Source organism: Larus michahellis, chromosome 3 (assembly GCF_964199755.1).
Source record: "Larus michahellis chromosome 3, bLarMic1.1, whole genome shotgun sequence".
In the NCBI taxonomy this organism is placed as follows: Eukaryota; Metazoa; Chordata; class Aves; order Charadriiformes; family Laridae; genus Larus; species Larus michahellis.
In genome coordinates this window covers 104,485,748-104,774,105 of record NC_133898.1, presented here as the reverse complement: position 1 = coordinate 104,774,105, position 288,358 = coordinate 104,485,748, and the positions used below count along the sequence as shown (strand labels likewise).

Sequence of the window (288,358 nt, the reverse complement as noted above, 5' to 3'; positions counted from 1 at the left end):
GGTTTTTAGGGGGGTATTCTTAGTTTGCACCTTGAAAATCATAAACCCAAAGGATTTGCTCTTATGGGAAGAAATCTGTGCGTTATGTTCGACTAGGACTGGATGCTGTTGTTAAAAGCAGAGGTTTCATTATTTAAAAAAAAAAAAAGAAAAAAGAAAAAAAAAGCCACGCTAGGACAGAAGGAACAAGTTATTTGCACTGTAGCAAGGAATCCTCAGATCAAGCAGCCTTTTTTCAAAGTGTGATTGTGGAATGTAACAGCTGCTCAAGATTCTGCTAACTTGTGGGAGATTCATGACCAGTAGATTAATTTGCTTTTCACCAATTATAATTTATCTTACATCAGGACTGTTTACATTTTCCCTGTCATCTACATGCATTAGCACCAGGTTAATGTGCAAACCATGTACTAAATTATGTCCTGTATAAATCTTTCCTGCTAAATACCACAGTCCTTGTCCTTACTTCCTGAGAATAACCTTTGATCTTCACATCAACAAAAAAAATAATTACCATCTCTGCCCAACCCAGGACAAGTCATTTCACTCCTAAATAGCTGCACAGCTGGAGACAGATGTGTTCTTCTCCCTGGGTAGACCCTACAGGGTCTTCCACGAGGCTTTATATCATACTTGTCATTCGTTTATCAGTGTCCAAATGTTGTACACTGGAAATGTGTGTAAAACATTCTCAGAATTTCAAACAATAACAAATCAGAATGGGGGAGGGGGGAGAAAAGGCTGCAGGAAAACATAGAAGTCTCCCAGCTGTGCAAACTGAAGTAGCTGTATTAGCAGAAAATGCGCTCCAAAAGTTACATTATTGCCATCTTCAGCAAAAGTTGATTGGAGGAATGCGATGTCAATTTTCAAATCCAGTGCCAAGCTAATGAAAACATGTTTAAAATCTTCCTTTACCATGTACAAAAACATCCACACTATGGTATTTTGTTCAGAGGAGTCATGCAATTTTTTTCAGAAACATGGTATTTTCTGACTGTTGTGGAACACAAAGGACTTCTAGTATCTTTCCTTTTTTCAGTTAAAGATTTTTCTGTCAAGCATATGTCTCAGTGTTTGATTCTGGTTTTCCCTTAATTTTACCTTCACATCTCTTTTAGGGTTTTTTTGTTCCTTAATCATATGAAAGATCGTATCATTTCTGCTACGTTAGAAAAAAAGACTATTAAATAAGCAATATGATTAAGGGAAACTGTGTATTTAAAATAATTTTTTTAAGATACAATAAAGAGAAAGAATTTAAAGGGGAACAAAAATAGAAAAGATAGATTAAAGGAATATTTTTAACATTAACTTGTGAAATTCAGTATCACAAGCTTATCACGAGGAATTATACAGCTACTGATAAACAGTTTATTAGAATTAAGTTTAATAAACAAAGTTGTCTTGGGAGGAATATAAAAACCTTCAAAGCCAATTTAATGAGCCAACTCATATTAAAGAAAATTTTAAAAAACCCTCTGAGATCAAACGTCATATGAATTTGATCCAGTATGATATGTGCAACTCAAAATGAAAAAGGAACATGATGTTAAGCACTCTGAATAACTAATCATTTAAATATATTTTTTTGCTTTTAATTCAGAAATCAGTAGGATTCAATCAGAATATTTCAATCATCTCTAAATGAGGGAAGAGTTCCCCAGTTGGGTTGATTTTTTTCCCCTCCTTTACAGCTATTCACTTTGTCATCAGTCTTCCCTGGTCTCTGCAGCACGCACGGACAGTCCTGGGTCACTGCCCCTTTATTCACCACCACAACCCTTTCCACCTGACAGCGGCACTTCTTCCAGCTCTCTTCATTTAAAACATCAGAATGAAATCAAGTGGGAAAACAATCTGGAGGGAAAAAAATGAAATGCCCTGTTGTCAAATGGCCGTTTCACTTGGGTACTCTTTCTATACTCTGCTATTTGAGAAGTTTGGACAGACCAGTCTTCTCTGGCGGAAACAAAGACCTTATCCTTGCTGAATGCTCTTTTTCGTCCTGAAGGTGGGTCTGTCTCCTCCTGTCAGTAGAAACTACCTCCACACTAACGAATAAAATGACCCAGGGCTCACCCTGTGGCTCAAAGGACAACTGGTTTGGCATGGTCCATAGAGCTAAGTCCACTCCAGTCTTCCTATGCAAGGTGGCGTCACCCATACTGCCTGTTGGGAGCAGTCCCTTAGCCCATACCATCCCTGACCTGATCCTAGATATCAGAGTGCTAAATAGCACGGGCCAAAACTGTGTCCAGAGAGAACAGTAACAATTATTAACTGGCAGTTTAGAGATGGACAACAAGACGGACACAGAAACAACACAAATGCGTGCCCTGTACTTGTTTAAGTTAGAGTAGACATAGAGTGACTATAATTGCCATCCTGCTTCATGAGATGTATTTCAAATGTGTAGATGAAGCAAGTGGACAAAGTTTTTGTGAGCATTTGCACATCTGTTGAGCATGGTCTTACTCTTTTTTAGTTAGACAGTTCTCAAGCACTGCAGTCACAAAAAAATTACTTTAGTCACACGGAAAACACAATTTGAACTGTCAATCATAGAACAGAACTAAAGCTAACAATGCAAGACAAGGAGAAAAAGCTACTGTACTTTTAAGCTGTTTGCTGCAATACAGTTGTATAAGCGATTCCTTTCTTTTCTGCAGTGAGATCCCCAAAATAGTGAGCTGAGTCTGATGAAAATTAGATCAGCTACTATGTGAGGGTCTCGCATTACGTTCACCAGAGAAATGCAGTAAGCTTTCTCGGTCTACATCTCTTTAACATATCTGTGAATGGGAGGCTTTACAGTGACCACAGGGTTCAGAGTCCAGATTACATATCCTGAAGCAACTGGGGAGTATCACATTCTGTATAAAACAGTTTTCAGCTAATACAGCAAGCAGTGATACTTTCGAAAGCTTCTAAGGGACTTAAAAGTGTAAGTCCCCTTTCCAGCCAGGACCCTGGTTTGTACAGGGTACAGTCATCAAAAAGCTGAGCACCACGACCCCGATGGTTTACACATCTCACCAGCACCAAGAGCACTCACAAAGAGTGAAGTTGCCATCTCTGGGGTCCAGAAGGTGAATGGAGAACTGACTAAGCTAATGAGCAGATACTGCTAAAGTGGTTTTGGAAGATTTGCCAGAGAAGAAGGCCCCATGTAGCTGGAATTCATGCCATGAATTCCTTTGTGAACTAATATTTTTGCAGTCTTAGGCACAAAATGCAGTACTGGTGGTAAAACGTAATCATGTCAGTGTTCCCTTTTACCTGAAAAGCTCAGTGTTAGAGACCAAGATGTGGTAACATGGGGTTCAGAGCAGCTTGAGGGGATTACAGCCCACATCTCCCGCGTGAGTTCTTCAGCCATTAAGGTAATGACTCTCATAATCATAAGCATATTTTCTCTCCTACATGAAGATTTAAGTATGCTACTGAAAGAAGAACAATTCTGTCAGACAATATTAAGAACACTTTATCCCAAAATATCCTTCAGAACCACAATCCACCTTCTAATACCTAGTTAAGGCATATATGTCTGAGAAGGACAGGTGGTATGCCATGTACCTGGGAAAGCAGAGAGGACAAGGAGGAGCTGCAGGAATAGTCCATGGGTGGAAGATGACAGTGGCTGCTCAGACTCCCATAGGGTGGAGTAGGCTGGGCTGGATGCTCAGCTAGGTCCCAGGAAGATCAGACAGTGTCTGCTTTGGTTCCTGAGTCACCTGCTACCACAGACACAGTTCTGGATGTGCAGTAGCTCACGTGAGGTCAGGTGATTTGGCCTCCAAACAGCAGCCCTACTTAAATGGCTCATGAGCAAGCAGGGACAGATGAAAAAAGTGCAAATCTTCCACAGTTTAAGTGACTGGAAACTGCATCTTCATAACCAGTAGGGTGGAGAAAACACCTTCATTCCAGTTCCTTCAATCCAGCATGCTCTGATGTTGGGTTTCCACAGCAATCTGAGCCAGCTGATGGTCCGGCCCACCCTTTGCACCCACCTTTTCTGCTACACTGACTTGAGCATTTGACCTGCATTGCCTTGAGCCCAGTCAGCATGCTGAGGAAACAGCTGCCTTTTCCACATCCATTTTTTGCTGGATGTGCATGCTGAAATGACTCAGCACAGAGAGGGCCAAACAAACTCTGAAAGGGAGAGGTCGGGACTCTGGCAAAGGGTGGGACCTTGGCACCCAGTAGTTAACTCAGGTTATGCTTGCACACCAACCCGTGGAACCAGCCACAGAAACAGGTAGGGATTGCTGGGGCTTTGCTGTAAGTGTAAGGTGTCTGGCTGCTAAGCAAGTGTAGCCCATCCTGGTGCTCTCGAGGGGAGGTATTTAAGCACTTTTAGGGAACGTCACTGGAAGAAATTAGACTTCAGGCAGCTTGGGGATTCAATGATGCCTAAGTTAACCTTTTTCTGAATTTACGTTTGGATGAAGATGGTTTTTGTAGCAGTTAAATAGCATTTGGTTTCCTAGATCAATTTGAGATTTCTAACTCCTGGAATCAAAGCTACTTTTGAAAATGTGATGAAAGTCCCTAATTTGCCTGAATATCTTTGAGAATTTTAGCCGTTATATTTCCAGACTATTCAAGGATAATTGTAAATGCTGTAATAACTTCTGTGTTTTACAAGTAACTCCTGACTCCAACTGCAGTATAGTACTAAGTACCATATTATGTAGTACTCAGCTAGGTCTTTCTTGGAAGACTGATTATCATTATGATTGTCACAAGTTCTCTCAGAGCAGTCTTTTCTAATAAATATTATTGCTATATTGCTAGAAGAAGTGGCTGGAAAAGATCTTTCTATGAATTATTTTTTAATTATATAAATTATAGTGCTTACTTTATTAACTTACACTCATACAATCCTGTTTCCTGCTTCTTCTCACTTCCTGAGATCCTTCCTGGGCAAAGCCAGCAGAGTCCGCCATTCTCGTACTTCTACCTATTCTTCAGGCCTTCATGAAGAAGTTTAAAATGCAAGTACAGCAGTCACAGCACAAATGTGGCAGCCAAAAGGACAATAGAAGATCACATCTTTATGCGTTTTCATACATTCTAATTTATTATTAATCACATCTTCCTGTGGGTGCCCAAGCCCTGAGAAGTGAGAAGAATTCTAAATATCAGGTAAAAAAACGTAAGAGGAGGGATTCTGTGGGGATTCTAATCAGATTTCCATCACCTAGTAAAGTTGTTAACTTATAAACTATATAGCTTTTTATCAAACAACAAGAGTAAGTTTAGAAATCATAGAAATTAAAGAGTTTCCAATTGCTAGTACAACCTATGGGACTAAAATCTGGGCTTTTTGTGTCTTTCCATTATTTGTCATTGAGATATATGCTGGCTGTTGGACAAATTCCAGACCCAGGTTTCCTTTCTGTGTGCACAGCACTGTCACAGTGTGCCGTGACATGGGAAAGCTTCATTTTTCACCGTTGCAGTGAGATGAGAGTGTCAAATCTCCAGGTGATATCAGTCAAATGTAATCAAGCTGCTCCAAAATGCACCAGCTGCAGCTCTAGCTCAAGGACCAAAGCTTTCAGTCTTATGCATGACATCTTAAAGCAAAATAATATGTGGTAGTAATAAAATACAGCCCAAGCACTATTGTTTTCATGCAAAGACGTGGCTGCCTTTTGACAATGTCAATCGGGACTTATACATGTGGACCGAACGCCTGGCTCAACAATCCCAAAATAAGAGCAAAACTTGTCTGAAGGAAGACAGGGGAGCCCTAAACCGTGTGCTGCATGTGCAGTCCTTCAGGGAGAATTCTTCTTGTACTCTTGAACACACCAACCTGCATACACTGTATGGGAGAAGCCACAAATCAGCCGAGTACAGATGCATCATCTAGAGAGATGTGGCTTTTCCCATGTGACTTTTACCTGTCTTCCAGGGAATTCAGAAAGCTGAAAGCAAAATGTAGAGCTTGGGACCATCACATTGTGTTCTGGCCTTTATAGCGGTATGCTGGGTCCATAAACCAATTTGTTGCGCTCAACAGCACATTGCTTATTTGAAATAGATTGAGTGAAAAAAAGGCTAACAAGCTTTTCCAAGGCCAAACTGCATGCCAACAGGAGACATTTTCTTTACTTATGCATGCAAATAAAGTACAAGAACAGTAAACATCACATGGAAAGACAAATGTAATATATGCAAATACTAGGAACATATGCTAACAAATAGATATTTAAAACCATTTTTCAACAACAGTGTGTAAAGAGGGAAATGAAAGATGACAGAGCAAATGGCGATTCTGGAAAGGGTAGAATCAGTAAAAGGAGAATTATCATGACTTATATAAATACAGAAAAAGGTTTTCATCAATATTATGGGGTATTTTATAACACATTGATCTAAAAGAACAGATGGTACCACAGCGAAATGGACATCTGCATCACCACTCTGCGTATAGTAAGAAATGATGCTGCATTTCCTCAAATTCATCCTCTCTTGAACTTTGTACTGCCCAAAACCCACCGGTTTTGCCTTACCTTTTCTTGCTACAAAGCTTAGCTTGAAAAGCAATTTGAAAGAAATTGGAGGCAGATTTGTGGATCAGGTCATGGAGAACAGTGATTAGAAAAAGTACAGAGATATTCATATGAAAAGCAGGCAGTTGAACAAGGTTGCCTATAAGGTTGGCATCTTGACAGCTAGCATGAGGAGAGATGTGTGGAGAAACAAGAGACTGGTCAGAAAAGTAACTGTTCAAACAGGCCTTAGTATGGAAGGTGGCAATTTTTGATCACCAGTTCAGCAAGAAAATGACCTAATGTGTGCTAACACAACAGACAGAGCTGCAGATTGGAGACCTTGATGGTAGAGGTGGTGGGGTTGCACTTCAAGTGCTTAGATATCGAGGGGATATGCATGATAGAATCCCTAATGTAGACGTATTGAATATACATTATGGTTCACCAGTGTAACCAGGGTTAGGGCCTGGAAAGTTACGAAGGAAATTAAGACAAAAATGTTTCTTGGGGCACCTATGTTCTTCCTTAAGGGCTGTTGGTCCCTCAGGGTGTTCTGAGTCTACCATTTGTTGTGCAGGAGATGAAACAAATATGTATAGCTAGAAACTAAAACAAGAACTAAACCCATCTGGGGATATCACCTCACCGGTCTTTTAATTGAATGCACAGTCTTCTTGCTCCAAGCTATTTTTAGATAGTTCTCCTCTTTCTCTCTTTTAGGTGAGGTCTACAGTTACATCTACATCTACCTTTTTTTTGTTCTGAAAATAAATGGGGAAATGGTAGCAGTAAGTATTCTGATGCAGTTCACCATGGTTTTGGAGATATGCTTCCAAAGTGAAAAATTGTAGATGGTACTGAGTGTGCGTTAGCCCCAAAGCCTCAGTTTCTAGTGACACTCAATAAATATCCCAGTGGAGCTATACAGTAAAGAGTATTACTATAACCACCTGTACTTCTGTCTGGCTTATTCACTCATAGATCAATATTATCAGGGAACACAACACAACTGCAATGTATATTTATCCACTTCTTTCAGTTCTCTACTGCCCTGCACCTTGCATTAGCATGCAAACCTCTGTAAAGAGTTCTGCAACGCAATGAATCATCCCACTATGCCACTGTTTAGAGAAAATTCCTCAGTTCCATCCAATGAGGCATCAGCTCCACACATTGTGTTTCTCAGATTTTTTAACAATATGTAGAAAATTCAGAGAACAAGAACATTAACATTTCAGAGACTGGAGAAATCACTTGAAAGGAAGTCTGTGAGTGAGGTAAATATATCTTTGAAAATTGTGGCCTATCACAAAAAGAAGCGTATGGTAGACTAGAATTTGGAAACAAACCAACAACATCTAATGCCAAAAATAGCACTATTTCTGCTCTGCTCAACAGATTTGGATGTCAAAATGTCTCAAAAAATCTAATTCATTTAACTTGTCCTTTATAAATGCATGACAAATACATGTAGATATGGAATATTTGTTTTCCAAAGTTTCATAGTGAATCAGTGACAGAAGCACAGAAAAAATCCAGAACTTCTGAGCCCTTCTCTTTCTGGTGTACAAATGAAGCACACAACTCTGGTTTTATGCCCTTGAAACTGTACCTTAAGTTTTAATAATTTATATGAAATGAACTGGGTGTGTGACTTCAAATATCAATCCACAGTCTTTTCAAAATTAATTGGCTAAATCGTTTTTATAGTCAGCTGCATGTCATTACTGTTTTTTTCTTGACTGGCCATTCAAAAATGGGAAAGAAAGAAGAAAAGACCCATATGTGCTACAACATAGCCAAGAGTTAAAGTAGATATGATATGAAAATTATATAAATGGGCTCCTCTAGGAAAATAGCTCCAACCATTTTTATTGACTTGAAGATCTACATCTTTGTGCATAACGAAGCAACAGTTAAATAAGGTTAAAACTTTACTAGCTGGACTGTATTTATACTGTAGTAGACTCTTCAAAATATCTAGCATACAATCTTGACCTTGGAAGAGGTTGAGAAGACAAGTGCTGTCAGTGACTCTTACTCATACAAAACTGAGCCAGCATCAAAAATGTCAGCGGAACATTTTCTATTTTCATTTAATTCTCTCGGCGTTTTCATTGGAAATGTGCATACATTTCAATATCAGGCTGCCAAAGTTAAGGAATTCTCAGCTCTTCACAGATGATTGTACTGCTCGGTATCTAGCATGGTTAACCACTTCACTGCGTTGTTGGAGCACTGCATGAAGCGGGGGAGCGGTCACCTTTCCCAAAAGTAAGACCGTCAGAGATGCAATGAACAGAAGATTAAAAATACTCAGAAATACTCCTGTCAGGACGTTAGTCAGAAGATGGTGCTATTATAACAGATCTTCTAAGGCAGCTGGGGCTCTACAGGAAACCAAAGCATACAAGTCAGACTCAAGAGAAAGTAAATCCCCAAAGTTGATGTCAACACGAGTTGATGCTCAGCATCTCACTGGATACACCTTACAGAAATGTACTCACTGAAAGACCCTCCAATTCTATGTGCCTTGGCTTGATTGCACTGTTCACATCAAAGGGGAAATGCACAGAAAAACATACACTTTAAATTGCCATTCACAAACTTTTGCCAACTCATTTGGATCTTACCAGCTCACTTTAGAGACCCTCGAATGATCAACAACGTTTTTATGTATTTCTACACCATATAGTGTACTTCCATGTCAAGATATAGGTTCCGACTGAATTTCTGCTGGTATTGCAAGCAACCTGGAAATATGCAGTCATACCATTGCATTGCATCTGGAGCAGGATTTTCTCAAGTATAGATAGAACTTCTGGTCCATATCACATAGAAGTAGCCTTACAAACACTTCCTTTTCTCTTTCTAAGGGTAGAAACTCTTCCTTTTCTCTTTCTAAGGCAAAAAATTGAGGTTGCCCAACTTTTCATAAAGAGAATACTAAATATTCTGCAATGTAAAAAAACTGAAGTGTGACTGTAAAGGAGAAAAAGCTGATGTTGTTGGGAAAATGAGCAAGCAAGAATATAATAACCAAAACATCTGGTTGCATGTAAATGAGCACGGTAATTATCCACATAGCAAATGGGTGATTAGAAATGCATCCACAGGAAAGCTAGTTGCAGTAACTGATATGATGAGTGAGATGGATTCTGCAGGTTTGAGGCAGTCATGGGAACTAGATTATAGAGAAAAAGACAGAACCATTAAGCAGGAAACACCACAGATAGGTTTTACTGTCTGACAAAGTTCTGTTCCTTGCTAGAAAAGCCATAGTGTCATTTTTAATAGCTAGAATATAAAGAATGTACATCTACATAATGAAAATCCTACATGATGGGGACAGGTGTCCTCATCGTGATCCAGGCATGGTAATAGAAGAGGTTGCCAGTCCTGGCTTCACTTCAGTATCCTTCTGAAGGACGTTACTACATTGAGTAAACTTCTAGTGCAGCAATCTGTTAAAAAAATTGCAAAAATCCTATTTATGAGCTGAAACAGCTTGATTAGCTTGACATTGCTTGAACGCTCAAGCAGACCACTCTCCTGGAAGGCTGGTGGGCCACAGTGCTCATAGTCAGGTGACTGTAAGGAGAGGGATATAATAGCTGTGTATTACATTTAGTTACCTAATTAAAAAAAATGTAAATACATGTGTGTCACCTGATTCCTGCCTTGACAATTGTTATTTGGTTCATTTCTTATAGCTTTTTCGACATTAGAGGTCAGATAAGGGGAAAGATTCAGAGGAATGAGAGGAAAACATTGTAGAAAGCATTTTGCAGTGCTACTTAGTTTATTCTAGAGTAAATCCGGAGGAACACTACTGCTTCTACTGCAGTGTGTATTTACATCATGGGAAAAACTAAGAGAATGGTAAAAGACTTAGAGGCAGCCAATGGAAATGGGGTGTAACATGATTGAAGAGAGGGGTCAAATTCTTTCCTGCCACAAATGAGCAAACCTCTGTGAAAATGTCAGTGAAGCTTCACTCAGAAATGTCATGAGAAATTTTAGCCAGTGTGGGAATTTCATAATGACTCCTTTTCTGTTGTTGAAATAGAGCCATATCTTTAATCACTTTTCTAATTAAATGCAGGCATTTTCAGCGGGCTCTACCGTGCACCATTCTGCAAGACACCTCTCCTGTATCCCTGCCTTGGATACTAAGAGGCAGAGCTCCTGGACAGCCCTTGTGTCTGGATTGTGTCAGAGAAGGGAACCCTGCAGCTTCCAGGCTCCTTTCCACACATGTGGGAACTCGCAGTCCCCAGGGCTGCTGGCTCCTCCTCAGGGTTCGTCGGCGCCCTGCGGCCGCAGCCCCTGCCAGGCAGATGGGGCTTCTGCGAGGTACCAACGCTGCCCAGGCTCCCCTGCCCTGGTGACCACTTCCAGTGCCCTGGTGGCACTGGTGTGGGCTCTGCTGATCAGCAATGATCATTTTAAAAACTTTTAAAAAAACGTTTTCATGATCTTCTTTTAAACCTTCTAGTCGAAGTTTGGGAATTCCCACGATCAGTTCAGTTCTGAAGTGTGAAACTCTTTCCCCAGAATTTTAAGTCAGGACCTTCGGCCATTTTTTGTTGTAGATGGGTGAGAGGAAAGAGTAAAAGCATAAAGGGCTTGGTTATAAGAATAAGAAAATTGAGAATTAAGCAGTTAATTGTATTCTAGCATGAATAACGTTCTCATTATCTCACTGTCCAATACGGATAAACAGAAAGAATCAGAAATATATTTATGAGTATTTCAAGGGCACTGTTAATTTTGGTAGATTTTGTATTTACACTGATATATCTGAGACTAAAAACCTGATCCTTGGATATATGTCCTGAGGTCAGCAATGTAGGTCCTGCTAATTAGCAACTCCTTAATTTTGACTAAAGGAATAGATTTTAAAACATGAAATGTAAGCAGGCTCAGTAGTTTGCTAAAAATCGTTTCCTTAATGGGAGTCCAAGTTTTTTACTAGCTATATCAATTCCATTTTCAAAGAGGAAGCCAATTATGATGTTTTGTTTTTTGCTAAATGCACAAATACTTTTTACAGGAAGGTTTTGTAGAACTCTATGCACTTATCTACATATCTTTATCCACAAAAATTCATACCATGGTAGCAAACCAAGAAAAATCCCAAATGCGTGTGAAAAAGAAAGAAAAAGTGAGCAAAAAGGTTTCTCAAAGATTCACAACCCAATTAAACAAGTAACTGACTTGGCAGGTCTTGTCTTTGTTCCATCCCTCCAGCACAGTCTAGGAAAGAGCATTCCCTGTGGGAGCTGTTAGTCTTGAATAATAAAACAGATAACATGCAGAGAAGGCTGAAAAGAGCCGTTTCAGAGGTTAAGGGAGAAACACTAATTTTGAAAAGGAATCCCAGTGGTGGATGCATAATTGGGCCAAATAAAAGGGAACACACTTTCTTGTGGCAAAGTTAATACGAGACAGCTCAGCAACCAAGAGAATAATCAGGCACGAAAAGCTTTGTTTTCCAATTAGATCAGTTTAGGGAGTTTGATGTACGTGCCATGTTTCTCCACCACGTCTTGTTCAACTTTTGATCTCTGTGCAGTTGAGTAGCTCCAGGTTTGAGCCTGGATTTCTCCTTTGTGGAAGGACTTGTGAGGGGCAGAGATGCCAGAAAGAGCCCCCCTCCAAGTTTTCTCCTCACAATTTAATTACAGAGCATTCTCATTTTTACAAACGTTTCTGCTCACAAGTCAGTTGGAGACTCAGAAGAGACCAGGACAAGTTATACAGTGGAGATCCTGCTCCCACATCCCTGCTTTAATGTTATTGTCTGAGAGCTGTTCCCTAGAAAATATGCTGCTCTTATATCTCCAGCCAACATCTGCCCTGAGATCCCCCGCTACACAGATATTAACACAGTCTCAGTCTTAACGCATTGCTGAACTCCCCACTGAGTGGGAGGAAAATGTAAAGAAGAAAAGGGAGGGATGCGTCACTGCCTTCAACTCTACTGGTGCAGATTTATGAGTCTGATGAAAAGGTGCTCCAAGATCTGCTTCAAGGAGATCTTGCTTGGTTCCATAGAAGTAGCATTAAAATACAACCACCCCCACATAGGAAAGGTGCGGTCTGCACCCTGCGCGTGCCTCAATTTTATTACTCACTGCCCAGATTTCCACAAGCAATCATGAAACTGGAAAAGTACTTGGTAAATGGAAAGTATAGGTCCAGGTAGCACCTAAGCTTATCATCCATTGAAGTTATGAGTTTCAGGGACAGGAGTGTCAAACATCTGCATCACTCCAGCAAGATGTGGCATAGGGGTTAGAGCACTGGGACACTGGAGGTCTGGTTGTCTCCTCTATACTGCCTCTCATCTCCTCTTCTCTTAGGCAAGTCTCTCCACTTTTCTGTACCTGTAAAGTAGCCGTACTAATAACACATACTTCTTTTGTAAAGCATTAACATCTGCTAAAGCAATGAAAATATCTTCATTCATATTAATAGTAATAATTGATGGTGCCCATCTGGAAGCAAAAAAGTGCAGGAACAGAACAGAAAGTATTTAGCTGGAAATATGGCAGTCAGGAGAAGTGTCTGTGTCATGTGTTGTAAATATGGAAAACAGAATACAAAAGGCCCATTTAATTCACATGAGATTCCTGATCCCTCATGTACCACGTTTGGTGCTGATTTATTTGAATTAAGATGGCAAGAAAACCTCCTCTCACTGTTTTTTGTTGGATTTTTAGTTTAGTTTTCTTTTGTTTTTAATCAAGCTCTTGCTCAAGCCATGTGAGTAAGAATTCAGTAACACATTGTAAATCACAGTTTGCAAGTTCTGTGACTGCAGATGAGATAGTAAAAGATAATGCTGTATTATTCACATGTGGCTTGTTCGTCATTCAGGCACCACATGTCAGATTCTCCCTATGCGCAGCTGAATGTGTGAGCAGAAAAGTCGGTAGACATTGCAAAGAACATCATTTTAAAGCCCTGGTTATTAGAATCCTTTGGTTATTGCTGAAACAATTCAGAATCCTATGAGTACAAGCTTAAACCATTTTTTTAACCATCTTTGAGTCAAAGTCAATTTACAACGAAAATGTTTCAGAAGAGGAGCTGACAAAAAAACCCAGAAATACGTAGTCAGCAAGCCAGCCTTTTCCAACTAAAGGGTAGAGAAAACTATATTCCAAAATGAAGTGTCTGACATCCCATCTTGATAACAAAAGGTTTCTGAAAGCTTCACATCCCAATTAAACATCCCAGTAAAACTTTATCAACAATATAGTTTTAAGGGTGTCACGGATTGTCATTGTCTACAGTTGCCAGAGTCATGGGGTTGTAAAGGACATGTCAGTCAGGACAAACAGCCCTTCAGACAGATACACAACAGGACAAGGAACAGTGATCCTTTTCGTTTGAAGGCATCCACGCCAATGTCTGTCCGAGATCTCTCTAGCTGGGTTTTGTACTGAGTTTTGTATTGCTATGTTGTCATCTACCAGACAGCTTTATACGAATTTAATTTTGACCTTGGTTTTGTATCAAAAAAAGGGCTAACGCAATTCAAACAGGTATGGTTTTGACTATCAGCAAGCATCTTCCACCCCTGCTCCCTAATTAATGAATTTGAAACCTTTGGCCAAAATAGGAAAAATTAGACCCTATAAATACTTTGTGGAAATGGGCATCCAGGTAAAGAAGAGATACGCATCAAGTGGTCTAACTGAAGGAAGACTGGCATGCGGGTTTGCAGCTTAGCGCATCAGAGAACTTATAACTGCTCCACGCTCCAGTCAGTCAGAGCTCACCTTGTCTGGGACATCAAAATCACACTTGGAGAATAACGCACTTCTAAAGGGAAAGGAAGTCACCGCTGCAATAATATTCACCTCTCAACTCTGACTTCCACCAGCTGAGTACTCCTAAGCCATAGAAGTCGTCACTAGTAATATCCTGTGAACATTTGATTTTGGCCCAGAATGTGTAGCAATGGTATTAACATTATGAATAAGTGAAAGACTGAGAAGCTCTGACCCATAAAGTAGCATTAATTCTGTACAGAGCTGCTTCTGTTTTTGTGGTTTTCAGTCCTTTAGACTCTTTCCGGTCGTTAAGGATGCAGAAACACTAAACAACTTTAAAAAGAACAAACCTCGTGTCCTAAATGATAATGGAACGGTCTTCCTAACTATAGAAATAGATACAGCCATAGATATGGGTATATATTTAATATAATTTAATATCATTATATTATATTATATTATATGATATGATATGATATGATATTATATTATATTATATTATATTATATTATATTATATTATATTATATTAGTGTATCTACTATGTATAAATATAAGTAAAATAACAGGGATGATAGGACAAAGCAAAAGAGCAAAAAATCCTGTATTAGGTACTACTGGAGAAGGGCTTACCTGAACAAGGCTACATAAAAACACACATATATACACTTATCCAGAGCATGCAGAAAGTGTGCCACTGTATTTCCTTTCAAACAGATGAATGGCCTGTTAGGGGTTTATGGAGAATTTTAAAAACTATTTCTCCTTTCTAGTATATTTTGAGTAGAATATTAGCATTTGGATGTATGATTTGAAGGCATGATTTTTATTAATAGTATAGATGGTTCACCAGCTGCAGTTTAAGAAGTAACAAAATAAAAGTAATTTTGCAAAATGTCTGTACTAAAAAATGAGCCGCAACAAAATCCATCCATAATTATTGATGATCTCTTGCTTTTACCTTTAAATGCATGTATGAAGTCAGTGTCATTCTGTCATGTGCCTCAGAAGTAAAATCACAGCAGAACAAAATATTATTACAGGTTTATTATGTCTCAAAATATAGAAATATATTCCAACAGCATATTTTAAAGAATAATATAACAATAATCTTCAGTTTCTTATTCTCAAAATGGTACACCATTATTTAAAAATATATTACTTAATGTACCCAAAATTTAGTTTCCATCAAATTCCATTTAGAATAAATGGAGTTTTAAAAAAACATATCTACCTACCCAATTTATACAGAAACCAGGAAATTTTTTTGAAGACAACTCAAGAATTTAACTGTTCCAAAATGGTAATTCAGTTGGAGACATTATATTTTGCTATACAACCTTGTGCATGAACTGCAACTAAACGTTGATATGTAGGTAATGTCACTATAAAATAGAGATGGAAGTGTAAACTGGAACTGTTGTATTAAGGGGAAAGAGCTCCCAAGACTGAAATTAGAACTCTTAATTTTTCAGAACTACTGAGTGTATGCATAAAAAGGATTCATGTATTACTCCAATAGCAAGATAAAATAAATTAGTTTCTGCAAAAAAGACATTTGCACATTCACATGGATACACAGTCACACGCACGTGCTGATTTTATCAGTCTGTAATATTCTGAGTTTTCTGAAATATGCTTTAAATAACCAGAGAAGTAAGAGCTTACATGAACAGACTGTCTAAGGAGAAACTGATATGTCCTATTCGTTTTTCTAACAACTTTCTGAGAACTGTTTAAATGAAGCATTTTTAATCAAGGAAATTCATGATAAAAGCATATATTATAATTAGCCATGTAATAAAGAGAAAACAGAGTTTCTATTTTCCCATTTCCATAACACTAAACCAAAGGGTGTCCAGAGACATTAGGTGGGGTTAATTCAAAGTAAGCATATGGGTAGTGGTGGTGGGAATGGTACTCTGTAATTAGTTGTGCAATTCACAACCACAGAATTTCATCTGAGGTCAAAAATATAGGGAGATTAAAAATTATTTTTACAGTTTTAAGAATTTTCATAATTACGATAGTGAATGCTAAAAAACGGAAAGATATCCCATCTTAAGTCTGATTTAAACCAATCTCCATCTGATAGAAAAGCAGATGGCACCAAAAGTAGGCTGCAAATTACCCAATGGCTCATTATGAGAGGTGATTTCTTCTTTGCCTGAAAACAGCCACTTTCAGGGACAAGATTTTCAATTAAACAGGTGACACCTTCTGCATCCCACATGCCTTCCTCGCACACTCAGAAAACACATCCAAATGTGGGAGCTAAATAAGGCAAAGCCCTTCTGTACCCTCTCTTCTGCATATTTTGCATATACAGTAACTCGTATATATAATGGGAAGGCTTGTGTGGGTTTTTTTCTTGATTTTTACCTTGTGCTGTCATTACAAAAATGCTTGCTGGAGCAGTGTAATAGATAATAGACTGATGTGATTTGAGGTAAGAATGTTGTAGTTCAATTTTTAGTGTTAACTTGGAAAGTCATAGATACAGGCAAGAGTCTGTCTCCACAGAATTCCTGAAGCTTTGAGCCTTTTGCAAACTCTGCAGCCCACAAGCCAAGAAGCAACATACTCCTCCAGTTACACTCATCATGTTAAAGAAAATAGTTCTAACAATTATGTGCAATCTTTTCACTTCTATTTTCTATCTACTATTTATTTACTTAAGCACTGTTCAACATTTTGCCTTTTCTAATGGAGCAGAACTTCTAAAAGAAAAAATATGTTTTGCCAAGCAGTTTTGTTTAGGTTTTTTTTTTTTTCTGTGCCTTTTTCTAAATAAATACCCCGCCACAGTTTTCATTGGCACAATATGACCAAATGTATTTTAGTTCCTTTAACAATATGAAGCAGTTACAGAAGTTCTGAAGTTTCTAGCTTTAAAAAAAGTATCTATACAAAGGCTTTACTTTAAAATATTGAAATGGAATGAAATAGATTCCAGTATGGTCAATTGAAAAATTAGTTTGTGAAGTTCTACTGCATAGTGAGGTGACCCATAAAATAAATGGTTCTGAAGTTTTGCTCATACAAAAGAAACTATATACTTTTAAATAAATAAAAGCTACTATATACATTATACTGTACATTTAAATGAGAGATGACATGAAATGGAATAAATTTAGGACTGCCTTTTCATCAGCAAGGCTCATATCTTGACTTTATTACAATCCTGAATAAAACCCTCTGCTTTAGATTATTTTTTTTATTCTAGTGGCAGCCACATGAACGCACCACCATATTCCTGTATTTTTTTAAAATAACATTGGAACTGTCATCAAAGTAGAGCACGGAGATCGCATTCAGTTTTGTTGGTGCACAGCATGGCTTTGGTACATGATCAGGGAACATCAAGTGAACCTGAAAGACAGATAAATACATAGCTCATATATCAAACAGAGAGGTACAAGGACAACGTCAGTGCAAAATACGTCTTTGCAATTCAGAGAGTGCTGTGGTCGCAGATTTCCCTCGGTTAGCAACTTTAAAGCACAGCTTACCTCCAGAACGTTGCTCTGATTTCAATCGCAGAGTTATACAAGAATAGCAGATGGAGAGATAAACGAGGAGGGGCGGCCAAGACAGAAAGTTGGTTTTCAGATGAAATTTAGAAAAGAGTTGGAGTTAGGCGTCTGCTCAGGAAAACACTTAAACACACTGTCAGTACCATCTCTGCTGGGGACGGTGCTTAACATGAAACACAGGCTCAAGTCCTGGGTCTCACCAGGACCCCAGCGTGTGCTAAAATGCTTTCCTGAGGCAGGGTCTCAGCGTGGAGGAAAGTCTGCTGCCGGCAGCAAAGGCTGTGCAGGCAAAGGCTCACACTGAAACTGTTTTCAGCCCACGAAACAGCAAGATGTAGGTTCTCAGACAGCATGAGTGTATTTTAAGGTCTTATCTAGGTATCCGTGGGTCCAATTCTACTTCCACTGAAGTCAAAATCAATTCATAAGCTGGGTGCCAGCTGGACAGAAAGTTTGGAGAAAGGGCTGAGGCAGAGAAGGCATTATGTACACTAGGCTGAAATATATCAATGAAAGGTTAAAGAGAAGGAAAAGAGGTTTGAACAGCATCCCAGAACCAACGAGATCTAGTGGAAATATCTGAAAATGGGGGGAATACAAGTTCTTTGTACTTGAAAGAAGGTTGGATGGGATGTAATATTCTACATATGCTGAAGACTTGGAAACTGGGGAGGCCAGAAAAGAGGGAGTTGTAATAGAGAGGGCAAGAGATTATTAAGGCATGGATGAAGACTTCAGCAGTAATAGGTTTCATTTGTATGTTAAGTCTTTGTAAATCTGTTAGAGCCATCTGTCTTGCAGTGATATAAGCCCAGAGCCTTTGCCAGACAACAGAGAACAGTCTATCAGGAAACGATTTTTACATAACTGTTACCATGAGAAGGTCTTTTGAAATGAGCAATAATAAATCCTGAAGTAGCAGTTTAGTAAGGCTTTAGACACACATTTAAAAACAGTTTAACAAATGAATAGCAAAGCGCTGGAGAAAAGAATGATTGTGCCTCATCTAGGCAGATGTTTGCCCTGCCATAACTCCTGGTCCTACCAGCCCCTGCCACCCCAGCTGGGAGCTCTGTGGCCCTGCATGAGACAGCGATGCTCACAGCCTTTTCACGGGTGAGCCTGGAAGTCAGGGCTAGTCTACTTGCTAATCCACTGACTTGCATGCCCATGAGGTCAGTTCTACTCCAACGCCTGTTTGGAGGGTGGTGGGAAGCGAGAGAGGAGAAGAAAGCTTATAAAATTCATTAAATGCAGTCTGTCTTGTATTTATATGCGTCTGTATCGTCTGTCTGCCTAAGAGAGAGAGAGGTACTGGCCCAGCATTTCTCCTATTCTTGTTACAAAAGAAAAAAATGAGTCAGTAAAGTTTGGAGGGGTACCAAGGAACAATCACTTCCAACCCAAAGAGTGGGCTTTTTTAGAATGGTGTAATCAGTATGGCTGGGAGATGATTACATTTGGATTAGGGTGGGGTGTATGAATAATTGTTTCCCAAGCCATCCCCATGTGCACACCTTGTGTAAATCTGAATTTTGTATAATTTAAACCAGAAAGCATTCAACTACTGTTATCTCATCTAATTTATGTGCAGTTAAAATTTAATTAGCCTCATGATTTTTTGGCTGCACAACTGAATGCATGTACAGTACATGCAGAGGGAGACACACAATTCCAAAAAGGCTATAAAAAGGAGGGCAAATTTAAGCATCCAATTTAAAAAATAGGACAAAACTACACAAATTTCTAAACAATGGGAAATTAACCATTTTTGGAAAGGATAGACACAGAAGAGAAAGTAGCACAGGGCCACTTCTTATTTAACAGTCCATAATTGCACAGGGAACTGTAACCTGGGGATCTCACTGATACTGGCAACTTTTCTGGACAGAGTTTGCATAATGCTAAACTGTTCCTTTGCTGACCTATTTCTTTTCAGCTGAGGGCTGCATATGCGCTGTTCTTCATCGTCTCCTAGGCGCATTAATTTATTCCTCGCCAGCTAGCATTTGCTGTTCCCCTTCACCTGAACCCCTTACCTCAATTCTTCTGTTTATTTCCAGCCTCTGACTTTTTCCCTTCTTTTTGTGAATCTTGCTGACTTGAATTCTGGTGTAGAGGAATAACGTTGCATTGGTGGCTGGACTTGTAGAAGGTGCATAAATGAAAAGTTGAATGGAAAGGAAAAGGTCTCAGCACATGCTGAGGTTTTAAAAATGTCACTCTCATGTAGAAATACTTGGCAGTTTTCACGAGCAGATTTTGTTTTCTTTCAGAAAGAAACCAAGCTTTCTTTGTCTGTTTGGGTTTTTTTCCCTTTTTTTGGGGGTGGGGAGATTGTTTTGTGGGGGTTTTTTTGTTTGTTTGGGGTTTTTGTTTTGGGTTGTTTTTTTTTTTCCTAGGAGGGTAATAGCTGCACTCATTTCTGAAGGAGATGATTTTTTATGTCAAAATCAAAGAAAAAGATCACCATCCATGGACAGACTCATCAGCGTAGTCTGGTGGTCAGGATACTTTCCTGTCACTAGTTTAAATCAGAGAGAGCCTTAAACCCTTGTTTCTCTAATTGCAGTCGAGTGCCTTGACCTTTCCAGAAACTAATTAGGGACAGCAGCCCTTTCCTGTTCTGATTTTGTACTCCCACTCCCTCCTCATGTATTATCTCTCATTCCTCTGCTTCTTAATCATTCTGCTAATACTGATGCTGAGTTCTTCAGAGTGAGTTCTTCAGCTGGCGCAGGTGACCAGGCATTGGACTCCCAGCATTACATTTGGGCATAATCTAGAGTCCTGATTTGGGCATAATCTAGAGTCTTGATTTCTGCAGGTGCTGTGTTTTCTGAACCGTAGCTGAATGCTGCTGGGGTAGACGAGGGCTAGCCAGCTGCTTCAATTAAGATCATCTTTTTGGTTGCTCCAGTTGATGCACAGGACTAGCATAAGAACTAGCAGAATCAGAAAGCTGGCTGCAAATCTCCTTTTACATGTACCAGGCAGAGCAACAGATCCAAAGACACTTATTTATAAGTTGCATTTGTTAGCCAGGCATGACTGAACACAATTTCTTAGATGCAAATACATCTGCTTGCAAAGCTTCACATTAAATTACAGTTTAAGTATCTCTGCCAACAGTTGACAACACAGGTCCACAGAGTGGCCAAGTGTCAACGTTTCTGGAAGGTATAGCATGTAGATAGTAACATGGAGCTTCAATAAGCTGCAAGAAAGCTCTTGGAAGTGGGACCCAGGGGCCCCTTTGGTTCTTGTCTACACAATTCTCCAGTAATATGACACAGTCTTCTCACGTGTTATTGCATTTGAAATGGAAGCGAAACCTACCACACGGGCCACTCTGGGTAGTTCATCCTCTCTCCAGCGTAATCATCAAAGCACATCTTTGAAATGGGTTATCATGTGCACGGAAATAATCAAAATCCAAGAGTAGCAAAGAGAGGAAAAGACAGTCCCGGTCCCAAGACACTTACAACTGCAAAATAGGCAACTACAACACAGGCAGAGGCATACCAGAGTCTGAACAATGGCGTGGTTTGTTGCGTTCATGTGGGCATTGAGGGGGAAAGAACACTCTCCATCGCAGTAGAACGCAGCATAGCCCTCTGGTGCAATAATCCAATCCTAAACCAAGAACAAATAAATGCACTCAATTTTTTTTTTTCCCTCTAACTCAGAGAATTTAAAACCATATCAAACTAACTAAGACTTACCCAAGGACAAAATGAACTTCATAATTTTTGCCAAAAAAAAAGAGAAGTATTTGCTTTGTTTATGCAAAACTCAGATGAAAATTAAATTAAACTTAGAAATCTGCACTGAATACAAACTAATGAGGCTGTAAGGGGAATTAAAAGTCCAAAAATGTTTGACAGAATACTTTTCTTCCCAGACTGAAAATCTTGAGCACTTCTTGGTGCAACAAAAGTAATTAAAATGCATCCTCTTGCTTCAGCATACTCAATACCATTAATTGTATTATTGCACGAGACTGAGCATAGTTGGAGATTACCCACCAGAATGTCACTGAATCATACATCTTGAGTATTTCTAGCAACACAGCATGGGGAAAAGACCACAAGAGGGAAAATATTTTAAAATGTTAATGAAAGTTGTGTGTTTAGTTTGCTGAATTCCTCCTTTGCCAGGCAAAGGTAACGGAGGTGCTGTGGGAAGGGCAGAGAGGATCAAGTACCTGCTTCTTGGGTTTTGTTTCTTTTTATCTTGTTTCACCCTGAGTTTCACTGATCTAATATTGTACAGTGTAGCTTTGGCTTTCCAACTAAAACTTTGAATTCTTCAAGTATTTTTTTGTGAAAAAAAAAAAATATATTTTCTTTTCTGTGTGGCCACCTTGAATGACTGATCTGAGAGCCTTGCACATCTTGGAGCGCATCAGAATTTACTGTTTCAAAAAATGAAAAAACTGGTGATACCTGGAAAAATCTGTGATCTACAGATAGACAACGGCTCACTTGTTCAGCAGCCTGAGTTCAAGTCAATACCACAAGCCTGCTCTGTGGCTGTGGACAGGGTGATTATGCTCTGCAGACTTGGGAAAACAGTCCCTGCCTACTTCTTCAGGCTGCTGTGAGGATAAACATGCTACAAAAAGTCAGGCAGAGTAATGAGGCCATATGAGAATCTGAGCTAGATGTGTAAAGGATGAGCTGTCACTGAAGAGATAACACACTCTTTCTCCTCGTTGACTTGTTCTGCTCATGGAGAATTGTTTTAAAACAATTCAGAGAAATATGGAATGCACAGACAGCCATCTCTGCGTTCGTACCTACATATGCAATATGTATTATAGGTTATAGGTTGCTGATGGCTGCCTTTTTCTTTATAGAGAGCTCCTTGCTTTCTGGAAAAAAGCCCTGCCTGTCTTTATGGCTTTTTACTACAAGTACCTTTTTTCTTCTGCTACGGTATGGCAGGATGAATTTTCCCTAGAAATTATAGAAACTAACCAATGATGTTATAGAGATCACTGATCAGTGATCCAAGCTCTAGTTCCCTATGGACCCTACCCCAATGAAATCTCTCTGACCTGCAGTAGACCTGCATCAAACCAGGGAGAATTCACGTGCAAATTTCAAAAGTTCCATTGCTCACTGTGGGGATTCTGGTTTAATTTAGTGCAGATCTATTCATATCTTGAATAACAGTTCAGATTTATCTTTATGTGAATGAATCCAGATCTGATAGCCATTACTGTTTTCAAAATCATTGAGAGAACAGCAGCCAAAAAAAAGTAAAGCGATAGTGATAGGGATTCATTACAAAATGCGTCGAAAGAATTTGTCTCTCATCAGTGAAATACCAATGACCATTACCATTATAGACTGTAAAAAATAGGGGACTGTAAAATAGATTGTCCTGTTTTTAATTGATAGGAAACAGCATTTATAATCATACCTGCCATCCTAGGTCTCGGAAGCTCACGTAAAGTTCATGTTTCTTACATGCTTGTTTTTGCTCGCTTGTGTTATAATCTACAGGAAGAAAAGAATAATAATAAATTGTTTAGAAACATTGCTAGAACAAACAAGATTTAGCTATTTTTGATCTCCTGACCAAATGGTACAAAGGGAAGGAACATTTATATTCCTAGGGCTGATCGAAAAGGCAGTGTAAACTTGGAAGTGCAGATCAGCAGTGTCAGCCTGATACAGTTTGTGTACACAGACAAAACGATGCATTCAGCATTAGGGGAAACAGGTTTACAAGATGTCTGTGTGCTGGCTAGATAGGTAACAACTCTGATAATATGCACACAGGTAATCAAAGGAGGACAAGCAAGAGCTTGATCCAAGATATGGGGAATTCATCTGTATGTTGGCGCAGGTTTAGTTGCTCGGTAAAGAAAGTAGCCCGATTCAAAAGATAATTTAACAATGATAAAAATTGTCCCAAAACAGCAGAATTTCCAAAAGTCTGTTATTTAATCATTAGCGCATTTTGTACTCCTTCATTTTTTACCATATTTTTTGGAAATATTCACCACTTGATGATCTTTAGTTGGTAATACTAATGTAAACAAGTAGACTAACAGATGCTTTTTAAAGGTCTGAATGTTTGTGCGCTGTTAGAGATGTGTCAGGATAGAAGGACACAAAGAACCTTCCATACAAGCTTCTCCGGGACAATCTTAATCCTGGAGAAAATCTAGTACTTGTTCCTTACTGCCCCTGAGTAACAGGAAAGGAAGGGAATAGGGTCATGCCTTCACCGCATTAGCACCCCAGAGCTGGTTTACAGTGCTATTCAAGTGATGCCATCAGTGAGGCATGCGATGGAGCAGGGAGGACAGGCTGTCTCTGGTTCCATTTCAAGAATGCTTAAAGTGGATCTTTTGCACCAAAATAACCATTCTGGCAGGAGAGAAAAAAAAAAAAAAAAAAAGTTGGCTGAAATTCACAACAGCAAAAGAAAAAAAACAAACAAACAAACAAACAAGGAAGACACTGAAAATGAAACAAGGTCTTCATTTTCAGCAATAGAATTTTTTAGGAACAGGTTTTTACCAATAAAAGACTTGAGGCTGGTACGGGAGGGTGTCTGTTGAAAAATTTCTGGAAAACTAAGACAAAGGCCTTTTTCACATGAAATATAGGGAAAGGAGTTCTACAGTCTGTAAGATCACCCATTGTAGTGCTTCACTGTCCTTGTGAAAATTCTTCCAAATAGCTGGCCTAATGGAGTTTTTCTGCAAATTTGCCAACTGCTTCTTGTCATCTGTCCCGATCTGTGCTATCATTGCTTCTCTGGGTTATCTTCAGTTTCTCTGTGTCTTTCTGAAGATGTGGTGGCCAAAACTGAATACAGTGACAAAGTAAAACAATTATTTTCTACACTTTCCAAATTGTTTTCTAGCAGTATATTCCAGAACAGGAGTTTTGCAGCAAAACCAAACTGTCAAACTACCAGCTTCAGATCCCTTTTTTATATACTCCTGCCTAGTCACCTTAGGATTATGTTCCGTTTATGCAAATCAATGAATAAAGAACAGGTTGGGGGTAAAGGTGTTGATGAGAACTGCAGCATGATGGGGCTGCAGCAACCATGATACGGTGGAGTTAGAAGGTTCTGAGGGATGACCAAGATCAGCAACAGCATTGCAACCCTGGACTCCAGGAGAACAGATTTCAGCTTATTCGGAGATCTTCACATGATCTCATAACGGGTTGGCCTGGAGGGCCAAGGAAACCAGGGGAGCTGGCTGATCTCCTAGGGCAACCTCTGAGAGACGCACAAGGTACGTCCGCTCTCATGTGCAGGTCAAGCAAGTATGGCACAAAGCCACTGTGGCTGAATAGGAAACTCTTGACTGAGCTCAAATTCAAATAGGAAGTAAAAGTAATGTGGAATCAGGGTGAGCTACGTGGAAATAATATAAACACATTGCCTGAACATGCAGGGATGGACATTAGAAAAGCCAAAGCTTAGCTGGAGTTTAAACTTGTGAGGGATGTGAAGGTCAACGAGAAGGACTTCTATAGGTACATTCATAGCAAAAAGGAAAGCTAAGAAAAATACAGTTTCCTTGTTCAGTAGGGCAGAGGACTTAGTGACAAGGACTCAGAAAAGGTTAAGGTACGCAATGACTTTTTTGTCTTGTTTTTTACTGGCAAGGTTTATCCTCAGGACTCCCAAGTTCCTGAGCCTAGTGACTGAAGCTCTATCCATAGTAAAAGAATTTAGAGTTAGGAACCACTTAAGCAAACAGAAGATGCACGAGTCCGTGTGAGCAGAAGGGATGAATTTCAGGGTGGGGAATGAGCTGACCAACATCATTGCAAAGTCACTCCCTGACATTTTTGAGTGTTCATAGTGACTGGAGGATATTTCTGATGATTCAAAAATGGAAAAATGTCACACCCATCTTCAAGAAGGGAAATCAGGTTAACCTCAGTTTCTGGGAAGTCTGTGGCGCAAATTCTCCTGGAAGCCGTGTCCAAGTACATGAAGAACAAGGTGTTTGGGAACAGCCAGCATAGATTTACTAGTCCAAACTGTGCCTAACTGACCTGATTGTTTTCTGTGATGAGCTGACTAGCTTTGTGGGCTTTTGAAGAGCACTGGGTGTTGTTCGCTTTACTTTTGGGAATATTTTTGATACAGTCTCCCATAGCATTCTTAGGGCCAAATTGGTCAGATACAGTTTGGATAGGTAAAGAATATAATGGGTGGAAACTTGGCTGCGCTGCTGGGTTGTGATCAGTGGTACAAAGTCCAACTGGCAGCTGGTTACTAGGGATGTCCCTAAAGGATTAGTACAGGTGCCAGTACTGATTAATGTCTTTGTTAGTGACCTGGACAATAGAACAGAGTGTGCTCTCTGCAAGTTCACAGAAGATACCAGGTCTGGGAGGAGTGATCAATCATACAATTTACCAATAAAATGTTGGACTGAATCAGATCCAGAAGAGGCTCAATGAGATGTCATTCAAAATACCCACCCAAATTTTACTCTTATTGGTAACATGCTCCTTCAATATGCTTTTTCTTTTTCTTTTAACAGGCAGTGTACAAACCTTATGTTGAATATACATAAGCCCCAATATGTCTCCTGAAACTGTATCAAAAGCTGGGCATGAGTCAAGATATATCCATTTGCAGTACTAAATAACATGTTCTAGTTCCACCAGGGATGTTAAGTCAGGCTTTCTAAGCTGTATTACCCCAAATCCTCATTCCTTTTTAAAGATGACTACTACCTTCTTTCGTATGGTATTTTCCTAATCCTTCATGGGCTGATTCTCAAAGACAGTCATTAAAGATTCTCCACAGGTAGTAAGTTATCTGCTGCCATCTCAGATACTCTCAGTTGCCCCAGGGCATGTAGGGTCAAAATGTATACCCACATCCTATAGGGGTCCTGTGTCTTTCTGAAGTAGCCACTGGAAGCAAGGAAGGATACCCTGGGACATGACGAGTTTTTGAAAATCTATATGCCTTTAATATAACCAAGAACTGTTAGTCATCCTTTGTGCTGAGTTGTCTGTAATAATCTAGTATGTTCTGCACACACATTAGAAGTAAGGCAAAGGTAGTAGAGAGTAAAGGAACTTTGACTAAAATAAATTGAACTGTGTTTCACTGATCACTCTTTACAAGGATCTGTATATTGATTTTGACTAATATCAGTGCTTATAGCAGGTAAATATTGAGCTTTTCTGTTTCAGCGATTAGTGGGAATTTAAAATTCAGTCATATACGATGCAAGTCACTTTGCAAAAAAACTGCGCCTGAAAAATGTGGGAAAGAAATGCAGATGAGAAAGTCAGGAAAGTCACAATCTGGTTTGAGATCACACCCAAGCAGGCAAACAAATGAAAGCTGAAGATTGCTTTTGCCAGTTTTCTCTCACTCATGACATTTTCCTGTTTAAGAATATGTACAGTTTTAGCACCAGAATGTAGCAGAAGTCCCTACAATTAAAGGAGGAAGGCTGAATAAGAAATATGTAAGTCATCACATAGATGTCTTCATTGTCTCGATACTCTGAATTATTTGAATATAGGTTAAGCAGTGGTGGATGAGCGGTCACACCAGGACACCTGATAAGATTGTCTGCATTTCATATGCAGACATCTATCTGCAAACCATCTAGCCCATACACCTATGAAGACAGTGAGACATGGGCAAGTCTGTATCCCTTCCTTGAATTCTATCTTTCATATAAGACAAATGGTGTGTGTAATATAACATTTCATGTAAGTATCAGATGTGACATTTATAATAAGATCTAGTGCCAAGGATCCGATTTCACATACTGTAGCTTCAAGGCCCATAGGCTTTTTCTGTCAAGACTCAAAACTGTAGGCTATTGTGACTAAGAAAACATTGTTCCTCAGCGATTCAGGGACTGCAGTTGGGGTCCAAACCCCTATGTAGCAGAAAGAGCTGTGGAAGGAGGGCAAGAAAATATATTTGTAAGAAATCTGATGAGGATTTTTTTTTCAAGGGAAATAAAGACATATAGACGTGCCTATATATACTATCACAAAGTACTGTGGTTTTAATTAATTAGTATGACACCAACCAATAAAATACAGGAAATTCAGAGTTAAGTATTGTTTTTTTGTTTTGATCTCACTGCATTATGAATAAAAATTATGTAGCTTTGGTTTTTAAATGCGGATATCCTCTTGTGCACAATTACACTGTAATTCTTTTAAGATGATGTTAAAAAAAAAATTAAGCCTTTGTTTTAAGGAAGAGTTACATGATGTAATTTGGGAACGAGTTGTCTTGTTTTGATTTCTTTTTCCTTTTATCTACAGTTTGACAAAAATACAACTGGGTAAGAAATAAACAGTTCAATCCTCTGTGCAGAGCAGGCAGGTGGAGTCTGAATGCTAAGTTTAATTAGATCTGTCTTGATATATGCATTGATGTCATCTTCTCTTGAAGTTCTGAGCAACACAGGGATGCTGACCCCAAATCTGTCAACATTTGCCCAGCTGTTATAACAACACATATAGATTTTATTTTCTTCATGTTGTGTTTATGCGTATCTTCATGAATAATTCACAAAATGTGTTGTCCATTGGAAGGGAAGAACTGAGTTGCCCAGTGGGTCTTTCCTTTTTGATGTGCTGAGAATGCAGTAAAGCTAATCACTGAGGTCCAAGAACTTAGAAAAGAAGGTGGCAAAAGAAAGAAGGCAAAAGACAAAAGGAAAGAGGCAAAAGGAAGATGACAAAAGGTAAAGGCAAAGGGAAGGAGAAAGAGAAAAACAAAAAGAAAAAAGAGTAAAAGGGGGAAAAAGAAACAGAAAAGTAAGAAGAAAAAAGCAACAGGAAAAAGAAGGCATGACTGTAGTAAAGTCAGGATTGCTGCGCAGAGAGAAGTATAACCAAAGCCTATGACCTATAAATGACAGCATACCTGTCTGGCTCCAGCTACGTAGCCTCTGGCCCTGTAGATGAGCATTTTTCATTGCCAATGTCTGACTTAGATGCTGTAGATATAAGATTATGAAATAAGCGTAGAAGCAAGGATCTACATCACACAATTACGTTTGCCCATCACTGTGTCATTTACATCAACAGTGTCTTGCATCAGGGAGTCTATTGACAGGCTGTCATGAGGAAGATGGGCATAATTCTTTGGGTTTTTCTTTCATTTAAATATGAAGAGAAGACTGTGGGGAGACCTCATAGCAGCTTTCCAGTAGCTGAAGGGCACCTACAAGAAAGCTGTGGAGAGGGACTTTTTACAAGGGCATGTAGTGATAGGACAAGGGGTAATGGCTTCAAACTGGAAGAGGGTAGATTTAGATTAGATATTAGGAAGAAATATTTCACTAGGAGGGTGGTGAGGCACTGGAACAGGTTGCCCGCTGAAGTTGTTGAGGCCCCATCCCTGGGAGTGTTCAAGGCCAGGCTGGATGGGGCTTTAAGCAACCCGGTCTAGTCAGAGGTGTCCCTGTCCATGGAACTAGATGATCTTTAAGTTCCCTTCCAACCTAAACTATTGTATGATTCTATGATTATACTTTTAAAGAGCAGCTCATTACTAAGAGCTGTAGAGAACTAGGCGAATCGGCCTTCTCCCACAAGCCTGCAGGGTTGCAGCATATGCACTGCACTTGTATGGTTCCTGAGGCTGCTGAAGAGGAGGAGAAGGGCATAGCTTTTCCCTGATAACAGGCTCTCCCCATGGAAGAACTCTGCCTGTATTTTGTGGAGATGTGAAGATCTGGGAATAAGAATGTGTTCTGTCCTTCACACCCATTTTGCACACTGGAGCATCTGGATAGAATTGGTACATTGCCTTTGTAGCCATCCGTGTGCTCCTCTGCAGATTTTAATGAGTGGTGTTGCAAGAGTTATTAAAAGAAAAAGTGTTTTGAATCACTTATAGCATGAAAAGTCCCATCACTGATCATTAATACCACCCAGATAAAAGAAATTTTTTGTGATACGGGGACGGTTGAGGCAAACTGCAAGGCAAGAGCATGGACACCGATTTGCCATGGTGCAGGAGCTACTGCTCCAAGCTGTTTTGCTGCAGGGGACGTTGCTGTGTGAGGCTGTGGTTACTTATCTGCCTTTAGCTTTGCCACTTATTCCAACCTGACCATATCTTGCTGCCTCCATCTCCAGTCAGAGGATGCTGTCCCTGCCTTTGATGCAACTGCATATGCAGTTGCCTCCTAACCTCATTGTGTTTTAATGGTATGGTTTTCTTGAACTGCAACCTTTTTTGACACAGATCTGGCATGGATCAACATATATAATGATGCACCTCTACCCTTATGCAGACTGGTGGCCTAAAGAGGCTAGGAGAAAATTTGTTTCATAATGCTTATTTCACTCAACATGTTCTGATTTTTGTTTTGCAACAGCTCTGGAGCACAAGTGGATGCACAGATGACATTGACCGGTGTTTTGAGACATACAGACAGTTCTTCCTGAGGCAATCCTCATGCCACTGCAACTTACTGGTATGTGTTGAGTTTTTCCCAGGTTAAACCAGCAGGGAGCTTGTGTTCAGCTTTCCTGCTATAATCAAGGAGGCTTAACAAATCTCTTCAATTCTCATTTCCTCATGGACTAGAAGGATGGGATTCAATCTGAAAGTATTACGCTTATATTTAGGTATCTTGTGTGTAATGTGTACTTCGATGATTTTTCCCTCCCCCAAAATAGTGTAATTCTCAAAATTAGTAGACATTTTCCAGGAAATATGAAAAATCTTTTTTCAATATTTTTTGTGCAGAGAGAACGTTATTTACCCTTGACATGAGAGATTATATTTTTGGAGCTAATGCAGTTGCACAGATCATGTTTGAATGTATTTAAAAAAAAAAACCAAACAAAAAAGCAACAAACAAAAAGCCGGATCCTCATGTTGTGTTAAGTCCAAAGGCCCTTTATAAAAATCAGGAAGTGCATCATGCGTTAGCAGTAAAAGAGAAGGAACAGTTAGAGCAGAAAAAAATTTATTCACTACTGAAGTGAATGAATGTAAAAAATGCCTTTCTCCTGTGGAGCATGTTATTTCTTTTTTTTTTTACTAGTAAGAAGCTACAATTTTCTATATGCCTGCTCCCCTGCAATATTGACAAATAAGGTGTTAGAAGCTAATTGTGCAGATGAGCCATTTATGCCATAGCTATACAGAATATCAGAAAATTTGACAATACTCAAAAAAACCCTCAAACAAAACCCAGTTGTAAATAGAGATCCCTGGTGCCTTAACAAATGTCAGGGGCTTTTAAAAAGCTAGGGTCCGCAGAGGGAACATGTGCATGAACCTCAGAAATAACTATGCTCCAGGTCCTCAGGTCCTCAGCAGAAACCAGAGAAATAGGACAGTATTTTTTTCTACCTATTACATCATATGAAAATAAAATTGAGCCCACTACTGAAGTGGTAATAATCATTGCTGTGAATGAAAAACTTTTTTTTCAGGATATGCTTTGAGACTCATTTTTAACCTTAAAGTGGGATTTTGTTCCAGTAGATCACCAGGTAAACTTCAACTAGGTTTAGAAAGTTATTCAAATAATTTCTATGATTTCTTTAGCAACTCAATAGCAGTTTGTGGTTGTTAAGACAAAATTCATCCTTGGGCAGGAGATCAAGGAAAGGCTTATGCATTACATTAGAGAGGTCTCTAACTTGCCACTTTTGAGGTTCTGAGATGGATATAAGTAATGCATAATGCTCATAATGGTTCTCCTCAAATAGATGAGTTCCACTCCAGGGCTGAGTTCTTTCCACTAAATACTAATTTGCTTACTTGTAGGTATCCATCGGGCTTAAGAGTAGCATCTATATTGAGGTTTTGATATGCTGGTTCTAGATCTGCCATGCTTTTAGAAAGATACATTTTAACACCCTGTCCCTGAAAAGTAGAAATGTTTGTTCAAAAGTGAGAATATTCAGAATGTGACTTTGTGCCTCCAGCTAAAAGGAGCATTTAATGAGAGAACTGGAGCAAAACTTATTCCAGGCTCTAATGGGATTAACAACATTTTCACATGCATTATTGTCAGTACCTTTCCTGTAAATAAGGGATCAAAGTCACTGAATTCAGGGATACACTGTGTATTTACATCTGTATGTGTCAGTGGTTTGAACTCAGAAACAGTTTACACTTTTACAGATTGGTTAATATTCTTCATTTCCAGTATTCAGCTTTTTGTGTGACATCTTGGCTGCTTCAGCTGAAAGGCAGTTAAACAAGAGTCCAAACACTGTTTTTTGCTGAGGCTTCCTAGACAACCCTTCTCTCTACTGTATCTACCTTTTTGTCATCTGTAGCAAAGATCTCATCCAGTTGCCTACTACGCAGGACTAGATTCAAGCTCAGATACAACCTTTCCCAAACTACTTGGTCATTTCACCATCCAGGATCCCATGATACATGTAAGTGACCTCACTCAGAGAAGGTAGATCATTCTCAGGGCCAACATCATAAAAGAGGTTAAGCAAAGCTGGGGAGGGGGCAGGTAGAAATGGAGCGGGAACACGGTTTCTGATGGTTCAGACAGTGAGCAACATCTTGTTGAGCTGCTGTGACTCTACTGTGTTTGAGCAGGTGCCCATAACTCCCCTAAACACACTAGAAAATCATAGCTTTGTCTTACCCCCAACACTTGGCATCCTAGAAGACTCCTGATGACTACTGGATTTGTTGCGGTTCTGATTTTTCCTTTTATTGTTGGCTGCTCGGACAGAACGGAAAAGCACTTCACTTGCCTTGAAGAATGCAACCATGAATGGTTGCTTTGACTGAGGCCCATGTCTTCCAATCAGGCCAGCAGATTTAACATTGATACTTCGACCTATAAAGTAATGGAAATTGTAAGTTAAAAGGTGAACTTCTGCCCCTCCAGAAGCCACTGCGGGAGTTCAACTGCTGACTGAATCATGTCAAGGATTTGGCCATCCTGAATTCACATGATTAAGAATCCTAACTGCATTTTGTTGAACAGAACGTAAAAGACAAAAAATTCAACAATTTACAAAAGTTTCAACAATTCTACAAGTAGTTTGTCGCTGCATAAGATTGCAGTCTCTGTGGGCTATATATTTTATTCATTACACAGGTATTTTAATTTAGTCTTGTGTTCACATCTATAGAGCTGAAAAATACATGAGCCCCATTATAGTCTGTAGGCTATCAAAAGGATAATGTAAAGCGGTCATCTAATTTTTGCATCACTTGAGTGTGAACCTTATATCCCCAAAGCAAATCGGTAGCAAAGTGTAGATAATGAATATACTTCTGCTTTAAAAATAAATATTGTGTGGTGTTACTCAAACTGATGTTCAGTCACTACTAAAGGTAGGAAGGCATTCAGTCGTTCAAGAGAACAGAGTTTGAAATATGTACATTATTGACTCTGGTTCCGTTCCCAGGGGACGTGCATATTTCTTTAAAATATTTATTCAGTCAGGACTGTGTGGTAACCTCACTATATTATAGGATCTAAACCTCAGTAAAAGAAAAGAAAGCAAAACAAGTCACTGAAACTGCATCAGTGACATTTTAGCAAATAAACCCTTGCTCTTAACAGAATTTATTTTGGCAGCATAAACACTTTTGTGCGTACGTGTATTATGCAGAGCCCTTCAACCGTCAGAAAATGAGACAGTGTCATGTGAAGCTGTGCAGCTGTGCTGGGTGGGGGACACAGAGGTCCTTTAGACGGGAAGGTACGGGCACAGGCACCGCATCGGGGCGCCTGGGGATTCTTCTAAACCGACTGGAAAAGTTTGCTACGCGGGCGGCGGAGGAGCATCTGCCTCACAAACCGTATAATACCGTTAACTCAATCATCCTGAAAAAGAACTTGCAAATAAGCATAGGAGTAAACCTTATAGAAATAAGCATATAGGTTTCCTTTTCAAACACAAACTTACAGTGGCTGCACGCCAGAGTCTATATTTCTTAGAAAAACTCTATCACTGGCGTAAATGAAAGAGGCAGTTTGATTTGTGGTTAAAGTAGTTTCCATTCTACTTCCACTGTAACAAATGTATTAATTCAGCTCAGACTTCCTCCTTCTGGCAGCCCTTTTGCAGTAAAAAGAGAAATTAGAAGTTCCAGCCAAATACCATACCTTGAACTGACCCACTTCAATACATAAACACTTTTACAACATGTTTATTCAGGTGTAGCACTTTAAATTGGTTTAAGATGTTTCCAGTGACAGAGAGCCCCGCAAAGGCAGGAGAAGAACTGAGAAAGTTAGCAGTTATGGAGCAGAGTAATTGGCAACATATTCTGAACAATTTTGATAATTACTTTTTTGACTGCAAGGGAAAACTATATTTGTTGAAGCTTCTGATTTCATTTAAAATGGCTTTTTAGTCTTGTGTTTCTTTAATTCTTCTATTCATGTGTTTGAGTTACTATTAAATAATTCAGTAACATTAATTTCTATATGTTCCAATCTTCTCCTGCAGGTCAGATACGAAAAACTGTACAGACTATTCTCTATTCATTGCAACATGGACAAACTAGCCTCTTACCACAAAGTTCCAAGTTTCCCCTCATTTCTAGAGGGAATATTTTTACTATTTTTCTTTATTTTTTGTTCCAATGACTTTCAGAATTTTAATTTTATCTGTAAAAGATTAATACCTTACTGGTGGACATTTTAAGAATACTATTAGATTTATATACTGAGGGCTGTAAAGATGTGTGGAGGTTTTCTGAATTTAAATCGAGGTTCTCTGAATTTACAATGGTGGATATTGTGTGCGAAGCAAAATATCCTTCAAACCAATGTGAACTCCCTTTAAAATAACTTTTAATATTATTAAGTTTCCTCTGGGTTTCCTTTAGACTTGAGCAATGAGATGGCTATTAAGATTCCACAAGTTAAGGCTTACTTGGTTATTCAGGGTATAGAGATATACTATAAAAAATTAATCCTGTAACCCACGGCTTTTTTACACACAGAAACAGCTTATGTGACTTTATTCCTTTATTTGCTTGATCTTTTAAGCAGCCAACGTGAGGTTTTAGGACCCATTTGTTCAATTCCGGAATGGTATACGCACTGAATCCGCTTCTAGGAAAACTTTTATTGACTTCTGTGGGTCCATCATTAAACTTTTCTCTCTCGGTTTATCATATACCTTAGCTTAACTGCAACTTTCAGAAGACAACGCAATCAAAATATACACTGCCCTTGAGACGCTATATTTCTTTCGAGGAGGATCTCTGAACCGTTTAGTTTGGAAATTCAAACCACATATGTTGCGTCCATTTTAGGTTGCTTCTGTGCAAAAGAAGGTTTGCATTTACAGAACCTCTATTATCCTTTATTAAAAAAAAAAAAAAGTAAGCGTGTGGGAGATTTCCTTCAGTCTAAGGACACAAAGCTTTGCCCCTTCCTGAACAGGAGGTATTTTAAAGTATCCTGCTTCAGAAATGCGTCAAGCTTTCTGCCACAGCAGTAGCTCCGTCTGTGTGCTATGGCCTTGTTAGGTAGTCCTCACCTTTGTCCGTAATGTGGATTTCAGAATACAGTAAGAAAAATCTTACCCTAACCTGAATTGGCCTTTGTAGCAAGACGCATTCATTGGCTTCATTTTTAGTAAGTGGTTTTAGTCTATCATTTCTCGTAAGCATTTAGAAAACTGTTGGCTTCAATGACAACTGAAAATCCATGTCTCTCGAGCATGCAGTTGTTCCATACTGTGGTGTTAGAGCAGTATTTTCTAAAATCAGCTGAATGACTCAGGCTGACCTGCTTAACTCCATCTTCCCTCGGAGCTTCAGCCACATGAAACTGGTAAAACCAAACCAGCAAGGTGTATCTCTCTGCTTCTCTTGAGCATCTTTGACCAAGAATTGAACGTGGCCAAGCATTCTGAAAAACGTGTTTGGGTTTATACTTCCATTGTATCTTTAATTCTGAGGATTTCAAAGATTTTTCTTCAGACTTTAGAAGAAAAGAAGAAACTGTAAGAAACCAGCAGTCAACTAGCGTCTGCACCACTGAACCTAACCACTGCAGATGCCCCTACACCTAGAAAAAACAAATAAGCATAACAGATGGATTTACTCTGTGCGGGGACAGTCCAGAGCCTTTGTATTCCTCACATTCTGGCATGCGCTTCTCAGTCCTGCTATGATAATTTATTATCTCTTCTCCATATTGACAGGTATATTTGGAGACTAAGACTTATTTAAAGCATTATGTTCCAAATATGCTGAACTCCTTAGTCCTTATTCATATCATTTTGAGTCTTTGGCAAGATGCATTTGTTTGACTTGGCATTTAAACATTTTTGGCTTTTATTCTATTTGATAGTAAAGTGCCCTTAGCAGTTTGCATAAAAGGTTGTGTGGAAGTGCTGGTTTGACTGACTGAACTGAATGAATATTATTTGCCTTTTCACGTTCTGTCCCCTTATAATAAAGGAATTGCTGCTGCAAAAATAACTGTGAAGCTCAGCTGATAAAAAGGTGCCACTCCAACAATTCCAATGATTTTGCTCTTTTTTTTTTTTCCCAACAGGATAGGAATAGCACTCAGGATCATAACTGTGGACCTATTTGCTGTGTCACTATGTCCATTTTTCTGGTGGGACACGCAGTCGTATCATACCATTGTTTTCATGAACTGATCAAGTTCCATCTTAAAAGTTCATTTTCCCCCTCAGCTGCTCCAAATGGAAAGGCAAGAGCTCTTCAAGCTTTCAATAACAATCTGTCTCACAGTCCTGACCCGGAGAAATCCCCTCGTTTTTCATGACATTCAGAAAGCTGACTTCTTCTGAGATCGCCAGTGTGGATGCCAATGACAGTGGTAAGATTTGTGACTTGGCTGTCTCTCCTCAGGCAGTATATATTTTATGTAAGGCATTGAGCAGACACTAATTTTGCAAGAGCTTTCAGCCATTATGCATCTTGGCCAGATTTACACTGGCAACACAGGACAATGAGTGATTCCAAGATCCATTATTTTGTCCTGAGTCATCGAACTGCAGCAAACCACTCATTTTGTTATGAAAAACAAGCACTTATTTACTTTCAAAAGTGTTCAACAAGCCACAAAACACATTTTATAGATTAACCACGACTGCTAGGTCACAGTAGTTATTTTGGTAATAATTTTATGTATTTGTAGATTGAAATGAAAACTTTAGTGATGTTGAGAATTCATTTCTGGTTTGCTGAAAAAAAAAATTTCCAATGCCACACCTATGGTTTCATCCTTATGGGGAGTGATATCTGAAATGAGGATTGGGAAAGGCCTTTTGGAGAAAGATCCTGAGTCTTTCTGAGGTCCAATAACATCTAATATTTGAGCAAAAACTGTCCTGAGGCTCTGAGTCTGAAAGCTCGCAAAGTAGTTTCCAAAATTAGATAGAAAGTTGTGTGGTTTCTCATGCCTGAACAGTGCTCTTGAGAGCAATGTGACTTCAGAGAAGCAAAAGAATTGAAGTAGAGTTTGGCTACCAAAGCTTAAAGGAAGGCTTATTTAAAAAAAAAAGGAGGAGAGAAAACCTAACAACGTAAATGTAATGGTCCATATATGAGACATCCTCAACACTCTGACTCCAAAGTATTTTATACTGTCTCTATTGTATCATCTACATAAACTGTTACGCAAACTTTTCCTCTGGTGGACACATTTATCTGTATCAACATAAAACATGCTTTTGAAACAAGCTCAATGTGTTTTATTAACTCTTCTGCTCCTTGGAGGCTTTAAGGAATTCTGAAAAATGGGTGGTCTTGGATGGCCTGCTCTGCATTTCCTAGGCTTCATAGCTTTAGTCAAAACTAAAGATTTAGCTTTTGTTTTTAAAATTTTACATTTTGTTGATTTGATTCAGTTCAGCTGAAGGAATTTTACATGTCCTTTTCTGTTGATTTTGGTTTTCACAAAGCTCATGAAGAAAGCACTTGGGAATACGTGAGGAACCATGGTATGCTGCATAATGTGGCAGTACCATGTATGCTTACACAAAAAATCAGATGTAATCATACACAAATACACTTGCTAAGTACTTGATTTATCCTTACAATTTAATGTACTTAAACTGTGAAGGGTTTGCAGAAGTCCTAGGGCTTTTCTGCACAGTTTAAAATGTGTTCAGGAAGACAATAAACCAAGGAAAGATTAAATTAATTGGTCATCCACCAAAGAATAAAATGGATAAAAGCCTTCTGAATGAAATGGAGCACAAATACCTTCATCTCTAAAATAGTGGTGCTGAGAAGCAGATGTGTCCTTCATCTGTCTGGGGAGCAGGGTGGAGGGGGAGTTGCACAGCTGTACAGCCAGGACCACTATGCACCAGTATGCACCAGTAAGCAGTGGTGGCAGGAGAAGGGGCAGGAGCCCATCTCACCTCCCTGACCTTCCTGCTTCAAGTGTGCCCTTACTAACAAAAGGTGCGTTCACATTGCTCGCCGCAAGCAGACACATGAAAATGCTGACTGTATTTCTGACCCGGCTGGAAACAGGGGTTACACCTATCTGAGTAAATTACAGCATGGCCAGGAGCTCTCCCAAGCGCTGGAGCTGGATCATCTGATCTGCTCGGGGTGGGAGGGTGCTCCTGGTGCACTTATGCCCTATGCCAGCTCCACCGCGGAGTCCCCAGCACCCCCAAGGCAGTGCTGCAGGGACCTCTGCCGAGGGGCAGCCGCCATGGGGTCACCCCGTTTTGGAGACTCAGAGAGTCATCCCTCCGGCTCGTTTCACACCACAGTGTTCCTGAGCATGTTGAATTTACTAGTGTAACTTTGGCCAAAGTCAGCTCTGAACCAGAACTCATGTAGCTGTACTTAGGCAGTGCTTGAGCCCAAGCTAATAAAACCTGCTGAGGGGCAGGATATATTAGCTCGGGTTCAGTGCTGTGCTAACATGGCTATATGGCTTCCAGATGGCTCAGAATTTAGGCAGAGCTATTGCCTGCCAAAATCCATGTATATATCAATATAAAGATATATATCCTAAATTCCCCCACTGTAAGGACACTAATGAAGGTGAACTCACTCCTGATACTTTGCCTTGTAAATACCAAATCCAAGAGACTTAAATGTAACAACCCTGCAGCATCCTTCAGAGTACCTGATGGCTACCGTGGTCATTTAAGTTAGGTGCCAAGGTTACTTAAAGGGTGGGTGTCAGGAGGATGGGGCCAGGCTCTTTTCAGTGGTGCCCAGGGACAGGACAAGAGGTAATGGGCACAAACTTGAGCATAGGAAGTTCCACCTAAACATGAGGAGGAACTTCTTTACTTTGAGGGTGGCAGAGCACTGGCACAGGCTGCCCAAGAGGTCTCCGTCTCTGGAGACATTCCAAACCCGCCTGGACGCGTTCCTGTGCAACCTGCTCTGGGTGATCCTGCTCTGGCAGGGGGGTTGGACTAGATGATATCCAGAGGTCCCTTCCAACCCCTACCATTCTGTGATTCTGTGGTTCTGTTGACTGGGGAAAACCTTGGGATGAGATTGATAACATTTAGTGTTGTAAAGGTGAGGCCAAGGCCCATGTAAAGTATACAGCCAACCCCCTGAAGAAGCCAGGGTGCTGCCACAGGTTGCTATGGGTTGAAAGCAAGGCAGCCACCCTCTGAGACATAGAGAATGTGGCTGTGCTGCCTCTCTGAAGGCTTTGTAGGGGAAAGGGGTCTTGGAAGGCCCAGGCTGAAAGGAGAGGCTAAAAAAAGAGAGAGTGTGTCTCTTAATGTCTCCCCCATCATCGCTGGAGAAGGACCTCACCAATCCTTCCTGCAGCATGCAGGATTAGGAGCCAAAAGCCCTTCCAGGGGACACATGTCAGAGTGTACCCAAATAAGTGCTGGAGAGAGAACCGGCCTTCCCCTGGCTTCATTTGGATGAAGGAAACCTATTTCTTTCAAGTTTCCCTTTGCTCTGAGGAAAAAAAAAACACCTGAAGTAAGAATCAGAGTCAGGGAGCTGAGGATTCCTGCTGCCTGCCCACCTCAAACAGCAAGAAAACCCAAAGAAGCCTTCCATAGGACTATGTGGTAACAGAAATCACCTTAATCAGCTTGGGCTTTTCAATGTTACCAGCAGTTTCTTCCCCTCTGATGTGCAGGCGGGTGGAAAATAACCAAGAGCTGCAGCAATCTAAGAAAAGGCACTGATCTACATGGCCGTGGGGGCTACCCAAGATCTTGTATTGACAGCTGTGTATTTGGAACTTGTTTTATTCTGTGGACCATCAATAGTCATCGTTACACGTTATCTCCCTCTCCAGTTTTCTGTAGACAACACTAGATTCTCTTCAGCAATGATATAAACAGCAAAAGAAATACTCTTAACAGCTATTTATACTCCTCCAGTAAAAGTGATGTTCAAGCTGCTGCTAACTTCCAATTATAAAAATGTTAAATGTTAATACAAAGGTGCTGATTCACTGGAATATGCTTTAAGTCTTAGCAGACATATGGTGTATATACAGGAAAAGCGTCACATGGAGCTTTTTGAATTGTTTCTGCATCTGCATTGATTTTATGCTGCAATTCATCTAACACCCGCACTTCCATCAGTGTGAAAATGAGCACCTCTCGTTTTAAACACCATGGAGAGTTTTGGTGTCAAAAGGAGGGAATCGGCCAAAAAGGGATGCTGCAGAATGTTGAGGAGACATTAAAAAAGAGAATCAAAAAAACCTGATCCTTAATTTACCACAGCCCCAGGGAAACAGTGCATTATATGTTGACAGCTTCCATATGTGTCATGCAAACCTTTATTCTTACTGTTCAAAATAAAACGTCCCATTAAGAGAAAAAGTCTACATTTCATGCTAAAATGAGGCGTATGATACCAAATACTGTCTTAAAGAAAAAAGAAAACACATTCCAATGTCATGTGGCTTTTTGTACTTTTTCAGCATTTTCAAAGGGGGAAAAGTATGAATTACAACAACCAGCCATTCTTCCAAAGTTGTTTTTATCACACTGTTATATTAAATAGTTACAAATTTTTTTTTATTCCTCATGTAGACATTATTATTATTTATGCACCATCTTCAGGGATCACCAAAGAAATATGTTTATGCGAGTAGTTATCTAAAAAATCACAGAAAAATAACTGTAAGAAAGATTACTGTTAATGGTAATGATAGTATAGTAGCACCCTGGAGTCTCAGTAATTATTGGCACCCCATTTTAAAGGTCCTGTATGAACAAACCTAAAAATTAATATGTATTTAGAGACTTGATTATCCAGGGCCCCAGTGCAGCATGTGAATACCTCAAACAGGGATCCTCTGACTTAGCAGAATCCCATTTAGTTTAATGGTCTGTTGCAATAGAAAGGTTAATGGATCAGGTCTTATCATAAATGTCTCTCCAGTTATGGGGGCAGAATTCCTCTACCTCCCGTAAAGTCAATGGACAGCTGGAGGCCTGAAGAAACCTGCTTCAGACCTGCACGGCCTAAAGTTCACTTGAGCTGAGGGAAGGTTTTTCAGTTGATTTGAACCAGTCTCTGAGTTTTCATAGAAAACTGGTTGGAGAGAAGGTGGGTGGGGTTCCCTGGGTTACAAATTGAGTCCACTACATACTGAGTCATGTATAAAAATTCATGTTCCATCTGTACACAAACATGTCATTCAACTGCTGGTGTTTCTAATAGCTTCCAGAAGTAACAGCAACCCAATAAAAATAATCAAAGCCTTAAGAGCAAAATTGTAAGGGCATGAAAGGATGATTTGCCTTATGTTAAGCTGAAGTGGTATAGCACAGGTTTTCCCTATAGTTTTGAAAACTTTAGTCCCTAGAAGGGCACTCTTCTTGGATGAATAAACTGAAAAGGGAACAGAAAGTGAGGGAAGAGGGGAATTCCCTCCGCACTCAAGCAGCTGTGCTGAGAAATTCAAATAAGTGAGGTGTAGAAGGTAAAGCTGCCTGTGGCTTTGGAATTTAAAATAGAAAATTATCTATCACCTTTCTGATCTTGGGAGTAGGACAGGGGAAATATTTACATAAACTGTTCTTTTACAATTTCTTCAGTGTATTAACCTAAAGGTTTCCATACAAACTTTCCTGCTGTTTACTGAATGGATATAGTTTTGAGGCTAGAACCAACAAATTGCTGGTTCCAGGGTTTCTTAATGAATGCCTTTCATGGATATTTAATTTTCAAGAATTTCTGTATTTGAATCTCCTGGAAAAAAAGTCAAGGATGGAGTTTATTCTGGAGCAGGAAAGCTGGCCAGAAGCCAGCCCACCTAATTTGGATGCCTGACGGAGGTGTCACCTCTCCAGAATTTTAAGGGCTTAAAAATGGCCCCACAAAACCAGGCTGCCCAGCAGAGTTGCTCGTTTTACAGCCTGAGCTCAGGTGTGGTGCCTTTGAAGGCTGGTTGAACGCCGCAACGACGTGGTCTACTTTGCATTGCTGCCTCCCTTTTCCACCGACGGTACTCCGACCGTATAGGCAATATGAAGTGTAAGAGCCGTCCGCTCTGCTTCAAGCCTGCCAACTCCCCTTTTAAGCATCGTGCCTAAAGAAGGATGGGTTTTGCATAACTCTCCAGAAGCCAGAGCACTTGCCGAAAAAGTATGAGAGGCTTTGTTCACAGCCCAGCTGAGCCTGAGGGAGAATTCAGATCAAAAACAATGAGAGAATGTAGCCAGAACAAAGAAAGAAGAAAAAAATATTAATCCTTACACCAGGGTTTCTTCTGCTACTCATTAACATTATGTCAGCTAAGGTTTAGATTAACTAGCATCATAGATCCCTTGACCTCTGACATAAAAAGCTTTTTGACAAGAGCGAGCTAAATCTGAAAGTTTGCCTGTAAAGTAGTATGGATTAAGTGAACCATCACAGGGAAAACAGTATATAAGTCTCTTTTTATTAGTTTCTAAAGAAGTCTAAGTAAAGAACATTTCTTCTAAAAATATTATTTTGCATTGAGATGCATTTTCACTTTTTAATGAAGAGCATAAGTGTGAATAATGTAGTAGCCTAGTAAATTTGTACTAAAAACCCCACAGCTCTGACTTCGGTTTTGATAGTGTTCTTTCTAATTTTCAGCTAATTAAAATTTTCAAGATTTCAAAATTTTATCCCATTTCAAGACAAAAAAGTTTTGAAATTAATTTTTTTTTTTCAAATGATAGAAAACCAATTCCCACGTTACCCTATTGTTAACCTTTCTCCAACATCAGTACCAGTGGCTGTGAGGTACCTCCTGAACTGTCCTGAGGGTATTTTTTATACCTTTCTCCATTCTTCAGCCGAGAAGGACCTTTAGAAACTTTCTGAATCAAAAATTCTACAAATCTGCTTGAGTTTCATTAATGTGATCATCGGTGGAAGAACAGTAAAATAGAACTTCATTTTGTATGTAGGAGATTTTATCCCAAACTTCATTTAATTTAACTTGATTCAGTTAGCTTTATAATTGCCATATTCTACAGAATTAAGAGTAATAGAAAGCTCACAGACTATAGCTACGGCAGGATAAGACTTGTGTTCTTTGCTTATAAGCTCTCAGTGAATTTTCACCCGGTCAAGTTAAAAAACACCCCTCCAGAAAAGGTTCCCAGCGCGAGATGACAAGAGTGTATACAGCGATATGATCTGCAGTTATGATCTTACCATCCCCGGTTTCAGCGCAGAGTTGCAAGCCCAGATTGTTCTGTGGATTAATCACCCAGTGATTGCTGGTCACAGTAATGTCAAACACAAACCAGCCCACGTCAGAAGCTTGAGCCTTTCTTGTGTCTAACAGGAACAAGTCTGCATCCCTAAGTTAAAGAAAAAAGAGAGTTAAGGCGTTCAAATATTATTATTATATTTTATTCTTAGTTTCCTTGCTGACAATGACTTCCTGGAGTCCAAATGAATAATCCTTTGACATAGCCTCATCAGGACACAGTACAGCATGTGCTGTAGCGAACATGTAATTGTTAAGTATAATACAGGTATTTCCCCTGAGAGGCCTTTCTGAAATGAGTCTCAGCATGTGAGAACTACAGCTCTGGAAAATCTGAAAAATCCAGCTTCCTGATATAAATACACAAAATATGTAGTTGAGGCTGTGTATAAAGGATTCATCTTTCAGCACTAGAATATCGCAGGAAGATTAACTTTTATAAACCATTCCGTGTAAAAGACAAAAAATGTCAAAATCACGTTCCAATTTCAACTAAAATTCAAAGGCATAGTGTCGCTGAAAAAATCTGTTATTAATAACATATGACAGCAGCTATATCATATGTCATGAATAGATGACGGTTCAGACAGTTTCATATTAGTACAGATGTTTAGAAAATAAGTCTCTGTATCAAAGTAGAAATTATATATCTATTCAATAATGTAATTATTACATTTTAACCCTCAGTTCCCTGGTATATTCTCAAATTTGTTCCCATGAAATCTTCCAGTAATTCGGAAAGGCTGCTCGGAAGAGTTAGTATAATTGTGTTACTAAATGTTTAGTATGGATCGTTTATTTGTTCTGTTTTCACATATCTCCTGACAGAATTGGTTCCAGAACCACATCTGTATTACAAATAATTTACTGCAATGACCACACTAAACACAAGATATTTAACTCTCATCAGTTTCACTTTAAATGCTTCTACAAAGCAGCATGCATTATTAAAAACCGTTTTCACCATTCAGCCTTTTAAACCTAATCTATAGCTGTAGAAACCTATTTCTTTTCTGCCATAAATAGTAATCAAAACAATAATATAAAAAAAAAATATTTTATTCTAAATGACTGTCTAAGTTAACTAAAGTCAGTCTTGGCTTACACAGACCTTGGAATCGTATCGTTACCTTACAGACAGCATGAATATGTGCTTAAAGAGGTAAGACAGACAGAAATAATAGCCTTTTTGTATAAAAAATGGATTTAAAATTAAATGGTTCTGTCACTTAATTGCTTAATCGCACCAACATCATGGGAAGTTACTGTCTTATCTAGACTTAACATTGTAAATGCACTTTGAAGGTCTGATACTGGAAAAAAAATCTCATGTAGCTCTCGAAATTGTGGTTATTCAACACTCAGGAAAATAAGACCAAATGAGCTATGACAAGCAGATGTTTACTTACATGTGAGAAATATCTGCAGAATCAGGTTAAAGAGCTCAGAAATTATAAAGGAGGGGTTGTTGGTTTTGTTTTTTTTTTTTAAGAATAAGCAAAAGAAAATTGGAAGGGCTTTCTTTCAAGTAACTTTTTTTTCTTCTGTTAAAGGATAATCTTTTGCTGGGCTCTTTTCACTTCCATTCTAGTAGAACTATGCTAATGACCACACAAGGAGAAAACATACGCTTTCCCTCTGGAGCTAACATGAAAACAGTCTTACAATTCAAAAGAGCCTGACCTGTTATGCTAGCACTGAACAAATTAACAACGTACCACAAGCTCATAAATAGTACTCCCTAGAGTCCTAAATGCCAACTTTCTTTCTCTAATAAGCAGTTTTATCGGAATTTGAAGATGAAAAGTTTAATTCTAAATGTGACAGTCTTTAAGATGTTTATTTATAAATATTTCTTGTATCATTCAGTAGATTTAATAGAAAGCTGTAACATTTTTTGGAATATAAAATATTACAATGTCACAGTGCTATAATTTCGCATTTGTCTTGTCTCCTCCTAGAATACCTAATTGTTTTCCCATATAGATTCTTTCAGCTACAAAGTTCGCCGGGACTGATATGAAATGTTCTCAAAAGTCAGGATGCACAATGTCTCGTAAGTCAATTAAGAATAGAGCACTCCTCATGGTACAGTCCAGAAACCCCTATAAAGGACAAAATTCCCCCGTGGGTCTCTCCTCAGTGTGACTTTAGTCATTTGTACTGCAGCAGAAACTGACACCACAGGATCTTTGGCATTGATATGTCAGCCTTCTTGTCTGCCTTCCTATAAGCATAGTGATCTGGCTAAGGTAATAGACTCAAAGAGGTAGATGGTTCTTACCCATTAACTCAGCAAATGAACCAAAAATTAGTTGTAGGCACCTAGAGAAAACTAGAACTGATTCTCGATAGCAGAACAGAGAAAATGTCTCTGGACCAATGCTAATGATTTAGGCCACGTAACAGCTATTTACTACAGAAATTCAAAGTATTCATCAGGAAAAAAAAACAACCAACTTTTTTCACAATTAATGTAAACACAGGGTGAAAACCTGCCCCCTGAGAAGGCAGTGAGAGATCTGGGATCAGGATTTCCCCCATTGGCTGGTGTAATTCACTTAAACTTCTCATCACATTTTGTAACATTTTTAATTTTAAAATTTTCCTTTATTCTGTGAAAAGAAAAAAATGATCACACTTAAATTGAAAACCAGCTGCGAATTTTGGCTCCAATTTTAAAAAATATTTCTATTTAAAATATAGCCCACAACACATAATAAAAAAGTAAGGCATTATGTCGTAAATAGCCTGAAATGCAACAGTGAACACATTCAGACAGAATACAGCTGATTGGCTTTACCTTTATGGAGGCTGTTTAAGTTTAGTGATCTCAGTCTGGTCCCAAACGGCCAGTTGTCTACAGCAGAAATGCTACCACAGTCAGGAATTTCAGCGAAGAGGCTGCGGGCATAACGTCTAAACAAGTCTGGATCTCCTGGGTCACTTAAGGAAGTAAAGGTGGAATAAACCACCTATATGTTCCTTGAAAACCAGCGAAGTTTTCGACAAGATCAAATCATGATTACTCTGTAACAGGCCATCCCCATAATGCTGCTTCACCTCTTGCCTCATTCCAGGAAGCTGCTGTAGTATCTTAATACCACTTGAGGATTCCCTAATGCGGGAAGAATCCTTGGGGTTCAGTTAAATTAGTGGCTAGCTGCCACCAGATCATGAACAAGGATTTGGCCTGTTGGACTACATTACTTTCCTCATGAGAAAAGATGCGGGTAGGAGTACATTGGCAGGGCTGCGTAGGAAAGTCTGCCTTGCCATAGGCTGTGCTTTACACACTTACTTAGAACAAAGAGAAAACTTCAATCCCAGACTGTCGTTTCAGCAAACTCTGAGCGAATTCAATACACACACGCTTCAGCAGCCATGCTGACAGAGAGACAGAAAAATGTCCAAGACTACAACATAATCCTTAGTCTGCAACTCAGAAACCCTAAACCCTGAGTGCTCCTTGCCTGAAAGCATGGCAGGGCTGCATTTGGCTTTGCAGAGCCCTGTCAGACACCCACGTCTCCTGTTTAGAGCAAAGAAGGGTGGAGGAGCAGGGTCTAACACAGCAGTTTTGCTGTGGTGTGGAGCTACTAAGGAGTGTGGGACATTATGAAATCATAGAATCACAGAATGGTTTGGGTTGGAAGGGACCGTGAAAACTATCTAGTTCCAACCCCCCTGCCATGGTCGGGGACACCTCCCACTAGCCCAGGCTGCTCACAGCCCCATCCAGCCTGGCCTTGAACACTTCCAGGGATGGGGCACCCACAGCTTCTCTGGGCAACCTGTTCCAGTGTCTCACCACCCTCACTGTTCTCTCACCCTCACATTCTGCAGTTGCAGCTTCTGCAAATTTTGCACTTAAAATCTCATGTACGTATGTACAATAAATCTGAAGTGACAAAGTCAAGAATAACACTAAGTCCAGGCCCCAAAGCAAAAGCTGTGGCTTTATTGCCAAAAAAAAAAAAAAAAAAAAATTCTTGGGAAAAGTACCTTGTTTCTAATTTGAACAGTGATGAGCTTGTGGTCTTCTCCCATCCTGTCCCACTGAGGCATTTGCCCCTATACATTCCATATATGAGTAAAGACTGGAAAAATCAACAATAGGAGGGAAACGTTTAGTCTACATCTGAAGTTTCTGGTGAAATCAAATGGGTGGTATATCGTTGCATGTCCCCCTTTCTATCATCATGCTTCCATTAGAGGACATGGTCTTTTATGTTTGTAAATGGAAATATAAAACATTTATAAATTTGTGTTTATGTATTGAAGGAAATCAAGAGCATTCTTTAACAAATTTCACAAGGACAGGTGTCATTTTAACAAGTCAGATCATATTAAAGTGTGATCTTGCGTCACAGTAGTAAGCAGGTTTTTCTCTCTCTAAAATAGAACAGAAATCATTTACTGGGAAAACATTAAAAAAAAAACAAACACCACCAAAGCCCAAAAAAGAAAAACATCAAATGGATTAGAAAAACTAACTTTTGCCATTAGTTCTTAAAAAAAAATAAAAATCTGTTGTGTTTGCAGGTGAACAGCTTGCATCATCCTAGCCTTGACCTGTGCTCTTTAAAAAGACATGTTTTGTTCCTTCCCATTGCATTCCTTCCTACGGGAAGTTTCTTTTAGAAGCTATATCAAAAGAATTTTTCCAAGCTGAAGGCAGAGGTAAAAAAAAAATCCCGCACTGTCTTATTCCTGCCCAAATTTACTAAAATGGCAGAAGGTATTCTGGAAGGATGAGCGCTTTCCCTCCTGTTGGTTCTGCTCCGTTGTTACAAAACGACTCCCTGTTTATAGCCATAAAATTTTTACAGCTTGATGTTCAGAGATCTCACCTGGAAGGTACAGGCTCAAGCTTCTGTGTGCAGAAAAAGAGATTTGAACTCTGGCCCAGCCTTCGAGCTAACTGTTGATGGGGCATTTATTTCCCCCAGAGTACTCTGCGAGTTTAGGCTGCCATTTTCTTTGCTTTTGCTAAACATGCCCAGGATAGAAATATTTTATCTGTTCCAAGATGAGGGAGAGTTTTTGTTTATCTCAAAACAATCCCTTTTTCTTCCACTTTTCTGAGAATAGACACATGCCGATTTAATTTCAAAACCCAAATTTTGGGTGTATGTAGCTTTTCGCAGAAGCATATCAGAATTGCTGCTGGTTTTTAATGAGATTTTTCAGGTATTTAGCTAGTTTGCCTGGTGAAATCTGGTCATTTATTTACTCGGGTCTTGCAGAGCCTTGGAAATATGTCACACACAGAGCTCTGCAAGCTCTGCATCATGCCATGACATCACGCCTTTCAGGATACCGTACAACTAGGAAAAGCTCAGGGAAGGAGGCAATGAGGATGACATGGAAAGACTCCTGTACAAAAGACCGTTAAGTAGATTAGGACCTGAAAAAGAGGTATTTGAGGAAGGATGTTGTAGGGACCTACAAAATCATGAAGACTATGGAAAAGTTCAGGTTTAAAGATTTGCTCACGTGTAAAGTCATATTTGTTTTAATTATCAGTTATAGTGAGATGCATGTGTTAAATGTGCATATGTCATCTTAAAGTCAGCACACGATTTCATCTTTTAATTTCATTCAGCACAATATTAAAACACATCCCAAAAAACCCATGCTCGTTCAAACGTGAACAAAGTTGAACATTTTATCTGCCTTTAAAAGAGCTGAACGAATCTTGGCTGGTAGTACCTCAGCATCAGCAAATGGTGCATTTCCCAAATTCAGACACTTAGACTGTACACAGGACTCCACCATTTGCTCCCTGAGAACACGAACCCTCACCCGCTCTGTGCATGGGCAGATTATATTTGGTGACATTGGGCATGTAACTCTCCATAAGCCTGGAATAAATCACACTGAAGATAAGTTTTATTCTTGCTCAGGATTTGCTGTCGTGGTAGCAAAGATGCCTTGCCAAGGGTATGCTTATGATCAGCTATTGTCTCCCTGCTTGAGACAGAAACACGAGACATGATTCAAGACGTGATACGTTCATGCCAAGAGGGTACCTGTTTGGGTACTCCTTGATGATCTGATATATGCTAATCTGAATTGTTTCGTTCTCAAAGCGGCTGTTGCTTCGGTCTTTGTATATCCGGAATTCGGCTGCTGTCACTGCCTCTCCGTGCGGGATTTGAGTAAGGTCAAAGCGAAACTCTTTGTAGTGCCTTCGCTGGTGGGAGAAGTCCTTGTCCCTTTCAACTGTGAGAAAAAGAGTTGAATGTAAATTAAAGAGGTGAAGCGAATGCCCATTTCCCATGATTAATGGAGCGTTCCCTGTGCTTGGGAGTAAACAAACAGGACAATATAAAACTGTGCAAATAATAAAACCACAAGCCCAGGCATACTTCCAGTTAAAGGAAATTCCACCAGCCCAGTGTCTTCAGTTCAAAAGGAAAAAAAACCTCGGTGGCTTTTATACAAATTCCAGAAGCCAGAGTGGAAAGAATATCAAAAAAAGCTGAAAGAGGGCATGTTGTAAAGTAACTAGAAATATGGACAAACCAAAAACTGCAAAAGGATTTAGGACTTCACTGTAGCCATAAGCACATCAGTAGTAATGTCAGAGCCATAGATGACTTTGGAAAACACTAATTGCTGCAAATAACCAGGCAGATGGGAGGAATGCTGCTCATTTCCACTTAACGTAATAAATTCTGAAGTGGTACTAAAATGCACTGTGACAACTATATATTTAAGAGGTAGTTACATCATATAAATTAACACACGTTGTACTCTAATGGCATAAGCGTCATCTTGCCAGTGGTCAGAAGTAGGAGCCATGAATCAGGGCTGAGAGGTTCTGGCAGCCCAGCGGCAAAGGGAGCACCACTCCTGGCATGAGAAGTCCCCTCAGACCTGCTGTAGGTGGGCAGGTGCGGCTCCCACCGCTTCCGATACTGCCACAATTTCAAATAAAAAAGTTAACCTCATCATTGCTTAATTCAGGATTGCACAAGAGTTTAAGGCAGAGCAAACAGAGGATTTTAGTTTGAGTTTACAACTGATCTGGGGCTAATTCCACTGTCTGCTGCTGTTCTGACCCTGAGTTAGGAGCAACTTTTGCAACATGTTTTGACGTGGCAAGGGAACCTACAGGCCACAGTACTGGCTGATGACCATTTTATGGGATTAATACTTCAGATTCTACGGATGTGGAAAGGAAAATGATCCATGGTTTCCACTGCCACAGAGTGCAATGTATCATTGACTGGTGAAGCAGCCGCGCTCTGCAAGAAGAGAGAACTTCTCACTTCTGGAGAAGTTCCACCTGCCTCGTGAGATAGGTGCTTTGCTTTACTGCTGATGGACAAAGGCTAAACCGCTCAGAGCTGGGATTCGGTTTGGATAACCAGCTAAACGTCTATGGCTGCACCCAGCTCCACTAAATGCTCCCTCCTATAACCCCTGCTCTTTTATTGCATTTTAGTATTAACAGTCCTCGGATCTGAGGAAGGAATAACGTCAGCTCTGAAACAGTGCATATTTAGATGACTAAATGTTACATGCATGTGTGTGTTATTACAATATATGTGTATATTTATACTTATATGCTCATGCATATGTGTACGCCTGTGCAATTTCATCTACATAGACAATGCGTATGTGTTTGTATGTGTGTGTAAATACATACATATTTATATATAAACCTGCATATATGTATTATTATAATGTATACGTGGTGTTACAAAATAGAAATGCACTAAAAGAAAAAAAAACATTTGTGGCTTGCCATATAAGGGTAGAGTTACAGATTAAAGTGAGAGCTAATGAAGGAAAAGTATTTACATTATTTTCAGAGCAGTAGTTACTAACTAAGTCACCTGTAGCTAGTCCCTTACAGCACACCTCCCTCCCACCCTTTCAAAAATGTAAACTATCCTTGTTTTCATGAGCACATTTTTTTTTCCAAATGTACAAATCTATGTTGCCTTAAGAACTACCAAAAATAAAATATATTTAGGCTATAAGAAAACACTTCATCTTCAGTGAAAATGAACTTTCTCCTGGCTGACAAAAGGAAAATTGTCTGCTAACTGTGAGGTTTCCTTGGCTCAAGTGCGTATTTAGCTTACATGGGTTTGCCATCGTCCACTGTGTAGAAAAAGTAAAGCAGAAAAGAGGCAGAAGCATGTAAACTGGCTGCTCCGTACCTGAAGATGAATGGGCTGCTACTGAAGAGAAACAGGATACAGGCTATTTAGCAGCTCCACTGCCCGGTTCTAAACTGTGAGATATATACAGAGATCTGACTTGAGGTTTGGGATTTGTTTGCCTTTTTTTTTTTTTTTTTTTTTTTTAATGTCCATGTAAAGCCTTTCATTTTGGAGCGAACTTGGCAGAGATTAGCATATGCAAATGCACTGAACCGGAGAGGATTTTTCTAGTGCAAAGAGTCTGCTCCAAGTTTCTAAGGTTATAACTGAGCATTTCGAAGCTAATGTCGAACAGATATGTCGATAACCTTTAAACGAAAAATATATTAAAGGCAGGCTTGACGTAGCAACCCTTTCTGATATCTCTGGTTAGTATTTGTTCAGCAAGTATTTGCCAGCATTTGTGGGTAACTAAGCACTACTCGCTATGAGTAAGCATTGGAGAATTAGACGCTGAATAAAAGGTTTAAATGCCAGTACTCCTGGCCTGTTTCATTTTTATTTGGGTTTGAAGTTTTCTTTTGTCTAGTTTCTTACAAGTACCTTCTAATTAGTAACACTAGTTGGGAAGCAGCAGTTCTCTCCCTACGTGTTATAGCTTGGACAGAAACCTCTACAATACCCTGCGGCAGCATCGGTGGGGTTCTCTCAGGACCACTCACAACTGCTGAAAGAATACTGATAGACACTTCCTGACAAGCCCAAAATGAGTTATTACAGCTCACACAGATAGTACTTATCTGTGTTTCCATGTATACCCGGGGAAGAGACAGCACTGCCATCTGAAAGGGACACAAGTTCAAAATTCCCTGGGGTCGAGACAGCATTCCCAGGCCGGCCAGGACTTGGGAGCAGCAGCCCGCAGAAATGAAGGGCTGTAGGAAACAGGCACCAGACACCGTGGAAAACCCTGAGTCCAGGGAGGTCCCGCTCTCCACAAAGAAGCCAGAATCTCAAACTGCAAATTTCAGTCAGCCAATGGTAAAAACAATTTTTAGAAATCTAGACAAGTTAAGATCTTGCATTACATAGCAGCTGAAAAAAAGCAGTGGCTGTGATGTTGCAATATTAACTAATGACTAGAACAATAGCCAAGTTATAAAGCAAAATGTTATTTAATGATATCAAGCATTTTAATACCAAAATACTATACACAAGTTTTGATCTTTTCTTCATCTTATAAATGCCATTTCGGGGGAGACTGTGAATGCTCAGTGGGGTATCTCTCGGGTCCTTTATCCTGCTGAAATGGCATGAAGTGCAGAGGGGAGCACCACGTCTCAAGTATTTTTATTTCACATGTGCGAGCTTTTCAACACTGGCAGCCCAAAAAACACAGGTTAAGATTTTTAAGTGTTCAGTTCTTCCAGAGCGTTCTCGTGTCATTCCAGCTCTGCTCAGCTCATCTGCCAAAACGCACCTCTGTGGGACCGATCACAGCATCTAAAAACTGGTTGACCAGAAAATCAGGAAGCCCTTTTTTAACCATCGGAGGAATATAATTTTTCTAAGTAAAAATAACTGGAATATTATGGTCGGTGCTAATTACAACAAAATTCTTCATTTGCCTTCATTGATCAGGATTCTTAGCATCAACTTTTTAAAATGTTATTTTTGTGCCACCTGAGCCTAATATATTCAGCACTATGGTTACATCAGACGAACCATGGCTCAGGGGAATATCACAAACACCTGTGTGTAACATGGGAAAGAACGATATTTTCCACCCATGTGGCAAACTGGTGAAATATTCATACTGTATTAACACCAAGCCCAACGCTAAGAAGAATGAAGACAAATTTATACCAAAAAAAGATATTTTGGAAAAAAAAAAGGGCCATCCTTTACACCACGAGAAAATATCATGCACTGATTTTCATTAACAAAAGTATTTGTCTTCTGGAAAAAAAATTACAAAACACATTTATGGATGGACAGTATAAGTAATTGGTATTTTAACAATTCAGCTATAAATGTCTGGTTAACTGAGCTTAAAAAATGTAAAATGTGCTAGCAATGAGTTTAGGTCATAGCGCATGAGGGACTATTAGAAGTGCTGTTTCATTAGCGATTAGCTCCCCGCTGATGCGCGCTTTGCTTTTCCTGAAGTGGTTGGTAGGTGGTGACACGTAGGGAAAGTGAAAGCTTCTTTGGCAAACTGGGGAACAAACCAAAGATCCGTTGGAATAAGCTGAGTTTACAATTTGCGAACCCGGGATTCTAACTGGATGCACGACTAGTGAAGCCTCCCTAATCAACTTGATGTCACTGTTTAACTACTAAATATACACGCCAAAGAAAACCAGAGGGCCTTACAGACTGTGTAAGCATAAGGTGCCATTTACGCTACTCTAGCTGAATTTCACTGTTTGACTCCGAATTCTTTGTATAAACACTAAGTAAACGAGTCGGTTTTAATCACTTCAAGGTGATAAAGGTTTCAGTAAGCTGATACACTACAAACGACACTCGTTTACATCTTGAATATAATGAAATGATAGTTTATCTACAGTGAACACTTGTGGTTATCTGACCAAAACAGGTCAAAGGTTCCAGGCGTTTTCTCCTGAAATTACTCAGTGCTGCCTCAAATGACTGATAATTGAAAGCAGAGGCTGGAAATATCAAATGTGGTAGGTGACAGATAAGCAACAGATTAATGCAAGTACTCTGTTACAGGACACTAAAAGGTCAGAGGCCCTAGGAATTAGCTATTGTGCTACTGTGAAAAGACAGACATCAAATAGCTGTTTACCTCATTCTTGCTCTTCCTTCCAACATGCAAATTCTAGAAATGCATTCTCTCTTCTGCTATTAGACTATTCAAACTGACTCACTTTTTACAAAATAAGGCAACAAATGTTTTGTAGGGTGCATGGATAGGAGAAAAGATGTGATCCTAGACCAGAACAAAAGATTTTTTTAAAAAAAAAACCAGCTCTGCTAGGTGTAACTATTTTAATGAAGTGCATCAGAGAGAAGTTATGAAGCTCATTCATCAGAACATCGTTCTCAGTTGAGGAGAGCAGATAACAGATTTTTAAAGATGTCTTTTAAAGCTTAGACTTCAAGTAAAGTTTAGACTTTTACACTGTAGAAAATTAACATTAACTTCAGAAACTTAGATTAAGCTTTCCAAAAGTGATTTTTAAATAGAAAATAAAATAGCAGACAATGTAAATATTTGTCTAGGCACTGCTGCTTTAATATATTTAATCTGCTTTATAGAACAGTAAGGATCCTGGTCTGGACTCAGGAAATCTATTTTGAGTTAGACACTAAAATTGATAAAAATAGTCACCTGTCCTTAAAGGAATGCTTCGGACACCAGAGACGGCTGCCTGATACAGTCAGTGGAGAGACACTTCTGTTTGTTAAGGGTCAAAAGTCTTGCACCAGCCAGTAAGAAGAACAGAGGAGTTTATCTGCATTTCTCCTCTACTCATCTGCAGCTCCAGAGAATAGGACTAAGAGATAGCTCGTGCTTAGTCAAAGAATATTTTAATCCCTATCAGCTGCTTTTGATGACCATATGCTAACTGCCAGGACGCTGAGTAGCCCAGCGGTGGGACATCCTGGGCTGCTGCACAGAAGGGTTGGGGTCAAAATGAGAATGAAATAAGTTTTTGTTCCTACGTCTGATTTTTTTTTTTTTTTAAATATTCATTTGATATTAGCCATTCACTAGATAATCATTCACCTGACGGTTTTAACTACAAAGCTTCAGAGTCATACACCCACTTGCTTGTCCTCCTTTTAGTACCAAGTCTGCATTTCTTTTTACCCATTTTCATCAGCAGAGCGAGGGAGGGCTGGTGCCCCCCTAACTATTCTGTAGCCAGTGGTGAGGGAAAGTGGGTGATTTAGGCTTAATAACCCTTCATTTCCCTCCTCATCTCCTTCCCCAGCCCAAGGTGGGAAAATACTTTGCACAAGCTTCAGCCGTGTGTGTCCGTGTGTCTCAGGGATGTTCAGAATTTACCTTCTGAGATCTATCGGGAACTCATCTCTGATCAAAACAGATCAGCTCATACTCAGAGCCCAAGAGCAGGCAAATAAGGATCCCTTAGGACAAAAATGTAGGCAGAGGTTGAAAATAGGTGTCCCCAAAAGTAGATTTCACACATATCCTATCTTAAACACAAAACTCGTCAGAATCTTAATACAAATTCTCATCCCCTTCTGACTGAGGCAAAACTATTTCTGTAATCAGAGCGAATTTTGCTTAAGCAGGGAGGGTAAGTCTGCAGAAACTTCACCTTTTTTTTCTTTGCAACAGTTCTGTTCCTTAAGAACTGCTTTATTGCAGTGCTGTATATTTGAGTTTCTCTGTATTTATTATTATTAGACTGGCTGTATTTAAAGTAATTATAGATTTACAGATGTGGTTTTGAAAGAATGATGTAAATTGCTTTTACATAAAATATACTTTCTTATTAAAACACAAAGCAGAAAGCTTGATAGGTCAGATTCTGAAGCAAGTTACACTGCTGTAAATTTGGAGTTATTTCACTAAATTCTTTATTTTCAGTCAGTTACTGCCATCAATGAGCAACATTTGGCTATTTTGCTTAACTAAATTAGGGGCGGTTTGAAATTGTTTGATGAAATACTGTGCAGTTAGTGGCAGTTTCAATAAATGAAAAATCATCTATTGTTTATTGAATCCAGATTTTAATGGTAGAATATCCCTTCCACAATTGCACAGAATTACTGAACTGTATGTAATTCAAGTCCAGATAAAGTCAATAAGAAAGCCTTCAGTGACTGCAACAGAATCTAGAGCAAGAATGAAAAGGAAAACCATCATTTTAAATTAAAAAAAAAAAAAGAATACATTGCCTGGACCTTTTACAAGTACATATTCATTTCCTTTCTTTATCTCTCATAGAAGAAATGTATTTCAATACCCTATGCTTCATAAAAAATAAGTTAGAATATTCATGTATCTTACCCAAGCATTTAGTATTACATCTTTTGAGAATGACCAGTAAAGCAGTGCTCTATTATTTAAATTCTAATTTTTTAATTGTGTTGTTGTAGTCAGTAAGATCTCATAGATTCTTACCAAGTAACAAAATACACATTTGAAAAAGTAAAAACATTGTGAAACACTAAATTATTATTAAGGTGGAGTTTGAAATTGTGTGATTTCTAATTTCTAATCCCCTCTAAAGGTTCATGCAATGTATTCAACTTTAGGAAATGTTAGGCAGCAATTAGGCAAATAATGGAAGTTACAAAAACATGGAAGAATATAAGTGAATATGTAAAAGAATAAACTTAATTTTTTTCCATGAATTGTTTTAAGAATTAGAGCTCAGTAAGTAATTAAAAGCTCTCAGCATTCGCCCTGAGCAGGAAAGAGTTCCCAGGAACCATATACCAGTGCCTGCCAGCAACTTTTGTAAGCACAGACCTAAAGAAATGCCGAAACCAAAGAGGCATAACTGAGCTCAGCTTTCTCACGCGTAGTCTCCCAAGGTGTTCTGTACACCACGAGATTACCTATGATGCCCTCTTGTTAATTCACACTGAAATATGGGTAAAATAGATGTTCTGATGAAATTGCTGGTCTTCATTCAAGAGCAAATGTTTTGCTGAAAAATTCTTTGGTAAATATGTGTTATTCATTCAGTTTACTCTTCTTTGTATCTTCCAAGTCAAATGCACTTGCTCGACAAGTCAAAACAAGTGCTATGCTGCAGCTGCTCCAATAATAATTAAATGCTGGAAGGCTTTCAGTTGTTGATACAGAATAATAAGTGGAAAAGCAACACCCTGCTTTTCTTACGCTGGTTTGATCCTGGCCAATTCAACCGTAGGAATAAGTAACCAGAATAAATAGATTGAGTTTTGGAAGTGAACAGAATTATGAGAGTCTAAGTCTGGGTATTATCACGATCCTAATATAAAAGATAGTTGACAAAATGATTCCTCAAAGTCTAATTTTTCTTCTGGTTTCGACAGTATAATGCACTGTTTCCTTCAACGTCCTGAACGCAAAACTTTCACTCCAATTGTTCAGCTGTAGCACCAAGTACAACAAAAGGTACACGAAATATATATGTGCTTTTTAATTCAACTAACAGTGGTAGAATGAATCTCAGCTGAATCTTCCTCCATAAATTTTAAAGTTGAAAGTCCATCTGGTCACAGCTTCTAGGATTAACAGTAACAGGTCGTATTTGGACCTGTTTTTGTGCTGTCAGTAGTAATGTGTGCCAAAAGAGAGCAGCATCGCAACCAAGGGTTGGGGAGGAGGCAAGGAAGAAAAAAAATCACGTGCAGTTTGCTATTGTGAATGTAACAAGGACGGACACTCTGATTTCTTCATTGTTTTAAGTCACACTATATTACAAAGGCACTCCAGTCACAAATACCTATTTTAAAAATGCATATCCACTAGGTTTTTAATTGTGTTCATTTTCATCAGTGATAAATAAATCTGTACTTGAAGGAATAAAACAGATCAGAGAACAGATCACTGTATTACGTAGTTCTGAGCCGATGCATAGATAAATTAGCTAATCCTTACACCACCATGCCTGAGGTTGTTAATTTTGTTTGCATTTTCAGTGATGTCTACTTTGGGCTTTGGCAAAGCCAGTACATTTTGATACCACCTATCAATGGGCTTCCATTTTTTATCATATTTAATTTTGTTTTTCTCTAATCACAGATCGTCACAAAGAAAACTAACAATTATTCCCAGGTTTCTGACTGTGCGTGAAAGTCAGGATGTCAGATCAACACAACCTCAAGGTTAACAAATGACAGAAAAAAAGATCCCTCCTGGGTTCCGCTGCAACTGAATAGGAACAAAAGCTATACCTCTGGGATCCAATGGTCAGAAAATAGGTATAAGTTATAACTGTTTTGACACTGTAAAAGTATACAGATGGAACATAACTTCTGAGAAGGGTGAAAGGGCATATATCATCATAGGGCAACTGGCAGGGGAGTAAAAGCTAAACATTAAAGCCCATTCTACCTTCCCACATCTCCTTAGTTCCTGCTCATGTTAACCCCCTGCTCACTTCCACCCAGAGGTGGCAAGTCACTCCGCCATTTACCATTCACGCACGTCGTCTAATGAACTGCATCCATTTCCTGCTGTGGCATTTGTCGGAAATGCTTCCATGGAAGTTGTGTCTGCGTGCAAAACTGGATGTGACTGGATAGGCACTATTTTCTGCTTAGCCTGTGCTCACATCTGAGTATTTTAATATTACCCATATCCATTAGCACTGACCAAACATTCCATAAAAAACAGTCCAGCTGTAACAATGACGAGGAAGGAAACCCTCAAGAGCATCTCATTTAGAGAGCAGAAAAATGCTATATTGCATATAATAAATTAAAAATTATTTTGATGTGCTGTATTATAGATAGGATATTAAATTCTTTTGCAAAAAATAGCTGATCACAGGCCATGTACCTCGCTAGTATCTCAGCATGGCTCAGATGAATTTAGAGCTCCTCAGATTTGTACTTTATGTGCACAAATGGATACTGGGTTAATTGCTGTACTGAGTCATCACCTCAAAAAAAAAAAAAAAAGATGTAGAGAGATTGGAATTTCATCTTATAGAAATTGTTAGCCCTCATTTTGAATGTTTGCCCAGTGCATGGTTTCTATTGGCCAACACCAAGGAGCCACCTAGGAGAGCCTGAGCAGTGGTGCTGAGAAACAGAGTTATAGGACCAGAAGCACAGCAGGGATGGGCCCTCCCAGACGTTACACCTGGGGGCAAACAGGAGGAAGATGAGGAGGGGGAAGAGCAGCCAGGAGATTGGGCAGCCGTGGTGAGGAGTGGCACTTTTAGACAGCGGGTTTTTAACAGCCAGTTTGGGAGCTGGCTGTGATTTTAACAGCTTGTTACACCGATTCGAATGGCCCCTTCTCCTCTGCAGCTCTGGTAGTCTAATCTGATCATGATTTATTCTCGCAAAGAGAGATTATTTCACCCACATATAACCCCTCATATGGAAGAAACCTCCTCAACAAGAAAGAAAAAAAACTCCTTGAAAGAAACTGAAATCTTACCAAAGTTAATGAACATGTCGACCCTCTCTCAGGGCAGAAACTCACTGATTGTTAGCAAATTAAAAGATCTCTGGGTTGGCCATCTTGCCATTACACCTGCACTGGCAGAAGAAAGGAAAACCAGTCTTCACAAAAAATATTTGTGCCATGAAAGAGCTCAAATTAGCTTCATATAACGTGACAATATGTGGTGATCCCTCACAGTAGGTTACTTTGGACAGACTTGGGAAGAGAGACCCAGGAGTCTCAAAATGACATCAAAGAAAACAATTTCCAAAGTAAAAAGAAAAAGCACAACACTTCGAGCACACAGAACTGTTTGTCCAACAAATATCTGAGCAAGACCATCACTCCACTCAAAAAAAAAAAAAGTAGGAATGATTGATGTCAATGTATAAGACAAGAGTAAGGTCCCCTTTCTCTGTAACCACAGAGTCACAGAACAGCTGAGGTTGGAAGGGACCTCAGGAGATCACCTGCTCCAAGCCCCCTGCTCAGGCAGGGCCACCTAGAGCTGGTTGCCCAGTACCGTGGACATGCTTGTATGCCCTTAATTACTCCTTAATTTCCACTGTTGCTCCACCTGGGACTGCATTTCTCATATTCCTTACCAAGTGACTTACAAACATAATACTCAGGATGATTTATATATAGGTGTAACACATCTCTGTGACAGCAAAGATGATCACCTGAAGCTCGTATTGTACAATACTGTCTTCTCTCCACTCCTAACAGTTGAGCTAATGTTTCAGACAAAATTTGGGTGTCTTTCTAGGCAGAGGTTAAGAATGAGCAGGGAGTGGGAACCTGACCACTAACTTTTATTTCAAACTCAGTTTTTTTGCTACAACACCATTAAGAAAATTTGGCGTGCATTTTGCAGCATCTCATCAGCCTTTGACTTTGCAGATGTTTGCTCTAAACCTGTGTTTCTACTAAGTCTAGAAGTGACTACCACCCTAACCTGTGGTGATGAGCCTGTTTTTCTTTTTCAAGTAATTTAGAACCATCTGTTGCCCATCCCCACAACTGGAAGCATCACAGTCTTTTCTTCCGGGGGCTCGCTTTCATTCCCATTTTGATGAGAGCACGCTCCCTACTCACGGACAAGCTGAAGCGGCATGGTTTAATGGAGCCCACGGTAAATCTCATTGACCAAAGGTGATATAATGTTAATAAAAGAAGCTTAATTCCTGCACAGGAGCAGATGGCAATGTAAACACAGGATGAACAGGTCATAACTTATGCAGGAGTTGTGCCCACGGAGCCAGGTTTTCAGTCGACACCTGTGCCTGTTTCATTGATTCAAGTCCTGTGATGAACCCCTTCTACATTAGGTCGCGCTAGGAAGCACATCCTTTGTGTTTTTCCATTCCTAAAGAATATATACAAATATGCAGAAAGCAAAACACAACTGCTGGGAAACCAAAATGGGGGCAATATGTTGTTAATCTTAATGACATTACTCCCTCCCTTCTGACCCAGTGAATTGCAACATGAACTCGATCTACTTGGTATTCACTCTACAGCATAAACTGTATCTGAATTTTCCATTACCATATGTATAAAAATAAAATAGGTGTGTATATACATTTTATAAAATAGTATTTTTTTAAATATGTTTACTTAAATTAAAATGTTATATATAGAGAGAAATTAATCTCCTTGTACATGTGGTGTCATTATGATATGCAGCCTCAGTAAACATGATTATTAATTCAATAGTTGAAGTAATGAAAACACATGTTGTTAAAATACATACACATCTTGAGAACTGTAAGGTGACATTAGTAAAGGAGCACACTAAGGAATCTAAGAGAAGAAAGAACTTTATTCTGAAATAATACCTAATTTTAAACTACTCTGATAAAAAATACTATTTTGCATCTGCCCTGGTTTGAGGACATGAACCTCTCAAAGTTCTGAAAAAATAACCAGGCCTCCTTGAAAATCACCATATTAAATTGTGTGATTTCAGTTATTGCTTAACATCAAACATTATGATCTTCTGAATAACTTACTGTGTTATTCAGCAAATTCTGCGTTTTACTTTTGATCATATAAGCTTGTAACTTAAATCAACATGTAAAAAACATTAACTGTGTGAATGCAACCTTTGCTACCTGAAAGACTTAGTACATATTTTACTTTTCACAAGAATACTGTTCACTTCACAGTGATAATGACGGGCAGTACTGTGTCAGCCTGGAGTCTCATAGCACAGCACCAAGTAACTTGTCTTTTTATCTAGAATATGACTTATGCTCAATGATAAACCTTTCGCAATAATGCAATAATTATGTGTAGTTTACTACTACAAGCAATTAATTCTTCATGGCACTTCATTCTCCAATAAGTCTTATTATCAGTGTTTTAATAAAATAAAATTGAAGGTGCATTCTTTTGCCTTGTGATCCTTAATGTCTTGGGACTAGATTTTTCACTCGGTATTAATCTTTTTATAGCTTCCATTCCTTTTTGTCTTCATTCATTTTAGGAAATCAAGTTTAGTCTGATCTTATAAATCAAGTTTGTGGAAAGTGAGCTATGGAACAACAACAGTAGAGGAAGCATATATATTTCTGGTCTTCAGTGAGAAGAGAAGCACTATGGTCAAGCCCATGTGTTTCAAAACCCATCAGCTGTATGAAAAGCATTATAAAATAAGAAGTGTTTGAAGTTGCTTTCTGAGCCTTTAGAGTGCCCACTTTCAAGAACTGCATCTGTTTCTGGATGTTGATTTGTTTTCATTTTTGTTTTTCTGCAACTACAGGGGATAATTGCTGCTCTTTCATGAAACCTTAGATGTGCCCATAAATCATCAACGCACAGAAAATCTCAGAGCAAATATTATACAACTCCCAAAAAACTCATGGGAACTGGCAATTCTATGGAAGCATAAGGACCTCTGAAGTTCTGGAAAACCACAGAGAGATCATTTGTGGCAATAGAGGATTGTCTCTTTTATATCATCATATGTGAACTTCAGCCACCGCAGTACTGTTCATAGGCCTCTCATTCCTTCCTTGATCTCTTTGGAGAAAGCTCCAAGCTGAGAATCAGAGAGGAGAAGCCCTTCTCAGAACAAAGAAAATTGTGTGATTTTATTCTTAGAGGTACCAAGGGTCCTCAATGGAAAAGGAATGGTTCAAGGACCCAATTTTGCAATCAACCGGACAAGGCACAGCTCTTACTGACCTAACTACGAGATTACTCAGCACCTCCTACCACTGAATTCTGCTGCCGTTTTACTCTTCAGCTCTTTGGAGCAGATCCATAAACTCTCCTCCTTATTTCAAAATGTTACAACAGGATGTAATTAAGTACAATTAACAAGGAGGTCAAACGGTCATCTGATAAACACTGGCCCAAACAGGCAGCTTGAAAGGTCAGGGCTGCTAAAGCCACATAGTATTGATGGGAAAGAATATTATGATTTAAGGGGGAAAAAATCCCAATGACCAAAACTAAAGAGATTTACATGCTTTCTATATTACACACAGAAAGCCATGCACACAGGCTGATACGCATGCACACATGCCTCAGAAAGGCACAAGTCTATATTCTGAGAACAAAAGCCAGACTAACCACACATCGTCTCTCCGTTGCACCAGATCTCAAATCTCAGTTTGGGTGCTTTAAATCCAGTGCTTCTTCTCCTTTTTCACTATTTTGTAAAACTATCTGTAAATAGACTTCTTGGCCTTATAGAAGGGCCTTTTTTAGCCCATTCTAAAATAATGCTTGAGATCTCCATGAGGAAATGCAAGGTGTCGGGAGGCCCTTAGGAACGAGGTATTTTACAGAGCGCACAGCCAGAGTAAAAAGAGGCTTCACAAGAAGAAGCTATTCCAGTGCTCTTCAAGGTCAAAGAGCGAGAGTGCACAGACGTGAAAATGAACACAGAAGTATTTAGCCATCCTCAGAGGATGAAGCACACTGTTTTCATTCTCTATCTGAGGGTCTTCAGTTTTTTCCTATTTGGCTGCTCAGACATTTCACTCTCCGACTTTCAGGTTTAGGCTTGGCTGGGCCTGGGACAGCCTCACTGCAGAACATTTGCCCACATTTCATGTACGAGGCAGCAAGGTAACCTGGTCAGGAGTAGCAGATTAACCTTCAGGATGACTAGCATGTTATGACTTGTAGTTATTGACAGATACCCCAGCTGAGGTAACCTTGGGAGCAACCTTCCCAAAGCTATGTTCCTGCTGGATCTCAGCCACCATAAATCACTACAAAGACTACAGCTGTCGTGGGGTTGTACGCTGTTCTTGCTCTTGCTCCCGTGGCTTTATCATCCACACTTCTGTCTGCCCTCTCTTTTGATTTCTCAGCTAATGTTTTTGCAAACCATACCACCAGAACCCCATGGCTCCAGGCACCAGGTGCCACCGCGTGCCATCCGCCCACTGCTCCAAAATCAGACTCACAAATCATTCAGTGTCCCTGCTCTTTCCTCTTCTGTAGTCTAGGTTTGCCAGGACAGAATTTAACACCTCTACCTCCAAAACTGATTCCATCCATATCCTAAAAGTCCAACACAGTATCTTGAAATATTTTGAAGCACGTTATAGCTGAATATCCCACCTATATTTCCACCTCACTTTTAAAAAGGGGATGTTTTTAATGGATATGCCCAGACAAGTTGTTATTAATTTATAACAATTACTCTGGATTATGGGTACAGCTTTTCCAGATTGTATGAATATAGCTTCCTCAACTTGACTACAGACAAATACATGAGAATTAGAACAACAATAATTTCATTTAATAGACACAGTCTACAAAGGGATAGAATCACAGAATCATTGAGGTTGGAAAAGACCCTTAGGTTCTTGTGGGGTCTGAATGGCTAATATTGCTAAGTCAGACAAAAATAAACCTAACTGAAATTTCAGCTATTCAAATTCCTATCTCCTTCTGATTCTCCTCCAAAAAGAGAGTTAGATGGAATTTTGCTTCTGCAAAGCCACTGGTTGTCAGCCCTGGATATATAATATATCATGTACCATCACTAGTTGTCCCGTTAAGTTTTCTGGGCTCTGACTCATTAATAACTGCTGTCCCAGTTTGCCCTGAATTACAGTGGGGAAAAAAGTAAAGCCATGTTCTGGCAAGGTACCACACAGGCCACTGAGTTGTCTAATAATAGCTGATAAAGCCAAGTTCTTGATCCATTTCACCGGAGCAGTTGCTCAAAAAGAGCTGGGAACTAAACATTTAGATTCACCTTTGGGAGCAACTCTCAATAATAGCGGGAAGATTCTGAGTGGAGAGCTGAGCTGTAAACGCTCTCCTTTTCTACTTGTTTTACAGTTATTTTCTGTACAGAAAAAAAAAATCATAATTCAGTACAAAACACAAAGCAGCTCCTGCTTGGTGTACCCCACCCACAAACTTAAATAATGTAGTTGTCAGGGTTGACAAGTTCTGCCTGCTGTAGCATTTCTGTGTTTTATAGGAAATTTTAACCAAGGGTGTTATTTTAAGAGATGAGCAAATGGGGAAACCCCATGGCCTACCCAATAAAATATGAACTTTAGGTGCAATGGAGCACTCATAAATATGACTCAGAACAAGGGGATTCATTGTTTCTCCCGACCCCTTTTAGCTGCTCCTCTGATCTCAACCTCTCTGTGTGCGTCATGGCAGCCCTCATCCTTTAACCTGTGGTTTTTAAAAGCTAGCTTCTACGTTATTTATAGCCGCAAATTTTAGTAGTCCGTCTGTGTACTCCCTGCTCACACACTGAAGGGTGGGGGGAGCTGCATTTTATTTTGCAAGGATGAAAAGTTTTGCCCGGGAAGCCAAGTGCCTGGGGAGGTCGAGGTAGTCGCTCTGCCACCAGGGATTGAGAAGAAAGCGGCTTCCTTCACCTGCAAGGCTCACCAGAAGAAACTTATACCTGGACTAATTTTGTCTTTCATTTGCACATTATCTATGTTTTCATGTTCTCATTCCTTTTCTCTTGGGTTTGCCCTTTCTCTGTCTACATGCACCTTCTTCCTACCGTGATGATCTTCCCTTCACTTTTGTAACTCTACTGACCTGGGAAATGCTCTCAGTGCGACAACATCACACTGCATGTGAGGCACAGAGGAGTGGGACTAACTCTCCCGGTAATACCAGTTCCATCAAAGGCTTTCTCTATTGCGAACCTTTCCCATGCCCAGCAGGTCCATGTCCAGCCCCGCACATCGGCTGTTGCCTACTGAGAAGAAGAGGGCTGTCCTCCCTGTGAGGCTTGGTCTGTGCTTTGCCATTTTTCTCTCATGCCTGTTCTCATTCCTTCCCTCTCCATCTCCCGCCCTGTCGCCTAGTCTCACCGCTTCTCGGCCTTTAATCCCTTCTGCAGCCAAATGCCACTGACATAAAATCAAAGTTCAGTGACCCTGCCTAGACGGCGGGGGTTAGAGACAAGGGAAAGGACAAGAAGGAGAGGATGGGGAAAAGTGTGGGAAATAATTATAAAGTCTGGTAGCAGCCAGAGCTCTCCTGAAGCCCTGGGGAGCCTTTCTTTAGCTGGAGGCTGCAATTGGCACTTCATAAACTGTTCATTCTCAGCTATGTGGAAACACCAGATGACACCTAGAATGATCAGACTGTAATCAATCAATTTTCTGCAAAAGTCTATTAGTTTGTGGGCCTATGAAAGCAAGCTGAAAGGAACCGCCGTGGCTAACAAGAGAAGAAAAAGGAACTGCCCATGTCGTAATTACCTCCATAACTCAGGCAGTAAGTAGGCAGGTAGCCATGGTAAAATTCTTTGCATAATTTAACATTCGGAGAAAATAATAACAGGAGCAATAAGTGCGGGAGATCATGTATGTGCCAAAGTTGTCCTGTTATTTAAGCAAATAGCCTGGAGTTTAGGAAGAGAACCAAGAGGCTCTCCATCCACTCCATGGCAGGCGGATTCCTCCCCTAATACCCTCTGCACAGAGGCATCTCCACAAGCCTCCCTCTTTCTCTTTCATGGCTAGCCAGAGTCACTCCGAGATTGTGTTTTCCTGGGAAAATATGTACTGTACAATACATACAATCCCCACAACCCCACCCAAAGTCTGTGTTTAGTCTGGAAAGGAACACTTTCTAAAGAAGAAGCGGAACTGGGTCAGCCGTTCTTCCCAATGGGAAAAATATTAATAATAATATGTATTTATATATATCCATACATATATATAGCTTTTCACCATGCACGTCTAACCATCTGCTAAATCAGTTTCTCTTCAGTTATCTGCAATTTCTTTCAAATCTGTCGGCAAGGAAAGTCAGACAGTTTTATACCCCAGTTAATGGAGAGCTTGACATTTTTTTGGCTGGGTAGATACAATAATTTACTTGGATTTAAAGTGTTAACTTTGGCAAAAAAATTAATTGACAGTTATAAAAACATTATTTTGTTAGATGATATTTATGGATCACACACGAACCTATTTTGAGGTAGAGCTATATAGTTCATAAGGTTCATGTAACAAGAGAGATTTCAAAGGAAATATAAAATTTTTCAATATAAAACAACAAATGTAGTGTAATTCCAAAAAGGAATATGAAGGATATTTCTTGCTCAAAATTAAAAACAATCCCTAACAACCTGCTCTGTCATCACACAAAAATTGCTAAAATCTGCCTAATGAATTGTAAGGATTGGGTGAGGATTTTTAGGGAATGTCCTTCCGTGGGTAAAGTCCTTTTGTTCTACAAATAAATAAACATATCATGCAAAAAGCTGTGTTAATAATTAATCTGATCATATAAAATCATTAATAGTTATTTCTAATGCCTGATTGCGTACCTAGAACACAACAAACTAGTTCAGCTCAGTGATTGGGTGACGAAAATTTCATTAAGGGCAAAAAATCTTAGGGTGTCAAGATGCCAAGTGAGGTTTGCTTTGCGTGAAGATTAAATGAGACCTGCTTGGTCTAATTCGCTTCGAATTTTATGTAAAAGAGTGAAAAATGCCATGTTATTGACTTTGGGTTGCCATTCAAAAAAACTTCATGAATGTTTTTCTCATTTTTTTCTCAGTATTGATCCAATTCTTCAATTAAAGACGTGGGGTCTATTTGTTATTTAACAAGTTTTATCTTTGTAATAGCATCGCTCTGTCCAAGGCAAGATAATAGCACTATTTCCGTCACTTCAGTTAAGCCTGTGTCAATATTTTTATTAGAAGCCTGCATTTAACGGACTAAAACTGTACCAGAGCCAAGGAAATTCATGTAAGGTTAAAACTAAGACAGCAACATCTGAAATCCAGCAGAAAGAAAAAAAAAAAAAAAAAGAAAGAAAGTGTGCTCATTCCTAAGCTTTGAGGAGAGAAGTTAATGATCCCGAGGCCTTTTTGCATGTATCCTTCAAATCCAGCTCCCCTTCCACAGCTCCTGGCATTTTATAGCTTAGCACTCCATATCCCTCGCTGATGATATGTTAGCTGTGAGAAGAAGGTTGTAGAAACTGAATTAGTTTAATTTAAGAAACTAGCTACTATATACACTCAAGGTCCGGCTGCACTTAGGAATCCTTTCTTTTTCACATATAACAAAAATATATTTTTACAGGTATTCAGTGTGGATTGATGTACTGTAGGTTTCTCAAAGTAGTTGTATACAAGTTGTTCTCTGCCATGTTAGCATTGTTTGATGAACACAATGGGCTCTAAATCTTGTGAATTTATGTATTTGCCTAGTGATTCAGGTTTTAAAGAAGAACATAATCTTCACGAGAGTGTACAAACGGGGTAGAGAAGCTGGAGAAATGTGAACAGTCCTCCGTGCCTCAAACAGGCAAAATTGCCTTTGATTTCAGCGGTTGATTTGTGAACTGAACACGGCATGTGTGGTTTGAGAATTATTATAATTAAGATTGCAGAATCACATTGTGTGTGGAAAAGAAAAGGTGTCTTTCTGGGGTGTATCGATTACTTTTAAAATCTCCATAATATTGTATCCTTCTTTAAATTAGCATGTGTACATCAGGGTCACAAATTTTATAACAATTTTCACATTTGAGTTTTTGAAATTAATTTTATATGCTAAGAAAGAAAACATAACAGAAAACCACAGAACTTATATATATTTATCCCCTATCTTATAGAGAGTTCATATCAATTCATAGGAAAATATGGAGAAAGAAAACAGAGTTGCTTAGCAAATGCAGCAATCCGTTTAGAGAAAAATTTACAGATCTGTTGTAAACAAGTGAAAATATAGACCATTTGAATTGCATGAGAAGGAACGCTTAAGCATAGTGGATTTAACGATCACTTTGATGCTGATGGAAAATTCAGTCCTTGAAATGTTCAAATGTAGTTTATAAAAGTGCTGCAGTTTCTCCAAGCCTCAGTCATGTACATATCTTTTTATTCAATCCCCCTCTTTTGGTGAGAGGTGAAGAGTGGGAACACTAACATTTATCTTACCAAAGTCCTTCCCTAACTAAATTTTGAGTGAGCAGAAAAGTGAGTAGGACTACATGAGTATTATTTGCCTGTTCTCTGAGGAACAGGGTATCCTATATATGTCATTTTGGGAGACCGGCCAAAAAGAAGATGCCAGAACTCCGAACAGTCAGGGCTTTGCAACAATATAATAAAATATAACAACAGGGTTAAAAAACACCCAGTGAGGAAAACAAAGTCCTGAACTTGTAGGTGATATAATCAGATCTTTGAAAACCCCGGTGTATTTAGTGGAGGATTTATTCTTTTACTGCTGGAGCAACCCCAGTTAACTCTTCTGTTACACTCATCAATATTTATGGAGAGCTGCCAACGCACACAGCCTTATACAAAATACAGGACAAGAGATAGTCTCTGTCTTGTCGTACCTTTCAAGAAAGAAAGAGATGGAAATTCTGGTATAAATTCCAGGATAAAGAGCAGGTGTTTACAATTTTAACTTCAGGAGAGGTAAATGCAGTCTTGTTTTTCTCCCTGGTTGCTTGACAGAACTGTAATTGCAGTTCCCTTGATGATTATTTTTTTAAATTTGTTTTTGAAAGTGAGGTATTTGCAACTATGACAAGTTGATTTTATCAAAATTAACATATCAGTTTCAATTCTTCTTCTTTAATAAAAAATTATTTGTTCTTGTCTATATTTTTACCGTGCTTTTTAATCTTATTCAGCTTTTTCAATCTTATGCTTAATAATTCCTATCCAACATCTCAGCTTCGTATTTCTCGTTTTAATATATATGTCTTAAGTTATTATAACTGGCTACAACTGTATATAAAAGTTTCAATTTAAAATATCATGATGATTAATAAAGCTTTATAATTACACCCTATGTAATTAACGGTGTGCAAGTATGAACATGGTGCATACTATTTCCAGAGCAGATTAATTTGATGCAAGTTGACTGAGGCTTCAAGTCTAAAACCAGTTGAGTTATTACTGTGCTGCATCAGCATTTATTGATTTTAAGGTACAGTGTTAGCATTCACTTATCACTGCATATTTTTCCCCATTGTACGTTAAAAGAGCTTGCCCTCATCTGTCACAATCTTATACTGCATAAATCATATAAAATGGTTACCTGTTTCCATGATTTATTTCATTTTTATGTTAATTATACTGAAACATAGGATTGTTTAATAAAAATGTTGAAGCTAATCTATATTGGTCATCAATATTTCTTACGCATGTTACACAGTGGAATGTGTGACAAACCACAATATCCAACATGTATGGAAGGGCATTTAAAGTGAATTAGGATTTAGACTCACTTAGGGCTGAGACACATTTTTAATTTTACGGAGGCCAAAAAAACCTTGGTGTTTACACAGTGTTTTTTTATAAATTAATGGTGTCTATTAATCATAATCACTAGAAAAATAAAGCATCTCACCCCCAGTTTTCACAGTTTAGAAAAGTAAGATACGTTTTAGTTTCTCAAAATTACTTTCTTAAGGCAACACTGGCTTCCCAATAAAACGAGACAAATATTAGAAAGTCCCCAGTCAAGGTAAGACACTCAGTGGAAACTTGTGTTCTTCCAGAGAGGGTTTTTGTCTGGGGAAGCACAGCAGGACCAGGCTGGGACGTATCTGACACTGAGCCTTCAGGCAGACTTCTACTCATGCACTGCAAGAAGCCCTCATGAAATCAAAGATGTTTCATGAAATCAAAAGCCAGGTCCCATGTAAATAGTCCTCCGTGCCACTGATGAAATGGTCTGAGACGTATTTACTGGGGGTATTTCTCAGGACACGCAAGGAAAATTTTTGCAGAATCGGGGCCTTGACTAATGCTTAGGAGATCCTATTTCCTATTTCCCTTACAACATTGCCATTTTAAACTCAGCTGACTCCAGATACTCCGGGTAAACCGAGGCATACAGTGATAAAAGTAATACACGGACAATATGCAACTCTTTCTTAAGGATGAGGAACACATTTTCAAAAAACAGAGATTTCATTTTTTTTCTAGTCTGCTATTTCAAGAGCAAGAGCAACAGGCAAATGTATTTAGAGTTGTGGACATATATTACTCTCAAGGAAAAATGTCTCAGAATTGAACACCTCCTTATCTGCCACATAACTAATGAAAAGTCATTTTAGTATAATGGCAACTAAACTCTAGGGTGTCGTTTCCTAGAAATTCAAGTTGTTGAGAACTTTTAGTGTTTGGAAACATTTTTAATCCTGCAGCAAGGATTAAAGACCTGGTAGACATAAAAGGTACAGAATGTGTGTGATAATCTGAAGGTATTTTGGAAAACGCGCCATTGTTTAAAAAGTTTCTACAGAAAGTATTATCCTGGAAAGCAAGAGTTCATCAGATTTTGTACCAGCTTATTGAGAAACTTCAAGTTTTCAATTAAATCTCTTGCTATTCAGATCAAACGAGAAGGGGTTTTTTAGCTAACTTTATGAGTCATGCAGCATTTAAAATACTTATAAAAATAGTAAATACATTTCATGAATTATTTGCAGCTTTCCTAATGAGATTTAAGTTGCCTTCTATTAAAGAAATCTGTAACTGCTTTTTTAACCACAGCGTAACTGGTAAGCATATTTATTATACTCAGAAGCCAATATAATTCAGTTTTATCAGTTTTTGTGTCTGAATTGATATCATTTTCAAAAGCATTCTTTGCTTGCATGTTTCTGGTGTTTAATACTCTACTTGTTATTTAATTTATTTATGACACAGAAAATAAGAACCATTGCGGACTCTGAGCACCATGGCAGTATAATAAAATACAGTCTGTGGTTATTAAATAGAAATAACAAAGAAACAGCAACAGATTATTTAAAAACCAGCCATCCAGCTGAAAAGATAATAAAACTCTGACTCTTACCAACAGAAAAAAAAACCCTAAATAACCTAAGAAATCTTTTTTTTTCTTTTTTTTGGAAATGGATTAACTTTTCCCTTTTCATAATCTTCTAGGCTTTAAAATATTAACAACTGATGTTTGTTCATGTCTGAGCTTTAAGCAAAACAGTGAGGGAAATAACCAAGCAACAGGCATAAGTGTTTGATTTTTTGAGATTTAAAAAAAAAAAAGAAGGAGTTAGTTGGCCTAAGGCTAGAATTTTCATTACATCAATGAAAGAAAGAAAACAGAAGCCAGCAGAGGGGAGTTATAGAAACTGACTTTATATAAACAGTGAGAAAAATCTTTTTCCATGGCCACCTACAACGTAGCTACTTTACCTTCAGTACGACTTTTCTTTTACCAGTGGCTCAGCAGCCTGGCCCCAATCCTGCCGTTTTAGAACAGGTTACGGTCCGGCTGAGAGGTTTTCCCCTCTCCAGATCAGGCTAACAGTTTGTCAAAGAGAGCAGAAACAAAAAATTTTTCCACGTACCTAAATTGACAAAGCTCATGACCATGTCAGCATCATTCAGAAAGTTGGTGTCGTGCAGGCTGGCTAAGGGAGGATTCTGTGTGGCCAGGGGGGTCATGCGAGACAATTGTATTCTCCGCGAATATCCGTTTGGAGAGGCAGGGTATCCTTTCCGTATGCCTCTGCTCTCCCCTGCCATTGATCCCTTTAGTGAATACTCCAGCTCCTCAGTGTCCTCTTCATTTGTCATGGCATTATACAAGTCCAGCATGAAGAGGGGTGCAGAAGAAGCCTGCTTTCCTGGTGAAAATGGTCTGGGTCTGTGAGGTAAACCCAGGATAGAGAGAATCTCTCTCTGAATCTCCCTTCTCTCATGGTTCCGCAGCCTCCTGTAAATAAAACTCGAATGGACATGATTGTCTCCTAAACCTCCCTGTGCGTGACCCACCAGAACCCAGCAATTCCAGAGCAAGCCCACGAAAGCTTTGAGCGCAGTTAGGTTCATCTTTGAAAAAAAAAAGAATAAGGAAAAAAAAAATTAAAAAAAAAATCTTTTCTCCTACTTGTTCTGAGTTCCTATGAGGTCTGCTTTCCCAGTGGCTGAAAAACAAAATTTACCTATTCTTCATGTCAATGTCATCTCTAAACGTAACATCTTTGGTGATTTCTCTCCCCCCACCCTGTTTAAATATTATGGAATGTGTCAGGTTGCAGTTATTTCTAAGAAAGCTGAAATTCAGACTTCCAATTTTCCACTGTTGTTATCGTTTTTTCTGCATTTATGGAGCAGAAGACCAGTATTTTGTCAGCTGACCTAGGCATTCCTATATAAACCTTAGATAACCAGGTCTTTGGTGGGGAGCTGTATTAGCAAGAGCTGTTCTTCTGACACATTGTAGTTCCCAGAGTTATCGTCCCTCGTTATTCTGAGATCTTCGTACACCTTGCGCTCTTCCCAAGATAAAATCCTGAGTCACAGATTTGTCTTGATCTGTACCTTGGTGGTGTAACACATATTTGTCCAGCAGCCTGGTGATAACTTTAACATCTTTTGAATCGCTTGAGTGTAAAGTAATTCTAAAGCATGTACTAATCAAATTAATGTGTTGCCATGAATTTACTCGCAAAAAAACCCCTTCTGTAAATCCATTCAACCCTTTTCAGCTTCTGAGCTGTTATTTCCAACTCTAGCAGGCACAAATATAACAGCTCTCTTCAAGAGAGATCTAAAGACTAATGTAAGCACAACCCTGCTGGGAAAGAAGAGGCTTCTCATTGTAATTTGAAACGGGTATAGCAAAAAAGTCCTTAACCCTTCTCTTGCCAGACAGAGCTTTAAACCTCTCCCCCCCACCTCCCCTTCAACTGGCAGTAACATACCTAATTTTGGCTATCAGCTGTTTTTTTCCTAGCAGCTCGCAGAATCAATTTTAACTTTAACAAGTTTAGGATATATAGATAGCTAAAGGCACGGCGTAATGTGGAAGCTCTTGTGAGTCTCCTTATGAGCCTATGGGTTAGTAAACTTGAATAGGAAACTCTCATAACAGACTAAAATAGCATCTCATTAATTCAAGAAATGTTTAGATTTTAGGTAAGTTTGGCAAACAAAGGTGACCTTTTTAATAAACTCTGTAGGAAATTTTGTCGGTGAGGCTCGAATCACTCTTTTCTAAAAATGTCGGGAATGCAATCTGAATGAAAACAAATTTATTCAGCAAGCGAGATTTCAAGTTGTGCAGAGCCAATGGTGCAATTACGGTTATAGTCACAACTTTCATAAACTGTAATTTGCAATGATAATTTATTCAAAGTACATTTTGACTCATAAATCGCTATACTACATTTCCCAGTAAATATCAAAAGCTAAAATTTAATCCCACAGCCTATTATTAACGGGGAAAGAAACAGCTGAACTAAAGAAATATATATTAAATAGATTTTAAAGCTGCTGCCCATGAAGCTAAGGTTCAGCTTCGAATTTTATGACAGTCAGCAACTGGTGTTTTCCTCTCACTAAAATAAAATCACGGTGTTAAATTTCATATTGCTCAGATTATTGGTGGTCATTTGCCCCACTCCTATAATTTGCCTTCGGTCTTGAGGAGACTTTTCTTTGATGAAGGGGAGAAAAAAAGGACAAAAAGGGTTTATACATGACATTGAGGGAAAAAAACAGGTATATAAAATGCGTCCCGTCGGGTTTTCCCTTATACGACTAGCACCTACTCAGCAAATCACACAGTTCTTGAGTAAACTTGGGAGTCTGACAGCAAGTATAGTCACACCCTAAGAAGACAGGAACAATTTATCTAGTATATTAAGCACAAACGAGCTTTTCTCATATATTGTGAGTCCTCGTCTATATGTACAGTCTAGTTCAGCTATCATTAAAATATAGCTGATTGTCTCTCATAAATCAGCACACGTAATAGACAGTGCTTCTCCCAAGGAAGGATTTATCTCACACTGGACCTGCTGAATTAACACTAAGGTTGATTATGAAGCTATTTAGCAAAAGTCCCACTCTCAGCAGAAGAGCAGTCAGAACCAGAATATGCTTTCTTTCCTCATGGAGGTTTTCCCTCAAAATCCATTTGTTATAAGAAAAGTATTATTTCCTGTTTTTGTTTTGCTTTCACTTGCCCTGCACAGACAGTTGCAATGACACATGAGACTTTACCATACATCTATCTTTTTTCAATTTGGCCATCACGTATCCTGCAACAAGGTTTATTTCTCTTTTCCAGCAATATATTTCCTTTTTTTCCCTAAGCATTCATAAAAGCCAGTGGATTGATTGCTCAGAGGATTTAAGTCCTCAGACCATCAGTACATCCAGCACTAGAAACTTCCTATATTATCCCACTAGAGCGTCTGGAGTCTTTTCCCACCTAAAAAGCCAAAAATGCCCTCAAGTTTGAGGATGCTTTTATGTTGTAAACATTTTTCCAGACAGAAACTGAGTAAGAAAACATACAAACTAGTAATCATATGTTTGATGAAAACAGCTCCTGTTATTGTCAGACGGAGCCACAACCAAACACGTAACCTAAATACAAAGGTTTAATTTTACATTAACCTACACTACGCTAAGGCACCAAACATCCTTGACTAGAACATGAAAATAAAAACAAAAATAGTTTTTATTAATATGAACACAATGTCCTTTTGTAATAAAACTGTGTCCCATAAACAATCATTGTTAGCATGGAACTCTCATACAGGGAAGATATAGCCACCTCTAAAAATTAAAACCTTTGCTAATGAAATGAAAGGAATCCGCAAGAGCTGATAGGTCCCACTTCTTCTTTCCAGTATGAATCAATTTACTTCTGAAGAAAAAATGCCACATACAATTTCAGCATGTCAGTGTATTTTAGTTGGTAATATATAAAAATAGATTGGCCCAGATATCTGGATGTAGTTTAGGTTAGGGTTCAGTTTCAAAATCACCTTAGGTCTAGGTTTCAAGTTTTACACCAAAAAATTATTCCGAGCTGTTTGCATAATATCGAAACTTAAAAGAGATGCCATTTTTAGATGCACTCAAATCTAAACAACACTTGAGGTCAGTGTAAAGTATCAATCCAAAATCAAAACCAAGGGTTTGAACACGATGCCCCAGAGATTCCAGTTTTCACCCTGCATCAAAAACTGAAACTTTGAAATATAAAACCTACACGCAGATAGACCCTCTTTCTTCCCCAGATGCTCAACCTGCAAGCAGCATAAGAAATCACCTGACCAGCCCTTATCTGGTCCTTTAAAAAAAAAAAAGGGAAAACTAAAATTACTCTAGAAGTGATCTCAGGTACCAGATATCAGACAGAGGAGGATGCAACCAGCGGAGCACCTGGAGAACAACAGGGTCCCAGAGGCAGGAGAGCAGCAGAGCACCATGCAGGCATCCCTGGCAGCGCGAGATGGGAAGCAGTTGCTTGAATTTCATAAACAACGTGGCACATACATACACGATGAGTGAATTCAGAGCTCGTTATGTTTGTCCTAACCTAAACAATGTCAGAGCAAATATCATAAGGGAAGTAATGAAACCCGGGAATCCAGACCACGCCACTCTTGGATTCCAATGGATCATAACACTTCAGTGGTGAAAAAAAAGATAACTATCCAGCAGTTCATTGCAGTCATCGAAGGTGGGATTGTTTTTATAGGCAGTGTACACTACTCAAGAACAAAATCAGTGGATGGTTACCAAATGCGGAATCCCACTGGTTTCTCAATATCACATCAACTGAGAGTGATTTCCCACAGCAACGGTTCTCTGTGGCTGTCTGACACATGCAAAGTAGACTGAAATGCAGACCCTCTCCAAGATATTTGCAGTCTAAATCTGAAAGTTATGCATGCAAGCTGAGTGATTCTGCTGGCTATTTCCCTCTTAATGACCAGCTAAATCTGGCATTCAGAGCAATATTATGCATAAACAGATGATCCAGCATTAAAAATGTGTAAGCCTCTCCTTGTTATCACTCTGCAAGGCTATTGCTGTAAAATGTACATGGAGAAAGACTCTTATGAAAAGGTTTGATGAAAGCAGGAGAATCACTAGAGGCTAAAATTAAAGATTCCGCAGCAAAAAGAAAGCAAGTCTTCCGGACTCTTACCGGGACAGAGACACTACACAGACACCATAGTTAGGCATACCTGGTGTACTACCTGTATCTAAGTTGGATTTACAATGGTATGGACTGCTTGAGGTGCACACATGAGCCTTTGCACGTAAGTATGCTTATGTTGATATGTTCCGAATGTCCAATCAACAAAACCTGTATGGCACCTTCCACTGAGGGTTTGTTTGGTTTTTTTAATTTTATTGAGTTGGAAGTTGTATGAAAGTTGTATTCCTACCCTGCAAACGTATAAAAGAATCACAAACATATATCAATGAAACATACATCTCCTAATGCAAAGGGAATTCCATTTGTAGTGGACACGGTGTGAAAACCAGTAGAATTAGCTGCAGAAATTGGCAGCTGAGACATAAATTGAGTACGATATTTGTAAATGTTGCATATCTATGTAAACCCCTGTTATTCCAGAAATTCTCACAGCGTTTGCAAATTGATAGGCAGGAATCATTTCAGATGCAGAAACACTACCACTTGTGGAACAGAAAATTTGTTCATTGTTATATACTTTGGTTAACTTCATATCAGGACAGAAAGATAGCTGTCCTGAACCACAAAGATAGCTGTGCTCCTCAGCCACAGGGGAATTTCAGGATAACCACCCGACATCTATACTCTTTACACGTATTCCTGGGGATCATTAAGCATTCTATAGAGTACTTCTATTTTATGCTGCAGGCAGAGGAATGCATTGCAAAATAATACTTGCTATGTAGAACTGTTCAATACTTAGATTATAGTGCAATTTATTCAGTTACCAATCAGTTTCCTGTAGCAAAGGAGTTTTTCATCCAGGATTTCAAAAGCTCCATCAAAATCACAAATCAGCCTAGGAGGTAAGTCATCAAGCATTTTATAGGTGCCATTTAATAGAACACTTTGTTTAAAATTTACAGAAAGACCTCCAGCTTTAAGTATAATCATCTGTGAAGTTTGTTCTATTCATAGTGCACGCACAATGTTGTAAAGCTATCAGCACAGAATAGTCTGTAGCATTAAAAATATACTATTCTTCAACATTAAGAAAATGGAGGAAAATTATTTTGTAATCTGCCTAAAGACTTTTTTTTAACTTACTGTGTTCAAGGACTGGGGAAAAAAAAAAAAAGAAAAGCTTGTTTCACACATACTCTTCAGAATATGTGAACCACAAAATATACAATTAATAGTATGATCCAACATCAGAGTGCTGTCATTTGCATAATTTAGAAACCCAAAGAGCTCCCAGAAATCCCCTTTGGTTTACAATAAGCCTCTAATTAGTTTAAAAAAAAAAAAAAGGAAAGAAAGGAAAAAGGAATTGCACTGAGGCAAACACAAAACACTTGGACAAGAGAAACTTTTGTAAGTAGCAAAGCATAGCACTTTTAAAGAAGATTATTCTTGGCTCAGCTTGTAGAAAGGGTTTTATTGTGCCCCAGCTGCAGACTGGTACCTGCTAGTCTCATTGTTCTCTGCCCGCAGCACGGCCATAAACATTTTGTGATGTTCCCGGACTGGCCCCAGTGCTTTTTCAGGGAACCTCTTCTGCCTCTTGCTGGCTGCTTTTCTGTTTTCAACTACAGATATGTACAGAAATTCATTCCTAAACGGATACCTTCTAAGTAGTGTATTGCACTATTCATGTCGCGAAATACTCTACCTATCTAAATATAGGATGTATTTCTTCCCTTGAGCATTTTGCTACTACGTTCTATAGCCGTGGCTTTAGCACCTCTACTGGCAACTGGATGATGCAGCAGTCTCTCAGGCTCTGTATATTAGTTTTGGTGGGTTTATACCTTTTTCCTGTGCTTTGTTTTATACACATTCTGCCTGTCTTTCCTGTACTTCCTCCCATTACATCTCTGTACATTTAGTCTACCACTTGGATTTGCTGCCGCTGGTCCCACATGGACTTTCTTTTCAGCTTTTTAAACTTTAAACCTTTTTCCCCCACCATCCCCATTTTCACATTTCTTCTTTCCCTCCCCACATATCTGTAGACAGATGTTATTTTCTTCTTTTAAAATGACTTCCTTTGTTTAGCAATGTTTCCTCTTTTGTAAGAGATCAGCTGGCCTCTCAGGCAGTAAAAGAGGAGCTGCTGCTCTAGTACTTTCAATTAAGTGAGCACTACCATGAATCACGCAGTCCTTGAGAGACCAGTCGTCTCTTGCCGTTGGAGGAGGATTGCGAAAGAAAAAGATGTGCTTGGGACCATTGCTAGACTATGCGCACCCTAAAATCTTCGGTGTGTGCTGACTGGTCTTTCTACGTGGACTTTTTCAGGCGCGGTGATCCATCGGGGAGGCAGCCCAGAGCCAGTGAGGAACTGGCAGCAACCCAGCTACAAAATGCTGTAAGGTCTTCACCACAACGGCTTTTTCAGGAAAATAGACAACGTCAGAGTCAGCCAAAAAGCAGCAGTACGGCACCAGGGCTTTTGCAAATTGTGCAGTAATATTAGCAAAGGGTGTTTTGCTGGCACTGTTTCCATACTAGCTGTCAGAAGGACTTTTTTCGTATCCTGTATGTTTGTACTAAATCATCATCATCAGAAACCGAAACAAGGTAGCAACCAAGCTGCACTGGGACAGGCAAGTGTGTGGACACATCACGGAAACCATTTAAACTCTTCAGGGCTGGGTCTATTAAATTAGCCAACACGCGGTAGCATGGTGGCAATGGCCATAACACAAGTCAAGAAAAGTCTTTAAAAGAAAATATTAATTTCTTTACTGTCTCCCTTCTAGCATGTCATGCCTTTGTCTTGCAAAATGATTACAATTGGTCACAGCTGATGAAATTTATTTAATCAACCATTGTGAATCGTTGCCAAAATTTACTGCAACAGTCCATTCAAGCCAGAATTTCTTAAGCTGGCAAAGCAAGGGAGTAAAGCAAAAAGCCAGTTTATGCTGCTGGCCTAGAAAACCCAGTTGCTTTCCTCAGAGCTTTGGTACAGTGGTTGAGAAAAACTGAAATACTGGAGAAGGTATATACCTACTTTGCACTAAAATCTGTACATTGAAGTTGAAAGATCACTTCAGCTGCTAAACTTTCCCTTATGTAGCCACAGGTCTGAAAGCAGGATCTGTATAATGTTAAATAGAGTAATCCATGTCCCTTGTGAACCAGGCTTAGGCAAGAGGAGCATGGTTTACATCGCAACCTTTGCATCCAAAACTGCACTGTAATCTGAACACAGTAGAGACACGTTCATTTCTGCCTCTTCAGCTTTACTACCTTCAGTGCTCCTTCTTTAGCATTCAAACCTTTAATTTGGAACAAATGGTACTTCCTGGAGGAATTCTAGTTAAGCCATGTAAATTACAAGACAGTTACAGGTGCAGACTGGGACTGCAGAGCAGTCTTTTCCTTTGGGAAGTGGATTCACAATGATATTTTCATAGGTTTTACTATTTGTTGTTCAGTGCTGCTCATCAAAAAATATATCTGTCTCTCTAGAAACCCGGAATTAGATCATAAAAATAAACTGGATTTTGTTCATTCATAGTTTAGATTAGGATGATACATGGGGAACTTCTTTAGTTTAGTCAGTCGTTATATCAACAGTGCTCAACAGGTACAGCTTACTTCCACACAGCCCAAGCACACAGGTGTACTTTCTCATGGCCATTTCTCAGAGCAGATGCCCAATATTTTCTGCGCTCATTTTCTCCTCTTTATCACCCTTTGGTGATAAAATGTGCACCGGGACAAAGTAATGAGAAATTCCTATGACTTTCAGACATATATTCCTTATTCTCCTGTGAGCATCGCTAGAAGCAGCAGACGCAATGGGCTGCTGGGAAAGCTTCAGCCTCAGCCTTGTTGTCCACCCGAAACCTTTGAGATGCTGTTGCCTCCGGCTCTGGCCACATCTTCCTCTGGCATGAGAAGGGGGCTGGAAAGCTGAGGTCAGTCTCATGGCAGAAACATCTTGCAATGATTTATTCTGAAGCCCAAAGTTAACTAATTTCTATTTGTTCTCATTTCTTCATTGTAATTCAAAGTTAATCATTCTTCACTATTTCTGTAAAGAATCATGAAGTTTGTTTTCCTGTATTTATGGACCTTCAAAGAACTAAAATCCTCTGCTTCCAAGCAATGAAGGATCCTCTTGATGCAGATGAAAAAAGAAAATATGTTTATACTACAAGATGGCCAGAAAGCTTCAAAACCATAAAACTTCTGGCTTGTTTAGTGCTCTCCTAAAAAGCGTAAAGATGACCAAACAGATTATTTGTATTAAAAAAAAAAAAAAAAAAAAAGAAACAAAACTTTTCATCTAAGAATTTCTTTGCCAAGTTTCAATCTAAAATTATTTTTTATGGCTACATTATAAATTGCTTAAAAATGGAGTTTATAATGGAAATGGTGACAGACTTAACTATGGCGGCACTAGCAGGCGCCAGCATAATTACAGTCTTCTCAAGACATAACTTATTACAGGCTACGCAGCAGAGCCAGTATTTTGTATTTTAATTAAGAAACCTGGATTTTGTTTGTAATAATTGACTGTTATGCCGCCCCTCTTGCCAGGACACCCTTGTAAAAGAGACTCTTGCCTCTAGTAGTCTTTCTTGGTTAAATATTTTAAATAAATTTTATATTGTTGACTGGAAGATTGCATGCATTTTATAGGTCATTATTAACTGTCTTTTGGTGACTTCAGTTGTTCTATATTTTTTATTGGAGATTTTTGTTCTTCTCATCTGTGACCAGGAAGGTTTACAGTTTAGGTCTTTGAGAAGTGTAATACTACAATATCTGTGTTTTCAGCCTTAATCTGTACCATGCATGTCTTCCGTAAGGAAAGATGTTCTTTGGCTATGCTCTCCTGATGCCCTAGGCAGGTCCTACTGACTCTTACAAAATGCGTGGAACTTCCCTAAATGCATGGACCTTCCCTATGCTGCCCTGACAAGGACATCACTGCAGCCACTTGCCGTGTGGCATCTCTGCTGAGACGCTACAGAGAATTTCAGCTCCTGGACACCGAGCCAAGTTTATTACTTGCATACAAGCTCCTTTTGTTATATGTGGCTGCAGTAAAAACCACAGGATGCAGCAGCCCCAGGAACCTTAGCTGTTCACCGACAGCGGGGTTAAGGCCAGGCAGGCAGCAGGGTGATGCCACTTGGGATGCTGCACCTCCTGGCACCACCGGCTGTCATCACCACTATGGGCCATGCTCCCCTCACACACCATGCCCTCATCCTTTCCCTCCACAGCAGTTGCTGCTACAAGTCAGTTTTCAGGCTTTGCTTTTGTTTCTTGATTTCTTTTCAGTTGTTCTTCCTGTTGCTGGAGCGTGTGTCCTCCTGTAGCCAACAGCAACAAACAGAATCAGCTCTTTACATGTACGGTCCACAAGCGTTGGGTATCTAATTTTGACAGGAAAACTGTGGTAGTAATTAGGTATTCAGAGAAGGACCTTGATATGTACAAACTTAAGTAGGTGACACCAGCACATGTGTAATTTAACGTGCTGTAGTAGTACTACCACACAGGCACATAGACAAATTAGATTGATAGAAACACTTCACATTTTTAACTGAAAAAAAATAAGGAATTGAAGCAGTCCAGGACTAAAAGAATATGTTTCTAAAATTATTATTCCTTTTTTTTCTGTGCCTGACAGGCACTGGGTACAGCAAAGACTCAGCTGAAAGCATTGCTCACATCCCCTTTCTTTCTCTCTGCTTGGCCTCGGAACGTTGCTGTTCTAACAAACGCTATTCACTCATTTTCCCCCAGGACTACCTACCAACAAGAGAGATTATCAAAGTCAATTATGTCACTTCCTTTCTTTTCTCCAACGCACTCCCAGTCTAAGAAAAGAGATAAAGGAGTCAGCCTTACCAGCAGATCTCTCCCTGCTTCCTCCTCCAGAAGTTTGCCTCCTGCCAAGAGGACCTTCAACAAGTCTTTGCTTCCTTCGGATCTTCCAAGTGGAGCACAGGGAGAGGAGCGTAAGAAATAATCTACCACTACATGGTTTGGGAAAAAAAAAATAGCAAGAAAATAACGGCATTGTCTTCTTTTGGGTCCTGAAACAGCTATCAGTATTACATTACTGAAGACTTATAATTATGGCCAAACAGCTGAATGAAAATGGAAATACAGTATTTCTTATTATTTTGCGTCCTTGGAGAAATTGCAAAGCGAAGAGAAATTTAAGGGACAAATGCACAGTAAGAAAATTCATAGAAAATGCATGGGAATTATATCACAGGCCTTTCTCAAATATCTATGTTTGAGGTTTCAAATATCTCAAATATCACTCTTCGCCAGCTATTTATTAGGTGGCATTGATTTCAACTGTGTGAGGAAAAAAGGTTGGAAAATATGCTTCAGTGATAATGCTCAGGCAGAAAAACTGACAAACAAGCAATAAGGTATGGCATGACTGGAAAGACTGGAGTCTGACCCTAGAATGCCCACATCTAGCCAAGGTCCAGTAAGGTCCCTAGGAACAGCAAAATCCAATTGATGTGGCAGTGGATCATTTTCTGGATGCTGACTTGCACTCTGCTTTTTATCATGAGAAAGAGGGAAACTTGTAAGGTGAGATTTCAAGCAAGTTTCAATCACCTGATGCAATGTGAGGGAAGGAGCACCCTTGGCCGGGTTGTCCAGGGGGAGAAGGACCCAGCACCGCTTGAGCAGGGTTGTGAAGGTGAGAGCAAGGAAGCAGGGATAACGAAGAATTATTGCACTTAGTGCTACTGTAGGTTCAGTTCCATAATTTTTGTCTGCTTGGCTATATGCTAAAACACCTCTTTATCTGATCCTCCAAATATGGCTCAAGCAATATTTCATCACGCAGGAAATGAGAGGGACCAAAAAACAGACTGTGTGTGACAATGAAGAAGAAAGAAAACACCAGCCCCATCATCTGACTCCTTTATCCAAACTGACTAGACTGATTGCCTTGACATCATGTTTATCAATTCCATATGTTTGGGGGGGCTTGGGGGCCTTTTTCTAATTCCCAGAAAAGGATGACTACAAAGGTGAAAGGAGAAACCAGTGGAGTCCATCTCTTAGGAGTACGTATTTGACTGCAGCACTTTGTTATTTTGTGCTATAGAAGGGAAGTTAATAAGGCCTTTTAAAAACAGCAAAAAATGTGAAAAGGAAGATGTATTTCAGAAATAATATTTACAAAAAAGAAGGTGTGACAGAAAAAGCAAATAAAAGAGGATAATTCTGTCTTCTACAGTTAAGAGGAGGACAGCTACAGATACAGAAGTCCTTCAAAACCAAGATCTCTTCCTCTTAAAGCATCTGGTAATGTGAACTTGAGTTATTGTCAAGATTAGAGCTATTCAAGAAGAAAAGAGAAATAACCAAAAATACTATGGGGGCTGATTTCTAGAAACCAGAATTCAGTACCAGCCTCACAAGAATGATAATAGAAAACTAATGAAATTAAATCTCTGCCACCACAAATCAATGACAGAAAAAATATAGTAAGTAGAATAAAAGATGAAGGGTTTCTACTGGAAATAAAATACTATTTTTACAGGATTTATCAAAATAGAACTTCCTAGGCAAAATGCACAAGAGCTAAGAACAAAAGCTTCATTTTATTTACCTGGTAGGAAACCTTTTCTGTCTCATGTCATCGTGTAAATAGAAGGGTCGTTAAACCCGAGAGCTCAACAGGAGCTGAGCAATAGGATTATGTGTTATCATTAGCCATTGTCAATCCGTGTGCAGGTTGTCCGGTCCTCCTCCATTTGTTCTCCGAATGAAGTGTGGAGCATGACTACTTCTCAGCTGGAATTCTTCTGGTGACTTCTGTCATAACACTGGAATGATACGAAACGTTGGCCAAATCATGCAGACTTTAGTCAGGCAGTGCACCTAATTAAGTCAGTGGGAGATTTTCCCTTCATGCGAACTGTGGAAATTGGCCTGCTTTCCTGCTTTCTTTATTCACTCACAGATCATGATTCCTATCATTTTTTTTTTTTTTTTTTTTTTTGTGTGTGGCACTGGAGGATGGCTGGAACACTGTCCGGCTGTTTAATGTGATAACAATCCGGACCACGATGTACCAGCTCCATCCTGCGTAGGGCTGGAGGCAGATTTAATGGTGTGTGTTATAGCACGCGAGCAAACATTGTAGCTAGCCGTAAAATGTACTTCTGGCCCCGTTCCAGCAGAGCACTTAATCATATGCTTATCAGTTAAAAGGATGACTCAAATACTTCAAATTATGAACACGCTTTTATGCCTTGTTGCATCACACCCAGAATGTTTGCACCTTTAGCCCAGATTAATATTAACCAGAGACTGAAAGACATGAAACGGGAGAGAGAGGTTTAGAGCGAAGTGACATTCCAAACACTGCAACACACAACTGGGGTATTTTGATCCTGTTAATACTATTCAAATGGCTTGTAGAACCACCTGCTTAACAGATGAGATCTCTGATTAGAAGCTTAAATCTCTGATCTTCAGGAGTACTAATTTTTTAAAAAATAACCTTGTTTTTAACTCATCTCAAACCATCCCACTTGCATTTAAATGAGCGCCATCAGTATTTTAGCTTCCTGAGCCGCATAATGAGAATGTCCTAAGGTCTTTCCCTTCTTTAAAACTATTTCACTGGCTTGCTGTGGATGACACAGTACCCAAAAAATCAGCACCTCTTGGCAGTCGCATGACGCAGTCCCAGCTGCGTGTGGGCGATGACCACGTGAGGTGACCCACAGTGCCAGGGACCGGACTCCGGTCTGGCACAGGTTCTTTTTCGCAGCCACACACACCGTTTGCCTTCTGAACCACAGGCATGCCCTACTTTTACAATTTTACCTGCTTCTAATGAAATTATACAAGAAGCCTGAGAAAGATTGCTAAGGTCAAGTAGTAAAGAAATGAGCGCTTTGTATGGATGATATAAAATTTTGATTTTTAGTTGATTTTTAGTTACTGTGTTGCTTGATAAAAGGTAAGAGATACCAGATAACTTCAGGCATTAAGAATGAAAAGACAGTGGCTACAGACAGTTCCAGTCACACAAACGCATACACAAACAAGAAATAATGATAAATACCTGGACAATTACTTCAAATGGGAGAGAATCAGGAGTCTGATAAAAGCGAACGTATGAGATCAAAAAGGAGGAGGGTGTCCAAGGACTCCTAAATGAGAGATGATGTTGTATAGAAAGTTTTTCTTTGTAACTCAAGAAAATACAGGGAAAGTCTAACAGCGTAAATAATTGTTCAGTGTAAGTTTCTCAGGAGAAAAAAAAAAAAAAGTCACAGTTAATATTTTGGCCCAAAGATTTGTGGTTACTATCACTCTGTAAATATGTCATCTTTCGGTTACGATATTGTTTGTACACTCTTGAAAAAGGAAAGTTAGCAATAGCCTGTAAAAGCAAGTCCCCTCCATCACTTTTAATGGTAGTATGAGGCAGGTACTAATGAGAGTGCATTCACTCCCATGCTCAGTAGACATACTTATCAAAAGAACCAGGAGTAAAAGCAAAGACATCCACCCACGAGCTTAATTAACTCAGTAAATGGGAAGTGAAAAAAATAGCAGTTGGCTTTTACATGACATTTATACTCGTGAATGAAGTTTGTACGTACACCATAATTTACAGTTCTTGTTTCACCTCCCGTTTACAGTATTATGAAATACCTGCTGCTTTATTTACATTATTACTAGCTAAATAAAACCATCTACAAACATGACTTACGTCTCCTCTTATTTCCCATGGAGGTGGCTTAAACCACTGGAAACTGATCTCTCATTTTTCCTCTTCGCTTCACCGTTACAGTGCCCAATTTGGTTTGACAGGAACAACCCGGTTCCCTGTTGGTGACTATTAGGGAGTTTTGTAGGGCAGATAGCAACGCCCACTGCTCGATCACCTGGAGGAAAGGTGGTTTCTGTCACTGGACCACCATCTGTCTGGAGGTGGCCTGGGGTCTTATCCATCCTGCCTACTGGCAAGCACTGCCTGAGCCTCCAAATTGTGACCATCGGAAGGCTAGGCTTTTCATACTCAAAAGGGAGAAATGGTCCCAGCCCCAGCCAGAATACATTTCATGCCTTGGGCACCCTCACATTCCTCAAGGAGTTACAAGCCCCTGGGCTCCTGTGCTCTGTCATTCTCCTAAAAGGACAGCACTGCTCCCCAAACAATATTCAGCTTTTCTGTTAAAAAAGGAGGTAGGTGTGTAAATGACTACATAAAAATGGTTGTGCATGGATTTCTATCACGTGATTCTTCCATAAATACATAGAAAAGGGAACCCATGAAATATAGCATGTCAACAATCTGCAGTAGCAGAAAGCATCCATCTCTCCGACTCTATCCAACACATCTAAAGGTCATTTTCAACACATGTGTGCCATTTATTGCTCACAGTACAAGTATCTATGTATATGCAATGCATCGCTCTTTGTCAAAATAACTGTGGTACACTTACAAACTGGATACGTCAAGAAGACAGGATCATACTGAAAATTAACACTCTCTCATAAAAGTCACTGACATTTTGATGAAATTCATTGAAAAAACTATTTACTAAATATCTCAGTGAATTATTAAACAAAATACATTAAATATCTAAAATCTATAAATAATGAATTTTAAATCTGTCAGAGTAGGGGTTAAATACACTATATGATAAATATTATTCAACCCCACTAATAAATTTTCTTAAACAATCTTAATCCTGCTTGCTGGTTTATGCTAGAGTAATATATGGCAAGCACTGGCATTTCCCTTAGAGCTTGGTTTTGTATAATAACAGAACTCACCTTTTTGGAGAAACACAGATTTACTATCAAGGAGACAGCTATATGACAATCTTGATAGAGAAGCTGGTCGTACTGTGGGCAAATTTAATAAAGAAATAAATCAAACATTAAAATAATTCTCTGAGGAAACTTACTTCATTTGAGGGGAGAAATAAAGGTTCACCAGTAACCATAGTGAGTTCATATTATTGCCATTGTTTTTATAAGTTGTTGCCATGACTTTTTTGACTTTTGGGCTAGATTGGACTTAAAACACAACAGATGGCTACAATTATGTGTCTGTAACTTTTTTTTAGAATAACTAAACAGAGCACAATAAAATAAACAGGCTTATATTCCGAAGAGACTCTCACAGTTTAAGAGAGCTATACATGGTTATTAAAAAAAAACCAAAATAAAATCACAAACTCTCTGGACTCTCTATACAATAGGCATAAAGCATAAATGAGAAATTAGTTTCACAAATGTGCTGTATTCAGTAAGCACATGATTCATTCCTATAATCTAATTTCTCCAATTAGCAATTTCAAGAGCACTGAATAAAATGAAATCATATTATGATTTTGTGATTATTTGGGGTTCAAATGTGCATTACTTTCAACAGTACAGCTTCCACTGGATTTTTTCTCAAGAAGAATTGCTAGCTTGAGCTCTTTATGGGAGAGTTTTTAAACAAGTACAGCTTATTTGTAATATTTATTACCTAGAATGAGCGTTGAAGATGACTTTGGATCAACAGCTTTTTTAGAAAAAGAAATGTACTTAATTACCTCATGGTACTTTAATTTGTGTATCAGTGGACTTTGTAAAGGACAAAAAGAAAGTTTAATAAGGAGAAGGAAAAAGGCCTGGAAAGGAAGAGAGTACTGGCTAAACAAGATGCCACTAAATCAGCAAATCAGTGCAAGGTGACCATCGTTATGTCTTTAAGGCTGTGTTATGTAACAGAGATTACTTTAATACAAAATAGTTTGAAGAACATAAATGGCCTCAGCTATTGCACAAAATAGCATATGTCTGGCGTGGAATATCAGCTTAACCTTTGAACTTTCTAGAATTGTTTTTTGATATGTTATTTTTAAACAAAGCTGTTTATTTAATTTATTTTTTTTTCTCTACACCTTTTCAGGCTATTAAGGCATTTATAAGAATATATTTTAGGTGCACGTGTAACGTTACTCAAGACTTTGGGTATTACTGTCAATGTTTCCATCATGCTCTTCCTGGGAAGGTCAGCAAGAAAACAAGCGTTTCTGCTCCTGTCACACCCCAGGCTGCTAAATCCAACCCATAGAGCACAATCCCACAGTTCAGTTGCCCATCTGTGGCTGAGGAAGAAACTGTTTTTTCAGAAACCACTGTAATCCGTTCACTGACAACATGACCATACCTGCAAGACTGACATGTCAAGCTGAAGTTTCACAACCTAAAGTCAACAGCTTTTCCCTCATTAACAACATAGGCCAGCTAAACTTCATGTCCTGTGGATCCTGTGGACATGTGCAGGGTAGCAGAAACTTGGACGGAACAGTTTGAAGCGCCTATCCTATGTGCTTGTAATCTTCTATCCCTCTTATGGAAAGCATCCATAACTTGACAAAGAATAGTCCTGTGGGGGTCTGGATCCCTAGTAGTGCAATGTCTTCGTTTCTGCATGTTTGTGGAACTCTGTCCTCATCTCTGAGCACAATTAGCACATTTCCAAATAAGCTTCAAATGGACCACACTGGAGGTTTTTCGACATGACGGTGGCAGCACACTGAAGAAACGAGCCAGTTTGTAGTAAAAAGCCCCCTTACCTCGAAAGACAAGAAAACAGTTTCTTGAGTTTTGTCCTGTTGTCTCAACGGTTCTGATTGATCTTCTCATCCTGTGTTTCTCCTCCCTGCTGTACACAGCTTCCATGGGACACTTTTTGCTTTGAAACGTGAAATTTTACACTACTTATCAAAAGTAAAGAGAATTTTTAAGGCAGAAATTATCTAAGCTGTGAAAGCAAAGGTGACAAGCATGAGAAACTTGGAAAGCATAATAAAAGCATGATAACTCACAAGACACAAGCAAGACGTCCAGTTCAGCAAAGCCCTCCAGCATATGCTAACCTTCAAACAGATGCTGAAATTCACCGAGGCCAATTCCTCTTAAGTACTTTACTGGAGCCAGCATAAATTGTAGAATACAGTAAGTAACAAAAAAGTACAACAGAGATGTCATAATTTTCAAGATTTATTTCTACACGTTTACTGAAACTCTGTATACCAAACAAGGTAATTTGGCCTTCATGGTGTCCACATCTTTCAATTTATTATGATATCGAGCTCACATTTGCTGTAGTGCTCTAATTTTAGTTAGAGTAAAATTCATGGTAAACCTAAAGATAGGAAATTCATTCAGTCTGGCTATATATATATTCAAAAATGGCAAGGAAAATTGGAAAAACAAATTTGCTCTACCGCTGACACTTGTTGTCGTGGAAAACTACAGAGGGTGAGAGGAAATAGTCCTGTTTAAGGCCAGCTAGACCAGGACGGAGATGGACACTGACTAAGCTTAATCAACAATAAACAATGGAATTTATAACCGGAATTTATAATTTGACTGACTTGTTGTGAGCATGGTTCATAGAAAAATGCTTTGCTGAAGGATATCCACACACACTGTACAGAGTCATTTTCTGTATTTGGTATTCCTTGAATTATGAAGAAGTATAGCTTTTGCTTAGTTTGGTTCATTTTCAGTTTAATACCAATTTCTAATGTATGGAACATGCTTTGTTTCTTACTTCAATAGTTCCTTTAAAGTCATCGCTTCATTTTAATTCTGGCTAGTTAAATGTTTCCTAAGAATCTTTATAAGCGGCTGAGGACTACATGAAAAAACACCGAGGACGCCACATGAAAAGGAAAACTCTACTCCAGTCCCTTCAAACCAAATTCCATCAGCTTCTGTTGAAATCATGAACTCACCACTTTCTTTACAAGAGCAAAGCTGACACTCATGAACCTAAACACTCTCCACGAGCTTGATTTTATAAGATCTGATGAAGGATGAAACAGCGAGGTCTTAGATTTGTTTAATAAGTGAAGAGATATGACCACACCAAAGCGTAGATGGGAATTGCCAGGTTGGTGCGAAGAGTTTGAGTTCAGTCTTGCAGCGCTATTTATATGAGACTTCTCTCTCTCTCCTACAAGAAAACTGATGGGGGAGTTTTCTACAACTTGCTCAAACACTTCATGGAAAGGAGATTAGTTTGGCTTTAATTTAACCAACTAAATTGAGTGTTATTACTGGAAACAGCTCTAAGCTTTTCAATTCCCCTAATGAGGTCCAAACTTCTATGGATGCTATCACCTGAGACTACTGTAATATTTTATTTGGATTTAAATCTTTAACTTGGCAGCACTGCTGCGTCTCCGTGGACACCTCTCATTTTAGTTTTATATTCTCCCAGGTGGTTGATTACTTATCCCCGTAACAGGATTCCTTTTCATATCGAGGAAGCTCTGACCTCCATTCCAGCACCATACCGAAATTTTAGCAGACATGGGATGTTGTTTTTGTTTGGTTTGTTTCGCTATCAGGACCAAACAATCCATTATATTGGATTTATTTGACAGATTTTTCAAGGCACCTTAATTTGCTGAGCTTCTTTGGTTCTTAATGTCATTTGGAACTAATCTCTTCTGCTAACATGAAAGCAAACTAAGAGCCAAGATTTTTATGGGAGACAGGAAACGTATATTTAAAGGAGCGCTGTGTTATCTTTTACAGCAACAACAAAGGGAATATAGACCCAAATATACCCCCAAATGACACAGCTGATTTTTTAACCGGTTTCAAGTGTAAGTCTTCTTGGAATATTTATATGGTATCAGCAAGAGCATTAAAACCTGCTTAGAACCACAAAGCAGCATTACCAGCTCCCCTAACTTGCCCAGAACTCTAGCAGGTCTCAGATCAGTTGGAAATGTCATCAGAAGAAGCTATTTCACAGAAGGAACTGTTAACACTTCCCTTTGTTTTACATTTTTCCTCTGTTTTATGTTTAGCAATAGAAAAGTAGGAAAAAATCGTCTGGGCAATCATTTAAATGAAATTCTTTAGATATACATATAAAAACAACTTTTCATACACAAGAAAGGATAGTTATTTATATCCGTATATAAAATATATATATACAACTTTTCATACACAAGAAAGGGTATTTCTAGACCATGATACCATTCTGTGTGACAGACCCCACTGCAACAGTTGCCTAAAGCAGCGCAGAGAGAAGCATTATACCGTCCAGATAATCTTCTTCCAATTCTGAAATAAAATATATTTAGATTAATTAGTCTCTATGAACTGTTGAGGACAAGCTGATTTCTAGAGTGCTATTAAGATGTTGATATAATAATTGTTTCTTGAGATATATGATTTGTGAAATAGTAAATCTGAAAATGCTAGCTGAGAAGGCAAGGTTGAACTCAAGAAATATAATTAACAGACAGCATATTGCTCCTACAAAAGAAGAGAGACATCAGTTAAAACAAGGGAAACAAATTTCACAATGTTTATATTTTCTGCCTAGTAGAAGATGAAGAAAGGAGAGCATAAAAGAACCCCTCAAATATCCAAAATAAAGGGTGAGCTCTAGGATGTTAAAAAATAATTCGCTTGTATCAGCACATGGTTTCAGTAGTTTAAAGTAATACAATGGATTTCCTCAAACTACGCAATAGAGGGAAGGGTATCCTTTGAAAAATCATTTGTGTTCTGTTCTTTATGCAAGGTAAGAATTTAGGAGTTTTGGGGTAGCGTTAGGGCAGTTTTCTCAGGCTTCATTCTGCACAAGACAATTCTTACAAGAGCACATTCTACTTCGTAAGTCTCAGGACAATCTGGAGAGAAAACAGCTTAGTTAAATTCCTGCAGCGTATCACTGCCCTGTCTTTCCGTAACTGTTTCCTTTCATGCAAATGAATCCTTAGCCCTTTATCTTAACAGAATAAAAGAGATTTCTTCCATTCTTAAACATTTGTGGTAGTTTAGGAGTTCTTAAGGAACAGTGAACTCTTATTCAAGGTGGACCAGCATACTCCAAGCATGCCAAGGAAACTGCTTTTTTCGGGAACTGGGGGACAGGATTGTCACTAAGCTGCAGGGGCTACTCTGGGGACAGTGCCTGATGCCAAAAGTACAGAGGTGCCTTTGGGCACTGTTAGAAAGTCTCCTCTGTCGAGCAAAACAAGGTACCTGAAACCAATTTATGCTGAGAATAGGCACCCTCTTTATGCTCAGCCAGCCCCAGTTTCCTGCTCCAGAACTGCATATCCTGTTCTCTCGCTGGAGTCGTCAGATCAGATTCATCCAGATTAGAATTTTATATATATATATATATTTTAGCTAGGTTACCCCACCCACTGGCAGCAGCTCATTTTAAGACTTTAAAAAGGGATGATATGTATTGTGCCTAAGAAAGCCTATACGGGGAGCAGCACGCAGTGGCTGACACAGATGCAGACGTCCGGAATGGGGAGCGATGAATCCAGCCTGCTCCTTTCCCGTCTCTGCCCACAGCCCCGTGGACCTGGCGAGTGCTCAGGGACCTGTGAAACATGACAGGCACCAACCTGACACACGCGGGAGCAGTGACGGAGGGCAGCATTCTCACTTCTGCTGCGGGGATGCTGAGTCCCCTCTCTGGCATAAGTATGCTCTCTGGAGACACTCGCTACGAAAACCAAGGGAGATTATACCGCCTGTGTGCAAGGCACGATTTTGCAAAGGCCCGGAACAGATTTTCCTATGAGTAGCAAAGGTCATATTCTGACTCTAAACTGCTTTTTCTTACCCGTTCCTCCTCAGCATAATTTCAAGTCCTAAATTCAGAGCACCAGACAGCAAGTCATTCAAAGAAAAGATCTCTTTTTTTATTTTTTTTTTTTTAAACATGGAATAAATAACTCATTTTCTCTTGGAAATGGCTGAACCAAGCCAAAAATTTCCAAAAAATTCAGCCTGAGGCACAGCCAGGATATAAAATACTACCCTGAAGAAGTGTTACAGTTCAGAAAATCATAAGGGGATGAAAAATGGGGGTTAGAACTGGCAATGTTAAAACTATGGGTGATTCTATTGGTCTCATTAATATACAATCTACATAATATCTAGGAAATATTTTAAGTCACGAGGACAAGTTAACTAAGTTAACAGCTAATTAAAGCAAACTAGCTGAGGTCCAAGTGTTTTTCTATTTGGAAAAATTCTACTGATACTCAGCAGTTCATCTGTTTATGCAAGTATAAAACAATAGGGGAAGTTTTGCTGGAGTTAATGTCTTCAATACCCTTTTTCTTTCTACTAAATATTTCAGAATATATTCTAGCACCCTTAACCTGAGTGGTAGGTGTTTTTTTCAGTGTTTCCAGCCTGCAGATGTTATTGACGCCAAAGTCCTATGGAAAACATTCACAGTAAACAATGGCATTAGCAACTACAACATTCGCCTGATGGTCAGAGAAGCACTTAGGGAAAAAATAAGTCAAAGCACAGATACATATTTACACACACGCGTGTATGCTAGAGAGAGGGGGATTTCTATGTATATGTGCAGTGCATACTTGCTGCATTATTCAGTGAAGATTACAGCTGCTGGAGCTGCAAATGATCTAGGAAGAGCTGGCAAAACACGGATTGCTGCTTTGTCACAGTGTTGTACCAAAAGCACATTAAACTGAACAACCATGAAACGCCATGTTAGTGAAGACTATTTCTGGGTAAAAAGCTTGCCATACAGCAACTCCGTATGCTACCTAACATAAAGCACTTGAAATATATATAGTATATTATAAATAGTCTCAAAACATGATACATATTATAATGGAAAATTTATAATGATAGTATTTGCATCAGTTTCACTGCACCTTTGCAGCTTCTTTTGGATAAGTAGATTTTTCTATGTATTTGTGTCATATAGAAATTTCTATAACCCATGTATGATTTCAATGCCACATAAGTACAAGAGAATTTTGTAATCAAACCTTTGAGATTTAATTTGAAAATTTATTTGCAGGGAGAGTGAGCCTATATACTCAAAGGAATCTGGTTAATGTATCACCAGGATTACTTTTAATAACTAAAATTTCTGCAGTTGTGGGCAAATCCCAGTATTTAAATCCAGTAATTGCAGCTTTTTTATAACTTGCTGAATATTCTGGTCCAAAGTATCTTCTGCCATCTAGTGGGCAAAATGCCTCATAGGCTGCCTTCAGGCAAGCTTCTTCCACGCTGCTCTGCAGAAGGTAAAAAATACGTTAACTGATTGGAAAAGCAATTGTAGTTGTTATGCAATTAGCACCAAAACAGGCTCACTTCTGAAATCTTCTTTAATATAAGTATTTCTCCAGAATTTTTTTCATTAATATTGTATTCCGTAAATGAAGATTTTAAACATGGGACGGATTTAACACCATAACTTTATCTCTTGAAGTACTTCAGGGTATACTTAAAGTTGAGCATATCAGGTACATACCAAAGACAAAAGTGCCATAGTATCAGACAATCTGAAGGAAGAATACAAAGTAATACTTTCATTTTCAAGGAGACACCTGAGATGGTGTGCTGTCAAAATGCTAAGGACTAAAATACAGTGTACATACATACTGGTTAAAACCTCTTCCAGATAATGGTACAGCACTTTCAAAAATCCTTCCAGTTACTTGTAGATTATTACATTCACGATGCCAAACTTAAAAGTATTTACTCCAGTATATAATGAGATGAGCATCTTACATGTAGTTCCAATAAAACCAGAAGACATTATAAGAGTACCATAGCTGATCATTAGTTTTCCTCTTAGCTGGGCTTCAAAGGAGTTTACTAGCTATCTCACATAAACAAATCTGAACTGTCAGTCCTACGATGCAATATATTATTATATTTACAGACACAGTCACAATTCTGACCTTGAAGCATACCTTGGAAAGCTGTGTGGGGCGCTTTTATTGGAGGAAAGTGACAGGAAACCAAGAGAGCTCCTACAGCGTTCCTCTACGTTCCCACAGTCAAGCAAGAAAGGAAATTACAGCTTAAATCCGCAAAGACTGTGCACAGAGAAGGGCCAGTTCAGGAGTTCTGAATTCAGCAGAGAAGAGGTATTTCTGATCCACATCCCAACATGAAAAATCACAGTTCAGCCCTATCCAAATTGGTCGTTACATCCTATTATGCCACCAACTAGGTAGGTGTTATTTCTCTGAAGTCCCTCACGGACCTCAGAACTGGGCCAAGTCCTGGCCACAAGGACTCACCTTCAGGATCAAGGTGTAAGAGACCCTGGTGTCACAGTAACAGCCATTAGGGAGGAGTTTGTGTGGTAGGTTGGCCCTGTCTGTCAGCCAAGCTCCCACACAGCCCCTCACTCATTCCCCGCCACCAGTGGGACAAAGGACAGACAGGAGTGAGAAAGCTCGTGGGGTGAGATGAAGACATGGAGATCAAATACCAGGCACCGTCATGGGCAAAACAGACTCAAGCTGGGGAACTTAGTTTATCACCAATTAAAATAAACATTTAATTACTGATCCAAGTATTGGGAAACACAGAAGACAAACATCAAAGCACCTAGGGAAAAAACCACCCCTCCTCCTTTCCCAGGCTCAACTTCAGGAACCTCTCCTCCCTGACACCTGGTCTCCACTCCTTCCCTCCTGTCACTTCTCCTCCCTCACTCCTTGTTCTTGTCACAGGTCACACTCAGTCCTTTGGTGAGGTGACATCTGGCACAGGGGATGGGGCTCAGCTCCAGCCTGTGTCCTCCATGGGCTGCAGTCCCTCTGGGGGTGAGCCTGCTCGACCATGGAGCACCTCCTGCTCCTCTGACATTGCTGTTCCCTCTCTTGTTCCTTTCTCCATTTCCTCCTCTTCCTCTCATCCCCTGTGTGCCCCCCAGGGTTAGTCGGAGCCGTCTGGAACCAGCTGTGTTCATCACGGGGCAGCCCTGGCCTCTCCTCACAGAGGCCACCCCGCAGCCCCCCCCAGCCAGCGCCTGGTCACCAGCACGCCATGTAGCTTGGGGACTAGTGGAGCTGATTGATACTAATCTAGGTTTTATGTAGTTATTTTTCTATACTATTGAAAGTAGCAGTAAAGGAAATCATACATCCTACATTGGAGCATTATTTACTACAGTAAAAAAAAATAATTAATACTAGCGTAAGGTTACCCATGCATGTGCTTGTTGCATGTTGGTCCCTAGTAACTAAAAGCATCAGGGAAATATTTATTTACTGTTCCCATCTGGCTCAAACCCACCTTTTATCAAGTGACGCAATGGTCTAAGCATTTACATTGAATCTAGTAAACAAACCTAAAAACAACAGCAACATAATCAAATATGCTTGCTGAACTAATTTCTACTGAGTGATAAAATATGCCTGCCCGGGGTATGAAAGCATTATCCAGCCCTCTCCACTGTGGCCATCTTGTGAACTCTCTCTAATTCTGAAACAGAGACAAGAGAAACACCTGAAACCCATTTCTGAACTTTAGGTCCCTGTACGTGCCACAGCTGTTCCTTCTAGGAGTGATCCTCTTTCAGGTGGCCAGGTAGCTCTGGGGGCAAGTGCATTCACTCAAGGCTTTGGTTGGCTTGGAAAGCTAGAAGTTAATGCTCAGGTCAGGATTAGCCAACTGTTCTGCACGTGAGATGGAAAGAAGACATGAAACAAACCGTTCTATACTCACATCTGAACTTCATATCATATATTTCTCCTACCAGAAAATGAGCAGGGGAGAAAGGAAGGGACAGCCAAAGTCGCATTAACTTAGGTCTCAGAGTTGCTGTCCCCTTGAGTCACACAGGAAGGTACACTTTCCAATAAAGAGCTTCTCAAGAAATGTACAGTTACTGTCATTTACAGATGCAACTTTATAGAAAACACTCAATTTGTTAGTGAAGCTCAAACCTAGAGGCTTGTTCAGAGCATAGTCACAGCCAAAGGCCAGCACAGAAATCATCTGGGAGATTCATCTGGCATGTGAATACCTGCCCCAGCTGCTACAGCTCATGCTTGATTTCGAGCTGAGACTCAACTGCCCATCTTCCACATCCACAGCGAGTGTTTACTACTATTTGCTATTTTTCACTGGTTAAAAAACTCCTAGACATTAGCTACCTAAGCAGCTGGCCTGAATTAGGATTTTAACTCCAGAAGAAGAAATATAGTCGAGGAGAGATCTAGATCTGGCACAAGCACAGCAGATTAGGAACAGCACTGCAATATTAAAGTTCTTTAAAAATATAGACCAAGATGAATTTACAGGTAACTGTACTAGCAAAACACAAAAGGGAATCCAAGTTTAGCATTAAGCCTGCAGAAAAAAAATGCTGTTCTTTTCTTTTTAATGTTATCAGATTCATTAAGACTTTTATTTGGTTGAAAATCCAAACATAAATTAATTGAACTACCTTGCCATTCAAGGCTGATTACAAATCTTTGACAGAGAAGCACAAATAGCCACTATTCACAGATAACATAAAGAAGAGAGTAAATTAAAAACATTCCCCACCCCCACCCCCGAAAACTATGTAGGAACAACAAAATATCAACAACAACAAGAAGAAAAGACTTAAAAGAATAAAAACAACTAGTTCATTCCGAGATCTGGAAGTTTTTTCAATTCATGCAACAAGATTCTGGATGGACATGTCATTTCGATTTTCTGTTCCTCTGAGACCATTGTTAAATGTAGGTGTTGCAACCATGTTTGATATGTTGCGAAGCTTCATAAAATAAGCCTTTTAAAATTTATTAAAATTGACCAACAAGAAAAGGGTGGAAACAGAAAGCATAACTTTATGGCTTCCAGCCTTAGCCTCTGTCCCAGAGAAAAAGGCAGTTCAGTGAGAAAACAAAATACATCAGTTTATCCCTTGATTAACTTGCTATGATTGCATGGGCAAATTGGAAAAACACAGATTGCTGTCTTATTTAAAAATTATAATGTCATGATAGAATTAGAGATAATATTGCAAATCATCCTGATGAGGAAGCAGAAATAAAGGACTGCACTTGATCTTAAAACTGACATTTTTCTTGATTCTTTTGCCTAATCAGACAGCTTTAGTTTTTTCTTGCTTACATCTATAATTAAACAACCCTCTAATTTGTAGCATGGTTTTTTTTTTTTTTTCCTTATTTTCCTGACTCACCAGCAATCAGGTGCAAAGCACGGTTTAATAGGGATAAGATAGAGCTGTCATAGCAAGATGGGGATCTAGGGAGTCTTCCTTCTTTTATTAGGAGGTGCAAACGTTCACTGTCTTCCCACACTTGTGCAACCATACCTTTATACCCTCATACACAGCAGGGACTAGCTTCCCTTGAAGTATTAATTACCCCAAAACAGAATGTAGAAAAATCAAAGCAACTCTAGCTTTCTGCAGCATGTGCCAAAACATTCCTTTGTGTTGAAAATTATTTTAAGGGTCAGCTTTCTACTGCGAGTTTCAACCTGACTGCAGCAAGCAACTTGAGGATGAAAAATGGGAAGAGTTTTAAAATGCAATTCACTAGAAGTTCAGCTTGGGCAATATTTTTTTTGTAAAGGGACTGCAATAACTATTTTGTAGTTTTTCATTTGCGCAGTGCTTACTTTAGCGTACATGTAATAAATAGTAATAACCACTCTAAGCAACAGCAGAGTCTGACCTTTAAGCTCCACAAGCGTCATACTGAACAAGAGCTGGTCATAACTGTATTTTTAATTACATTCTCTTTTTAATTACCGTTTAATCAAACAAATGTCTTTTATAATACTGCCCACATCCTCTTAAGCAATCAGTGCATTTTATTTTTTTTTTTTTTATATACAACCTTACCAAAAAGGTCACAACAAAAGTAAGCCATTAAGTTATCACAGATAAGCCTGGAAGTAATTATGTAAAGCTAAACAAATCCTGACAGATGAATTAAACAAATCAAAGTTCATTGTTAGAAGGACTAGAGCCTGACCCAGTAACCTCGTGTGTTTGTTCCTCAGATTCCATGAGAAGAGAAAAAGAGGTCCTCAGAAACCCAAGATAAGAACGATTAGTATTAAACATGTTTATTAGCATGGCAATCCTTCATGACCAAGGAGAGCTGGACCCCATCGTACTAGGCATTTTAGAGGTACAGAACAGCAAGTATACTGCCATTCTCAGAAAGTCACTTTACTAGTTTACCTAAAATTTACCTAAACTAGAAATCATCTGTTAAAAAAAAGCAACTTTTTAAAGCTTCATTAGAGTAGTTAAATATATATATATATATATCTTTACATGGATACTCAGAAACAATCCCAAAATTAAGTTTGAAATAGAGACTGCTTCATTTCTCATTGGACTGGATGCAATTGGATGTGGGGCGTAGACTGGATTGTGGGAGGCGGTGTGGTTTCTTCTTTGTTTTTAAAACGCTTTAGATTTTTATTTACACTTCAGAAAATATATGCATTTAAGTGCGCCTTTTTTTTTTTCCCTCCAGATTGCCTGTATTTTTAGCAGGAATATCGTTGTATGACGCCTACCATTTGACAAATGTAATATTTCACAAGCTGGCTTTACTAGCTTTCATAACACCATGATCATCCTTGATCAACCCTTATGGAAGAGCTGAAGACATATTCTAAAGAGCTAATACAAACTCAGAGCTGCTTATTGTAAGACCAAATGGAAGTAACTGTTCAAAATCTGCTGTTAACCACATTTTTTGGACATACATAGATACAATTTAATCAAACTAGATATTAGGAATCAAACCTTTACTTAATTTGAACCAGTGAAAAATCCCCTAAAATCTATCTGGGGTGAAGATCTGCTTCTCTATTTTTAAACTTCCCTTTGCACAAGGTACAACCAGTGAGAACACTGCACCTCAGTGCAGTGCCTGTCTTATTAATATAAACACAATTTATTTTTGTAGGATTATATTCACTGTCCTCTTATCCTAGAGATAAAACGAGATATTTCAGTCACAGAGGGAACCAATAGCTCCTAAATGCAAGTAGTCTCTGTAACAATTTAATGTATTATTTCCCTTGCGTGAACTCACAAATGTTCAGAAAACCTTTAGAACACGCTTGCATTAAAAGGTGCAATAAGTTTTAGCTCATTGAGGTCAATAGATTGATTCCAGGAAGTTAGTTTCAAATGATGGAAGATTTTCTGCTCAAGGACATTAGGTTTTAAATAGTAAAGACAAAGAAATTCAGAATGTTGTACACCAGATGGCAATGTATTCTTAAAAATGGCTGAATGAACTGTTTCATGGAGATAATTAGATCATTGCTGCTTATTTCTGAGTACTGTACTGATTAATCTGTCACTGGAAACGAGACCAACCCAGAAGATGAGTAGATCTGACCCTCCACCTGAAACTCACAGCAGAGACTCTCTTTTCAACAGGGTACAATTTCAACTTCCTTTTTTTAAAGGGCAATTTTTAGTACTATATACTCCAATAGCTTAAGTTGAGATTTCAGACTTATGTGAGCAGTTGTATTGTAGACCCTTTTTAATTTGAGAATTTCTAAAACAGTCTAATGAAAAGGGATGTTCAGAACAAAAAGCTGCAGTAAAACAACATTAGTGTTCAGCTGCAAGTCAGCAAATCTACAGGGGTTCATCTACAGTCTTCATCGGACAATCTTCCACCTTGTACTAAACCTCGTCATCTCTAAAACCTTATCAAAGAAAGGCGCCTAGCAACATTCAACAGAAGAAGAGCTCAAGGCATATGTGAGACCCTAAAAATCTTCTATGTAAAAAAAATGAAAAAACTTGAATGTATTTCTTCAACTTTTCTTCTCAGCAGTGTCACAGCTAACATATAAACCACACTGGCACAAGCTTCGCATGATCATTGTGTTTTACAGAAATAGAAGAAATTTTTAGATTAAAGCCTAAAAATCATATAAGTGTATTTAGCATACCACCATAATAATTAAAACTGTTTCTCACAAAAATTATTTTCTTCATCTCCATTCAGTGAATTGTTTTTAGCCTTGTTCTTCCAGTGGGGAAGAAAACTGAAATGAGTGTTCATAGTAATAAGAACTGCGCTGTTCCCCATGGAGAGAAATCTCAACAAATGTTATTTCCAGCAACTGTCGTTTCACCATCTCCAGACACAAACACCCCCTTACAGTTCATGTGATCTTTGTCTCACAGTAGCAGGGACTTATGTGTCATCAGATATTCAGCATGGATCCAACAGTTCTTCCAGGGTCTTGATCAGACCTCAGCTTTCTACACTGCTGGCTGGGAAACTTCCTGACCATCTCTTCCAAAGGTCCCGTCTTAGTCACCCAGCTGGAAGCCAGTATTAATCCTGCTTATCACAACAGCTCTGTTTCAGTGCAATTGCAGGTTCCTGTCTTTCGCCTTTTATCAGCTAGGCCATAGCCCCACTTGCACAGATTTGCAGCCTGTTCCATATCAGAGTCTCATTCCAGGAGAAAAAAGTATTCCTGCTTTTTCCTTAGGGGATCAGTGCTCAGGGCCTCTTCTGTCCCAGATGTTATCATGAGCCATAGCATATTCCACACCTTCATTGAAGAACTGCAGGTCTCATTTTCTTCCCAATTTATACCACAACAAGTACAGGTTTTACTGCGACTTCTGCTTCCTGAGGGATGCATTGCTTTCTGGTTATTTCAGGTACACCTAAAAATACACATTTTCTACAAAGAAAGTCTGCAGGGCACTATGTCCAAAAATTCTTATTCCAATTAAGAATGCAAAGGAAAATTGTAGGCCACATTTATCTGTCTTAACTTTTGAAACCAAAATCATGGGTGTGTGCTTGAAGTTAAGAGCAAAGCATCTCTGGATGGAATTCTATGGAACAAGATAGGAAAGGCCCTTTGAGGCTCTCTAAAGATTTTAGGTGACATGAATTTCCTGTTGAAACTGCTTCACTAGTAATCAGTGTCTCTCTTCTGTCTAAGAGTGTATACTTACCCCTTTTCCAAAATCCCTGTGAAATACATATGACCTGAAGGTAGATAGTCATGGCTCTAGGGAAAAAAAAACATAATTAGGTAGTTAAATACACTGCAGAGAATTGTGAACCTTTCACTCACTTGGAAGATCATACAATGAACAGCTCCCCCCAAAAAAAGATGCAGAAAATTACAGTTAGTCTGAAAGTGTCTAAATATATAAGAGACAAGCTATATGAGTGAGCAACTGATGTTTTGATTCGGTGGCTGACCTCCTCCGCGCAGCTGTACATAGAGGGATGTGCACACCACCTGTTTTGGGTCACTCCCCGTCTTGTTGCAGAGTTTTATTCTCCAGGTTGCCCACACTGTTTACAAGCTCTGCTGCTCCTGACACGACTGTATGTGCTGATAGAGTACCCGTCAGTCCAGGGATGCTGCAACAGATTGCGTGGGTTGGGACCCCAGCAGTTCTTTCTGTCTCTGCGTGAAACAGCTCTAGGTCATGTGAAACTACCCTTCCACAAATAAAATAATAGTCAAAAAATCTGCTAAGAATGACAAGATACCTTTCAAAATGTATCAGGTACCCTTCAAACGTAATAATTTTGAGACTAATCTAAGTCAGGATTGATTATGTCTTTAAACTCATCTTCCTTTCAGTAGGAGCCCGTTCCAGGAGTAAAATACCAGGAACTACTGTTAAGGTCATGATGTACCTCTCTCAAGTCATGACACATTTGTAGAAGCAAGAGGTTACAAAAAAAAAAACCAAACAAAAACACAACCCCACCACACACTTCAAAACGAAAAGCTATGCACAGATATGCACTATTTAAAAACAAAACAAGAATAGTCACCACCCAAACCCCCAAGCAAAGCCTTGTGCTTTCAAAACCATGTTAATTTTCCTCCATTTTTAGCATATATTAACAAACACAATATTTTTTTCTTACTGTTTCTCCCTTAAAATACCACTCTGAATTATTAAACAATTAGGCTCAGAAAGTGAGCCGTATGGGACGCCATCTCAGTTTCGCTAATGCATGTGCTGATTCGTCCTGCTTACTTCGGTCAATAAACAAATAATTTTGGGTTTCACTGATATGAGCAATTATGTCTTACAATTATTGGCCTAAAAATGCATTTAAGAAATAAATTCTATGTGCTTGGACAGTGGAAACTACGTATTGTTTTCAGCTAACGTATACATATGTTGTCCATATGGCTAGAAGTTTTAAGCCTGTCCTGAACACTTACAAATATTTTCCAATAAATCTTCCATGTTATTCACCCTGCCTACTCTTCCCAATACAGGGATTTCTTGATTTTTATATAAGAGCTAAATAATTTCAAAGCATCAGTTATAAATACCATTCCCCCTGCGCTGCAATGTTTTTAAGGGATTTTGCATACATTTTTGTCTTTAGATGCGCAATCAGAACTCGACTGAGCCTCAAGCAGAGTCCAGCTTCTGTTTTCACATAATAACAAGTTCAGTTGTTCATAGATTTGATTTTAATGGGACAATATGCATTGTAATATTTATTTATCACCTAGGTTATTTTCCAAACAGGGAAATAAATGTCTATTAACAGAAATTGAAAAAATAAGGTATGTGCAGCAAGCTTTGTGTGCAAATTCAACGCACTTCACTGATTGTGAAGGACATACAAAGAGTCTAGGTCAAAAAAACAAAAGCTGTGACTATTTTTAACACAGCTCCAACTCCTTTGTCCTTATATACTTGTAGCAGTCCGAAACAAGATTTGACCACTTACATAAAGGAGCCAGAGTCCAAACCAGTGATATTTTCCTCCCATTTTGCAACATTTCCAACCTGATAACTTTTTTCATCTAGGCCTAACAAGCATAGCCAATGCTACAGGTATGGTGCAATGAAAATATTGTATAACACACAGTATATTTTTATTATGCCTACCTTCGCAGCCATAGGTAGGACATTCCTGAGCCTTAACCTAGCCCACACAGGTGCTCATTACAGTCCGAACATAAAGACAAGGAGCTTAACTTCAACAGCAAAACCCAGCTGGGAACCTGCTTAAAAACGTTGGCAGCTAATTCATACTGACATCACTGTTGTGGCTAAGGCTGTTACCAATACCCAAGCCAATTAGTCTGAGCAAGCTCAGGTGTTCCTGCAGAGATAGGGTCACTTTTTAACTACATGAGGATTTTTAACAGTTTGATCATTTATTTTAAACATACTGGGGAATAACTGAAGAAATTACTGAATGCAATTCAGAAAGCTAAGGTTTACAAGTTTACACTTGCTATAGCATTTTTCCTTTTTGATTTTCACTTTTTATACTCAGGCCTCCTCCATTTATCTCTTCTCAGTGAGTAGGCTTCACCAGAAATAGCAAAATACTCTGGCAAACAAACTTGTAGGCTGCAATTATTAAAATGGGTCAGGTAAACTCCATTTGTGAATAACCAATGGAGAGTATCATAAAGTAACCTAATTTTCAGAAATTTTGTGTGGTTACCCACTCATCCCACTGCAAGTCAATCTTTTCAAGGATCTTAAATTGGTTTTGAAAGGTTATTAGTCAGTCTTGAGAATATGGGCCTTTTGTCTCACAAATGAAGACTGTAGAAGAGGTAGAACCTGCCCCTTTATAACCTGCCAGATCTTCATTTTATAGCAGATGGCAATTAGTTAATTAGTTCGTACCAAAGAAATTATCGTCATCTGCAAATTACGTCAGCCTGTGGTGCTCAGATAGAGTCTGCAAAAAGAGAAAAGACTGAATTATTAAAATACATGCTGGAGTGAAATTGTTTAGCATGAGCTAAATGAACAAACCTGTGTGTGCACTGCCAATTCTGGAAAATGGTACTCGGCAATTTCCATTTACATCAAATAATGTAACATTTCCCAACTAAGTAACAAGGTTTTATTTATTTCAGAAATCAAATATTCAAGAAAAACAATGAGATATATTTAAAACTTAAAAAGCCTGTTAATTCCCCAGTGAATTTTATGAAATTATTTGAGGACTATACTGCACCACACTGGGCGTTGCAGTTCATCCACCCTGATTCCTCTGTCCACTGCGTTTTAAAGGAGAAGTTTGCAAGCACAGTTCTAGAGCCCCTGGTGCAAGCCAGGCTGTGAACTGACTTCATTGCTGAATACCTTACCAACAAAAAAATTGCTAGTCTCCTTTGAAGAAAAAGAAGAAAACATTTCACTGGAAATTACTTTGCGTGTGAAATTTAAGTTAAATGGTACTGACTGAAGTTATGGCACTCTGACCTCCTAAGTTTGCATAAATCATGGCAGCAGGTTCAACTGCTTGAAAAACATCTAAAAGGAAGTGAAATTCCTAATTAACTGAATGCCACAGTCGATGTGAATGCTGTATTTTCCCTCCTTTTCGTTTCTATGCTATTCTGAGTTTTCTTAGCACCTGCAAAAGAGTTCACAAGGCTTCCCTGAAGTGAGACCTGCAGGGAGGAAATTCACGTCTCCAAACTTCAAGCAAATAGCTTTGTTTTACTAACTTTTGTATACACCTGATAGAGAGAAAGAGGCACCTGAATAGGAGCATGCGATTACCTCCTATAGTAGTGTCTCTCTTTGGCATAGGAGTCAAATTTAAGCTTCTCTCTGAATACCTTCTGTTCTCTTATGGTTTCCTATATATGGGAAGACAGAGAGACTAAGATGCCTACTATTTGACAACACAAAATGATCACAGAATTACACAGAATCACAGAATGGTTCGGATTGGAAGGGACCTTAAAGATCATCTAGTTCCAACCCCCCTGCCATGGCCAGGGGCACCTCCCACTAGACCAGGCTGCTCAAAGCCCCATCCAGCCTGGCCTTGAACACTTCCAGGGATGGGGCATCCACAACTTCTCTGGGCAACCTGTTCCAGTGCCTCACGACCCTCACAGTAAAGAATTTCTTCCTGATATCCAATCTAAATCTACCCTCTTTCAGTTGGAGGCCGTTACCCCTCATCCTATCATAACACTCCCTGATAAAGAGTCCCTCCCCATCTCTCCTGTAGGCCCCCTTTGGGTATTGGAAGGCTGCTATAAGGTCTCCCTGGAGCCTTCTCTTCTCCAGGCTGAACAACCCCAACTCTCAGCCTGTCCTCGTAGGAGAGGTGCTCCAGCCCTCGGATCATCTTCATGGCCCTCCGCTGGACCCGTTCCAACAGGTCCATGTCCTTCTTGTGCCGAGGGGTCCAGAGCTGGACGCAATACTCCAGGTGGGGTCTCACCAGAGCAGAGTAGAGGGGCAGAATCACCTTCCTTGACCTGCTGGCCATGCTTCTTTTGATGCAGCCCAGGATGCAGTTGGCTTTCTGAGCTGCAAGTGCGCATTGCCAGCTCATGTACCCCCTCAAAAGATACTCTAGTCTAGAAAAATTCTATTTTTCCTTTACAAGTAAAATAAGGTGTTTCTTTGGGCACCTTTTGTTTTTATTGATTGTTAAATAGGTGCTGAATTTAATGAAAATTTAAAGAGGAGATCACGTTATAATGCAGCCAAGTATGTCTCTGTAACAATTTCATCCTAGTCTTCAAAACCCAAGTGAAAAGAGTGACCTTCGTCTACTTCTACAATAACATTAGTTCTTGAATCTTCCTCTTAAAAACATGGAGGATTGCTCTGCAAATGTAAGCTCGAACAACAAACAACTTGATGTAATTCAAAATTAGCTCATGGTAGTACAGCAAAAAAAACACCAAAAAACTATATTGATCCTGACCTTTTGGGACATTGCTGACATGAATAAGAGGATCTGGCTGGTCAAATTTTTTCTTACCTTTCAGGCACTGATTTTTTTTATTAATGTTGGGTTACAGTTCCCTATATCCTTATTTTGCTGCATAAGTAAAAAGCCTAATTCTAAGCAATCAGAAATTCCAGTTAAATCAGCTTATCTAGGAAAACTTTTATTACCAAATAAAACATTTTTAGTAACGGAAGTATTGATCCTGAGGCTCAGGGTCATGGCGTGGTTTGGTAATGACATCCCTCAACACAGCTGCTAGTTCTGAGCTCTTGGCCAGAAGAAAAAACTGACCCTGAAGCCTGTGACACATTAAGTACATCATGTGGATCAGACAACAATGTTTCTGTGTTGCAAACACAAGTGTTTAGTGCATAATATATTAACTGTACATTGTTAAACACAGAGCAACGAAAACTTGCATCTGACCATGTATGGTAAATTAGACTTTATATTTCAGTTCATTTGCAATGTAAGGGAAGAGGAAGAGCCTACAATAAACACTTGTCTGCTTTGTTAAACATCAAGGAATGGCCCAGCAGTGCAGTTCCAATTTAAGAGCATAATGTTCTTACGTATAGTCTCACGACAGAACAAAGTCAAATAAACTAGGGGCCACTACACACTTCTCTTGTCTCCTGTCACTCTTCTCACTGATGTCCACATATAACCACATTGTCCTACTGCTGGGAACACCTATTGTCCAGGGAGTGATTGCTTCCCAGCACAGTAAAGAAATCAGTGTTATCACTCAGCAGAGAACACACTTTGCCCATAACAAGTATTTAAGAACCAACAAAAGGAAGTACTTTTTCACACAACACGTAATTACATTTTGGAACTCGTTGCCACAGGATGTAGTTAAGGCCAAAAGCAAAATGGAGTTAGAGAGATTAGACAAATTCATGGAGAAAGGGTCCACCAGTGGCTATTAAAATATGATGGTCCAGATGCTGCCTCGAGCTCAGGAAATCCCTAAGCCATTGATTGCCAAAAGTCAAAGAGAGAGGAAGGAACATAAAATGGCAAGATAAGGCTCAGTATTGGTGTGTTATTCTTTTGTCTGGATACTTATGAAAAATAAATAAATAAATCAGTCTTATATGGTATACTGTCAGTTCTACCCACAAACCTTTGATCTCAAGGTAACCAAAAATTAACCAAATTTGACAAACAGTTCATGAAGTTCATGGAAATAGGCAGATCAACAGAAGACAGAGTTTTTTAATGCCTCAAACCTGCAGCATCAGCTCAGTTTTTATTAAATATCTACCCAAGATGCAAATATGTAGGAGATCCAACTGCATTGAAACTGTTCACAGAGTTATGTGCTATTATAATTTATAAATACTGCATAAACTATTACAATAATTGCAACTGCATGAAAGCTGTAGTGAAGCATATAATGAATACTTAACACTCAATGCAGACTTAAGGTCACATTAAAAAAACTAAATAATCCAAAACCCAGAGTCAATCCAGCTGCTGAAATGCAATCAATACACGCCATGAAATAAAGCAAGGAGACAAACCACCATTTAAACCAATAAGAAACAAAGTTGTTTATATTTGATAGTCAAAATGTACATTTCGCATCGCCATTCATTTCCACTCACATGCCATAAAGTCACATCTGCACCAAATGTTCTACTCCCTCTCTTTGAACTCCTTTGAAATGTTTCCTTGCTCTTTTTAAAGGAGTGTAAAAATGGACTCAGACAACTAATTCAAGATCTGTTTTGTTTCTTGCCAAGATTTCCTTCCAGATTATTAAGAGGGCCTCAAAATTTAACTAAACAAAATAACAGTGTTGGAAAAAAAAATTAGTGATTCATTTGAAAAAAACTTGCTCCTTGGCAAAAAGGAAAGGAAACTAATAGGAGACAAAGGCAATAACTGAAGTACTTCCTTGTAGAAATAAGCATGCATGAATGTCAACACTGATTCCTTACAGTCAGCACACATGATATGAAATTGTATTAACTCTATGTGTGTCATACAGTATATATCGCAGACCACTACAGACAAAACCATTTGAAAAAGTCAATGCTGGTTCATGACTTAACCTTTTATCCAGCAAAACATCTTCATGGCATTCCTGAGAGAGCTAGAGAGTCTATAAAAGATAGAAATAAAAATCTGTCTTGTTAGAAGTTATTGCCCATTGGGGAAACTCTAAACCTGAACACAAAGCGTCAGTATAGAAAGACTACAATGCTTGGCTGGGAAACAAGCATGCCTTTGGGATTGCTTTTTGGATTGACTCTGACTTCAGTATATTTATTTCTGAATCTGAAAATTTCTAGCCAGTAATAGTCCAAAACCACAATTTCATCTTTTAATATTACATCAGAAGTGTTTTATATACCGCCCAGCTTACAGTACCCTATAAACGGAAATAAATCAATGAGAAAGCCCTGGAGACCAAACTTATTACAAACAGCTTAATCCTTGCTTGCGGTCTCAGTGAGTTCAATAAGGCAGTTCATATGTTTAAGTGCGAAGGCTCAGAACACCCTGGGGAAAAAGAAGAGTGGATAATTATTTCTAACATATCATTTACATGTTGTGAGCTATTCCCAACAGGGAAGCCTGCACTAATTCATGGCTTCAGACGCAGAGAGGTGAGGAGTCTGGATACTAACCTGACATTCAGGGAATACAGAATGCTAAGACTTGCTTGAGAGAGTAAATTTTAATATTTTTTTTTGGCAAAGTAATGAAAATTACAGCTGCCATTGTCTATGCCAGGCAATCGATTTGTCAATATAAAGGAAACTCTTTTAGTGGAAAGGCAATACTGAAATTATTTTAGGAAAATAACCATTCCAGTGCCCGGTGGGCTCAGTGGGTGTACCACTGCGTGTGCACAAGGCAGACGGCTGCGGTCTCGTGCAAGTACCAGCTCCCTCGCACTTCTACACAGCAAAGCTGACATCCCTGCCCGACGCAGTTAGAAGGAAATACTTGATTAAACCTTGAGTCCATTCGCATATATTCAGCAATAGCAGTACTTAGGGGAAACCACACATATGTCACTAAGATGAATATCTGCTAAGATACTCCCGTATCATTTTACATTGATTTCAAAAGAATTTCTACTTAAAGTAAAAGCCCATCTATTTCCAGTTCTCCAGCAATCATATAATTGCCTGATGTGAGCTCATTGGAGTCTACTGGAGTCTTTCCAACTGGTTTAATATGTCTGGGGATGAAATATATCAACTGAAGTGACTAGGTAGTAACACTAGGGCAGATTGCCTAGGACTCCAGATGAGCTTCCCGTCGGTTTCCCACAGCTCTTCTCCCCAAACAGCTCTTCTGATTAGGAAATAGCAACAGCGATACTCCGCTAACTTTGGATAAGGCAATAAGGCTGTGACTACTGTTTGTACACTGTGAGCTGAAGGCTTCCTTTTGATAAGTGCTTGAAGGATAACAGCTTAATTATTTTCAAGGGGTTTATGTTAGAAGAATAGATGAAGACATGAGAACAAAACATGTAAGTCAAAAAGTAAACGTTTTACATGATTCTGTTTCTCAAAGAAGACATTTCTCTAAAATAAAGGAAAACATTCTCATTCTTTTCACTAATACAAATGGTTCGATTCACTTGTCCTCACATAGGCATCTAGTGCCATTTGGGATACGCAGAAGTCATTGCGTGGTCTTAGAAGCAGAGGAGTATTCTTCCTTTTGGAACAAATAATGCATTTGAAATAATCAAATTCTGAATTACAAAGAACAAATGCCAGAGTAAAGTTTAAGTAAGTAACATTATCACAAATAGGTCATCTCATCATAAGTACCATTCATTTAATACTGACATTCCTGAGACACATGCTGGAGAAAAATTAAGTACCAGCCACCTGTATGTTCCAGCATATTAGAGCTGAACTGAAAAGAATTTCAGCAGAGGTGATTAATGTTGTATGTATGTCATATTAAGATGCAAACTACATTCTAGAGAATAGAAAATGTCTCTCATTGCTGGACTTCTCTGGCCAAATACTAAATTATACCCAAGTAGTCTCTGTGTTTACATAAAACAGCAGATCAGGTAACTCCTTCAACAATTACAATACGTTTTAATTGCACCCTCAAGAAATCTTCAGTTAATTGCTGAAGGCCCAGTTGAGGCAAAGTCATCTAACGTACAGTTTGGATGTGAATATGTGAATAACAAAGTAAAGTTATCTCCACTAATGGGGAAAAAATGTAAATTATGAAATTTTTCATCCTGCTGTGCCTCCATACAAATATTGAAGCCTATATGTGCCCCCGTATGCATCTGTAAACCTCTTCAAAATTTGTCCTAATAAGATTAAATGCCATTGACTTTTAGGCTTCTAAAAGTCTATGTCCCTGTAAGGAAATGGTTGTTTTAAAATATTGTAATAGTTCATTTCAACTGTGCTTACATTCATTTTTTTTTCCATTTGCATCCCAAACATGGACTTTAAATAACTACAGAATATTGATTGAAAGAATGTATTCATTACAACCCCAAGGCCTCGAAATGCAATTATATAAGTTATTTCCAAAGAAACAGACCTGCCATCAATTTAAACTGAAGCAGCTGTTAGTATCACACGCTGTAATCATTCTTGCAAAAGCCACCGATCAACAAATTCTACAAAGTTGCTAAATAAGTATTGCATCTGCATCTGAGAAGTGTTTTTGCAGGCAACTTACAAAGCAAACTGAGAGATATAGTTTGCATTTAAAAAAAAAAAGAAAGAAATTTCCATTGTCTTAAGTCTGTTTCTGAATTAAACTGTGCTAAGTCAAAGAAGCCTGATCTTGCAAACTGACACCGACAGAAAAGAATTAAATTCTCTCTGACGCCTGTACTACCATCGGGATCCTTTATGCATCCTTTGGGTCAGCTGATGTCTTCCCTCTACACCAGCAGCACCTTCTAGTGCGTGCTGCCCCCAGCTCCACAGGTCCTCGTGCCTGCTCACATCCAAGCCTCTCCATCTCACTTACACTAGGCACATCATGGACTTTTCCACAGCCTGCATTTTAGACTTCTGGGGTCTATTTCGTATTTCAGGAACTGTTTTCAGGCTGAGCTGAAAACCTCCAGCGAGAAGCCACCCAGCAACATACCCATAGGTGACAATATTGTGGACTTCTGCAATCACACACCCTCCCTCAGACGGAGGCCTTCAGTCAAATTGCCTTTTGCTGGTGTATGTGACCTCTCTCTGAGTGAGAAACATTTTAACATGCAAGAGGTAAACCGTTCCAAATGTTGTGTGTGAGAGAACTACATGTTCCACTCCAAAATAGATCTCAGATGTTTTCTAGCATGTGTGCTACATTATTTATAGATAATGTAGGAGGATCATGGAGAGATTCATACTGACAGGCTAGGTGTACAATACATGTTTGCCCCGATAGACACAGAACAACTTAAGATCACAGTGTGATCCTATTAGAACATCTCCAATTGCCAGAAAATATTAAAACGGATCCCTAAATGTTGTTAATTTTACAATGTAGTATGGAAGGAAATTACTCATCTCACTCTGCTTCATGGAAATAGGCAAAACCAGCTAGTGCTTTTAGTTAAGCTAAGCATTTTTTTTTTAATTTTTTTTTCCATAAGCATATGCATTCATCAGCTTCAGATTCCAGTTACACAGATCCATTCAAACAGGATATAAAACTAGAAATAAAACTCAGACAAATCCACCAAATTCTGGCTGAATCAAAGTACGTTTTGTATAAATATCATCCCGAACTATAAATTATTCTAAGGTTTGAAGCAAGTCCAGTTTCCAGAGTACTTAAAACTTGGCCCCAACTTGATGGAACATGACCGAGAATCACCAAAAGATTGGCAAAACCTAGGGAACCTGGCCTGAGAATATAACAAAAGCCAAAGCCCAGAGAGGTTCACATTGGCCAGGTGTCAGTGCATTTTAATGTCACCGAGACAGTGACTGCCCCCCCACATACTTACTTTCTTTAACAGATTGTAACTTGCATACACCTGAAAAAAGTTAATAGAAAAGGATTGTTGAATGTTATCATAAAATATAACGTTTAATCAAAACAGGGTAAAAGCATTCATACAATAAAAACTAGGGTTTGCTGCGGTTGTGATTATTTTGGTTGTGAACTCAAGTGCCATGTTTGGAAATACAAGAAAACGCAGCATGTCTGGGATCTGAGTTACTTCTCTGTGCACAGCGCTTTTAATAGAAGTTCTGGTTCCGTTGGTTCCCACAGCTCCTTCTGCACACCCCTCTGACCGACAGCGATGCCCAAAGCAGCTGCCTGCTGCAAATCGGGTGACTCGGACGACTTGGCTGTGTGACACAAAGAGCCTGGACGTAGAAATCTCATTTTCTGTAGGTGCGAATTCTGCTAATCAGGTGCTTGCATTACCAACCTATTAATATCTAAGCAGGTCACAGAGACATAGTGTAGCTTTAGTACTGACTGGGCCATACGACGTCTAGAATGTTCAGCAATTAAATGGCACTTCTTAATTCTTAGATTAGAAAAAAATCATAGGCGAGTACACCGATTTCAGGCTGAAGAGAGGAAAGTAAAGGTGACAGAGTAATTCCAGAGTGGAAATTTATCCAGAATCTCTGAAGTTAAAGTCATGGAAATTACCTGGTTAGGAATATGTTAAGAAAAGTACACATATAAGCAGAGACTCACTTTAAAATAGACCAGTAGTCAGAAGGTCTGGCTGGCCAGAAGCCCCACTAATTCAGAAAAGGAATGGAGTCACAGTCATTTTAGTGTGAGTTATTATAATAAAGTGCATCATCACCTTCACAGTTCCATAATTACGTATCTTTGCACATTTTTGAACATAGATATGAAGTCATTTTAATGCAAGAAGAGACGACATGGTCTCTTCAGTTTGGACAGAGATAACAAAAGGGAGATGTGCAAGAGGTCTATAAAAACATGAAATATGTGGAGAAGTTGAATAGAGAAGCACAATTCGCTGTTTTTCTTAATGTAATAATCAGGGAGTACCCAATTTATTTACCAGGCAGAGAGTTTAAAACAAACAAAGGAAATCATTTTTCACACACAACTGAATCTCATGCAAAATTAAATCGTGGAACTCATTATCACAGGATGTTGTGGAGGTCAAAAGTCCAAAAGGTTCCAAAAGGCATTAAAAAATTCTCATGGAGAATAGATCCGTCAGAAGCAACATAGCATGATAGTCCAGATGAGACCTACAGTTCAGGAAATGCTTACAACCCCTGATTACCATGAACGAAGAACTCATTCCAGGGAAACGAGCAGGTTAAGCATACTCCTATCAAATTTATATTAAGTGTCTGCTACTGGTCACTGCAAGGCACAAAATATCAGGCACGGTGGACAGATGACCTTATTCAATATGGCATTACTTATTTTCTTTTCTGCTCGTTATTTATATGAATAAAAAGTAAATACTGACTTGGTAGAATCTTAATAATAAATCGAATTAGGTAAAAGGCAATACAAGGTGCATGGTAACATTCAGATGCTCCCCGGAGCACCATGACTAGAAGAGTGAAGAGTTCCAGTTTTCTTCATAGTTACAGTTTTCTTGTTGGTTAAGAATTGAAGAGGAAAAAGCTATGTTCCTTTTATGCTGCTCAAAAGCAGCACATTTTGAATGACCTATATATTTCTCTGCCTAATTCCACATAATCAGCTTCCAAAAGTACTGTATATATTTTTCACTCCAGTAGTAAGGATTTGACAAGTTATCTATATCATTATGGATTGCATCATCCAAATAATTTTCTTTAAAAGCAAGTTTTCCTCAAAGATCCTGATGATATGTATGAAATATTGACGCATGTCGGAGAGCGCCAAAAAATCAAAGAAACCGACCTTGCTGTATACTGCCATTATTGCAGGGAGCGTTTCAACTGCAATGCAGTATAGTTATAATTACAAGTTTAAAAAAGACAGTATACCTGAACTTAGAGCACATCATGTTAAAATACAGCCCAAGGCTATAATAATGTGCCTTAGTAAGGAAATTTCCAGTTCTTCCTTACCATGTTTACAGAAAGAAGTGCTAGGTTTTAACATTAGGCAGAAAAGTAAGTTTCCATAGGCAATGACCGTAGCAACAAGTAACAAGATGCATTTTGGTAGCCAACACATGTGGTAGTTCAATTAGCTCGGAGTTGTCAAGTAAGAATCCCCAAAGATCAGCTGCACACGGGAGCTGCTTAGTTTTGTGTCAGATACATGTACTTTTTTCCAACTCAGCAAACTGTGCAAATAATTTGGCTAGAAATTAGATGGTTCCTGGCAATTTTAAGTGCTTGGAAGAACATATGCTAAGTAACTTTATAGTTTGTTTTGCCTTCAATGTATTTGAACAATTAAAGAAAAGAAATAAATAAAATAAAAGGAAAAAAAAAAGAAAAGAAAAAAAAAGTAGCAAAGATCAGAATACATTACAATAAAATAATCTTCGGTGTAATACCAAATAAACAATTCTGATAACTAAAGTTATTTACAAATTCTGAGGACTTGGACGACTATAATGGTGTTCTGAGATTACCTTTTGATTTCGATAGACTTATGACATGACCTTGTTCCTTCATGGTTATCTTGGAATATTCTATGATGGAACTACAGTGTAAATTGTTGCAAATTCGGTAGGATTCACTTTGGTTAGTGATTAGAGGTATCAAAAGAAAACCACAGCTTTTTGCTGTCGTGTCACCAGCAAACAGTTTTACTATTCCATGGGCCCCGATAGGATGCACCCAAGAGTGCTGAGGGAGTTGGCAGAAGTCATTGCTGGGCCGCTCTCCATCATCTTTGAAAGGTCCTGGAGAACAGGTGAGATGCCTGAGGACTGGAGGAAAGCCAATGTCACTCCAGTCTTCAAAAAGGGCAAGAAGGAGGAGCCGGGGAACTACAGGCTGGTCAGCCTCACCTCCATCCCTGGAAAGATGATGGAACAGCTCGTTCTGGGTGTCATCTCAAGGCATGTGGAGGAAAAGAAAGCTATCAGAAGTACTCAACATGGATTCACCAAGGGGAAATCATGTCTGACTAATCTGATAGCCTTCTGTGATGGCATGACTGGATGGATAGATGAGGGGAGGGCAGTGGATGTTGTCTACCTTGACTTAAGCAAGGCGTTCGACACGGTCTCCCACAGCATCCTCATAGGGAAGCTTAGGAAGAGTGGGCTTGATGAATGGACAGTAAGGTGGATAGGTAACTGGTTGAAAGACAGAGCTCAGAGGGTAGTGATTAGGGGCACAGAGTCTAGTTGGAGGTCAGTGGTGAGTGGTGTTCCCCAGGGGTCAGTACTGGGTCCAGTCCTCTTCCATATATTCATCAATGACCTGGATGAGGGGATAGAGTGCACCCTCAGCAAGTTTGCTGATGACACAAAGCTGGGGGGGGTGGCTGACACAGCAGCAGGCTGTGCCGCCATCCAGAGAGACCTGGACAGGCTGGAGAGTTGGGCAAAGAGGAACCTTATGAAATTCAACAAGGGGAAGTGTAGGGTGCTGTACCTGGGGAGGAATAACCCCATGCACCAGTCCAGGTTGGGTGCTGACCTGCTGGGTAGCAGCTCAGCTGAAAGAGACCTGGGAGTCCTGGTGGACAACAGGACTACCGTGAGCCAGCAATGTGCCCTCGAGGCCAAGAAGACCAATGGCATCCTGGGCTGCATCAAGAAGAGTGTGGTCAGCAGGTCGAGGGAGGTCATCCTCCCCCTCTACTCTGCTTTGGTGAGGCCGTACCTGGAGTACTGTGTCCAGTTCTGGGCTCCCTGGTTCAAGGACAAGGAACCGCTGGAGAGGGTGCAGCAAAGGGCTACCAAGATGATTATGGGACTGGAACACCTCTCTTATGAAGAAAGGCTGAGGGATTTGGGTCTCTTCAGTCTGGAAAAAAGACGGCTGAGGGGGGATCTTATCAACACTTATAAATACTTAAAGGGTGGGTGTCAGGAGGATGGGGCCAGGCTCTTTTCAGTGGTGCCTGGGGACAGGACAAGAGGTAATGGGCACAAACTCGGGCATAGGAAGTTCCACCTAAACATGAGAAGGAACTTCTTTCCTTTGAGGGTGGCAGAGCACTGGAACAGGTTGCCCAGAGAGGTGGTGGAAGCCCCATCCCTGGAAGTGTTCAAGGCCAGGCTGGATGGGGCTCTGAGCAACCTGATCTAGTAGGAGGTGTCCCTGCCCATGGCAGGGTGGTTGGAACTAGATGATCTTTAAGGTCCCTTTCAACCCTAATGATTCTATGATTCTATGATTTCCATAATCACTATCTTGTAGGAATATACTCTAGGCTCCAATGAGCATTTCCCTCTCTGTAAACACCTAAAGAAAACCACAGCTAAAAGGAAAGTGAAGAGGTAGCTGCAGAGGAGTTTCCTGACAGAGTTATAGAACAGGAAAGTGAAGATCACAATAATATGCAAGGACAAAAATGATGCACCCTCAATGTTTCATTGCAGGCATCTCCTTGGCAGATCTTCCACTGTTTCTGTGAAAGCCATGCGCAAACAGGGATTCCAATAAATATAAGCATGTACTGATTTGGATTTTTTAAAGACTGTGTCTTACATCCACTGAAAGCCAGGAAGGAAAAGAAAATGAAAAAGACCATTACAAGAGTTACTGTTAGTAGACCCTCTCAAGAACAGCAGGAAAGCTTGAGAAGGAAGTGGGTGGAATGAAACATGGGAAATATATATTTGCATGAAGCAGAAGAAGATCTGGAAGTGTGAAGGCTCTAGGTTATCTAGGGAATCTGAAGCAACTCCACCAGGAGAGAAGGAATGTGACTGCTCCTTGGGCAGGAAATGTTTGCTTAGCCCCAGAAGTCAAGACCTATAACCGATTGCTATCTTGGTGACCAGCAAGGAATCTACCCTACTGATTTAAAAAAAAAAGAAATGCCCTAAAGACTTTGCTTCTTCTTTTGTAGTGGTGCTTATGCATGTCAAAGGGCAGTACTTTTGGGACTCAGTGCTGGGGAAGCTGGTAGGATGGATCTGCTGACTTGTGAAGTACCAGAAAGCGCCACTGCAAAGGGCCCCAAATCCACTATGGAAAAGCTGCCAGGGCTCATCTGAGTCACAGACTGCTCCACCATGTTACTAACCCACATATGCACTGATGGTTTCTCTGGGACCAAAAATGGGCAAATCAGAAATTACTAGAGCCAGAGGCTCACATTATATTCCCCTCAGTTCTTTCATATGTGTGAAAAAACTAGACAATGACTGGCCTCTTTTGGGTAATATGATGTATACATATGCTTTCAGGGATAGAAGGAGAAAATAAAAGCAGTTAGCAGAGGGAAGAGAAAATATACCTTGTTTATGTACATCCCTATTCTGGTAGCACTTTGGCTTCCTTCTCTACGCTGCCAAGAGACTGCTGCGTAGAGACGATGTGACACCCAAAAAGAAAGGAAAGAAACTTTTTGGATAAAGTCATCTGAAACTCTTGAAGAAACTTCAGTCATTGAGGATTATTGATTAAGGTGTCATGAGAACCAGAAAAAAAAAAAATGTCACTTGTCAAGTTGCTGAACACCTTACATGGCTTCATCCTAAAGCAAAGAGTGCTAGCAAAATCTGGAAGCCTTCATATCATCAAAATTATGACCCAATTAGAATAACAGAGATTTATTGGATACAGCTTTCACTAACATGTCACTTGTCCAGAAATAAAATACAGTAGGAAGATGGTTGAGGTGTTACTTGGAAATCATGGCTGTATATATTCATGTAGGATATAGGGTAGAGGGAAATAGCAACCACACTCCTGGTGAGTGTCGGGGCGGCTAGCGGAAAAGTACAAGTATGCAAGAAACTCGAGGGCATGCCAACCTTGCAGATCTGGGACAAATAACTCTGAGGAGTCAGGGAACAGCTGGCCTTGCAGGTCCGAGATAAATAACCTTGAAGAAGTAGGGAGTAGGCAACAAGTTATAACTGTAGCTTCTAGCACATAGCAAAACCGTAGCTTCTAGCATGTAGCGAAACCGCAAGTAGGAGGGATTATTGTAATGAAATATTTAGAGCTAAGCCAATCAGAAATGATAGAATTTGTGTAATTTGTGTAATTGTTAAGTAGCTGTATAAAAGGCTTTCCGACGCGTCTAATAAACTGACATTTCGCTTGCATCAAGCAGTGTCCCGTCTCTCAATCGCGGCAGGTTAGGCCAACAGTGGTTGTCCATAGATACCTCAAACAGTAACAAGTGGACAAAAGATTTATTGGGGGGAACCAGTGTAAATATGCAAAGCACAAGAGCTGGTACTAATGGGAGCTCTAAAATAGAAAGGGGAAATTAATACTTCTGTACTAGTGAACTAATGATTTATTAACTTTCCCAGACAAATGAGTTAGTTACTTCCCCATACAGCAACGTCAACCAGTATGGAGTTGGCTATATCTAATCTAATGAACTCTCTTGACATCTAAAACATGGTGTCTACATGCACATAGCTTAGTGAGAAGGTCTCTGGAGTGTTTTCACTTCTGAACTGTACCTGGCAATTATTTGGGAGAACATCAGCCATCATGTCAGGGAGTTTTCCAGCAGTTCACTGACACAAAAACATTCACTGGCAGCGCTTCACTTTCTAGTACAGACTCAGCCAGAGAGAAGGATTCATTTTGCCCATTTTTAATATACCTCCAATGTAGATGCTACTCCCAACATAGTAATCCTTAGAACTCAGTAAATGAAAATAGGCACTTTTAGAAAGGATTTAATCTAGCCTAATTTGGACATTTACTTTAAAATGTGAAAAAATCACAGCCTATTTCTCTCTCATGTCTATGGATTACAAGTTTAGATACAAATGTCTGCAACATTAATGTCTACATGTGGTCAGATAAATTTCACACAGAGGAGAAACGATCAAAGCATAATGAGCAATTCTTGGATACAAAAGAGAATGACTGTTCTCTTATATTGGATTCCTTAAATAGGCAGAAGTGAGTCAAGGATGAGAAGCTAGAAAGCAATTCTTGTTAGGGTGACCATGAAGTTCTCGAGGGTTCCCTAGCCCTCCAGGTGTTCCCCAAGAAGAGCACAATGTCTCAGAAATTGCTTCATCCTGTTTCCTAAGTAAACTCCATAGTCTCATATCATGCTATATTAATTTATATAAATATTCACTAACTGATCTTTCTCCTTTCATGATCCATATTCTTATGAACATTAATCACAATAAGCATTGTAATAAAACATTTAGTTTTAGACAAACTTTCTATTAACCTAATTTTTCTTTTTTGTCTCAATAATTTTAAGTCTATTTGAATCTTCACCTTTCTGATTTTACACCTGCATACTTATGCCTCGCACTTAAGCCCCTTTTTAAAACATAGAAGTAAGCCTGTTCCTGCTTTCGGTGGGATTTCTTCAATTTTCCAGTCATTGAAGAATACTTTATATTTCTTGTACCTTAATATATTTCCCTTTTTTCTTTGCATCAGAATGTTATTAAGCATATCTTCAAGGCACAGCTAAAACTTCTTATATTTAGAGATAAAATTTACCCGCTTTAAATATATCGTTTAAGGTGTTTTACGCTGCACATTGAAATACAGAAGAAATATGAAAGGTTTATTGTTTAAAGATGTTCTGTGAGACACTCATAATGCATTTGACTTGTGTGATAACGTTAATACTTTATAGTACATGTGGACTGTGTAACACAGAAGTCTCAAAGTACTCCATGGAGAAAATGTTGTTTACTGTTTTCATGCTTTCAACAAGTTTATATAACTTAAAGCATGATTTTTGGGAGGAAATAGAAAAAATATGAAATTTCAAGAAAAAAAAGGTAGGACTATGTGACTGCCAAAATCTAGGCTGAAAATCCATAAAAAGTAACTATGGAGTTTCTTGAGTAATTAATAGGTCAAAAATCAAAATGGAGCTACAGAAAAATGTAACAAGCAGAGCATATATTCAGCATCTTTGTAGAATGGAAAAATCCCTCTTCCCTTCCCCCAGGTCTCTTTCTATTTTGACTTTATTGAGGAGAGCAATTAAGCAGGACGACTCATTAAAAAAATAAAACAAATGGCTAAAAAGGTTTGCAGGCATGATGGAGACATTTTAAACAGCAAGTTAGGCTCTTAGCAAAATAAAGGAAAAAAAAAGTATAGATGAATAGCAGAAAAGGAGAAAATAAAGGTATTTAAAGTAAGAAAATAGTTTAAATAAATAAATCAACATCCAACACGAGGGAAAAATATTAAAATTGTAAATGTAAAACCAGAGCAAGACAACCAAAAATCACTAATAAGAATGCAGATAAGGCTGATCATTGGAATGAAGTATGCCTGATTTTTCAAAGCTTCTCCTTGCTAAGCTGAAGAAAAGAAACTATCATGCACTAAGAGAAAAAGTCTTCTAGGAGATCAGTAACTGGTTAAAAGACAGAAAGCTAGGCAGAAGTAAATGAATACACTGGGAAGAATCTGTTCTCAGGTCTTTTTTGCTGCTCCACACTTTCAAGAGTTATGTGGAAAATTGAATAAATAATGAGTTCACAAACGTTGCCAAGTTCACAGATGACACAGATGTACTCAGGATCATCAAATCTAAAACTGGCTGAATAGAGCAATAAAAAGGTTTCACTAGAAAGAGCAACCAGGCAATTAAATTGCTGGAAGATTAAAGCCATTATCCAGTACGTGAAAGACTATGTATGTGGGGGAAAAAAATTCCTAAGCACAAATACAGAAAGGTGGGTCTGAATTTCTTGTTACTTCTCGAAGACCTCAGAGTTATTTTGAATATATTTGTGAAAACGTTAATTCAAAGCTCAGCCACAGTCAAAAGTCAAATGTGATTTGGAATTACTAAAATAAAAGAAAAAAACACATCAGAAAACAGCTAACATAATATAGAAAACATAAAACACTGCATCATGCCATGACATCACGCCTTTCAGGATACCGTACAACTAGGAAAAGCTCAGGGAAGGAGGCAATGAGGATGACATGGAAAGACTCCTGTACAAAAGACCATTAAATAGATTAGGACCTGAAAAAGAGGTATTTGAGGAAGGATGTGGTATGGACCTACGAAATCATGAAGCGTATGGAAAAGTTGAGCAGTTTAAGTCACAGATTTTAGAAAAGATAACTTCAGTGTGGAATTCGTGTCCAGTTTGGAGAAAATTTAGAAGCTGGATGAAGGAAGGAATGAAACAGCTGAGTGAGAAGTCAGACACAAGTAAAATACTCTTTGCAGTTTTCATCACAGAAATTGTCATAAACATATTGTCATACATCTCTCATTTAGCCAAAATAAAGAAGAAAAAAAAAAAGGGGGGGGGGAGAAAATAGCAACACCCTCCAACTACTAAACCCAACTGTTTTTCATTTCATGTACATTCTGTCTCATAATTAAATTATAAGTAATAAATAAGTATTTATCTATGCAGTTTCTCAGCTAGTTTTTTGTGCTATGTTATTTAACAAAAGTTTTGGCTGAAGCAGAGAATAAGGCTTTGGGCCTTCTGACTGCCTTTCTTAATATCTCCCATTTGTATACACATATGCATTGTATTTGTTTGATTGTAATGGGCTTATCTGCCTTGTTGGCTTTTTTCCCTCCCTTTTCTTTTGTATCTTTTTCCTCTGGAAGCTTTGTTTGATTTTTCAGGAATGAAAAAACATACCAGGTTGTGAACCAAAGGAAACATAACAATTTAACAGTCCCTCAGTATGGAATCGTACGAGGAATTTTACAGGAGGACAGTTATAAACCTCAGGATGGAGGTTCTTAAGTATAGAGTAATTTAGCTCATTTGGGCCCAGGATCAGGACTGGAACTGGCCAAGCCCACAAACCGACTAATTGGATGTTTCAATCAAAACCCGTGATCCTGAAAATCCCCTTCCCCGGCCAGCCACTGCCTGACGCAGAGACTGGCCCGGCCTCAGCACAGCCCCACCTTCTCCTTTGAAGTTACCCAAGCATTTTGATAGCAGCGATATTGCTGCTTAAAAGCAGATGTGAAGTTGATCTGGTGCCTGAATTCATGCCCTAACCTCACCAACCACGTGTGGGCACACCATGAAGGTGGTTTTGGCACAGAACAGCCTTGCTGGTCCTGTGGCGGGGTCTGTGCCTGGCCCAGCTACCTCCAAATATCTCAGGTGCTCCTGGAGGGGTACCATGGTCTCAGAGCTCCCCATTCTGCCCCAGGAGGGGGGTGAAATTTCCCCTCCGCCTTGACTGCATGTGCTGTCAGTTCCAATTCTGGTTGTCTGGGTGGGAGTATGAAGGTAGGAAGGATACAGCAGGCTCCAAGATGCAGGGCGGTAGCAGCAGAGGACGTGCCAGGAGCCCTCTGACACCAGCAAAGCGGAAAAACCCAGCACGTGGCTTATTTCTCAGCCAGGCAGGATTCCCAGGCTAGGTTGTCCCCTGCAGAAATCCTGCCCCAGCGCTTAGTCTGGGATCCCCACTGCAGCCAGGTCTGCCGCTCACAACCTCCTTCGAAGTGTGGTAGCCCATTTGCAAGAGGTCCGCGGCCCAGGCACTAGCGGAAACATCTAGACATCAGGAAGGAGTTTCAGCCCTCTTGGCTTGAAGACACTCAAGTTCCCAGCCAAAACACCAGCTTGAAGTCTATCCAGGATTGTTGTCACTCCTTGTTTAACTCACGCCACTCTGTAAACCTTTGCACCAGGGTGGGAGCACAACACAGTGGTCTGACTTCTAAGACATTTAACTTCAAGTCCTGCAGTCACGTCTTTTTTCAAAACCTGTTTGTGTCGGCAATGGGCATTCAAACACGTGTAAACTTCTCTGGGAGCAGGAGTAGGATTTCCACTTTCCCACATACGACTTGTGGGTAGGTGCCCCGTCGCCTGTGGGGGCAGTACCTGGGGGTACAGTAATTCCTCCCTCCTCCTCCTTCTTGCAGCCCAATGGAACCCTTCAGTCTCGAGCAGGAATCACGCGCTCTCACCTGTATTTTGGATGAGTGCTTTCAAAACTAGCCCACTTGATAGGAAAGGGAAATTGCAATCATTTTGGTACGTATCAAGATAAAACCTTCACATGCCTAACTTCAGATGTGTCTAACGGGATGGGTGCTTTGCTCCCCTCCTCAGCACTGAGAGAGGTGCCTCCAGGGCAGAATCCAAGGCTGATCCCTGCCTAAACCTTTCCCTCTCAGCTCACTCTCCACAGCTATATACTAGTTCAGGAAATTCAGGTACTCTGGATTTCCCAGGACTCTGAAGCCAGCTCTAGAGGCCACTGGCTCTGGCTCAATTCCCTCACAGTCCTTAAGCCCCTTTATGTCAGCCCCCTGAGCCATTATACGCACTCTCAGAGCGGGCTGGTGAGTGAGCCCAGAGAATTTTCACTCCTTGGATGAGTTCTTTTCCTGAGTGCTCACTGTCACGATGAGGGGAATTCCAAGCCTTGTCTTCAGTCAGTCTGGAAGAAATCTCTTTTCCAAACTGAAGCCAAGCCCTGCTTTCTTTTAGTTATACATCTGATTCATTAGTTAGGGACTGAAGCTTATACATTTACTCATAGCATGAAAAGATTAATTCTTATTCCAAAGAATTAGGAAATACTTCGTTATTGATTTGTATCCTCCCTTAATTTGAAGAAAAATCAGACAGAAAACCAGCATAATAGCTTCATCTAGAAAGGCAAGTATCCCTTCAGACCTGGAGTTTACCCTTTCCTTACTGGACAGGCACTTGTTGTAATGAGGAACAGGGGAACTATGCCTGCAGTATTCCTTCAGCTGTAACTCTGGGAACACTTGAAGCTCTCCTGTTTCTGACTAGCTTTTAGCATATGTTTTTCCTGTCCAAATTCTGAGTTATTTTTTAATATGAAAGCACACACTCAGTCCTAAACAACACGGAATGGTAAGTTGCCACTCTCTTTCAGTCAACATGGCTTCTCATGCATTGATTTGGATGCCATGTTGTGTTAAATGAGCTTTCAAATGAGAAAGATATTGCAGTGAGAATTTGATCATGCATATTAGCACTGAACATATACTTTCTAGAGCTGAATGAACATTGCTGATCTGCTCAGAAATGTTTTCACTTTAAGTTAATGAGCGGCATCTGTTTTCTCTTCTGAATGAAATGAACACTTAGATAAAGCACAAACACAAGGTACTGTCTTTGACTTCTGTGCAGGACTGAACTTCCTCTTAAACAGTTTGAGAAGTGAATATTTCATGGCAAAGTTCATAATTCACTGAATATTCACAAAAGGTGAACTTTTAATAGAGCTGAAGCTGAGCTATTCATTGACTACCTTGAACAGAGTAGAGAGGAGGCAGAGATGGGGTCCGCATCATCAAATAGCATTTTCAGGCAATGTGTACAAGTGCTCCTCCTGGTACCAAAGTCTCTAGAATTAGAAGTATATTTTGTCTGAACATATTTTCAAACAGAATATCATGGTTTAGATCACGAAGGAATTTCTCCCGCAATCAGATAGGTCACGACCACTGCTGGGGGAAGGGGAAAGAACTCGCCTCTCTCTACTGCATGGAAAATTGCTCACTAGAAAGTTGTTCCTAGCTTTATCTAGGAATGTCATCAAACAACTTTGCAGCTCCTTCAGACATCTAAATCACTAGTGACACTTTTGCTTATCCATCCCATTTTTTTGCCATGACTATTGGCCTGCAACAATAAGCCTAAGGCAGAGTGAAAAAGTAAAAAAATGGCATTAAAATATTGTACTAATAGCTGCATTGGGATGTTTTCCTTTGTTTTAGAAATGCTGTAGTAAAGCAAATTTACTCTTTCAGGTAACTTGACAAAGGCAGATGTCAGTAATTTATGAACAAAACTTTTCATAAAACCCCAAAACCAGTTCTTCAGGCAGAAAACGTATTTCCAATGCTGTTTCTAAAATTTTTGATTCTTAGTTCTTTCATACATGGTGTTAGTTTTCTTTAAAAATTAGCACATAAATATGGTAAGAAGTAAAAGGTGGTTAAAGGTGGAGTCATTGCTAAAATTAATTATTTCTTTTGTATTCTTCAGTTTCAATACTTGTTTCAAAAAGCTTTTCTGGAGCCCACTGAAGTCTGATGAATTTGTAGCTGTTGTCTTAGCAACTGAAATCCTGTTACTGAGCACCATGTTATTTGTTTCACTAGGAATATGACACTGACTGCCCTTTCCTCAGAAAAGCTTGAATAACTTTGTCCTAGTTTTTGTTTCAAAGCAAAATTTGAAAAAAGGGAAGGAAAAGGGAAAAGGGAAAAGGGAAAAGGGAAGGCAACAACAGTAAAAGTTTACATTAGGAGTTAACATACAAGTATATGAGATCAGCTCCTCATGTTCTAGATCACAATTATTATCCCTGTAAAAGCTGGAAGCATTTGGAAATGTTTCTTTCAGTTTGGGAATTATTTTTTTTTTCTGTTACTGATCTGAGTAATCTCTATACTGACCAGAAGTCCAGGGGTTTAGGTTTTGGGGTTTGGTTTGTTTGTTTTTGTTTTTTTTTCTCCTTTAGAAAAGGACCTGGGACATAGCTGCACTATCTAATTGATATTTTGAAAGAAAAATATCTTTTCATGCAAAATGTGATGTCTCAGCTATATCTGTTGTTAAATTTTCACATAAAGAAAGGCCTGCACATGGGTAGAATATAATTTGTTAGTGAAGACCACATGATAATTTTATCCCAGCACAGAAGTTTATAAGTTCAACAAAGCCATAATTAAACACTGCTTCCTATGTACAGCTCTTGGCTATATGTTTTCCGCTATTTATAAGGCCACAAATAAGTAAAGTCCCTACACGTGTCTAGTTGGAAGCCCATGAGTACTTCCATATCTAATAGCCGCAAGGAGTTTACTCATCTACTTGCACGTACATTTGTGATTCACCAATTCAGTGATCCAATGGATGAGCAAAGATGAAAACAAAGGAAGGAAGTAATTCCTGAGGGCTCACATATGTGACAGCACAGTGACAGAAGACCTTGGTCCAGCCTCTCGCACAAACTGCACACTGGCCAATATTCAGGTATCTGCAAGCCAACCACTTACCACATATACATAGACGTTGTATGAGGGTGAGCGAATTGAGCCTCAGGTGGGTCATCGACTCTATGGCTTTCTGAATCTAAATGGATGTGAAAGACCTCCTGGAGGCCAAGCTGGTACACTCCACATACACAAGAACTGCGAAACAGAAGTTAAGACTGACAGAGATCAACTGACCCCACTTGTAATGAAGATGTGAAAGTAGAGAAACCCTTCATCTAACTTAGAATTTCTCCCACAGTCTTAAGGCAAGTGAGTCCAGAAAGACCCTGAAGAACTGGGGTGGGGAGAAGTGAGGAAAAATATCCCCTTGCTATTATACGTACAAGGAAAACAAGCAGATGAAGTTGTCTGAAATCAGCATGTCAAAGTTCACAAGCACATGTCTTTGTTTTGATGATCCAGCATGGCAAACAAGATTGCTGACCATCAGGGATATGCTGGAAAACCTCCCATAACCACAAAAGAACTCCCATTAGTATATGTGCTATAAAAATGAATTTCCATTTGTCAACACCCAGTGCCCAGGGCTCTCAGGGCACTTTAACAGATGACAATTTGTTTAAACATTTGTTTTAAGCATTTAGACAGAGGAACATTTTGTTATGTACATATAAAGTTCTGCAGTATCCAAATATTTTTACTGGAGATTGAAATTTCACTTATTCCAAACACAGTATTTCTTTACTTGGCATATGGGCACAACAGATGGAGTAAGTATGAGAAATTGCTATAACGCTGAGAAAAGGTTCTTCTCAATTTTGAAGTTTGGAACTGATGTTAAGGTTTTCCTGCTTGACTTCCTTGAAGTCAATGGTACGTAATACCATTAATATACACATGGCTTAATCTTGCAAGGAGTAAATGTTCATGTCATCTTCATTGATGTATAACAGAGAACTCACCAGACATAAAGAAACTTTTCTCCTTCCCTGGCATTTCAGTATTAGAATTAACTACCGAGCTTGATCTATAGAGTTCTCTAACCTGGGATCTCCACTCAGGTTATCTCATTCCTGTGGTAATAACCTCCTTTTTTGAGTAGCTTCATACAGTGACTTTTTAATGTGAAGATGAGAAAAGGAACAACAACCCCACTATCTCTCAGATAATCCACGTTATATGAAAGGCATCTGCATTACCAGAAATGACAGCATTTTAGGACTATATTCCTAAAGATTTGTGTAAAAGCAGTAGAACTTAAGTATAGAATTGTGTGGGGAATGTTTGTAATTTCACAGAGATTTAATATTTAAAAAATGAATTGTTTCATTTTCAGGTTGAAGTTAATAGTTTGCAAATTGAAAGCACCAGCCTTTGCTTACCCCAGTCTCATCAGTACTCCAGGAACTGGCATGGAGAAGCACAGAAGACCTTGCACCGACTGAATATCATCAGCAATTTCAACAGCCCACGTGAGAACTCAGTTCCCACACAGCTGGGAGTTGCTGGCTCGCTCTCTCTCACACACACACAGTAACAAACCCATTCTTCATTCAACTGGTGAAGACCTTCCCATTCATTTTCCATTTTGACAAGACATCTTATTTGAACAAACAAAGAAAAACCTTTCATTCAAAAATATCTGCCTACCTCTGCTCAGGAATTTACTTTGGTACAGCTCAGTTAATACATATTATTAAAAGAAATTCTGCACCTATGAAACAAAATTTACAAGTTCTGGAGAAAACCAGTAGAAGTATTTGTATACACAACCACAGGACTTACTCGAAGAGCTACAAGGAATTAGTAGGAGCATGACATACACTCCTGGGCTTGTTCCAGGCATTCGTGGATCCACAGGCAGTTTATCACAAGTTATACACAAGGAGCTGGCAGCTGCCATCTGCTCTTCTGCCTAACAGAGCCAAAGCTATCACCATTCTTCACTTGCTTTCCACTGCAGTTCACCACGGTCAGATTATACCCATCTGCTCGTCCATTAACATTGTCCTTTGACGCAAGGATTTCTTTTTTTCTCCCTGCTGTTTACTCCATCATATTTACAGAGGGCAACTACAGCCCTTTGCATGATCTGTTTGGTCACACTAGGTAGACAAGCCAAACTCTTTAGATTTGAAAGGGTAAAGAGACTGTTTGAGGTCTTATATATTGTAGTCCATTAAATTGTACCTAGTTATATAGCCAACTCTAACTTGTTCAATAAAAGAAACAGCCTCAATTTTTAAGCAGTAAAGGAAGGGATACACAGTAAGGCTTTTTGAGCTGTATTTGCTGCATGCACAATGTAGGAAACTGAGTTCAAGCAGGCAAGAAGTTTATTCCTGAGAGTATTTTTACTACCAGATTCTTCCAGCTCTGGAAGTGCTCCCAGAAAGTGAAGATTTCCCCTGTCGCTATCTCAGAGCTCCTTCCCACCCCATAGCTAAAGATCCCCTACAACACTGGCTATGTGAGTCCTTCTGCTAGCAGATCTGTTCAGCATCTGCCACCTCTTCCAAGCAGTCCACTACTCAGCAACGGGATGAGTCACAGGGAGAAGGATCACGTAGTGGTAATGGTATATGCACGCAGCTCTCAACAGCCAGGCTACAGCCTGTGCGTGTTCCAGTAACGCACTTTATACATCAAGACCTTAGGAAATACTTGGCTTTTGCACCTCCTATTTACAGGACAACCGCGAGCACAGCAGGAGAGCCTGAAGTAGAAGGAAGACGTGGATAAAGACACACACAAACAGTACAGTGTGACACAGCTTAAAGAAAGCAGAAATGTAATTAAAAAAAAAATGAAAATCATATTTTAAGAGAAATCCTTTGCAGATAGAGGAAAAAAAACACAACACAATCAGAACAAATGATTCTATGGCTCTATGATTCTAAATAAAGTATCTATCGCGTGAAAGAAATGAAAGAATATATTGTAGGGACCCTGCGAATGTACAAGTTACACGTGTGCCAAAGTAGATAGGCCACGGGTGTGACCTGGGGGAGGAGAGCAGAAGGAAAAAGAAAGAAAGCCAATAAAAATAATGAAATTTCTATGGATTACAGTTTGCAGGAGACCAGCATACAGACACCATCTGGCCTTTAAATCATAAAAGGCAAAAAAATCCCAACGCAAAATGCAAATTGTATCTCCATTTTCTCTGACTTCACACTGCAACAATATTAAATGTTTAAAATTTATAATTTCACTGGAATTTGCCTGTCTCATTTTAACATTGTCCCTACTGCCTTACACGCTGCATAAAAGCTAAGAGTTAATCTCATAGCTTTTATGCTAAGAGAGATGATCTAGGCAGCAGTTCTTTTCTTTTTTATCACATCAGTGCTTCTTCTCTAATCATATACCTATGCCACATGTAACTAGGAGAGAAGATGGGAAGGCCTGAGTAATTTTTCTCCAGTTGACTCTGGTCAGCAGGACATACGTTTCTACACCAGGTATTTTGTTCCTGGCTAGATGGATGCACAGCCCTCCCACAGATATAGAGTCTATACTGTTTGAGCTACATATATATATATATATATATATGTATAATACTCATACAAAGTCCGCAGGCAGAAAGATACCCACCATTTATTAGCTGTTACCCCTTTTTTCACTTGGTCTATAAGGTCAACTAGCTTGCTAACAACTCAGGTGAAAACTAACTTTCCCACAAAGAGAACACTTGGTGAAGGCAAACCTGTCGTAAGCCAAATATGCACCAAAATTTTCCTCATGCAGTCTTGTCACAGAGCCATTCTTTGTCATCAAAAAACTTTTAACACCCCAAAATGCTTAGTTCTGACACCTATTTTCCAATTTACTGCTTTCTCCCTTTTTCCATTACAGCTGGGAACTTGGTTCAGCTGCATTACATTCAGCAGCAACACCCCTCATCCTGCTGGGAATTCATCTCTCGTGATTCTTATCATGTGCAGGCTCAGGAAGGGCTCCAGCTCGTGACACAAAGGAGCTGGAGTCTCCCACCTAGAAGTCACCAGAACATTCGCAGACATTATCACACTCCCTTATCAAGCATAGCTCCGAGTTACTTCTCGCCAGCTGATCACCAAGTATATGTAAAACATTAGCTTAGTCACTCTTCATCCAGTTTTGAATAAATGATGTTACAGTGGTCAGGGTTATGCTGTCAACTTCTCAACCAGTAAAGCTTATCATAATGATTCACTAGTGACTTACTCTGAAAGTATTATTCCAAGGTTTCTCAAGCTTTTGCCAGTATGGATGTAATGCAAAGGCATCCTTTTGGCAATGATGCAACTGGGAGGAAATATGATATTAATCTATGTTGAGCTTTATAAAATTTACCTTCTCGTGCCTGAGTTTATCCACAAAAATAAGTGAGTTTTCCTACTTAATATCTATTACGTCAACCTGTTAAAGGAGTGTTGATAGTAACTCTTAGTACCTATTTGCTTTTGCCAGTTAGTACTTTGCAGGTACCACCAGTAGCTGCCTACGGATCAGCTCAGAGGTATATATGCCTGTTGGAATGTGGCAGGCACCTCCACCAAACACTAGTGTACACAAAAGGTTTGATTCATAACTTAGCAGTGATCCGTTTACGGTGAATACTGTAAATGAATACTGAACACTGTGTTTCTGTTAGCTGGAGTAAGAACTGCTGGCTGCTGGATCCCTGGGTGTAACAGAAGCCCTAGTTCAGGGGCAAAAAAGTAAGTATGGGGGATTTTATGAATTCCAGTTCAGCCCATTTCTCATGAAGCCAAAGTAACCCAGCTCCCCAGCACGGATGGCTTTGGATATTCAGTACAAGATTTATGTGACCACAACACACAAAGCCAGATTCTTTTTCCTTAGTTCTAGGTTTGGGGTTTTTTTTCTGAGAAGCATTGTAAAAGGACTCACTGTGTATACATGTAAAAAAAAAAACTCTTTAAACTTTCATAACACAAACACTGCTAAGTGCTATCATTTGCTTGCCAATTTCCAGAGCAGGAGTCAGATAATATCAGGGCGGGACAGCTGTTACGATCTCTTGAATTCTCATCCAGAAGTTTGGTCCTGGCTGCCAGAGATTCCTGGTGCTCAGCAGTGACACATTCGTCTTGAGCTTTCACCTCTGGGAGGTCTGTCGCTTCATATCAAGAGGAGGGTGTTATACCTATGGTGTACTTTCTCATAATTTTTTTTGAGGAGGACAAGGAGAAGCACATACTATATTAGAATGGAGGAATAAAGTGAATGACTTTTTCCTTCTCCTTCACTTGCTATCCAGGCTACTGTGCTGCTTAAGCCAGTTTCTTCTTCAGGCTCTTTCTTGTCTACATTAAACGTAGCATTTACTCCCACATCAAAAAGAACTTCACATACTTTGAAGAATCACGCCCCAGTTAGAAAAGAGCTTTTTTTTTTCCCCCTTCATCTCTCAGGTAGCATTATATTTTTCAACAAAGAGAGTTATTTCTTTGAAACACAGTTTCTAGGCATTATCACCTTTTTTTGCATGATATTTAATATGTGATTTCAATGGGTCACGGAGATACCATGAATTTTTTTTCATGCTTTAAAAAAGGAAAAACTGAAAACAACAAATGGAAAACTCTCTGTAGTTTACGAGGTTCCAACGTGAGAAAGATACTTTTTGCAGGCAATATGGACATATGATGCCGTAACAGTCACATGGCTAAATCTTCTGATGAATTCTCACCTACATTTCCCTCAAGTGGAAGAATACTATGTACTTTTATCAGTGACAATAGGAAACTTGTCAAGAAGTGTCAGAAAATCAATACAGAGCACTTAAATAGTTCTTTAAGCCTATGGCAGAAAACCAAGGAGCCTCCAACCTGCCAATATACCTTCTGGAGAGCTAGCTGAGTGGCCAGACACTGCTTCTGGAAAAACATCTTCTAATGCTTGCATCTTTTGCCAAGAAAGGAAAGAATAACACAGAATAATACAATATACTGCAATATCACCAGAATATTTCTTTGTTACCAAAAAGTACTTCATGCAAATATAGTCAATACTGGGAGGGGGAAGATGCTTGTAAAGAAAAACTCAGGAATCACATAGTAATGATTTCCCCATTGTAAAAATGGACTTAGATTCTCCAGGCTACTTATATCATGTCCTCTGTGTCTTGCTTATCAACAGAAGAAAATAACCCACAAATATTTTTTATATTAATTCAAGTTTTAAACACTTCAACAGGGTCCCAGAAGGCAATAGTTCTTAAAATGGTTTACTGTCTCTGCTGAATCTGGATTAATAAGGTGTATTTTGATTTACCATCTATGTTTTCCTCCTACAGGAAAATATTGTCTCTTTTCACAGGGGTTTGATTCAATCTGTGTGAACTATAATGACAGATCATAGAATCATACAATCATAGAATGTGTTGGGTTGGAAGGGACCTTTAAAGGTCATCTAGTCCAACCCCTCAGTGTTCACTGCCAGGACAGTCAGATGCACTGATAAGATATTTCACTTTAATGCACCTTCAGTTTTCTGAGAAATGAAATTCTCTAGTTCTGAAAGATGCACAGCTAATGATTCTCAGCTCCTCCTCTAAGAGGGTGACCAACCTTGAAATATACTGGCTACACCTGAAGCTGACAATGGGACCTTGGCTCTGAAGCAGCAGCAGGACTGTGGCAGTTCAGTTCTTACAAGAAGAATTAGATTTTATTCTTTTACTTTTTCTTTTTTAATTGGAAGACTATGATACCTTTCAGTTAAACACATGAAGAACTGAGAACCATACATGTATATACACACACACACCAAATATACATATATATATTCACCAAATCAGCCTGCACATGCGGAAGCCATCTGCGACATGTGTTCTTTTACTAAATTGTATATGTGTACATATAGACACATCACTCCATATGCATTTACTCCAAACTTCCCTAAGATCATGATTCTCAGAGATGCAAATTACTGAGCTCCACACACCGCTAAGCTTTCATTAAAAAATTCAGTTCCCACGGTAATACTTTGCAATTCTGCATCTTTATGTCCAAGTACATGCTGCAGTATCTAAGAGGCAATAGCAATCAATGACCATAGTAAAGTGGGAAATTTTTAAATCCATTTTCCATACACAGAGATATTATGAGTTGAAGCCGTATTCAAAATTTAGTGTAGTGAATTGTAGTTCCTCTACTGACACCAACAGGCACTACGCCAACCAGGGAGTATAATTTTTAACTCAAGGTCACACAGCAAGATGCTACTAAAAAAATTGCATCTTACCCTCTGCTTAAAAATTAGCACAAGATACAGTTTTAGTGACTATAATCAGGAGAGTAAGTACATGTCAGTTAACAGAGTTTCTCATAACTGTTTCCAGGCAATATCTGGTAGTTAAATGGTGACATGTTTCACAGTGATTTTTTTTTTTTATTCACAGCTTCTGATTGCAGATCAACACCCGCAAGAACCTCACAGAGTTTGCATTAATAGTAAATAAGAGTCCCTCTCCTGTGGATCGTTATTCTGACAATACTCAAGCCTATACCTTTTGTTTAACCTCTTACTTTAGAATTAGTTGAAGATCTGGGAAAAATATCCATATTCTCAGTTAAAGCATACAATCAAGATATGTTCTTGAACACACCTACATTTACTTTATAATCCCACTATAGCAAATGAAGTCAGAAAATGAAATGATTGTGAAGTCATACAAATTCTGGCTTGATTAAATCTTGCAAGGAGCAATAATCTAAATCACAGGTTCCTAGGCTATAACGTATGCATTTAAATGTGATGCAAGACACTTGCTAATAGTTTCTGGCTATTTAATGATGTAGAAGTAGGCTTTCAAAGTGTTTGTCTTCATTTAAATAAGCTACATTGTTATTAGCTTTCAAAGAGGCACCTGCACAGGTTAGATGGTTAGTAATTCCTCTGGAAAATTCCAACTTGTCAAAACCAAATCCTTTTTGTAGAAACATGACAGGTTCACAGACTCAAATTTAGAGCAAAATACCAAAGATAAAGATGTACTGAAGCTCAAAGCATCCAAACAGCTCAGCAGATAAGGCAATCAAATAGATTCAGCTTCAAATCTCCTCCTTTTGGAGATCAAGGGTGTGAAGCTTTTTTTATCGTCAGTGAAGCCTCTTTATGTAGTTTTCGAAGCCAGTCTTTCTTAATATCTTATTATACAAAGTGAAATAGCTCCAACGCAAGATTTTGCCTTAAAGCTGTAACAAAGACATGCACTAGCTGAGATTGTACTCTTTGCACAGCACTGTACAGAAATACTCATGCTAGGCAAGACTGAGCTACCTTAGATACCAGAAGGAGCAGAGGAAAAGTAAAAGTGTCTTTTTTATTTGCATAGACAAAAAAAAAAACCAAACAAAAAAACAACAAACATATGCTCCTTAGCTGTCTCCCAAGATGAGAACCAGAAGACCAACCACCTCAGGTGTATGTATACCAATGCACGCAGCCTGGGGGAATAAACAGAAGAACTGGAGCTCTGCGCCCAGTCAGAAATTTATGATACTATAGGAATAACCAAAACGTGGTGGGACAATTCACATGACTGAAGGATCACAATGGATGGCTATAGGCTGTTTCGTAAAGGCAGGCAGGGAAACCGAGGAGGAGTTGCATAGAATTCATCTACGAGGGGAGAACCTCATTAAGGAGAACCTTGAATGCATAGAATTCATCTACGGCAATTATGGAAGCCCTATCGAATGCCTCTGGGTCAAGATCAAAGGGGTCATGTCCAAGGGGGATCTTACAGTAGGCATCTGCTACCGACCTCCAAACCAAGACAATAAGGCCAACAAAGCAATATTTGGGTCACTTAATCAAGCTTCGGGTCAACGGAACCTGGTTCTTATGGGTTCTTCACCTACCCAGACGTTTCTTGGAAGAACAATACAGCAGCTCACATATCATCCATCAAGTTCCTGGAATGCATAGAGGACTGCTTCCTCATAGAAATGTTAGATGTGCCAATCAGGAATAAGGCACTGCTGGACTTGCTGCTCACAAACCAAGAAAAACTGCTTTGTAGTATCTCGTGTAGTTACAGCCTTGTCTGCAGTGATAACAATGTTGTGGAGTTTGGATCCTGCTGAGCACACTGAAGATTAGTACTAAGACAAAGGTTTTAGAAGAGGAAACTTCAGCTCACTCAGGGCTCAACTGGGAGGGATTCTGCGGAAAGCTTCCACAGAGGATAAAGGAGCTAGTGGGTGTTTTTCTAGAACACTCTCCTGGAAGCACAAAAACAAATCTTCCCGTTGAACAGTAAGGGAAGTAGGCAGAGCAAGAGACCCCCTTGGCTTAACTGTGAGCTTCTGAGTCTGCTCAAAACCAAAAGAGAAGTGTAGCAGAGATGGAAAAGTGGAGAAATACTTGCTGAGAACTATGAGGGCATTGCCAAGGTGTGCAGATATGCAGTTAGAAAAGCAAAAACTTCAGGTACGTACAACAAACAGAAGGAAAATATTGGCCCGCTGTTAAACAGGAGAGGTGAATTAGTCACCAACAACACTGAAAAGGCAGAGGTTCTCAACACTTTCTTCACCTCTGTCTTTACCAGCACTGTTGGGTCCCAGGCCCTGGGAACAACAGGCCAGGTTGATGCAAACACAGACCCAATATCAGTGAAGGAAGAGTTGGTATGTGAACTACTATAGGGCTTGACTCATACAAATGGATGGGCCCTGGCAATACCCACCTGAAGGTGTTAATAAAGCTGGCAGACATCATTGTGAGGCTGTTCTCCATAATCTTTGAGAAGTTGTGGAGATTGGGGGACATCCTAGCCAACTGGAAGACTGCTAAAGTCACCCCAATATACAAGAAGGGCTTAAAGAGGATGCAGGAAATTATAGGCTCATCAGTCTTACTTCAGTCTGAGAAAGTTACAGAACAAATCTTCCTGGGAGCTATCACAAGTAAAATGGAGCATGTGAATGGGAAAAGCCAGCATGGATTCAGCAAGGGCAAATAGCGCTTGACAAACCTGATTGCCTTCTACAACAAAGTAACCTGCTTGGCTGCTGTAGGGTGAGCGGTGGACATTGCCTACCTGGATTTCTCCAAGGCTTTTGACACGGTTCCCCACAGCCTCCTCCTAGAGAAACTGATGTGTTACAGTCTAGACAAGTGGTCTGTGCGGTGGGTGGGGAACTGGCTGACAGGCCACACACAGAGGGTGGTGATAAGTGGCTCCTTTTCTAACTGGCAACCTGTCACATGTGGGGTCCCCCAGGGATCGATACTGGGCCCAATGCTGTTTAATGTCTTCAGAAGTGATCTGGATGATGGGATCAAGTGTACCCTGAGGAAGTTTGCTGATGACACCTAACTGAGTGGGGAAGTGGACACTTCAGAAGGGAGGGCCACCCTGCAGGAAGACCTGGCTAGAAGAGTGGGCTAACAAGAACCTTGTGAAGTTCAATAAGGACAAGCATTAGGTCTTGCACCTGGGAAAACACAATCCAGGAGTACAGCACAGACTGGGATCTACCCATCTGGGGAGCGGCTCTGTGGACAACAAGCTCAGTATGATCAACCAGTGTGCTGCTGCGACAAAGAAAACCGACAGGATGCTGGGTTGCATCAACAAGGGCATCATCAGGAGAGATAAAGAAGTCATTATCCCACTCTACTCAGCACTTGTCAGGCCACACCTGGAACACTGTGTTCAATTTTGGTCCCTGCTAAGCAAAAAAAGATGTGGACAAGCTGGAGAAGGTTTTAGATTTAGACTAGGTTTTATGAGACACTAATGATTGCACTCCGCTATAACCAAGGCTGTGGTTAGGCTAAGCTACTCACTGCAAACACCCTTCTGCAGGCCACAGCCCTGGTCGGGCAGCAGCCACTGGGCCCAGTGCCGCTGGCCACTCTGGCACTCCCTGCCCCGTATGCGGCAGGAGCCCAGTGGAAAAGTGCTGCTCCCAGGGACGGTGCTTTATCCAGAGGAAACGGAAGGACACTGGGGAAAAAAGGCACAGCTGTAAGGTGGAACAATCCCTCCATGTATTACAGGCATCGCTCTTTTCTTCGACACAGGACACAAGTGACTTTTGCAATCGCTCATCAAACTACCACCAGTTCTTTACAAAATTTTATTTTACCTTGAATGTCAAGCATATCAACAATCTTTGATAGTAGGACAACAGAAAAACAACACATCAGAAAAAGCCACTTATAAAGCGTCGATTAAGTTCAATACAAGACTCTGCCTTAATTTAAGAAACAGATTTTAAATTCTCCTGGGAACTGTGCCTTTGCTCTTTATGTAAAAGCACGCAATACACCTCATTAGCAAAGCATACAATCAAAATTACACATAGCTTGCTTAAAATGAAAAAGGAAACAGCGTAACAAACATTGGAGCTAGTCAGCCAGCAGTTAGACCTTTCTCCTTGTAAACCTGCATCTTCAGTTTGGCAACTGCAGTCCTTGGGGAGAAACAGCAAAGGGTATATAACTTAATTTACGCAGAACTGTTATGTTGGGGTTGTGCAAACATTTTTTAATTATTTTTTTTTTTAATCAAATCGTAGCTACAAGCCAGCGATAGCAGTTTTTTGTTCTTTTTTATTTTTAATACTATTTTCATTATCACCCACATGGAACCTTTTGACCTTTGGAGGCTGACAGTACCATCTTTAATAAAAGACACTTGATATAATGGTACTTGGCCCTTCTTGAACCAGTAGTTCTACTCTTGCATTTCACCTTGGTTTTAAGCAGAGTTGCATGGCAAAATAGGTGATATTACTTCCATAGTAAGTCCAGATATTTATCTTAATTTATAAAAATCTGATATATGCTTTCACTCACAGAACACTTGGAGCTATGACATATGAAATGTACACAAGCCAATGAGATTCACACACATATGAAGTCAAAGCCAGCCACATTCTTTCAAAATCAAATACTGTATATGTTGTCTGCATGTGAAAAATGTCACAGTAATTTATACCTGACCAATACCATTTCAGGCCTAATCCTGCTCCCAGTGCCATCTCCAGCAATTCTGCAAAGGACTTCAGTGGTAACAGGAGTATGATAGGACACTTAAATACTAAATAGCAAATATTATAGTTAATTTTATTCCTATTAAAACTGATGATCTCTTTAAAAACACTTGAGATTCAATTGATGCAAGTTATAAAAAAATTATTGGAGTTTCTTTTCTAAAGGAATGTGTAAACCTTTGGGATCATTATATATTTATAGTTTTAGAAGTACTTTTGTTCCTGCATATGGGATTATTGCTGGTCACCTTCCTGAGACTTGAAAGACCATAAAAGACAAGCACCATACCTATTCCTCTAAATTATTGTATCACAAATTAATAATTTGGTCCCTTTCTAAACGGATCTCTCCCCACAATTACACTAAAACATAGCGATGGGTCACAAATTCCAGGAGGTCCAACCGGTCCTGGAATTCCAGGACTGCCACGATCTCCATCTTTACCAGGCTGCCCACGCTCTCCAGGACGTCCTTCCTTACTCATACCTGGCGGACCTTCAGGACCTTAACGACACACATGCAATAAAGAAATACATTACAGAGTATTTTTATTAAAATGAAAAGAAGAGCAAGTGTGGACCCACAAACCCCCTGCTCTTTGGTGAAGTATGCAGATTAAGAAAACTTTATTTTCTAAAAAAGGCACTTCTTGTCATAAACTGCAACATGATACCTTACTGAGGTTTTTTTTTTAAAGCATGTAGAAAACACTTGAAATAAAAATACCTTTTCTAAGGAAATATAAGAAGTCTACTTTAGCACACTGATATACTTTATCATATAATCTGGAACCACCGTGGCGTGAATCAGAATCCTCCTTTATCTATTAGTTTCTATGGCTTTGGATCAGGCCCTAATATCTTTTCGACTCAACTTTGCATTTTGCAAGAAAACACTACTTTTAGGAAGAACATCTTCCTTCACTAAGCCATGCTTACAAGCCACATGTCAGGGCTCAGTTTTCAGATAATGGCTGACTTCAAGATCCATCTATCAAGAAACAGCAGTCTCCGGTACCAATCTCTACAAGACCTGTCTTATATTAAATATTGTATTATATGACAATTTAAAAGGCATGCAAGAGACAGGCATTAGCCATAAACCATATATTGTAATTACGATGTGTAAAAACTATCTAAATTTTTTCAAATTATATCAACATTTTTTCTAAACCACATTCTTTTGGAAATTAATAGCATGCACTGAGTCTGCACAGCTGAACCACCCCTCACCTGGAGGTCCTGGAGGGCCTTGGATCCCAGGAACCCCAATTCCTTGATTGCCTTTTGCACCATTTTTCCCTGGCAGTCCTGTGGATTAACAAACATATGTATATCTTTGTACACTAAGAATATTTTCACCCAATGAATTAGGAAGTCAGCATTTGATAATTCTTATTGAATAAAAAAATAGTTTAAAAGCAAATAATGGGATGTAAAATAAGCATTTCCTTGTAACCTGTACAGTATAACTGTGTTCTAAATTATCATAATTTCTACTGAATTAAGAGCTGATGTAGCACCTGTTAAGCAGACAGCCACTATCAGCAGAGGGAATACATGATGGGCAATTAAGAAATTTGCTGTCATTGCCTTTCCATTGTCAAAATTTTTAAGAAGTTGTATGAAAGAAGCGTAAGGTATTCACCACAGTCCCTGTGGAATAAAAAATATATAGACAATCTTCCACAACATATGGCAAAATTAAGTCTCCACCAAAGAAATACTGAGAGGGGCAAAATAATGTGCTCTCTTACACTAGTACAACCCAATAAATTCAGTTTCTTCATAGAAACAGGTATCCCATTTTTCCAACTCTTATGCAGTAGGCTGAACTGTTAGTGTGGAAACTCAGGGGCTGCTGGGACCAGTTACCAAATTATGGACTTCTCCCAGTCTCTTGGTCTAGTTCCAGACTATATATGCATACTTAAAGTCTGCAAATACATCACAGAAATCAGTTGGAATATTCAGATGGATGAGTTACCTGAAAGCATAAACCTTAGCTCGCCTAAAAAGGAACCAGAATGTTTAAGAAAACCATAAAGAAAGGAGTAAAAATCCTTATGAGATAAAAAGAAAGAAAGGAGAAAAACCCAGGAAATCAGAGGGAGTATAAAAGTTGTTGCATGCCAAAAATCAGCCTATAGGGTAGCAGATAGTAAATAGCCAGTGAATAAATACTGTTCTTTAAAATAGCAGAAACAAAGAAGTTTGGAAGAAAAGAAACTGGAAAACATGGAAATACACTACAATCCATGGCTAAGCATATTTGATCTAAAAGAAATTAATCTAACTGCAGTTTAAAACATTTACATGAGACTAAGGATTCTCTAAGAAGATCAAAACAAAGTTTGACTATAGTAGAACTGAACACTAGCTATCTTGTTGCGTTCTTCTATTTTCTCTTCTTCTGACATGCGTTCTTTGTAAGAGGTGAAACATTTACATTACACCATGTCATCAATTACACTTTGCGATACAAACCCAGCTATTCCCTTGCTCCACCCTGCACTAATCCCCTTCGAAACTGAAAACAGTCATAAAGGCCATTAGCACTGTGACACATTCACGCAGTACCTCTTGTCCCACGAGCCCCAGGACGACCTGGGATGCCTGTCAGGCCCGGAATGCCATCACTTCCTGGTAAACCAGGAAATCCTCTTGGACCTTCAGGGCCTCTTGGACCCGGTGGTCCTGGAAGTCCCGGGGAAGCACTTTGGGATTGACAGTGGTTACAGTTTTGTAGCCTTCCACTCTGGAGGATGGCAGGCAACTGGGCTGTGAAAATTCAAACAAAAAATTGCTCAGAGTGTTGTAACAATAAAATATAAAAATATTGCCCCCTAGCCACCAATACAACAGTAGTTTCCTCTCTTTAGAGAATATGATGTCTTTAGAAAACAAGATAGTAAAGTACGCAACCTGCAGGAAAACAAATGATAAATCAGCAATATTGATCTTACTTTCAAGAAAGCATCTTTATAATTATCAGGAAACTTCTTCAGCAATTTAAACCAGGAAAGAACAGTAAAAAGGCTTTGAAACTTACTTCTCAGCACATCTGAACACACCTGTCGAATGAATTCTTCTGAAAATTCTCGTGCCTGAATTGAGCAGAGAACAGTTAAAAAGAACAGAGAGCATGCATTTGTTTGGGTATCCAAAATAACAAGTTTTGAGGTCCTATACATACAGGTTTTCCATCTGATCCAGGTGGTCCTGGGGGTCCTCTGTCTCCTGGCTGACCTCTGAGACCTGGAGGTCCAACCAAACCCTGGATACCAGATTCTCCTTTTTGTCCATTGATGCCTCGAATACCTGGATCTCCTTTCTCACCTTTCTGCAATGAAAACCAATGAAAAGCGATTCATATCTTCACAGACCATTTGGAAGCTAGGTAGCATCAAACAAATATATTCTGAGAAAATCTTCATTGATGACCTTCATAAAACGAATATAAGTTGTCACTGGAAATTAACTTGATACTTATGAGATCTATTTTACTAAAATGTACTGAAGTTTTCAGATTCTTTAGTACAATTATTTACCAAAAATAACTAGAAATAAATTACCATTATGGTTTTTTAACCTTAAAGACCCATTTTACTCACTAATTAATATAAAACAAAAGTTTTCATTATTAACATATAGAAGGAAAGGCTTTATTCACCTTTCATGAGAATTACATCATTTGTTACAGAACATTAAAATCGTTAGAAGGCTGGAAAAATTAGAAGTGAAATTCTGGCATCACTGAAGTTCTTGGCAAGCTTACTATAATAATCAAGGTTTTACCCTACGCCTGTAGTGTATAAGGCAAAGGAAAAAAATAGTTTTATTTCAGTTAGGGTTTTCCTGTTTTTTTCTGACTTCATTTAGTCTCCATATGATTGATAACAACTGTAGTCCATTTACTTCACTGGAAAATGTTAAAATAATACTGGCAAATATTTTGATCTATCTTCATTAAAGCAATGCTTCTTCTATGCGTGAAATTACCTACTGCAATAGTTCATGTGGAACTCCTTCCCTATGCTGGAGCCAACGAAAAATCAGTACAATGTAATTTGATATGTGCCTAAGATTAAAGTTAGTATAGTATGTTTGCTCCCTGATGAGTTTTTTCCTTCCATTTTTGCACAGCTTCTGCATAATGCTATCAGGTGCTTCAAAATTTTCTTTCGCCCTTTCCAGCTATTTTACATGGTATTATGGAAACAAAGCAGCAGGATTACTATATACGACAAAACTTATTGGAGCAAACAATGCAAGTTTAAGAAGCACTTAGGCATACAGTCTTCATAGACTTATACTGAATTTTAAATTATGGTATTTATATTACTTTGTATCATTCTATATAGTACTTATCAAAATTCTTTATATCAGAAAAATGCAAAGCTTTCTGGCATGGTCTCAATTAGTAACAACGCCCAGAGTTCTCCACATGAATAATTACAGGGTAGCAAGCTTCAAATTCAGTATGGGATCACTCAGTTTTATGCAGATAGCTAGCCACTAAAATAAGGCAGGTAGTTTTGCCTCTTAAAAAAACAGAGAAATGAGAGAAAATGCGGCAGATGTCAGTCAAGTGCCTGTGAGTACTGCTGGAAAGATGGGCCACCAGTAAGAGGCCATGCATGAAGTGAAGAGCAGTCCGTGCCCTCTTCCCACTACAAAAGTTATACACTAATTCAGAACTGACTTTTTCCGAGGTTGTAATTGTATTTGATTTTCTTGATACTGTCAACTTGAATGTTGTAGTCATAGAGAACTGATACTCTTAGTTACACCATGAACATTTGTACTTCTTCATTTCTACTACATAATTACCTTCTTTTTTTTTTTTTTCATTTAACAGGGTCAGCAAGGCTCAGAGATAAATATATGGAGCATATGTAGCTGCCTTGGGCTATATTAGAAGCTATACGTGCTGGGATGTGGAAATCATGCTGTTCTTGTAGCTACAAGTTATTTGTTTTGGTTTTAATTACTTCTACAACTATGGACTATGTTTACATAAAAGACATCTGACTCACAAGTTGATTTATTTGGGCTAAATGTTAAAGGGGCTAGAAATCATTAAGAACCAGTGAAATATTGTGAAAATGGCATCTATTGTAGAAAAACATTACAGGCAAGAAGCCAGTATAAAAACACCAGAGCAAAATGTTGGAAGCATCAGCACAACTTGCCAAAAAGTAAATGAAACTGCTGAGGGAACATTTTCTGCAGTATATCTTGGTCTCGTAATACTCAGCCACATCGCATGTGTGGCCTTGTTTGTTGACCCTTGCTATTGGCAAAGAAAAGAAAAGAAAAGAAAAGGAAGAGAGCTCAATAAATGCTGAGAATTACAGACTGAAGAAACTTCTTATTGAGGAGTCAGAGTCTAACAAAAGACAACATATTTTATAAAAACAGAAAATAAACTAATTTTATAGGTCTGATAAGTAAACACAATGACATCACTGTATCTTAGTGTATAGTAAGAATATTACTAAAAGGATTTTTCAGAAGAAATATATTATTACCATGATTGTCAGTATTTAAAGAGGCTAGTTCAATAGTATACAAGGAATCTTTTACCAATTTTGGCAATGATTTTGCAAAACACCTATAAGCCAGACAGTAATTTTAAGTATTTCATAGAACACAGCAGCATATAGGGCAATTTATATGTTTAAATGCATAAAATTATTTAATGATCAGAACTGAGCTTCCAATATTCCAATGTTACTGATATGCAACAATGCTTTAATGAAAAAGGGTCGAACAAAGACATCGCTGAATAAAGTTGAAGGAGAATTATATTAATGGGACAGCGTGTACCCTAATTTCACTAAATATTGGAATAAATAAAAAATAACTAATAAAGTGAATCTTTTAAATACCAATTTTTAAACAACATGTTTAAAGATTAACAGATCTGGCCATAAATATATCTACATTAGCCAAACACAACAAAAATAAAGAAAAAGATGGGACTTCTAAACAGATCCTGGAGAGCAACAAGTGCAGTTTCTGACAGACCAAGAGCAGTCCAAACAGGCTTCCCCTTATGCCCCTCAGCTCAGGCGGAGTTGAATTATTCCTGTATAAATTTAGTAGTAGACAGAAAGAATTCTGCCCTGCATTTCCTGAATCAGCCTCAAAGACAGAATCCTCTCAGAAAAATATCTTTGTAAAGGTTTCACGATACTCCTTTTCACTAGCTTTGAAATGAAGGCATACAAAGACATCTCACTGGTGAAGACTGAAACGCACAAGACAAATAGTTCAGCTGTGGAAGTCCTTACCACAGACTTTTATGAAAGCTGAATGTACAGTATATCAGCACAATTCAAAATGAATTAGACAAATTCAAGATTGACGTTAAATGCAATGATCTTGATCTCTAGCTTAAATCCTCCTCCTTTGTTGACTGCCCAAAAGAGTGAAGGTATACAAGGACCTTCTTTGTGTATCTTGTTCTTTAGTTTTGGATCCTGCCCTGCTATTATTGGCTGCTGCTAAACAATATGGATCATTTTGTTCAAGCATTCTGTATTCTTTTATGAATATATTTTTATTTTTCAATTAACCTAGAATCTCTAGATTTTTTTTTTTCTTTAATTTTTTGCTTCTTCAACCAGCTCCTTCTCGTTTTGTTTGTTTAATTCTCTTATATACTTGGCTTTAATTATTTTTTTAATCTTTCATTTAATGAAATATGTATTTCACTATGACACTTTTTAATTCATACCTCTTTCTATTCTCTGATATTTCTCAATTTACTTTTTTTCTGTTGTTTATAGAGATGTGAGTACAGAAATAAGACTGTAAACACACATTTTACAGATTACATAATTTGCAGAAAAAAAGGGAATAATTTTGTAATACTATATTTGTTATTATAAAATACTTACCTCTCCACGTTCTCCACTCAATCCTTCTACTCCCTTTAGGAATTAATATGAAAAAAAAAAAAAAAAAATCAAAAAAACGAGGTGAGACAAATTACTTGGAATCAAAAACTAATATTTTTGTCTTTTGTTTTCAATAATTAATTACAAATGCCAATTACAAATGACAATTTGTACAATAAAATAAACTGCATATAGGGATGAAAAATGTATATCATGGTGAATTAACACTTTGGTAATACCTTTAATACCATATACCAAAAGGATAAATTGGGAATATATCATACATATTCTAAACAAATAGACATCATATAGACATATAGACAAAACCTTATTCACTCTACAAAAGAAAAAAGAAATAAAATTTTGTGTTCTAGCAAAAGAAAACTCCTGATTCTACCTTCTTAATACTGTCTTACTAGACAGAAATCGAGTTCAGAGCCTTTAAAATACAAACTCAGTTTGTAAGCCAGATTTTGCATGTTGGCAAATGGTTTTGGCATCATTTCTGCCAAATGGTTCAAAGGTGTTATTGATCATTAAGTTCCACGGCAAGATGACAGCTCAACGCAGGCTTTTTCACTTTTCTGATGTACTCTTATGGACAAGGGAATCTTTATTGTATTTTTGAGAAGTCCTGGAGGGTTGAGAAACCTTGGAAGGACCTAGTGCTGTCTACCAGAAGTATCTGAACAACTGATTTTTTGGTTGCTGACCAAACTAGATAACACGGGAAACAATTTCAGACCAAGCCTGTGTTATCTTTTTCAGCTTTCTACAAAAAAAAAAAAAAAAAAACAAACCACCAAAAAAACCCAAACAAACAAAAGAGAAAAAAGAAGCAAGCAACAGGAATTCAGTTCCATCACACTGTCTGAAAAACAAAAAGATTTTATTTCACTATTGCTTTGTTTTACCTTATAATTAAAATAGTACACACATGAAAAATGTGTTCATTATTTGCAAAATGACAAACCAGAAAGTTTAACTTGTAAAATGTTAGAATAGGACATTACATTTAGCTGAAACAAATGATCGGCCTTTTAATTTAAACTACTTCTTTCCGAAATATCTGCTCAGCTTTACTACCAGACTCCTGGCAACCTACACACCCCTGAAAGTGATAAAACTAGGCTAACATACAATCTAGATCTCCTGGCCATGCTCAACTGGAATCAGCTCCTTCTGGCTAGACAGGCAGCTGTATCAATGTCGTAATTCTGAAAAAAGCAACTGGGACTTCCTTCCAAGTCTAGTTTTAGATATGTACCTCTAACAAATACTTCTCTGTTTAGACACAACATAGATTATGTAGTTAACAAGTATTTATAAATACTAACAGTTATTTTCTGTGGTATAACAAGATAGCCAACTATGACACAATCAGAATACATTGGCCCAGAGTTAAAGAGAAACAACCGGATCTCACTGATTTACAGCTGAAACAGGAAACATCTGTAATTTAAGAGCACAGAAAATGTCAATAATGACTCCTAGCATAGTCTAGGAGATAACGAACTACATGAAAGTGTAGCACGGTACATGCAAAATCTTAACATCTCGAGCATCCCTCTTACAACCTTTACGCAAAAGCCACTTTGTGCTGTTATCTGTTATTGTTTCATGAAAATTTTCCATAATTAAGGATTTAATAAAATAATACAGTGAAATATACTTCGGGTCTGTTTCTCAAGATATGATATCCCAGAACCACAGAAACATGTAGGTGGGAAGGGACCTCCATGGGCTCAACTTCCTTTTCAGAACAGAACCAGCTAGAGCAAGCTGCTCAACGCCCTGTCCAGACAGGTTTGGTCACAATCTCTGTGAGCAGCCTGCTCCAGTATTTGACCACCCTCAAAGCAAAATGCTTTTCCCGTATATCAAATTGGGACTTCCCGCGTTCCAACTCGTGACCATTTCCTCTCATCCTGCCACTGTGCACACCCGAGAAAAGTGTGGCTCCATCTTCTCTATGCGTTGTATTTGTTATTTTAAAAATAAAAAGGTTGTTTAAGAGGTAATTTATATAACTACGTAATCACATTATACATAAATATATTTCACCCGATGCAAAGAACTCTCCATGTTGATGGAAGTAACCTTAAGAAACAAATATGAATTATGGCTCTCTTGAACTAACAGTACCTGTACCTGATTTTAACAGTACCTGTAAGCCTGGATTTCCTTGTCTTCCTTTTTCTCCTTTCAGTCCCTTCAAAAAAGCAGCACCTTTTCTTAAAATAAACATTTATCTGGGAGACACAATTAAACTATCAAAAATAACACAAAGAGATAAACCCTAAAATCTCATCCTAAACGAGGCCAAATCAATCTGCAAAGTTCAAGAGTTCAGACCAGAAACTGTGCAGAAGGATACAATTTCTACTCTGAACACAGAGGAGCCAAGTTAGGATCTGAGCAGTGACGTGGTACTCTTCTTTTTCTTGTAGGTATTTCCATGACTTCTAGATAACAAGGAGGACAATCCCACTTGTTATAATATAGCAGGTAGGCAGAGGCCAGGTGGTGTTACCTTGACTACGAGCGTTTATGTGAACCTGCAGTGCCTGGGGCAGGCAGGGACAGAACCCACTGCAGGACAGGGCTGGGTCATGTCCCAGGGCCCTGGGGCAGCAGCACAACCCATGTCCCTGAGCCTGCACTATTTCTAGGACCACACATCTCTGCACCAGGTGTCAATAGACCTCTCAGCCCCAGAAACGCAGATGGAAATTCATATTGGGCATAGTGGACAGTTTTCCTTGAAGAACAGTTAGGGCTCAGTGCTGCTGTTTTCCGAGCAAACCTTCTGTGGAGCTTAATCTTAGAAAAAAGCTCCAGAATTAACACCCAAGACTTGTATTAATAGTGTTGCAAGATAATTTAATTAGAAACAAAGTTTATATACCTGGAGACCACTTTCACCTTGGTTTCCTTTGTCCCCCTGTAAAATATGAGAAGAAAAGTCTCCTCTGTAACATGATTCATCTCAAAGTCATGTAGTCTGTGTTTTAATTTAACACAGTAAATACAAGAGAAGCATCTAATAGCTTTTATTTATACTGAAAACAAATCACTTTATCCCCATGTACAGAAACTGACAAAAGTACGGAACGTTATACTAAGAAGGGAATCTGTCACAGAAATAAATACCAAAAAGGAAAGCGGATACTCATATACCAAGTTAAAATTTAAAAATACAACATAATGAGGTGGCAAACCCAGCAGCATTTTATCCACTCAGTGCATGGGAGTGGAGAGGATGCAGGCAGGGAGAAGGGCGGTATTTCTGATGGCTTAAATTTCATCCGAATGCTGACCACTAAGTATGCTTGCCTTCACCCAGAGAGAACAGAGTAAATAATTTCTGTAACACTTACTGAAAACCAACTGAATTGCAGAAGTTACACATGACACATCAAAGAAGATAATATTTTTTTAATGGGAAAAAAAATACTTAAAATTTAATCAGAATCGTGTAAGAACTAAGTTCCACTTCCACTCACTCCTTTTAACTTTCATTGAAGTGTTTACAGTAAGTAAACATTAGTGGGGTGACTGGTAATCAGATGGTGCAAATGGTTCTTGAAAAGCAGTTATCTAGGTTTATCAAGTTGTCTGAACACCATCTAATTGACAATGGAGAGAAAGAGGCACCTCTTGAAAACCATTCATGCAGAGGTATAAAATAAGTACTCCCAGAACATGCCTATCTCTCTTCATTGATTAAAAAGGAAACTTAAAGTTATGGGAGGTGGCTCCTGCCCTACCTCTGACCTCTTAAATCAGTGTGTCTCTGTTTAAACAGACACGAACCAAAATAATGGTCCGAGAACATAGCAACTCATGAAACAAAAGACAGATCTGCAGGGTGTGTGCAAAACTGCACTTAATAAAGAAAAGAATTAGGATGGAATTTTTTGGATCTGTTTTGCCAACTTTCTTGTAAGAGCCAAACATGTGTGTGTTTGGTTGTTTTTTTGAAAAAGAGAATATTTAGTTAAATGCTAAACAGTAGCAAAGAGGAGATTTTGGCTATGGCAAATATTTTCCTCATCAAAAATCCCAGAACATAAGAGGGTATTTATGCCAGCGTATTTGGTTGTATTGTACTTGAATGTAAAATATTTGGTTTGATTTCAAGTTTTAAAATAAGCTATAGCTGAAAGATTTCACTTCTACTGTCAGATGCCCAAACTGTGCTGTTTTTCCTGAATAATTCAAGAGTTCGTCATACTTATGACTTGTAACTCCAGTTAACCAGCAATATATATTCTGACTTGCATCTTCATGTAAAATGAATAATGACTTTTGCAAAATCTTCTTCAGTTTAAAATCCGGAGAGGTTCCATAAATTTTAACAAAATCTCCCTTCTTAAAATCAGTATTACTGTCTTGGATACATGTACCTTACATGACCCTTAGATATTAAAACTGAATATATGGTGATAATGAAACTAATTTAACTATTGTTATGACACTAAATCAAATCAAGACACTGTTCCATTGGGCTACAGTATGTTTTGAAAGACTTAAGCCAGGAAATCTTTGTCCTTATGCATTTGGTTCCATTATCTCATTTAGATGAGAGAACCTCATCTAAATTTGGATCATTCTCTAGCCTCCATTGACTAGGCAACTTGCTTCAGTTGTCTCAACATAGGCACTCAGGATGCTTAGAGCAACCCAAGGCATCCCCATATGTGTCTACTCACATCTGAAAAACTCCAGCATACCTAAGACATCCATACACGGCTGGCATATACAACACCGGACATACAGTAAACCTGTGCCCTTCTGGAGCAGAAGCTGAAGTCAAATGAATACCTCTGCATGGGATTTTCATAAAACTTTAAATATAACACCACCCTTAGTGGTTCTTTACCCTTCAACTTCTCTTTCCACAGTGAAGTACCTGATTCAACTCTATTTCTGTAATGCCTTTATATGAAGGGCTTCATCCTTCAAAAGGTGGTCTTCTGCATTGCTGGTAATACTACATAGATGCATTATCATATTTTACTAACTGCTTATTTCTATCTGACACCTTACCTGAGCTTCCTCTGCTTTTACAGGATTTCCTGTTTATTCTGAAATCTGTCATTTAAATACGTAATGGAGGAATCTTTGTGTAGTTGAGACTTCAACATTTCCCAGGAAACATTGCTAGATTTCCAACACAAGTGTCAGATACATTACCTACGCACGCTTAGGTTATTTTTATATAATCTTTTTCTAGATATTCAAATTTGAAGTTATTATTAAATCCGTTCAAATATAATTTTAAAAATGAGCTGTTATTCATTTAATTGTGTTAATTTAATTAATTTAAAAGCAATATTAAATGCTTAAATTTAAAATTTACATTTAAGTATTAAATTTGGGCTGATAGCAAATATAGCAACATTTTTAGCATTGATAACTGGTTGCTTGAATAAATATCTAGTTTGAATAGCTGCAGGTAAAGCTTGTTAGTTATAGTAAACTATATTCTAAGGAAACCAGTCTATCTTTTACATGACATCAGATCACTTACACTGCTCCAAAGAAACAGTATAACATTAAAGTAAGGTTTATACTCGAATATGCAAATTAAGAAACTCATTATAAAAAAAAAATCTTTGTCATATTTTCCCATAAAAATACAATAAAATAATGAAAGTAACAGCGGTACTCATTATCTTGCAAAGCAGTGAAACATTTGACTTTCAGGATGCACATATGATTGCTTTAGAAGTCTCCAGAATAAAGAAATCTTAATTAAATTTTAGACTAAAAATGTAATGGATACAAGTCAGAGCTTCCATTACAATTAGAATTAATTGATTTACACCAATGGAACTAATTTGACTTCAACCACTTTTGAACCATGAGAGCTGACAGGTGTTCAACCCTGAAATTCTACTGAAATCATGACATTGAAGATAACAGTGACTATTTTTTCCCCAGCTGTTTCAAATAAACATGTACTGTTTCTTTCACATAAATTTGCCTAATAGCCTATTTAAAATATAAATTCTTGGTCTTTCTTGGTAGAGTTACTAGACGGTAGGTGCTGTCCTGAAAAAACATAATCTAGAAAACACAACTCTGTTAAGTTCTTTGTAGTTACCCACGTGGCACAAAAAACAATGATTTTCAATTACTTCTAAATTTCAGGTTCTTAAATTCCATTCTATAGACAAAGCACAGCTGATTTTTCCTCAAGAGACTCAGTTCACGCTCCAGTGAGTCCTGTGAGTTGTAGTAAGATAAAGGTAAGTCAGTATTTTAAAACAAGAAATATTCCAGGGGTTTTCCAGCTTCCAGTCAAACAGAAAGTTCTGCCTTATTGTCTGAGACAAAATTGAGAGGTTTCAACCACACAGGAGATTTGCAGTAGAATGCTGTCATCTTATAGAAGAAAATCTCTAGGAAAGCATCTAACGTAATGTCAATTACAGCTTTAAGTTATGCAAAAAGCCACGTGCTTGAATTTCAAAACATATCAAAGAACAATATTGCCTATAATCTTTTCCACCTGGGACTCCTTAAAGGCATGTGACTGTCAGAAAATCCTACGTACCTACACTTTTAAGGATGACTATCCACATACGCCAAACAGCAATATGAAATTTTACTATGTGTTCACAAAACAGTTCTTCATCAATCAAGAATTTCAGCACAAGCACATCTATAGCAGTGTTTGATAGATGTACGGCTGCACCAAGAGATGGTGAGATCCTTGAAGGCATGATCTTTATGAGAACTCAGTATGCAAGAGGAATAAACATAGGTTCACCTGAAAAGAAGAAATAATTTTCAACCTGTACAGAAGTAGGATCCATCTAACCTAACCTAATTTCAACATTTAATATAGTTAATTGTCTAGGTTTCAGCTACAGTCAAAGAAAGGAAGAGATGTGAATTAACAGCTCCCCAAGGAACTCAGACTCTCTCAGCTGAATACAGAGAGAACCCAGGCGGCTTGTTTAGATCAGATGATAACTCCTAATGGCTAAGGCTAATTGAACTGAATCTCTCCCAGCTGCCGAGGGTTAATTGCTCCACAAAAGACTTCGTACAATAGACTTTAGAGATGTAGCACTTGCTATAACATTAAGTAAATACAGGATCATACCATTATGCGCTACAATTCATAGCGGAAATTTCATTGATACCTATATCGTAGCATTTTATGCTAACAGCTTCTCCATTTTGGTCATTCTCTCCTACCCGTGAAAAATTATTGTTTTTTCAAGCATGGGCCTTCCAAAAATTATTGTTTTTCTAAAGAATGGGCCTTCCAATGTTCTCTAATAATAATGATGTATTTAGAAAAAGGATTTCCTTTAGTAATGATCATTTATACGAAAAGTACTTCCAATAAAAGATGCAGTAAATGTAGAACTGGAAAAAACACTTACCTTTATACCCTGGGTACCAGGAATGCCTGGGTAGCCTGGTTCACCTGGAGCACCTGGTACTCCTAGTTCCCCCTGAGTAATACAATAGCTTTGTGTTAGTCAAGCGCTGTGTGTAAAATATATATATATTGCATGTTTTCTTGAGGTCACGTGATATGCTTTAGCTGTGATATTTTGCAATTTTATAACTGGGGATGATTGAAATGTCTGGAGAATTTATGAACGGATGCTGAATACAGAGAAGCCACAAAAGGGACTCCTAATAACCTCAGTTTTCCAGTATCTGTCTTTTTTAACTGCCTTTTCATAGAGTTGATGTCAATTTTTCAAAATTACACAAATAAAACTATCTGAAGTAATGGCAATGTTTTCAGGTTTGAACTTAATGAACAGCTGACTTACATTGCCTAAAATCTAGTATAAAATTAGTAAGAACAAGCCATCAAATGGATTCTGATGCAATTTTATGTTAACTACCATTTTATTTTGAAACAAACTGCCTTGTAACTAATCATGGAAAATCATGGAAGATCAGTAAATCATGGAAAAGTAAATCAATCCCTTCTTTAACTAGAATACTTCCAGGTTCATATTTACCTTGGCTCCTGATGATCCTGGTTTGCCCTGTATTCCAGGTTCGCCTTTCTCACCCTATATAACAATATAAGAGTGCGGCTGATACATCAGTATGTTTTGTCACATGTGGTACGACCAGCAAACATAAACAGACACTGCTGGGAAACTGGCACTTAAAAATAGGCACAGGTAGTGACTGAAACGCTGAAGTTCTGCTCCCGTACAGAAAACCTGAAGTTTTTACTTTGTCTGAGGAAAGATGAGATACTGATGACAAAATGGGACCTGCCAGCCTCTGCTCCCCTGTCCCTTCCCCACCTGCCTGATTTCCCTTGCCCAGTCGTACCATGTTGGTGTGTACTGACTTCACATTTCCACCACATTATTTAATAAAATTCTGAGAAACCTCAGATTGAGGCTCAGATTGAGGCTCAAATTGAGACAAAATATTTACTTATGGTTTTACTTATGTTTTGGTTGTTATTGTAGCCTCTGAATTAGACATATATTCAGCGCGAGGATTTTCATTAAAATCTAAGAATTATTGATTACTTCATAATGTTCTGTAATTATGAATTTACTAAGAATGATTCTGTAAGGATCAGCTTATATTCTGAATGAGATAAATATGCAAAACAAAAGCATTTTTCACAAATTAAACTAAAGCTAATTAATTTTTAGTCATTTCATAGGTATTCAATCTTCTTGACCCTAGCAAACATTGAGCACTTTAAAAAATGCTACCTTCAGTACACAATTTTAAATAAATACATATCTGCTTTTGGATATAAAATAATGTATGGGTGGAAATGGATCTAAATGTAAATACAAAGTTCAGGAAATGGATTCTATATTCCTAAATTTTCTCTAGGACATACAATTCAGTGCTTACTGGCCAAAACTCATCTTGGATTAAATTAAAAGGTTACATTAACAGATCTGAATTTATAGTAATCTGTTTTAGTTTCTGAGAGCATGGGTCAAATTAATTCTTGCTGTAGCTGCAGTGCAATCAATAAAGTTACATCTGAAATAAATTTGGCTCCTTGGGTGGAAAAAGCAGCACGTAACGCTATTTAACACAACCAAAATATAAATAAATTTAACATGGGCAGAAAGTTCTGATGTATACTGAGAATTATCTGGCTCCCACCATTGCAGAACATTTTCCAGGACTGCGAAGCTGAAATAAAGTCTCATGACCACTTCTGCAATTGTTCCAAACCTCATGGGATGGCAGGCACCATTTACTGAGCTATATTAAGCTCTCTTGAGACTGAACTATCATATAAGGTAATATAGGGAAAATCATACAGCTACTCACCAATATTCAACATACCAAAAAATTAGCTGCAAAATCCTGGAGTTTTGTGATCTATAAAGCAGTCATTTATCAATGTCATAAGCAAATTAACATAAACACTTACCTTAGGCCCAGGAGCTCCGGGTAGACCAAATGAGCCTTCTGGTCCCATCAAACCCTATTTATTTGTGAAAAAGGCAGAGACATTTCTGCACTAAGCTAATGGCTTCAGTATAGTGTATTAGTAGTATTAGTATTAGTATTCTATTTGTATAGTGAAATAAATAGGACAGGAAATATAATGTCTTTCATCTTATTACTATGCAGTCTGTAGCTCTGATACACAGTGGATTATTTAGACCTTCTATGGCCTAAGGAAGGGCTACTGTGCGATGGAAAAAACCATGCAGGAAAAAAGCACAGCACTGTCATGAAACATTCCCGAGAGAAAAAATTCTGCAACTCAAAACCCCGCCTGTGTGATCTAATCTTTAACATATCTTTAATATGTCCTTAGCTCTAATTGAAAGTGACACAAGAGTTTCTTAGTTTCCATTTACTGTTCCCCAAACCAGCAAAAGTATATGTGGCATTTTATAATTCTCCTTCTTTCTGACTGTGTCCCTTAAAGATTGCCATGCCTTGACTCCTTTTGCAAACTTCGTGGAGATTTATCGGGAGCACTTAACTTTGGGGCCACACCTTTGCATCTTCTGCAGAATCTTCAGGACTGAACTGTTCATTCAAGAACTCAGTGGCTTCTGCCATTTCAGACCGTGACACTTCGTCACACATACAAAGTCAGAGAATTGTCAAAACAGTCCATCGAACTCCTCTCATGGAAACGTGTTGATAAAGGCATGTTTAGTTGTCTTTGTTCCATACATAAAATAAGAGCTAAAGGGTGTTAAATCATCAAATATCTGTCTGTCTTAATTTCTGTTTAAAGCTACTCTCAAGTATACATTAGAAAAATCTTTTTTTAAAATCATAATTTCCAGAAAGGAATTCCCATTTACAGTACTTTCCACATCTGGTATTAATATATGTCTTTCTCACCACTTCACCTCACTTCTCTTTGACTCTAGAACTGCATGCGTCAATAAAAACAATGTATTGTTATGGTTTCATTTGGACTTGCATATATACTCTGAAATATGATCTGCTATAAAAGCGTACTTAAGACGTATCATAAAATAAAAGCATAACAATAGAGAAACGCAGACAATTAAATAAGGCCTGGAAATTAAACTTATCAGAGATTAAGTTTTATCAATTATTCTAATTGATAGTATTTTCAAAAACTGTTATTATTGTTATTTAATCTTTCCTTTCATATAGATACAAACAACAACCTTGCACTTAGTACTACATGTTAGGAACTATTCACTTCTATGACGTTATCTCAGACCTCCTTCAAAAGTTACATGTGATCAAAAATAAATGTATGTCTACAGTAATATGTTACACAGACTGTAACTCAGTTTTGCCAAAAAATTACTAACTTTCTTTGCTAAAACTAAAAGGATGGCTTTGTTTTTGCAAAAGCTCAAAACCTCAGAAACTGCAAAAAATTCAGAGCATTTGGAACAAGAAGTAATTCTTTGTAGCCAGGGTTTTCAGCATTTCATCAATTTTCTGGTATTTCACCTGTGCTTTACTGTTAACTGAGGCAGCACAGATTAACTCAGGTTTTCTTTCCTGCTGTATTGTAAGAAAGTACTGGTCACCAAAACTTCCCATCAGTAAACATAGCAACTTTCTCTTTAGGCCATAGGCACAGGTCTGTGAATACAAATAAATGATATCAATCACAAAACTAAAACCTGAGTAACTTTGCTGCCAATTTTCCTCAGTCTTTTTCCCATTCAGTCAATTGCACATGAAAATTCGTCCATTAAACTTCACATTCTCTAAAATAACTAATAATATCGTACATTACATAATTTCCAATGCTTTCCTGAATTTTGAAGATTAGATCTGCTTGTTCTTACTTGCATAGAAAAATCAATCATCTTATCAAAGATGATGCAATTAATCTAGTAAAATCTTTTATTTGATAAATAAAGGTTTACTATACTTATTTACTATACCCTATGCCATTTCTTTCCTAATTTTGGAATAGAAACTAACAATTCCTCTCCAGCTGGAGTGAAGATTCTGAGGTCTGCTTCAACTCATAACCTAAGAGACAGTGCCTTCCCATTGACCATTTGCTTATGGCCTATGTTCAACACCAGCTTTGTTACAGTAAGTGTAAGCAAATATTAATTTGGTTTTGGAACCCAACTTTGATTATATTAAGATTGTCTTAATTCACTTTTACAACAGGCCTGCTTTTTCACTTTTTCTCTTTTTATTTACATAGCAAAATAAGGTTTTATTAATTTCCATTTCACTGTAAGTCTTAATTCAATTAGGCTGTTTTAAATAAATTTTCATGTTATCTATTGATCTCTTCAGAAATACAGGTCTCTTCATTGTGTGATTTTTTTGCATTCCTTGAAGACTACCTTCCGTTTCCAAAAACCATTGTGAGATTATTATTTTCTTCTCCCCAGATTACTGTTCAGTGCTCATTACTAGCACGTTAATCAGTAGTGAAAAGCAAGCACAACTTTGGGGAAGGATAGTGGAGAGAAATGTGGGGGAGAAATGCGACTGGGGGATTTCTGGCTCCTTTCACACTGTCACCTCAGTGTCGCCCCGTGTTTCAAGTCCTGTAACATGCTGAGAGCCTACCCTCTACCAACTCCACACTAGATCACTTCTAGTTTATGCACACACCAGTCCTTGGATTACAGAAGTGGTAAATGTTCATCACAAATGTCCCTCATTCATTTTACATCATACAAAGTGGAAATACTATGTGTACAGAATAGCTTTTTTAAAAAATAAATCAGATATGTATATATCCACTTTGACATGCAAACATATACTACTGAAAGCAAATCAGAAAATATGTTTAGTACAACTAAAGGTCAGGCATACATCTGCAGGAAAGGGCGAAATAAAACCCAGTTGTCCTGGCTTCCTTTCTTGCGCTTTACTTACTAGGCCGTATTTAACATACTCCATTTAAAAAATGACAGGAAGACAACTACATGAAATCAGTACGCTGCAAGAAGAAAACTTTCAGATGCAATATAGGAAAAGCTTGAGAACATAATCTGAAAACTATGGCATGTAAAATTAAAAGAGAGGCGTATGCCACAAATAAAAATAAAGAACAATTCAAGGACATAAAATGCAGTATTACTCCCCCATTTTCCAGAGCTGACGCTATTTATGTGGCAGATAAATTAATAAATTACTGACATTGGCAATGTAATAGGGATAGTTATTACTGAACAAGAGCTTGTTACTGAAGAATTTTCCCAAGGTATTAATAGACCCTTCACAAGCTTTCCATCTGTTTTTTCTGGAACAAACATATTCAGTGTGACTAATAGAAGGAAAATCCCACTATCTTTTTCTGGTTGAAATTCCCTAATGCCATATAACGTATTCAAATATTCCATGCATCAATTTCCTAATTATTTTATCAGGTGACAAAAGATACATTAAATGAGTTGACAGGATACATAAATAAATTATTTTCAAGCGTATTAAGAACCAGATGTTATTTATCTAAATAGAATATGAAGAAAACATGGTAGTTACTTGAATGGATACATACACTTTGGAATCCCACAAGGCTTTATTATAGCTGATGATACAGCCTTCCCTCTGGCATTTTGTTCAACTTTGCTCAGAAAGAAATGGAGAAAAGACTTCCAGGAATAGGCAATAAAAGTGATTAGAGGCACAGGTGAGATACCAAATGTGCATGTGTTAACTAGGACTAGGGACATTTGAACATTCAGTTCAGGCAATGTTTTGTCCTGATTTGATCTAAGCAACTGCAATAACTGATTGTCAAGGAAATTTATTCTTTCCAGAAAGATCTTTAGGTGGCTGACAAAGTCCTTTAAGCTCATGAAAAGAAAATTAACCAGTGTACTCACTTTATACAAAAGGGCTTCTGACAGCTGTAATATAGTGGTCGTGCCCATGGTAGAGTCAAGAAAGGAAGAGTTGCTGGGTGGATGTGGGGTAGCTGTATATTGCACAAAAAGTTCTGAATGTATTGGGAGACAGAGTAGCCCAGAACTTGTAAAACCCAAAACTGGTTTCAGTCTTTCTCTCCGACCAGGACTGCATTTGATGAGACATTTTATTAAGGAATTGTGAGCACGGAAAAAGAAGTGAGCTCTTCAATACGCTTATAGACATTTGTATGCCTGTATATAATCTTAGTTATCTGGAAACCAGAGTCAAGGTTTTTTTAAACCTAGCATTATTCAGAGAGCAAGTTCAGCGCGCTCTCCTTTGTCTGTGGTTCTCTACAGAGATATAGGAGAAAGCACTAACCACAGCCTTAGCTCTTCGGAATTTTCTTTGATGAAAAACAATGAAACAAAGTGAAAGAACATGAGATCCGTGAACTGTACAACTTTGAAAAGTCTATTTACATTTTAATAACCTCCTCAGCTTCTTCAAGTGATAATCCACATATCCATTTGGATTCCATATGACTAAGCACTACTCAGCACAATCAGAGCATGCTAAAGTAAAGATTTAAGAGTCCTTTGTGGAATCAACGATCTCAGCATCATTCTGACAAATGCACAACTGAAACCAAAAAACTACCTCAACAATGGTGAGGTTTACTTGTGATGGGATAGAGGTACATTACTCGACAGACACACAGCAAGTCTTGACTTACAAGGCATGTGATCATTCCTCCCTTTGGAAGTCTGAACAACCTGACTGATGACAAATGAAGTCTAGCACCTCATTTAAGTGCAATTCAGATGCAAGATCAACTAGAGACATGGGAGGGGTCTGCAAATATATTCTCTCTGAAAAGTTAAGTTAGACTACTATTCAGCTTTAAGCATCTGAAGTTCACCCACATTCTGACTGGAGAGGACAGGCAACCTTCCCAGAAAAACAGAGAACAAATGGGCAGTGAAAAACAAGAAGCCTTCCCACAATCAACATAACATTCTACTAAATCAAGGATCCTCTCCCCAAATAATCCCATATAAAATGACAAAATCCCAATAAATTTGTGTCAGAAAAAAAAAAAAGACATGCTTCCAGGGAGATGGAAGCGGGTGTTACAGATACTGAAAGGACTTTAAGTGAGCTGATGCACATAATCAAAACTTCAATGCTAAGATATAATAAAAAATAGCAAGGATAGAGAGAACTCAGATTTAGATAATCCTTAGGCCAAGTACATGCTCCATTTAGCGAGGTAGGCATATATTGCTCTTATTACCAGGAGTACCTGGAGAAGAATAGGCGCTTTCTAGAAATAAAGAACCTTCCAGCATCCACATGTGTTGTAAGTGGAGCATACAGTCTTCTCCAAATCCTTTATTGTCAAGTCTGCTGGGTTTGAGAAAAGCATGGGACTCCTCATCACCTAGCTCAGAAAATCCAAGCTGGCCAGATGTAGACAAAATCTGATAAACTGCATCTGAATTAATCTTTTGGTGATCCTTAGACAGCAATGGAAAAGTCATAAGGCATTATCTCTCTCTGTGACTTCAACTCCAAAATTGTGGAATTCTAAAGGAAAGCAGATTGTATTTCCAGTTGAAAGCAAAAAAGAGAAAATTTTGGAAAACCCCATTCATTAAAATGACATCAAGAACAAATTTCCCTCTCTGGATTCAATATTCTAAAGTGAATGAGAATGTCTGACATGATGTTCAAGACTCATATGTGACTTAGCTATCTGACAGAACAATTGCAGTATCTTCCTAGAAAAGAAGAAAAACCCTGTCATTACTTTGCTTGGGGATGGAAATGATCATATTTTCTGTCACTATTTGCTTACAGTGAGCACTTAACCTGGGCTCCCCATAAACAAACTCTTCCTAAAGCTCTGAATTCCAATACATCAATGTGTATTTTCTTTTTCTCTGGAGAAAAGACTCCTGGTCACACATATGTGTTGCTGACTTCCATCCAAACAAGAATTCTCTTTAGAATGGGGAATGACGCAGTGGAACGTAAGCCCCAAATAGTTTTGATATCACGTCTGCCCTTACGTACTCTAGAAGAAGGTAACCTTAACTGGGATTTTTGAGAGATTCAGCAAAGACAACAGAGGATCAAAAGGTCCACATGGAGATACTCGGCAGTCTCTTTCTTCAAGGTTCCCATCACCCACCAAAATGAGTCACAACAACTGGGAAAATACCACTGGCGTCACGAGAGCAGAACAGAAATGTCCCTGAAAAGATTATTCCTGTCCTGCAGGAATAGATACCAGCTAGATGGTGGTATCTAGCTAGATACCAGCAGTAAGATGGGCTTAGCAGTGTTACAGTAGACATCCTGATGACTGAGGAATGAACATCAAGCCCCTTTTAGAGAGACACTGACTCTCTTGCATTTGACCTTGCAGATATAAGTCTGGATTTCTTTAAGTTCAGAATGGGCCCTCTCCTTTCTTCTACTTTTAACACCACAAAGTGGCATCTGAAACCTGTTTGTCTTTTGGAATGGATGAAATCTAGCCTGACAGCTGGATGTCAAGAGGAAATTGATTGAAGCTGATGAAGCATTTTCATAGGTAAAGACCTTGAAAAGAGATGGGGTAGATAAATTGACAGACAGACAAGTTATGAAACTGAACAATACAATCTGTTAACAATTGCCAAAATCCAAGAACCTATAGCAACATTCTCTCACCTGTTGCCACAATATCAAGAGGCTTAGCGTAACAGCAAGGGCAGCAGAGAGAACCGTTCACAGCTTTCACAGTTTCCACACTTCAAATATGCCACCAGGCTAAAAACTCACATTTGCCACACCCTTGTCTTTTGCTGCTGATAGAAGGAATATTGCGACAGCTAACCATAGCTTCCCTATTTAGGAATAAAATGGTCAGCGTCATTTGTACCTACAATGCAGGCATCACTATGTAAGCTTCTCAGTCTCTTCTTCCATTTCATGAATGCCATCTGCTTATTTCTAATGATTTTTCTGAATTCTTTCTGCCATTCAAATCCCTCAGCTTTGTCCAGATACTTTCATTTACTACTTCCTTTTACCCTTCCATTTCAGACAGAATTAATTATTGCTCTGAGACTAATTTTTGTAAAAAGTGTTTATATGTTAGTCTCTTATTTATCAACGCAAAGCTATCAAAGCATTTATAAGAATCTGATACTTCTCAGTTTAGATATTAGAAAACTGATCACTGTCATTATCAAAATCACAGACAGAGTTGGACTTGGTGAGTATTTACCTTCAAACGCATTTTCCAAGCTAAAGAAATTAAGCAGTATCTTATGGTTTCCAATGTAATCATATTTATGCCAGTAATAACACTACAGAAATGCTGAAATTTCCCAATTAAATATTTTCACTGAACTGCTTTCTTGGCTTCCTGAGAAACAAGTTCCTTCTATTTGGACTGGCCATGGACAAGCCCGTTACATCCACAGCATATAACAAATCTCAAGATGGGGCAACAAGGCAAAAAAAAAGCAAGTGATATTTTTCCCGTTGTTGTCACACATTAAAACATTTGCATACATCACTCAGCTACAAATCAAGAAGTGTTAGCTGATTTTTTCCCTGACAAGTGTATTAATTCTGTAGCCTGAATACAACTGCATGAAATCTCTTTTACTACCATATGGCTATATACAGTAAGAATAAACAACAAATTTCTTAGAAGGTTTAAAATGTTTTAGTCATTTAGTGTTCCATTGTCTATAGAGATAATAGCATGAGTCAATTCTGTGCTTCATTCTCTACAGTATTTACTTCATTCTAGCAGTAATAGTCTATATTGATCTGCTTGAGGTGAAATATAAGGTAATACATAGGTTCTTTAACTAAATAAAAAGTCACAGCAAACAGCTTATTTATGATGCTAAGCCATGTATCTCAGGAATGTCAGAAGCATTTTAGCCAGCAAAGAGAAAATATATCAGCAAAGAAGATAAAATATCTCAAGCACAAAACAAAAACTGCAAAAAGACATGTTCACAGTGAGGATGATTCATAATGGAACCATGTAAACATTGTTGAACTTTTTAATAGAAAAGGTAATTATTTTTAAGGCAGTATATGTTCAACTAGTGTTGATAATTAATTCCTACTAATTAATGAAAGATCTCTCACTAGTTTTAAGCTGCTGCCCCTTTTGCCTTTAAAATTTCCATTTTTTGAAGTTTATTAAAGTCTACTTGCACTTGCACCAACTTTAAAAACAATTATTTTACTACTGTGATTTCTAAAGGATTATAAAGAACATGGAAATCACCCTACTAAGACAGTAGCAAAGACATGGTAAGGTGGACTGTCCCAAAAGAATTAATTATGTTCAGTTTCATGCATTTCAAGATAAAAATCACTCTTTAAGCATTTTGGGAATTCGGTGATCTCAGCTCTTCTTGCAGTCTTTGTCAAAAGAGCACTACCACAAAAGCATCCTGAAATTAATCTTCAGAAATTCCTTGCACACTATGACAATGTTTAAGTCAGTCTTAACTTTCACAATAAATTTACTTGAGTACTTTCAAAGTTAATTCAAAGCTAATTAATTCTGAGAGTAAATTCAGACTAGTGTGTTTCCTGGATTTGTTTATCCAACATGCAGTGAGGAAATCATCAATTTTAAAAGAAAAGTGGGTATAGAATATTTTGGGGGGAATTCAGAGATTAGACTTAGTCTGATCATATTTGCCAACCTGAAAATGCTAGGATACTACTCTATCTGCCATTGATTATTTGCTTATTACAAGTAGAGAATGACAGCATCAGAATTATTTGTTCACAATAACACCATTTTGCAAACTTACAGTATCCCCAGGTGACCCTTTTGCTCCTGGTTGACCTGGTGGTCCAATTTCACCCTATATTTTTAATATAAAGAGAAAAATTACGTGATTAATGCATGTATAGTTAACAAATTTGTTAAATATTCTTTAATTATGCAGATTTATTTAGTTAGGACTATTTCACGAAGTATTATGAAATTAACTTTGTTACTTTTAAATTATTCATTCCTTCTGGAATAGTTGAAATAAAACCGAACGAGAGACTTTCAAACATGCCACAAATAATTTGGAGCATGTCTCCATTTATTTGCGGCATGATTTGATGTCCTAAACCCCCACTATGAAAGCTCTCCTCTGAACACAGACTGAACTTACTTTGGAATGGGTATATATAGGCACAGGTTTTAACACGGTTTTGAACTGTCAGTAATACCTTTTGTCCTTTTGCTCCTTGATTTCCAGGGATTCCAGGAATTCCCTGAGGGGGGGGAAAGAAAACCTTTTAAATATATAGAATAGTTTCTCCAGAAAATAATATTTAACCCCCTCTTCATGTCCTCATAAATTTAACATTTGCCATATGATTGGAGTTCAAAATATGGGCAGGAAATAGAAAATTTAAAAAAACACACATAAAAGACCTTCAGCTGGAAACATGCAAAATATTTCATCTGGGAATACAGTGCAACACTAATGTTCAGTTGCTTCCCAGTGCTTTCATGCCAGGAGTCCATGTCTGCCACCGGGCAGACTCACATGCTCCCGGTTGCCCACCAAGGGTTGCAATGCTTTACTGAAAACCTTGAGTGACACAGGGAAAGAAAACACTTTTCATTATCCATAACATTTCTCATATAAGATAAAGCAAAGTCCTGGTCAATAAGACCATGAATCGACAAATCCTATTTTCCTACCTAAAATACAGTGATTGCAACAGAACACAGCAGATAGCTATAATTATATTTTATGTATGTTAGCTTCTGCCTCCATAAATACTTGAAGATCTCTGTCATTTCCTCAGCATCATTGCTCATTTTAGATCTACAGCACATCTCAGTTTTCTTACAGTGATCATTTAATTGAACATAATCCAGTTTTAAAACAAAACTCCACATATACTTAAAACCGTAGTCTACATTCAGTTAATTTATTATGATTATTAATCTATTCAGTTAACCTATTCAGTAAAACTATTCAAATATATTGGACAGACAGTGTTCTTCCTTGTATCATCATTAATCTGCAGTAAGAATTTGTTTTACAGATTTTACATTTAAATCTAATATTGAAATTAATACGCTGCAGTGAAAACAAGAGGTCTGTTCTAGACACCACCAAAACAAACACATTCTGTGGGAAAAAAAATTTAACATGAATGTCACAACCAGGAATAACCTGATAGCTTCCATATGGATTACATCTGTGCAACGCTGTCTTGGAAAAGATAGTTCCATTGTTTTGCAGTTTACACCCAGCTTCTAGTTAATAATGACCCCATCAAGCAGAAACAGTTCAATGGTCAATGGCACATGAGTTAACAATGACATCCTGAGTATTTTACAGGTCATCAAAATTCCAATGTACCTATCATTAAAAGAAGAGATCAAAGAATATAATAAAAAGAACTGGAAAACAACGCCTCATTCTGAGACTTCTACTCACATTGTGTAACATAAATCTACTTGCTAAACTTTTGTGCAAAACCATCTTAGATCTTTTCCACAAATTAGGAAATGGGAAACAGGGCATATTTATCACCTCGTTTAGGAACTTCCAGACCTGTCCATGAGTTTTCAGTGTAATTATTTAACAGTTAACTTCCGTAGCTGTAAAATATAAAACTAAATTATAAATACCTGTACCTGTAATACAAAACAGAATTTCATGTATGCTGAAAAAATCTCCCACTAGGCAGCAATCTTCTCGTACTGAAAGGATGTACCAAAGCTTTCCATGGTTACATTTCTATGCTATTTGCAGGGCTGAAAGAAGACGGTTCCATGTACTTATCCAACACAGCGAATTATTTACCATTATAAAAGTATGCTTAAAAGAAGAAACACAATGTCCCACTGTGCTGTGTTGAACTTTCTTGCCTAAAAGAAATTAGGGATACAAGACATTTAACTTTACCTTTGTATCAGTAGGAAAGAAGGATAAAACTAAACAAACAAAAATTGTAAAACTAAGTAATATTTCCTTTTTTAGTGTGTTCTGATTGACTCCGTACTACTGAAGCACACAGAACTTGGGCTCTTATTTCAGTGGGAGCCAGTCCAGACCCTTAAATTTCTCTTATGGCTCATTGACATTCACTCAGCTAAGAATGAATCTATCACTTATGCTAATGTGAGTGATTCGCAAAGTACACGGGGTGGAGATTTTCAGTTATTCTCCTCATGTCAGTTAGCACAAAGAAAGGAGAATGAAGTGGCTAATTTGGTCATAAAGAATGAGGTTTTCCCATGACAGTTATTTTTCTGTATAGTTTCCATGGCTCAGTAATTACAAAGACTAATTTCTGTAGGATGAGCTCCAGGATGCCTAAAAATTAAATTTGGTTTCCTTCTCATTACCTATTCCCAATCTATTACTTCCTTTTACATGCATAATCTCTGGTTGTGTTAATTAGAATGATTTGCACTTTTCCCCAGAAGACAAGGTTAAAAAGTAGTTTAGATAAGCTGAGTTTCTTCCCTAATTTCTAGGTCCAAAGCCAAACCAAGCCTTGGAAATGAGTCTTGTTCCTAAACAGAGATTTCACATGCAGTACAAATCCTCAGAATCTGACCATTTTTTTTGTCCGCTATGAGTAATAAGACACCTTTACTAGGAAGTTATGTTTAATAGGGTGACATAACACTAAGTAAACTATCAAACAAAACTTACTCTAGTTATCAGGAAATGTATTCTTACTTTAAAGCATGAGCTGAAGCAACTACTTTTTACCCCATTTGTAAGATAAAAACGTAATTTTTGTGAAGAGTATATTGTAACTAAAATTATCACAAATGCCTGTGTTTAATCAAAACTTAATATGAAACAGACTCATCATGCAATTTTTCTGCCACTAAGGGAAACACAATGTTTGGAACTACTACAAATGGGAAAACTGCCACCCACTGGGACTAACAGAATCAATGCTATGGAATAATTCATGATTCACTGGCCTACGGAAAAAAACTGCCTTTGGGGATGTTCTTTGCAAAGCTATCAAGCAACATTTTGTTCAGATGAAATATGAAAAAGGAGTTGTAATTCTAGATTTTGTTTTCTTTGTCTTTCCATAAAACTTGTTTTAAATGGTTTGTATTTATCATATATGCAGTTATATTACCAATAAAATATAGCATTACATTTCTAGACAGAACAGCTAAAAATCAAAGTAACTACTGTGCTTTAGTGATTTCTATCCTTACATGAGTTGGACCATCTTACATTTCTGAATCGGTTAATTTGTTCCCCTTCTTTTACATCAAATTTCATCTAAGGTTTACTCAGTGTTTCTTCATATTTAAAAATGAAGTTTATTGCAAGCCTTACCATTGCCTTAGTTCCTTCAGCATCATCAATCCGACTTTCTCAACTACCTCCATCTCACTCAAAGGCCTTCCTCCTTTTTCTGAAATTTTCCCTTAAATGGGAAGTCTTCCATTATGCCATAAAAGCCTGTAATATTATTCATTATTTTAGCCTTAATCAGCAAGTGCTATATTCACATGAAATTTAAAGTCAGCAAGATAGCCTAGTAAACATGTCTATTCTAAAGATTCTCAACTACATTTTATCACACACTGCTGAGTTTGTGCCTATAAACTAAAGTCATCCTGATCAGTCTGGCAGCTAACCAAGATTTTTTACTTTTTGAGACACTCCTGCCTTTATTCTTTATTCAGCCTCCTCTGCCTGTTTATTAATTTACCTTCCACCCTGACTTGTTACCTATGCGTACCTAGGACCCTGTCAGCTTTCTAAGCTCTTGTTACAGACCTGGGGAGGCTTTGCAGGGTACCCCCAGAACCTGAAGTGACACATGAATGCCATGTAGGTAACTGAAAATGTCTCTGGTGTCACTGTAGGCGCTGTGGGATAGCTGATCTACCCTTTGAAAAAGATGTCAGTCTGCTCTAAGAACTGAGTTGTACGTGCCAGATGTTGCAGCTGCCCTCAGACACCTCAAATGGTTCTCAGTGCCAATGCCTAGGTGACAAAATCCCACACTCCTTGATGTCTTTTCTCTGGAGCAAAAATAATCTCTTTTTTTTTTCCCTTTTCTTTGCTTGTTTGTATAGGCCGGTAAGTCTCTATAGGCTCAGATAGCCAACGCTTCTGACAAAGTCTTCGTATTTGCTAAGAATCATAAGATATATTAAGTATAAAACTAGGCTATCCAAAGGTAAAAGGAGCGAAATAGCAATGTTTAGCCACGGGTCTCACAGCTTCATCACAGAATTTAGCTCATCTGGGTATGCAACTAAATACCCTGTTGCGGTCTTCTTCAGCTCCCCCTCCCCCAGCTGGGACTTCAGAACACCCAAAAGCATGAATTCATTTCTATTGCGATGATGAGCTTCAATTCTGTATAAATATTCTATTTTACCCCAGTTTTAGCAATTTAAATAAAATTTCTATTCCTTGGTAACACCTGGCAGATACAATGGATTTAACTGTAAAACGAACATGGTTTCACAATTCCTGGAAAATCTTTTTTGTAGCTTTCCTTAATCATGAAGTGTCTATTTTTGTTTTGGATTATATTAAACAGCTGGATTTTTTTCCGCACAGCCCCACAAAAAATCCATTAAGTAAATTGCTTGCGGCCTTATATACAGATCAACTAGGTGTAAGCATTTTCACTCAAGCCACAAGCTACATTTCTCAAAATATTTTTCACACTTTTTCTAGCTAATATTATGGATTATTTGTATCTCCTTCAGGCTTAATTTTATGCTTGAAAACAGCAGAAGAAACCATGCATAAAAACTTTTTCCAGAACAAAACCAAACAAAAATTAGCCATTCTGTTCTCTATTTTCTGCTACTGTCTTTAATATTTCCCATCTCTTCAGTGCCTGGTAGGACTTCATTATTCAGTACTTGCTGATAGTTCTAGTATGGAAAGTAGGAGTTTCTAGACTACAGATAACATTCATTATCATAACATTCTGTCTCTGGAAAATGGAAAATTATAGATTATTTCCAAAATCTCCTCTGTTATTAGCAAACTGTTTTGCAGTCAATTCCCCAAGAAGATTAAGAGAATATCAGTATAATTATCTTATTATTATCTTATTTTCTTAGGGTAGGTATATGAAACTACACTCTTTCAACATACTGCTTTAAACAGGCTCCTCACTGAATATGGTACATCTGGACTTATTTTGTAATGTGTCAAACATTTGATAAATACTGTCTAGTATTTATCCAAATCACTATGGAACAGTTTTTCAAACTATCCATTCTTCTTTCAACATAAAGACAAAAATACCTAAAATAATATAATTTTTCTCTATCAAAAATGATCATGATTTTTAAAGTTATGAGAAAACAATACTTCCTGTTAAAACAGTGATACCTTCTGAAAAAAATGAAAAAGTAGTAAAATGTAAGGTAAACATAGACTCTTTATTTCAGAGGTCATTATTCAGAGGGGGAAAACCTACCAGCTTCTCTACTACTTTAGTTGAATATTGTTAAATATTATGGTTTATTTTATGGTTTAAGATAGTATCTACTTCCATATTTATTTGTTTTTATGAGGATGGTCAGTGAGGTTATTTTGCTGTAACTCTACTTTGTTTAAATTATATTAATTTTTAATAATTGATCCATTGAGTAACATTTATGAACTTTTGTTAAAAGACGGTTACGTTCTGTGCTGTTGCCCATTTACACAACAAAAATTCAAACTGTATCCCTAATGATCATTCATAATTCAGGCAGTGACACAAGCCTCACAGAAGACTCCAGCAAGGCAATGAGAAACTGTAATCAGAGTTTCAGTCTTAAAAAGTCCGCAGGCTTTTTAAGAAGATTGCCAGAATGGTGCTCATTTTGACCCTACTCTTTCTTCAAGAGGGTAACTGCTAATCAGGGTCAGCTGAATGATCAGGTTTAAAATAGATGTCACGACTACTGATTAAAAGACATTTTTTTCTAGTCTATGTGAGTTCTCTGAATTGTGTTTCAATCAAATGGCTCCTTCCACTCTGAAAAATCTGCAATTCTGATTCTGGGAAGACAGTAAAGGACATTACATGAATTACAGCAATAAAACATGATTCACAAAAGATATCTATCCACCCAGATGTTCCCATGATCCCTTTAAACACCTGAACAATACAACTGTTTATGTATTACTGATCCTTACTTGATGGTACACGAGAGATTTACTGGAGGTATGTAAAAAAGTACAAGTCAAGCCATAATTTGCATAAAAGCACAACAGTCAAGATACTTTTTAAAAGATTACAGCAAATCCCTGATAATCCTAATAGAATGAAAGACACAAACCCAATTTGGATAATGGATAAAACTTTCTACTGGGGAAAAGAGCAAAATATATATAAAAGAAATTCAATGAAGCTGCATCTGCTACTATTGAGTAGTTGGAACTGATGGCAAAGAAAAATGGGCCAAATACAAAGAAGCATTCCCACAGACATAATGAGCATCCACTGGACTAGCATAGCAGCTTTAAATTAAACGCAGGAAAGGAAAAAGCGTTACCAAGATCTTTGCAGTTATAAGACCAGAGTTTGCAAACACTTTTTTTGGCAAATCAGTTTTTAAAAATAAAACACACATATGTTAAATGTGGAACACAGTGACCCCTGTTGCATTGCCAACAACACAGACCTTGGAAAACTGTAATTTGAAAGCTGGAAATATTAACAGAAAATGAAAACTGTGTCTATCCTGACACAGGCTGAAACTGGTGTCACTGTTTCTTGTAAATACCCTTCAAAATAATATGAGTATCAGACTTGTGGATCCAAAGGTGGCCAGACAAAACTCCAACCCCCAATTCTGCAGGTGACACTGTGATGCCTTCCCTCTGCCTGCCATGCCAAGCCAGGCACCAGCCTACAGACTTTGCAAACCACCATCCAATCTGTCTAAAAAGTTTAGACTGACTTCTAACAGCTGACAAACTGACCCATGTTTGACACTTACAGGTAAACACATTGATATTCAAGCAGTTCAAAATGTTTTAAAATTTCTCCACTACTTAAATTACGAAGAAAAGCTTATGATGGGTCACACAATTTGAGCAACTTGAACATGTAAGAGAGGGCAAGCTGAGGACAGCAGAGCCTCCTCAAAGGGCACTGACTGCTGCTCTGCTCCTTGCACCCAACACACCCGAATGTCTGACACTAAAGAATCGCAGTTCTGTTCACACAGGTCACACTGATGTGGAAGAACACAATTTTCAGCTGTCCCCCTTTCTTGTAGTAAGAAGCCACTCAGTTAAATTAGCAGTGAGTAGGTTTAGCCACAAATCATGCATTTTTTCCATATGGTGCATACTGTGAAATTTGTCACAGGATGTAGCAAACGAAAACAGTAAAACTGTGTTCCAAAAAGAACTGTAAAATTGCTAGAAAATTGGTCCATTGCTGGCTATTAAGTAGGATGGACCAGCATGCATTTCTGGCTAAGGAAGTCCCAAAATCTCTGACAGACAGAATCTGGCAGTAAATAACAGGCGAAAAAAAATAATTTTCTACATACTCCTAACCATTGTCAGAGAAGAAGTTCTGTGATAATTCCTTTAGTCTGAGTCTGCTTGGCAGTTCTTATCTGTTTAAGAAACAGCTAAGAAAAGCTGGTGCAGAGGCTGGGATGAAACCCTTCCAGAGCACAAAGAAGGAAAATCACACCTTGATTCACATAGCAATCACTAAGAATAAACTGAATTACTAAAGCTAATTAATAAAGCAAAAATTAATTTGCGCAATAAAAGTCAAAGGTTGTTTCTTAAATCATTTAATATTTCTTTAGTACATTTCTTTATTCTTGGTCTTAGTGGATCTAATAACCTTGATTTTGCTGGTCCTGTACTAATTTATTCCATATTGGTCCCATATGAGTAAAATATGTCAAAATCCTAAAGTAATTTTTTTTAAGACTGATCTAAGAACAGGATCCTGTAAGCACTGAGTTCCTTGTGCTTAATTAGCCCACAGTATTGTTTGATTTGTGATATTTAATATTTTTAGAACAATGGCTAAACACAAATATACAATATTTTTAAACTATCTATCTGACAAAAAAACCCAAATGCTGGTCATAACATACATAATAATGAAGACTTCCAATACAACAACATGTGCTACAACGAAAAAGTATGTATTCTTAGCATGGGACTGTTTTTCAGATTGGGAAGGAGAGGTTTTATGCCGCCATAATATTTTAATCCTAACGAGAAACATTAATTAAAACTTACAAATGGATGTAAATTCATTCCTATTAAAGATTGTTTAGTTTTTGTTTCATTATGGATGGGAAGCCAGCCTATATTCAGGTAAGACTTTCCATTCACTGTAATTTTAATACATAAAGATTACCAGAATGAAAACACCAGCTGCACCAAACTTCCCCAAATTCGGTATTTACTTGAGTGCCTGAGACTTGAGTATCAACTCCTCAATTTCAGGCTTAAAGCTCTTTGTGTACAGGGTCTGTCTCCATTTCTTCCTGAATAGAGGTGAACGAACTGATCTCAGTTATAAAACCATCTTTACCACCTTCTTTATAGCAAGAATATTGAGCATAAGCAATACTGCCGTGGTTTCTCTGATGAAAGGATTTTTAAGGCTCACAAATACTACAGATCTCCCTTATTTAACTTCACTATATCTTTCCCTGTTTCTACACTACAGAGTATGTGACAATCTATCTTGAACAATTGGCATGACCCTGAGCATTACTGCACAAGAATAATGCAATGCTATTGATCATGAAGGACACATGGAAGAAGCATGACAAGAAACTAGTTACTTTGACAGCCCAGCTACCACGTGAACACAAAAATAACAAAGTCCTGCTTTAAGTTGTTTGCTTGTTTTTCCCTTACACGTTTTCTGGAAGGGTTCAATTCAATTAACTTCTACTAATCTAAAAATCCAAACTGTCTCAGCCAGTTAAAAGAAACAGGCAACTTCAGAAGAAAACGCCCCCTTCTATTGGAGATAAGTTATTTCACGGTGGGATGAATAATCCTGTGCTGATATTAGTTTCATATCAGAGAAGAACCATAACACAGAGATGGACTAAACATGTCTACTTGACTATATGAGGTGAAATGAAAATTGTTCTGGATAATTATCAGAGTAGACTGTAGATTAGATGCCCACATGCAGCACTTGGAGCCCCAAAGGAGTTCTAGCTAGATTGCTTCATATCACCACCCTGGCCACAGTTCTCACGGAGGCTGTAACTCAGACCTTCTGAGAACATAGGTACAGCAAATCTTTTCTCTGGCTAGTCCCATAGGTTGAAGAAGAATGACAACTAGCAAGAAAACTGGCTATTCTGTTACTACCCTGCTGAAGCTGGATCAGAAGAAGGAAAGTGAAACATCCTTCCAGTAATTCTCTTTCTACTTGTGGTTAAGTAACTCACCATAAACATAGAATCATAGAATAGTTAGGGTTGGAAGGAACCTTAAAGATCATCTAGTTCCAACCCCCCTGCCTTGGGCGGGGACACCTCCCACTAGATCAGGTTGCTCAGAGCCCCATCCAGCCTGGCCTTAAAAACTTCCAGGGATGGGGCTTCCACCACCTCTCTGGGCAACCTGTTCCAGTGCCTCACCACCCTCATGGTGAAGAACGTCTTCCTAACGTCCAGTCTGAATCAACCCATCTCTAGTTTTAATCCATTCCCTCTAGTCCTACCATTACCCGACATCCTAAAAAGTCCCTCACCAGCTTTCTTGTAGGCCCCCTTAAGATACTGGTAGGCCACTAGAAGGTCTCCTCGGAGCCTTCTTTTCCCCAGACTGAACAACCCCATGTTGAGACAGCACAGAATAGAACAGCAATGTGTAAAATTAAATCAACTGAAATAATAGATATTTATGGCTGCTACATTCTAACTGAGTGTCCTCTTCATTCATAGCCTACTGCCTATGTTTGGTTTCTAAGTATAGTAATCAGTTGAGGGAAGTTTCTCTTTGGTCTCCAGAGCCACTGGAAACTCCAGCAGATATTTACTTTAGCTGTAAATCAAAATGCTAATTCCTAATGTTCAGAGTGTATTAGGAAAGACAGAAATATCTAGGGGATGTGTTAAAGGCATTCAGACGTCTCTTTGGATTATTCTCTAGCATGAACATTAACAGAGACACAAATTATACCAAGAGGGTGCTTTCCCTAGAAACCTGAAACACCATGTCCCTGTGCTCTATGGAGCAACATATGAATACATCTAGGAATTTGTCCTTGAGCCATACTACTAAGATGCAAATCACACTTTATATTACTGTTATACGAAAATGCAATGATACAAACCAGTGACAATCAATGATGTGTGTGCCTAAAAATGAAATATGAAACTGCACACACAAGCAGAAATTGCATTGTGAAGCATTAGCTCCCAGAGCATTGCCCGTGACTGCATGGAATTGCCAATACACAGTTTAAAAAACTTGGTCTGAATTTTGCATTTATACATCATAAACAGATGAAAAAAACCCTACACACACTCTGCTTTTATTCACTATATATGATAATCTTAGAGCTAAAACTTTATTTTCCGACAAATATTTAAAGACTCAAAACACTTCCATTTTGCAGCATATGTTAAAACAATGCCAAAAAATCCAGATCCATCTTGATTTTCCATAGCTTGCTTCTGATACCTGACAAAATGAAAGAACACAAAGCACAGTGTTCAGGACTTGCCACTTAGGACAGGCACATATTAATTACATATTCATGCATTTCGCAACCTAATGTAGTTTAACTTACATGACACTTTCTGTGTGATTGAACACAGCTGCTCAGTAATAATCTTGAACATGATTGTCGTGAATTACACATGAAAGCAATGCAAAAATGACATCCTCTTTTATAATCTGGTAAACTAAACTGGTATGTGCTATGCATTGTATTTTTGCATAAGATCTACTGTCTAAATGACCATTTATTTTACTAAAAATATTTTTTGATCCTATTTTTAATTCTGTTAGTAAAGATACTAGAAAATAAGGTATTTTATATCCTACCTCTGTAATATGTGTGAAAGCAGAAAATTAGCATAGACATACACAAATAGTAAAGCTTGTATTGCTGCAAAATATTTAAAAACAAAGCGAAAAAAATATCTGCATCTTACTTACTTGTAACTCCTCTACCACGATCCACAAATGGGATATTTACTCCACTGGTTGTCAAATATATTCTCCTTTATAAAAGAACTTATTTTCATTTTTTGCTCTTTCTTTCCAATAAACTGCAAAAATGTTACTTCAATGATTTCAAATACTTTGTCATATCGTATTTTGGTCAAAAGATGATGCATGTATGACTAAATCAGGCCAAAATCACGTGATGATACTGTCACCCAAAAGACTGTTGGGTACTGTTAGCTGTTAGAAGTTCATTCAAATTTCTAAGTATTTCATTGTGTATATACGTATTTATTTTTCCGATCCTAGGCATAATGTTTCTGTTGAGGAACATACAAAATCCATTTTGTATGTAATTTCCAATGTGTTATCTGTATTACTGAATGATTTGACCATGTCTTGAAATGTTCCTTGAAAACTGTGGGAGTTAAGAAGAAAACTGTCAGGCAAGAAAAATGGACAGATGTTGCTGTTTCAAGATCAACCAGCACATGTGAAACATTACTTACTGGAAATATAAACACCAACCTTCCTGGCACTAAAATAGCAGACGTCAGCCCAATACACAACATACACCTCCAAACATTCTCTTTAAGCACCTCCTACTTCAGAAAAGCCTTCCTTGGATGTATGAAATCAGCATACAAGTTCAGGAATGCCCCAAATATCATTATTATCAACATCAGGTGGATCCAAAGGAATGCAAATGAGTCCTTTTTACATATGACATCTAAAAGGAAGTGACTGTTAATCACTTAAGGCATACCTATTTTATACCAGTTTTACTATATAACTTTCAAGATCATTAGAGATTATTCTCTTCTTGGCGGGGTTAATTAACCCATTGTGCCTGGAAAGCATTAGATCAGATCAAATTAAATTAAACACTTAGGCATACACATAAGCTCCACAATCTTGCCGGGAACAGAGGTGAGACTGACTGGCCTGTAGTTCCCTGGGTCTTCCTTTTTTCCCTTTTTTCCCTTTTTAAAAATGGGAGTTAGGTTTCCCCTTTTCCATGCAGCAGGAACCTCACTGGACTGCCACAACTTTTCAAATATGATGGATAGTGGCTTAGCAACTGCATCTGCCAGTTCCCTCCGGTCCCACAGCTACATCTCATCAGCTCCCATGGTCTATCCCATCAGGTCCCACCTTCAGGTTCTTTAGACAGTCTCGAATCTGATCTACAGTGGGTGGTTCTTCATTTTCCTACTCCCTGCCTTTGCCTTCTGCTACTTGGGCAATGTGGCTAGAGCACTTGCTGGTGAAGACTCAGGCAAAAAAAGTCAATGAGTGCTTCACCCTTCTCTCTCCACATCCCAGGTAATCAGGTCTCCCATTTCCTCCCGCTGATGTCCCACATTCTCCCTAGTCTTCCTTTTATCACTGACATACCTGTAGAAGCTTTTTCCCACTTAGAAATACATTAAAACTCAAATTGTATAGCTATAATGTTCAAATACTGATAAACCATATCTACAGAAAGACCCACTGCAATATTAACACTAAGAAAATCTAGTTTCTGATACTCAGAAAAAAAGTAGTGATGTTTGTAAGCATGTGCATATTGAAGTCTCTGTAAATGATGCGAAGATCTTTAGGATCTCCTAAATGCACAAACATTTTAATGGGCGAACACTTATTAGTATTTTTGAGTAATATCACCGTGAGAGGGGATATCTGATGTGTAGTCTATTCATCCATACTGCCAAGTTGATTCACTTGATTAGTTTCATACTGGATCTCTAGACTCCACCTTAGCCAAGCTGAGAACACAACAGCTGAAGGCTGAAGCTGCAGTATGAAGTGAATATGATCATTCCTCAGTGGGAAAAAACACAGGTGCAACAATGTGTGTCACAGCTCTTACTCTACAGACAGTATAAGCTTATGCCAAAGCACTTCATCTGGGAATTTAAGCGCACTTTCTAGTACAGATAACTAGTAAGTACAATATCAAGTTTAAAGTCTGTACATGAAAATTTCCAATAAATATCCAAAATTATTTTAATGCATGGAAGAAATTACATTCTTCAGAAGAGTTTGTGGTTCTGTGTATAAACAGGACTAATTCACTGGAATCCCTCATGGGATACAAATAAAGAAGCACTACCAATAATTTTGTGCTTAGAAGATAGTTACTGCACTCTTTAACAAAGCTGCACCTTCAAGTGTTTGGTGGAGGACAATTCTTTCAGAATCACACTGTTCTAACAGATTTTTTTAATTTGTACAAGATTAAAAAATTATTAAGAGACACTTTAACAAACACCAATGTCGTGGTTTGGGCCAGATTCGCCACTGAAACGAACAACAGATCCTCTCTTTTACTTCTCTCCACTTCAGAGAAGGGAGAGCATCTCCCTTCAGGGAAAGAAGGATGAGAGAGAAAAGAGACTTAGGAGTTTAAAAAAGAAACTAAACTACTTTATTGAGAATATTAATAAAATAATAAAAAGAAAATAACAAAATATATACACAATATATACAAAACCATATCGAGCTCCCAGGATAACAGTCACATCACCGTCAGGCACTGGGAAAGTCCTAGACTGGACTCAGCAATGGACGGGAACTGGATTCTGGATCTGGATTCAGGAATGCACAGATCGGGATCAAAGGCAGACAAACAGAAAGGAGTCCTCCTTGGATGCTGGCCATTAAAGAAAGAGGGCCAACTATTTGATCCCTCAGCTTTTACACCGAGCATGATGCAGATGGGATGGAATACCCCACTGGTCAGTTTTGGGTCACCTGTCCTGTCTGCTCCTTCCCGCAGGTGCAACCCCTCTACGTTTTTCTGCTTCTGACCCTCCAACGGGGCAAACAAAGTTAGCTGACCTTGGTTGTTATAGCAGTAAGTATAAGCAAGAGCCTCTCTGCATACCATTCCTTGGTATAACTTATAAACAATCAGGTCTTACCACTCTGGAAGCAGACATTGTTGAAAAAATATGCTGTTAATTTCAGAGAGTTCAGTTAGTTAGAAGAGGCTTAATTGAAAAGTAAAGTCACTGAACAGAAACTTGCTTCTGTTTTACCTCAAACCAGGACAAACAAGCATCCGTTTATTGTAATACAGCTCAGCAAGTCAGTAGGGAGATTTTAAATTGGTACAACATACTGGTCAGAGATATTTTTATCACTATGTTTACAAAGCAGCTGCAATGGAGGAGGAATGCTGGTATGTAACTTCTATCAGTACATGAATTAGTAAGAAAAGTGCTAGCATAGCCATAAAATAGTCACTACAGCATACAAACATAAAACAGACTACTCTGAGTACTGTTTATAACTATTTATAGCACAAGCCATTCATGGCCTTAATAGGCTTACAACTACAGCTCCCTTCATATTTCCTTACACCTTTTAAGAAATTGTCTTTTTTAACGTAGCATCTATAAAACAATCTTAAAGAAATAGCATCAAGGTATGCCACCTTTTCTCCACTTGATTTTCCAAAGTTATCAAATTTGAAATGGTACTAACCAAAAAAATCCAAAAATAATACTTTCCTAAGTCTCTGTAGACAAAATAAAAATGATACTATATAATTACAGAAAACAAATATAATTAATGTAATTGCATACTGTGTGAAGACAGAAATTTAAAAATTAGAATTGATGAGGAGCAGACAGAAAGTGAGAATTAGATGGGAAAGGGCTGTTAGTTTTACAGCTTAGAAAAGCAGGCATTATTTTCCAAGTTGCATTAGGTCAGTGGGTCCAAGTTTATTACAGCATTTACTGTGGCCCCAGTCCAGACTGAATTCAATGGGAATCTTTCCACTGACTTCAATACATTTTGGATCAGCAACTATGCTGTCATGTCTTATATCATTTTTGACAATTGGGAATAATAGAGTAGTCTGCCTGCCTGAAGTTCCAGAAGTCTTTAATTACCTGTTTGTTACAGCACCATTCTCGTATTTATCTTCTTAATAGCAATTAACTCTGCTGAAAATGCAGTATGGAATTAATTTAGTTAAAATAACTTGTCAGTCAGAAGATAACCTAGGTTGCAAACAAAGTCTGTTGAAAATATATACATCTAAAGTGGACCTAAAAGCTGTAATTGACAGGAAAACCTGCACTCAGTCTAAAAAATGTGGTTGAGCTTACAACAAGTACTGTATAATTAAAGAACGATCATTGAAAGTATTGTGCTGTCAAAGCTGTCATCTCCCCCTTCCTCAAGTGGGAACAAGACTAGCAACATCTGTTATAGTAGCTCCAGCAAGCAGAAAGTCTACTACTATAACTCAGAAATTAGAAGAAATAAAGAAACAATCACTAAAACCCTAATTCAACTAACCAAGCCTACTTGTAAAGAAATAATGATGTATGGCATATGCCTACTATAGCATTAGTGTATCAGCTGTTTATGTAGGAAAAAACACCCCATATGAATAACATTTCCCTTTATACATAAACATATTTACAGGTCAAAGTCAGAATTTTCAACAAAGAAATAAGTAATTCTTTTGAGACCCACAAAGCATAATTCACAGAGCAAATACTAGTCCTTACTTCCTTTATGACTGTAATGCTGACACCTTTGAATAGCAGGCCATCAGTGTCCAGAGTTCAGCTGCTATTATTGAGGCATCTCAGACTAGCGGAAAGGCATGGATATTGGATTTGAACCTAAGAATTTTGACAGTCTCACACCAACCATTCTGCTGAGTCTCCTGATCACTTTTCTCTTAAAGTCCGACAGGAAATAATTTCTTTTAAATATATAACTTATAAAGAGAGCGCCATTTTATAGCAGTGCCTACTTTAAGGCCATATAAAACTTGAATGAGTATTTAGTACTCTATGAAACATTTTCACAAGTATTACATCAACACAAACCATGACCTTTTGCGCACTGGAAATACAACAGGCTTTTTAAGCTTTAATCTACTGAGAGATTAAAAATAGAAATACAACAATAATCAGACTAGGTGCATTAAAAAATAAACTAAGTAACACTTTCAGAAAGAAAGAAATTTTTCACAAGGCCTATTGCATAGATATACTATAGAGTTTTTGGATTTGTTTCTAACTGAAGTGTTTCATAACTCAGTATATAAATGCAAGCAGAAAACGTAAGTGTTGAGTAAATGGCATCTTATTAAATAAAACTGGTACAAACCAACATAACATCCACAGAAAGCACATCAAGCAAAGCATTGGCAAAGAGGGAAGCAAAGCAAAGAGGGAATGGATTAAAACTAGAGATGGGTCGATTCAGACTGGACGTTAGGAAGACGTTCTTCACCATGAGGGTGGTGAGGCACTGGAACAGGTTGCCCAGAGAGGTGGTGGAAGCCCCACCCCTGGAAGTTTTTAAGGCCAGGCTGGATGGGGCTCTGAGCAGCCTGGTCTAGTGGGAGGTGCCCCTGCCCATGGCAGGGGGGTTGGAACTAGATGATCTTTAAGGTCCCTTCCAACCCTAACAATTCTATGATTCTATATTGTGATCACTGAAAAACACATTTACACGTACATGTGGTGTAAGTAACTCCACTTCCACTTAGACAGTGTTTCAGTCAATGCTAACACACTGTGCTGCTCCTTCTATTTGTGAAACAGGAAGATAGGACTGACAAAGTATTCACACATGATGCTGCATTCTCAAATATGGCTGTTACCAGAAACAACTCTGCAAATACAGTTGATAAATATGACCACTAAAAGCTCAAAATTTGAGCTATTTTATTAAAGCTGAATAGTAGCTTTCCTCCTAAATAAACTCGCATAGCTCTTACACTCCACTGTCTATTGCAAAGGTTTTGACTATGAATTTTACATTTTATTCCATTAATAGTTCAAAACAATTGCCAAGTCTTCCATTATTCATAGTCCCATCCTATTCCATGGGTAACTGGCTACTTTCCCTCTCATATGGTCTACCTAACTTAACCAAGTTAAATGTACAGAAATCATATTAAAATTACTTTCTGATTCTGATGTAGACTTGAAGGGGGACTTAACACCTTAAAATTTGCACATCTCATCTAATTATACTAGATAATCTTATAAAAGATTTTTCTCTTTACACACCATTCATTAATTTCACATTTTTCACTCAAATATGGTGGTTACGGTGTTAATATTTCTTTCCTCAGTGATTCTTATGAGAATGTACACATGGGTAGAGGCATAAAAGGGTGCAACTTTTTGTTGCTGTAGGTAAATATAGGCAAAATATCATTTTTCAGAATTTTCTCCATTCTCAAAATATTGGCTCATTTATATATGTTAGTTTATGAAATGACAGTCAGTGATATGTGTAAAGCTGTACTGAAGAAGAAGAAAGTTCATTAGAACGAGCTACATTTACATTTTAATAAGTAAATATAATTATTTCCTATATTATTATGATTGGCTGCAAGGCATTTGTTCCAACAGGATCCCTAAGGAACACTGTCAGTATGCAGGTAACACAGTTGCTAGTAGCGTTTTGTGTCTGTTTCGTTCATTGTTTCCTATGCAAAGAAGGACGAGAAAGGCAACACTGCACACAAGACTATTTAACAAGCCATCTTGCCTCAAGGTGTTGCCCTCTAAGGGTCCCAGTAAATCCAATTTGTTTGTAGGGAAGAGATCTGGAAAAGTGTGTAATAAGGGAGGGGGAGGAATATCACATGGCACAAAGAAGAAAAAAAACACACAAAAATATTTTGTTCTGCATACTACCATATAACTAAGTCAGGAATTTTCTTTCCTTGGTTCCTGTTTCTATTAATCTCAGCACGACTATAGATGCAGTAGAATTACATTAACTTTAGGTCTGCTTTCCAAATATACAGGCTACCTGGGTATACCAGTTTCTATGTTGTATTTTAGAGATTTCTGCTCTATGAAGAAAAATACAGCAACTTCTGTTGGAGATTTCTATATCCTTAGCGTATCTGAACACATTTCAAAAAGAATTCTGCTACCATACCCTAGCATAAAACACATATTTTTCAGAGAATGCATTGATCTGGCATTCCTGATACAGTTATAAGAGATCAACAGACAAACCAGAAGAATAAGTCTAACAGCGGGAGTCGGGTCAGAAGCCGAAACCCATGTTATGCTGCTACTGCTGGCACAAATGAGGCCACATCTGAGGTCTTGTGATGTGACCTAAATATTAAGGGCAAACTCTACCATTTTAAGTGTTTGCAGCTGTATTTCTGAAAAATATGATTTCTGGAGAGTAAACATGAGCAGTTGCAAATGTTCAGACATATTACTTGTGGCAGGACAGCATATGCTAGGCCTAGAAGAGGCCAGCTTCACCCAGAAGCACTCACTCCAGAGTTCCCATCTGCATGACTGTAAACACAAGGAGAAGTCTAACACAGCTTCCACTGAAACCAAACTCTACCTATGTTAAAAAGGACAGCCAGTCTGAAATTAAGCTCAAATAAATCTTGATTTATTCTACCCTTTAGACAGTTGGCCCCTCAAAAAAACGTATTTACTAAAACAGCCTGTCATCAGTAAGATAGATGACTAGCCATTAAACTACTCAAGTGACAGCATAGCCTATTTTTGTCATCAGTAAAATGAGCTTGATGATTACTGGCTTTACTAAATGCTATCTAAATTATTCTGTCCACACTGTCAGATGTTATTCTTACACAGAACGAGTAGGACTGAAATGGTCTGGCTAACTTAAGTTCCAAATAGCACTATTGATGGAAAACAACCACATCACTTGGAATTATTTACTTAGCTTTACAACCTACTTTTTCCTGTTCATAAATTTGGGGATTAATAAGAGTAATAAAATACCAGAAAGCGTGTTGTCCAGAAAATAACCACACCTCTCAGAGGCTAGAGGCAATGGGAGTTCAGTTCAACTGTGCTCCCCATCCTAGACAGCTACCTCTTAGATGTTGTCTCAAATGCATTCACTTCACAACCATGCTCTTTTTATTTGCTAAAGCAAGAGGGATCATAAGACGGCTATTTTTAAAAAGACCAACTTAACAAATTAGGCCATGTCTAACACTAATGTGGCTGAATGGAAGAAATAAAGACTGTTTGCGTGTATGTTTGTGTGGGTGGAGTATCCGCGCAACCTGCTGAGCCATCCCAGGGCCACAGTTGCATCTGGCTGGTCAATGATACGGAGTCTTACAGCTTCAACAGTATCATCCAAGGCCTGTCTTGAGCTTAGGCATCCTATTTAGGTCTCACAGGTAGAGCACAACAGAGTTCAGTCACTCGCTCTCCTATCAGTGCTCTAACTATTAGGGTGTCCCACCAGAGAAGACCACACTGAATTGCACAGAAGAAGAGCAGAGAGGAAGCGCTTAGATGTTATACATCAAATACACATTGGAGGAACAACAGAACAGAAACAACGGAAGCAGTAAGTTGCACAAGACATCCTTCACAGCCCCCACAATCCATCTCTCTTTCCACCAGATGAAAGCCAAATACCCTCTACTTGAATTGGGGAGCCCCCGTATCCCATGGCTGAGGATAGCTTTCATCTTGCACAGCCCAGGCACACACTTTTACCACAAACTTGCTGCACGTCTAAATAGATGGGAGGACCATGTTTGCACGTGCAGTCTGGTGCTACACCAGCAATAGAGGTAAGCAAGCAGGTATGACTAGGTGTCTTAAATTTCCAACTGGTTACCTCGAGGCAATTTCCTGGTCAGCATGTAGACTCTGCACTTCAGAAGAACCTCCACTGATTATAAATGAAGCATATAGCACTATCTGGCTTGCCCTGCTGGGATTGTGTAAATCTTTTTTAATTGTTTATGTATTGGATGTCTTCCTCTATATTATTTTATGGCGATTTTAAGAAACGTCTTAATGATTTTAATGTCTTAATCTGTCACTTCATTTCTTTTTAAAGCAAAAGTATGAGATTTAAGCGATGAGTTTGCATTGCTGTTTAAAATGTTATATTGTGAAGCATTTATATTAATTTTAAACCAAAAAATATTTCTTTAGTAGATATAGATCAGACTTAACCAAAGCTATCAGATCAGAAAGAGAGCTGTTAAAATATTAAATACTTAGTTTTCCCTAGGTCAGAAATACCTTCTCCTTCCTATTTTTTAGATTAATTTTAAAAAAATCACAATGACCAACTGACATTTTTTTCTAAAAATGAAAAGAGATAAAACAAGGCTAGGGACTATAACGTAAGTCTTGTTATTATCTCAACACATTTGCTATGGTGTACTAGGTAACAATATACCAAGACTTCTTTACTTGTATTTTATGGTTTTTAATTAGCATTCACTTTCAGTCTTTCTTATATCTGAAGATATCATAGATTGTGAAAGGTTAATAGATCTCACAGTTATTTGGGTCAGAAAAAGAGGAAAAAATAAAACTAAGTAAGGAATTATGTGTGTTCTTCACTTAAGCCAGCCACGTGGGAAGAAAGTCTCTCGGGAATGATTGCCCAGTGTTTTGCAGTCTACTCACAGTCTTTTATGAGGTTTTGGTGAATATATAAAAAATTTAAATGAAAGATCTTGAGAATTTGTCAGCTGGGAGTCTTATTTCCATCTGCTAGTTATCAAAACTCTCTACCAGACTCAGTACCATATAACACATACTGCCTGTCATTACATTCAATACCACAAAAATTTCTGAATTTATAAATCTGTATCTCCTTATATCACAATTCAAAATGTAATTCAGAATGTAATTCATCTAGAAGGCGGTGTTCCACAAACTGAGTTCCATTTACTGCTCTTGGCCTACAGAAGAATTACTGATGGTTTGAAGACAGCTGGCACTCTCTCGGCACTCAAAGCTTTCAGCTATTTCTACAGATATCTTGGCTCCTCTGCTTCAAGCAAAGTCTGGTGGCCTTAAAGAACCAAACTAGGAAACAAGGAAGACAAAACCTAGCTGTCACATATAAAGAGGAGGAAAAATGAGCTGCCCTGAGGAGTTGCTCGAACACCACTGGAGGAACAATGTCTTTGGAAACAAGCAAAACAGAAACACAGCAGCACGTTCCCCAGCTAAGCAAGAAAAACGGAGATACAGATAATGTGACGGTATAACACGATGCGAGGAAGTAAAAGAAGACCAACAAAACTGGGCAAAGGAGAGGGGGAGTGAAAAAAATAAACTTTAAAAGTGCAATTAACAAGTATATGAAAGAACACATACCATGTTGCAGAAATTAGAGTTAAAAAGACCCGGCATCTTTCCTCATGTAAGTAACTACCAATATCTAACCGTACCATCCTATCAATTGGAAAGAAGTCAATAATGTGACAGTTTTATAACATAGATACAAATTGGTATATAACAGCAATATAGTTAAGAATCTTTTCTTTTAAGGCATTTTTGACTTTAAAGGCTTGTTTATTTCTTTTACTGAATCCATATTTAAATATGAACACCAGAAAATAAAAAAGCACTTTTAGAAAAACAGACATATCAACCAATTCAAATGAATATGGATGAAACATGAAGTATAACAGCCATTAACTAAAAAAAAAACAAACCCAAAACCAAACAAATCCATATAAAAGGATAATATCAGAAATTTAATCACTTACAGGCTCCCCCCGATGTCCTTCTAGGCCTGGAGATCCAGGCTGTCCGACCTCTCCCTTTAAAATAAAAAAGACTGTTAAATACAGTATTTAAAAAAAAAAAAACCTTCCTTTGCATAATAAAAATTATTATTTCAGATAGTAAATTATTATTTTTAATATTAAGTAAAATGTAAAACCGATACACATGATCAAGGCTTCATCAAAAAAACAAGTCTTAAAAACAGTTTGAAACACAGCAAGAAGTGTTGTCAATCCGATATTCCCTTATGCTGCCTCCGATAGACAGCCGTCAGACGGCTTGCAAAAAGAGATGAGATAGAGACAATCGTCTTTTGAACCAGAACAGCAACTACTGGTTGAAGAAGCGCATAAAACAGTAATAAATTGCTATTATCTAATTGTTAGTACAACTAACAGTCTGAAAACTATTTCAAGGCACTCCACAATAGGGCAGTACCAGACATGATAAAATCTTCATGTCCTTATTCAAAATATATATGATACCAAAAATATTCTGAAAATTTGAAGAATAATTCCAGAAATAAAAGCACATTAAAAAATGCAAAGAATAATTACTATATATATAAAAAATAATCTGTTAATAATTAACCTAAAATTACAAAAACTGGACTTGAAGTAACAATGCCTAGCATCTGGGTTTCTAGCCATGTTTTTTTTCCACATTCTTTCCCAGTATGAATATTGTAAGAAAACAGGAAAGCTCCAGCAGAAATTTCCTTCAAAGACAGCCTGTTTGTTACTGCTCTGAATTTGATTACAGACGCGGAACGAAGCAATGTTTTATAGCAAGCAGATGTTGAAGTCAAGCTGACAAAATGTTTGAATGAAGAATATGGCTTCTGTTAACTATTATAAGAGGAATAAAAACTAATGAGTATGTCATATATTTGTACTACAACAATTAAATTAAGCAAACAGTCAAGAAAACATCTTTCAGTTTAAATGTACACAGGTTCACACAACTAGTATACTGAATGATCTGTATATTGTTTACACATATAAAAGCAGATTGAAATACTCTCCAAATTCATGCTTTATCAACATAATACTTCACTCTAAAGGGCCACCAGAGACAGTTAAAATTTCACGTTAACCAGCTGCAACTATTACCTGTCCTTGTTATCAAATACCAGAGAGGAAAAAAATCTATTACCTAATTATTTTTTTCTACTTTCTATAGTACCAGAGAAGGAATTTCTCCACCAACTTAGCAGAGGTATCTGTGTCTGTATATATATATGTGTGTGTATATATACACATATTGAAAATAAGGCAGGATTAATTTGAAATCAGTTCATGTAGGTAACTAAGCTCCTATCACAGCCAACAGAAGTCTAGTCAAGACAACTGAGGGAGGCTTGATTCAGCTGACCAGCCATCTCAATTTCATAGCTCAATTTCATTACCCACACATAGACATTTGGTCCTGTTTCAGATACCCAAGGGTGTCTTTTCTGGGTTCCTGCTCCCATTCCAGAGAGGCACTGGCCTTCCACAGGACTTATGTCATATTTGTCAGCTCCTTTAGGATGCTTTGGACACTAATGCATGCACCAGATGCATGCTTTTATGTAGGCAACTAAACTGGTACCTACAAGTCTGCCTCCTTTGAGCTGAATTGCTCTCCAGACTCCACTGGAATTACTGGTTAGACCTCCATACACTTTAACTGCAATGTAGACAGCTCCATAGACACAAACTTAGCTGAGTGTTTTAAGAATGCGTGTTAAATTGTCTTTGCCTGACATATTTGCAAGTGTCAGAGATACATACTCTTGTAGATACATATGAATAACGACAAGTTGTAAGCAGGTATCAATGGGATTGAAGATGAAAATTAAATGAATGTCACAGTATTTAAAACTAAACCAAGTAACAAATAATGGAAAAGTCCTTCAGCATTGTAGAAATAATCTGCTGTTGGTTGCTGAAGTTAAGCAATAAGAAAATACTTTTTTCCATAATTAAGATTTACAACTTCTTTTACTAATGTATTTTAAGGGTGTAAACTTAAGGTCAGTTAAAAAAAGCAGTACACCAACTTGACATAAAATAAAGTTATTCCATTACCTTTTAGCACAGTCTCACTAGGCCTTCCAAAGAGAACAATTAAATAGTAAATATTGAGTTGACCTACTGTAAAAGTTAAATTTTATACAGACTTTTTAAAGGCTGTTATTTTAGATGTGTTCTCCTAATAAATTTTTGCATTGCAGGATGCTTAGTTATACATTGAAGTTGGGCAATTTTTAGAGTAACAGTGCTGTAGTGTTGTGTGTAAGTGATAACTCCCCCCTCTAACTTCAAATTAAGACGCCTTACATGTGGTTTTTTACCTGAAGTTGTCTAGAGATACATTAGGGGTCTAAGATCCCATTGCAGTGAACAGAGGCTTGATTCAGTTACCAAATCCCAAATGCCTGGTGCTATCTGAGGTACTCTAGGGAAGCCAAGGCTTCCACATCGGGCTGGCAGGTACTGTAGGTGTACAGGAGACCTGTGCCCTTCTGCAATGGCACTTCCAGGTCATGTGGGGTACCCATAAACAGCAAATAGGACTGCAAACTTATGAGTGATCTCGCAGAAGTTATAGCAGTTAACAGTCATCAGCTGAATTACTTTGGAGGCTTCATTTATTATATTTACTAAGAGCTTGATTCAGCTGTCAACACATAGACATATAGAGCCATTTTCTGCTGCAAGTAAGGCTGAAATTTTTTTCCACCATGAAGACAGTAAAGGATGGAACAGCTGCCCAGTTGTGCAGTCTCCATCCTTGGAGGTTATCAAGACCCAGCTGAGCAGTATGGATTCAGTGCTGTCCCATTTGTGAGCAGGAAGGTAGTCCAGGAGATGCCCCAAAGTGTGCTCCAGCCTGAGTGAGCCTGGGATCCTGCTGGATCCACCTTGTTGGCAGTTAATAATAGTAATAGTAATTAGATTACTTCCCTCTTACCTGTACACAACAGGTATGTTCTGCAGTGTATACTTGTATATAAATTTCATTAACAGGTTCACTGAGTTAGAGAAACACAAATAGGATAAGGGAGACAAAGGATAAACAATGTCTGATGATCACTAATACACTCTTGATAAAAGCTTTGCCCCTACTCACAAACCAACTGAAATCAATGAAGTCTGCCCACTGACTGCAGTAAACTTTGGCATTTCTGAGTAACACACATTATTTTAACTTCCGGTAACTCTCCACAGAATAAACTGAGTAGATTTAGACCAAGAGCAATGCTATTGAAGGCTTTGGCAAGACATGAATATACATTTGTACATACCTTGAAACCAGGACTTCCTGGTAATCCATCTTTCCCGCTTCTGCCAGGATCTCCCTGTGGCAACAGTTAACTGTCATCAGTAAGTGAATTAACAAGCAAAAGTTAAAGGCAAATTGTCTTCACAAAACTTACAGATCGCCCAGGCATTCCTGGAAACCCCGTATCACCTTTCTCTCCTTTTGAACCCTGAGAAACACAGCAAACAAAAAGTAAGTAGTGCTCAATGTTTACGCTGCAAATTCAGTACATTTAGCCTATAATTCATATATGTTATTTCTTATTTTGAAAATGTATGGCAGATCTGTTTCTTTCTTAACACACGCAGTGGTCAGTTAACTACCCTGTTACAGAAACCTAAATATGCTCTAAACTATAGAAATGTGAGCACAGACCCACTTTCGAATTGCTTAAAACTCTGGACCAATAAATACTCTGCCGTTTGGTTATATGTATGTACATTACTACGTATTAAAAAGCACAGACGTCTTTGCAATATAATTATTTCATATACCCTATATTAAAGGCATAGACATATTTGCAAAAAATATATTTAATTAAATTCTCTGTGAATACACCTATAATAAAAATATAATATGATACTGTATGGGGTGCAGGTGCCCACGTGCTGGCGGGGGCGGCTGCGGGGCGGCCTCTGTGAGGAGAGGCCGGGGCTGCCCCAAGCTGGACACAGCCGGTTCCAGCCAGCTCCGACCAACCCACCGTAGGGCACGGCTGAGCCCCACAGCCACGGCAGGGGCACATCAGGGGAAAATATATTTAAGGAAGGGCAAACACATAGAATCATAGAATCATCTAGGTTGGAAGGGACCTTTCAAGATCATCTAGTCCAACCATCAACCTAATAATGCCAAAACCACCACTAAACCACGTCCCTCAGCACCATGTCTACCCGTCTTTTAAATACCTCCAAGGATGGTGATTCCACCACTTCCCTGGGCAGCCCATTCCAATGTTGGATAACTCTTTTGGTGAAGAAATTTTTCCTAATATCCAATCTAAACTTCACGTGGTGCAACTTGAGCCCATTTCTTCTTGTCTATCGCTTGTTACTTGGGAGAAGAGACCTCTTCTACCTTCTTTCAGGTAGTTGTAGAGAGCAATAAGGTCTCCCCTCAGCCTCCTTTTCTCCAGGCAAAACAACCCCAGTTCCCTCAGCTGCTCCTCATAAACTTGTTCTCCAGATGCCTCACCAGCTTTGCTGCCCTCCTCTGAACACGCTTCAGCACCTCAATGACACAGGCGAAGTAAGGAGTGAGGGAAAAAGAGAGAGAAACAACTCTGCAGACACCAAGGTCAGTGAAGAAGGAGGGGAGGTGGTGCTCCAGGCACCAGAGCAAAGATTTTCCTGCAGCCTGTGGAGAGGACCATGGTGGAGCTGTGGTAGCGAAGCTGCAGCCCATGGAGACCCCATGCAGGAGCAGGTTATCCTGAGGGACTGCAGCTCGTGGGAAGGACCCATGCTGGAGCAAGGGAGAAGTGTGAGGAGGAAGGAGAGTAGAGAGGAACTGTTACGGACTGACCACCCACCCTGCTCCCCATTCCCCATCCACGAAGGAATGAAGTTGAGCCTGGGAAAAAGCAGGGTGAGGGGAAGGTGGTTTAGTTTTTGTCTTTGCTTCTCACTATCCAAACCCATTTCAGTTGGGAGTCCCAAAGTCAAGTCTGTTTTTCCCATGACAGTAATTGGTAGGTGATCTTCCTGTCCTTATCTGGACAGATAAGGTCCAGATAAGGAGCCACAAGCTTTTCCATCTTATTTTCTCCACCTGTTCTGTTGAGGAGGGAGAATGAGAGAGTGGCTGGGGGCAGGCAGCCAGCCAAGGTCATCCCACCACAGATACTAATAATATTTTGCTTTATTTTATAATTATAAATTTACTTGCCTTTTTTCCATATATTCCTGGCACTCCTTGATCTCCTTTAGGACCCCTTTCTCCCTAGACAAAATGTATGTGAATAAGTTAATTTTTAAAATAGAAGTAGTTATATATAGAGAGAGATATATATACACACAAAGTATGAATATATAGCAGACATAAAATGAAGCAGGCAAAGAGCTCCATCTGATACAAAAAAACATGCTCAAGACAGTAAATGAAAATCTTGACTTTTCCAAGCTCTCTTAGGGGAGAAGCTCAGAATGTCCAACACTGCTGGCTTAATGCTTCTATTTTCAACGGAAGGCACTTTGAGTTTCTGGTTGCTTCAACACAGGGAGATACATAAGTGAAAATTCAGCTCTTTGAAAAGTGCTGCATTCTTCTGAAGACCTTATTTGAAAAGTTTAAAATAAAATTTGGAAAAACTAAGTAAATTCAGTTGAGTATTAACACAGAAGAGCAAAACACACGGTTGATGATGTTTTGGGGAACATACACGTGAAATAAACTCATTGGGTTAGACCAGAACTACCCTTCAAAATGCTGTCGCTCAACTGGAACGATTTCAAGAAAATTATATAATTTCTTTTCTTTTTGGACACATTATTTGTGATGAAGAAGGTTCTAAGTAGTAGTAAACTCAAAGTTCAAAGTAATTAATATAGAATCCCACAGAACAGAACAAAAATGGAAAAAAACAGGCGGTGCCCATTGCTTGATACGTATGTAATGAAGTTCCATGTCATGTATCTTCCTTCAATTTCAGCATCATATCTATTCATCTTATGTAGTTCATCAATTGCACTGACATTATATTTTATATAAACTTATTTTTCCTTTAAATTAAACTATAGATCAAGCTGAAACTCATGACTATTGTAATGTGAAATATTTAATTTCAACCTTTGGTGCTGGCATCCCATGTAATCCAGGAAAACCAGGTAGCCCACGGTCACCCTAAAAGAGCAAACATTTTAAATTCTTATACGTATAAGAGTAATAGTAACAGGCTATAATAACATTCATATTCTCAATGATCAACAAATAGTGGAAAGACATCATATCTCGCCATATGAACTACATAACATCGGTATGCTGACTGATGAGAGTTTGTTGATCTTTAAACAAGACTCAATACATAAAAAAGTCACTAAATTTTTTAGAATAAATTTTACTGTAATCTCTCAATAAGGCTTACAGAGGTTCAAAAGTAGCAATTTAGCTTTGACAAGAGGAAAAAGCTTTGAAAAGAGCTTTGAAAATCTCTGTGATAATTCTACCATCCATTCCTAATTCCAAAAGAATAAGAAAATTCCCTAAATCTAACATCAGTTCTTTTTATTGTCCTCATAGATGTCAGATAGCAGGAATCCCAAAATTTTTGCTATTGGTACTGAAGATATTTATCTGACAATTTGTCTGCAAGCTCCCTTGGGAAATGACAACAAAAAGCTAAATTATAACTTGGCACTACCTGACTTGAAACAATAAAAACAAGCTGAGTTACTTGTTTCAGTAGACAGGATCTACTTCACTCAGAACAAAGAGCCAATCACCAAATCATTTTCGGTCAATCACAAAATTTTCCCTCTGTTAATATCTAAATTTATATTAAGCAATATATTTCAATTTGTTTAATATATTTCAGTCATAAAGGAGGAATAGTAAATTATGCTCAGAAAGTTATTTTACGTAATATTTCAAGTTCTAAAACAAAGGGAAAAAGAAAACACGTCTCAGGGGTATTTATCAAAACCATCGTGTCTAATCAGATTTGGAAAGGTCTGTCACATATTCACAGAAGAGAGGAACATGACCACAGGAATGACAGCTTGTGGGCTAACGCTATCAAAATATCTCTCAACAAATAAGTATTGAAAACAGACAGTGGAATGGAGTTGAAAAAATCAGCAAAGCTTATGAAATAAACACTTCATGCATCCATTGCTTCTTAATGAAAAAGAATGGAGCTTCGATTTCCGCTCAGAGCGGTGATTCAGTTATTGGATAAACTAAAACACTTGGCAATGGAAATAGTTTTAAATTAGTTGCTACAGAAACCTTACAAGTAATGGGATGAAATTAAGAGATGAAAATTTGGGCTGATTCATCAGGAAAAAAATTCTAATGGCAAGACATATTTTACAATGGAAGAAGCTTTCTAAAACCGTGGTGGAAGCCCTATTTCTTGGCACATTTTAAACAAGGCTGGACTGAGCATTAGGAAATATTCTATCTATCGGTCACAACCCTGCCCTGCCAGGAGAATAGAGGTTTTCATCATCAGTATCTTACTTTCTGCACATGGACCAATACTGACTGATCAGTTAGATTAACATCTGAGATCAATTAGACTAAGGTGCCTAAAGCACAGAACACATAAACACATTTTCCAGCTCTAATCATGCATTTGAGAATTCTGCTGAACAGTGATGAATTTAAGGACCTGCTTTTAATATTGGGAACTTTAGAAGAAAGAAATTCTACAGTAAAATCTGCTTGGAAAACAAATGTTTGTTTTATAAAAAAGGCTTTGAAGTTTTAAGTAAGCCAAAAATAAAATACGTTTTTATCACAATGAACTTAGAACTTTTCTAAACAAAGGACAAAAGTGTGAGAGAAGGGTGGACACAGATATTTACATATCAATGAGACTTGCCAACAGCCAATGGCTAGTTTATTCACTGTGTATACAGGAGATCCAGATTCAAGTTTATCCTGATTACCAGAAAGGAGTTATATATAAGCTTCCACACCTGTCTGCAGCCCCAAGCTACTGGCTACACCTCAGCTACAATTTTTCCACAAAAAGCTTTGGTTTCAATTAGTCAGTGTTTTCTGATAAAAAGTGCCATCCAAAAATTCCTACCTAGCTCATCTGGATGTTCACTTAAAGAGAAAAAGGGTGAAAAGAGATAGAATGAAACTGTTCTGACAATTGTCTTTATCATACCTCCAGGTACCCATATTTAGATATGCTTTCTAAATATAAATTATTAAGTGCAATAAAGGTGTTACTGGCAGTGCTAAAGCCTATATAAACATTATTAAATAAAGCAGACCAGATTCAGAATTGGAGTAACATTCTAAATTTAGGATTCTTATTCCTTATTACCTTTTTAGTAAACAATTCCCACAGAAGCCTCATGTGAAAATACCAATACTATTAACTGTACAACCAGAAATAATAAATGGTAAGAGTAAAATCTTTTTATCTATTACTCTTTTTTTATTATTATTTTTACCTTAGCACCATCTTTCCCCGGCTCTCCCTTGATACCTGGTAAGCCACGTGGTCCCTAAGAGAGAAAAAATGAAAACCAGCTCAAATAGTAATACAATCTGATACAGAATGAGACACAGAAATGTAATACAACATGACCCGGGGAGTGATGTGTCAGCTGGCTGATCACAACATTTCATTAACTGGAGACAAAAGCAGAACTAAGCACAAAATGTACCCAGCATGTATGAATATGGCACATTATCATAACCCACGACTGGGGAACACCAAAAGAATTCCTTGCTCTAACCAAGGACCACCCCAGGAAAAAAGGACTTCGCACAGCCTGTACTAGTCCAGAGATGTCCCCTTCCTTTCAAATGTCCATCAGACAGCCTTCACATATGCCAGGCGGCAGGCTTGCTCTTGGCCCCAGCATGCTCTCAGATATTTAATTCAACAAATTAGTAAATCCTCAACTCTCCAGCCAGACTGGATCATGCCACAAGTAAAAAAGCACTGGTTTCCAACCAGTCCAAGTAAGGGCTGCTAAATTAATACAATGAAGAAAGAATTCTCCTCCATCCATCTGGGCTTATCTGAAACCAACTGTGGGTAATCACCATGGCAATGCTTCAGATCACTGTTACTGATTCACAGAAAAAAGGAAGGAGCTCTACTGTTTGGCTACCAGATCAGGATGAAAATGTCTAAGCCCCAGCTGAGTCCTGCTCCTGCAGGCCTTACCTAGCAATGATTAGATTTGCAGTCTAATTGTCAGCCTACATACAAACCCGGAAGCCATGTTAGTTCCAAAGCGATTCACCCTAGGATGGCCACTGACTTGATGCTATCCCTTGAGCCCTTTTCATTCCCCACACCTCAGCTCTCAATGAATGAAACAGAAACTTACTTGAATCCCTGGAGTTCCTGGGATACCTGGAGTTCCTGCTGATCCTTGATATCCCTAAGCAAAAGAAACCAAAAGTTGTGACTTTTCGTTAAGTTATTTTTACAAATTTCCAAACACCTTTTTAAGGAAAAAACAGTACTCCTGGTTACCAGAGAACTGTTGTCACAACCCTGTCATTTTAGGTCAAAAATTTCAGTAACTGCTATCACAATCACACATTTGAGATTTAGATTTCAGTTTTCAGAAACGTTAGTCTCTGCATCTGAAGTTTGTAGCCTCCAGACTTTATGCTAAAATCCATTATTTTAGAATTGTTACATGTGAATGTAACAAACATATTGTCTTATTCCCCACTGGAAAAAAAAAAAGCAAACTAACCCACATACGTACACACTTTTTTGTTTCTCTCTCTCAAGAAAAATAGCTGAAAAATGCCAGGGCTTTTAAAGGCTTATTTCCAGTTACAGGAGTAAGCTTTAACAAACAAGGCATGTTCTAATACATTATGCAGCTAGTTTTATAATCTCTCTTAAATAACAAAAATTCCATTCTCAATACTAAGCACTTAGGTATGAACTTGAAGGTATGTAACAGGCTATGCAAGCAAAAAAAATAATTTGAATGACTGGGACTACGAAAAGGAATACTAAATAATTCATGAGTTGAAAAGAGAATTCCAGGAATGCATTACTAGAAGTCAACATTGGCAGAACAAGAGAACACTTACAGAACCCAAAATACATGCCTGAGGTGTTCTGGTAGATTGGATTCAATGAGTACAGCAAAGACAGACAGTTTTTATGCAGAATTAACAACTGTTTTAGAAGAATCCTTTAACAGAGGACAGTAACTGAAGAACAGGAATTTTACCTAGCTCCGCTAAAAACAGGTCATTCCAACGGACAAAATGAGTTACAAAGAGGGTTTTTTTGAGAAAACATAAAAAACAAGAACAGAAATTGTCCTATAAAACTCTGAGGCTACTTGGCTCAGACCTTTTAACAGGCCGCTCCAACTGAATTTGATAAATCCCATAACACAGTCTACCTAATTTCAAATACCCAGAATTTGATCTGGATCTGAACTGAAAGAACTAATAATCCTATTTCTAAATTAGTTTCAGTCTTAAAAACTTAGTGCAAAATTTAATGGGGGGACTTCCACACTGGTAAAAAGGAGAACAGAACCTTTTCAACACAAGGAAGGCAACATCTGATTTCTTCTTTAAATCAGTCAGAGTTTCCTGGGAATAATAAACAGAGCTAAAATTATTTGCTGGGTTAGATACAAGAGAGTACTTGCTGTGCCCTCTTCCCAAAAGACATTTGAGCAAATGCCCGATGAGCCAGCTGGTAATGTTTAGTACAGAAGTAAACAGAATTCTAGGTCTCTGTCATACATGGATCCTTTATCAAGCTTTTAGTGCTCAAGGCAGTTCTAGCAAAATCAGCTTTAACGGTAAATGGTGTAGCATTCCCAGATTGCTTATAAGCCTCCCGGGTAGCTGAAACAATTCACCAAGCCAAAAACTGCTTTTAAAAGTTTATCGTTTTATTTCTTCTCCAAAAAAAGCAAAAAGTTTGTATGACTTCCTGTAGGATATAATTCTATACAAATAAAACTTTATTTCACATTTTAGATCTCTGAAATGCAATTTCCCTTCCTTCTCCTTCTGAGTAGGGGAAGAAGCAGGGGAGGACAATTTCCTGTCTGAACTGAATTTCAAAATTCACGAGATGAATGGAGGATGGCAGAGTTTTCAGCTTACAAAACTGCATATTTAGCTCAGAGCTAGATCTTGTAATGTGATTTCAGAGCAAATCAAACACATTGTCAGTGTGTTTGTTTAATGGAAAGCCGGAACTGAGAAGATTCGAAAGGAAATTCACAGAAAGTCACAAAAATGAGAATCACTGTCTGGTACAAATAACGTAGCAATTGTTTGGATGAGTTAAAACCACCTTCTATAAATTATGAAATCCACCTTTCATAAAAAACTGAGCATGTCTTTTTATCACTACTTCTTTTGCAGTATGGATCATCAATCTGTATATTAATGCCTACAATTTTTTTTGCACTAAAATCAGCTCAAGTCCTCTTTCCCTAACCTCAAAGCCCTCAATAGGAGTATGTATGTGACACACTTACATATGCTCCAAGAACAGCTGTGCCGTAGCTGACAATTTATGTAAAGGGGACAGAAGTAAAAATCCCCTTTTCAACCGACACAGACGAGTTCAGGGCTGAAAGTTCACTTCCAAATAAGGTGAAAGCACTAAATTTGCCACCAAAAAAAATTCTTTTTATTTGCACTTGGTCTTCTCTCATGAGCTTTTCAGAAGACTAATAGATGGTGTGAAAAGTATTACCGCTAACCCTGAATTTGATACTCAGTTTTGAATCCAGTTGCCTAAACATAAGCAGCTCCTGCCTTTTGAGATTCCCGAGACACCCACCCAGTGTTAGAAAATAGTGGCACAAAATATTTGGGAGACATTCATCCTTTTGAAGCAGCAGCAGGGGCAACACAAAATACCTTACAGGATAAGATTCCCATACCTCTTGGGGTATATTAGTTAAATATCTTCTGACTAATACGGGAATTTAGACACCTAGTGTCACTGTACACCTGTAAACACTAAATGTAGGTGTCTTAAACTGTACCTCACCTACACTGTTTCACCAGTGTTGTCAATGAGCACTACTGCACAGCACTTCATTTATATTCTTATTCATTATTTTACATCAGTGCAACTGAAATCAGGATCATAGAAAAACTCCCTCTCAATTTGTTATGGGTGAGAACACTACTGATAAATTTCTAGTGCCTGAAAATCTGTAAGGGCAAAGTGATAAACAGCAAGATACTGAGATGCTTGGTTTTGTACCAGATTGGCTGGGTATTTTAAAAAAAAATCACAGATAAAATTAACTCTGTAATTTAAAGAAAATGGCAATAACATACAATTCTAAGGAAAAAGTTGAATGGACTTCTTAGGCCAACGAACTTACATAAAGGACACAGACAAATTAACAATACCGTCATCGTCAGCGAATTAAGAGGTTTGCTGGAAAAATGAGTGAGGGAAAAAACTGAGCAAGAAAGACATATAACAAGTACAAATTCCAAAGAACTTTTAGGTGCAAGAGCAGAGTAAACCTCAGAAGTATATCTTCAATGCACTTGTGTGCCTGAGGGACAAAAGTTCAGACAGCTTTCATATGTGTATCACATCAGACAAATATAAAATAAAAACAGAGGACGTACTGATAAGGCAATGACAACTGCACTGCACACTTCCTAACTGAAAAGCTTTTCGAGTCACTGAACAACATAAATGACAAAGGCGTGACAACAGGACTACTCGGGAAAGACAAAGGAAAAGTAAACAAGCTCAATTTGGCTAGCAAATAACCAAGGATCAACAGTAATGGTCTAAAGATATTTAAGGACTGTAAACACTAAGTAAATAGAACTATTTAGGGTGATGTAACTAAGCATAATGGAATTCAACTACGAAAGAGAAATTTAACTTGGTGTTAGGAAAACATCCTGACAGAGAGGTCTGCTCTTTGTGGAAGTCTCCTGTGGAAAATCTTTAGTACAATTAAAGCACAATTATCTAAAGCATTGGAAGAGAAGTTTTCAAATCCTTCTCATAAAATACATTACACCTTAAAGGACAGAAATATCTATAGCTATTCAGACATGTATCCACGCCTACGCTCAAATTTGCAGCCATGCTATGACCTTCTCCTTCACTGGTAATATCAGTAACTAAAATCCTGCAAGCCTACAGAAATGTTAGAAAGTACTTGAGGTACTTGAATTAAGTGTTTTAGCCTTTAAGAAGTTGTTTATCATCTAATGTTTTTGCCTCAGGTCCTTCCTCCTCCTTTTCTCAAGGAGCTTTTTTCCCATCCCACCCTCCAAACAACCTTCTCTATGCCTGTACTCATCTGCCTACTGCTTCTCTTTTTCCTGCCCCTTTGGACGTGTGGATCAGTCAGGTGGTCCTTTCCAGGTCTGTCTGGAGCCTGTGCCTTACTCCTTTCTCTGGAACTTTCTTAAGCAGTGGTAACTCAGGAGGTCAGAAGAACTGTCATCTCTCTCCTCCCTCTTTTAAATAGCAAGGCCCTGTAGAAGGACTTCTCATGTCACCTGCTTCTGCAGGCTACCTGAACTGTCTCTGCAGTGAAGCCCCTCTGTCTACACATACCAAAACATGGAAATGAAGGGCGGAACCAGCATTAGATCACAAATGCTGTGATCTAATAACTAAAAGTAGGGGGGTTTACTACATTTAAATGTAACTAAATGCAGCTTTTACCCTCCAACATAAATTTGGGGGTGACTCCTGATCAAAGAATTGTAATCACATGAATATTATTATGGGAGAAGTACAGAAAAGAGTTTTTGTTGCCTTTTCTGTTGCCTTTTTTTGCTTTGCTTTGTTTTGGCCTGTTTACTTCTTTCTCCATTTGATTACACTTCCTTCCATTGGCCATTCTGTCAGCTGCCAAGGCTTTCACAGCTCAGAGCTGCTATATTTTACCTGAGCATGATGTTCGGGGCTCAAATATCACAAAGGAAAAAAAAATACATCAAGATTATTAAATAAAAGGTCATAAATCCAGCTTAAAAAGTTCCCGAGCTTCAGAATTCTGGGAGATAGGATGATGTACCAAGGGAGTATAACTTGCTGCTCGCTGTTTGATGTTCATCCTTATCATCTGTCCTTGGCCACTGCTGAAGACAGTCATATGGTCTTTTGTCTGAAATATGTAGCTGTAAGCAACACAAGTCAGCATCAGGCATCACCCTGATTTCAAAGCAGTTGGTCTCAGTGAAGCCATTACATGACTGTCTTAATCAGAATGGAGCAAAGATATTTCCTCTGAGAATAACAAGGTCACAGTGTTCACAGAATCACAGAATGGTTGGAAGGGACCTTCGGAAATCATCTAGTCCAACCCCCCTGCCAAAGCAGGATCACCTAGAGCAGGTTGCACAGGATGGTGTCCAGGCGGGTTTTGAGATCTCCAGAGTTGGAGACTCCACCACCTCTCTGGGCAGCCTGTTCCAGTGCTCTGCCACCCTCAAAGTAAAAACGTTTTTCCTCATGTTGAGATGGAATTTCCTGTGTTCCGGTTTGTGCCCGTTGCCCCTTGTCCTGTCACTGGCCACCACTGAGAAGAGTCTGGACCCATCCTCTTGACACCCACACTTTAGATATTGATAAGCATTGATGAGATCCCCTCTCAGTCTTCCCTTCTCCAGGCTAAACAGACCCAGGTCTCTCAGCCTTTCCTCATGAGAGAGGTGCTCCAGTCCCTTGATCATCTTTGTAACTCAGTGTTATTGAGGAATATGTATTTTTCTGGAATTGAGAGCAGCATTTTACAGCTGAATTATCAACTATGTCTGTGGAAGTTTCCTGAGAAAAGTAGCTGCAGAGTTTGTATCAACTTAAATCCCCATGAAAACCACCCAATAGCACAGGTAATCCTATGTATACATGAAACTATTACCCATTTTTATTCCGAAAGTACTGTTGAAGTAGCTGGCCGTTGCCATTATACTAAGTTCATCCCTCAGCTGGTCACCAGACATTATCAAACTCTAGGTAGTACAGCTGTAATAATGTTCTGTAGTTTTTTTTTAAAAATATTGTAATGATCAGAAATTACTTATTATGTGAGGTTTTTGATACCTTATGAACTCCATATCTGGGTGTATCAGTAAAGTCAGTCTCATCAGATTATTTTTAAACTGCTTATTCTTTGCGGACACAGTAGGCAAACGGTTCCAAACTTGCATGAATGAAACTAGACGGAATACAGGAAAATTGTCCAGATTTACCAGCTGTGTGGTTGAAAGTTCAAAATTGACAAATAAGTCTACTTTTTTATTTCTTTCAGCAGACCGATAACCTAACACCTCTATTAACCACAGCATAGACTCTCTTCATTTATTTTTCCCCTTAACTTGAGTTTTTCCCCAGTACGCGTAAAGTATCCTTTGGAATAAAAAATGGTTTTGTGACCGCACAGTCAGGCTGCTGAGCATTCTCAGGGCCAACAGCTGCTCCAGCTGCTTCTTTCTGATGAATAATGTCCATTAAAATGAGTTCCAGTTGAGATTCAAATACTATTTTTACCCTTGCGCTTATTTACCAGTGCTATTTCTCCTGACAAGGAGATTTAATCATTTCAGGTCCCGAATGATATTTTTGATTGAAAAAAATGTCTTTTCATTACTTATTATGCTTCTCACTTTTGGCTTTTCTCCAGTTACTTCAATTGATCTTTTCTGTATGTACCGGAGTATGGAAAATAAACAGAGGTGGCAATTAAAGGGAAAAAACAAAGAACCTATAAACAAGACTATTTAAAAAAAAACAATTAAAGAACAACTGAAAATTAGTCATGTTTATGTTCACTTCCCTAAATAGTACAGCAAACAATTTTACTGGGTAATACCAGGTGAACAATTATTTTCTGGTAATTTTGAAGATATGCATGGGAATTGTTTTGTATTTTTCTGGACTAAAACTAACTTTAAGTATTATAACAATCTAGCCAGCCCACAAACAATAAACTAATTTTCTTTGACGTTTTACTTTAAAAATCAGTTACATACAGTAATATAAATGCATGCCTAAAACCTTTCTCAGAGGAAGAAACATTTTGTTGACCAGTTATACTGTTCCAAGAAAATGAATACCAGATAGGCAAACTGGAATAACTTTAGAGAAGAACATAAAAATGTGTTTGGGAACAGAAAAGACTGACTTTCCAGGAAAAGCTTTTCATGCAAAAGCCATTTGATTAAACAATGCTGACTACACAATTACCTGTAAGCCTATTGTGCTGTCTGAATTAAGAGCCTGCTTTTCAGAGGTTTTCAGGGGATACAGCTAAAAAGATTCATATGAGCAATGTTATCTCAAACCAGGAAAATCCCTGACAGCACAGAAAACATGCAAGCCGTATTAACAAATAAATAAGTAAAACAGAAAGAAAAAGACAGAGAGAGGAATCTGTTTTCCTGCACAGTGTATCTAAAGGGTCTCCCATTGTTTCATGGCTAAAAGCTAGCTTGGAAAGCACTCACACTGTAAGGAACAATAATGTACTGGCCAATGCTGCAGATGATCTAACAGGATTGCAATTATGTCCTTACAAAGAACAAGTGCGAAACGCTACAGCTGATTTTTTAAAAAAAATTAGTCAGTTAATAAAGCTATAGGATTTAACTGTAAGCATTTCAAGTAACATGAACCACAATTCAGCAAAATGGTAAAACTTCTCCTTTAGCAGGGCTTTTTGATTCTCTTCTAATTTTCTGATATACTTTTGTTAACCTTTTTTATGTTCAGAGAATGCCCATCTATGCACATTATGACTCACTCGCAGGGAAAAAAAAATGCAACTGCCAGATTGCAAAGTTACAAAAAGACTACAGTACGAATTTATTTCTCCTTCATGAGTCACAGTTACAAATTTCAGTGCTTATGGGAAGATATATAGCATTGAAGTGGAAACCTGTTAATAAAAGTATGAAAAAGTCATAACAAATTGTTTCTAAAACAATACTGTTGCAGCTGACTGGACACTTCAGAAATAAAGTCTTAATCTATTTTTCATAAAAGAGAGAATGGAAACTGACAGTTCCCTACCAATATCCAGTCCATTCTGGCTTCACTAAAGCTTACACAATATCACTTTATTTTTCAAATTATCAGAGTTAGCTGGATTAAAGACAGCTCTGCTATGCTTATCCATACTGCAAGTCTACTTGGAATCATAGAATCATAGAATCATTTAGGTTGGAAAAGACCCTTGGGATCATCGAGTCCAACCATCAGCTCCACTCTACAAAGTCCTCCCTTACACCATATCCCTTAACACCACATCTAAACGAGTCTTCTAGCAGTTGGCATGGTCAAACTGTGATGGACACCACCTCTCATGCAACTCTGGGTTGAGACGGTTTGTATACCTGTCTTTGTACAGGAGAACAGGACCACTCTTCAGAAGCTTTAGCACCATCAATAATCAATTGAAAATTTATTCTGATTAGATCATACCTCCCCAGCTCAGGTCCCACCCATTCCTATTTTAAAACCTGTATTTTCATGATTGTCTGAACCAAAATGTAGCATTTTATAGCACTGACAATTTCAATTCAGATTGTTTTCTCTATTTCTAGTTCCAAAAAACTTTGAAGATAATAGCTATCAGAAGCTGTTTAAGACAAAAGCAAAAGCATAAAAATGCTTTAATATCACAGGAAAAATGAGGACCTTCGCTTGTGCAACTACTGAAAAATTCATGTACCCACTGCCTTCCTGGGCCAAAAGGGCTACCATGGCCAGGTTTCAATATACCAAGTCCCATATTTTAAAACTGAGGAATTTTCAACTTTTAGAAACAATTGCATTTCTTGTTTTCAGTGCCTATTTTTTTCCTGTCAAACTAACTCTGCTTCCAAAAGGAATCACCACAGTTAAATGAACCAGTTGCTATCCCTAAGGAAAAGCCAGCATATAACTAAGTAACAAAATAGGAGAAATGTGAATGTTTTATAATGCATAGCACAGAGCTTTCTCTTTGTAACTGGTAATATTTACTACCCTTACAGCATACACACTTCCAAGTAAGTATCAATCTCACTGTTTCCATCTTTAGCTGACATAAAAATGAAATGTATTACTAGTATTAAAAATTCTGAACAAAAATAGAACGTTAGGTGTTTTTGTGAAGCCATCCATCAAAGCTGGTGGGTAGTGCCTCTTTAGTACAAATAACATGCTAGAGGCACTAAAATTGATAAGCAAGGACAGATTTGGGAAAGACTTATGATTAGTTACAATATCCTCATGAATCTTTCAACAGGACAGAAAAATTACTAAAAGAGTGAAGTTGAAAGGTCCAATCCAGCCCTTTGCTGCCCTTTTGTGAAGTCTCTCTAGTTTGCCTAGTGTGGACCTAAATGGCCCAGAATAACTTAATATCCCTTCTAAGTCTCAACCAAACCCATAGGCTATTAGTTCCCCAGTCCATAATGCAATGTTCCTTTCATAAATGATTTTGTCTTCTCTGCGCTCTTCCACTTACATTTTCTAATGTTTTGGGACATCTTCTTACATTTTTGTTATCACTTGTATTTGGGACTCCTCCCTAATTGTATTTTCTGTGGATTTTAAGACATGATAATTACCACCTCTTCTACTTCACCATTGAAATTTCAGAATAACACTACAAGGACTCAACCATAAAATTTAGTCCTCACATCAAGAATGAAAAGCTACAATGAATTAACAATTTCTATTACGTGCATGCACTTTTCTTTCCCTGCTTTTGGTACCCAAGCAGAGAAATGACCCTCTTTTCAGAAGCAAATTATTTGTAATGCTCCCACCTGTCTTTTACCTTTTCCTTTTTCTTTTTTTTTTTTTAATATAAATAACAAAGCTTCTAATGAATAGCAAGCAACATCAGGGTCCACATTCTTAGAAAAGAAACACGAGTGGTCAAGCCTCCCAGCTTTCGGCCTGTCTTCTCTTAACACACCAGAGGCACATGCACACCACCACCTTGGGGATACAAAAACTGCAAGGTGTTAACAAAACCTTACTCAACAGAGAAGCTTGGCTGTCAATATCTTAGAGGCTTCCAATTAGATTCAGAGATCTAATATGTTTTTTATTGAAACCTTATTTTTATATATTTATTTGCATTTATTACAAAAAAAATGTTAGCCACGAAGACCAGATGAGCCATTGCCAAATCTGTCATTTTTACTTTAGGGACATATATTACTCATTTGCTTTCTTCCAGTCTTTATCATCCATACTAATGGAATGCCAGCTTAAAAAATACAATCTAGGGTAAGAGAAAAATACAGGTATTTTTATGATGTATGTTTTAATACATAATGTTTAGAACTGCAAAATATCTGTATTTTTAACAATGTATATGCATATCTGCAGATTCTGATGGACTACTTGAGGCAGTCTAAAAAGAAATTAAATGAAAGAAGCTTAAACATGAGAAGCAATCCCTAAAACAAAATAGGCGGGATTTTAGCTGCCCTAAAGTGCTTTCTAATGAAAAATTCTTAAGCAGTAAAGACTGAAGGTCAGAAGGCGGTAACTGTTGAAAACTGATGCAAAGACCAACAGGAGCACCCATAGCCTATTCTCTGCTTTACAACGGTGCCTAACTCATCCTATCATATTTACAATATTTTAGCTTGAAACAAAAATACTATGATTAACATATTCATAGAACTGTTACATTCAGATAGCGATTAAGTGACATGCACAGTTTCAAAGAATGGAGAAAAAATCATCTAAATTTGAAAATATGATATCAGTGTTACATGTTTTTTCTCCTGTTAGTTATGCATTTACAATATATGACTAAGTTTTTAGTACTCACAGGCTTACCATCTGGACCAGGCTGACCAGGATAACCATGATTCCCGGGCTGCCCAGGGTCACCCTATGGAGAAGCAATATGTTAACACACAAAAGATATGAAAGAGCATTTTAAAATTAGCACAGAGCAACCATAACCCTAATATATTCCACAAAACTCTGGCTACAAGCCCAGATACCTGCTATTGGGGAGTAATTAAAAACAGCAAGTAAATAAAGTAAATAAAACAGCAAAAAATAATTCATCTCGTAACCCCTTTCCTGGGAATCAAGGAATAACAGAATCATAGAATGCTTTGGGATGTAAGGGACCTTAAAGATCATCTAGTTCCCACACCCCTGCCATGGGCAGGGACACCTCCCACTAGACCAGGCTGCTCAAAGACCCATCCAACCTGGCCTTGAACACTTCCAGGGATGGGGCATCCACAGCTTCTCTGGGCAACCTGTTCCAGTGCCTCACCAACCTCACAGTAAAGAATTTCTTCCTCATGTCCAATCTAAATCTACCCTCTTCCAGTTTAAAACCATTACCCCACATCCTATCATTACACTCCCTGGTAAAGAGTCCCTCCCCATCCTTCCTGTAGGCCCCCTTTAAGTACTGGAAGGCTGCTATGAGGTCTTCATGGAGCCTTCTTTTCTCTAGCCTGAACTCTTAGCCTGTCCTCATAGCATAGGTGCTCCTGATCATCTTCGTGACCCTCCTCTGGACTCGCTCCAATAGATCCATGTCTTTCTTATTCTGGGAGGCCCAGAGCTGCACGCAGTACTCCAGGTAGAGTCTCACCAGAGCAGAGTAGAGGGGCAGAATCACCTTCCTCGACCTGCTGGCCATACTTATTTTGATGCAGCCCAGGATTCAGTTGGCCTTCTGGGCTGCAAGTGAGCATTGCTGGCTCATGTTGAGTTTCTCGTCCACCAGCACCCCCAAGACCTTCTCCTCAGGGCTGCTCTCAAGCCATTCTCACCCAGCCTGTATTTGTGCCTGGGATTGTCATGACCCACGTGCAGGACCTTGCACTTGGCCTGGTTGAACTTCATGAGGTTTGCACAGGCCCACCTCTTAAGCCTGTCCATGTCCCTCTGGATGGCATCCCTTCCCTCCAGCATGTTGACCACACCACACAGCTTGGTGTCTTCGGCAAATTTGCTGAGGGTGCACTCAATCCCATTGTCCATGTCACTGACAAAGATGTTAAACAGCACTGGTCCCAGTACTGACTCCTGAGGAACTCCATCCCTCACTGGTCTCCACCTGGACATTGAGCCATTGACTACAACTGTTTGAGTGTGACCATTCAGCCAAGTCCTTACCCACTGAGTGGTCCCTCTGTCAAATCCATGTCTCTCCAATTTAGAGACAAGGATGTCACATGGCACAGTGCATTGCACAGGTCCAGATAAGATCATGTCAATTGTTCTTTTCTTATCCAGCAACTCTGTAACTCCATCGTAGGTGGCCACCAAATTTGTCAGACACGATTTGCCCAATTTGACCACAAAAATTCCATTACATGAAATAATAATGATCTCCATCTTGTGGCTTCCAATTCCATGATTAGAAATCCTTACCATTGTAGCAAAAACCCCTTTGACTTGAGTTAGCTGCAGCTGACTTAATCCCTTATGATGACAGTAGATGTTTTTTAATCATTTGCTTAATGAAAGACAAACTGTTTGGGGTTTTCTTGTCTGCCCTTATAAGGCAAGTTAGTAACTCTGGAAGCCTTGCTTAGCACAGTTTTTGAGAAAGGTACTACAGCAAAACACTAGGGATTTGAGTTTGGCATGTTAGACATCTGAGACTCAAGTCTGGTTCTCATTTTAGTCCTTCACCAACACTGAAGGGAGGTCACGAGAACAGCTAAGGTGGAACTCTCCCAGTAGGCATCTAATCCATTCTTTAACAAAGAAGGAAAAAAACCTCTCCATTAAAAGACCTTTATTAGCAAATCATTTCATTCTCAAACAATTAACAGTACAAGATCATTTCCTGAAAAGTAGCAAGGAAATACGATTTTACATCCATGAGCATTGTCCTTAAAAGATGCATTTGTATTATTAGGAGTCACAGCAGCAAAACCTGGCCTTGAGGATCCTAATCACTATATTCATACATTGGAAACCAGAACTAGGAGAACTTGTCCCCTACTTTTTTAATTTGCCTCACTATGACTGGCCAACATAAGATTTTGGGGAAAAAAAAAAAAAAAAGTCGTGTAGGCTCAATAAGACAGAATGGAAACTTACTTTGGGGCCTGGAGGTCCTTGTTTTCCTGGCGGGCATATGCAGGGGGCAGGCGTTGAGCCTACATCACTAGGACCATTCATGCACTACCAAGAGTGAAACCAGCCATCAATACACATGCCAAGAGCATTCAACAAACGTATCATAACATTATGCAAAGCTGATTTTCCTTAGGTTGCACAGGTCCTGGCTTTCACTCCTTTGTTCAGCTGTATCTTCTGCTTACCTGACTACTGCCCTCCAACTACTTTACATGCATGAATTCATCATTTCAAAAAAAAAAAAAAAAAAAAAAAAGAAAGTACCGATATTGGGCTGACATCTGAAACTCTATTTGCTTTTTCACAAATATTTTGTCATATATTTTGATAATTTTAAATCTAACAACATGCAAAACTCTTCTCCTAAACTAACTGACATTCATCATTTGAAGTGTGATCAATTATGTAATTATTTAATAAACGTTTGTAAAAAGAATCTAATAAATACTACGTATAGCATAATGACCACAACCAATGGGCATGCTATCACGTGTAGCAAGCCTGAAAAGAATGTAAAGCCCAAGTCTCCTACCTCCTGGACATGCGTCCCAACTACGAAGCTACTTGAGGAAAGATGGGGCATGGCTGTTACCACTGACTCCTACAAGTCACAAGTAATGGCCCCCAGGGTGCCCATTGTCCAAAGACCATTAGATGACCTCCTCCAAACTATGCTCCCTATGCAAACAGTGGTAAATAATAAAACCTGGCAGACTACATCACCCTCTAGAGGTTGTTGGATTTTTTAGGTATTTACTTCTCACCATTGAGACCACACAAAACCTCAGTTTTGTAGAGAGTAGCAGAGAGCTACTAGACGAAATCCATTTGCCCAAGGTCAGGAACCCAAAATTTAAACGCATCGATATGCTCAAGTTACAATTCTTTTTCACCCAGCAAGCTCTTAGAGCTATGGAAAGGCAAAAATTTAAGAATCCAAGATAAAAAAAAAAAAAAAGCAGATTTTGTATTTGTTATCTAAAACACTTTCTACAACATTTTACTCATATTTTCTAAAGTAAGGCAGACTTTTTACAATGTTCTCTGATTGGAATTCTTCTCAGGGTCAAACGATCGTTCAAAACACAAATCCACATTTCCTTTGCAATGGTACCAAGTGGAGTTACGAGGATGGTTAGAGAAGCTATCATATTAAGCCTTCCAACAAGCTCCCCTTCAAGGAGCTCCCATTAGCATGATGCAGGTAGCAGCTACCTGACTGTGCATATCCCCATTCACTTTGCAACAGCATCCAGCCCTGCAAATTCAATTGAACCAGAGGAAAAAATCAGGCCATTTATTCTAATAAAAGTAGGTTTCTTCAGAAAACCAATTTTTAATTTGTCCATTGTCTAGAGTTTAATTAATGGAAATCCAGCACTTTTAAACTTAGCAAACCTCTGTCCACTTTTCAAAATGAAGTGTATATTACCTAGAATAATAAGAAGTTTATATAAAGTCAAATACTACCTTAAACTGAGTTTGAGCAGTTTAGGATTGAGCCTACCTCTCCATTCTGAAATGAGAAGAAACACAGTTTAAGAGTACAGTACTATTTGTAATAAGCAAAATCCTTTCATTTGTAAACACTACGAAAAACAATCATAAATTTAGGGCTATAACTGTCAAGGAATTATAATTCAAAATTTTAGAATTTCTCAGACTTATGTGCAGCTTCTATCAACGCATATGAATTTTTAGTTCATTTCATTTAAGGGTCTTTCGACAGGATCTACCAGTAGCAATTTTTAGAAGGCAATGACAGAACTAGAATGAATACTGAACCATGTAAATATTTACACACTAAATGTTTAGATTTGGGTCAAACCTTTTGCCAGGATGATGAACATCTCATCAAAAAAATCCTCTGCTTACTCATTCATGTCAGAGAACGTCCCAAAATATTTCTAAAATCTCTGATCTTTGCCTGAATCCAGCATCTGGGAAAACATACGGCAGCACAGAGGCAAGGCTAGCTTTTTCCCACTTTCCTGTGTGACTGCAGTAGACACTGCTATCAATTTAATTGAGTTTTCCAGTATCTGCAAGACCACAGAACAATCCAGCCCCAAATATTTCAGCATACCGACCATGAAACTGTCTGTCTTAATGGTTTAGTAACCACCATTAGCTGCACCACATACAGGAGTTTTCTAATGCACACAGTCACCACAGACTTCATACGCCGTCTGTGGAGAGAGACAGCTTCCTCTGTATTCCATTTTCATCTTAGGCAACCTCTAGAGAAGGTTATCTTTCACCACAGAGGGAGCTTAAAATTACTGTGCAGCTAGGTATCTCCAGGAAAGAGAATTCAGGCTGTAATTAGTACATACAGCCTCTGCTTAGTTCAGGAGCTCTGCGACAACCACACTCTGACAGAATACAACCATGAACCACATATTCCTCCTTGGAGATCGTGCAACATTTTTATTTTATGGAAGAGTCAAGAATTTCACAGGTAAAGTCCAAATTTAATTTACGACAACAGCAAGTGAAACTAAATTGGCAAAAAGCTATCTTTTTGCTTGGACTTCTTCCCAAATCGCAGAGAAGGCAAGACATGATGGACTTTTGGTGTTTGCTTTCTTTATGCAAAATTTTTTTTCATTTGTTTACTTTTCATATCCTACTTCTATTTTATAAAGAGCAAAAAGATATGTGGTGCAGTTAAATGAACAAATAACAAAACTACTTCAGGATTTAAAACTAACTTTACAAAAGTGTTCCCGGACCCATTAGTACTTGACACACAGTCAGATTTTGGAACAGCTAATAATCCATCTACTCGTTACTTAAATGAAAGCTGTGAGTTTTGAAAAAGCCCTAATAAGGGGGCTGATTGCAATAGACACACTAGCCCGGAATAAACAGAAGAAAACCAGACTAGCTGGGGGTCTGTGCAGGTCTGACAAGAAATAAAGTATCCGGATGTTGAAGATTCACAGGTTATGTATAAAACAATCTCTTACTTATATTTTCAGATAGGAGCCGAATGTTTTTGAAAATCAGGCTCCAACTGTGTGTCATGAATGGTTACCAAATCTGTTTGCATGTGTTTTACATTTCATTGCATAATTAACTCTAAGAGGGCAAAGAGAGGGTCAAATGATCCCCATAAGCTTTCTGATTGTGTACACAAATTATAAAATCCTGAACAGGATTTTATTTTTGTCTGATCCCTAACATACTTAATGAAAACTTGGCAACTTTTCAGTTAATGCGATATTTAACGCCAACATCAGCATAGATACTTCTGATAGGAAAAGTTGATTTTAAAATATGGGTTTGTTGGATACGTACAAAATTTTCAGAGATTAAATGACCTGACAAGTAGCAAGAAGTATATCAGATAAGTTAAAAAGTAATATTTAAAGTATTTTACACTGCTGTAACCTAGTAGTTTTATTGATTAATAATGGTTAGAATCTTAAATTGTAACAGAAGATTCTGAGATTCTTCTATAGTGCTGTCAAATGTCCACCATCAAATATCTAAACTAAAAAAACTTTTAAAATACATTTGTGCAAAATTAAGGCTGAAAACAGACAAGTTCTGTGTCACTTGACACTGCACAGGTAACAGGCATTTGTTCGCACCAGCTGAATCAATGCAGTATTACTTATTTTAAGAATTCATTGAGTCAGCTTTAAACAATGATCTGTAAAAAAATGCCATGTAGTCCTCAAAAGTTTATCTGCCATACTCACAAATCCTGGGATCTCACAGACTGTTTCTCGATTATTTTGCTCTGGGTCACAGTAGATTCGCAGTTTTTGTATATCAAACTGTAATTCAAAACATAAAAGACGTTTTTTAGAGAAAGTGTTAATAGCCTGACATTAAGTTAGTTTAAAGTATACTCTTCCTAAATTATATCATCAACAAGTTTTAAAAAATGAAGAAAACCTTAAAAATCAAGAGAAACTGAAAGCTCTGTGTGTCCACTAGTGTTAAAAATCAAAGATGTAGAAACATTTTTGGGCAGGACACTCACAATGATTAATATGTGCAACCAATTAAACATTGCGTAACAGAATTATTTAAAGAAAAATAATCAATCCAAGATTATCTTTTCTAAAATAATAGAAATCACCGCCCCAAATCCTTGGCAATAAATCCAAACACGCACAGCACAAATTACACTGACTGCCAATATTATCGGGAAACAAGTAACAACAGCACAGCCAAAACTAACCTTTTCCTTTCTCATAGAATCATAGCATGGTTTGGGCTGGACGGGACCTTAAAGATCATCTAGTTCCAACCCCCCTGCCATGGGCAGGGACACCTCCCACTAGACCAGGCTGCTCAAAGACCCATCCAACCTGGCCTTGAACACTTCCAGGGATGGGGCATCCACAGCTTCCCTGGGCAACCTGTTCCAGTGCCTCACCAACCTCACAGTAAAGAATTTCTTCCTCATGTCCAATCTAAATCTACCCTCTTCCAGTTTAAAACCATTACCCCACATCCTATCCTTACACTCCCTGGTAAAGAGTCCCTCCCCATCCTTCCTGTAGGCCCCCTTTAAGTACTGGAAGGCTGCTATGAGGTCTTCATGGAGCCTTCTCTTCTCCAGCCTGAATTCTCAGCCTGTCCTCATAGCATAGGTGCTCCAGCCTTCTAATCATCTTTGTGACCCTCCTCTGGACTCGCTCCAATAGATCCATGTCTTTCTTATTCTGGGAGGCCCAGAGCTGCACGCAGTACTCCAGGTGGAGTCTCACCAGAGCGGACTAGAGGGGCAAAATCAGCTCCCTCGACCTGCTGGCCATACTTATTTTGATGCAGCCCAGGATTCAGTTGGCTTTCTGGGCTGCAAGCACGCATTGCCGGCTCAATGTTGAGTTTCTCATCCACCAGCACCCCCAAGACCTTCTCCTCAGGGCTGTTCTCCAGCCATTCTCCACCTAGCCTGTATTTGTGCCTGGGATTGTCATGACCCACATGCAGGACCTTGCACTTGGCCTAGTTGAACTTCATGAAGTTTGCACAGGCCCACCTCTTAAGCCTGTCCATGTCCCTCTGGATGGCACCCCTTCCCTCCAGCATGTTACCCACTGAGTGGTCCATCCATCAAATCCATTTCTCTATAATTTACAGACAAGGATGTCATGCGGGATAGTGTCAAATGCTTTGCACAAGTCCAGGTAAATTATGTCAGTTGCTCTTCCCTTATCCAGCAGTGTTGTAACTCCGTTGTAGAAGGGCCACCAAATTTGTCAGGCATGATTTGCCTTTAGTCAAGCCATGTTGGCTGTCACCAATCACCTCCTTATTTTCCATATGCCTTAGCATAGTTTCCAGGAGGATCTTCTCCATGATCTTGCCAAGCACAGAGGTGAGATTGACCAGCCTGTAGTTCCCCAGGTCTTCCTTTTTTCCCTTTTTAAAAATGGCGGTTATGTTTCCCCTTTTCCAGCCAATGGGAACTTCACCTGACTGCCATGACTTATCAAATGTGATGGATAGTGGCTTAGCAACTTCATCTGTCAGTTCCCTCAGGACCCATGGCTGCATCTCATCAGGTTGCATGGATTTGTGCATATTCAGGTTCCTTAGATGGTCTCAAACATGATCTTCTCCTACAGTGGGTGGTTTTTCATTCTCCCAGTCCCTGCCTTTGCCTTCTATTACTTGGGCAGAGGGGCTAGAGCACTTGCAGGTGAAGACTCAGGCAAAAAAATCATTGAGTACCTCAGCATTCTCCATATGCTGGGTAACCAGATCTCCTGTTTCCTTCCAGAGACAGCCCACATTTTCCCTAGTCTTCTTTTTATCACTGACATACCTGTAGAAGCTTTTCTTGTTGCCCTGGACAGACTTAATTCTATCTGGGCTTTAGCTTTCCTAACCTGATCCCTGGCTGTTCAGACAACTTCTCTGAATTTCTCCCAGGCTACCTGTCCTTGTTTCCACTCTCTGTACGCTTCCCTTTTCAGTTTGAGTTTGTCCAGGAGCTCCTTGTTCATCTATGAAGGTCTCCCGGCATTTTTGTCTGACTTCCTCTTTGTTAGGGTGCATCACTCCTGAGCTTGAAGGAGGTGATCCTTGAATATTAACCAGCTTTCTTGGGCCCCTCTTCCCTCCAGGTCTTTATCCTATGGTACTCTGCCAAGCAAATCCCTGAAGAGGCCTGTTTTTACCTTAACAGTCCTGGGAAGACGTTTCTACACTGACCTGCCTCTACTAGATGGAAGATTAGTAAGTTTTGGTGAAGCATCAGAAGGCATCCCTGATGCTTGAAAGAATTTGGTTTACAGTTTATCTGTATAATGTAAAGCTTTAAAAACAACCAATAAAAATACTGGCACCAGGTAAGCAAAAGTTTATGCCATTCTGCTCTGTCGCTGTACTCTAGAAAAATGAAACCACTGAAGTCAGTTTTTCTAGCATAAACTATCATGACTGCAAAAAAAAATAATAAAAAAGCCCTGTTAATGCTTACTGAAATTATAGACTATAAGGTGGACTAACAGGGGAAAAAAGCACAGAAAATTCAGTCTGTTAATACCATGCCTAGTAATACCAGTTTTCAAATTTAAAATGGCTGCAATTCACAACACTTAAGTATGTGCACGAGTTTATCAACGCTATACTGGAAAGCACTTCAGCCAGTAAGATCCTAATTAAACCAAGAACTTCAGCAAAATATCACCAGAAAATATCTAATGAAAATTTACCAAAGTGTCCCTGAAGAAGATTCTTGTATCATATTTTGTATCCAACTCCAAGTGATTTCTTTCTTAAAGGATTTCAAAATACCTTTTCACTGAAAGGCGGTATGCAGATTCATTGAAATATTTCTCTATAATCATAGTTTAAATAGAAATAGCCTGGCAAAGCTCGACTGTTAATGCTTTGCAGAACGCATCACAGTCTGAGAAAGTGGAGAAAGGAAATACCTTTTCTAGATTATAGTAATCATCTGGAAATATAAAATTGCAACCTGAGGCAGATTTTCTACTTTTCTTCTAGTACACTATCAGAGGAGGATCTTATACAATTTGACATTCCTAAAATGTTTCCATTTTTACTTTAGCTAACATGTCTTGCTACTAACATTCTTTAACTCAGAAACTGTATTACTGGGAATCTATAAAGGCCCATTTCTGCAGTGACTTAAGAGAAAAAACATGACACAACAACAACAACCAACCAACCCTCTAATACTAGAATGTACAAAACTATAAAAATGGGACAATCCTGCATCAACAGAGAAAACGCATGAGACAATTACAATTCTGAAATCTCTTCTCTCCTTGCAGTAAGTGCTTTTCACAAAGGGGTACCACAGTATATGGACAATGTTACTACCAGAAATGCACAGTGTGTCATCCAAGTTTTCATGTACACTTTTAGAATATGATAATAATAAAACTGAAGCCTGGTTAAAAATACATAAAATTCATGAGTAACTGAGTAACAACATCTGAAGAGAGTTAATGAAGATGATTCAAAACACACTAATATATTTTAATAGGAGCATTAAGGATCATGAAATTTGAGTACAAACAAAGCATAGCTTTTAAAATAACTAAAAATAACATCTACTTATCTAATTCACTATTTCTTAGTATTGTTTCTGTTACTATCAGTCTAATTAGTAACATTATGACCAAATATAAGGAAACAATCTATTTAGCCAACATCTGGAACACTGCAACATAATAGTCTTCATCACTGCTCTACACAGGCTTCACCTATACAGTCTGACATTTTAACCACCTTTTTGACGCCTGCAAAGAGCTGAATGCAAAAGGACTTTAATCTCTATTCCTCAGAATAGAGAAGCGTTTTCGAGGAGGGTTCTACAGCAGAATCAAACAGTGGTAGTTTGAGTATCAAATAACTGCAGTACAACAGAAACAGAGCTGTCTTGTACTTTCTTCACAGCTAGTGATGGAAAAACTTCATGAAAATTCTGTTCTCTCCCTCTTTTACCAGCGTAACCCATACACCGATGGATGGAAATTATACGCAAGTGTCAAGCACAAAGGAAATCCCCTGCTTTGACACACTGTTTCCCAAATTTAGGTGACCATGTTGCATCAAATTTGTGTTTCGGCAAAAAAGAATGCCCCTTGAAGCCAGTGAGACCAATTAAGCACTCACTGCACAGGATGTATCAGTTGTGCTGAGTCCTCCTGACCATTTATGTTTCCTCTTAATTATTGAAATTTTGTATATTAAATTTCAGCCTAGTGTAAATTATAAGAGTAAGTTCAAGAAAACACAAAGCACCAATGCAATGTTAACCTACCACAAAATTTCTAAATTATTGTGGTTTTAGCGTATGCTTACCTGTACAGTTTCCTCCTTTCCAGAATACTTTCCTATTTGGGTTAGGCCACTGATGTAAATACCTAACACAGGATGTAAGGCCTTCATTTCAATTTCTTGGTCATCTATATACAAAGTTACAAAGTCTTCTGTTACTAAGAGACGAATTTGATGCCAGCCTTCATCAAACAGCGTCTAAGGAAAGTGAAGAAAACAGAACTGTTTGAAACAAAATGCCTTCAATTCAAATAACCATCAAACTGTACCTCAACGCTTAAACTACTGTTAATGGTTGAGATGATCAATGTTCCAGGTTTTGTCATACAAAAAATTGTAAACTGCACCGGCAAAAAAGTATTTGCCAAGTAATATTATAATTGAGAAGATGATACTTGGTAATAGTTAATCCCTATTTCTAAATTATTTTATAACTCACGTAGATTTTTTTCAGTCTATGATCTTAAATACGCTCAAACCTGTATTTGTTAAAATATGAAGCCAGACGTCTTTTTTTCAGCAACAGTATAATGTCTCAAACACTTCAGACCTTAAATCAGAGTGAAAACAAATTGGTACTTGAAAGTCTTTCTACTTAATCTCTTATGAAAGAAATCCTAAAGACAACATGATATTGGCAGAAAGAATCACAATATTGCAATGAATAAGCCAAATATTACATTCATCATCTCACAAAACCTCAGGTTTCTAAAGCTTAAGATTTAGTGTAAACAAATAGCATAGTTCCACAAGCAATAGAAAATGACAGATACCTTTAAAGATTTATCTCACCTACCTTAGAAATAAAATTCAACATGGGAAGAAATGCCACCTTCTTGAGCCTATCCATTAATTTCAAAAACAGTCTAGCTCTTTAGCCCAGACTAGACTAGACGCTTATCTTTTATATAGCGAAATTTAAGAGAGATTGGTATTTAATTGGTATTTAATGCTAAATTGGTATACATTAGAGGAAACTGAAACATACATCTTTCAGTATGTTATGTATCTTTGTTACCTTTTGTGGAAACAAACAGAAATTAAGCTTACTTCACATAATAGTATATACCCTCAGATAGCACCTCTGTTTCTACTTTATTTGCATTTGTAGATTGGGTTGTTATTTACAATAGCTCTCATTACAAGATAACATAAACAACAGATCAGAACATATAACATCTCCATTTTTCTGAGTAAAAGTAATAACTTATCATAAAGGTTTATTAAATAAAAAGGTTCCTTAAAAGCATAGTGGCATTTATAGTGAGAACAGCTCTGAAAAGGGCATAAAATTATTGTTCCCCATAACAGCAATACAAGCATGGAGAAACACAAAATAAAAAAAAGCAATAGCCTTCTTTTCACGGTGAAGATCATGAATACCTAGGACTGCAGGAAAAAGATTGATTTGTCACTGTAGCTGCCAGAAACAATTAAATACAAATGTTCAGATTAACTTGAAACCAAATTTTCTAACAATTTTCAGTAAATCAAGTTTAACACTGCTTCTTAAAAACAAATAAAATTATTTCACCTACAAATAATTATAAAAAGGCAGAGGAAATTCGGAAAGAAAAATTCTCCATCCAGTAACAGAAGAATAAAATAACTCTCCCTAGCAAAAGCTTAGTAGTTAAGACCCTCTCTTGAATACAAGTCCTTTCTTCTCTGAGGATTTATATTTGAAATTCCTTTAACCTGATTTGGAGTAAGGATTCGAATGCGGGCCACTGCTTCCCAGAAAAGTTGAACCCACTTGGCCATGAAGTGCTCCAGCAGGAAATCTTTCCCACTCTTTGTCTGCTGAACCATCCCTCTTTGTTCACTTAAGTAATACTCCCTGCCGTAGGAATAGGAATCTCCTATACTGCTATAAATGCAAAAGTAGAGACGTTCTATTCCTTCCCTCTGTTTCATCTGATAATCTTTCTTACAAGAGTTGAATACTTCACTGGAAATTACTAAGAAAGACTGAAAGAGAACCTTTAGATTACACTAGAAGACAATAAAATTGGTTTGCACAAAGAGGGGAATCCCTTCAGTGAGAAAAATAAGAAGCTGAAAAGAATTTTTAGTCAACAGAGAACTAGACAAATGCAGCTTATTTTGTAAACTGCTGTCTACTCTTCTGGAGAAGAAAGTAACTTCTGTAATTATATATTTTCAAGGAATTTAGACACTTAACAAAAATTCTCTCTCTAAAAATGGACTACTTTCATTCACGTTTTCTAGTCTCCATATCAAAGGCAGACGATACTTTCCAGCATATGTTAAGCTGTGTGAGCTTAAGAGCTGTGTGAAAAGAAGTCTCTGTGATCTTCGCAATTACCTCATGGAAACTACTAAGTAGAAAGCACCTGCAAAGCATTTACAGTCATAATCACTATGGCCAATCTCTGGAAACATAGGTAAAGTACCCCCCATCAATTTTTAAATGTCTAAACAGCCGAAAATAAGACCATGCTTTTTAAAAAAAACATAAAGGGCAAAGGAATAACGTGTACTTAAATGCGTATTTCAGCATGATGATGACTTACTCCTTACCCTTACACGAGGTGCAGCAAAAGTAATAACTTGCGTGCCATTTATTAAACTTGTTGTAGTGAATGATAATGTTTTCTCTTCTCCATTAATAGTGACTGCTATCTGTGGTCTCTTATCCAGACTCAGAATTCTCCACAAATCCCATGTCTTTTTTACTTTAAATCTTTGAGTGGAAACGAACACATAGGATGGCGGCAGACCTTCTGGAAACACATTCCTGAAAAAGGTAGAAAGGGAGAAAAAAGAAGACATCACTCAAGCATTCATATAAATCTTAAAATAAGTCTCTCTCACTTCAAGCAAATGAAAAATATCTTGCTAAATTTAGAAGCGTATTTATAAATTTAAATACCTTGTCAATTCTGACAGGTCAACACGTGAGGTTACTTCATAAGCTTTTGCATTAGTGGTTGGTATTTGAATTCTCTTTTTAACCTTTTTCTTCACACCTAATCCTACAAGAATGTCAAATCCTTTTTCATCTCGAGCTGCCACTGGAATTCTTGTCGGACAAACAGATTCTGCAAAGTAACAAATGTAAGTATAGTTCAGAATATGACTTAAAACTTTCAAAAATGAAACCTCCCACTCACCTAATTTTTTGTAGCTACCTTTCAAGAAATGAAAGAGAATTGAGAACTGCCAGTGAATATAAGAGAAGGAACGTGCAGAATCCTCAGAGACATGTTGCGAGAACGCTAAGATGTCGTATTTTACTGCAATTATGTTCACATACTATTTTGAATTGTCACCAAGTGTAGTTAAAAGGTATTACATTATCTGGCTAATAAAAATATTTAATTTAATTTCTAAAATTGTATGGTTTCAAAGTGCTACCCAATTATTCATGTTAATTTCCACAATGCACTAACATTTTGGATTAAACCAGCATCCCTTCCAACTATAAAATCAGGTTGAAAATGGACAAAGGTAGAATTATCTACAGCTATTTTTTTCCATCTTCTTTTGCTTGAAATGGACTCTGATCTATTTTTCCTGTTACATTGAAATCTGCTTGAAGCTATTCTTACTGGTGAAATATTATGTGATATATTATCTGTGGAAACCAAAGTTAGCTGAATGTTGTCTCTGTTTAATTCTCTCTACACAAAACCAATACTGGCAATGGACCTAAGTTGTCTTCAAAAAAAAAAAAAACATGAGATAGCAGAGCAAAATTTAATGCTAAAGCCAAAATTGTATTAGCAGAATAAATCAATTAAAAGAAAGCCAACAACTTTTTTCCTTTATTAAAATTATGCTAAACTATTTACAATAAATACATTTTCATCATTCATTTCCCATTGTTCCATCAGAAAAGCACCAGTTCATAGAAAGGGAAGAGATTAGGAATACATTCCAAAGGAGGGGTGGAGAGTTCTCTCATCTCCATCTGGACCAGCCATGGGCTGGAAAACTCACGTTTCAGTGCCAGGGAATTACCAGCTCAAAGGTCTAGACTGGCTTCTCTTTATATGAGCAATGCTGCATGGCTTCTCTTTCTAACCAACCCAAGGGCAGTCAGAAGCTACATCGTTCTGCTGGGGGAGGCAGCATATATAAACTGTTAAGAAAATTCAGCTAAATGTCTGCACAAACTATCTATGTTGGGAAAGGACAATCCATCCTAAGGGGACATCCCACAGGTACCTGGGGCAGCAGAAAGAAGCCATGAATGTTCCCCTTAGTTTTCTTTTCCTCCCCACAGCAAAATGGCACCTGACTCCCAGTTAAAAATATATTAAAAGTTATCTGTCTGGTTCTACAAGAAAGAATTGCAAGAACTCTCTGCCTACAGTTTGGAAACTAAAATGTCTACCTTCTGAATGCTTCCAAAAAATAAAAAGTCCAACACAACTTTCCTTCTCACTCTTCTCAAAACACAGATGAAGGATTTAAGTCAACATACTTATAATATTAAGTAAGAGTAATAACATTTTATTCTTTTGGGTTTCTTCACTGTGTATTGTTATCATGGAAACATTTTCTAAACTCATTTATTTCAAAGCTGAATAACAGTCATATTGTGATTAATACAGATTACAGATAATCACATACACTGACAAGAAAATAAACACAAGAATCTCTTATCACTTACAGTATTAGAAATTTGGTGTAAAATCAAAAAATAAATGCAGAAATAAGATTACTTATATGAGAGGGGCATTATTCTGGATCCAAAGCCAAAGTAACTATTCTAAACCAATACAATACGAATTAAGCATTCGTAAAATTATACATTAAGAAACTATTCTTTATTTCCAATGGCACATTGAAGAATTACATAAAAACATTCCCAGTAAGGCAGATGGTTTTGGGTCTTCTGGATCATCTTCTCGTGGGACTAATTTGACAACTAACTGAGCCGTTATACAGATGCAGAAGTCAGTGGCAAAATTAAGAACTGTCTTCCACGGGAAACAGGGTTAAGTTTCCAGTCCATAGCCCCAGTCACAGCAACTCTCTAGCCTATACTGAAATCTTGTTCCCTTTTAGTGTTTTTATATCATTTTCAGATGCTTTATTTTTCCTTCTGAAGCATGAAATAATTTCTTGATGTTAAATCCCATCATCTAGCACATAGGAACTTTTCTCAGCATCCTCCAGACATACTTCTGAGGTCTGCACTGAGTATTGTTTTTAAATGCATTCCTGACACACAATCTTTTCTATATTTTTGCTAGAAAATATTAATACTACAGGAACATTCAACTTCCAGAATAAATATTAAATATTCCTTAAATATTTAGGGACTCTTTTAGCCACATTGTCCTTTCTGGATGACAGGTTCAGCAGGTTTTTTCACCCTGCCGTACTCTAAAACAAACACTAGAGTTCCCAAAAGGCACACGAGAGCCCTCCACCCCCAAGGCCCTTCATAATAGCATTACTTGCTACACGAACCACCAAACCTCAGCCCCCTTTTTCCAGAAAGGAAATACTGCCCCTATGCTATTGTATGTATGTTCACATAATAATGAAGTTATAAAAACTACAGAGTAAAGGCTAGCATTTTTTTAGACATTAAAACAAAGACAATCCAGAGAGAATTGCACAATTTTCAGGCAGTTTCATGTGGTTGATCACAGTCAAATCATTGCTGCTTTGCCCCCATGGAACTTCCTTTCTCAGAGTCAGAGTGAAACTTAACAACATGAATAAAATAAGCCACCACTCAGATATAAAATTTCCAGTTTACTAGTCTTTCAGTTCACCTGCTAAAGACATCACGGTCAGAAATGAAACTGCCAACTGGCTCTGATCACTCTTTGAGAGAGGCATCTCAACGCTAACACGAGGTAGGAGCACAACATAAGAGAGTGGAAGAAAAGGGTCACTTTAAGTAAAACAGTAAGTACACTTTTGTGTACGTAGTCAATATTCACATTACTTTGGTAAGAGTCGTGTCAAATATCAGAGCTGAATTTTAAAGGATACTAGTTAACTTCCTTCTGAAAGCAGAAAATCCATCTTGATGAAATATAACGTCACTTCTTCTAAACTTTATTAAAAGAAAATATTGTGCTTATTTGGGGGAATTTCTCCCTGTGTGAAGTTTTATTAAAGAGTTTAGCTGCACTTAGCTGATTTAATTTTTTGGACTGACCATCTTACTACATCAGTCACAAGGAATTATTATGATTTTCATAAGAGTATCAAGAAATAAACACTGTTATCCTCAATATAAGTATCATCATATTTTTTCAATGAGGTCCATACTCAAAGGGAGAGCAAATGAAAACTATTTTTCATTCTTACTAAGTGCAGAAATATGGTACAACTGAAATATGACTTGCATCAATTCTCGGTAATAAAACATGTACAAAATAGAACCGACAAATATTCTCTGTATAACAGAGTCCTGAATGATGTATTTTAGAAGCAATTTGCTGTCTTTTTTATATACATGGGAAAACCATTGTTCTACAAAGTTATCAGAAAACTCAATGCAGTAATGCCGCTAGCATTCTAACGCAAAAAGTAATTTTACAATGTTGGTCTTGGCTATTTCTTCTATAAAATCCTTCTAAAAAAGATCACAACAGCTTGTTACAATTCCAGGCACTTTTGCCAAGAGTCTTTCTTCTGGGTTTTTCAACACATACTAGCGGAAGAACTCCTGTTTGTAATGATAGGCTATCCTCTCAACTGTCAAGAAGAAATGATAGACTGTGGATGAGTATCAGCTGCACCTAGGAAAAGGATAAAGTAAGCCCTATAGTCTCAGAACTATGAGAATTGCTCAACTATTTTAGGGTTTCTGAACTTTACCAATGCAAAAAATTGGGAGCTTAGGGCAAAATGCTACATACACGCTGTGTTAAAGCACCCAAAGATACCTCTTTGCTTAACAGAGAAAATGACGTTTTGGGAGTGATTTCTGCAAACGAGACCAAAATGAAAGAAGATCATAGTAAAGATTTGTAGGTGCCTTATGTTATATTAATCATGCATTCTGCTTGTGAAATAAAGAAATATGGATACAGAATTACATTCTGCATGCCTAAAATATTTTACAATCACTTACCTTCACAGAGTTTCTGCTTTATAACTTCTTTAATTCTTGATATTGCAATATAATCTTCAACATAAAATACGTAAGTTGATGAAGGCTTGTTGGCAATAGCTTTAAGTTCATCCTCCTCAATTTCTGAGCCAACACCAATAGCAAACAAAGTGATTTTATTTTTCCTTGCTTCTGCTGCTACATCTTTGACTTCATCTTGTGACTTTCCATCAGTGAGAACAACTGCTATTTTTGTTAAAAATCTTGAAGATTTTGCAAAAAGATGGTCAAAGGCAAACTGAATAGCTCTTCCTGTTCTTGTATTTCCTCCCAAATAGTGTATGGACTCCATTTCCCTGATGAGGTTCTCGGTGGATTCATGAGTTCCAAGGGGAATTTCAAGTACAGGGTAATCACTGTACTGGACAACTCCAACTTGAATAAACTTTGGCCCTATGTCAAAATTTCTTGTAATATTGACAAGCCAGCTTTTGATTATTTCAAAGTTTTCTGGGCCAACACTGTAGGAGCCGTCTAAGATAAACACTAAATCTGCCGGAGCAGTTCTGCAACCTAAAAAAAAAAAAAAACAACCAAAACCATTTTAATAAACTCTTCCACTTTCTTCTTCCACAGGAAATATTTTTCATATCAATTACTGTTTGTACGAGAATCTCTATTCCATTTTAAAAAAATCAGCTGAGTTTATCAGAGAACACAAGATTGTTTCTGTAAGCCACACAGATACAACTTGGTATCTGAAAACCACACCACCTTCTGTTTTTTACATTATCAATAGAAACAACTATGAAAAATACTGGAATTTAGTTCCTTCACTGGCAATTGCGTTTCATGCAATCAGCAGAGAGAAATACATTTGGGGTTTTTCCATATCTCTTTGCCTGCAAAGATGATAAACATAAAAACTCATTTTTGTTATCAAACCCAGCACACTGCAGAGGAAGGCTACAGTCTGAATATGCCAGACTTCAGCAGTAACATCCCGTCCTTTAACAAATACATTTTAATTGACTTCTGACACTGCTACATGGCACTTACAAAACTAGTTATTCTAAAAACCCGAGTCTCAATTGAATGTTGCTCAGTGATCTAATTCAACCAGCAGAATATAAGATCACATAAGCATTTAATAAATATAATGTAATTGCATGATGACTTAGGCATGGATTCAGCACTACTAGCTGTAGTCACTTATAAATGGATCTTTTAAACTAAATTGTCAACTACAGGCCTTTTAAACTAAATTGTCAACTACAGGCCATGGACTGACACGAGAATTTCTATAGGACAGTCCTATCCACTTTATATGCACATCCTCAGATGGAGGGAATAACTTTCTAGAGGAGAGGCTTTTTAAAAGGTAGCTGTTTAGAAGACAAAGTGGCTGAATAAAAAGATTAACAGATTTAGAGTATAAAACTTGGTTTGGTGGGGTTTGAGATGCTAATTTTGAAGAATCATAGAATCTTCATGGTTGGAAAGGACCTTTGAGATCATCAAGTCCAACCATACACACATACACAAAAAAAAAACCAACCCCTACAATCTCTGCCACTAGAGCATGCCCTGAAGTGCCACATCTAGACGTTTCTTAAACACCTCCAGGGATGGTGACTCAACCACCTCCCTGGGCAGGCTGTTCCAGTGCCTGACCACTCTTTCAGTAAAGGAATTCTTCCTAATGTCTAATCTAAACCTCCCCTGCTGCAGCTTCAGACCATTTCCTCTGGTCCTGTCCTTATTCACCTGGGAGAAGAGGCCAACACCCACCTCTCTCCAACCTCCTTTCAGGCAGTTGTAGAGGGCAATGAGGTCTCCCCTCAGCCTCCTCTTCTCCAAGCTAAACATGCCCAGCTCCCTCGGCCTCTCCTCATATGACCTGGTCTCCAGACCCCTCACCAGCCTGGTAGCTCTCCTCTGGACACGCTGCAGCACTTCAATGTCCCTCTTGTACAGAGGGGCCCAGAACTGAACACTGCAATGTCTGTCCCAGAGCTGGGGTTATCTCAGCTTCCTCTCAAAGAACCTTTATTTTTGTAATTTAGTTTCTCACATAACATTAAGCTATTCAAAACATGGCTTCTGAAGAAATGAAAATATAAATACTCAAGACACAAGTTTCAATCAAGACTGGAGCTTTACAGTTCCATCTGCTGCCTTGGGCATTTCCAACACACAAAAAGAAATAAAGATATTCCCTTCTGTCCTGGTTTCAGCTGGGATAGAGTTAATTTTCTTCCTAGTAGCTGCTGTGTTTTGGATTTAGTACAAGAATAATGCTGATAGCACATACTGTCTTAGTTGTTGCTAAGTAATGCTTATATTAAGTCAAGGGCTTTTTCAGCTTCCCATAGAATCTGAGGGAGCATAGACAGGACAAGTTGGCCAGAGAATATTCCATGCCATAGACGTTATGCTCAGTATACAAATAGGGGCTGGCCAGGCGACAGAAATCCACGATCACTGCTTGGGATGAGCTGGGCAACCAATCATCAGGTGGTGAGCACTTGTATTGCATCACTTATTTTGTATATTTTTTACCATTATTATCATTATTATTGTTTTATCTTCAGTTACTGTTCTATTAAACTGTCTTTCTCTCAACCCATAAGGATTTTTTTTCCTTTTTCTCCCTCTTCTCCCTGCCCTACTCGGGGACTGGGGGTGGCGGGGAAGGGAGAGAGTTGAATGGCTGCATGGTCCTAACTGCCAGCTGGGGTTAAACTATGACATCTTCCTAAAGGAGAAATAAGATATTTAAGATACTTATCATATGGGATTTTCACCAGGAAAATTATACTGGAAAAAAAATCACCATTAACAGAAGTGTACATGTGGACCTGAAAATGGATACTATAAATTCAAGGCATGCTTTGAAGTTGTCCTTATCTGAAATATAAAAATTAAGACTTACTTGCTCTTGTTTCCCCATCTTCAGCTGAGACGTAATCATGAAGTAGCAGAATTAATAGCATCTGAAAAAATGTTATCATCTGTGCCATGTGTATTGTATTTTCAAAGTCTTGAGATTAAACTAGATGAGGAAGAAATTAAAAGAAAATGCGGTGTTATTATATTACAAAACAAATCCAGACTTCTGTGTTTTAAAACTTGTGCGTGAGGAACAACTGTAAATCGAATTTGCAAGCCCAGACATACGGCCAGCCTGCAATGGACAACAGATCCAAAAAGTGTCATCAGGCATGTAAGCCCAAAACTGAGATTCTAAACTCAACAACACTCACGAGCCTTTCTATGTAAGCTCAGTTTTCACCAAGGCACATTTATATACTTCTCCTGATCGGTAAAGACATAAGTAGGTTATATTCCCAGTGACATTTGTCCAACCACTATCCCACTCTGCAGCCATTATCCAAAGACTTGACAGCTACTGCTCCAAAATATGGCAGTGTTTATGTATCAAGTACCAGTGGGGAGATGTTACTCCAGTCTCAACCCACACAGCTGGCTACTTCAGGGAGTCTGGGACACTTTCCACTCCTCTACCCAAGGATGAGACTGCCACCAGAAGTCAGGGTCTCAGCGAGACCCAGCCCTCTCCCAGCAGAGCCGAGCCCTGCAGACTGTGTACCATAACATCCAAGGTTACATAAATTATATGCATCTTCAACTTTTGAATTTTTCCTCTGTTTATGTCTCCTTTGTTATCATGGTCTCTGAATTATATCTCCAAAAGGGTCCTGAAGCACAGATGCAATTTTGGTCTTGTGTTGCTGTCATAAATACTATTTGACAAATTTACTTAAATTAAGCCATATTTATTACTTATGTTTATTGCAAAAAAATAGAATCATAATGGGAAAAGACACGTTTTTGGAGTACTGGATTAGAGGTCCATTCATTTCAAGACTCTGAAAAAAGCTATACTGAATCTCTTTTGTTTTCTGTCTTCTCATCCTCCAAGGCAAAATGCAATTTTTCTAACTACATTTTATCCTCCACTACAAAACACGAACACTCTGACAGAATAAGAGAGGATTAACTGCTGGTCTGAGTAAGTACGTGCACTAGTGACTGAGAACTGGCACAGGCTACCCAGAGAGGCTATGGAGTCTCCATCCTTGGAGATACTCAAAAGCCTTCTGGACATGGTCCTGGGCAACTGGCTCTAGGGTTGGGACCAGAAGACCTCCAGAGGCCCCTTTTAACCTCATCCACTCTGTGACCCTTTGATTTCTACTAAACTATGTGAAGTGATACTTGTTCGTGTAAGCGGAGATTTGGTGAATCAAATGTCATTAATATAACAGAGGACAGAATTTTACAATAACTTATATCTATTCATATTTTAACAGAAATTTTTTTTCCCCATTGAGTATTCGGTTTGCATTCAGAACAACATTGTCTTTGTGCTGCTCAGTCATTGGCCAACTAACCTACTGCTTTTAAATTTTCCCATATTTTCCCACATTTACAGGAAAATCTCTAGATCATGGGAAAAAAAAAAAGGCAGCTCAGTTCAGGACAAATTTTCAGTAGCAGTTCAGGGCCTATTCATTGCACTACCCTTCAGTGTCACTAATTTAAGTATTTTACATCTAGCCAGAAGACTAAATATTCCTCTTCTCTCTACAGGCTGTGCTTTGTCAGTCATGTTAGTTTTTATCTATTATACACTAGTTTATCACTAACATTCTTGCTGCTTTTTTCAGCCCATTTCCTAGAACTCAAATGGCTTCCTTGAATAAGGCAAAGACTTCTTCCATTTTCTTATCTTTATCTTCCAGTCATAAACCTTTACTTATGCCGAAACCAAAATGATTTACACACTCACATAAAAGGTCAAATATAAATGAAAATATTTATTACACAACAAAATCAAAAGTCAATATAATGAGGGGAGGATGAAAGCTGTGTGTATTTGTCCTTTTTATATAGCTAATCTTTAATTTTGAACTCTTCAGGGTAGACAAGGTGTCCACCACATTACTAGTAATAAGGTACTGGCAGATGTTCTGAAACTTCTGCAGTGCTGGAAAATACTATTCTCCAAAAATACACAAAAACACAATTCAGCATGCCTATTGCAAGTGCCTCTTAGGAGAAGAAATAGGTAAATGGAAATAATTAACCATTTTCTTTTCCAAGACTAGTCAAGGGAGTAAGAGAATGCCATTTAATCACTATAACACACTGAGCAGACATCAAGCAGCCAGTAAACTGTTATCTGCAACAAAATTCTCCAGCAATCTTTCTCTCTAAAGGTGCATATACCTGACATGATGTTTTTAGGAAAATTATATCAGAAAAAAGGAATAACAGAGTTGTAGGGGCAAGACAATAACATGTAGAGAGGTAGTAATTTCAGTGTCAGGTTCATTTCTGGTCGATTCATGATCTGCATTTGCCAAATAGAAGATGTGCCACAAAATCAGTAAGTTGATTTACTCTGGCTTTTCAGTCAGCTGCTTTGCTTTTTCCACTGCTTATAAAGCACTCATTCCATTAAGACAAAAAAAAAAAATATCTCCACAAACAACCTCAAGAAATGCACACCAGTCAATTTCCAGGAAATGCTACTCCCACTTATTATAATCCCCCAAAGCTAATAGTGCAAAACCATAATTATTATATTATTAAATATCACCTCCAGGTTACAGATAATTGCAAGGTAACACCATACCTTGTTATTCATATTATCTTGCATCAGAAGGGGTGAGAAACCAGATGAAGCACTTTGGAGATAGGACATAAGATGCACAACGATGCTACAAAAATACTGGGATGTCAACTTCCTTTAAATAGATTAAGTGTCAGTTTCTTGTCCCAGCTATTAGAAAAAGGATCTGTTTAAACGATGAAATTAAGTGTATGCAACTACATGTACTAGGCATGTAATACATGAGAAAAACTTACCATAGCAGAAGTGGACAATTAAATTGATTATTTCAGACTTGATGGTTTGTAAGATTCATCATTTTAAAATCACTTTCAGCCTTTTCCGTGGCAAGTGTTTACTGAAGGGTAAAACACATCTCTCACGAGGCCAAATTGAGCAATACCAAAGAAGAACATATGAAATTAAATCTACGTGGGAATCGGAATAGCAAGCAACCAAAGAAGGACAACCTGCATTCTTTGAAACTACCAGAAAAATGTCAGCCTATAACCGGAAAAAAAAAAAAAAAGACAGATGACTGTACAGAGAGCCAATATTTATTAAAAAACCACAATGTTGGCCCCAACAAACTATAAAATCCTATAGATTTCTCCAACCAACAACCCCAAAAGGTCCAAAAAATTCATAGAGAATAGCTGTGAAAAAGACGACTAAGGAAAATATCACAACCGTACATTAACTAATTTTTGGTGTTTGCCATCTCTGTGGTTGTCTAAACAGTTATTTATGTAAAATCCGTAGAATTTATGTCAAAGGAAAATAAAAAACAAGCCACTTAATGACTTCACTGCATCAGTCTTCATTAAAAAGTGTATGGGGACTGCTATCATTAATATTGCAACTCTTTTTGAAAATGAAACAGTACACTAAATCTACAAAATCATTTTAACAACACGCTCCCCGCAGTATAAAACTTTTATGTGCTCCATGACATAAGTGCAGGCACTTCAGGTCAGGTGGGGACATCAGCATCCTGCTCCCTGGCACAGCTCTTTGTCCACCAACACCTGCAGAAGCCATTAATGCCTTCCCTAAACTGCACCACCTCCTTTCACCTCTGCTCATCCTTCCGCAAGCATTTACCCACTGGTACCTTCAGGGATGAGCCCCCCAGATCTGCAGGAACGGGAGAAGCTACAGGGAAGAGGAAGATGCTCAGAGCTGGCTGGGTGGGAAGGGGAGAGCAGGGGGCTGCAATGAAGCCCTGTGCCTCCGAGGAAAGAGGTGCTCCAAAGAAACACTAATCATAGAGTCATAGAATGGTTCGGGTTGGAAGGGACCTTAAAGATCATCTGGTTCCAGGGACACCTCCCACTAGACCAGGCTGCTCAAAGCCCCATCCAGCCTGGCCTTGAACACTTCCAGGGATGGGACATTCACAACTTCTCTGGGCAACCTGTTCCAGTGCCTCACCACCCTCACAGTAAAGAATTTCTTCCTAATATCTGATCTAAATCTCCCCTCTTTCAGTTTAAAAATGTTACCACTTGTCCTCTTTATGAGGGAGCAGAATAATAAGTATTACTTACTTACTTATAAGTAATAATACTTTACTGTGGGAGAGGTGAAATGCTGCGAAAGCAGCATTTACTGGCTGTCCTGGAATAAAGAGAGTGTCAGGGAGCCTGGTTTGGGAGCAGAAGGGAAAAATCATGTCAAAATCACCGCAAATAGGAGATGAGGGGTGTTACAGGGGAACTAGAAGTAAGGAAAGGAAAATTCATGGGGATATGCTGTGGTGTGCTCCACTCACACCCCCAGCAGAAATGTGCCGTCCTCTGAATTTTTCAGTTCAGTGTTCTCCTTCTATTATTCATTTGCATTCATCTCATCCATGTATATTTTTTAAACAACAGGCAAAAATTAATGGCACACCCCTCCTACGACCCTGCTGGTCAGCTCTCATCAAGTTGTCTTAAAACTCAACAAAACGGGAGTCCTGAAAGAAAAAAAGTAGAACAAAAAAGAAGAAATGTTTGCAAGTTCCTCCTGGCCACAGCCCCACGTACCCAAACAGAGGGAACGGCTGTTCACCATGCAGCCTTGGCAGCACACGAGGGGCATTTCCAAATGCGCTCTCACTCCACCAGTAGAAGAAATAATACCGGCAAAACCTCCACGAGCTATCAGGCATCAGTGCCAGGGAGCAGAGGAGGGAATTACAGGGCAAGAATCATATATGTCACACTTCTCACAGTGAAGAATTTCCATTCTTCACTAGTGAACAAAACAGCAGCTTTCAGCATACATCTTTAATCTTGAAAGACATTAAAGTAATGAAGCTATCACACCAGAGCAAGATTTCTTTTGGTGAAAACCATGCTCCAATTTATAATTCTGAAAAAGAATCAGTAAAATTACTGGCAAAACAAGTTTATCTGATTTGCAGAATCAAATTGTATTCCCTCAACAGATCAATTTTTCCATCTATTTGTGAGGGTCCTTCTGTATTTCATTTACAACAATGCCTGAAAAATGGGAAATGCTGAACTTGAGAACTTCATTATAACTATAAAGCCAAATAACTATTTAGTAGTCCAAAATGGACTTATTAATAGAAACCAAAATTAAAAGGATAAATCCAAGACTTAAGCAACCAGCCAATAAGGATTCCAGGAACTACCCAGTGTTCAATTTATTTCAAAGAAAATAATAATATAGCACTGCACTTTTAACAGTCAAAAGAGATGCCAAACCAACAACTCCAGAGACCAAACTTCTGTGTCTTGTCGACACAGCAATTACAGCACAGGCAATAGAAGTGTACTTGAAATTACTTACAGAAAATACTTGCCCAAGAGCCATATTGTTAACATGGAGAGGCCACCAGCAATATCAGCCCAGGACCACTCCACTGACATTGACAAAAGCCAAAATTCATCACTGCTGATTATATTATTTCTACCTCCATTTTTTTTAAGAGAAACGAAGAAATTTGTCTGTATGTTGGTCCATGGATGCTGCTTGTTGCCCCCGTGTGCTAAGGGATGGCAAATCTGTCCCAGCACTGCACAGGCAGCAGGACACGGGATTCATGCTTGCTCTTTATTTCCTCTGCATCTGCTAACAGCAGCAAGGACTCGATGACCATTATGGCCGTCCAACTCGAGATATTCTATGATTCTATGATATTATGCTGGCTATGTGAAAAATTTAAAAAACAAACAACAAAAAAAATCCCAGAAAAGAATATTTAAAATAAAACTTTTATCCCGTCTTTTTCCAAATTACCTGCTGTGATTAGTTTGTGGTTTTACCAAATGTAACCAGGAAAACACATGTATCAAACTGCTTTCCCACCTCTCAGTTATACCAAACCACTTTTAGTATGTGAAAGCTCACAGAACAGAAATCCATACAGGTTTACTAAATAAATACACGGACGTTGCATCCAGCTCCAGTAAAGAGTAGCAGACTGAGAGAGTGTTAGTGGAGAAACACCGTGTGTGTTACTGTATTTTTCATGGCATCCTCCATGCTTATTTCATTTTTTCACCATAGATGGGAGAGTGCACTGCACTCAGAGGCTTTGTAATCCTGGTGGTGCACAGGGTGGCAGGAGCAAGCTTTTGGCTGTCTCCCAACTCCACAAAACTGTTTAAATTACAGCCGCAAGGGCCTATCAGATGTTAACTGAGACAGGATACTGGGCTGGGTGGACCTTTAGTGTGACTCATTATGGCCATTCTTCTGTTCTTCACTGTATGCTTTTTATCTTGGTTTTTTTACATGCCACCTTGATAGCAAAAGGGATGTTTAGCGTGAGTGTAAACAGTCCGCTGGGGTAAAATGGTCCATCATGCACAGAGAGATAACAAACAGCTTATGTCAAGGCCTCTGCTCTGAGCCCCTGAAATGAGGGCTTGTAGAGCACACCGGGTACTTCTGACTATCTTTGAGACTTGAAGATTCGGGCAAGTTTCTGTGCATCTCAGAGAAAATGAAAGTTAAAACCATAGCAACACTACTAAGCATCAGGCCCTCTTGAACCATGACCCAGAGGGCAGGAGTATAAGACCCTGTTCTCCACCAAAGCAGAGTTAGCAGAGTACTGTTTCTATCTTCACCAAAGGCAGGAGAAAAAGAGGGTACAATAAAGTTTGGCCACATCACCCCATGCCCTGTGAGGGCATGGTCAGAGACAGATGAATTACAGCCTCCCCAATGCACATTCAGCTGTTGTCACATACAGGAGGAAAACCTCAGCAAAGTTCAGAAATTGGTAACATATTGACTCACCTACATGCTGTGTCATTTTAGGCAACTTTAACCAATTGGACGGTTCCTGCAACATACTTCTTGCTTTCTCCTGGGCGCTGCAATTTTGCTGTGCAGCAGCATTTGCACAAACAGGGCCCTCAACACTGACTGGGAAGGAAATTGAACTCAGGTTTCCTACACAGTGGACACGTGGTACAGCCATTACTGAAACCAATAACCTCTACTCGATTTTTGAGTAAATCCTAGGCTGCCCACACGTTAGAGGTGGCAAAGGCATGCAAATCCCAGAACAGCTTCGGTATGCAGAAGTACACAGAGGCTCAAACAGCAGCATCACATGCATGCACAGCAGAAGAATTGTGCATGCACAGTGGAGGGATTTCATAGCCAAATTAAGTTTTCAGGAGGAAATTTAGGTGCCTAAGCAGGTTAGGCAGTATTTCCACTTTGCATTTAAGGTGCTTAAAAGCAGCACCTTCTGTATCTCAAAAGGGAGTTTGCTGATGCAGTCTTTCCATATCCCACTTTTCAGTGCCCAGATAAGTGTATCGTTTCACTTCCCAGGAATACTCTCTGAAGAAACTTTCCGTTTCGAGCAATTTGGAATCTTCCAGAATCAAAAATATTTGCTCTTCAGCGCAGTTTTGTCACTATTCAAACTGGGGAATGGAGAGAGAGAGATTTCCTTTCTCTGAAAACCCTGGCTTCTCTGCTGCATGAAGATTTCTTGCTCAAGAACTACACTGAAGAAATATACAGAAAGGAGGAGTTCCCTCCTTTGCTTCTTCCCATTGCTAGTTACTGACTAAGAAGGAAGCCAGGAAGGGTATGATTTTAACCTTTTCCAGCATTCCGAGAAAATAACCAGACTAAGGGTTATACATATTGTCTCGCCTTCCAAGTATAACTTATCACTTCCCTCATATTACATCACTGTATAAGCATCTCTTAATTCAGCTAGAGATTGTTAGGTTTGGCCTACAAAGGAACAAATATTAAAACATTACAACAATAATGACTGAAAGGACATACAGGAGATTCCTTGCATTTCCAAAATTTATGCAATACTACAGAATCTGTACAGCAAGAGAAAAGTAACCCTGAAAATTAAATAATGTGGAAAAGTAATGCAATATTTCACCACCTTCTTTTTATATTTGTTCCCTCTGTTTTCAAAATTAATGGATTTTACAAATAAAATCTTAAGGGCCATTTACATTTAACTATTTATTCCTAACTCTACCTTATACAGCAAGTCCTAAGTATTCAAAAAGTCTATGAGGTTACTCCAAGTCAGTTACTTTTAATAAGTAATACATCTGAATCTGTATTTATTTCCACTTGGATTTCAGTCCTGTTCTGCATTCATGTTTTCCACGTATTCTTCCTCTTCATTTATTTTTCTTGGTGGGCACAACTGATGGGGTTATTATACGTGCAAACATTTAAAAGAGTAACAGCATTTCCTGGGAAGGGTGAGGCTGTGAAGACATCATTAATTTAGGCTTGGTTTGCACACACTTATATGCACATAAATGCAAGATGGTATATCAACAGATAAAATCTCATGCATTTCTTTCTATTTCTATGTTGGAATCAACTTTTTTGGCATAATCACAAGTATAGTTACACTCATACCGAGAGTGTTCTACAACACTGAATATATGATTACAGAGTAGTTCAGATGAGTTTTTATTAAGAGGGGTCAAGAAAGAAAATTATGTCTTTAAGTTACACATATTGTGAGTTTTCTTGATTATTTTTTTAATAGTTAGTACTAGTGCAACAACAATGAAAAGCAGTTGTAAAACGGTTCCGTTCTGGCTAAGTAATACTTAGTCTATATAAGAATACCTGGCTAGAGAAGTACATAGTTAGCGTACACAGTTTGAGATATTTTATTTCCTAACCCTGAAATCAAGCAGAAAGCATTGCCTGGACTCCCTTAAAAAGAAAAGGCTAATGGGGCTTTCATTTGGGCCCTCCCTCCCATTCCCACCACCTTTGCTGTCCTTTTTACAGGAGTAAGAGGCACAGCTTTGTTTCCCCTCCCTCTAAAAGTCTGAAAAGCCTACCTGACAGACAAAGAACAGAAATTTCCAGACAGAGCTGGAGAAACACATGGAAGAATTGGGGAGGGATGCAGGCAAAGACCTCTTGCAGCTGAGTAAATGAGTATGTCAAGTTCACAGCTGCAGCAATGGGACCTGTGCAGTGTCAACAATGAAACGACCTGGGTTAGCTGAAGGTGAATGTCCAAGTGCCTGCAGAAAGTGAACGAATATTGGAGACCTCAGAGAAACAGTAGCATCACATCTTGTCTGCATTTTCAGAAATCAGCCTCACCTGTCTCTGCATATATATCTGTGGTCCCTCAGGTATGCACTAGCATGGTCTGTTCCCACTGCTCAAACGTTATTTTGGATTTCTCCCCCAAAGCTCAGTAAAGGCACTAAAAACTATTTCAAGTTTATGTTTGATATTTCATTAATTTGTGCCGCAGCTGCAATTTAAATCCCGCATTAAAAATGATTGATTTAACAGTCAAAAGAGCATTGCCCAAAGACAAACCACTTCAATCTTCACTCCAAAAGACATTTTAGGGATAGGTAAGGAAAAAACCCCAATGGGCTGGTAGTTTAAATGAAACTATTCTGGAACATGATTACAATTTTCACTATTAGAGGTATTCAAATACACAAAAATAAACTCACAGGAATCAGTACTACACTCCGTATTATAACTTTGATATCTAGATTGCATAAAGTGTTCTGCAGATTACATAAAGGCACAGAGAGGATTAAAGAAATTATGGTATTTTCAGCATATTTCAAAAAGAAAGGCTTTATGCCAACTGTATAAAGACTTCACACCAACTTCAATGCTGTACATCACAACGTAAGCAGTTGGTACATATTTCAACCCAAGCAAGAAGGTACATATTTCTGAAAGCAAAGAATCCTCTTAAGAGGGATGGGCTGATTGTTTATTTTTCATATGATTCAGTACAGTACAGCAAACCCACAGACTCCTCCAGTCTACAGCAGAGAAAGTTTGTATTCCTGCTCCAACATCTGCAGTCACAGAAGACTTGTATTTTTAAATCCAATTTATTCTGGCACTTTGCACTTTGTTGGATTTATTCCCACTCTAAGAGGATGCCGTGCCAGGTGCCGGCAATTAGTTATTACGGGTTAAAGAAAAAGCAGGCTTACCACAGCATTTGAGCTGCTGGACTGATACACGACTGATTGGAAAACAATATAGGATGGGCAACTTATGTAAGCAACCACAGCTGGCAGCTCAGCGTGCTGGCTGCAACAAATGAATTTGAGGTCTCCCTGGAAACCATGATTTCATCCCGTCTGCGAAAAGCCCATGCTGTTATTTCTCTCTTTATCAAGCAACTTGAGATTCCACAGAATTTTCCCTCCTTGGACAGACCCAAGGAAAACAAAACAGCTAATCAATAGGATAAAATCTGACACTCAAATTGTATAGTTGAAATTAACCTAGCATAGGATAATAGCATTCTGTGTAAGAAAAGTTTCAACCTACTCCTACAGGAAATCCAAAAGTTCGAATTTCGAGTGTGCATGCGTATATGCGTCTATATTACCAAACAGGGAAACAGAAAACAATTTAATACAAATGACTACCTGGAGCAACAGTTTGGGAGACCATTTTGTCTGAGCTAAGGAATGTAGAGTTCAATTGGGCCAGTGACAACTGTTGGTAAGCAGAGGGAAAATAGTAATTTGGGCACATAATGCAATAATTAAATTATATCTAATAATTATATAGAATAATTATATATAATTGCATATAATTGTATATAATTTAGCAATGAAACTACTATAGAAATTGGCTCAAGTCTGAGAGAAAGGTACAACAATCTCTAACAACGAATGCTGACAGAAAGGCATAACGGCAATATAAAAATGGAACCAAACCAAGTAAAAACTTCTAATGCAATTTAAAGACTAAATTAGGATCATGCCTCGTTGACAAGAGATACACAGAATTGCTCATCCATTACTGGTGTGGCCTCAAAGTCCTCAGAAAAGCAAGCCAGTAGAGGATTCAGAAACACTGTCAGCACTATCAAATTCAGCTAAGTGTTGATACAACAGATAGATGTTTCTGCCAGTGGTTCCTCACTTACTTCTTTCTTTTCCCCTAACATTTATTTTCTTTCCATCTTTTTATTTTTGTTCTCCACTTTTCAAAAAGGGAGGGTAGGGAAAGCTTAGCTGTAATTTGCGATGTGATGACTGCAACATTTGCTGTGAAAACAAGAGAGAAGCAGTAAGAAATACACAACAGGTGATTTAAAATAAGTTTGCTATATGAAGGAAAGAGTAAGTCTATGGGCTCTGTTTGACTCCCGCAAGTAAGGGCCAGCATCAGAAAGAGAAGTTCTATTTTCTGCTTCCTATCTTTCTCTTCAACCCGTTTGTCTTGTTCATGCCTCAGACAGGTTTGGATTCCAGCATCAACCTCAACAAATCAAGCCCATTAGTGTTACTCATTGTCTTTTTCCACAAATTACACTTAACGCTATTCTCAGTGTTAAGTACCGTCAAATGGTGGAAGGTGTAAGAATAACACAGATCCCTGCCTTAGCTGAGGGTTTCAAAACTTTAGTTGAAAGCTTAGTCCTTTCCAGTCCTTCAGCTGTCCTCCCTCTTTTTCTCTTTTTTACAGAAACATTTGATAAAAGGCAAAACAGATTAATCTTTTTTTCTTTTTTAAATAGCAAACTGTAGCCATGGGAAAAGCTGGTTAAAGTCTCTGTTCAAGCTTCAAAACTTGATTTTGTTGTTTTGTGCTAAAGAATGAACGGATGTTTATTCCATTTAACTTAGTACAACAGCCTTTAAACTACATATAAAGGTATTATGAAGTAGACTGGCCTTTAAAATATTTGACTATTATGTTAGCATTTTGACAACGATATATAAACTCGCTGCCATCAAACCAAGAAGAGTCATATGAGGTAAACAGACAAAAAAGAAATTTAGGTTTTCCAATTCTATGTTTTTTAAATGATAGTTTGGGGTTTTTTTTTACTTAGTTTTCTTTTTACTGAAAATATTGACAAGTCATTCAAAGGAGGCTGTGATTGCTAAAGGAATGGAAATAGCAGAAATTCTAGAGGAATTTAGGACCTCAACTGCTGAAAACTTTGGAAAACTGCAGTTGTCTTCAGTGGAGCTAAATCCGACCCTTAATATTTTAAACAGTTTTTTGAGACAAGAAAACAGAAATTTAGCACGTTCATGCTCAAAGGGCAAAAGATAAACATTTGCTGTTTCAAGTGTATCCAAAATTTGGTACTTTGAGAAACATCCGCAGTTCCAGATACGGTATGCTCCCACACAAAAATTAAAACCATGCAAAATTTACATGCTTAGCTGCTTTTCACCTGCAAGAAGACTAAAGATACTCCAGCAAGTATTCAAACTCACTTTCTTTGCAATGGGATGACTCTTCCAGCCTGTTACAAGACGACAATTATTTTTACTACAAACATAAAGTATAAAACTCCTTCCTGGTCCCTACTGTATGTTTTTCCTTCAGTCCACCAAGCAACTAAGGACACAGTAGCTGTAGAGTTGAGTAATTAATAAATGGACAAATCACACCAAGAAGGTTTTGCAAAGGTTCAGGACAGGGAGAAGGCCAGGGCCGCCCAGCACTACGCAACCCATATCTCTGGGTATTCCCTCTCCAGAAAATTCCTGTGTATTCCTCTGCTTTCAGCTTTGTTTCACACAGGTAAATAGCATTAAGAAAAAATATGAAGTAAGCCAGCAGATACCATACAAACCTCACTCTGGATGTTGTAAATTGCTTTCCGACAAAGGAAAAACACCAGTATTTCCCAATTCCCTGGATGGGTGTCTAAGCAAGGAGCTCTTTTAAGTTGTACATGAAAGCACACACATTTAGAAAAGAAATGCCGTTTCAACATCCATAAGTTAAGTGAAAGGTCATCTGCTTTGCCAAAGCCATTATATGTGATCTTGAGAAGATAAAGGATCATCCAGGATATTTTTGCCATCTAGTTTGACCCCTGTATGCATAAGCTATAGATTGTTTACAAGAAACTGGATTAAACTGCATTTTTAAGAAAAATATCTAATCTTGTTTTCATGACTTGAGTGCATCCCTCCTGTCCGCCCTTAATCTTTTCCACTGCTTAATCAGCTCCACTTTTAAGAAGCTGCACCTTATTTCAAAGATTAATTTGTCTGAATTTCCAGCCACTAGTTCTGCCTACAACTTTCTCAGCAAAACTGAAAGGTCCCCCGGACTTCTTTCCATCTATATGTATTACACAGCCCAAGCCACCACTCCCTGTCTTGTCCTGCATGTACTAAACAACTTGACTCTCCTAAGATTCATGTTGCTATACTTGTCTGCCAAATCCCTTCTCCTTTTTGTTACTTTCCTTTGAACTCTATTTTTGACACAATGTTTTTGAGGTGTGGACATAGAACAGAGCGCGATATTTTAGCGTGCTGGTAAGATCCTAGATTGATTCCCTGCTTTTATTCAAAAGCCTTGTACTTCACACATCCAAACTTACTGGTCTATTTTGTCCCAGCCCTGGAGCAACAGCGCATATTGAGGTCATTATCTACTGAATAGTGACACCAAAAAAACCCAACATCTCTGAAGTAACCTACAAAGAATAAACTGGTGACAATGATTATTCAGGATGATCTCAGAAGCATTGCTGTTTGTAGATATCCCCTCAGTGTCTGCCAATGAACCTGTTTCTAATTATTTAAAGAATGGAAAAAATGGCCTTTGCTGAAGCAATTTAGCTCCTGGGGGGTGGGAGGGGAGGCATGCAGCATTGCTACGAGTCACTGAGAGAGAACTGAGAGGAAGGTCAAATGTCTGGGAAGACTCTAGGACTCCTGGGTCGTGGGGAGCGAGGATGGGGAAGCTGCATGCAGTCCTGGTCAATATTGTTCTGGGGCTGTGGGGATATAAGTAGGAGACAGGAATAAAATCGGTCTCTCTTCCTCTCTCCCCCATCCCCAACCTCCCTACCTAAATGCAGAGAAAGCCGCAGGGAGATCTCAGCACAGTCTGCAACTACCTGGAGGGACGGTGTAGAGGAGATGGAGGCAGACTCTCCCCACAGCCGTACAGTGGAAGGACGAGGGGAAATGGGCACACATGGGAACAGAGCAAATGCCATCTCAATGTAAGGGAAACATTTTCTACCAGGAAGATGGCCAGACACTAGAAGGCGTGGCAAAATGTCCATCTTTGTGGTTATTCAAACCTGGACTGAACAAGACCCTAGCCAGCCTATGCTAACTGGGTCTGCTTTGAGCAGAGGCTGGGCCAGATGATCCCAGGAGGTCCCTTCCAACCTCCATGTTTCGGTATCTCTGCAATTCCTTTCCAGTACCCCTCCTTCTCCCTCTTCAGAGTACGATTTCCAGGGCACTCGCCCTCGAGGTGCATGGTCCCTCAGGCACATCGCCCTTCTCCAAGCCCTTTGCTTTTCTGTTCTGTTGCAGAACAAGGCCTGTGAAGGTAAAAGGAGAGTGTGATGAAGAGCAGACAGAAGAGGTGGGACAGGGTGAGGAAAGCAGGCCCAGACAGCCCTGCCCTTCTGCTGCCCCAGAGGCCAGAGTGGGGCTTCAAGGGTGGCTACTGTCACCCCTCATATCTTGACCTCCCCTCTTGGCAACATGACCAGCAGACAGCTGACTAACCAGGAGACAAAGTCTGGGTATTCAGAGTACACCCCACACTCTGGGCATTCAGAGTACACTCAGCAGCTGCTCCCTATCTGCCCCATCACATGCTCAGAATATGCATCCATATGCATCCATCTCCACATGCACGTGAGTTGTCTACCAAACATCTTCCAGTTTCAAGTCAGCAATGATAAAACAGTTGTGTATTTCTTTTTTATTATTATGGCACCTCAGAGGTGCTTAAGAAGGAATTCATCATGTGGCCAGAGGCAATAGGAGCCTTTATAGCAGACATCCACCAGCTCTTCAGCTTTCAGCTTTCAAAGCGGCCTTTCATTGCCTGTGATTCTTTAACAAGCAGCGGTGGCTTTCCCCTTTCCATGAGTAACTCCAGCTCTTCTCTTTTGTTGTTTAGGGGACAGTGTTTGTATTAACATGTTAAAAATGTTCCCTACATGTCTTTGTGTGCACGAATTTTCGCATGTGACACTTTGTAGTTGGATACATAGCTCTGTACCTGCATCATAACTGCCTAGCTGTCACATTCTTGGTTTATGATGAGCCATACCCTCGGTGATGCTGGGGAGCGATTCTCCCACTACTAAACTGGCAAAACCATACATACCATCTCATCTCTCCTTACGAAAAAGTCCCTGAACCCTCTAATACTGCTATAACTATTTACCTCCAATATCTTCATTTTTTCTTTTCTCTCACTCCAGACAATCTGTGCTATTGGCCACTCGTTTAATCTTAGTCAGGATTTAATAGTACAATAAGACTACAACTCCAAATCTCCAAAATACCGTGAGAACTACCCTCAAGTTTGAGGGGCATTTGTTTTTACAACAATTACAACAGTCAAGGCCATGCAAGTTTGTTATGCACTTGGAAATTCTCAGAAATCTCAATGTCCAAAAACTGCAGAAAATTATTCCTCAGCCGTTGCAGACAATTCCCTGCAAGCTGGCACTGAAAGGATGGAGTGGGGGTGGAGGGCAGCATCCTGTTCCATCTTGCCAGGCTGCAGCACATGAGAAGAAGGAAAATTCTTTCCTCCCACTCTGTGCCTATGAAGAAATCTTCAACATATGGGTCAGAGAGTCATCTGGGCCCCGGGAATGAGATTTGCCACTATACTCAGCAGTGATCCCAAACAGTCATAAGCACTCATTACCCACACACCTCTTAGGTTTCCACCAGGGAATCAGAAGAAATAAGGCACTTTTTTCCCCTCTTTTGAGCAATAATTAAATAGTATTTAGCATAAAGAGCACGCTATCTCAGACTACTCTGACATGTTATATCTTTTACAATATTGTAGCCCATATAGTAAATAGCTGAAGCCTTTCCCATTCTGCCTCCTTCATGCCATTCCACTTGCAACTTTTCTGTTCAAGAGAACAGAGCAAACAGTTCTGCCCTTTGTTTCTTTTTGACATTAAGGGGCCTATAATTTCTTAATAGTTCAGGAGTTTCACATTTCTGAATCAGCCAACTTGACTGAAATTAGCAACAGGCGAATTAAATTGCCATTAGAGGTCAGAGCAGTTTAGGCAACACTTTTTCTTTCAAAAGCACAGATGAATTTTTCCAAAGTAGTTCCCATATCTCAAAACACACAAAACATGTGTAACTTATTTTCCATAGAGTCCATTAAGAAATGGACCTACTGTCACCAACGTAGGTTGCAAAAGAAAGAATAAAACAACATTGCACACTTGCTAGGACCTGTGACAAGTTGCTTGCACTGTATATTGATGGTATCAGACAGGCCTGAACAAAGTACAGGTCATGCTTTCTTGCATAAACAGGTGTATAGCTTACCTTTCAGAGAAATCCCACAAACTAAAAAAGCAGACTTTATATCATCATAAATTTTTATACATGGCTTTCAAAAACAGTGAAAGGAATACAATATGTAATAATACATGCCAGAAATTTGACATTTCTAAAGATGCCAGATGCATTTTTAGACATATTCCAGTTATTCAAGTTGAGATGGGCTTTTTTTTTTTAAATGTCAAACTCGTGCTTTTAGAAAAATGGGTAGATTTGGGCGTTGTTTGTTTGTTTGTTTGCTTGTTTTAAAAAGCTGAATTGATATACAAGAGAGAATTCAAATATCTTCTGTGTTCCCAAGAACACAAAATCTTGAGCATCACTTACTGTGTTTCAGGGCAAACACTTAGAGTGTTTCCAGGGTTTATTCTGGCACTTGGAGCTAAGGATTATACAGCTGGACAAAAGCACCATGCACGCAGTCTTAGTGACTTCATGTAAAGAGGGCTTGCAGAGATAAATTCATCTCTTAAATGTCAGTTCCAATTTGTATTTCTTACAGTAAATGAAAAGCCATGTTTTAAAGTCATTAGCACAGATACTTCAGACCGTGCATGGTGTTCCACTGCCTCCCTTGTGGGAGTGATCCTTTTTAATTATATCCAATCCTTAACCTTCTGCAAGCATTCCTAAGAGTTTGACCATTTATCACCAGAACACTAAAGATGCTGGAGGTAGTAATAGCAGGTTTTTACATTTTTTGCTCCAGTTAATTTTTAAATACTTGGCGTGAAGTAGTTACTTACAAAATGAGGTGCTGCAAGTGCCTGTCATGGTACAACCTAAAACCTCCAGATTCATCAGAGTTCAGTGCCTGCATTTATGCTGCAGAGCACCAACATAAAATCATTTTGTTTATATTTGCTCTCCATGATGCACAAGATTCATCTTCATTTCTATAGTGTTGTTAGAAAATATCTATTAGCTTTTAAATTGTGGGATTCATAAACTGTAAAAACATATAGTAAGCCAGCAGCATGAATAACCATTAAACAAACATGGAACAAGATAAATAAATTTTAAAAAAGGTCTATACCCAACTTACCCAACATGTAGCAATGAATAATTTGTGTTAGACAAAATACACAAAGAGATAAAAATGGATCCAGATGAAGAGCTTCTGAACATATTCCCTTTTATATGATGTTCCCTGTTTATGAAGTTTGCTTCATAGACAAAGTTTTAGTAGACTTAATTAACATGAATTTATAAAGACAGATTCAAAAATGCCTTAAAGCTTTATTTCTATATTTCAGTCCTCTACTAATGTAAGAGGTAAGAACATGGCACAACTAATAGGTGTTGAAACCTCTGTACCAGACGGCAACCTCCTAGTGGTGAAGAGTAGCCTGGAGTCAGGCATTGCCTTGCTGGGCAAGTCCTGTCCGTCGGTGCTACAGAGCACCACTGAGTGTCAGAGAGACACTTCTTCAGTTCTGCTCGGAGATATCATGAATAGGAAAATCCTGAAGAAGCTATTGAGTGTGCTATAAAAGGCAGTATGAACTGCTTTTTTGTGCTTTTAATTTTGCAGCTTTGTTTCTAATACTGCACCACACACACACAATGTTTGCCATTATCCTTGATCAAATAAATCAGACTTTTCACGTAGATTTCCTCTTCATCTAAGAAGTATAATCTCTATCACCGTTGACACATACACACCTCACTTTGGTCCAGTGTAAACAACAGATGCTTCCTGAGATGTGGCTTGCTTTTGGAGGCCTAACACCCAAAACAAATCAGAGATCTCTAGTGTTGGTAGACATCAGTTATGCCGCAGGGATCACTTTAGAAACTGAAAACGTGATACCTATATTGACAGCTCTCTGCAGTGCCGGCAAAAAAAGAGTCTGAAACACACAATACCCCCCATAGTTACACCATACCTCATACTTCTCCTCTCCCATTCCACCTCTATCCGGAAGCTCACCATTTAAACATCTACCAGAAATGTAAGACAAATGGTTCAAACTGCTTCAGATTGAGGAAGGAACTAAACCTTGGTCTTCTTTCCTGACTAACGCTCTAACCACATGACATAAAGAGTAAAAAATACTGCTTTTCATGGAGCTCGTTGCAAAAACGTGTCTTAAAAGTTCCTGCTGGATCAGGATCCACAGATGAGACAGGTGCTAGGTACCTACTGCGCCACACAGTTCTAGATATGCCTAGCATCAGTCATGTAGGTGTGTAGGAATTTTTATTGACAGAAACACAGGCATAATGACTTCAGTTACCCCTGGGGTTGAGTAGAAGCAAGACTCTATGGTATTTAAATGTCAGACCTAGGCATCCAAAGTAGAAGTTACACACCAAAGTCCTTAGGCCTTTGAGGAATGATATAATCAAGACTCATTTCTGTACCTGAGGGCAGCACTTTCTAAGTAAGCCAGAATGTACTAGTAATGCAGAATGCAGATGCTCTGCAGTAGATTCTGTGCTTCAAAGCAGAGATGCAAAATTTAACTTAGGCACTGTTTGCTGAAGCTGCATTCCCAGAAATCCTGATTTCAATCGTCTCTCCTCCTCAGGCTCATTCTTCCAGTTTTTCTGTGTTCCCATGCGTCCCATGGAAACCTGAAAATCAAGTTTCTTTACTGTGACTTGTCAAATATCACTCATGTCACTTCACCTATAGAGAAGGTGCTATGCTTCTCACTGTCTGCCCACAAGTAAGATCAGTTTTTAGATATTTGTAACCACTCACCCAAAGCACTTCACTGGTTTGAGTTCTATACAGATTTTGATAGTCCATTCATTAATGGTTCATTCATTAGCACAAGCCAATAGTAATATTACCTGACCTGCACCAAAGTATATAGAAAATTTTTTACAGAATTTAATACAAAGGGGGAGAGGGAGAAATTCCTTTTCAATAAAGCTCAATGTAGTTTTATATAGTAAAGTATATTATAATCTACATTATATGCTGCAGTATAAAAATATGTAACCTATAAAATAAAAATGTAAATAAATATAGCATTTACCTGCAAGTTGTAAAACTAGCACCTGTGGGTTTAGACAAAACCAATCATTGTACAGACACAGTGTCACTCCTTCAACTGAAAAATTACTAGGTGGACTGCTGTTTCCACTCAAAATAAAAGCCCAAAATAAATTAATAGCGAACTCAATGGAACATAAAATCTGCACCTGGACTGTAATTTTTGTTGCATTCCAGCCTAAATAAACACAGCATACAGCATTGTCTGTAGAACTGGGCCTCCAAACGAAACAAGTCAGAAAGTCATCAAAATAAATAAGCATGCACATTATATTGTATAACTTGAAACTTTAAATAATGGCTATTTTGTTTCCAGTTACAGAATGATATGCCATGCTCTAACTGCCACTTAACGTTGCTTTTCATGTAAAAAAACCCCAACAATTCAAGAAGTATTCTTTGAAATGCTTTTCCCCCAATTTTGACACTATATTTACAAAATATGAAACTACTGAAATATTGAATACTCCGAGAATATTGATTTAATATGTTCAGGCACATTTTATAGAAGTTATATTTGCCAGTGCAACAATGGTGGTGTTTGCACATACTTTAAGACCACAATAGTTATATAAGTAGCCTGTGAATTCTAGATACTCCACACAACAAGCTAATTGATTTCATGTTTATTTACCACTTCAGAATGACTTCGTATAAAAATGTCATCTCCTTAAAAAAAAAGTCTCATTGGAAGAATCTCTGGGGTATAGTATCAACATCCAAAGACGGTGTGTATAACATCATATACTGTTCTCTTACTTAAACTATAAAAAAATTGATCCACTGCTTGTCTAAAATGGCTTTTCTTGCTTCTAAGACTTATTCCAAGTTGTGTGATTATATTCTCTGTTCTTATATGGGCTGTATAACTCATCAGAATTCACAATCAATTTGTAAGTAACAGAATTTAGCTATAATATAGCCATAATAACTAGCAACTATGTAATCCATAAGCATTGCTTTATACTTTAGAACTTTAATATCAAATGCTGTCAGGTACGTTTTGGAATGAACCTGTTAAAGATGAACTCTGTACCTAGACACAGGGTTATTGGTTCTCAGATAGTATAAAAAGTGAAAAAAGCACATACATAAACACAGGAAGTCAATTCCTTGTCAGTCATATTATAACACATGCTTCTATGACAACAAAAACAGATTCAAGATATCAACCAGTGAAAATGTATAAGCAAACGAGAGTAGAAAATAACCACTTCAGGAAAAAGGCGGCAAAATGTCTATGTCACCAAAGATAATAGGTTTATTTCATAATAACTATCATAATAATTATTGATATTTTCCATGTTATCAAAATATTCTCTAGATCTTGGCCTATACATTTTCAGGAGAGAAAGCCTGCCTCTCATTTATTCAAACAAGAAAATAAGTTAATGATTTAAAGTGATTATATATTTACTTCAGGTGTCAATCATCCACACTTGAGTTCTATTTTGGTGTCAGTGTAGCTGAGTTTTCAGGATGAAATCACCATATAACAGAATTTTCATAACGCTTTGATTTCTGAGCAAGATTTCATTGCCTGCAGTTGCCCCACTTTCCAAAGGCATCCTGTAAGTAATTCTGCAGGAGCAGAAGACATGTATTAGTCCAGCCCTATTTAAAAATGAGATAGAGTGAACCAGGAAACAAATCCAAAAACTGCATGCGGTCAAGCGTTGAGGAGCAGAGAGAATGAGGTCTTCTGCAAAGCACCGAAAGTCATGCCAAGGGAAAGCTCCGTATTGGACAGCTCCAGGACGGCTTTTTCTTGCTACTGTCAGGTAGCATCAAACCATGAACCCATAGTGAATACTTAGCATAAGCAGGTATACTTACGCATACACAAAGAAGAAATTCTCCTTTGCTAGAAACACCTCTTCTGAGGGCAGACACCTTACTTAAATCCAGATCAGAAAAGAAAATAAGAGATAAAATAAGTGGAATGCCTTTACTCTTTAGGAAATAAAAATTAAGCTTTTTTCTTGGTACTGCTTGGCTTCCTCGAAGACAACTATGTGCTTCTGAAAATTAGGTGCAGCTGTCCTCTCTTTTGAGATCCTTAATGAAATCTCTGCATCCTGGCTTCCCTCCCCTTTTTGGCAAAAGTTGCCAATGTTCGTTTCAGCTGAGTCATGAGCACACCATGACCATGTGGGCCTCTTTGCACAGCAAATGGACTTAATCACAGGGGCATACAATTACATTCCTTTCTCCTCATTGCAAATTCATCAGGGAATAACAAACTTAAAACTCCATTGTCTAGGACCTCAAAAAAAAAAATAAAATCACTCGTATTGCTATTCAGCACATCTTTTTCCCCTTCCCCACCCCTCATTCTTTTCCATGGTAGTAAAAAAGAAAAAAACTCCTTTATCACTTTACCTCCTATTATACTGCAAGGGTATATTTTTTACAGTTTAATATATCGCCAGCATTTAGATACATTTTATCGTGAGTGACTTCCCACAATTTGTGCAACTCTACATAGGACCTGAAGGATCCTCAATTTTACTTTTCAGGGATAGGAAGAACATCCTCCAGGTCTCTCAACTGCCGTTATGTCTCTGTTCTTCTTTTTCTCTCAAATTCCAGCCAGAGCTATTCAAAAAGCCATTTAATTTATTTGATTGGTTTGCTTAGGGTTGCCATTTGATCCTCTCTTTCTCTGCAAGTAACAGAGTTTCTGAAGGACAAAGGGGACTTCTTTTCAGTAGATGAGAGTTTCGGTTTCCTTTCAGTAAGATAACTAGGGGTTTTTTTCTCTGAAAATTCCCCTCGACATATTAACACCTTTTAATTTTGCATTTCCACCTAGTTTCCTTTAAGCTGCTATGAAGTAAAGGGCTCCACTCTTTACATAGCTCCCATGTTCTTGGCTGTACTTTTCCACGTTGTTGTATCTCATGAGTGGATGGTGAATCTCATGGTATATCTCAAAAGTTCTCTTACTTTTCACCAACCCAGTTCTGCTCCCTCCTAATGGAAACCTTTTAAGCAAAATGTGATAACTACACAGATACTATTCCACTTGGGAAAGGAGGCCACTGAGTTCCTTACCAAGGCAGTGACATTCAGTTCAACTTATATTCTGCCAGCAATGATCTCCTTTATCTTTCAGTCCTCTGCTATCAAGGACAAGATTTTAAGAGCTAGAGACTCCTGTGTCCGCCTCCCATAAGCAACCAATCCTCCGATTAAAAGGATATCATTTTCCCCTGGGTTTTTGATTTGGGCATAAAATCTAATCTCAGAGAGCCACTTCCCACAGAGTGCTTTTTTGTTTTGTAACATTTCCCACAGCTGAGAAAGGACTGAATTCACCACCCTAACAGTCCAGCAATGCTCCATTCCCACTTCTTCCATCTTCAAGTCATATTCTGCATAATTCCCCCGCCCTTTAAATCACTGTACAGATGTGCCTGCCTCTTCTTCACCACATAAGACACTACAGCTATGCTTACAGTGATTATTTTCTCCTCTGCCTTTTTATTTAACTGGGAATATTATTCTATCTTATCTACTTCCAATGAAGAAAGGGGAAATAGTAGGAAAGCAGGGTCAGATCCCAAGTACAAGTAAGCAGGTACATGCCAATCTGGTCAAAGAGCTGCAATAAAGGAAGAGACATTTATTTAAACAGCCTTGGTTAGGCCTCTGTCTAATGGACTGTGTTTGGGACAGGGCTCCAACAGAGCCACCCAGGAGATCCTGGTAGTTAAAAGACTAAGAAAAAGAATATATTACATTTGGGGACACTGAAGACAACAGGTACTTTTCTAACTGCACCTATAATTTGAACGTCTTAAGTGTCTGACATCAGGAAAAGAATTAAAGTACCACTTCATACATCTTCCCTCAAATGTATGCATTACACTGACAGTCCAGAAAGGTCATCATGGGACTACGTGGTCCCTCCCTGGCAGCTCCCCTGCTAGTTTGGCAAAAGTTCATACTTTTGCACACTTCAGTGAAGCAAGGGTTGTACCACAAGATTTTAAACTGAGCTCAATAATCTGGCATTTTAATAAATTTTACTGTTGATACAACTATGTAATGTTATCTTGACCTCTCCACATAAGATACTGCAAGCTGTTGTGGAATTAGGGAACTCATAAGGGGGTGAGAATGGGAATTACCTACTGAGACCAAAAGAAGCACAAGTTACTCTTGACAACAAAGTGTCTGTTAAAGGCTGAGCCTAGACATACTCCTGCTGTTATACCAACTGCAGCACTCTTCTCTTATGTGTCTTCCAGCCACCTTAATTGGGCTCATTTTTATATGCTGCAACAGTTTCTGACTGAAAAGAAAACTTTTGGAAATCATTAACTCTACTTTATGAAGAAAGTACAGATCGTTATAAACTATTTTGGAAAATACATGCTTTAAAAATTGTTGGCTTAATCTCAGACTACAGCTCAGGGTTTTGGTTTTTTTTCCACTTTCTGTTGATGTAAACGAGTCCAGGCAAGTTAGAACACGTTTTATCATCACCACAGCTCTGAAGATCTACACAAAAGAAAGAGGAAAGGAATTGACAGTTTGAATAATACAAATCAATATTGTACATTTGATAACTTGGACTAAATACAAAAAATGCAGAGCTTTGGGTAGATGGTCTTTAAAATACACAAAAAATGTTCTGAGCTCACTAAATATCAGTGTTAATGTAGACTCCAACCACAGAAGTTGGGATGCTCATGCCAACAGCTCAATTTCTCCCTTTCAAAGACAGCTTGGATAAAGAAGCTTGTCTAGCATGTTCCGCAGATAAAATCTTTTAAAAAATCCTACTAGTTTTGTCACACCAACAAATATACAGTGTGCTACACTGTGGCGTGCTACAGCCACAGTGGGTATGCCATGTCCAGACAGACACATTTAGAGCCCTCTCAGCTAATCTTAACTTCCCAATTAAAACATACAAAAAAGCAACTATCACTTCTTTGTTCAAGGTCTTTTACATCCACACACAAACCTACACACTTGTAAGGAAGTAGTCCACTTCTACTAGCAAATTTTACCTATGCCAAAGAAGATGAGGATGGCAGAGCTACACCCCCAAACTGTTGATTAGCACCTCCTACTTACATAGTACTTCTACCACCATCTAAGGACAGAGATGAATGCATATGAGGCAGCGTCGGGACCTGCCATACCCCTCTGCCATACATCGCTCACGTCGTGCAGGACTGCAAGAGAAGCAAACCTTGCTCTTCAAGGTCACTAAAGTGCCCTTTTCATCTCCCCACAGTCCCCTTATCTCTTTTCATACCTCCCTTTGTCACCTTCCCAACAGCCAGAACAAGTGACATTGAGACTCCAGCCCTTTTCCCAAAGCCTGGGAGAGGGGACAAGAGTTGGCAGGGGCCAATGAAGAGGGAAAGGAAAACTGTTAGCTTGAGAAAAAATGGATGGCTGCAGAGGTGATAAGAAGCAACCACAACATGGGACAGCGGAGGGAGACAATGAGGAGAGCTGGTCTGGATGAAAAGTGTGCAGGAATAAGAGAGATCTTGCTGAAGCTCCCCCAGACTCTCCCTGTCCTAAAAATGCCCTGAGCCCTCCTCATACCTCTGTCCTCGTGTCAGTCTCCAGAAGGCCCCTGCCCCTCGTCCCACATCCAAAGTCAGATGGCCCTTACAGCCACTTCTCAATGCCTCCTGCCCCAGAAGAGCTGCAAATGATCCCAGCCCCTCCTTGTCTTCTCCCCGCCACGATCTCCAGAACCCACTCATTTTGCCACATCAGTATTTATTTCTGTCTACACTGCTAAGAAGCCTCCAGCCTCTCTTTGTTATTAGTTTAGTGTCTCACGCCTCACGCCTTTATGAAAAGGCCTTAAAGTACTAATATACGAGGCAGAAATTTAGATTTCCTATGTGCTAATGCAGTACTCTTAACAGGGTTACTTTGAACTGACAGAGAATTCAAGGCAAAAATGTAAATCTCTCACTGGCATGAATGATAGTTTTATTTTTCACCACATCAAGTCCAAACAAACTTCCCTGCAATTTTTGCATGTTCTTAGTTACAGAGAATGGATCTCATTCCAGTGCCTGTGTGTTTTACTTAAAGCAGCTATTAACTTCTCACTATTTAAATCCTGTTTTATTACAGCATAAAACACACTGATAAAAAGATCGATTACTCAATCCAACATTGAAATGATATAAATCACACAAAATTCCAAAAGGTTGACATGTATTTACTTTGTACTCTTATTTCCATTCATAATATTATTCAGTATGATCAACACTGCTCATCTCCCTGGTTTCTATCTGCTGTTAATCACGGATAGTGTGCCTGACATCTACCCTGGAAGGCTAAATCAATCAGCGCTGCTTTAAAACAATGTCTGTGCAGATTAATGGTAACTTAGAAAAGTTTCTTTTGCAAGCCTCACAGTACCCCAGTACCATAGAAACCAGAGAGAGGAAAAAAAAAAACCTCTCAAGCCATTTTGTCTGTGCCCCCCACAGGTCTAAGTTTTCTTCTACCATATATTGCTTTTTTCCACAGCCAGTCCAGTTCTAAATGAAGGAACGCAGAAGCCTTGCAGGGCTTCATGGGCAAAAGCAGGGAAGAAATGCCAACCTTTCATTTTTTTATTATTTTTTTTATTTATTTAACAAGGCAATACGTATTGCCATGGTGTAGCAACCTCCTTAAATTTCTGCTTACCCCTGTGTTTTACTCCAGACTAGTAGAGCTGGCTTACTTACAAGCAGACCCTGGCTCATGGAGCCAGCTCCAACGCAAGGATCTGCGGGTGGTCACTGGTGGTGCTCAAGGAGGTGTGCTGGATTCTCCTGGCAGAGCATGCACAGGGGCATCAAACCCCATGCTCCTGCACGCTCCAGCACAGGCAAGCCAAGGACGTGCTGCAAAAGCACAGGGTGCTGAACCACACATGTCTATTGCAAAAAAAAAAATCTCTAGAAACCTTGCTGGTTTGCGTAACTGGGGGAGATAAACTCTCTGGCAATCTCCTTGTGACCATCACCCTGGGACAGATGGCAAAGTTCACCTTCCAGTCTCTGTAGGCTCACCCTCCCTGAAGCCCACATCTTCGGATACTTCAGGTACCCACTACTGTGCTAATGGATATGGATACACATTTCACACGTTTTCAACACAAAATTTGGATCAGTGAAGCTTTCAAATTTGTCAGGGCCCTCACAACACTAACAGGCCTTTACTGGTCCCTCCCTAAGGCCTGGGATGCCATGTCACCCCCCGGGGCCCGTCAGCCCCTGCCCCAGCGATGCCACAGCAAGGGCCGCTCTGCAGCTCCCCACGGCCCAGCCCTGCCCGGCCATGGGCCCACCTGGAGGCCGACATCCCAGCCCAGCCTCGGCCTGTCCCCGTCCCCAGGGAGGTGCCCAATGACCCGGGCTGGGGCTGCCCCGGTGCCCCCGGCCGCCCTGCTCCTGGCTGGGGAGGTGGGATGGGCCCTGGCTGCCAGGCCCTGCCCTGACAGACCCTCCGTGGGGAGGCCCCGCTGCTGTGCCCTGACAAAACGCGTCCTTTCAGATCATTCAGAGAAACGCCAACAGCATACAGGGCAACAAACTGATATCAGAAGAACTAAATGCAAGAGTATGCATTTTGTAAGGCACATTTTGGTCTCCTCAAGCACTCCAGATGGCAGCGGGTGCGATGGGCTGCGAGGGAAGCAGCTGAGGGGGAAGCAGCAGAAGATGCCGCATGAACAGGGTGTCCTCCACGGCATTGTGGGGCTCAGCTCTGGTCGTGCCAGCTCCAAGAAGAGAAAAAAGGCAGAAACTAAGACTAAGAGACCTGTCTCATAAAGCGGCACTGGAAAGATTGAATCAGCTTTATTCAGTGCCTCGCTAAAGCAGTAAGGGCAGAACACGGGGACGCAAAGTAATAACAAATAACCTAGAAAGAAAGGTTAGGCCTTGTCTGTTCCCTCTCTTATAAAACAGGGATGTTCCAAAAACTTAAGTGATCCTTCATTGGACTGTGGAGCTAATTTTGCAAGCAGTCGCTGGAAGCAAAGAATGTGGTAGAATTTTTAAAGTAAATAATATGCAAATTGATAACAACAACACAAAGAAAAACACAATAAAAGAATAAAATTTGAGCAAAGTGGCAAAACCTCTAGATAATGGAGGTAAAGGAACAAAAACACCAAGTCTCATTCCAGCAAGCTATTTCTGTAATTAGTTGGGCTAATAATTGGACTGGGCAAAACACTTGCTTAATCCAGTAGGACAAACTACACTTTTCCAAGCATGTTTAAGCATTGAATTATAATGCAAATAATTTCAAATATAGTGATCAGGGCACAGATAGAGATAAATAAAACCAAAGTAGTTAAGTTTTGCCTGATGGGCTGACTGAGACACACCTGTATTACTGAGGACCTGAAGGAAGCAATGTGATACAATTTACAGAACTGTACTTTGAGCTAAAATCTCCCAACATTTACCAATAGGCCAATTTACTGTTTGTGACGGTGCCAAACCAAGATGTGATGTTCTTCAGCGGATCATCCACCACTGCTCGTAAACTTCAACTGTAACTGCAGTTAGAGCAGAAGGAAGAAGAATCACCAAATCTAGCACAAAAGTTAGGGATGCGAGAGAAATATCATAAATGGATTACTGAGCCCTGTTTACCTTACAAAGTTGCCTCTTTGATGATCATCACCAAGAATGTAAGTTCACATGCTGGCCTCCTGGTAACCTCTGCCACCCCTGGAACCTGTAAGGGACCTGGAGAGATCGTGGAGCATCTCTCCCAAACAGAAGGTATGGTCACCCTTACCTTAAGCATCTCTGGTAAATGTTTGTTAGATCTAATTTTAAAAAGCCCCAGTGGAGAAGATTCCGCACCCTACCCAGACAATCCAGTGCTCAATTACCTGTAGAATTAGACAGCACGTTCTGTACCATTTAACCTAATCTCTTCTGCTGCAGTTCAGCATGCTGGTTCTTGTTACACCTCCACTGGATACGGAGAACAGTCTATTTCCCGCCACTCTGCAGCAACCAATTAACACATTTCAAGATTGTTATCACATCTCTCATCAATCTTTGCTTCCCTAGACTGTAAAATTCCAGTTCTTCCACTATTTTCTCATAGGTTATGTTTTCTAGATCTCTGATCACCTTTGCTACTCATCTCCTGCCTAACTGCTCGAACTGTGGTGTCCAAAATCCCATACGGTACTGAGGCCAGACACAGACCCCAAAGTCACAGCTACCATGAGATGCCATCATACACCTGCAACACTCCTGTTACACATCCCAGAATGATGTTTGGCTTGATTTTTTTTTATTTAAATATCTACACACACCTATAAGAATAACGTGTGCATTTCTTACTGACTGCTGTCCAGTCTCTGATCAGCTGGAATTCCTCATTCCTTCTTTTGCAGAACCTCCACTTTGCCACTTCACTGAACTTACACATCACATTTTGCTCACATCTTTAACATACTGTACCCTACCAGTGTCTTCATGCTGAAAACTAAATTTCCTAAGGGAAATACTTAGCACGGTTTTCACAGTTCTTCAAATAAGTATTTTGTGCCCATTCTTTAGCTCAGTATTATGTATTTGAATAAATATTTGAAGGACATATAATTAGCACTTCCACAATCAATAAGGTTTGGGAAGAACTTAGCAAATAAGTTTACTAAGTAAATCTAACGAACCCACAAGGCTTTCTCAGGTGCCTGAAAACTGGAAGATTCTCAGAATCAACCAGTGGACTGGTTTTCCAGCCTGTGAGATCCACGAGTAGGAGACCAGACCCTTTCAGCACAGTAAGTACCATGTATGCCTAAGCATTACACAACTCAACAGTGAAATCAGAGGTGGCCCACAGAGCAGCTTTTTCTTTCCAGGTACGGAAACAAGTATAATTGCAGTTATTATGAACCCTCCTACTCTACTAACATAACGTCTCAACTCTCACGCCACAAACTATCAAAGAAGTTAAAGAACATGAACACAAGAGTCAATAACTCGTTTCACCCGCGGTGCGAGAGTAAAGCCGATTTGCGTATGGCACAGAAGGACATAATGCGATATAAATGATTTCACCCCCTGCCAATAAAACCGAGCGCAGACTTTAAGCCAGCACAGCCTGCCCACACGCGCTGCCATCACGCTGCAGAACCACACCAGCTGCAGAGCCCCAATTAACAAGGAGGCACAAATTTCCCCATCTCACACCCGCGGCTGTCGGGCGACCGCCGCCCCCACACCCGGGCTGCCCCGGGGGCTGCGGGACCGGGGGTCCGCGGCCGCCCCGACGGCTGCACCTGTCTGTGTCCCCTCTAGCCGCCCACCCCGGGCGAGGGGAGTCCCGCGGGGGTGAAGCCCCCCAGCGGAGCTCGCCTCTCCCCCCGCTCCCCTCCGGGAGCCCCCGCTGACCTGCCGGCGGCCGCTCGCCCTCCCTCCGCCAGCCGCGCTGCCCCACCTGCCGCGGGGCTCTGCTCGCTGCGGCGCCGCGCTGCCCCCACGCCAGCTCGGCGGCGGCGGCCCCGGCCCCGGCCCCGCTCCCGGCCCCGCACCGCCCGCGGGAGCCCGCCCCGCCGACAGCACCGCCCCCCGCCCGCCTCCCCGCGGCGGCGGGGGCTGCCCCACGCCCGGCCCCGCGGACCACGGCCGGGCAGAAGCGAGCCCGGCGCTTTGCTGCTCCCTTCCTGCCCCCCCAAAATGAGCGCCCCTGCCATCCCACCCGGCCCCCCTAAGGGGACGGACAGGCTTTCCCCGGTCTGGAAGAGCATCCCGAGCCCGGGCTGCATCTGGGATTAGCCAGTTGTTTTGATGCAAGAGGCGCAGACCGGTGATTTGAAGTAACTTGGTGGTGATGCACCTCTCGTTTCAAAAGGACTTGGTTTTGAAGGGGGAGCTTACAACAGATGAGATACTATTTGGCCATGTGCCTCAGAGCTCCTGTTGCACATGTGGTTTTGCACCTTCTGAAGTGAAGCTGTCCCACAAACCTCCAGTGATCACCACATGACCCTTTCATCCGCATCCGTGGTACCACCACCCGTACCAGGTACCACCACCCATACCAGGTACCACCATCCATACCGGGTACCACCACCCATACAAGAGCTCAGGTGCAGGAGCCCTTTTACTGTTCATGTAAAACTATTGCTGGTTCTTACCCAAATGCCTCCCTCCCCCTCGGTCCTTTGGACAACACATGCTGTGAGGTCTTCTGACAGAGGAATAGATCTAATTCTGCAGCAGCAAAAGTAATGCCCAGATGGACTCCTTGAAAAAATTCCTGGCTGTCCTCCTGCACTTCTTTTTCCACACAGAGGGAAGAGGGAGGATGACTTTAGTGACACCTGGCCTCGGTGACTGCTGTGTCCAGGAGACAAGCTGGTGGGAACACTGTGCCCTTGGGAAATTGGATGATCAGTCAGTGAGCACACGACTTACTTTCACATGTGGAGAGGTGTTACCAAAGCCAGGAGCTGGTGTTCTTCACTGCCTTTACACAAATTTCATGAACCCATATACTAGAGAGAGGTGTGGCAAGCCTGGCACAGGCAAAGCAGTATTTAAAACCTCTGGGGCCATTCCCTAGTTGTTCTTTATTCACAGGTTGTACCTAGGTGATGTTCCCCATGTCTCATGTCTCCCCCTATATATCCATGAAGGTGTCGGAGGAACCTCAGAGCTGTGCCACATGGGCCCTGTCCTCCTGTGAAGGAATGCATATAAGGAAAAGCATTAATTAAATAACATAGAAGTGGCAGCTTTCATCAGACTGGAGGCCTGGATGACAGGGGTCTGAGGCTGGCAGGTAGGAAGGGGAATGCAGCTTTACTCTGTGACTAATATATGTGTCCTCCCAAACACAGACCTACGTTAGAAGACGGTAGGGGTTACGGATGCCAGCAGTCCCAGAGGCTCCTTGCTCTTATACTCGACGTCCTCACCCCCCCTGCCACTGCCATTTTCAGGATCTGAGGCCATCTTGTCTTCTTGATGTTAAATGTGCTTTTCCAAGACATCGTGGGCTATTTGTACTGTGGGCACAGCGGTACCCATGACCAGTTGATCTATTTTGTGGTCAGGATGCACATTACTAAGAGACCTCATCTTGTGTATTCCCACAGATCTTTCCAGCTTACCTTATACCCATGCCTGTGTACAAGCTTGTGTTTGCATAGTTCATTCAGCCAGGAGACAAATCTGGGTTCAAACAGAACCCTGATGTGCTTTAACCTGTAGCAACTTTTGAGGATTGCTGAACAGCAGCAGATTTTGGTGAATGAACAAGGAGTAAGCGTCTCTGTTGCATGCTCATACACAGAGACAAAGTTCAGGCAAACATCTCCACACTTGACAGAAAGAGATATCACCTTCCAGATAAGTGCAAATATGAAAGAAATTTAAAAAACAATCAACCCTGCTGTTGTCTGCCTACCCAAACACAGCAAAGGATCAAAAGACACTTTTCATTCTAAATCATATCCCAGAAAGGCACTGGTTGGAAACATCTGAAAGGAAGAACTTTGATAGCAATTCCTTGTTTCCCACGCTCACTCTGACCACACATTCGGAAAACTGAGCAGCTCAGCAATGAAGCAATGTAGATCTCATTTTGTGATGATGCAGTTTGATTGCTGTCAGTGTGTGTGTATATATATATACCTAAAGTCATGCACATGTGTATTTTGTGTATATATTTTTCCTATTTAAAAGAAAAGCCTCTAGATGACAGATGTTTAAGGGATTCTGCGTATGAGCTGTCATAGAGCGGACAATACTTACTTTAGCTAAAAAAGTTCAAGAAGAAAAAAAATTAATAACTTTTAACCATACCATGGACAGAGAACATAATAGCAAATGCCAGCTCTAAGAGGGCTTAAATCTAACAGAATCACTATTTTTCAATATGTAGCACCTCCGGGCCATTGTTCATATTAAGAGAATATTTCTATTAACAGCATGAACAATTTCCTGCCATTCAAGGCCAATGTGTCATGACCCTGGCGTGGTCTAACCCCAGCCAGCAGCTAGGACCACGTAGCCACTCGCTCACTTCTCCCCACCCCCTCCCAGTAGGGCGTGGGGAGAAGAGGGAGAAAAGGAGGGAAAAAAACAACTCGTGGATTGAGACAAAGACAAGTTAACAGAACAGTAACAGAAGAGGATAATAATAACAATATTAATAATTATAATAATTGTAATAAAAGAATATACAAAATAAAGTGATACAACACAAGTTGCTCTCACCACCTGATGATCGGTTGCCCAGCCCATCCCGAGCAGTGATCGTGGATTCCCCCCACGCCAGCCAACTCCCATTTTTATACTTAGCACGACATCTGTGGCATGGAATATTCTGTCAGCCAGCTTGTCCTGCCTATGCTCCCTCTCAGCTTCTATGTGAAGCTGAAAAAGTCCTTGACTAATGTCATTACTTAGCAACAACTAAAACATTATGTGTTATCAACATTATTCTCATACTAAATCCAAAACACAGCAGCTACTAGAAGGAAAATGAACTCTATCCCAGATGAAACCAGGACAGACCCCTTAAACATGAATCATTTGCAAGTTTTGATGGTGCTCTCTTTAACAAATCTGCTTCCCAGGAATCAATTTAGATTATAATGCTATATCCATTATAATGCTATATGCATAAACTTTGCCTTTAATAGAATCTACAGTGAAGTCTGAAAAGATAGAGTAATGAAGCAGCGGCCTCAATCACAGTTAACTATCATATGACTTAAATCCACCAGTGATCACCCAGGCTTCACTAATGATTTATTTTGTTTAACATATGGAAAAAGGTAAGTCTTGTTAGCCCTCAGGCTGGTCATGTTAGAAGAAATTATGCACAAAAGTGGACGTGAGCACAGTCTCTAGTAGATCATTGTTTTGCCATTATGATGCTTAGTCACCCATCAAGATGCTCTTACCATTAAATTATGAAAATGGTGAAATTTTTGCTGATTATTGATCAATAATATTTGATATTATTTCCTAGATGCTGAGTATGAAGAGGAAAAAAGAGCTCTTACGTAAAGCATAAAAAAAGATATTGTGCCCAGTGGGGCCACGCGAAAGAGAAATTAAATGAAAATGCAGACTGAAATCTAAGCATGAATTGTGTCCAAATTAGTCATTTTGAGGTTTCTGCTACATTCCCGTCTTGCTTCAGGCAATCAGAAATTGTGTCATCCTCCTCCCACACTGTGAAAGCTCTCGATGTGTTTCTTTGTCTCAGGATTCTGTGGTTTCAAATGAAGTTTCTGGTTATTCTACAAACAAGTTACATTAGCCAAGTTTGTGTGGACAGAAAAGCGTTTCCTTGTGGAAACTCTCAGGAGTTACACTGAGCTAAATCCATATTACCTAAATGTATTGAATATTCAAGCTCTACTAACCGGGATTAAGAAAAGTACCTTTCAAATCTTATTCTTCTATGTCAAACGTTCTCCTCCTGAAACAGGAATCACATTCTGCATCCCTTATTCTTCCTTGCTCAAGAAAAATGTTAATTTTGCCATTTTTTCCTTAGTGAAGTTTTAAATGACAGAATAAACAGGAACATAGCTTTGCTGCCTTAACTGAAGAGAAATGGTTGGAAACAATAAAATGTAGATTAATAAACAGTTCTTTATGACATAGGTCTGCTTCTGTAATGGCATGCACACTAGTAGCTTCACTCAAAAGAATGACATGGTGTGTGTATTGCTGTTTGCAGGTCATAGTGTCCTGAGGATGTGAGTCATGGAGGTAGAATGACTCATCATTGTGGAAATCATATGAAGGTCAATTCTCCCAAGACCCATTCCACCAGACACAAATTCCCATTCTCCTTCCCTTGCAACACAGGGCCCTCTCCCATGCCCTTTGGTGAGGGACAAATGGAGAGGATGAAGTGGTGGGGCATGAAAGGCTGGTCATGGAACAGCATCTTTTAAATTCATCATCTGTCCTGGGCAATGGTGTAAAAAAAATGAATTTATTTAGATTATTTCTAATGTAATACAGTGTTCAAATCATGTAATTTGAGAGATTTACACAAACTGCTGCACTTGTTACTAGTGATCACATGTAAAATAGTGATATTTCAATGTGTTGCAGAAGACTAGGCCGATATACATTTTAAGAATATTTTCTGCTAGCTTCAAACATCATTTCTAGTTTTCAGGTTTGTCTGGCTTAAAGTTTCAGTGAAATTCTGTGCCAATGATTACTTTTGGCCATCCCTAGAAGTTGGCAATAGATAGTAGGAAGCCAGCCAGGAACCAGTAAGCTCGGAGGTAAGGGTTGATGCTGGACCAGCTCAATTTACACCTGTGTATGACAGATTATTTTCGTGGGAGCAATCCCACTCCTGGTAAATAGCAATACTTCTTTTGACCTCAGCAGATGCCTAATAAATATTTAGACTTCTGATAAACATATGCTTGCCTGTGAATGGAGATATTTAGTAAGCCTTTAGGACACCAGGATCACACCTTGCACCCTGAGGTCCAGTGCATTTTAGACAAATGTAACTTTAAGCTGTATATGAAATGCCAGTAAATACAGGAGCTGTGGTAAGAACACTACTTAGAATTTATGCTATAGAAAACTAGCCATGCAAGATATTTACTTGATTCTGCTGTCAGCAACCACAACATATTCTTAAACCATCTCTGCAAGATCAGGTTATTTTTTAAGGGACAGAAGTTCAACAACCTTATTGCATACCAGTGGGTTTGTATTTTACATTACTACTCCAATAAATATACTTTGGTTTACCATACTGGCATAGCCAAGATTCTGGAATGAATTCTGCATTATCATGATGAGAGCAGGGACTGGGGCTGGGAAAAGAGAAACTAGAGCTAATGCATGAGAAACAAACAACTGGAAAATAGTAGTTGGAGCCCAGGATTTGCAAAACAGAAGTTTCCACAATCCTTGTCATTTAAGCCATTGCTTAAAAAAGCTTGATGTTTGGAAAGTTGTATTTCCATTGTTAAAGTGATAGCTCTTCATAGTTTAATGATGATAATGTAGGCATTCTGGGCAATAGTTACAAACAGCTGAGTGTCTGCTTCAGGAGCCCTGTCTCTTTACATAAATACTGGAGAGAGTGAGACTTCTCTAAGATACATGTAAGAACATTTAGACTAGGTCTTCATCCTTCATTAATAGTACAAATAGTACATAATGTGAACAGCCCTCATGGATGAAATAGGTCTTTCAAAAACGGGGTAGTACATTTTATTTTCACTAAGTGTAGTCATTAACACAGAAGACGAATATTTAAAATGCACAGAAATTTTTGAACTTGGAAAAAAATTAACTCCTTGGACTTGCAAGGTTTTAAAGAAATCATACAGATTTCCACTCACACAAAAAAAGTAAAGAGCTAGGCTTCCCTCTTTTCACTGCGTAGTGTTATATTAATTCAGTAGGCTCATCTACACCTTTAGACCTTTACAAAGTTCCGCACTCAGCATTACTCAGTAGACAGAATCTGCGCCCACATATATCATTTTTGTACAGTTGGGTCGTACAGAAAGTTCTTCCAATAAAATCACTCTGATTTGCCATGAGGAAAAAAAAAAAGAAAAGAACAAAAGTAGTATTTATCACAGATAGAAGGCTGCATATAGCCAACTCCAGTACTCCAGTGCATGGGGTGGGGAACTTCCAGATTCAACAGCTGTCCTGTAACTCAGGCATCCTGTAAACCGCACTATGAGCTATTTTCTTCTCTTGTGAATTAATAAAATCCATACTGATCATCTGAAGCTCAGGACTGAATTTGGACCTCCTGTAGACAAAAATTGTTTCCAATGTATTTGCACTGGCTAACACACAAGATTTTTTCTGTGATGTGATCATTAACTCAAGTAACATGAAGGTCTGATTTTAACCTTGTAAGTTTTATAAGAACCATTCTAGGCAGCACCTCAATGGATAAGTACTTCATTTTAGTAGTGGCTTCACTATTGTTGCTTTGGATATAAGGGGAGCAAGAAAAAAGTTTGGTCTTGCCTCAAAATGCTGCCCTGCCATTCACAACAGTTATGGCTGGTGACTTCTGCACAAAAAAGAAACAATCACCAGCAAGTCAGGTAAGCCTCGGATTTCTGACCTAGCACATTCAAGAAGAACTGAAGCAATAAGCAGCATTTAGAAAGTACTGTATACAAGGAGTGTGTTTAAATATTAGTCCTTTTTTACTCTTAATTTATAGACAATTCTCAATATGGAAAGGCTGTAACTTTGATAATTGCCTAGCTTGCCATCACTACTGCAAACAGAAGACAGGATGCATAGGAAGGCAGCTGGCTGACTGGGCAATTCCTGTAACAGTCTGCTCAAGAGATGGACTCTGAAGCCTGAGTGAAATGTCATTTTGTAAATGGCTCCTAGTGAAGAAAGAAAACACAGTGCATAAAACAATGATCAAGAGCTGCAAGCAATGAGCAGAAACTGTCATGGAAAATTCATGGAAGCAACTTGTTTTTTCCAGAGGTAAAACATGAGTGGTTATCCATGTAATTGGAAAATACTGAAGGACTTCAAGGTGCAGAAATCTCACAAAAATGTTACTAGCCAGATGAGTGAGAAAATTTGTTTCTTAGGTGGCTCCAAGCCACATGATGTTTACAGGTGCAGTAGACTTCAGAGGCATCAGATGGTAGAACAGCCTATGCTGAGGAGTGACACTGGAGAAGAAATTCTGGTGTCGTTGGAGGGCTGGTGGCAGTTTTTGGAAGGACCTGGGCAACCCAGAGCTTGTGGGATTCTTGTAGCACTTCTCTACAGACATCCACGGCTCGGAAGTGGCAGAGCTGTTGGGCCAGTTACTGACCTGCACAAAAGAAGCAGTGCTTAGGTGGCTGGGCTGAAGAAATTGTCCTTAATACTAACCCTCTGCCACTGCAGACGAGAGAGAAGTGCAGCTTACTTTTTGTGCTTTCTTTCACAGTAAGTTGTTTTGTGCTGTTATAGTATTAACATTCCTAATCAAGGGGTTCTGGTAAAGGATTTGATCCAAGCTATGGGAATCCCCAGGGCATTAATAGAATGATGTGGTTTCCGGATAATATTTGGGTGCTCAATGTCAGTAGGAAGAAGTGTGACGTTCTGAAGCAATGGCCTTGCATGCAGGGTGACAAGGAGGCCATTCTCTCGTTACTCTCATTCTAAGCAAGGGCTCATAATAGAGTTAGAAAGGTAATAAATCATCACTCAAGCACATCTGCAAGGTTAAGAACCGCTCTTTGAAACTGGGACTGTTGTTTTGCAGAACTTTGATTCAAGCTAGATGAAGGATTGAACTTCAAGGGAAAGGAATGACTAGGAGAAAGTGCAGCTAAAGAAAAAGCCAGTCATGGGGAGAGTGTACAACAGTGCTGGTGGCTTAGAGCTTCTTAGAACTCAAAAGCAGTGGCGCAACACAAGAACCAAAAATCTAGGAACAGGTCCCACAGAAATGTCCATAGAAAGCAGTGAAAGGAAGTGAATAGAGCAATTATTTTGTACCTTGTGTTCTCCAAGTATAATGAAGATCTGGGCACATATGATGAGGAGCAGCAGTGAAGCATAATTCATGGAATATTGCTCGGATGCAGCACCTCACTCCCATTGGACATCACATAGTAGTTAAAAATAAATTAAATTTCATCCTAGAGGATGGCTTGAAGAAACAATCACCATGATCTTCCACACTTGTAATTGTGTCAAACATCTGATAAAGACATGAAGGAACATAAAGATTTCTGTTTACAAAAGTCTTCATTCACAGAAAGGCCAAGATCATCCACCTTAATATACAAGAGACATTTTGGAAAAAAGGTAAGGAGCAGAATATATTCACAGTTTTAATTCATCCAATACATGGCTATCCTTCAAGTTGAATTATCGTTCAGAGACGGAGGGGGGATAGAAACAGCTGTTGTGATAACCTATGGATTGCTTCAGTGGTGCAGAATTCCTTTAAGACTCTTGAATGCACCAGGGACATTTCAGATGTTTGTGAAGAGTATAACCCAAGTTCTGAGGATCAAAAAGCATCCTCACATCCTTAAATGACTTCATCTGTTCCCATAAAACATGGGTGGAACATCTGGTAGAAGTGGAAAGTACTCCAAAACCTTTTAAGAGCCAGGGTTTAAATTTGTAAGAAATAATGCTCATTTACAAAGGATCACACAATTTTCCTGGGACAAAAAGTCAGTGATGGTGGGCTGAAGCCTTGTGTCCAAAAACATGGAGAGTAAAATAATGGAAAGTTCCTACATATGCGAGGAGGGCACAGCAACTTCTACAGCAGCTTTGTACAAAATTTATATGGAGCAGAAAATACAAGCTACTCTTCTGGACTGAGAAATAGTCAAAAGATTAATCCTGAAGGAGGGAGGGACTTCTAAATTATGCTGTGCCAGAATCATCCCAACTGCTTGCCATAGACCTGTGATAAGTCAAAGTTTTCTGTTAAGTTTGTACTTTGAAAAAAATAAAAAACAGTCAAGTTCAGCATGCACAAGACCAAAAATTGTCAAAGGCCAAAAATTAAAGAACCACAAAAGTTCTTTGACTAGAGAACGACAAAAGTTATTTGATTATTATGGAGATTCTCCATTTCTGTCATAAATTTACTTACTGCATACAGAACTCACAGGTATATAGACCACAGACTCTGGAGTTACTCCAAGGATGTTTGTGAATTCACAGGCTGCCTACACACACATTCAAATAACAATGCTGGAAAGTGAGAAGTGGTTATTTATTTAGATTCAGCTACAGACCTAGTGAGAGTAACTTCATCCCTAACTTGGGGTCACTTCTAAGAATGACAGTTACTTTGTTAAAGTGGCTTTTGAGCACCTCTGGAGAAGGCTTTCAGCGGACCAAGTCAGATATGCTACCTGAGCTGCTGTACTCTTGTCTCCTCTAAAGAAAATGGAAACATTCAAAGAATTTCAAGCTAGATCACATCAGTCCCAGTTTAACTACAGGCTAAACCTATAATCAAATGCTGAACCTGACTGGGCAGATGACTATGGCTGCATGTGCCAGATGGCAGACTATGTAAATTCCTAAGGGTTTCAGAAAAAAAATCAGTTTGAAGAATAAATTTCTGCTAATTATTACAATGGTGAGTTAAAGTCAATTAAAAAGTCATCCGTTACTGTTAATTCCTAAAAAAGGATAGCTCAAGGCAAGCTGAGGGCATGGATATCAATGAATTGTAAACAGAGGGAAAAAAAAGAAGCTGTCAGGAGCCTCAAGAAATCATAAGTCTTAAGTCATTTACACAAGGTGTTTGCCTAATTTACTCTTAAAGATGTCCAGCAATAAAGAATTCCCACTTTATGCAGGCAATCTTTTATCAACTTTTTTTACCAGTATTGTTAAAAGCTTTTCTTCTTATCTAACAGTTTTCATATTGTGTGTTACGCTTACTACTATTATCTTACTCACTTTTGACTTCAAGAGCAGATCACCTTTAATTGTTTTTCAATTTCCCAATTTAAAGACCAATAAAATAGCTCCATTTGCTATGTGCCTTTGCAAATATCAAGAAAAAAATCCTGGCTTACATTTTAAGAGCAAAATTTTTTTCATGTTAATTAAGAATTAATAACATTTACGTTCTTATAACCTATGTGTCACTGTCATTAAAGCTACAGAAGCCAAAGTGAGTGAAGACAGTCAGATATTGAAAAATACTGCATCTGTGCTACAGCCTGCTCAATACTAGAAATTTATTCCTGATGTAGAGAGAGAATTTATATGGATGAAATCTGGCCCTGTTGAAAATCGGTGACAGAAGTGTGATAGGTTTCCTTAGGACTAGGATTTCAAGAAGGGGGATGCATTTCTCTGTCAATGACTTGATTTAAACAAAAAGGCCATCTTCCACTTTCTTTCTTTTTTTTTTTTTTCAGGAGGTCCCTCTTCTTCTGTGTGTATTATTTTCCTGCTTTTGCCTTTGTTCAGGTTTTTCAAATATCTGTAAATTATAAGCTAGTGAAAAGATAATGTTGAGCAGCACTACGTTGCTGCCTAGGTAAACTGCCTAGTTTGTGTTCTAACCTTCATATAGAAGTTTCATAATTACTAAAGCATAATAGAAGTTCATGAAACTTACTCCCATCATATCATACAACCCATCAGATTAAGGTATTATATATTTACTTTCTACTGAAAATTCATATATATCCATACGTTTATATCAAATAAAGTATAAGTCATGATTTCCAGTACAATAGAGAATAGTGCCGTGAATTATTCAAGGTTTGCATTGTTTTCCAGTAGAATATTTTATAACTGAAACACAGGCTTTTAATTCTTATTCCATTATTCTAATACTATATATTTAAGCACCCAGTTTTTATTAAGCTCCTCTTGCCAGCTCCAAGAAACAGCCACTGTAAGGCAATTTTATACTGAATGCTTCTATTCCTAACAATTTGTCAACCATTCACTTAATGTAATTTAATGAACATACAGACAGCTGTCAAAGTGCAATAAACAGGGGAATAACTATATTACAAAAATCAGATAATGGAGATTTTTGTCAAAGGATGTAATAAATTTAAATTAATCAGAAATGCTCTAGGCGACTCAAGAGTCAATGGGTATTTTCAAGACAGATACCTGGAACAACTCCATGTTATCAGACTTGTGGCATCTCCAGAAACAGCAATTTTTCCCTCTCAGTCTGCCTAACACACACAAATTCCCACTAAGTAAATGGATTATTCCCCCATCTCTTTCAAGAGCTAAAATGTGATCATGGAGCCAGGAAAACATGGAAAGCATGGGGCGGGGAAGGCAGGAAAGAGTACATAAAATGGAATTGCATTTGAGGAAATACAGACTCCTGAAATGACACGCTGACTCAGTGCTGCAGGGCTTGCCTGGCTCCCCAATGGCTCGCTGCAATGTCTCGATGATTTTCTGACTCCTTTTCAAGTCTGCTGGGCTCTGGGTAGTCCAGAGAACAGGCAGAAATTTTCTTTCCAGTTCTGTCGTTTCAAGTGCTACTGCTTGAAGTATAATCAAGTCCATCCTGTTATTACACAAGGTTCACTAATAAACTAGTGCAATAAAATTATGACTCTAGCATAAAATCTGATCCCAGTGTTTTTGGGAACTTGATTTCTGGAAACTTAGGAAGTGAAGCAACTATAATACTTTCCTTCAAGATCAACAGATATTAATATTCTTGTCATCATCACTGGTTACTGACCTTTGGCATATGAGAAAATGATGACAGATTATGTTTTGTGTGACACTGAGCTGTTTTTCCTTGGTAGCACACACATCATGGTAAACTGGCATCAAGTAATTAAAAGGATGGTAGTTGAGAAGTCAAAACTCAGTTGAAGAAACTTCAAAAAAAATGTGTGAAGATGAACCTCAGAGAAGAACAGAAGTGAGAATGACGTTCTTTTTGAAAGGGTGTCATTATCCATCGCAATACACTGAATTATACCTTAACCCAATGAAAGGGAAGGGATGGTTTTGCATAGGAGCTGTAAAAAAAAAAACAACCCAAACACCAAAACATTGTTACAGATGTGGCAAATGAAGGTGACTGCCATTGCAACCTCTCAGCATCCCCAAAGGGAGGGAGGGCAGAGAAGGTGCCGAGGTGGGACTGCAGGGTGAGTCATCCCAGGGTTCATTTACTGAAAGGTCAGTGAGGAACGGGACAGGGACCAACCAGCATTACTCAGTCGCTCTGTGAGTTAACATTTCCCACACTTTTTTTCTCTGATTCCAGCATGTCCTTCCACTCAACATTTTTTATTTGGAAAATCTGGACTATTTCCTTGGAAAATGTATATGCTGAAGTTACTAGAAGCAGTTTTGTAAGCCGCTGTACACCCAAAGCCCATCTCAGCATCATACAATGTCATTAAGACCATAACTTCTCCTGGGCTAATAGCATTAGTCCACGAGTACTCTGTACAGTTTCTGGAATTATACTCCAATTTGGCTAAATTTTGTCTTAAGTTTCTGCTGGTTCTTTAAGTAGTGAAGGGGATAAAAGGAAAAATAGCACTGAGGATAATAAAGATAATTATGTGTGTTCCACAAATAAAAAACTTTTCCATTCCAATAACTGAGTGTAGTGTGTCTTAAATTCTAATTTTCCTTACTACAGAAAGCAAGGGTGAAAAATAAACATATTTGACTATGTGATATTTAACTACAGTACTGCACTCCAAGTATCCCCAGCTATATGTTTAGCATTTAAAAAAAAATAAAAATCCAAACCACAATACCAGAATACCAGAGCTTTCTTCTTGTATATTTAATGTATTCAAGGTTTCTTTCTTTTGTTTTAAGTCTATTAAGTTGGTATCCTCCTTTTACTTCAAGCAAATTTTGTGATGAGCATTTTACACACCATCAAAATTAAATATTGACAAGACGTGCTCGGAGTTAATTTTCTGAGGTGTTTCAATAATATTCTAATTTCCATTCAGATTCTAAAACTGGGCATTTTCTAAGTGATATCCAAGAAATATGGTGACCTGATAAATGAACCTGGCATTGACGTGTACATATAAAATATTAAAGTTACATCTAAAGCTATTCAATAAATCTAGTAAGAATGTATGAATATTTATTTCTTTTGAACAGTGCTTTGGTGTCACCATGCCACAACTCCCAGAACTCGGACTGGCTGGGAGAAGTTACTCCTGCCAGTAAATTTGGACCTGAGTAATGTGCAAGTCTTCAGTGAGTATGCCCAGCAAATTACCTTTCGTATTTTACATCTGTCGTAAAAATTGGAAAATATCTTTCTTTTCTCCAGTGCTCTTGTCTGTACCAGGATTATTACTATTCAGTAAAAAGCTCCAACATAACAAACACACTACTTGCACATACCACATCTGTTTGCAGATTGCTTATTTTATTTACCAACTTCCACTAATCTTCAAATATGGATAAATAAAGTTGTGTATAAAATTTGTACAGACTACAGAATTTTGCATATTCCACCATGCATGTTCAGTGGTATCATATCTTCAGATTTTAACTCAAAGATTAGATAAAATATAGCTATAAGCAGTTTTGTCTAAAAGTCTATACTGTGCAGGTCTGAAAAAAACGCATAAACTTTCATAGTGTTGCGTACATCTAACAGTGGCATTCAAGGTGGAATAATACTGACATAATTAGTTTAAAAAGGGGCGCAAGAGTCATGCCAGGACAAGACTCGACAGTTTTTTTCTTTCATCCAATTCATTGCAGAGATTTCAAAGTGTGCTGTCAAATAGCTTGGGCCTGTTATAGCTGACCTCATTTTAGTTATTACAACTTGGCATTCATTTTCCTCTAAAGAAAGAATGCTGGAAATACATTATGGGGAACTACCCTTGTGAATTAAAAGCATTCCAGATCAATCACCCTACACACAGTTAGACATAATCCTCCAGATGCTGAGCTCAACCCGTTCCACCACATGCCCTGCCCACCTGCTAGGCAGTACTTTCAAAGCGCCACAGTCCTCGCAGCCTCACAATAATAAAACACATAATAAAGACGTTCTTGGACGTTGAGTTTAATAGGACAAAAATTTTCATGGGGACTAACCGTACTGCTTACTGCATCTTTCCCCTGCCCAGGCGATGGAAGAAGTCAGAAGCACCAGAAAGAGTACAGAAAAGGGAATAGAGGGTGTTTTGAAGCAGGGCTGTTTGGAGGGCAGAGGAACAGGCAGAGGGAAAGGACAATTTTTGGCAACAAGGACAAATCCACTGTAAAAAAATCCTAAATAGTGACAACACTAGTTATATTTCTTTCTCACACATACAGTAGAGAAGGCAATTTAAAAAAAACAAAAACACAACAAACAAATAAAGAACAGGAGGTGAACCAAAATAGTATATTCTTTTAAACACTCAGGGTCTCTTGGGTCAGTTTTAGGATTTCGGTGCTTTACAGTGTCCAGGTTGTTTATTCCAAATTATTTTCGAAAGAGGAATGATGTTCAGTTGTTGCAACAAGATGTGCACACACATGAGGAATCATGCTGGATCACAGTTTTATCTTTGGCTCACCTGCTTCTGACAGAATTATATATACAGAAGGAATCATACCGACTACGTTTTAAATGTATTTTTAGCAGGAAAAATTTCATGAAGAAAACTTACCTCTTGGATCTTGGTTGATTTCAAAGCCTGTTGAAGGTTGTAGTCCAAAACCTCTGCCCCATTTACCTCCATTTTCACCATGCTCAACTAAAATTTGTGGGTAAAAAATGACACTGGGGGTTTTTAATCACTGCTAAAATTATCAGTCTCTTAACTAGTCACCCACTATTTTACAACTGGTTCAACTCTTTAAACTGGCAAATCTGCCTCGAGTTACAAACCCAGAAGAGACAAAGGGAGAGCTACTGGTAAGAGCGATTGACTCGAGGACCTGGATCACCTTTTTGGGTTTTTTTGGGTTTTTTTCCATGGTTGGAAAGGACCTTTGAGATCATCATGTCCAACCATACACACATAAAAAAAAAAAAAAAAAAACACAAAAAAAACCCACACAAAACAAAAACAAAAAAAACCCCAAAACCAAAAAAAACCCCAACCCCTACAATCTCTGTCACTAGAGCATGCCCTGAAGTGTTTCTTAAACACCTCTAGGGATGGTGACTCAACCACCTCCCTGGGCAGGCTGTTCCAGTGCCTGACCACTCTTTCAGTAAAGGAATTCTTCCTAATGTCTAATCTAAACCTCCCCTGCCGCAACTTCAGACCATTTCCTCTGGTCCTGTCCTTATTCACCTGGGAGAAGAGGCCAACACCCACCTCTCTCCAGCCTCCTTTCAGGTAGTTGTAGAGGGCAATGAGGTCTCCCCTCAGCCTCCTCTTCTCCAAGCTAAACATGCCCAGCTCCCTCAGCCTCTCCTCATATGACCTGGTCTCCAGACCCCTCACCAGCCTGGTAGCTCTCCTCTGGACACGCTCCAGCACTTCAATGGGCCCTCTTCCCCTCTGAAAATGCTCTCCTGTAGTTGTTGAGGAAAAAAAGAAAGAAGGGATGAAATGTGGGCATGCAGAAAACTTCAGAAAAATACAGAAAGGGGAAAAGAGTAAAAAAAAAAAACCTTTCTGATATATTTCTGATATATTATCTCGTGAGATATCTTTTTTTCAAATACATCCAGCTCAGGTAGAAGATTGATATAAGTGCTGTTACAAAATACATAGTGGGCTAGATTTAGACATCCCTTGTGTTCATTTTTCTGATCTACTTCTGCCACCCAGTGGATAACTCATGTGAAAGCTCCCCTAAGGGTTTATTTTAAAAGATGTCCTAGAGAACACGTCCTTGTCTGTGTGATTCTGAGCAGGTAGCCTACACCAGGGTCTCAGTGAGCAGCCACCAAGCATGAGCTTCCTAGGGCGCGTATCAGATCGAAGGTCTGCTCAGCAGAACAGGGAGAATGGGTTGTGTAAGTACTCTGGAACATAAATTTCAGAAGTTTGGTGTGTTTTTTAATACCATAGTAGTGGCGCACTTTTTTTTCCCACCACGGTCCTTTTATTCCTCAGTTTCACATCTATGAAGGAGAGATGAAAACATTGCTTTGCCATACAGTGTAATGTCAGATAAAACTACCTCATCTTTGTGAAGCGGAGAAGACACTCCAGCAACAGCTGCCTGAGAAAAGCCCTTCTGAATCTAAAGGATTTTTTTTTCCTAACAGCAGCTCAAATATCATCAAATAAGATCACCCAGAGCCACACACTGAAGTCAACAAAAGATCTAAAAGCTGTTCCTTTGCATTGTCTAGTCTGTGCTTTGAGCGATTAACTGAAGCAAAGCTGTATATACAATCAGGCTTGCATTGGGTTTTTCCTAACATTGGAAAATTTTACTTTCCAACATGGAAAATATTCCTAAAATGGATATTTTTGTGTTAAAATAGAAATTAAATTAGTCTTCCATCTAAAAGGCTTCTTAAAACTTAGTAAAATTCATATAAATCAATGGAACAATCCTAGGTGTTATTTTTCTTCTACCACAAATACTGGATGTAAAAAGGAAAGGCGTTACTAAAGGCTCTGAAAAAGGTCAGGCTCTGAAATCATCACCTAGCTCAGCGAATCTTTACGTGTGACTAGCCATAGCAGTTGTGTGAACAACGTAGTGTTCACAGAACTAGGACTCACAAGCAAGCTTATTCTAAGTCTCTCATATATCCACCCTTTTCACATCCAGACACAGGCCAGGCTATGGCCTGAACTTTTCTTCACTAAGATGGGGAAAATGGAGACGTTAAGACTTAAACTAAAGTATAAATGCATATCGCTCTCACTTCCATTCTCCCAAATGAATAATAGAGGACAGCCCTTTTAGGAGAAATCATTGATAACGCCCTGATCACATTGCATATCCTTCATTTTGTTATATACATATATATTCCTATAAAAGCTGATTTGCTTAAAGCAGCTTTTTTTCACTAGCTGTTTATCATCAGTCAGGTGACCAGGCTGCGACAGTTTCGCAGATGACCATGGTTATACCGCACACCTTCAAGGTGTGTGGTGTACCCATGTCAGCAAGTAATTTTACATCTTACTTTCTTCAGCCAACTATCACATCAGTCAGTTTGACTCATTTGTAACTTCTGCCTCCGAAGTGGAAGGAATTGCTCCTGCAGCACTGCCGAGGTGAGGTTAACATAATGAAATACATTATTCCTGGAGCAAATGGCATTCAGTCCTGGGCAGTGCTAGCACACACACCATGGTTCAGAGCAGACTACGCTTTTATTAGCTGCTTCTTGGGCTTCTGCTTGACCCAGAAACACAAATCTCAAAAACAGATAAAAAAACTTTGGAAAAACACTGAACCATCCTCACCTGTCTTATTAAAGCAGCTTTAAACCCCCCTGTGCTCACCAACAGCCCATCCCCTCCTGTACTTTCCTGAACCAGCTGATCCTTCCTGCCCGTTTGCTCCTAATGCTCGTAACTCAGTCTCATGTCACTTACAGACATGTGTCTCCAGTTTGCCTTGCATCCCCAAGGGGAAAGTTTGGGAATGGTTGTTATTCCCAGCTTCCTCTCTCCCTTGACAGTCTCGCTGCAGAGAGGGATGCTAATAAGACCAGTACAGAGAGATGTCTGCTAGCAGCTTAAAAGGATTAAACCTCCATTTCTCTTCGTCCAGTAGCTTCAAGTTTATGGTTCATCAGGGAAAACCTTAACTCAAGCTGGAAGATAGATCTAAAATATGCAGTATCTCCGCTACCATTTCCACAGCAACAAGTCTGGCAGCCAAAACAGTGAATGAAGTAGCCTCTCAGCTGCATGAACTTAACCCTTCCTGAACTCCACGGTCCTCTTTCTCCAGATCTCATACACCCGTGTTACGTTAACAAGTGTGAACCATGCCTTGTTCTGCTGCTACGTAGCAGGAGATGTTGGGGAGAGTGCAGGAAGTTTGGCGCACCTTGCAACCACGGAATGACCTTTTCTTTTGTGTTTGCTGGTTTGTTCCACAGCAGGATCACAGCAATCAGGCTGCACAGGTTTTCAAAGACCAGCAGGAAGAGCAGCTTCGATATTCTGTATGTGACAAAGAGAGTACGGAAAAGAAAGGGGGAGAGTCAGATATTGATAATTCAAATAAGAATGAACTCCAACAGAGGAATACAAAGGGGAGACAGAGATAGATTGGTCCTTCTGGAGATGTAAGAATATTACATTGAATATGTACATATTCTCCCCTACATATTTTCCTTACAGCTGTAAGAGAGAGTAAAATGATTACTTTATACAAGAGCTTGGGGAAAGCAACAATTTTGCACCATTTTGCACTTTTATATTTTACCTCCTGTGAAGATCCATAGGAACTCATCACATAAACTTCATCTTATAGATAGGGAAAGGGAGGCCAAGAATTGGTAATAATTTACCTAAAGCCGTAATTTGCTGGATTGTATCTGGTATATGATAATCAGGAATGTTAACAGATTTTCTGCTTTCCAGTCCCATGTTCCAGGCTATAAACCTTCCCCAAACTACCTCCCACCCTGCCCCAATACATAGTGTTCCTTTCCCAGCTACCCACCCCAAGGAGGGGCTGCTGGGGTCAGGGTCCTTTGACCAGGTTTGCAGACGTGCCCTTTCCAAGGGCTTGCAGGAGGAGCTAGCGGCTCACAGCTGCTGTGGAGAACTGAGAAATGAAGAGAGCTGAAAATACTAAACCACATTCTTTGAGGTTGCAAGCGTACAAAGGCTGCATTACATAAGCAGTGAAATGAACTGTTCATATATGCATACTCATTCAAAATGCTCCAACCCAGTGCACAAGCTGTTTATTTTGCTGCTAATGAAACGCATCACAGAGAAAATATATTCTTATAGGAAATATATGATCCAGCAGACAAACGCAACCAACCTTGTGAGATGACATTGCTGTAAATGTTAGGGTATGCCTGTTGCAGAGCTGTCTCCTGGAGTGCTCTCTGGGCCATGCGTAGAGCCTGGCAAGCAGCGTAAGAGGTATAGTCCCATAAAAATAAACACTACAAACAAGAAAGAAGATCTCTGTCCTGGGGTTTCATGAAGTAAATAGTGCAAACAGTCACCCAAATAGTCAATTTTGCTATTGATTCCTCCCCGGTATCCCAGGAAAAGAAATACAAAGGGCAACGTAGGAAGCTCAGAACAAAGAATGCCAAGATAAATACACTTAGCATGGTCTCTTCTCATTTACTATTCTTACTCATGTGCTAGGGCTTAAGTGGGTAAAAAAATTTGTTGGGTTTTTTAAGGCAGCAGGCTTTGCTGAAAAAAAAAGCAAACAAACCAAAACCATCTTTCCTGCAAAAAATGGGTGAGAGAAGACAAAAAATTGCCCAAAAAATGCATGAGAAAAATAGGGCCATGTTTGAGGCAGATCTGAGAAAACTCCAGTTTCACTGTAAACTGAATACATCTTGTGGCTTTGGTAACAGACCATCATACAAAGCTCTTACTACATGCACGTGTACTAAGGACACATATATGTAGGTATTCTGATCTTATTTTTACATCTATCGTCTTAGACATCATTTTGCAAAGCAAACAAAATTTCTTGTTGTACAAGTCTGTTTATTCCCTCAACCATCAAAATTTCAAGAAGAAAACTTACCCTTTGGGCCTTGGTTGCCTTCAAAGCCAACTAGTCCAAAACCTCTGAACCCTTTATCTGCATTTTCACTGTGCTCACCTAAAACTTAATGAGTACAATAATTTTAATGTTTACGTTCACGGGGAAAACAGTTCATTGTTCATAAACTTTGAACTTGAAATTCACTGAGCAAAAAACAATATAAAAAGATATTCCTTCAAAGATATTCTAAGATATCTAATTCTAAGTCCTTCAAAGATATTCTACATTTCAGTCTCTGTTTTCCAGGACATATGGGATGACCCAGATAAACAGGTTTTGGTGCACAAAGGCAAAATGCGGGCAGTTGTCATTCTACTCAGCTGCTTCTCCCTTTGACAGATCCTTATCTTTGCAGAGGTGACTTGGGGGGAGCGAAACGGCTCAGCCCGGGGTTGCCTCAACACGGGATCACACTGACAACCCAAACCTGAATGGAGCCGTGAATAATCCGTTAACAAACAAAATGCCCCGAGTCCCATTCCACCATTATTCAGTAACTTTGTGTACTAGACATCACAAAATTAGCAGTGCAGACTAAGGGGCCATCACACCACCAGAGATAAACGTGCCAGATGATAGTGGAATCCACTCAGGCACAATCCTGCCCACCCATTGAATCAGGAAATAAAAACCCAAAGGTTTGGCTAGACAATGGGGGAGTCTTTTCCAAGGATACAGCTGGCAGGTAGGAGATTCTCGCTGCCTTGTCCAGCATGCTCTACAACTTCCCAGGGATTGGGAGGCCTTATCTGAGAGAGAGGGTAAGTGATTAAGAAACATACATGTGATATTTGGCATGATTCAAGATTGTGATTAGTGCACTCTTTTAAGGTATTAATACCTAGTGCACTTGTGGTTTGTGTTAGTACATCCCGTTAGTACATCCCAGTTAGTACCACATGTAGGTAGTACAACCTACATCACTTGTAGGTTGCAATATAGTAACCTGTAAATTGTTTTTGAAATTGCAGTAGTGCATTCCTCCATTGTATCCATATAACCTGCAATAGTGGTGTATTGGAGCCGTGGGTGAAGGCCAAATAAATTGTTAGTTTGAACCTTCCAGTGGTCTCTCTCTCTCCCTGTCACACAGTATCTTCGAAATCACCGTAAAATCTTTCTGCCCCATACTCCCCATCAATTCCTTTCAACCCCGGTTTGCCCTATAAAATTCCTAACGTTGCTGCAAATCCACAATTGCAGTTTTTATTAATTTTTCCTTGTTTAATTCCAATCTGTAACATCAAACAAAAAAAAAAAACCTATGAACAACAGTGGAAATGAGTCCAAATTTTCAATTTAGAAAAAAAACAAACCAGCGATCTGATTCTGAACAGAGATGCAGCTTTTCTTTATGGACCAGACTCTTTGAAAATGCTCTTTTCTTTACACAAGGCATAGTAAAAAAAAAAGAAATTAAAAAAAATAACATTGAAGAATAACCTCAGAGGCCTGTAGAACTTCATATGAGAGCTTCCTAGTGTGGTTAGTTTTACCTGTGAGAGCCAAGGATGTTTGTTCTAGATAATGAACATGTGAGAATAAGGCCCTGCTTTATTAGGGATGGTGCTTAAATTGTGACAGCTGAGAGCTGGTGGCATGGACCTGACCATGGCTTTTCCTGCTATGTTCAAGGAGAAGTCCCCCAGTCCCGCAGTCCGCAGTGCTCTGCATCACCTCCCGACATGATTCTGTGTTACCGTGAATTCTAACTCTTTTATGTCTGGGCACAGATGACGTGAAGACATTAGGGAAGTTGGGAGAGGAATTATTAGTCTGCTCACACATCAAATTTGAAAAGTGAGGCTTGGAAGAGCTAGAGATACAGGGAGATTCCTGTGGAGGAATAAAGCAGAGAGCCCACAGCAGCAGCAGGTGGAGAGGGAACACTAAAACCAGCTCAGGAAAAACAAAGGGATTAGGAAGGCAAAGACTGTTTAGAGCAAAGAAATAGCATAAAATAAAGTTATTTAAAGTTTGTTTAAAAGGACAAAACCAATAAAATCCATCAAAAAAATAACAAAACCCCAGACATTTAACTGCGTGGCAAGAAAACTGAGATAACGTGCTTTCAGTTTGGCACTGTGGGCTACACGTGCTACAATGTGTGTTAGGGGGAGTCAGAGCCAAGAGGGAAGAAGAGTTAAAAGTAGATGGGTGCTTTCAGTCTTATCAAATTATTTGTAATACAGTTAGGTTATTAACACGTTATATCACTATGAGATGGTAACCTAAAATTTGCAAGTTGAAACAAGGCTATTTTTGCCTGTTTTCCAAACCTGGCATGCAATCTCTTACCATTTCATTCCACTGTCAAAACAGTATTTTGTCTATCTTTGGAAAGCATCACTAAAAATACCTCATTACCATGGTATTTAACTCCAGATTTGGAAAATAAATCTTACTTGTTTGGAGTTCGTGACACTATAGGCAGTGGTCAGCAACACAGTGACAAAGATATATGAAGAATATATATGAAGATACATGAAGGCAAAAATAAATAGCCCAGATATTTTCGCTGATAACTTTTTAAACCCTCCCTCTTCTTTTAGATCACGTGAGAAGGTTTTGGCTGCAGCACAGTAACGAACATGACAACTCCAATAAAAGATTTGCTTTGGAATTTGCTCTTCTGTGGTATTCTTTGCTGTAGGTACTAGAAAATACTAATCAGCTGTATATAATTAAATTATGATCCCTCAAAGGTTCCCTCAAGAAAGGGAAAGGTAAATTATGGTCCCTCAAGACCTTTTAGAGCAGCGGGAGATGAATACTCTGGTTATGAGTCACTGTTTGCCTCCAGAGCTGTTGAAAATACGGATACAAATAAAGTTTTAAAACTGTTGCATATCATTTGGGGGTAGTTTTTTAGAAAAAGTTTATTAGATTATTGCTCAGCTTGTAATAGCATTAAAATGGATTTATCTAATCTTTTACCATAACTTCACTGCCTGTTTCTCTAGGCTAAAGTTAGCATAGTAATGATCTCAAGTGCTTGCTTTAGGCATTTTATTTTGTTTTGCAGGCTTCTAATTTCTTCCACAGCTAATTCCGTATTTGTTTTCCCTGCAGGAAAACAAATTCCCCTGGTTCCTATTGAAGGAAATGGAAAACCCACTTCAGCTTTAGTTCAGTGAGAACAAAACCAAGTATAACATTACATCAAAGTCTTTTGTGTTCTTTCTGCTTCATGTTCCATGTCACTCAGTGCTTCAACTACACAAAGATTTGTGAAATGGGCCTATTTTTCTCTCCCACTATGCTTACCTCTTGCCCAGGGTACACAGGAATATCCCTAGGTCCTGGAGAATTCATCAGCACATTTCTGTAGACAGGGCAGCTGCTGGCACATTTCTTCCTCATGCTGTCTGCAAAAGTTGAAGTTTGCTCTAAGAACATTCTTTCACACACTTCTAATTACACAAGTTTCTGGAAAAGGTAGTCCCTGTAGTTAAAGAACTTTAGAAACATTAGGAAAATAAAGTAGAAACAGTTCCATCAGAAAATCCAACTGAAATTTCCTGTAATTATCTGGTTAACAATGTTTGGCTGTACTGCCCTCTTCTAGTATCCAGCTAAGGCTAAAATGATGTTTATAGTTCAAATATTCAAGAGTGATTATTTTTAAACATGACTTTTACAAAAATAAGGAAAAATTTTACAAGAAAAGGTCTGCTATCTTATCAGTTTGGATTAATTTCCTTGTAAAGTTAAATTCAGATTCAGTGAGACAGAAGTCTTTCCTAATGCATTTTCACTGTCCTGAGGAATAACTTTTCACCAGTTTTGTTCCCATTCTGATCCTTCTGATGTGTTCATTATAATGATTTCCTGCTGTGTCAGCTCAATTTCATCTATCTTAGAATCATAGAATAGTTTGGGTTGGAACGGACCTTTAAAGGTCACCTAGTCCAACCACCCTTGCAAAGAGCAGCAACTTCTTCAATTAGATCAGGCTGCTTGGAGCCCCATCCAGACCCTGTTCCAGTGCTTGCCTGGACCCAGGGGGAGGACTTGGCCTTGTTGAACCCCACGAAGTTCACACAGGCCCACTTCTCGAGCCTGTCCAGGTCCCTCTGGATGACATCCCATCCCTCAGGCATGTCAACCACACCGCTCAGCTTGGTGTTGTCTGCAAACTTGGTGAGGGTGCACTCAATCCCACTGTCTATGTCACTGATGAAGATATTGAACAGTACTGGTCCCAATATAGACCCCTGAGGGATACCACTTGTCACCAGTCTCCATCTGGACATTGAGCTGTTGATGACTACCCTCTGGATGCAACCAATTCCTCATCCACCAAACAGTCCACCCATCAAATCCGTATCTCTCCAATTCAGAGAGAAGGATGTTGTGGAGGACCATGTCAAAGGCCTTACAGAAGTCCAGATAGGGGACATCCATAGCTCTTCCCCTGTCCACTGATGTGGTCAGTCCATCACAGAAGGCCACAAGGTTGGTCAGGCAGGACTCACCCTTGGTGAAGCCATGCTGGCTGTCTCAAATCACCTCCCTGTCCTCCATGCGCTTTAGCTAGCTTCTAGGAGGATCTGTTCTGTGATGCACAGAGGTGAGGCTGACAGGTCAGTAGTTCCCAGGGTCCTCCTTTCTACCCTTTTTGAAAGTGGGTGCAATGCTTCCCTTTCTCCAGTCACCACAGACTTCACCTGACCACCATGACTTTTCAAATGTCATGGAGAGTGGCTTGGCAACTATATCAGCCAATTCCCTCAGGACTCTGGGATGCATCTCATCAGGTCCCATAGTCTTCTGTATGTTCAGGTTCCTCACGTGGTCACAAACTTGATCTTCTCTTACAGTGGGAGGGACTTTTCTCCCCCAGTCTCTGTCTTGTGGTCCATCGACTCAAGAGGTGTGGGGAGAGAAGTTGCCACTGAAGACTGAGGAAAATCCAGTATCCAGATCCAGTATCACATCCCCTCTGGTAGGGCTGTCTATTACCTGGCTTAAGACAGTATCCTTCATGCGCTCCAGGAGTGTCCTGGATTGCCTTCAGCTCACCTTGCTCCTTTTCTAGCAGATGTTGGCGTGGCTGAAGTCCTCCAGCAAGATGAGAGCCTGCACGCATGATGGCTCCTGTAGCTGGAGTAAGAAGGCTTTGTCAATAGGCTCTCTTTGATCAGACAGTCTGTGGTAGATACCAACTACAAGGCTCCCCTTGTTGCCTCGGTCTCTTATTCTTACCCATAGACTTTAAACCTGCTCATGGCTATTTTTTAGAGACAGCTCTTCACGCTCTATCCATTGCTTGATGTAGAGGGCAACACTTCTACTCCTCCTTCCTCACCTGTCCCTTCTGAACAGCCTGTAGCCATTGATAGCTGCACTCCAGTCATGGGATTCGTCGCACTAAGTTTCAGTAATGGCAACCGAGTCATAGCTTTCTAGCAGCATGGTGGCTTCCAGCTCCTCCTATTTGTTGCCCGTGCTACATGCATTGGTATAGAGGCACTTCAGCTGGACTGTCAGCCATGTCACCTTCTTAGAGGAACACCCCTTAATTTCTTTGATGTGTGTCACTGGTGTTTCCCTCTTGGCTCCTATTACCTCAGGATTCCCTGGCTGATCTCCGTAAGACTTCAAGTGTGCTGCAGTGTAGGCATCACATCTCAGAGCAACAGGATGCGGGCCCTCGCTAGCATCTTGTTCCTCTAACCTTGGTGTGTCATCCCACAACTTGTCATGGGCAAGCCTGATATTATCCCACTCCCCCTTCAAGCCTAGTTTAAAGCTCTGTCAGTGAGCCCCACTAGCTTATGAGCAAAGACCCTCTTCCCCGTTTCTGAGAGGTGAACCCCATCTGACGCCAGCGTGGGGTGGTAGGAGTTGCTCTGGCAATACCCAGGCCTTGTTAGCATCTCCTGCAAGAGCTGCTGACTCCTGGCTGGTCTTTCTGCTGCCCTGGCCTTTCCCTACCTCAGCAAAACCCCAGTGTGCCAAGATCTGCACACCACTGCAGGTCAGGCTGGCTCCAGAGGAGGTCCCCTTGGCAACTGACAGCTGGTTGCCGGTATCTTCTCCTCACTCTAAATATTTGGTACCTTTTATGATATTTTAGCTCAAAAAGAACAGCAAGTCCCACAAGTGGTCCAACAGCTGGAGCAGTGCCAGGCAAACCACTGGCTCCAGGGGCACTGTTCTTCCTGGGGTGGCCTTAGCGTCCAGTCTTCCCTGTTGTGCTTCATCCATGGCACCTTCAAGCTTATGCAGTCCATTGTCTTGTTTCCTAAACAAATAACTCACTTTTAGTAGCACTTTGTATATTATAGCTTGCCATAACACCATCAGAACAGTTGTTTAGCTCTTCCTGGCTTTATTCAATTGTCTTTGCAAGGAGTTCACATTAAATGAATGCAACAGGAGCAGGGAGAAAGGAACAAATGGGTCAAAAACATTTCTTTATTTACAGTTCCTTCAATGCCTTTTTCTCCTTTAAAATAAAATATAAATGTTGATATTGCAACTAATTTCAAACCCCAGTTGCTTCCTACTGGTTTACACACCAGCTTTCAGTATGTGTAATTGATATTTACAGTTATTAGCATCTTCACTGAGGTCCAAGCAACCTACAAATTATTCATCATGATGATGAAGGTAGTGGAGGATCACTGATATTTTATTCAGAACTCTTGGCTGCACAAGATGAAAAATATAATAAATATATGTGGTCGGCAAAAAAACCCCACAGGATAACAGCAAGTGTGAAAAGCTAGTAAAAATTATAAACATGAAAACAGTTAAAACAATATTTTGAGTGTAATTTCCTTACAAGCATGGATAGCAAACTATCTTTTCATCTCTTTTAGCATATATACCTGCAAGACCAAATTATCCCTAAAGCTAGAAGAAAACTTACTGCATAGAAAAGGTTTAGAAGTCTTCATAAACGCTCATCTTTTAATTTTTAAAAAAATCATGATTATTTCAATCCTATCCACTTAAAATGATGTGTGTTTCTTCTCTGTGATATTTATTATGATAACAATCCTGATGGCTTTTATTCACTAAGATTTTTGAAAGCAATACATTTTTCTTAACATCTTAATAAACAGAGTATCTAGCTCTTAATTGGTAAATTTAATTTGTAAATGTCATAGCATTTTAACATGTACTATGTTTATATAATTATTCCTATTATTTGATATATCTTCTTACATTCGATATGTTTATTCCTATTATACACATGGGAAAAGCAAATCACAAAATGTATCATGACTTACCTGAATTTATTCTTAATTCATAGTTAAGTGGCAGAGACAACGAATTCTTGAGTTCTGGTCCAGAACTGTTTGGCTGTGGCATTATTTCAGTGGGCATTTTCAAAGAACAGATGCTGAGGATGGACATTAGAGGACTACAAATTGAATTAAACGGACCCAGGCTTGTATTATTCAAAACCAAGAAGTATCATTCAGTCTCAGGCAAAAAATTTGCACACTAAATTAGGGTGTTGCAGGTGTGTGTACGTCACCAATTTAAGTAAAATAATCCTCTCCACAATTCTTTTGACTCCAGTTTTCAACTTACACTTGGAGCCTTGCCTTAGTGCACTGACAAGAATACCAGAAGGCCGCTGCTTACGGTATTCTTGTCCCACTGACAGCATGGCATAGGTGGTCAGTGCTGACAGCACGTTACTCATGTGATTACCAGGTTTTCTGGAGGAAAAAAGCCCCAAACCAGACATTTTCAAAGTGCAGAGAACTGAAGCTTGCTGAGCCTCTATTCACTTCTCATCATTGGAAGGCAAATAATAAAAGAAGTTTTCCAGTGATTTATAGCCAGGTTCTGCTTGATTTCTACGTGTATCTGTCCAGCAGTGAGGAGCCAGAAGTTTTCCCCTCGATTGTGGGGCGGATAAAAGAGCCAGGAATAAATCACAGCCTTGGTGTGTGCGTACCATTTCTGCTCCACAGAAGCATTTAACAGCCTAACGGGTGTGGGAATGACTAATGGTGGGTGTAGGAGCTCTGTAGGACCTCAGACCCAGCCAGCAGCACTGACCTGCTCTTTGTCAGACGCCGTTAAGAGCAGTGGCAGTGAGCACACCCAGCTTTTCCATGCTTCAGGGAGCACCATGCTTCAGGGAGCACTGTGTTTGCAGCAGAGTATATGTAGCAGCACATGCATTGTGGTACGGGCTGTTCATCAACAGTACAAAGCAACCACAGCAACACCAAAAGACTTCTCCCAAGAAGGGAGAATTAAAGAAAAAATTGTCTTCTGTATTTTGTTGTGGGTTTTGTCCTACAGACACACACATTCACACTTAGATATGTTTCCAACTAGCTGCTAATTTGTTTTCCATAGCTGTTTACCTCTGAAATATATTTCCTCTCCACTTTAACCTTAATTGCCCTGTGTTGACTGTACTGCAATAAAAAAAAAATAATCAAAGAAATGTCTAATCCTCAATTTAAAAGCAAAGCCTCATGAGAAACTGTCTCTCTCAGTACCTTCTGTCCATGGCATCCTGGTAGCCCTGCGTAACCTTGTAGAAAGCAGCAAATGAAAATTATGTTAGTTATATTTCTTAGCTGCTTGATGGTGATCCTTGTTAAGCTAAATCCCAAGTCTCACATCCATTCATGTTGATTGCAAAACTGACTGGCTTGACTGCACGTAGTTAGTAACAATCTAAACTCACAACTGGAGACTTTTAAGTCCTGGACTGCCAGGAATCACTGCCATTCCTTTTGGACCAGCTGTTCCCAGTTCAGTTTGTATTTTGGAATCTGTCTCACTTCTGTGACCACTGGCTACCAAAGGAGGAAAACAAGAAAGTTTCACTTAAGCACCTTTTGTTATTTGTTTCTGTGGCTTTAGTGGTCCATCTCACAATGCCAGCCAGCATGCAAACAGCAGTTAGCATTTCCTCCTCTCCACTCGTCTCTCCATTACTCCAAGAGCACATGCAGCTCTACAAAGAGCCATCCCCAAGAGCTATTTCAGAAGCCAGTGGCCACCTCCCCACCTGGAGTATGCTGTTAGCCAGGTCCACAAAGATCCCAGCCAGCCAACTAGTTATTCTGTATCTGTTAGCACATAGACGCATATGCTATGACAATTCAAAACTAGATTAAAATACATGCCTTCTGTGAAAATAAACCAGACTATTTCAGACTGGACAATCGCAAACAGATGACAGAATGAAACATCTGTAAATTATGTCTCTCGTTTTTGCCGTGTTTAAAAACCCTAAAGAAATGTGACCATCTGTTCAAGAAACATAAGCAACAAACATCATAAGTGCAAATCAGTTCTTCCTCAAGCTGCCACAGGAGCTGAATCTATCCAGGGCATTTGTAGATCTGCAACCCTCTGCCGTGAACAATAAGAAAGGGCTCCCCAGTGCAACATACAATGGCAAATTTCAGCTTTTAAAGACATGCGTAAAATTAACCATAACTTACTTGCTAATGAGAAGGACGTATAGCTTGTTTATGATCCTGTTCATGATCTTGAAAAGCCAGGTGGAAGTAAAGATGCAGTTACTCCTGCATTTTCCATCACTATGAAAAAGAGCTTCACTGGGAAGAACTGTTGGTCTTCTGTCACGGAGTTTGTAGACTCAAGGATAAGATGATAGACATGTTCTGAGTCGCTTTCCAATTTACATTAATGACAGAGAACACTGGCTTCTTTTCCAGTTCTTTCACAAGCTGTCAAAATAAGTTTTGTTAAGAGAACTATTTAATTCATAATCAAATAAGGAAAAGCTGGCTCTGAAAGAAAAGCCTCAAAGACTGTGCAAAGCTAGGCTTAGTCACTGAAAGAAGCTGTTTTCAGGCTTCCTTAGCATTTGCACATCCTTAGCATGGATATACGTCCTTTCCTAGGCACCCAGAGCTCTGTGGGTACATACCAATTTCTATGTCAATTATTTCATAAGTGATTTTCAGTCTTACAGAAGAGAAGATGCTGCCAGTAGCCCAATGAAGCCTTCCTCCTTTATGTCTTTCTGTTTGACAGGCAAGAAATCCTCTTTCCACTGACACAGCTCCAGCCTCAGCCATAGAAAACGGTGCAGTTCTGTTGCCCTCCAGAAAAGACAAATGGAGCAGCAAAGCTCTTGTAGCAATTTCTTGTGCTTTGGATGACCACAACAGTGTGACATAGAAGAGTACCCCAGAATCCATAGAAGGGTATAACTTCTGCAGCTGGGACAGTCAGATCCCTGTTTTCAAATCCATCCCCTCCCTGCTCCCCTCTCAGCCTTTCTCAGTCCTGCTGCGCTTTGGAGGAAGCCAACTTTTTTGCCAAATTTGCATGAAGTGTTAGAAATGTGGATGCCCTATAGATAGAAGCAGAGTTAGCTAGTAAACAAGGCCAGCCTGGGTCTTTGTTCTCTAAGCTGTGTACAGAATTTGGTGGGGCTGGGTTGTATTCTATTTGTATAAAATAGAAAAATGTAAATCAAAATTAAGAATTCAGATTTTGATTCTAAAAACTATCCTTAAGGGAGCACTCAGCAAGGATACAACAACAGTAAGCAGGTGAGGGACCATGTAAGTACATTACTTGCACATTAAGTACATAACTTAATATTAACGGCTAAATTATTTACTTTAGGAACTACTAACAGCAAGTTTTGAACAGTGAGCAATTCCTAACTCTGTAAAATTTGTGAAATATGTACAGATTTGGAAAGGAGAAGGTGGACTATGTGTCAGTACTAAAAGGAAGCATTGGGACTTTCTGCCACTCACCACTCAAGTTTCTGCAACACGTTCTGACCAACTTCCTACACCTGATTTGGCAAACGCAATCAGCGTCATTTTAAAAACTTTTAAAAGCGAAGGAAGGACTGCTGCATACTTTTTGAACCTTTTTCTTAGCAGCAAAGAATACTAATAGTTGGAAAAATGGAACAAAGAAAGTAATACTGATCTGTGCTTTAATCACCATTACTGTAAGTACTTCTTAACATGGTAAACCAAGAGCCCCATTCAAACCTTCATCAGACATCACACGTTCGTCAACTACAGTAATTAAAATTGTAGTTAGATACTCAGCAGGTGAGACTTCAACAGAAGTAGGAAACAGTCATCAGCAGTTTGCACGTACGGCACGTTGGCACTGCCAGGAGCAATGTCTCGGAGAAGAGAAGCGCTCAGGCCCTGGTCTTTAACTCCCCACCTGACCAAGAGCATCATAGCCCATTGCAATGGAGAACCACACAATTTTGGGGCAGAAACTCTTGAACAAGCACAGGTGCAAGCTGGTAAATCCACTTGGCAGAGTGTTGCACTGTATAGATTTAACAACTCGGGTTCACAGCAGCAAACCGGAGCCATAGAGTGCTGCCTCCAAGCTGGCAGATGCTTTTCCCCACAAAACCAATCAATCAGCTTGCATACAGCCAGCTCACCTCCCGCTCTTAACTTCAGAATTAACATGAATGAACTTCAGATATCTCTGTGTTGCTTTGTAGCTACACCCACATTCCGCATTCCTTCAGCACTGTAGTTGTTATATTTTGCTTCCACCGTCATAAACACTTGTCTTAAGTTGTCAACTAAAATTTGTCAACTAGAAATAGGTTGTTTGATAGCACACTGGATTTTGAGCTGCTCTATTTCCATCTAGGATTTTCCTGATAGAAAAACACT

At 38.9% G+C, this 288,358-nt stretch overlaps 2 protein-coding genes and 1 long non-coding RNA gene across 3 annotated transcripts; all 3 read right to left on the bottom strand.

Annotated features, from left to right (window-relative positions):
- Positions 1 to 17,075: 17,075 nt before the first annotated feature.
- On the bottom strand, positions 17,076 to 73,276 carry BMP5 (bone morphogenetic protein 5). Its single transcript, XM_074581582.1, has 7 exons — positions 72,544 to 73,276; positions 49,521 to 49,713; positions 43,428 to 43,576; positions 32,458 to 32,655; positions 23,268 to 23,344; positions 21,363 to 21,473; positions 17,076 to 17,673 (listed from the first exon to the last, which is right to left on the bottom strand). Exons 1-7 carry the CDS (start codon positions 73,025 to 73,027, stop codon positions 17,524 to 17,526), a joined length of 1,362 nt encoding a protein of 453 aa, XP_074437683.1. The 5' UTR covers positions 73,028 to 73,276; the 3' UTR covers positions 17,076 to 17,523.
- Positions 73,277 to 138,808: 65,532 nt separating this feature from the next.
- On the bottom strand, positions 138,809 to 257,079 carry COL21A1 (collagen type XXI alpha 1 chain). The gene is made up of 30 exons (XM_074581581.1): positions 256,968 to 257,079; positions 227,029 to 227,148; positions 224,115 to 224,666; positions 219,939 to 220,107; positions 219,587 to 219,803; positions 217,067 to 217,240; positions 212,470 to 212,547; positions 210,267 to 210,275; positions 208,721 to 208,804; positions 206,469 to 206,531; positions 196,020 to 196,073; positions 195,129 to 195,182; positions 192,787 to 192,840; positions 191,887 to 191,940; positions 190,115 to 190,168; positions 189,983 to 190,036; positions 186,672 to 186,725; positions 165,210 to 165,254; positions 164,798 to 164,851; positions 156,046 to 156,099; positions 154,640 to 154,693; positions 154,043 to 154,114; positions 149,545 to 149,580; positions 148,804 to 148,848; positions 146,637 to 146,669; positions 142,925 to 143,071; positions 142,781 to 142,835; positions 142,309 to 142,509; positions 140,962 to 141,039; positions 138,809 to 140,233 (listed from the first exon to the last, which is right to left on the bottom strand). Exons 2-30 carry the CDS (start codon positions 227,114 to 227,116, stop codon positions 140,046 to 140,048), a joined length of 2,874 nt encoding a protein of 957 aa, XP_074437682.1. The 5' UTR covers positions 227,117 to 227,148; positions 256,968 to 257,079; the 3' UTR covers positions 138,809 to 140,045.
- Positions 257,080 to 261,717: 4,638 nt separating this feature from the next.
- Positions 261,718 to 286,381, bottom strand: LOC141741259 (uncharacterized). Its single transcript, XR_012586334.1, has 8 exons — positions 286,160 to 286,381; positions 279,990 to 280,090; positions 276,702 to 276,785; positions 275,967 to 276,093; positions 275,016 to 275,131; positions 271,706 to 272,562; positions 265,071 to 265,275; positions 261,718 to 264,396 (listed from the first exon to the last, which is right to left on the bottom strand). It is a non-coding gene; the product is annotated as an uncharacterized LOC141741259 (long non-coding RNA).
- Between the last annotated feature and the right edge of the window lie 1,977 nt (positions 286,382 to 288,358).

Bases quoted from the DNA above. Each gene is read 5' to 3' on its own strand.
- BMP5 (XM_074581582.1), bottom strand. From the start codon at position 73,027: ATGAACCTAACTGCGCTCAAAGCTTTCGTGGGCTTGCTCTGGAATTGC. The intron at 43,577-49,520 runs GTACCCTCTTGG...TCTTTAACTTAG, and splicing joins ATCAAGGAGTACCCAAACAG to GGATGCAGACTTGTTCCTGT. The intron at 21,474-23,267 runs GTATGATTATAA...TTCTTGGTTTAG, and splicing joins TCCGAGACCTAGGATGGCAG to GATTGGATTATTGCACCAGA.
- COL21A1 (XM_074581581.1), bottom strand. From the start codon at position 227,116: ATGGCACAGATGATAACATTTTTTCAGATGCTATTAATTCTGCTACTT. The intron at 212,548-217,066 runs GTAAGCATACGC...TTTGAATTACAG, and splicing joins GAAAGGAGGAAACTGTACAG to TTTGATATACAAAAACTGCG. The intron at 196,074-206,468 runs GTGAGTACTAAA...TCTTTTGCTTAG, and splicing joins CTGGTCCAGATGGTAAGCCT to GGATATCAAGGATCAGCAGG.